At 38.7% G+C, this 238,216-nt stretch overlaps 6 protein-coding genes and 1 long non-coding RNA gene across 9 annotated transcripts; 3 read left to right on the top strand and 4 right to left on the bottom strand.

Annotated features, from left to right (window-relative positions):
* Nucleotides 1–6,065: 6,065 nt before the first annotated feature.
* anks4b (ankyrin repeat and sterile alpha motif domain containing 4B) lies at nt 6,066–11,756 on the bottom strand. Its single transcript, XM_082186389.1, has 2 exons — nt 11,476–11,756; nt 6,066–7,483 (listed from the first exon to the last, which is right to left on the bottom strand). Exons 1-2 carry the CDS (start codon nt 11,634–11,636, stop codon nt 6,376–6,378), a joined length of 1,269 nt encoding a protein of 422 aa, XP_082042515.1. The 5' UTR covers nt 11,637–11,756; the 3' UTR covers nt 6,066–6,375.
* Nucleotides 11,757–14,501: 2,745 nt separating this feature from the next.
* On the top strand, nt 14,502–26,629 carry slc25a17l (solute carrier family 25 member 17-like). Its single transcript, XM_082187011.1, has 9 exons — nt 14,502–14,734; nt 14,849–14,909; nt 15,768–15,834; nt 17,329–17,477; nt 18,679–18,795; nt 19,987–20,132; nt 20,207–20,302; nt 20,662–20,744; nt 22,924–26,629. The coding sequence occupies exons 1-9, from the start codon at nt 14,663–14,665 to the stop codon at nt 23,069–23,071; spliced, it is 939 nt and encodes a 312-aa protein (XP_082043137.1). The 5' UTR covers nt 14,502–14,662; the 3' UTR covers nt 23,072–26,629.
* dxo (decapping exoribonuclease) lies at nt 23,249–34,112 on the bottom strand. The gene is made up of 6 exons (XM_082186567.1): nt 33,298–34,112; nt 32,102–32,328; nt 31,806–32,022; nt 28,860–28,995; nt 28,508–28,602; nt 23,249–27,430 (listed from the first exon to the last, which is right to left on the bottom strand). Exons 1-6 carry the CDS (start codon nt 33,717–33,719, stop codon nt 27,301–27,303), a joined length of 1,227 nt encoding a protein of 408 aa, XP_082042693.1. The 5' UTR covers nt 33,720–34,112; the 3' UTR covers nt 23,249–27,300.
* A 2,620-nt stretch (nt 34,113–36,732) lies between these two features.
* On the bottom strand, nt 36,733–144,531 carry pitpnc1a (phosphatidylinositol transfer protein cytoplasmic 1a). The gene is made up of 9 exons (XM_082188043.1): nt 143,886–144,531; nt 81,959–82,107; nt 70,309–70,397; nt 68,156–68,163; nt 61,901–61,972; nt 47,482–47,577; nt 42,041–42,196; nt 40,259–40,322; nt 36,733–38,130 (listed from the first exon to the last, which is right to left on the bottom strand). Exons 1-9 carry the CDS (start codon nt 143,931–143,933, stop codon nt 37,817–37,819), a joined length of 996 nt encoding a protein of 331 aa, XP_082044169.1. The 5' UTR covers nt 143,934–144,531; the 3' UTR covers nt 36,733–37,816.
* LOC309513012 lies at nt 48,888–52,932 on the top strand. The gene is made up of 2 exons (XR_014211243.1): nt 48,888–52,147; nt 52,287–52,932. It is a non-coding gene; the product is annotated as an uncharacterized lncRNA (long non-coding RNA).
* Nucleotides 144,532–148,251: 3,720 nt separating the features above from the next.
* On the top strand, nt 148,252–216,476 carry helz (helicase with zinc finger). Of its 3 annotated transcripts, none has more exons than XM_082184630.1 (31): nt 148,252–148,376; nt 155,163–155,369; nt 156,803–156,839; nt 157,886–158,010; nt 158,831–158,887; nt 159,111–159,159; nt 159,303–159,378; nt 161,800–161,998; nt 163,624–163,731; nt 164,682–164,982; nt 166,154–166,421; nt 170,106–170,445; nt 172,825–172,955; nt 174,701–174,880; nt 175,358–175,459; nt 181,156–181,334; nt 183,223–183,341; nt 185,071–185,216; nt 187,851–187,998; nt 188,165–188,348; nt 191,690–191,918; nt 202,336–202,540; nt 205,024–205,075; nt 209,305–209,483; nt 209,625–209,832; nt 210,134–210,216; nt 210,441–210,903; nt 211,724–211,952; nt 212,455–212,965; nt 214,496–214,724; nt 215,478–216,476. In XM_082184630.1, exons 2-31 carry the CDS (start codon nt 155,181–155,183, stop codon nt 215,837–215,839), a joined length of 5,688 nt encoding a protein of 1,895 aa, XP_082040756.1. In that variant the 5' UTR covers nt 148,252–148,376; nt 155,163–155,180; the 3' UTR covers nt 215,840–216,476. The 3 variants fall into 3 exon arrangements, with proteins under 3 accessions (XP_082040756.1, XP_082040755.1, XP_082040754.1); XM_082184629.1 differs by having other exon boundaries at nt 174,596–174,880; XM_082184628.1 differs by having other exon boundaries at nt 174,593–174,880.
* A 5,527-nt stretch (nt 216,477–222,003) lies between these two features.
* On the bottom strand, nt 222,004–235,415 carry cacng1b (calcium channel, voltage-dependent, gamma subunit 1b). Its single transcript, XM_082178299.1, has 4 exons — nt 234,982–235,415; nt 229,174–229,248; nt 226,453–226,590; nt 222,004–223,262 (listed from the first exon to the last, which is right to left on the bottom strand). Exons 1-4 carry the CDS (start codon nt 235,220–235,222, stop codon nt 223,030–223,032), a joined length of 687 nt encoding a protein of 228 aa, XP_082034425.1. The 5' UTR covers nt 235,223–235,415; the 3' UTR covers nt 222,004–223,029.
* Nucleotides 235,416–238,216: the final 2,801 nt, after the last annotated feature.

The raw sequence follows: 238,216 nt of genomic DNA, 5'->3' as shown, positions 1-238,216 counted from the left end.
TCTTTGAAAATGTGGGTACCACTGGACTCCGGGGAGCCAGCGGCGGAACAGAAACAAAAATAAAACAAGGTTTCTCCACTCTGTGGTGCGGTCACCATCTCCCGAAGAGCTTGTTACTCCATCCCTGGGTGGCCCGTCTCAGGGACGCTTGTTTCTACGCTTGCCACCTGGCCTGGCAGCTGAGGCGGACACCCTCGGCTGGATGTGCCGGATCGTCCCGTCTGCTTCTGGGCGGCAGAGAACTGTTGGCCGATGTTCTCCACCGTGTCGCCGAAGAGCCCAACCTGGAAAATGGGGGAGTCCAGGAACTGAGACTTGTCAGTCTCCCTCACATCAGCCAGGTTGAGCCAGAGATGGCGCTCCTGGATCACTAATGCGGACATTGCCAGACTGACAGCACAAGCCGCAACCTTCGTGGCCTGGTGGGCGAGGTCGGTTGCGGTGCAGAGCTCACGGTCTGGACTACCCTCGTGCATGTCCATGAGTCCCTTGGCCTGGTGGACCTGCAGCAACGCCATGACATGCAGGGAGGAAGCGGCTTGCCCTCAGGCTTTGTAAGGCCTTGCCTGTGAGAATATTTTTCCCGAATTTGATACTGTTGACCACTCCATACTAATTTCTAGGTTAGAGTAATGTGTGGGGATAAAAGGGACTGTCCTCAAGTGGTTTCAGTCTTATTTGTCGAACAGAAAGTTTCTGGTCAAGATAGGTAATTTCTCCTCTTCTGTCGCTCACCTCTCCTGTGGCGTCCCACAAGGCTCGATCTTGGCGCCCTCCCTTTTCTCGCTGTACATGCTACCCTTGGCTTCTATTTAAAGAAGACATAGTGTTTCCTTCCATTGTTATGCTGACGACACCCAAATATATTTACCTATCAAGAGAAATGATCCGTCTGCATTAACTTCTCTTTTATAATGCTTAGACGAGGTTAAATATTGGCTTGCTCAAAACTTTTATCTTTAAAAGCAGATAAAACTGAGGTGATAGTTTTCGGCCCCACTGATCATTTTAAGACCCCCAGCATTGATTTGAGGAGCTGATCTGCATTCACGTCTACGCATGTGCGGAATTTGGGTGTCCTTTTAGATGGGCCTTTAAAACTTGACAAACAAATATCTTCGGTAATTGGATCTAGTTTCTATCAACTCCGTCTTTTGTCTAAAATTAAAACCTTCCTAACTGACAAAACACTCGAGATGGCTGTTCATGCTTTTATTACTTCTCGACTCGTTGTATTGCGGTATTTCCAAGTCACAATTCGCTCGCCTTCAACTGGTCCAAAATTGCTGCTGCAAGATTTATTCGCAAAAGTCGTAATTATGATCACGTCACTCCAATTCTAAGAGATCTTCACTTGCTGCCTATTCAGTATAGAATTGATTTTAAGATTATTTTTATTTGTATATAAATGTGTCTGCATTACCATGCTCCTATCTACTTATCAGAATTGCTGCATTCCTGTACCCCCTCCAGAAGCTTAAGATCAAGGGACCATAACCTCCTTCTAGTCCCAAACTCCCGACTCAAAGGTAGAGGGGATTGAGCGTTTTCTGTGGTTGGGCCACAGTTTTGAAACAACCGGCCCTTAGAGATCAGAGTGGCACCTTCCCAGACAATTTTTTAAAGTCTCTTTTAAAAACGTATTTGTTTTCTCTGGCGTATTGATTGTTTTATTTTTTACATTTTTTACATTTTTCTTAAATGTTTAGTTTAGTTTAGTTTGTTTTTATTTAGGTAGGGACAAAGCATGTTAATGAACATTTGCACAAAATACACAATGTAAACAAGCCGGATTATAGCAACATTGCTAATTTACGTCCGCAGTCCCTCGGCAGGTACACACAAAAACAAACACTCAGCACACAACACTACACAAAAACAATACCCAAAACACATTAATAAAATTACTAAGAAAAATTTTTACACACCTGATTTGTCATAAGCCACTTCTTTAGTTGTTCTTTAAAAGTGTGATAAGTAGAACATTGACTGTGGTAAACTATTATAATATTTGCTCCCTATCACAGATAATACTTTCTGACCAACAGATTGGCCTATATGGCGAATCACAATCTCCTCTAATGATAGACCTGGTACCAATACCACAATCTGTCCTCTGTTTTATAAAAATACACATATTAAATGTGTATTTTATGGTATATTTGTGTGTATTAATTTAAGTGTGTATATTCATATTTAGATGTCTTGCACAGCACTTTGTTTTTAAATGTGCTTTATAAATTAATTAAACTTGATAAACTAAACTTGAAACTGTCCTCAGGAGGAGACCCGGATGACTTTTCATATTTAAAAAACCCTTTAATTAAAACTTTAAAATTAAAAATCATTTCATATTTAAATATTACATTTTAAAACACAATCTTATAGCTTTATTTATGCAATTGTAAATGCAGTGTTAATATATTAGTGGCAGTTCTGATGCAGCTTCTGTGTCTCCTCTGCACTGCAAAGATGGATTTTGATTTAATGATTTAATTTGACTGGTAACAGTGGTATTGTTTTATTATTCTAATATAATTTAATTTGAATGATAGAATTTTACAGAAAAGATGATGCATACATCTAAAAATGTCTGTATACGGTAGGTGAAAATGCCACTGGATATCAATTGAAGGTGGCAAATATTGCCCCTTAATACATTTTTTTATTTCTGTCACTGCTGTGAACTGACTACTGCATAGAATATAAAAAAATATGAATATCTTCGTGAGTCAGCTGTCAACAACAGGCCTAACCCAGCCATGGCACCAGCACAAAAACACAATCAGTAACATATCTTCTAATTATTATTATCAACAAAACTTTGAAAATATCAAGATATATTTTTGTCAAAATTTCACACCCCTAATGTACGGTATTAATTCGGATTTCTTAAGTTCTTAAAAAGCCTTAAATTTGACTTTAAAAAGTGTGCAGCAACCCTGTGAAAGGGAACTGATGACATGTAGTATGATTCTGGAATTCATGTTTACACGGTAATCTAGCTGGTTCATGTCCAAAACACCACGGTACTTTCTGGTACTTTGTTGAATATGACATTTATATTTTGAAGTGTGAAGAGTGTAGGTGAGTCAATCTTTGGAAACGCAGTTGTAAAATATTATGGTTATGATCTAGAGCGCCCCCTGCTGCCCACACACCCACCTTGCACCCTACTTCCAGCTTCACGAGGTCCCACCCCGGGTCTAATCTACTCACACTAGGCACGGTTGCCATGAACCGGGCCCGAGTACGATTGTCCCCCCTCCCCACTCCCCCTCTGGCCTGCACTCACATAGGGTTTCAGCATTCGTGCCGGAGCACGCTTACTTCATTATGGTGCGACGGTTTCGGGATAAACAGGAAGAGCGGCGTTCTCACTGAACACAATGGAGTCCAGGACGGTTAGCGCTCACACTGCATGCGAACCGCGCCCGAGTCCAACTGAACCGTGCTCTGGCCCACCTCTTCCAAGCGGGCCAGGGCCGGCTAATCGAGCCGCGCCCGGGCACGGTTCGGAGCACTCACACTAGTCAAACGAACCGCGCTTTGGTGGTCAAACGCACTCGGGCACGGTTCAAACTGGCTAGTGTGAGTACACCCTAACACCTTCAGATCTAATCTAATCTAATGTGTTCGGTCCCCCTGAAACCACAGGGTGTGCACGTGAAACCATGCAAACAGCGCTGCACTCATCAAGAGATCCATGTAATTAGCCTACAGTCAAGCTCAGTGAGAAATGTATCTGAGTGAAAGTATAAAATTCAACAGTTTCATGTATTGCATGTATTCATTGCATTATTACCCAGCACTGCATCATTAACATTACATATTTATATTTAATGAATAGCCTATATCCTTCAAAAGGCACATCTATGTCTAATATATTCTTGAAATACAAAAAAGCTTTAACACAATTATTTTTACCTTTGCAGGTATATTAGCAGATGTTCTCATAATACTACTACTAATAATAATGAAAAAATAACAATTGTCTTCACAACAGCTTTCAGCGAGTTCAGCTCGTTTCATCATTTTTCAAGTTTTCAGTTGGAAAATGTGTTGCAAATACAACAGCAATAGAATGTTTTGATTAAAAATATATAAAACACAGACGGTCACAACTGAAAAAGTGAGGTTTTTGTTTTTCAGTCAATCATTTTAAATTACCTTTTTTTAATTTATTTTTTTATCTTTCAGTCAGCATTAGCTTTTAATTTAGCTATTTTCAAGAATCCAAAAATCATACGTTTCTAAATACATATCTTTCTTCATATTTCAAATGATTTGACTCAAAAGGAATCTGTTGGTAAGTGAACCTTTGAAGGGTTTGTTGCTGTTATTTGTGATTTTAGGATCTCTCACTAGATTGACAACCTGCTAGTGACAGAGTTACAGTTCAAGATAAAAGTACTGTATAGTTTCTCTCCACTTTACACTGAAGTGTTCAATAGCTTATAATCCATATTATACGTGAAACCGTCGGGCTCTCGCAGATGTCGACTGAACTCTTCACGATCGCCGGTCCATCACACACACACACACACACACACACACACACACACACACACACACACACACAGTATAGATCAGATCCTTCTTCTCTGTTTATGAACTGCATCTGAAAATCATTGAACAGGTTAAACATTCACATCATATCAATCAATAAATCAGGAAAGAAGAATTCATGGACCCAGTGTTTTCGCTCACACAACTACCTAGCCCTAAGTTTAAAGTAGACTCATAGACTCATTTGGCTAAACACTTTACATTTTTAATTAAGTACTATTTTGACACAATACCCATCTATAAAATGTAAATTGTGTCATCATTCATTTACCTTGATGCTGTTTGAAACCTGTTTGACTTTCTTTCATTTGTGGAATTAAAAGGATGTTTTGGTCCATACAATGAAAGACTTTAGTTTTATAGACAAAAAAAAGAAATCTTATTTTGTGTTCCACAGAAGAAAGTCATACAGGCTTGGAACGACTGCTAAACTGTTAACTAACTACTGAATAAATCTTTCACTACACTTGCACTACACTAGCCTGGGAAAAACCCAGACTAACTTCCGGCAAATTTAGATTTGCTCTGCAAGTAGTCTGGCAAAGAGCTCATTCAAGCCCATTTCTAATCCGTCCAAATCGAGGCACCAATCAGAAACGTTGAGGCGGGCTTTACACGATGACGATCGCTCTGATTGGTTTTAGGTCTATCCAATTGTGCCCAGAGGCATTTGAGCGACTTCCGTTGGTGACGCCCCTTTGGAAATGAGTTATTAATGAAGCTTTGCCAGACCATAACTCAGTTACTACTGAGAATGGTCTGGTTTTAACCAGGCTAGCACTACACTACACAGTCATACATGCATATCATCTCATCTGTTTCGAACGGAGTTGGACCTATTCTTTGTTTTCGCTAGCATTTGCAGGCTGCTCAGGAAGTGTTACACTGGGATTTTTCAGCTCAGGAGATGATGATGTGAAGAACCTGAAAAAGGAGAACTGCAGCCTAAAACCAGAGGAGACGCTGTCCAGCAAGAGCCTTTTGAAGAGCAAGTACTGAAGATTGCAGTGGAAGAAGCAGCTGTGTCAGTGCAGGGGACCGTGCCAGGTTTTTCTCTTTACATTTATCTGAAACAGTCCAAACACACAGTACACAAACCCACCAGAAACTGCTTATAAATTTTTTTTAAAAATTCTGTCGTTTCTGATGTCTATGTCAAACCTCTGTGGAAGCTGTCGATGCCAGTGCAATGGAAAAGAAGTCCAGGAGGAAAAGAAAGTCTGCATTATTGTGGATGTATTTAAAGATCAACAGCATACTTGATTTATTTTCAACTAATTGTTTCATTCATCGTCTTCTTGAAGGACATGTGGCTCCTTCTCATGGTTATGGAGCTGCAGACGTTAGTTCCTTCATCTCAAATGCATGAAGTTACTGATAAAATTATAAATTATAATGCTATAATATTCTATATAACGTCTCTAATTACAGGATGTGTTTGGAAATTCCTATAGATGGATGAATGGGTGGATGGACGGACAGACAGACAGAACATCTTTAGAAAAGAACAGTGTTATATTTATTTAGAGATGTGTTCTTTTTTTTCAGAGATGAAAAAGCAGCAGAAATCAACAGATTCTTCGAAAAAAGGGTCGATTCTCAAAAAAATCATAGCTGAAGTCGAATGTGTGTGAGATTAAACTTATTACTACATGAAGGACATTTTAACTGGTGTGTATTAATGTGTAAAATCATTGAAATCACAGAAAGTCAGCTATGAAAATAACACCTACATGATGGTAAAGTAGTGTCAGCTGAGAGAAACTGTAAGTGTCTGTGTACAGCAGAACTGAGTGCAACACGTTATTAAAGGAAGGTGTCCTTCATAACGCCAGGCTGCTCCAGCACAACCTTCCTGTGAGCCGACGCTTCCAGGATCTTTTTGCGTGGCCCCAGCTGGATGCGGATGCCTTTGAGATCATCATCTGAGCAGAGCATCAGGGCTTCAAGATCCAAGTGTTCACGGGTGAACACAGGACCAAAATCCAACAGGCCGATCGACGCCAAGAACGAATCCAAGTGTGAGGTCTCCTCTTCCTCATCCAGACCGATCTCCTCTTGGTTCCAAGGAAGCTCTGAATCCTCGTCCAATCCCCCCAGTCCTTCATCCACAGTTTCCAACAACTGTTGACGGACGAGGAACCCAAGGTCTTCTGTATTACCAATGGGGAGGTCTTCAGGGTCCATGGCCATTTCCATGGAGAAGTTCCTACGGAACACCATTTTCCCAAGACCAGGCCTCTCAAAAATAGACTTCACCTGACTGGCTCCCTCGTCGTCCAATCCTCGCTCGGCATCGTCATCATCATCCTGAATTTCATCCTGCTCATTGAAGACGTCAACAAAACCAGGTTTCTCTTGCAAGCCGCTGTCTTGTTTGACAAAAATGACATTGCCGTCCCCTTGTCTACTCACTGTCCCTTTGTCCTTCTTCCCAAATTTGCGCTGGAGGGTTCCCTTGATCGTCGAACTGACTGATCCATTGGTGTCTGCGGCAATGAGTTTGGAGAACTGATCGTCGTTCACGCTGCTCAAGGTACCCGTGCCGGAAAAGGAACTTCCCTCCGAGACCGAGCCGCCACGGGACATCTTGTCCATCTTACTCTGATGTCTCTTCTTTACCCGTTCGCACTGCTTCACTCTGCGCTCGGCATCTTTAGTGGCCTGATCTTTCAGACGTGCTACCCTTTTGGCATTCTGGCCTGTCTGTTGGGCGGCCGCGGTGTCCAGGAATCGGACGCAGTCCATATGGTCTCGAGAGGCAGCCACGTCCATGGGAGTGTGGAAATCATTGTCCAGAGCGAAGAGGTTGGCTCCAAAGTTCACTAAGAAGCTGACGATCTGCATGTGTCCGTTTGCAGAGGCGTGATGCAAAGGCGTGTTCCCCCAGATGTCACTTTTGTTCGGATCCCCCCTACAAGACAGATAATAATGAACAATCATTTTAGCTATTGCACAGAGCAGTCAGCAAATTGATACTTATAATGAATGGTGCTTGCAACACTGTTTCTATTTCTCATACATAGGGTTAAGGGTTTCCCAGACAGCAACATAGTGTCGGCCCAGATCCGGCCCACATCTGGTACACATGGATTCAACGCGTACCAGATGTGTGCCGGATCTGGGCAGACACTATGTTGCTGTCTGAGTTGTCCGTGTGCTTGTACTGTGGACATTAATAGCACCTCAAATCATGCTGCTTGTTGAAAAGAGGTGCTGTTAGTTTCCCAAATTATGTGGCAGCGATGGATAGGAAATTCCCATTACACTGAAGGAGGGACTTGAGCCATATCTTGAGAATATCATGGAGACTTGGGGATGGGGTTCTTTAGACTTTAGACTATTAAGAAACCACAGAGAACAACCTAGAAACCAACTCGCAGTGCCTCAGCATCCACCCAGCAGTAATGAAGTGCTTGTGACTGGACTCAGTCCATCTCGAGTCTATATTCTAATGGTCTTGGTTTTTGTAATGGATTTTGTCTTGAGTACTTCAAAACTACACATATGTTTTGTGATCTGTACCGACTCGCGCATATGATCCAACAAAACCAGGCTTTATTCACTCCAAAGGAAAGCAAATTTACACTGACTCTGCTGAAAAATCCTGCATTGCTGGTCACCAGCATAAGGTAGGCTTTGCATGATGTGGACCAGCTACACAAGTTCAGTGTTCTTTGAGAACAGCATGATTATGCTGGTCTACCAGCTAGACTAAACCAGCATAAACCAGCCTGGACCAACATGGAATTAATCCTGGTTTATGCTGGATTTTTCAGCAGGGGAATTGGACCCGATCCACTTCTCCCAGACAACGGCGTAGTGTCAGCCCAGATCCAGGCCACATCTGGAAAATGTGGATTCAACACATACCAGACGTGGGCCGGAGCACTATGTTGCTGTCTGGGTCTAGTCGCAGTCTTGACTCGGGCTCAACCGACTGGACTCGGAGTTGAATGAGCTGGTCTCAACTACAACAATCTAGAATGCAAACACTCAGCAATGTTCAGAATGCATCCACAGCACTCTAGTATCATGAAAATGTAGCTTGTAATTCAAGACGAGGGAATAAAGACCCGTTCACACCAAGGACGATAGCTATAACTATATGAAGTTTTTTTTAATTGTTCTAATTCTATGAGAATAGGGAAGTCCACACCATAGCTATAATAATAACGGCACAGAGGAACAAAATAGTTCGAACAACACTCATAGAATGATTTTTTTTTTTTTACATCTGATGAACGATACAAATATTGACAGCCAATCAGAATCCATCCTGCTTTAAAGAGACTACATATCGGCTGCCTGTTTATAGTAATCAGTGGTATCATCCATTGGTGTGGACGCTAATATAGTTATAGTCATTGTTCTTCATCTGAACAGGCCTTAAAGGGAACTTAATATGCTTTTTCCTTTTAGTGTGTAATAATATAGCTGTTTGTGTCTGTAAACAATCAACAGTTACAAGGTACAAAGTCCACTGCAGATGCCTAAAACGCCTCAATTGTAGTCCTGCCATTTCCATGACTTAGCCATGTCACCAAAACAGTTGGGTAAATGATTTTGCTATGACTAGGAGCTCTCATTATCTCATTATCAAACTTGTTCGGCAATACCGATGTCATAGTTCCCATATATATAATACTGTTTGCAACTGCTCACGAATCCTCAGAAGCTGAAAACCGATTATGGTAAAGGGGCATTACATTTCTCACACAAGCTCTAAGCGGTACACCAATCACAACAGATTTGGCGAGCTGACCAATCAGAGAAGACTGGGTGTTTAGGAAGGCGGGCTTTTAAGAGAAAGGAGTTAAAACACAGATGCTGATTTTGGAACCGCATACTACTACTCTTACTATTTCTGCCATAGAAAGTTATGGTAAAAGTAGTACGAGTAGTATACTAGTTTGCCGTTCCGAATTCAGCAAGAGTTTCAGACAGAGAGTGAAAAGAGGCAATGCACAGTATGAGAAAAATAAAGTGTTTTTTGATCTTTAAATAATGTAAATGTATGCATTTTCTCCAAAAATATAATTATAAACATGTTAATGAGCACTTTAAGACAAATTAGATCAAGCAACAGTAAAATAACTACAATCTTTGGCACCTCTCAGACTCATTTGTCCCCAGCAGCAGCAATTAAAATTCCACCCTCACTATTTTCTCGTAACTCATATGATGCTTGAGGTTAAATCCACCCAAAGAGTTAATATGTAACCGGCTGTAAAATGAAAGTCCAACAGGTCCACCCATAAAATCTCTGATAACAATATCTACAAGAGTTTATCTCACTGAGCACCATCTGTTCATCAGCGGATGAGGCATACAGTACTGTAAGGCACAGGTTGTGAAAAGTATCATTAAAAAGAGAGAGAGAGACATAGCTTTTAGACTATCTCTGAACATCCAGACCCAGAAACACCTCTCACTGGCTTAGTATTGATCACACAGCACATTTAGAAAGGTGCTTGTATACAGTTTGAGGACCAACCATGGCAATCGGTGCTCTTTGAGTGAGATCGGCCCCAATGCTGCACTGAATAAATAAACTCTGCCCTGAGCTAATGCTCCATAAACCCTGGACGGATGAAGAGGCCTTTTGTTCCAGATTTGCATAACTAATTTGGCTGATTAAACTCTTGGCATCAACTCTGGGAATTTTACAAACGATGTACGCAGCAGATCATGCGAGAAAGAAAGTCAGAGGAGGACACAGAGCTACCCAGAGAGAAACTAAATAAATAGTGTAATTTTAATAAGCTTTCCTTTTTATCATGCTGAGTATTTCAGTGGAAGGCTATTATATTGATGACGTCAGTTTATGTGATTTGCTCTAGCTGAGAGTGATGATTGATTTTCTCATAAAGCAAAAAGACTCTAAGGGAACCGCCCAAAGGTCATAAAGCTGGTTAAATACAGGGAATATGTAATGTTTAATAACCCCTTGTGAAAAAGAAGCACACTTTTTTAAAAGAGTACTTATTACGGAAATAATATAATTTAAAAGAATATACTTAAGTGTGAAATGAATGTAATGTTTCTAAACACTTTAGTGCATGTTGCAATTCAATTGCAATGTATTACAGTTCAAGTTTATATCAAATGCAATTTAAAATTTAAATGCTTTTTGACCCACTTAAGTAGGACTTAAGTACATCTTTATATGTAATTTTACAATTGTCTTTGAAATATGGTTAAAGTTACTGCTGAATGCACTGACAAGCATTTATGGTAAACTAAAATACACTTTAATATCATTTCTGTTGAAACTTTTAATTGTGTGTAAATAAGTACATTTAAAATAAATTAGCTTTAAATGTGATGTTGAATACTACAATCTTAATTATAATCAAGTACTTCACATGTGCTTTGTTAGTCAACACATCAAATGTACATTACAGTAAAACGTTTGAATTTGACAATATTGCAAAAAGCACTTTTTAAAAGTCTACTTAAGAAACAGTCATGAAAGTGTCTCTCTTTAAGGGCACTTAAGTGGCCTTTTGTTTCATTAATATTACATTATCTATACTTTTAAGATCACTACAAGTGCACATTCAATACAATTAAGCACACTTATTTTTCACAAGGTACCCACTGTAATAATGAAAAGTCCTAGATTACAAAAGGATCCAGATCACAGTTTGCTTATATACAGTAGTAATAGATTGTTTGCTATGTAACATGGATATCTATGGCCTTCAATGATTAAAAACAGTTGTGCGACAAACAAAGCAAGGTAACAACCACTGTAAAACTGTAACTTAAAATAAAACAAAAAATATTATGGATGAAAGCTCAATGTATAGATTTGATCAAATGTTTAAACCTATCCATCGGTACACTGAACATGCTCAGTATGCTGTAGATATTGAAGTTTTGTGTGTTTTCTGAGCTCACCCTCTGCTACATATCAGCTGAAGAGCTTCAATGTGTCCGTGGTAAGCGGCCCAGAGAGTGGGTGTCATGCCGTCCTCATCTGGGGTGTTCAGGTCTTTTCTTGTGGCTTCTTTCAGTAGCTCCAAATAGCCATCAATGGCCGCTTTGTGATATCGTGACATGGCTGTAATAACTATCTCTCTTCTTCAGCAAGTAAACTGTATTTCATGAAGTGTTACAGGAGCATCATTGCAGACTCCTCTCGTGTGCTCCGTCTCTGTGTCTGTGTCTGAGGGAGGAGAAACTCTGGACACGACTCCAATGTCACTGTCATAAACTAAAGTCCAGGCTGAGCTGGAATCGTTTACCAGTCACACGCCATCAGTGATATAAATATGCACAACTGTTTGCTCTTATTGTTATAGTTTTCATTTGATCATTTTAAATGTCAATATCTTGAAAGAATGTCATGACATGATTTTAGAAGTCAAGAAAGTTATTTATATTTAATTTTTTTCAATCGAGCAGATGTTATTGTCAATGTCAACTAGTTTACAACTAAGTTTTTCGTTTGTACTGCAACTATACTGCACGTGAACTGAGGTATACGGATAGTTTACTAGTACTTGTAGCAGATTTTGTTTTGTTTATGAAAGTACACTTTGAAGTATTGTCACGTGTCTGTGCTTGTTTGGATTTTCAGTTTGTGTTCCTGTTTTCCTTTGTTCTTTTCCCGCCACTCCTTCGTTTCCATGGTTACAGTCATTATCAGTTCAGTTGTATCACCTGTTTAGTCATCATCGTCATCTGTATCACCTGTGTTCTGTTAATCAGTGTCATCTGTGTTTGTATTTAAGCTCCGTCTGTTCAGTCAGTCTTTGTCTGATCTCAGTTATATTTAGTGTGTGTTGCTTCCGGTTCTGCCATCATGTGTTTAATTACGGAATAAACCTTTGTTTTGGAATTATATCCTCATCTCAGTCTGCCTTCCTGCAACCACCCGTGACAGAAGATCGGACCAGCCCAGCCCAGCCCAGCCCATATGGATGACAGGGCTATATTTGTCACAATTGCTTAAGAGAGCACAGAATTTTTTTCCTTCGTGGTGAACTTTGTTCGTCGAGCTATCACTATACCCCCTCGACGATGAAACCCTCAAGCTGCTCTTCTGGATCGGGGCCAATTTCCACCAGGCCACCGATCTCCCAAACACTGATGGACTGAACTGGAGGGAAAGCCACCAGCAAGTGTTTGGTGAGCGTCGCGTCCCGATCCAGAGTCCAGACTTCCAGAGTCTCGCCCCGTCGAGACCACCCTTATAGAGCTTCTTCACGTCATGCCTGTCAAAACCTCGGCAAAGATGGCCGCCGCCTCACCGCCTGAGAACTGCCTTGACCTGAGCCTGTCCCCAAGCCTGGAGCCTGTCCAGGAGCCTGTCCCTGAGCTCCCGCTCCCACCTCCTCCCATCATAATCTCCTCATCCACACCTCTGCTGCTTCCTGTCAGCCCCTCAGCTCACCCTTATTCCACCATCAGTGATGTGGGGTCGGCGTGGGTCTGCCAGTCTCCAGCTCCATCATGGTCGGTGGATCCCCGGTCTCCGCCTCTGGCCACCGTGACCAGGACTCCACCTCGGCCCGTCGGCCCATTAACTCTACCTTGGCTCCCTGATCTCCACCATGGCCACCAGCTCCGTCAGGCTCCCTCGTCCCACCGGCTCCGCCTTGGTCATTCGTTGGCCTGCTCTCGCCTTGGGACTACACTCCTCTGGCTTCGCCTTGTCCCTTCGTCCCTCTGGCTCCGTTGGGCTCCTCACTCCCTCCAGCTCCACCTTGGTCCTCTGTCGCTCCACCGCGACCTTCTGGATCCCTGCCTGCGCCTCGGTCGCCAGAGCCGTCGGCATCGCCATGTCCCTCGGGATCCTCAGCATCGCCTTGGCTCGTCGGCTCTCCGTCTACACCCTGGTCTGCACTTCCACCTGCTCTGCCTCCGTCAGTCGGCCCCCTGGAGTCGTCAGCCCTTTCTCCACCATGGCTCCTCCCTCCATCGGCTGCACCATGGGCTGGCTGCAGTCTGGATTCCTACTTGCTCCTCCTGCTCCAATTCTTTCCTGTCTCCTCCTTGGCTCCTCCCACCATTAGCTGTACACCTTTAACTAACTGTACTTTAATTTGATTTTAATAAAATTCCTATGGACACTACCAGTGGACTACACAAAAACTCACATACTCAGTATGTTAAACTTTGTGGGTAAAAAAAGTATTTAAAAGGCTACTCAATCAAATGTGTAAACACAACTACAAGATCAAAAGCTTGAGTACAAGTATCTATAGACCAAACATACTTAAACTTTTCTGTCAGTTTAAGTTAAGCATAGCCTACTTACTATATTTCTGTGAAGTAGCTACATAAAAAGTATGGTTACTCTTTATTTTAAGATGATGTAGTTACATTGTAACTCAAATAAGTACTGAGTAACATTAATTAACTGCATGTACTTACTATAGAGTTACGGTTAGGGTTTCAGGGTTAGTTACTTGTAACGTGTAGGCTGATGTCACCTTAAAATAAAGTGTTACCAAAAGTAGACAAAGTATACTTTCTTATTTTTTTAGATTAAAAGTATAATAATTCATGGATTTCATCAGGTCCCTTTCCACAGGTGTATTAATCAAGCACAATGCAGTCTCCATTCATAATCTAGGTGCTTGATTTTATACACCTGTGGAAAGGGACCTGAGGAAACCCATGAATAGCACACTTGATTAAACTTCTTTTTGCGTGGGGTTTACCTAAACCTTGAATGGTAGTGTATCACGATTTCCACAAAGATACACATAGTTAGTGGGAATAAGAGACCAAAAACATAAGCTTGTGGACTCAATAATTTCTAAAATAATAATAGTCCTAAATAATAATACCGTGATACTGAGGTGTGATTATAGTCTAGAAAGCCGGATTCTGATTTCCGGGCCACAAGCCTGTGACTGCAGTACATCACCCCGCCGCTCGGGGCGCTAATAAGCAGCGGGATCCAGAAGGATCCGCCACAGAAGCGAGCGAGTGTTCCGAACGCGGAAGTCGAACGTGATTCTGCCGTGATTGTACCCGACAATGAATATGAATTCATCTGGGAGTTATTAGATATGACTGTCAGCTAATTTACATAAAGCCAATATTTCTGGACTGAAGAGAGAGTAAAAGCGAGATGTCAGACAGCAGCAGATCAGTCTCCCTGCTGTCGTATGAGACGCTTGTGCATGCGGTGGCAGGTGCAATGGTGAGAAACACCATACTAACAACTGTAGCTTATATTCTATTAGTGTCATTCCCAGTGATGTACTAATATTCTGAATGAGGGATGTTTGTTAAACTGTGTTTTATTGCCTTGCAGGGCAGTGTGACAGCAATGACAGTGTTTTTCCCTCTGGACACAGCCAGGATCAGACTTCAGGGTCAGTTATTCTTCTCATGCATCATTTACTCAGTGTTTCTCAGTGAAAAAATGGTATTTGATATAGACTTACTATGTAGTTTAATCATTTGTGTAACGGAGATTTTCTTTGTTTTATATATCAATGGAGTAAAGTAGTACAATCTCAAATAATCATGGACATTATGACATTTAAAACAATGTCATGGAAATTGTTTTAGTGAATAAAAACGTACTAGTTATACTGTGCTTTAAACTTTTTATTAAGCTAGAAATGTGTGTATAGTATCTATAAATTGATCTCTTGAAATCCTACGGTTTCATATTTGATACGCAAAATTCTAAGGCTCTAAATTATCATCATGATACAAACTTTGCTGAAAAAGCAAGAAGCCTTCTGTCGTCTAATCGATCGTTTATACTGTTTTAACAAGTAAAAAAACCTTTTAGTGTAATTGTATACCTAAACATCCACCTTCAGCTCATGGTTTACACGTCTTTCGGCTGTGGAATCTTTACTGATTTTTATAAAGTAAACGCCAGAATAACTTTTATGTTGTTAATAATGTTACAAGATGAACACTCACTGTAACTGAAGAAACTTAGCTTTACTTGATTATTCATACATCATTTTGTAGAAAAAAAAACATGTTAAAATATGATCAATCAGGCTTTTGAGGAAGGTTTATTTGTTCATCACTCAATCACAATTGTATTGCATTGCATTACATGTGTTAAAACTACAGAGCTTTGATTATAAAACTAAGCATTAAATATCACATTAAATATACTAAGATTGAGAGATATAGTCTCTCACCCTCTCAAATTCTCAATAATGAAAAGGCATGAAGAATGATTAAAAATGTGTCGTTGGTTTCAGTGGATGAAAACCGGAAGTCCCAGTCCACCCCCATTATCCTGGCTGAGATTGCGAAGGAGGAAGGCATGTGAGTTACTGTGTGTTCAGTGTTCGTGACGGATCATGACCTCTTGACACAGTGCTGAGAGAGAACATTTAAAATATATGCTGTGTTCAAAGCCACTGGCCCAGTCACTTATTCACTTTATTCATTAAATTGCAAATGTCCCACATTGTATACTGTTAAAAAGAGGGTGTGAGTGAGCATGAAGGAACTCATGAACATTTGTAGACACTACTGCACAATTTGTCACATACACCCTTTTAAAGGTGCAGCAAGTGATTTCTGAGAAACACCAGAGAGAGAGAAAGAGAGAGAGAGAGAGAGAGAGAGAGAGAGAGAGAGAGAGAGAGTGAGCAAGCCAATCAGCAGTAGGGGGTGTATCCACTCATGATGGGGGAGGAGAGAGAGAGTGAGCCAATCAGCAGTAGGGGGTGTGTCCACTCATAATGGGGAGGAGAGAGAGAGAGTGAGCCAGTCAGCAGTAGGGGGCGTATCCACTCATAATGGGGGAGGAGAGAGAGAGTAAGCCAATCAGCAGTTGTGGGCGTGTCCACTCATAATGGGGAGGAGAGGGAGAGTAAGCCAATCAGCAGTTGTGGGCGTGTCCACTCATGATGGGTAGGAGAGAGAGTGTGAGCCAATCAGCAGTAGGGGGCGTATCCACTCATGATGGGGGAGGAGAGAGAGAGTGAGCCAATCAGCAGTAGTGGGCGTGTCCACACATGATGGGTAGGAGAGAGAGAGTGAGCCAATCAGCAGTAGTGGGTGTGTCCACTCATGACGGGGGAGAAGAGAGAATGAGCAAGAGGGATATTTAAAGAAAGACTGTCGAAAGAAAAATGGCTGAGAGACATTACAAAAGAGAAGAGCTCAGAGGAATATCACTGGAGAAAAAAAAGGATTAAGATTAGAAAAGAGCTTTAGGATATTAATATAAGCTATTAATATTAGAAAAGCTTTCCAGCGCTGGAGAGACCCAAGCGGGGAGGCCTGAAAACAGACGCCGGTGTCGTGTTGTTTCTGCTCCATACGTGAGTAACATTGGTTTTGCTGTGTTTTACAGAACCAGGATATGCTGTTGTTGTAATGTGAGCTCTAGTAACAGGACAGTTTTGAGTGTCATTGTTTGTCTGTGGCTGGTGGCGACTAACTACCAACTCTTGTGTACAGTATGTTCATTTTTTTGTGCTTCCGTGCTGTTCGTTCGCCATCTTCGCTTTGCTTTTCGTGAAGCATTGTTTACTTAGTTTTAGCTAGAGAAAGAGACATCCACTCCTGCATTGTGTGTTCATGCTGTTTTGGGGGTGGAGCAATGAAGGGAGGGGTGTGTTTATTTGGGCTGATTTCAAATATCAACAGTGTTCCTCAGAAATCTCTCACTGCACCGTTAAACCACATCTGAACGTCCTTGGAATTAGGTTTGGGGGAAAAAAACAAAAAAGTCTATTTCATGTGGTCAGACTTTGAGTTGGATATGCCAGGCTGCTTATTTCAAGATGTCCTTTCATCGTGTTGCAGATTATCTCTGTATCGAGGCTGGTTTCCGGTCATTTCTAGCCTGTGCTGCTCTAACTTTGTCTACTTCTACACATTCAACACCCTGAAGAGAGTGATGGTCTCGGACCGGCCCAAGCCTGCCACAGATTTGCTCATGGGCTTCATCTCAGGTACTGAACCCTCTCCACAGTCGATCTCTTTATCTCAGTTTCACAGTGTTTCTCTCTCACCACCATGTTTCTTTTGCTGTTACTGGGGGTGTTCTGCGTGATTATCAGAGATGGCAAAGGCTGGGATTCAATTAAATAAATAAATGAGCTGCGTATTTCAGAGTAAAAGTCTCCCTGCGGTTATCTGTCAAAATAAAGGTTTGATGGTTTACTGCAGGAAAATTATTAAAGACATAAATATTAGTAGTATAATTTTCCAGTTGGAATCACTGTTGTTATTGTTAACTAAAACATTTCTGTTAAATGAAATTATTTAAAATATAAATATTAGTTGATTTATTTTGAAATTAGTTGAAATATTTAGTTTGATTTAAATATTAATTAGAAATGTTGCCTTGGCAATGAATTAAGTTTAAGCTGAAGCGCTAAATGTACAATCTAGAAATAAATAGAAACTAAAACTGAAATAAAAATATATTAAACCTAAATAGCAATATTTGAAACTATTTCAATATTTGAAAATGAAACAAAAATATAACAATAAAAGCTATTTAAAATGTTCATAAAAACTATAATATAATAAAAGTTAAATAACACTGGTAATGTAAAATAAAATGATTACATTATTTACTTAAATACTTTTATTTTACAATGAAATATACAATAGTAATATTTATTTTGATTTTATTTAGTAATTTTATATAATAATAATTATTATTATTATAAGTATTATTATATTGCCATATTGATATATAATAATATAAAAAATAATACATTTTAAATGTTATGCTCAAAAAACATTTATTATTATTATTATTATTATTATTATCAGTGTTCAAAACAGTTGTGGACAATTTTTTTTTTAAGGATTCTTTGAAAATAAAGTTCAAAAGAACAGCATTTATTTGAAATAGAATCTTTTGATTTTATTTAGTAAATTTTATATAATAATAATAATTTATTATTATTATATTGCCATATTGATATATAATAATATAAATAAAAATCACATTTGCAATTTTTATCAGACATATTGCAATTAGTGTTTGGTTTTGTCTAGGTTGTTTCTATGTCGTTACTTTTCAATGTTATTTTGACATTGTAAATATTAATTTACCTGTAAGCAATTAACACGTAATCAGTCACTGATATGATAACGTCCACTGTTTTCTTCTTCCTGTTGTTTAATGTCGTGATTTAGGCGCTGTTAATGTGCTCCTGACGACTCCCATGTGGGTGGTGAACACACGACTGAAGCTTCAGGGGGCAAAGTTCAGGAATGAAGAGCTCCATCAGACCCACTATAAGGGCATATTTGGTCAGAACCGCTCACACACTCGTTTATCCGATGAGGTTTAAACTCCAAACCAATGTTCAGTAAAGCACATTCATGCATCTTCCTCCCAAATATAAAGTGATATTTTGTGATATTCATGCTGCACTTATTTTTAGATCTGTAGGCTCTATGATTTCTGCTGTGTGAAAAATGCAACGAAACTCTGGGATCCAATCAAAAAATTTATTTTACAGTATAACATGAAATGTTACAGAATTTGCCAATTTTAGATGAATAAATCAAAGGAACGGCTGTGCAATTAATATAATGGTCATGAACACCTGACCTTCATCTGCAGAGCTGATGCCCTTCAAAATAAAAGTTCACTTGAAATTGAAGAAATTGTGACAAATATATTAGTAATGTACAGTAAAATGTACTTCTCAAACTAATAATAACAACATTATTACAATTTATTTTATGGAATATCACACAATTTTCTCCCATGTTTTCATTTTAAAACATGGAACATTTTTGTTTACTGTAAATCTCTGTTGTGCAGCACTTTTTGTCAAACAATAGTTACGTTTTTATTTGATTAAAATTTAATAGATTAATAAAACATTTATGTCCAGAATTTTTATTAAAAAAAAAATTTAAAATGCCTTAAGGGCCTTATTAAAATGTAATATACATTTTAATTTAAAGTTTTAACGAATTAAATTGATTAAATAATTTGGGAAAAATTAAATGAAAGTTGGGAAAAATTGTACTTATTTAATAATGGCCTAAAATTAAATTTTTGCTAAAACTTTTAATGAATTGTTGTTAAATGGTTCAAGTTTAATGAGTTCAATTAATTAGATATGATTTTTGATTACTAACATTTAATTCAATTATTAAAACGTAATACAGAAACATTAAAATTTGGGGAAAAAAATACAAAATTAAATGTAATTTGGGGGGGAAAAAACAAAACTGATTTTATAAAGTATTTAAGGAAGAAAGTAAGGAGTACAGGAAATGTTTGCAAGAATGGGGTGAACAAAAAGTATTTACAAAAAAAATCTAATAATACAACTATTAATTGTCAATTTTGAGATGTGTGTGTCGTCCAATTAGAGTCAAGAATTCAAAAAACGCAGTGGTGTAAAGCAATAATATCAGTAATAAGAAAAACAGGTCTGCAATGTCACCAATAAATGGGATCCTTTTGTTGCCCTCCCCTCACAGACGCCTTCTCCCAGATAATATCCAGCGAGGGAGTGGGAGCGCTGTGGAACGGGACGCTGCCGTCTCTCGTGCTGGTGTTCAACCCGGCTGTGCAGTTCATGTTCTACGAGGCCATGAAGCGAAGAGCACGACGTGGAGGCCGGAAGGTGAGGGACGGGGAAATGCCATCATTCATTTATCAGTTTGGGAAATAACTCCAATGTTTAATGTTTCTGTGCAGATCTCATCCCTTGAGATCTTTCTCATCGGTGCCGTCGCCAAAGCTGTTGCAACGTCTGCAACGTATCCTCTGCAAACGGTCCAGGCCATTCTGAGGGTAACATCATCAGTACGACTGCATTAAAGTGCTCCTATTGTGCTTTTCCAGATATTACAGTTATTCAGATATTAGTTATTGTCTTCCAAAAGAAGGAAGCGATTCTGAAACGAGTCCCAGTCTCTCTTCCCGCTGAACCTGTGTAGGTTTGTAACAGATTTGCATAATGCCAGTCTATGGTCTTCATTGGCTTTAGTGGTTTTCGACCTTGAATGCATGTAAACCTATTGTAGGAGACTCCAAAACAACTTTAGGGACTATTGAAATAGCATGATAGGGGCACTTGATGCTGGTAGACACAGTATTACTCGTTGTAAAGCAGTCAGTGTGTGTAATATGTGCCGTTGCTTCCTCTGCAGTTTGGCCAGTATAAATCAGATGGTAAAGGGGGTCTAGTGGGCAGCCTGAGGAACGTGGTGTCTCTGCTCATGGACCGGATCAAGTAAGTCAACTGTAGTTTAATGCTCAGTTTCAGGGTTATTATAGTTAACTAAAACTAAAGCATTTCTGTTACTTCAAATAAAATAAAATTTAAATATATATATATATGTATGTATGTATATTATATGTATATTATATGTATTTATATGTTTTATATCATCTAGTTGCCAAGGAATAATTTTTCATTTAGTTAAACCTAATTTACATAAACTAAAACTGAAATTAAAATGAATGAAAACTATATAGACATATTAAAAGAAGACAATTTAAATAAAAAAAAATAAAAAATCAGACTATTAATAACTTTTTTTCCCCAATATACATATTGAATTAGTACGCTACCAGTCAACAGTTTTGGATCGGTAAGATTTTTTATGTTTTTAAAATAAGTCTCTTCTGCTCACCAAGGCTGCATTTATTTGATCAAAAAAAAAAAAGAAAAAAAAAAAAGAAGTAATATTGTGAAATATTATGACAATTTAAAATAACAGTTTTCAATTGTAAAATATTTTAAAATATAATTTATTCCTGTGATCAAAGCTGAATTTTATTAGAATTTATTAGAATTTTTCATTCTAATATGATGATTTGATGCTCAAGAAACATTTCTTATTATTATTATCAGTGTTGAAAACAGTTTTAAAAAAATTCCAGGATTCTTTGATGAATAGAAAGTTCAAAAGAGCAGCATTTATTTGAAATAGAATCTTTTGTAACATTATAAATGTCTTTACTGTACTTTTGATCAAATAAATAAAACTCTTACTGACCCCAAACTTTTGAACGGTAGTGTTTAATGTACAAAAGCTTTTTATTTCAGATAAATGCTGCTCTTTTGAACTTTCTATTCAACAAAGAATCCTGAAAAAAATTTGTACACAAAGTTTTCAATATTGATAATTATCAGAAATTCCTGATCATCAAATCTGAAGGATCATGTGACACTGAAGACTGGAGTGATGATGCTGAAATTACAGCTTTGATCACAGGAATAAATTACAGTGGCTACGTTTACATGCAACCAAACAATCCGTTTCAATCGGACTAAAAAGCCTTCATGTAATGTTCATTAATCGATCTGATTGAGCTCGATCCGAATTAAATTTCTATCGGATTGAAAGGGGTGGTTTATTCCTTTTCTAATCCGATCGAGAGAACATGTAAACACTTGATCGTATTGAAAACCGAAACTGAAAGGACTGCGCGTGTGCGATGACGTATGACGTGTGGAACGAGCATAAAGGGTCGTATAAATGAGTGTCCCGTCATTCAAAAATTCTCGGTTCATATTTATTGTCTCCAAATTATGACCAGAAATGGCTAAATATTAAGTCTGCCGTTTAAAACAAATAAAGAACCAATGTAGGAGAATGGTTTAGTGCAAACAGCGGGAAACTCTGTATATTTGTGCAGTGTGCGCATGGCAAAAAACCTATTCCGATTTGAAGCTTGTGACGTATAAACGCACACATCAACCCGATCACGTGTTCATGTAAACACTACGTTCAGATTCATCAATCGGGATGAATTCAGTCCGACTGAAACTAAAGTTGTGCACGTAAACAGAGCCATTTTAACATATATCAAAATAGAAAAGTTATTTTAAATTATAATACAATTTCACAATATTGCTGTTTTTGTTGTTGTATTTTTGATCAAATAAATGAGCAGAAGAGACTCTTTCAAAAACATAAAAAAATTTATTAAATCTAAAATTAATTAAAACTATATAGACATATTATAAAAAGACAATTTAAATGAAATCATTCAAATTCAGAATATTAATAATAACTGTAATATTAACTGTTATCAACCAGTATTATTGATTTTTTTTTTTTTTTATGACTAATATTGAATATGTATATGCTGATATGTTTGCTCAATCCTGCCTGTTTTTAACACTTACATTTCTTTTGTCATCATCTTGCACTCAATTAATCTTTAAAAACATATTTTAGTGGCGCTCAAAATGAAAATCTCATTCAGTTGGTTAATTTATGGTATTTTAATATAATGATGTATAATGCTCAGCATAAAAAAAAAAATAATAATTCAAACACCTTCCATTTATTGATCACCAGCCATAATAACATCATCATAATTACTGGTTTAAGTATTTTTTTATTTTGATGTGTGCTAGTTTGAAGTTTCTGAAGAGTTCTCCGTTCCTCTGTTCCCAGGAGACACGGGCTGCTGGGTTTGTACAAAGGTCTGGAGGCGAAGCTTCTGCAGACGGTGCTGACGGCGGCCCTCATGTTCGTGGTGTACGAGAAGATCACTGCTGCCACCTTCAAACTCATGGGCCTTCAGAGGAAACTCAAGCACTGACACACTGGAGCCTTCATTCACGACTACCTCTCTTAACACACCCTCAGGACGAGCTCCACATATCCCATCAGTCACTGCTCCACTAACATGAGCTCATCTGGGTAAGGTTCAGTCCCGCCTTAACACGGGTCAGGTCAAAGCAAGAAAAAAGGCTTGAGTTTTTAACTTATTGCTTAAAAAAAAAAAAAAAAAAAAAGAAAGTTTACATGATCAAGTTTATTTGATCAGAATCTTAAGAGAACATTAGAGGTTTATTGATGTGAAACTTCTTGTGCCACAGAAAAGTCTTTTATAACATCTTAACCCAAAGCAAATCATGACGTTCGCTTATGAGTGTTTCTGAATTTAAAGGTGATGGTTAAAGAGCAAAATTAAAATCCTGTCATTTACTCACTCTGATGTCATTTCAAACCAGTACTAAAACTAAAGACCCTTTTCACATTTTTCGACAGCAAATATACATTTTTATTCACATTTGCCTATTATAGCTTGCCTACAACTCTCCAAAAGAGGGAAAAAATATTGAGATATTAAGTTCAGAAAAGAGTAAGATGTCAAATTTGCCATTGTATTATGATATGTGACCCTGGATCACAAAACCAGTCACATGTCGCACACATTTGTGGCAATAACCAACAATACATTGAATGGGTCAAAATTATCGATTTTTTTTTTTTTTTTTTTATGCCAAAAATCATTAGGATATTAAGTAAAGATCATGTTCCATGAAGATATTTTGTAAATTTCCTACCGTAACTATATAAAACATGTATGTTTGTGAGTGAATGCAGCACAATCGCCAACATAAATGGACAACTTTAAAGGTGATTTTCTCAATGTTTAGAATTTTTTTTTTTTTTTTTTTTTACCCTCAGATTCCAGATTTTCAAATTGCTGTATCTCTGCCAAATATTGTCCTATCCTAACAAACCATACATCAATGGAAAGCTTATTTATTCAGCTTTCAGATAATGTATAATGTACAATTACATTACAATTACAATTGACCCACGTGACTGGTTTTATGGTCCAGGGTCACATATTATAACTATTATGTATTATAACTAATACCTTAAACTAAATAAACTAATTTGCATATTCATAGTATCGTGTATACTAAATGAGGTAAGGGTGTAGAGTTAGTTACATTCAAGCTATTTTAAGGCATGAAGAACTTTTTTTCCAAGGAAAAAATTTTCAATATGTAATTTTGGTGATCAAAGATGAGTTTTAAGGGATACAATTATTGACTACAGGGGAACTTTTAAAAATTGAAAAATCTTTACTGGATGTTGATAGCTGGAAATGCATAATCACAGTCTGTGAAAATTAAGTTGTTTTGTTGATTGAAATGAGGCTGAAATAAAATAAAAAAATCTGATGAAAAACTTAAAAAGGCAACTAACGCTGACATCAAGTGCTTAAATTAAATTAAAACTTAGAAATAAAGCTAAATAGAAATTAAAAAAAGACAAAAGCACATAACAAAATTACTAAATAGTAGGATAAAAATCATTCTAAAGTAACGTTGTTCCAAACCCATTTCTCTTTTGCGTAACATGAACGATGTTTCTCAGAACGTCCAAGCTTTTATAGAAAAAGCTGACATCAACCTGACGAGCTCGGTAAAGAACATAAATGTCCCCGGTGTATGGAAGAGCCTGAAATATACATCAATATTCTTCCCCTCCACTGCACTTCTCAGTTATGGATTGACATCAGCGACACAGTGTCGGCCCAGATCAGGTACGTATGGATTGCACACAGCCCAGATGTGGGCCGGGTCTGGGCCGACACTGTGTCGCTGTCTGGGAGGCCAGTTTAAATGTGTAATAAATTGTGTGAATAAAATTTGAGAGCTATGGCGATATACAAAACTGTTTTATGAGTTCAGAAGACCTCGAATGTAACTTTTAGGGAGTGGTTTTAGTATAGAAAGAGAAAATCTTCTTTTTCACAATAAGAATAGGAGTTAATAAGTGCATGAGGGTGAGTAAATGATGACAGAGTTTTCAATTTTGAGTGAAATTTGTCTAACAGTAGACAAGAGTGGGTAACTGGAGAGTGTATGAACGTTTGAATTAGAGACATCTGCCATGCGAATTGAGATCTATTAATAATACCTTTGGCACAAATGGTTATAGTGCTTTAATAAATGCAGTAGAGCCTTATAAGTGATGTGCTGCTAGGTGACGTGACAAACCAGGCGATGGTCTTTGGAATCAAATTAGTTTAAAACATCAATGAAATGGAAGGATAAAATCTGGAGCTGATCAGATCTTTTATGTGTCCTCTGATCCACCAGTTGTTACCGATTCTGAAATATTCACAAAGCCTGTTTTTATTTACTTTTGTACAATGAACAATTTGGGCACCACTCGATGTTGTCCGACGTGAAATCTGGGTCCTGGAGCAAAACCGGTTGAGAATCATTAATGTAGAGGATGTTTGTCTTTTTGGGATTGGGTTAGCTGATTTCATGGCATTATTCTATCATCACCTTCCTAAAATAATTGCCCAAGTCATTTTTAATGATCAAATTACTTTTGACGCAATTCAAAACGTTCTGAAAGATCTTTATTGGTTTTTAAAGTGCATCCAGTTATATTTAAGAACTCTTAAAATAGAGCTGCACAATTAATCGTTAAAAGATCGCAATCTTATTCCTAAATGACAGTGATTAGGATATGTCTATTAAACCTTTGACGAGTGCGATCACAGCGAACGTTCAGATCTGTGTTGGCGCTGGCGCTGAGCCAGAGAGAGCTGTTGTCATGTACAGGTGTGAAACGGCGTCACAAACAGTAGCATTATTTCTGTTACACAAATATTCAGTTATCACAGAAGTACTGGGATAAAAGTTTATAGTTCGGATATCAACACTGATGTCTACGATAGCGATCAAAATAGAGCAAATCAGCTTTTTAAAGTAACTTTGCACTTAAAACCTGTACCGATTACATTGTTACACCAGTAGATGGAGGCAAATGACTGTTATAATCATTCAAAACGCAGATTCATCAAACAAGTGAAGTCTGTGAGTGAGTCGTTGAATTATTCACTCAAACCGATTCAAATTGTGTTTTAATTTTTTTTTAGTTTTAGTAAATTACATGTTTTTTTTTTGTTAAAAATAAAAAAATTGCGATTCTCAATTTATCCAGAATCGCGCATCTCTAACTTAAAATATATTTAGCACAATGTAGCCTTCATGAAAGGCATTACAAAAAAAAATACACAGCTCAGCGTAACCCTGAGCTTGAGGTCAATGTGGATTTATTCACACCATACTCGTCTTAAATATGCATTTTTGAGGGTTTACAGAAGTCTTCAATGAAACTGGTTCGTCTCGTGGACCTTATACCATACGATATTAAAAACTAAGAGTTTACATAATGAACTTGCAACTAAGACTTTGTACTTGCGTTTCTTTATTTCAAAATTTATAGCACATATTTTGTACTTTCATTTGTATAACCTGTTATTTAACTGTATTTGTGGCATGTTTAAATGAATCGCAAACTTTAAGTGAATGCTAATAAAAGCTTTGGACAAAGACCTCTCAAGTAGTGATTTCTCTGAGATAATATTACAAATCTTAACACAAAAGTACAGAGATCCGCACATGACAAGATATCGTGGCCACAAATTACGAATTTGTCCCCGTGACTTAAAATTTGTTTTAAATTGACACAATTTAACTAAAATGAGGGAATGAATTAATAAACTATGATCACAAATTATGTCTTTGGAGCAAATTCTTAATTTGCAGCCATTTTTCTTCAGCATGTCAAGTGCAAAATCTCTACAAAATAATACAAAGTTGGATATTTCTAGAGTCACAGGGTCGCGTTCCTCGTTTGAAAAATCATTCTTAAAATGTCACAAAATTGAATGAACTTGTTTCCTGAATAAGGACCAAAGTGTCATTTTATAGAACTATTAAAATTATTTAAAAGCAATTGCGACTTTAACATTTAACAGAGAAAATGTACATATTTAAAGGACATTTTAAAGTCATCATAACAACAAAGGCTAAAATAAAATCCCAATATATAAAAAAAAATACATGAACAGTGCACATGGGCATCAAGTCAATGTTGGTTAAAAACGTCCTTTTCAAGGTTCAAAACTTAATCTAGAAAACACAAGCAATGCCAAGTTGTGCACAGCACCGATACAGTATGTTTATGATGGGTACAAATGACAGATCTCCTTAGGTCAGTGTGTCAGTGGTGAGATGAATGATGGCTCCTCGTGTCCTTCACGAACCACTCTGGTAAGAAAGTAAACGGAGAGTCTCTGTGGACGGTGTAGGTCACATCTCTGTGTGGCTCCCATTCCAACAGGTACACCAGTCTGAAAAACACCACAGTATGTCAGTGTCAAGTCGTTAAAGCTACAATATGTGAGATTTTTGTAATAAAATATCCACAAATCACTTGTGATATTTCCTGCAGTTGTGTACATACAATATCCCAAAAGTTCCCAAAGATTTTTAATTTCAGAGAAATTGCCATTTTAAATAATGGCTTGTCGCCTGTCAATGACGTAATATCCGCGTTATCCCTGGTTTCCGCTCGTACTGCCATAGTAACCATGGCAACAGACGTGGACAACTGTGTTAGCGCTCACGCTGTTGTTGTTTCGTTCAAACATTATGGACATTGGCAAGCACACTTTGGCACAAAAGGAGAACTAAAACGAGGATCAATATCAGTGTGGCGTTTTCGAGATGCCGAGAGCTAGCGTCCGCGACTCACTTCGACTCGACAGAGACGCGCAAATGTACATAAAACTAATCAATGTTATATAGCTCACCATGATGAAATGTTAGAATATGATTAGTATGTTATTCTAATATTGATCTAGCTTACTGCTAGTCTCACATAGCAAACAAACTAACACATAGAATAACATTATAACTTTCAACACACTCAAATGCAGTTTAGTGTGATAGTGTAGACCAAATGAAACAGCGCTGCGTTACCTCACAAGTTTCATTCGTCTAATAAACTGACCCTGTGTGAGTATTATTCAGCATTTGCGGGTAAGTTAGTTCGGTAGAATGAAATGTCCGTATTCCTTTATATATCCGCCGGACTCGCGTGTGGCGCTGAGATCTGTCTCTCATTAGCACTCGCGCCGCTTCATACCTCAGTCATGTTAAACACATCAATGTTAAACACTCATCCATAAACATTAGCAGATCCTTCGGCATGACGACAAGTTCCATAATTCCGCTTATGCGTCATCAATCTACGCCTGTGTTATTGTAAGAGGTTAGCGACCCCTAGTGGTGAAAAATTACATATTGTAGCTTTAAAGTCAAACCCATTTTACTTGTGTAATCTGACATATTTCTAAGTGAAAAAATACTCAGTCTGTGGAAGAAAAAAAAAAAGCTGTAGGATGGGGCTTGATTTTCAGGAATACCTTGGGTCGTCCTCTTTGACCACTGATTTGACGAAGGACAAGAAATCGTTGCAGAAGTTCATACAGACCGTTGGCTTCCAGCAGTTTTGCTCGTTCTACAGAATCAGGAGAAATGAAAGCATCTCACTTTATTGTTCTACAATCAACATGTGCTTCCTTCTAAGGAACCGAAAAGTCAAACTTTCTGCAATTATATATTTCAATTCTATTAAACATGACATAAAAATGGTTCCCACAAACTCCTAAATATCCATTTCTGTGGCTTCACATTGAGTTTGAAACAGAGCTCTAATTTCAGACTAAACCCAAAGCAGGACTTGAAGCTTTTAATGTGTGGTTATTTAAAGCAAACCTTGATCAGTTGTGATATTTTCGAGGTTTGGAAGGTCTCAATAGACACCACTATCCCATCATGGTCTCGAAACCCAGCGACTATCTGTGGCACTCCAGGAAGAAATGACTGCGCCCACCATTTCAGCAGCTTGTACCTAGAAGAGGAACACACGTTTCTGTTAAGAACTATTTTTTTATTCATTTCCCATAAATGTTTTCAAACCTTGAGAAAAATCCTCTCTGAACTCTGAAGTGGCATTTGACCACAGCAAAGAACAGTGTTAAAGGGGTGGTTCGGGATTTTTGACATCGGACCTCATTTTTAAGTCAGCCTGGTTGTTATTCATCAGTGGAGACATTTTTTTATTTTTATTATCCAGTCCTTATATTTGGATAGTTAGCCGATGCTAGGCTAGCGCGAGTCAATGGTATATGTTAGCCAGCCATTAAAAACCATTTACCCACTCCACAGTGCACCAAACGCAAATCAATTATAACACTAGACTATCGATGTATATGTCCGTTGAGAGAATAATGTTAGAAATCAAACTTGCCTTTCATCACAATGATCCCAAAGGAACTAGTTTCTCAGCAGCTGCGGAATTTTACTTTGCTCCGGTTAGTAATGCGGCAAAAAGTAAACACAGAACAGAAGCGCACTGTAATCAGTGTACCAGCGGCAGGTAAATACACTTGCGTCATGTGTGTACCGGCTCACTCGGTTGCCTAGGTAATCAATATCACTCCGCTGCTGCTGTAGACAAGGCTTATGATTACAGGGAACAAATTATAACTAATGCAATGTGATGAAAGGTAAGTTTGATTTCTAACATTATTCTCTCAACGGACATATACATCGATAGTCTAGTGTTATAACTGATTTGCGTTTGGTGCACTGTGGAGTGGGTAAAACGGTTTTTAATGGCTGGCTAACATATACCATTGACTCGCGCTAGCCTAGCATCGGCTAACTATCCAAATATAAGGACTGGATAATTATTTTTTTTAAATGTCTCCACTGATGAATAACAACCAGGCTGACTTAAAAATGAGGTCCGATGTCAAAAATCCCGAACCACCCCTTTAATATTCATCGAAATGTGAAGAAATTTGTGTTTGAATGACATGAGGACATGAATGTCCGTACTCACACCAATTTAAATGTTCAGTGCAAAAATTTGGTGCGATAAACATTTGAATTTGGACGATTGGCTGCTAATGCATCGGTTTAAACGAACAAACATTTGCATAGTGTCAATGTGACCTTTAATGTAGATGTGTTCTGACTGCATTGATCGAACTGCGAACAAAACTGGCCAACATATAAGATTTGCACTGTTACATAAAACTATGACTTGGTGTTGCTCACGAACAGATGATTTGTTTTTTACTGCTTATTAAGCGCCACCTACTGTTAATGCCCATTCACACTAAGAACGATAACTATAACTATTTTAGCTTTCTAACACCAGCGGACGAGAACATTTGGTTTAATTTTAAATGAGCACTGACGTTTTGTAGTCTGCCGCTTTATATGACCAAGTGAATTCTGATTGGCCGTCAATGTTTTTATCATTCAATAGCCGTAAAAAACAACACATTTTTCCCCTGAAATTAATTCCAACTATATCGTGGTTCCTTTGTGTCATTATCGTTGTAGTTGGTGTGGACCTCCATATTCTCGTAGAATTATAATGATTAAAACTTTTGTTATCTTCACACCAAGAACGATGTCTACAAAGATAACTATAATGCTCAAGCCCTTTAAAGCAGGTTTGATTCTGATTGGCTGTCAGTTTTTATCGTTCATCAGCTAGAATCGTTCTGAAAGTGATTCCAATGATATTGTAACTCTGTGCTGTTATCGTTATAATTTTGATGTGGACAACTAATATTCTTTTATGTTTAGAACAATTTTTATAAGTTAGACCATATGTAGCCCCGCCCCTTTTCAGTGTGGCGCTCGTTGTTTTCTGACTTCCGGTTTGTATTTCCACAGCATGAAGGTAAGATCTTACAGATTTATGAATGAACATAATAAAAATAATATACAGAGCTACCGCAAAAACGGACATAAAAACACAAGATTATAAAGATGGCTGCGCGCTTGTTTCTCTGCCGTATAAGGTCTATATCTTTATGGTTATGGTTATAGTTCTAGGGCCTTTTGAGAGTGAGTTTGCATTATATTTCAACCTATCTGCTGTTTTTTCACATTGGTCTGAACAGACAAAAATCACACGTGGAAATTTGACATGCGTTGGAGATTAATATTTTGTAAATAAAGTGGTAATCTATGTTTCTTAACACAAAGAACGAACTCACGTCACTTCATAAAGTTGAGGTTAAACCACTGGAGTCACATGGATTTACTTTAATGATGACTTTACTAGCTTTCTGGGGCTTGATAGTGGTAGTTGCGTAGTAGACTGTCAATGGAGGGACAGAAATCTCTAAGATTTAAGATCTTCATTTGATTTCCGAAGATGAACGAAAATCTTACGGGTTTGGAACTACATTAGGATGACTGCATTTTTATTTTTTGTTGAACTAAACCTTTAAAGCCCCCCTGTGATGAAAATCCAGTTTTTAATGTTTATATGTCTATGTGCTGTTTTTAATATGCTTTAAGACAAACCATGTGCAATGGGATCTCTGAGCTGGTGTGAGTGAGTGGAGGCAGGGCTAATTTGCATATTCATAGAACCTCGTATATAAACGAGGCAAGGGTGTAGAGTTACATTCAAGTTTTCAAAGAAAAAAACCTTTTAAATATGTAATTTTGGTGAACAAAGATGAGTTTCAAGCGATAAAAGGATTGACTACAGGGGGACTTTAACAAATGTATCTGCCCATTTAGAAATGTTGCCTTGTCAAACTGAATCAAGAAGAAATTGCAACATTGTAACAATTTTAATCCCCATTTCAGAACAAAGCAAATGATCTACAGGTCTGAAAAACACACCTGTGGAAGTTACTTCGTTGTTTCGGGGTGCAGATCTCGGCGGAGGTCTTGAGCTCCACATAACACCCCGGAGCCGGAACAGCATCGTCTCTGACACGGCAGTCCACCTCCCCGGAGAAGAGAAGCTTATGGTCGGCCAAACGGGTCTGAACCACCGTACAGAACGCCTCGTTGGTGTTCACGACGCCTCCCGGGTCTGGAGTGCCATTCACATCATCTTAAAAGACAGCACAGTGGTCGATCAGCGGCGAGATCCTTCACCATCAGCAGTCTGATAACACTGGACGGGCTCAAACCTGCACAGGTGTACTGCTCAAACTTGTAGCCCCAGTACATCATCTCCTCCTGCCGCTCCGAGCGGGTCACTCGATTCGCTCTGGCAGCCTCCGTTTCCACCTCACTGATGTAGATGGTGCCTCTGAACTTGGAGGCGGCCAGCATCCATCCCTCCTGAGTCTCGTAAGGGGTGGTCAGGACCTTGGTTAGGTGTCCTCTCCATGTCACAAAGTCCACACCTAGAGCACTGCAAACACGCTTGATAACTCAACAACGGGAACAAGACATCTGTGCAGCAGTGTTAGTTTTTATTAATATTTAGATTTGAATGTTTTCGTTTCATATTAATGTTTATTTTATTTCAAGTAATTCATTTTTGTTTTGTTTTAGTTATCTATAATAACTCTGCTGTGTAGCGCAAGCAAACGGGGTCAACAATGGTATGCCCATATTGTATCTATTATATACAAAAATACATTAAAAAGTAAACGCACTTCAGAACCTTATGATCAATAAGTTATTAAAATGATCAGTGTTAGTTTAGGTTGTAAAATATTATGTGATGCGGCTTCAGCAAGAACCAATGAGGTTCATTCTCGTGTTACGCAGCACGTTTGAGCTTCAGCAAGAACCAATGAGGTTCATTCTCGTGTTACGCAGCTCGTTTGAGCTTCAACAAGAACCAATGAGGTTCATCCTCGTGTTACGCAGCACGTTTGAGCTTTAGCAAGAACCAATGAGGTTCATTCTCGTGTTACGCAGCTCGTTTGAGCTTCTGTTTATGTTCGCTGATCAATGTTTATGTGAATAAAAGCTTAAATTCAAACTGTTCATCATATAAAGCGATCGTGTCTCTTCAAAATATTTGGACTAAACCGCTCTATTCATTTGGATTAGTTTTACATCTCTTTATGAACTTTTTGAAGCATCAAAGTGGTACTTTGCGTAGCTCTCAGTGGAGAGAACAGAAATCGCTCAGATTTGTATTAAAAAATAACTTAATTTGTGTTTCGAAGATGAACGAAAAGTCTTAGGGTTTGGAACGACATGAGGGTGAATAAATGGAAGAATTTAAATTTTGGGGTGAATAACCCTCTAATAATTCGTGATATTTGTATTTGACATCGGAGCTCATGTGGGCCTGTATTTAATTATCCGTTATTCTTAAAAACTTTAAAAAATATTTATAGCGTGCAGAATACGTAGCCTATCTTACCTGCTGGAGGATGAGGTTTGGTCTCTGGTTTTGATCTTGTCTCTGTTGGCCAGAATCCACTTCAGCATGTGATCAAGCTTCTCTTTCACGCCATCATCTCTTTTCACGAAGCGGTTGGTGTATCCATCCCTTAAATTAAAATCCGGGCTTTGTCTGGGCTCAACATAATATCTCAGCTTCCTCTGATCATTGAAGAAGTCCCTGTGAGAGTCCAGCGAGAAGAAGCCCACCTCCACTGGCTGCTTGTAAAGAGGGAAGTTCCTCTCATACAGTTGTCTGTGAGCGCTCAGAGTCTCGGCTGGTCTGTGCTGGGCTTCGTCGGATGCTCGGTGTCGTTTATCACTGTTCAAATCACTGCTGGGGTCTCTAGATCGTTTATAAACGGAGTCATGATGTGGGTCTCTGCGGTAGCTTTGAGCCATGGCGTGTTTTTATTGGTGTATGATGAGTTATAAGTTCCCCTTATGATCTCAGTATTATTAGCGAATGCTTATTTACCTTATGAATGAATACCGTAGAGACAGTGAAGTTCAGTGCAGTTCATTTGTTTATACTCGCGTTGAGAGCTGACAATGCTATGTGATAGCAGCACCATTACTCTCATTAGCTAACATGTCTTCCTCAAGCATTTAATAATCAACCAGCTAGAATGTGTGAAATGTCATTACGTTCCAAAAGAACTGATGTACGTCGTGACGTTCCAAACGCTTCAACGATTACCTTAATTATGATTAAATGTGTATATCTCACTCAGATAGCATACTGATTGCGTATCAAACGTGTAAACAACAACGCCTTTGAAAATCCATTTTCAAAATAAAATCCCCCTAAATTCACCCTTCAAAATAAAAGTCCCCCAAAAAGTGGCCATATAAATGTCACTTTGAAATCAAAACGGACAATTCTTATTCGTATATGCAATACTGTATTGTTCATTAATGATTTACCCGTGCACATCATTATTTATTTATTTTATTAATGTGCCAATATGACTTCCCCTTCCTCTTGCAGCGACATCTCTGACAATGTGTTTACTGAAAGTAATGGAAAAGAAATTGATCAAAGATCATTTTTATTTAGTAAATATTTTCAGTAAAACTGAGTGACTACGCAAATGACGATGCTATCTGAGATATTGCATACTGCAAATATTTTATAATTTTATAAATATCTATTTTTAAAAAATCAATCACATTCCACTCTCACACATTGTTGCTTCTTGGCGATTGTGCTCATTAACAATTTTAAACGATTAGACTACCATTTGAGATATGATTTTGATGTTCCTCATAAAAATTCCACATTTATACAAAAATTTAATAAAAAACGGGTGTCAATTGTCCTTTATTAAGGAAGAAGAGAAGCAAATGTTTCTCTAAATTTCCTTCTGAATTGCTAAGTAAAATGGGCCGTTCCAAACATTGTTCAGAGGAACAACGTAATTTGATTAAAAAGAGGATTGGAGAGGGGAAAACGTATAAAGAAAAGCAGCAAATTTAATGATGCTCAGCTATAATGATCTCCAATGCTTTAAAATGGCAACAAAAACCTGAAACACGGCGGGGAAAACGAGCTACTACTGTTAAAACAGATCGAAGAATAGTCAAAATGGCAAAGATTCAGCCAATCATCACCTCCAGAAAGATGAGAGATGATCTAAAATTACCTGTATTGTTACAGTCAGAAGACGTTTGATTGAAGCTAAGCTAACAGCAAGAAGCCCCTTTAAAGCACCATATGTGAAAAAAAATTTAAAAACTGAATCAGTTCAATTTTGCCAAGGAACATATCGATTGGCCCAAATGCCGTAACATTAGAGAGTAACATTTTTCTTTTCGGGTCAAGTGATCATTGACAGGACGTCAGGCGACCCCCGGGTACTGAATTCAAGCCATATTAGTACACTGTGAAGACAATGAAGCATGGTGGCGCAAAAACTATGGTACGGGGATGTTTTTCATACGCCGTTGATCATGGATCAGTTTGAATACATCAAAATGCTTGGAGATTATGTTGCCCTATGCCGAAAAGGAAATGCCCCTGAAATGGGTCTTTCAACAAGACAACAATCATAAACGCACGAGTACGTGAGCAACATCTTGGTTCCAGACAAAAAGGATTGATGGAGTGGCCGTTTCTGAAGCAAAACCCCAAAATTTACAGGAACTATGGAATGTAGTTTGCTCATCCTGGGCTGAAATACCCGTTTAGATACCCAAAAACAATGGTTATGCAACTAAATAGTATTTCAGTCATTTAAAGGGAAGTTTAATCTTAAAAAATATAGTTTGAAGAGATTAATATTCCTTTTCTTTGCTTCCTGTTAAAGAATAACGCACACTTGATCAAATTTGTTAATGCTTTAAAAATAACAGGCATCAGGCTGACATGTCTTAAAGGGATACTCCACTTTTTTTGGAAATAGGCTCATTTTACAACTCCCCCAGAGTTAAACAGTTGAGTTTTACCGTTTTCGAATCCATTCAGCCGATCTCCGGGTCTGGCGGTACCACTTTTAGCATAGCTTAGCATAGATCATTGAATCGGACAGGACCATTAGCATCTCTCTCAAAAAAAATGACCAAAGAGTTTCGATATTTTTCCTATTTAAAACTTGACTCTTCTGTAGTTACATCGTGCACTAAGACCGACGGAAAATGAAAAGTTGCGATTTTCTAGGCTGATATGGCTAGCAACTATACTCTCATTCCTGCGTAATAATCAAGAAACTTTGCTGCTGTACCATGAGTCCAGCAGGCGTAATGAGATGACGCAGCGCCTGAAAATAGTCGACCCTATAGTCTACCGAGCCGGGGACTATTTTCAGGTAAATTTGCCTATTTCCAAAAAAAGTGGAGTATCCCTTTATTTCAAAATGGCCTGTAGAATAAGGGTAAAAGCAAAGGCTGCATCTGAAATCGCATACTACCCTACTGTATAGTAGGTGAAAAACAGTATGTGACATAGTAGTATGTCGAATTCACAGTACTCCTAAAACAGAAGGCAAAAAGTACCCAGATGACTTACTTCTTCCGATGAGATTCTGAAGTGTGCATAAGATTGAACTTTACTATCCAATAAGGCCACGGGAAAGGATTTATAAACGGCAGTTTAGTGACTGATGCAGCTAATTCAGTCATGCAAGTGCAGCTCCTATCTTTTTAAATTGGGAAACTTCAAATTCTCCAAAGCGGTCTCATAAATGTGGTTTATTATGCTCAAATATCGTTAAAAAAAGCGTATTTTTCAGGCTAGACCAGCTAATGCAGAACACTGGACGAGTCCACTACTGGAGCTTCTAACGACAGATTACTTTACCAATCAGCAATTGGCTCTTTTATTTAGAAGGCCACCATTTTGCACAGGGTTGTAACTTTAGGATATCCACACACCGCAAAGACATTGCAACTGGAATGAAGTAGAGTTCCCAACAGATACTGTAGCAAATGCTTTAATTTCACATTGGCAGTTGACATCAAAAGCATGATTTCCCAAGATTTGGCAAATGCATTTGTGAATCCTTTAGAAAAGAGTGTTTAAGTTTAAAAGAACAGATATGCGGGGAAACCAGCAAGAGTACAAGAGCTTTCCAATTTACAAAGTATACATTGGCCAGCAGCAGCAAACATTCCTTAGAGCTCAAAGATTATACAACAATCTACTTATCAAGCATTCTCTGAGGACTTCGTTTTCATTCATATTCATGGGTAATGCATCACAGAAATCCAAACCAATAGCATACAGTATAATGTGGAACAGGATACTCAGTTACATGGCAGATGCTCCTCAATCTAACAAATATATTATGAAGATAAACTACAGTATGTACAGACGAGTTCCAGTTCGTATTGTTAAACAACGGACCGAGCGAAAGGGCCGGGTCAGTAAAGTTGGTATCACTTGGAGTCCATGGGAATGGGACAGATCAAAGTTAAAGACAAGAGCATAGTGAAACCACTATCAAATTGACCCCTACATTCTTATAAATGAGATATTTACAGTACATGTCAAACACATTTAGTTTAGTGAGAAATTCCGAAGCCTGAGGATAAAAAGTCACGTGACGTTAACATGAGAGTATTAACCGAGCAGAATATACCATTAAATACACCACTACAGCAAAAACAACAGTGGCTACAAATCCTCTCCATATTCAACATATGTAGGGAAAGAAAGAAATGGCTCAGCAGGAAGGAAACTGAAAAAAAGAAAAAAAAAGTAAAAGATTCAGCTCTGTCTATCAATGGGACAACTCCTGAGATATTTTAACAGTGATCTGTAGTTTTTGTAAATCAGAATGCACTTTTTGGCCTATTGTAAATTAACTCCCAGTGTAAAATATGAGGTTGCACTGGTTAAAAAGCCACTCTGTGCATATATGTGTGTGTGTGTGTGTGTGTGTGTGTGTGTGTGTGTGTGTTTGGGAAACCTTAAGTATTTAAAGAGAGATTGATTCACGTTGTGTCAAACAAACACATTACCGGGGTGTGTTTTCATAAACTAAGGCCAGAACTGTGGTCTACTGAGGTTGCGGGTGGCTGGAACCCCAGGAAAAGAGACTGGGAAGGCGGAAGGCAGAGTCTCTTCGTGCTGGGTCGGGAAGAGTCAGGGTCTCCGGAGCTGACTTCTTCCTCGGTCTGTCCTTGGGCACAGATAGGAAGTCTGGAGCTTCAGTGGAGAGGGGTGTGGAGGGAGCGCTGGACGGCCCGCTGCGAGCGCAGGCTGGCAGGGGCGTCTGGCTGATGGAGATGGCTGGGGGAAAGGTGCCCAGCTTCTTATTGGTGGCCTCCTGAGTGGCTCGCTCATATTCTCTCACTTCCTCCATTGTCATGTCTTTAAACACCCAAGCAAAGAAAGTTCAATTAGTGGTGTGTAGTGGACATCTTAAACATGGAGGCAAAGTCTCCTCAATCAAATGGAATATGTATTGCACTAAACCCGGTTGCATGAACTGCTAAGACTAGTCTTACAAGTTAGTTCTTTAAGACGGTTCATATCTTTTTCAAGTCAGTTACATAAAAACATAGACTGGTCTAAATTGAAAGGCGAAAAAGTAAGACTGATTACCCCCAACTAACTGCTAGTTGTTCGCACTAGTTCTTAAGACAGTCTTAATATAATGGCTATGTTTATGCAACTGGCCCCAGATGTGTCTAACTCAACTCCTTTAGAAGCTCCAACATACCTACCTGTAGTTTTCAAGTAACCCTGAAGAACTTGATTAGCTGGATCAGGTGTGTTTTATTGGGGTTGAAGCTAAACTCTGCAGTACTACAGTATGGTCCTCCAGAAGCGGAGTTTGACAACCCTGGACTAAACATATCTAATATGAAATCAAATTCCATAATATGATGTTCACAAGGTTTCCATTAACAAGCTACAGTAACATATGTCATGTCATCTTTATACGTTTCTACAGGCTGTTGTTTGCCTACTATTTATAATAGTCTTCCTTTCAAGACCATTAGCCAACAAATCCTGACTAATGGGTACCTTTAATTCAGGGGTGTTCGTTCCTTTTCCTGGAGGGCCTGCTTCCTACAGTTAAAGGGATACTCCACTTTTTTTTGGAAATAGGCTCATTTTACAACTCCCCCAGAGTTAAAGAGTTGAGTTTTAACGTTTTCGAATCCATTCAGCCGATCTCCGGGTCTGGCGGTACCACTTTTAGCATAGCTTAGCATAGATCATTGAATCGGACAGGACCATTAGCATCTCTCTCAAAAAAATGACCAAAGAGTTTCGATATTTTTCTTATTTAAAACTTGACTCTTCTGTAGTTACATCATGGCTGATATTGCTTGGAACTATACTCTCATTCCTGCGTAATAATCAAGAAACTTTGCTGCCGTACCATGAGTCCAGCAGGCGTAATGATATGACGCAGCGACTGAAAATAGGTCTAATAGGTTAGACAAACTTAGTCCCGGTCACGTTGGAAGTTACCGAGCTGGGGACTATTTTCTGGTGCTGCGTCATATCATTACGCCTGCTGGACTCATGGTACGGCAGCAAAGTTTCTTGATTATTACGCAGGAATGAGAGTATAGTTCCTAGCCATATCAGCCTAGAAAATCGCAACTTTTCATTTTCCGTCGGTCTTAGTACACGATGTAACTACAGAAGAGTCAAGTTTTAAATAGGAAAAATATCGAAACTCTTTGGTCATTTTTTTGAGAGAGATGCTAATGGTCCTGTCCGATTCAATGATCTATGCTATGCTAAAAGTGGTACTGCCAGACCCGGAGATCGGCTGAATGGATTAGAAAACGGTAAAACTCAACTGTTTAACTCTGGGGGAGTTGTAAAATGAGCCTATTTCCAAAAAAAGTGGGTAAGTGGAGTATCCCTTTAAGCTCCAACCTATCTGACTAGAAGTTTTTAGTGATCCTGAAGACCTTGATTGATCTGGTTCAGGTTCATGTACTTGCTTAGGGCTAAAGCTAACCTCTGCAGGAAGGTGGCCCTCCAAAAGCAGGATTGGTTAATGGTCACCTCTGCTCTAATTCAACCAACTAACTACCCGCAGCGATCTCCATGACACACACTTTTAAGTTCTCACTGAGAACGCAATAAGCTTGAAAGAGACAAAAGAAACCCTGCCTCCCTCCCTCTCGCTGTCTCCTTTTTTTTTGTGGAGAGAGCGGCTTTGCTTTCTATGTCTTGTAATCTGAACACTTTCAGTGTTCATGACTGAATTTGTTTAAAGAGGTGTCATCTAATCAGTTTGGTCAAGGTCTTCGATGAGTGAAACTTCTCTTTACTGTCCATTTGTTCTTGAAGTGACTCATGCAAGACTAAACACGGTTGTGAGCTATGGATCACGACATCCTTCTGCGTCTGTGAGGTTTGTTAGTCATGACTCTGGGACAGTCAACACAAAAGAAACCACCATGAATGTAAAGAGAGGATTAAACAGCAAGCATGATTAGATGACTGGTTGGTCAATGGTCAAACTTACCAATCCACTCGTCAACCCAGGCGAAAGCCTGTCTATGGCCCAGCAACAGCACATCCCTCACCACCTAGAGAAAGACAGGTTAAAGGGTAACTCTCGCCAAAATGCAACCTAGGTTCTTTTTGTTAATCTACCCGAGGCGAACTTTCGTTTAAACGCATAATTAGAATGGAAACGGCACTTTTAAGTTTGACCATACTTTCGTTTTTCGGTCAAATTGCCTTTTGAATGGGAGTGCTTGGGGCACTTCTAGGATAGCATCAAAAATCCCTATTCTTAAAACACGAAGAAGGCTCGACACAACATGAAACTTTGCTGGAAGTATCACCAGGGGCTCTACACATGAACTCCAGCATTGACAACATTGTTTGTGTACACAGAGTTTACTAAAAAGAAAGGTTTTGAACAACTCACTGTAGCTGTTGTTGTTTCCGTCCGCCGGCATTTTGTCAGTCAAAAATAGTCGATCTCCGAATGCAACGTCACAGGGAGGAGAGTAAAGATGGAAAGCTCCTTAAGCTTAGTTCCATACAAATTCACAGATAATTTGTTGTTTTGTCGTTTGTGAAAATCAATATTGACCTTGTATTTGAAAAAGGATCCTCATATAAGAAGCAATACTAAAATTCAGAGTCAGTTCATTCACATTCGGAGATCGACTATTTTTGACTGTCAAAATGCCGGCGGACGGAAACAACAACAGCTACAGTGAGTCGTTCACAAGTGTACACAAACAATGTTCTCAATACTGGAGTTCATGTGTAGAGCCCCTGGTGATAATTTGAGCAAAGTTTCATGTTGTGTCGAGCCTTCTTAGTGTTTTAGAAATAGCGATTTTTGATGCGATCATAGTCGTGCCCCAAGCACTCCAATTCACAAGGCAATTTGACCGAAAACGAAACTACGGTCAAACTTAAAAGCGCCGTTTCCATTGTAATTATGCTTTTAAACGAAAGTTTGCCTCGGATAGATTAACAAAAAGACCCTAGGTTGCATTTTGCCGACAGTTACCCTTTAAAATATATGGTGATTGTGATTTTGCTAAGTATTTTGCAAAGTAGGACAAGTTCCTGGATCTCTTGTTGGTCATGGAGAATTCATTCTGTCAAAATAAACAAACGGACAAAAAAACACTCCAATTCTTCCCTAACCCCAATTCTAACAATAACCCTAATCTAGCACTAACATCAGAGAAAAAATTAAAGGACAAGTTCGGTATTTTACACTTAAAGCCCTGTTTACAGATCGTTTCTGATGAAATAGAACGGTTAAGATTGAAATTTGGACACATGCTGCTGTCCCGAGAATTTTAGGTTTCTTTCACTTTCCCCCCCACCTCCAGAATGGCTGCATATGTGCACTGGAACAATCTTTCCTAAAACGCATTAAACTTTCGTTTACAAAGACGTGAAACTCTTTGCAACAAAGGAGCGAAAGAAACCTAAAATTCTCGGGACAGCAGCATGTGTCCAAAATTTAATCTTAACCGTCATCAGAAACTATCTGTAAACAGGGCTTTAAGTGTAAAATACCGAACTTGTCCTTTAAAGGTTAACAGTAATGTAGTTAAAGCCCTAGCTCCAGCGGAAAGATGACTAATCCTAACCCTAAAATCTGATTGGTTGTTGTTCCAAAACAACGAAAAAGATGATGATTCAGGAATTTGTCCATGCAATATTATTGTAAGCACAGCCAGATGGACAGATCTATCTATAGATCTGAGTGATCTGCAGTGTGAGCAACTGCAAGGTTGGAAGGATATGCATGTGGAAGGGTGGAAGTGACCTTGTGCACAAACTGTTCCACACGTGTCTGAAGTCCCCACACCTCGAACTTCACGGTCACTAGCTTATAGGAGCACATGACAGGGTCCTGCGTGTCTCTCCATCCCTCCTGCAGCAAACCCCGGGCTGTCTTCTCGGATTTAAAGTGTCTTGGGTCCTGAAGTGGAAATACAAATCGAAAATGGTCACAGAGCCAATTTTAAATGCACTATACTAGAATGTAACATTTTAACCTTTTTGAGACTTATCATTCACAGCAGAATAGAAAGAAGACAGGAGATGATGGAATGAAAAGGTGGGACCCAGATCGGGAAATGAACCAGCACATACCAACAATGCAAAACACTAAACCAAGGCTCTGACAATCGTGACCCTGGATCACAAAACCAGTCACATGTCGCACGGGTATATTTGTGGCAATAGCCAACAATACATTATATGGGCCAAAATTATCGATTTTTCTTTTATGCCCAAAATCATTAGGATATTAAGTAAAGATCATGTTCCATGAAGATATTTTGTACATTTCCTACAGTAAATATATAAAACATGTATTTTTGTGAGTGAATGCTGCACAATCACCAACATAAATGGACAACTTTAAAGGAGATTTTCTCAATGTTTAGATTTTTTTGCACCTTCAGAATCCAGATTTTCAAATAGTTGAATCTCTGCCAAATATTGTCCTATCATAACAAACCATACACCAATGGAAAGCTTATGTATTCAGCTTTCAGATGATGTATAAATCTCAAATTGACCCATGTGACTGGTCCATGTCCAATTGTGGTCCAGGGTCAAAATTGGAAATCCCATTATACAGTTAAATTGCAAATGTTAAATCACTGTTTTTAGATATTGTTTTACTGTAAAGATTTCCTTGTATTAGTTTTTTTCTGTATTTGTAAATGCTGTATTTCATTTTTATTTTATTTGATTTCTACCAAGAATTATTGTGTTTAATGCCTGTATCTGCCATCCAGTTCTAGCTGATGGAACACCTAAAAGCATATTAGCATACAGAATTAGAGAGCGAAATCCATTTAAAAGTGAACATTGCTTTGCTCTACTCACTCTAGAGGGCAGAGCACTTGATGTGAGTACTCTACACATCAACTACCCACAGGGTTCAGTACCTGGCCTATTTATACTCCCCCTTTTCACCAAATCACTTGGCAAAATGATCACCTCTCAGAGCTTTTCCCTATCATTCTTATGCAGATGATGATCAATTAATTTATCCTCCTTTCACACTTACAACAAATCATCATCTGGTATTATCACATTTTTGGCAGTCATTTCTGCCTGAATAACTTAACCTGTTGAAAACCGAGCTGTTGATCATCCTACCAACCTAGCCAAGACTTTGTCTTTTAACAGACAACAAAATCATCTCACAAAAAAACCCAGAATGCCAAGAATCCTGGAATCATGGTCAAGGAGGTCTATTACACCTGGAGACAACTGTTCTTGTCAATGGCAGTTTTGAAAAATTATTTCATTTTTTCTCATGGGACACAATTGTTTTTGAAACAATGACCTGAGCTGTTAATGCCGTGTAAAAAAAAAGTGTTAAAAACAATTGTCCCAGCATAAACGGCACAAATAATCCCTTCAACTGACCATGACTAATGCACGTAAGCCTAAAGTATACTTCAGTTTGGATGTGAATGCTAGCGTGTGCGTATAGCCAGATGTGTAGCCTTTCAAAGTAAACTCTATTTGATAGCACTAGAAAGTTTCATTCTTGTTCAGTGTCTGCGCTACTTCTCTCCAGAAGTTATGACTGATAAAAATGTCTTTGTACTCGTTTACACTAAGGTTGTGGGCATCACTTAAGTGCAGTTCTGACTTTATAACACACAATTGCAACTTTATATCATGCAGTTCTGACTTTATAACACACAATTGCCTGTTATATCTCGAGTTTATTGAGTTTATATCTCGTAATTCTGTCATCTTTTCTCAGAATTGACAGATATAAACTCACAATTGCAAGAAAAAACTATATTACGCAATTCTGACTTTATATTTCGCAATTGTGAGAAATAAAGTCAGGATTGCGAGATGTAAACTCGCAATTGTGAGATAAAAAGTCGCACATTATCTTTTAAAATGTTTTATTCTGTGGCGGAAACAAGCTTCCATAAATGATCACGTGTACAGTATGCACATTATGCTGTTGATGAAATGTGCATCACTCACACTATACGCATAACGTGTTAAAAAGGAAGTATACTTTGGGCTTTCAGCGGAGGGAAAGGGACCTTTGTGAAAGGATTCGGTTGCTCACTTTTGTTTGGAACGACCCAACACATAGTGTCCCCTTCCCGCAGTGTCCTTGAAGGGCACAAAAATGCCAGCTGGAACTTCCCCAGAGCGGGAGCTTTGCTGTCTTTTGTCTTTGCAGGACTGCTGGGAGAATCAACGTGGGGGGCATTTCTTATCCCCCTAAAATACACCTTTAGTCATACTCCGTTTAAAACTCATCTATGACAATTATACCTTGCAATGCATTGTGGGTGCATTACACAAACTGTCAGTATAACACCATGTCCTAACCAGATGCGGTTCAGTTTGCTGGTGTCAAAGAGTATAGAAGCCCAAGAGGCGAAACTCTGTTGTGTTATGGGTAACAGTCTGTAGATGGCGCTGCGGAGGCGCGTCCGCCATTATGGACTGAAAGCTGCTGAAATCGTTAGCGCCAGTCAATGGCAAAATCAATGCCTCTTCTCTCATAAAAAGAAAAAAATACAAAAAAACGTCTCATACACAAATGCACACACAATAGATGGTGGTGTCTGATTAATTACTGAGATCTTGGCACCACTTCCATTTTAGTACTTTTTATAGTTCATGTGTGCACTTGCTAGTTTGCACATCTTTTTTGTAGCCTACCTTTCCGCCTGTAGTAGGACATTCATAGATTGTTTTTATTCTTGCCATTGAAACGTTCACTGTGTGCACTTTCACTGAAGATGTTGAAAAAACAAGTTGTTAATATTTTTGTGATATTCTATGTAAAAGATTAACTGTCTTAAGAAATGTTCATTTATAATTGTATTTATTTATTTATTTATTTTTTCAAATCATATGGTGATGTTCACTAATTTCAAAATCAACATTTGAATAAATATCTTATTACCGTGTGTCTGCATATATATTATTTCATGAATTTCTGTTATTCATATAACAAGGAAAATGCATAATAGAACATAAATATTGATAGATTAAAGGTTTGCAGTAATTTTATAATTGTATCTTTGCAAACCGTAAGTGTTAGGCTAATGAAGCCGATTCGGTGGGAGACATACCCTTACGAAAAAGTACTATAGGAATCTTATAGTATTTTGGGACAAAATATTATAGTAATCTTATAGGAATACGAGCCGCTATAGTATTTCTATAGTAGTCTTATAGTCCTTCTATAGTAATATTTTGTCCCAAAATACTATTTTCCTAAGGGTAATTAGGCCATGCATAACCAACACATAAACGTAACATTTTCTGTCATTTAACGTCGGTCATCCTCATTAATGTATTTTAAATTGTTTTCATATTTAGATATGACGGCCAGAAAAAAATAAGTTATGTTAAGTTTTTGTTATGTTAAGTTGGTTCAGTGCCAGTGCGCTGGTGATATTTCGCAATGTTATTTTTTTATTCAATCTTAAATCGTTCACTTAAAGGTATAGCGGAGGATGTTTTACTTCCTGGTGGGTAGTCTAAACTATTGGTCCTCCTAATTGTCAATCATTCTGGTGAATCAATCAAACTTTTCAAAAAGTGGAGAGGGCGGGTCTTATCTAAAATTTGGAAAGATCCTCCGCTATACCTTTAAGGCGAGACACATCGGGTTTTTTTTACTGGTCAATTTTGAGATTTTTGGATATTTGTCTTCAATATCATGTCTTCTTTCAGACTGTGGTGAAAAAAAGTCCGAAATACACATTTAGGTCTTTATTTTACTACACTTTGTCTGTTTGCATCTGTAGATTTCTCATAAATTCAACAAAAGTTGGCGTTCTTAATCAACATGTTGCTCCGCGATCGCTGTCTGCTCCCTGTCATCACATCACTGGAAAGCTCTCTCTCTCCTGTACAATCCTGTCGGATCCAAATATGGTCGTTTCCTTTTTATCAGCAACCAATCGTGAAAGTAAAAGGGCTGAATGCGCAATCTCATTGGCTGATGATAAATCTTTAAAGCCCGTTTTCTCAAAATGACTTTTCTCTCATACTCCAAGTCCGAAATCTCCACTTCAGTAGCACCTATATACACCAAACTTTACAGTCTTGTACCTAGCTATATTATGAAGACATTTACAGAGGGATTTGTAAATATATTATTCCTAGCCTGATTTATATAACATTTTATTCTAAAAAACATGGCAAAACATTTTTTTTAAGGCTATTGACAGTATTTTCTGATTTACAGGATAACATAAATCCATAAATCCCTCTGTAATTTTTTTCCCATCTAATATGTGAACACAATGAAACATTATTTTTTTAACCTGGCTTTATCCAATACTCAGATTTCGTTTTTTAAAATATATGCAAATTAGCGCACATTTAATTAGATATTGCCTAATTTGCATATTTAAACATTAAATTACAGAAAACTTGTAATACGTTTTTTTCTCATCTTAATGTAGGTAATCAACTGGGAAAGTTTCATGGTGATATCTGCTAGTTAAATTTTTTACCCTATTCACCTGTAGTGTCTCGCCTTAATGGCGTGCATTTTTTTTTTTTTTTGAACAAAATAAGCATTGACAAGATTAACATTTCTTGCGTTGTTGCACTGTGCCACATCAGGACGTAACGCTAAGGTTGTTTTTCCGTGACACAAGTGATTTTATTCGTCTAAATGAGGACTAGAGAGTGATCACGCTTGTCAGTCCCAGAATGGCAGCTGTTCTTTTCCCTTCCACATCTAATTCCACCTCTGCTTTTTTCCTCCCTCTTCAAACAGAAGCACTGCTGGCCTGGATCCTCAGATAGCAGCAAGCTCCTGCCAGAGAAAGATAACACTGCACTGCTCTCATCTGTCTTAAGCTCACCTCTGCAGGAGGAGAGAGACAGAATGTGAAAATGAGTTACTGTGGCGGTACAGTGGAGAGGTGACTCGGAGTCTTACGTGTATCCAGTAGAGATCTCAACAGGGCCTCTTTAATAATTCAGGATTGGCTTAAAAATAACCCACACTCCTTTGTTTTCTTCTATGTGGGAGAAGCACTCCCCTGTTTCTTCAAAACAAAATCCCATCAGCACTAAATACCATATCAACCGAGCTCAAATGAATAAATCATAGAGGTCAGTGAGGAAAATATTGGATGTGAATATGAAAGATGGAGCACATACGGTACTTTAGAGGGAATTTATTATAATTTCTTTAATGATTATGCATTTATGTGGATTATTAAAGAAATATCTCACCTCGGACTCCTTGTAGTAGCGCTCTGGTATCTCGTCGTAGGCGATGTCAATAAAACACACCTCCGTTTCTTCCACTCTGAGCTCCGTATCAAAGATCTAGAGGACAATGAGAGGTGTTTAGAAAGACAATTAGTGAGAAACAAAAAAATACCAGCTAGCATTAAAGATGTCGGGATGCTCCAACTCAGCCTTAACCAGATGCGACACAATAACGTTTCCTTCATCTGTCCACACACTGAAAGCAACTATGCTAACTATGAACTAGCATATTTGACGTGTGAAATACAGGTTATGTGGAGCGGATGAGATTTCACTGTGAGTGGAATTAGAAACCAAGCAAGCAATAAAACATCTTGTCATTGCGGCTCATTGCATTCACGTGTTATAGATGAACAGATTAACTGAAGGTCGCAAAGTTGCTGTATTATTTGGTTGCTAGTTATTCTCAGACGTCACACCTCACAGTCCGGGAGTCTGATACATGTTGCAAATAAAAAAATTGAAAGTCCCCTTGTGGTGAAAATCAAGCTTTTAAATGTTGAATGGGTGGAGACGGGGCTAATTTGCATATTCATAGAACTGCGTATACTTAATGAGGCAAGGGTGTCGAGTTACATTCAAGCTATTTTAAGACATGAATAAAAAAAAAATCACAGGATAAACCTTTTAAATATGTCATTTTGGTGATCAAAGATGAGCTTTAAGGGATACGATTATTGACTAGAGGATAGGATAGGATCTTTAGAGGGGGACTTTAAACAGACAGTCAGGTTTAGAAGTTCCCATACTGATACAATGAGTGCAATTTTTCATAATCCGTGAACTTCACATTCAATGAAGCCTGTTCTAAGTCAATCATAACATTAATAATAATTTGTTACATTTATATAGCACTTTTCTTTGCACTCAAAGCTGAATGAAGCGATGAAGCCAATCAGTATATATGTGACCCTGGACCACAAAACCAGTCACATGGGTAAACATTTTTCAAATTGAGATTTATACATCATCTGAAAGCTTTCCATTGATGTATGGTTTGTTAGGATAGGGCAATATTTTACTGAGATTCAACTATTTGAAGATCTGCAATCTGAGGGTGCAAAAAAATCGAAACATTGAGAAAATCTCCTTTAAAGTTGTCCATTTATGTTGGCGATTGTGCTGCATTCACTCACAAACATACATGTTTTATATATTTACGGTAGGAAATTCACAAAATATCTTCATGGAACATGATCTTTACTTAAGGCGAGACACCAAGTGAATAGGGTAAAATTTTTAAATAATAGATATCACCATGAAGCTTCCTCAGTTGATTACTTACACAAGTATATAAAAAATATGTATTACAAGTTTTAGAATTTTCTTTTTATGTTAGATTTTTTATCTCATTAAATATGTACGATTTTGCATATATTTTCGGTAGATAGATCTGAACATATGATAAAGCCATTTTGTTTACACACCAGATGAATTTTTTTTTTTTATAATTCAGAGGGATTTCAGGATATATGGTTTCATTACCTCGGAAATCTAAAAATACTGTCCATATTTTTTTTATTAAAATGTCACATAAATCAGGCCAGGAATGATTTATTAACAAATCCCTCTGAAAATATCTTCAGAATACTGCTAAGTGTATAACTGGAGAGTTTGGTGTACACAGGTGCTGCATAGGCTGAGATCTTTCTACTGGAGAATGACAAAAAACTCATTTTGAGAAAACGGCAGTTAAAGGGTTAAGTAGCTCTAAATAAGATTTCATAGTTAGCTTTAAATCCCCCTTTGGAAATTCACGATTGGTTACTGATAGAAAGGAAATTCCCATATTTGGGTGACAGCATTGTGCAGTAGACTCAGAGCTTTACAACGACAGACTTCAGTAAACAGACGGCGCTCGGCGTGTCGCGTTGGAATGCTAACTTTTTGGTCAATTCGGGAGAAACTTACTGCCGCAAGTAAACAAGATGTAATAAAATAAACATCTTAATGTATATTTTCAACGTTTTCTTTATAGCAACTTGAAAGAACACACATTGAAGGAGTAAACTAGGCCAAAATCTCAAACTGACCACTGCATGAAAAATCGATGTTTTTGCCTGCCGTGTCTCGCCTTAATATCCTAATGATTTTTGGCATAAAAGAAAATTCGATAATTTTGACCCATACAATGTATTGTTGGCTATTGCCACAAATATACCCGTGAGACTTGTGACTGGTTTTGTGATCCAGGGTCACACATGGGAATGATTAGGAGGCAAATTTGACCAGGATGCCGTAGAGAGTCAGGACCTCGGTTTAACGTCTCATCCGAAGTATCCCCGTCACTATACTGGGGTGCTAGGTCCTACACAGACCACAGGGTGAGCGCCCCCTACTGGCCTCACTAACACCTCTTCCAGCAGACACCTGGTTTTCCCAGGAGGTCTCCCATCCAGGTACTAACCTGGCTCAACCCTGCTTAGCTTCAGTGGGCAACCAGTCTTGGGCTACAGGGTGATAGTTGACCAGTATAAGCTGCCATGTGTCCAAGATCTGGCTACTTGGCACTAGTTTCTGGTTTCAGGCAGCAGATCACATGAGCTCCACTATCTGCTCTCCCATTGGTAGTTGATGCATCACATCACCGAACATTAGCATACTGTGCATCAAGGCAGGAATACACTACATGACTTTTGGCCAGATTTGTCCCCGATTTACAGTCTGGAGGTAAACGATTTACGCTTAGATGCCAAAAGTCAGAAGGAGTCCGCAGATTTTGGGCAGAAAATCGATTAGTATATGATGAGCAGATTCATTTGCATGCATTTGGAGGATATTCAAACTTGATTTTAATTAGCACACATACTGTTTTTATTTATCATGCAGTGAGTAAAAGGTGCGCATTTCTGATTGGGTTTGTTGTTTTCGGAATTACTAGTCTGGTAATGTGTGTGATCCTCATTCGTTTAGTGTATAATGCCCAGTTTTTCTTCTGCAATCATTTACATTTCGAAAATATGATGCCTGGGCCATATTTACCAACAGCTTGTGCCAGCGCAAACCCTCTTTTGGCTTTAAAAAACTACTGCCAGGATTTACTAAAGACATGCAGTGAAAAATGAGCGCTGGAAAGGCGTGGACAGGGTTATTTTTTACCTCTGACCTTATTGCACATGCATTTGTAGGAGTTTCCCTTTCAGGTGCAAAATTTATGGGAGGAGAGTATATAAATGAAATCACGCAAGGTGATTTATTAAGGTTTTCGTTAGTCAGTGTAGTGGTGTTTGCGCCATTATTTACCACCCATATTTACCAAACTTTCCACTCCCATTGCGCTCTCACACTAATTTGCCCTGTTTAGTAAATCTGCCCCCAAGTGTTTTATAATGTATTCAGATTTTAAAAGTAATGGTGTATTCCAACCTTAGTAGCTCATCTTTGCCACATCACAAATCTTTGACTCTTACTGACAGTGAATGATGTCTGGTTGCTTTGCTGCAGCAAATCTCTCTCAGTGCGAAAACAAGCTTGTCCATTTGTCACCAGGATATAACTATATATATATATAAAAGTCACTCTGTTGTGGGTTATAGTAAAGAGAGCACACTGCCACTTCTGCTCCCAAGAATTTATTGAAAAGAACAACGTTTCGACCCAAAAGTAAGATCTTATTAATGTCACCAGCCCTTCTGGGTACTCTTACTAGTTCTATACCAAAGTAGCGAAGAGTTGACAATTGAAATGAACAGCAATGTGGTTCTTTTGGTCATTCAAACGTGTATTACTTCTATGTTTTCAAACAACGGTGCGTTTTACACATGTATGCTAAACCACATGGGCATTTGATCATATAAATTAAGTTTTTGGTGTTACATGAAATTATTCCCTTAATTTTTAACTGTTTCCCACAATGAGGATGGCTGAAAGTGTGACATTTATTTGTGAAATTACACTGTGCACATTGTCCAGAATGTCCACACCTATAATTACCATCAGGGACTGAAAAGGGATTGCTTGGTCGGCTCTCACCACCATATGCCGTATATTAGGAGCTCGTTTATGTGCAAATCGTGGAGGATCTTTGCAAAAGTGACTAATTGTGGGATCTGATCGACCAACAACCTTTACAAAAGTGACTAACTGTGGGATCTGAACCCACAATTAGTCACTTTTGTAAAGATCCTCCATGAAGTGGTTATATTTGAGTTTGATTAGGTCGTTACTGCATTGGATGATTGGGTAATTAGTTCACTAATGAGGTCAGGTGTGATGGTTCACACTTTCTATGATTGTTGCTTGCCTGACGAAGACCCTTTGGGTCGAAACGTTGTTCTTTTTAATAAATTCTTGGGAGCAGAAGTGGCAGTGTGCCGATTTTTGTTTATTTTGAGTTTGATGCTTTATTTGATCGAGGACCTGCCTAAAGTTTTTGGGATGTGCGCACTATTTCTTTCTTGAATTAATTGTAAAGAGAGACCCAGGATTCCTCCGCAGACTCCAGCACTTCTACAGCTGCAGACTCGATGCTGTCCACTGGAAGGAGCTCTCGGTCTGCTCGCGAGTCACTGTCAGCGAGTGCATTCATTGCATGGGCTGCCACTTATCCGAGAGCACCAGTGCTCGCAGCCGAACAAAGACTCTAATGGGTGAGAGGGCTTTGCTTCAAAGGATCAGGTGCTTTCAGGTGAGAGAACGGCTCTCCTGTTGTCTGTCACTTGTGTGGCTTTGCCAATTACATTGTAATTTTTTTCGCATCCAAGTGACATAAGCTTCAGGGATAACATGGAGAGAAATGTATAAAACCTCTTTATTTTAAAATGCAGACACAAAAAGGAGAGTGCACTAGCTGTGAGGAATGGATGTCCTGAAATTGTAAAAACAAAGAATAAAAAGAGGGGGTGACATGACAGAGGAGCTGAATATTTTATAAAAACAAGCTATGGTGGACCTTATCAAGAGAGATGGGGTGGAAGACAAAAAAAGGGAAATTTGAAAAGGACTTGAATGATGGCTCTAATAAATATCAACCTTCATTTCTGAGATGTAACCAAACGCTGAAATCATCACGGAGTCAAAGCACGAAACTCAGACAAGCTTGTTTATCAAAGCCGGAGAACAAATCTACAACAGACTCTAAAGACTCTCAATGGTGGTGATAAGCAACATTAAGTAGACGCAGACGCTTCAACGCAGACTAATGCACGCTGGAGTGCACGCTTTAAACTTCAAAGAAGCCAACATGGCTCAAATGTAGGGGAAAAAATAATAATAATTCAGAAACAGCCTCTCACGCCAATGAAGAGGCGGAATACAGATCAAGGATTTGTGTTTTCTCCTCTTACAGATGCAGACAGAGTTCTGCAGGTGCAAAACGACAAGAGACAAATGAGGAGGTGGGTTCAAATATCTCTTCACCGAAGACTGCAAAGTGCTGCCCCATGTATCTACCGCATGACTGTGGTTGATTAAAGCAGCACTCAGTAGCTTCGGGACTTCTTCGCTGTATTCTTGCTTTTTGCTCGCAGGTTTCTCTCTAGAGCTCCCCCCACAGCTTCGGAATAGATGTGAAAAGATGTTGTAAACACTGTTGTAAAAACTCTTTGTTGATTCTCAGACACCAGAGGCTATAGATCAACGACATCAAAGCAGATGGGACGTTCTTTAAAACGTCTTCTTCATTCGGGTTCGGACAGCGTGAGGGAGCGCAACAATGACAGCATTTTAGCAGATTTCTTTTGGCCGTAAAGCAATTGTTTACATCGCAAGACCTGATATCACGCGAGACTTCCTGACGCAGCGGCTGGCGGCCCGCCAGCTCAAAGTTGCAAGTGCGTATTTTCCGCTCACGGGCACCAGGGGGGTGCGAAACGACCACCATTCAACCCGAAATAAGTAATATAACCATTCCAATGACTCCGAAGCTGTTCAGTTAAGGTAAAAAAAGTTACTTAGTTCACCTTTAAGAAAAAAAAGCGAGGTTCATAAAGAAATCATTTACGGAGTCTGGTGTGGAAGAACTTGACTGGCCTGTGCAGGGTCCACACCTGGGGTAGGGTTGCGCCAGTCGTTCGTAAGCTCTTTCTTCAACTGGAATGTGAAGTCCACACTAGAAGCCAAGTAAGCACTAGCTAGTTTGTAACTAACTCTCTACTTCATTCCGTTGCTCCATTTGTTCGTAAGGCAGAACGTAGCTAGTAGGTTGTAAGCTCTCCGTAAAGTAATGCATAGTCGCACATAGGGGTGACCCCGAATAGTCGAAGATTCGATGCTTCGATAGGAGGAGCCTGATTCGACTACCAATCTCACGGTCGAATCTTCGCAGAGGTGTTATGAAACGAGGATCATGCCACTTTGGCTATATGAGGGCGCTCAATGTCTGATTTCACATAGAACTAGCTTTTATGTCAATACGTTAATATTCAGCCTGTTATGATAATGCTGTAGGCCTATATAAAAATGTGCAAAGAAAGAAGCTTTTAATAAATATTTTTTAACGTGCGTGAATAAATCCAAACACCCCGTGACAGATTTAAGTTTCACTTTCAATCCGTGACCGACAGAGGAGCGTCTTCGCGGCAAGGATTTAAATCTTTAACAATGTCTGGGATAAGAAAATCTAAAGTGTGGATGTACACCATCAGAAAGGATATTCTCCAAGGCTGGATTTAGCATCAGGAAAACCATGATCGCACTTCTGCCGGCCAACGTTAACATGTTTCACGCATAGACTGGGTTTCACGTTAGAATGTATTTTATCCGCGCACAATTTGAAAAGACTCAACGGACAGACAGAGTGAAAGACTTTCAGGATTTGTTCTCTCGATCAGGTACAAGTGATTTCAAAACTTTTCAGCCGGTTCTAATTTTATTTTTGGATGCTGTGAACATTTTTAGCTAAAAAGACTGCGACTCCAGTTTAGCATTTATTGTTGTTTCTGCAGTTAAAAAGACAAAGTTGAAAATTCTGGCTACTATCGTTATTTTAATAATTTCTTTATTTTAATTTTATTTATTAATCTGTCAGGGTTATCTAATCTAACTATTTGTGGCTTGTGTTTTGAATATATGTTCCCCTGCACTTTAGGCATTTTGCACACATTTGCTCCTCATCTTGTGACTTGATTCTGATTTATTTCGTTTTGTATTTTTATTTATTAGAAAGGTATATTCTGTTCTAATTTAATTTAGTAAATTAATTGTTTATTTTTTCGGTGCATCAATGTTGTGCTGTAGGCTGGCCTGCTCGCATAGGTAATTTAGCCGATTTGATTTGCATGTGAAATGCAAATCTGCAGTGTGGCCTTTCTGGAGTTATTTATGTTATTTCTTAGTTTTATTGATCAAAAATGTTTTTATACATTTTCTTCTATATCTTTGTGTGATTTTCTGTACATCGCGGCTTTGAAACGTTAAAGCCCCGCCCCCAGCCCCACCCCCATACACATGATTCGACTATTAGTCGACTATAGGCAAGACATGACGATTCTGATTCGACTATGAAAATCCATAGTCGGGGACAGCCCTATGACGTTTACTCTCAATGATCCAATACCAGCCTTTAAATACGTGAGCAGAAGTTGTGTTGAAATGCTGTGAATTTCAGTTTATCCTTCATTCTAACTTCCTTTGCCTCACGCAACTAACGGTAAAAAATAAGTTTCCATTAAATACGATATTAAATACGATATCAAATATAATCATGAATAACATAAGTGTTTTTATATGTAGGTTAAATCAAATTCAGAAACTGTATTTGAAACGAAATTAATAAGGATCAATAAATAAATACTGATACAATTTTTTTATAATATTACATTTATGTAAAAACAGGTTGGTGTTAACGAGCCACTAACAAAGTAATCTTTTCACATAATATTTTCTCTCTCAAAATGTAAGCAAGTGTAAATGTCAGCATTTAAGGTAAAACAAGAGCTTACTGATGCCGTTCAGTCTGTCTGCTATTTTATTCCAACCGTTACTCCTGATCGAAAGGCTTCCTTAAATATTTAGTTTAGGCAAGGCAAGTTTATTTATATAGCACATTTCATGCACTTATGGCAATTCAAAGTGCTTTGCATAGAAAATAAGCACAAAATAAAAGCAAGGGAAATTAGAACAGTTATAAAAGGAATTAAAAGAGATAAATGATACAGTTATAAAATTAATTAGAATAAAATGAATTCAAGTAGTAAAAAGATGATACATAGAATAAACCTCTCATCTGGCACAACACCGGTGTATCTTATTTTGCATATAGTTTTACTCTTACACTGTGTCTGTGGTGTTTATTCGGCACGCCTAAGAATTCCATTGGACGTCTCCGATGGACCCGATTTTTCCCTAAAATCCGACAGGAGGAGCTGTAGGACTGACCTCGGGTTCATCAGTCCGCACCCCTAAAAACCCATTTGTTCGGAAGCTCTAGGAATGGAGTCGATCCAGTCCGCACCCCACAGAACCGAGTTTAATTACACATCAAACTCACTACTCTACCACAGACCCAGCTCATCAGCATGGCTTCATCTCTCAATTTCCCCAATTAAGTGGTTTATGTTTCTCTCTTACCCCCTTCTCAGTGCCATTTGAGTTCATTTTAGAATCAAAAGGAAGAATACAGTGCAGTCAGTCGGACGTACAGTGGATACAGTTATAAAAATAATTAAAAGAGATAAACTGGCAAAACACTGGTGTATCATATTTTGTACAGCTGCTTGTTAGACTGTGAGATTATCCAATGTGGATTGTACTGTGTCTGTCGTGATCTTTCGACGCGCCTAAAAAATCTATTTGACGTCTCCAATAGACCAGATTTTTCCCTAAAATCGGACAGGAGGAGCTGTAGGACTGACTCCTTGGGTTCACTGCCCCATCAGTCCACACCCCTACAAACCCATTTGTTCGGAAGCTCTAGGAATGGAGTCGATCCAGTCCGCACCCCACAGAACCTCGAGTTTAATTACACATCAAACTCACTACTCTACCACAGACCCAGCTCATCAGCATGGCTTCATCTCTCAATTTCCCTAATTAAGTAATTTATGTTTGTCTCTTATCCAATTTCCAGTGCCATTTGAGTTTAGAATCAAAAGGAGGATGCAGAAATAAAATACAGAGTAATCAGTCGGACGAACAGCGGCACAGTGCTCATTCAGTAAATGCACAGCTAAACATGTGTTTTGAGTCTGGATTTGAATGTGACTACTGTAGGAGCACATCTGATCTCTTCTGGAAGCTGGTTCCAGCATAATAGCTAAAAGCGGACTCACCATGCTTAGAGTGAACCCTTGGGATTTCTAGCTGATGTGATCCTAATGATCTGAGTGATCTGTTGGGTTTATATTCAGTGAGCATATCTGCAATGTATTGAGGTCCTAGGCCATTGAGTGATTTATATACCAGTAATAATACTTTAAAATCAATCCTAAATGTAACTGTGAGCCAGTGTAAAGACCTGAGGACTGGTGTGATGTGTTCATATGTTCTGGTTCTGCTCAGCGTTCTGTATGAGCTCCAACTGTCTTCTGGTCTTTTTGGGAAGGCCAGTGAGGAGTCCATTACAATAATCCACCCTGCTGGTGATGAAAGCATGAACAAGTTTCTCTAAGTCTTGACTGGAAACAAAGCATCAAATTCTTGCAATATTTTTAGATGATAGTATGCTGATTTAGTTATTGCTTTGACATGACTACTGAAACTAAGGTCTGACTCCAGAATCACACTGAGATTCCTGACTTGATCTTTAGTTGTTTGACTCCTAGCGTCAAGGTATGCGTTCACCTTGAGAACTTCATCTTTGTTTCCAAATGCAATGACTTCAGTTTTCTCTTTGTTTAACTGAAGAAAGTTTTGGCACATCCAACTGTTGACCTCATCAATGCATTGGCACAGGGAGTCAATGGGGCTGTAATCGTTAGGCGATAGGGCTAAGTACAGCTGTGTGTCGTCTGCATAGCTGTGGTAAGCAATTTCTCATTATTTGGCTCATTGGGAGCATATACAGGTTGAACAGGAGTGGCACAAGAATTGAGCCTTGAGGGACTCCGCATGTCATGGATGTCCACTCAGACTTATGGTCTCCTATACTCACATAATAACCTCTCCCTTCTAAGCATGACCTGAACCATTTTAGGACTTCTAGCCAAGTTTCATTTAGAAGCATAAAATCCAAGTTGTTTGTGGTTAAGTCGTTGACTAGAAGTGATTTATTTTTAAGTGATCGGATGTTTAAAAGTGCTAACTTGACAGTATTATTTTTTTCCCCCACAGCAATCTTAGTTTGACACATAACAGGCAGCAGATTAGATTGGTTTGCTGTACGGCTTGGGAAGACATTAGACTTTCTAGAATGTAATATAACAGAAATAGAGAAAGATACAGGAACACCGGGTTCCCGCTTGTTCTGCAAACTTTTGAGAAAGTTACTGTTATCATAGCGGGGACCTGACACATATCACTGAGATCTGGTGACACCTCCTGTCACGTACCAACACTCTTTACCATTCCAATACAATTCCATATTAGAATAAGGTTTGTGTGTGTCATGTGATCGTCACACACATCTTAAAGATAAAATTTCTTCCATTCCCACATAAATGGGTTTCCCAAACAATATCCAAAGCAAACCTTTGTTTTTTTGTTTTGTTTTTTTAAATAAAAAAAAAGTTTATACGTAGAGTTATACTTCAACTAAGTTTAATGGTGCAACGCAAGAATATTTAGTAGTGCGTAAGTTGTAACTTGGTGTCCATTTACGTCAAAACTAGGCTAAGTTGTAACACAGCTGGTGCAACCGGCCCCTGGACCCCACTGAACGCCTTCAGGAGAAAGACCCATCGCCAAACATTAGTGCCTGACTTCACTGCTGCTTGTGTGTCCGAATGGAAATCCCTTCATCCATTTTCCAACGTCTAGTGGAAAGTCTTCCCAAAATAGAAATTGAAAGAAGTGCCCATGGTTCTGTAACCGAATGCTCGACAAGCACATATACAGTAGGAAATATTTTTGGACATAGCTTGCTTCCGCATTGGAATATAAGGGGAATATTTTCTGTGAATGTGCGAGACTTCCGGTTCATGAGGTAGAGGGTAAAATCCTAAATAACTAAGAATAACAGTGCAGTAAACGATACAACTATTTGTGTTACAAATCAGTGTGTGAGAAGATAAATTAAAATAATATGATAAGAAATACAAGTTTGCATTGACTTTTTTTGTACAGAAAAATAACACAGAAAGCCAGACACATTCAAGTTACAAATGGTCGTGGCGCTCTTACGTTCAAAATTAGGTGGATAGTGTTTAACTAGCTATATTTCCATCTATTTTTATGCGCATTTTGGAATATTGCATAAAAAAAAAGAAACGCCGCATGGAAATGCCAGGATGTGCATAAATCCAACATTTTTTGCACTTTTTATCCCAAAAGATGACACTACAATGGAAATACATTTACAGAATCATTCACATTTACACATCGAAATCCCTCCATGTGCAAAAAAAAAAAAAACCTCATGTGACTTTGCCTCAACAGTCGATATGATTACATAACTTTTAACGATTTAATCTCTTGAAGACGTGTAATGGAAATGGTGCTTTATTCTCAAATGTTTTATGTGACATTCCAATTTTGGGAATAAAATAAATACGCAACTTTGGATGGAAACCTAGCCACTGTCCATGTCTCATGTTTTTGCACTGAAAAACACGACACACAAAGAGTGGAATGGGGAAAAACAGCCAGGTCTAGAAACCTTTTTTTTACACAAAAAAGTTACATTTTCAGGTCAAAATGCATAATGGTGATCCATCTGTGATGTGGGAAAAGATTTTGTGGTCAGATGAAGCTGAAAGACTTTTAGCCTGAAATTCAAAGTGATATGGAGCCATTCTAACACTGCCCACACCGAACAAACACTACAGCATCATGCGGCCTCTCCTCAGCGGGAACCGGCATCTTGTTAAAATAGAAGGATTAATGGTGCAAGATACAGAGAAATGAGGCAGGAAAACCTGATAAAAACTGATGCTCTGGATGGCTTTCATTGCTGATATAGTATATAATGATGCTGAAATAAAATCATTCATTTGAATGTTTTCACAAGGTCCCGTATCACTGTTGTGTGATGTCATTCAGCATCGGCCTGACCCTCATGTGTTGATTTCAGCACCATGGACAAGGCTAATCAAATGAGATTTCCTGCTCATCATCCACAGTTACTAAAGAAGTGTTGGTATCTCAGCACGGATGGAGAAAGTATGCAGCATAATTCTTTGAGGTTAATTCTCACCCCGTAGATGCAGAAACAGGCCTGAGGCGGACCATCCAGCACCCACAACATCATTAGTCTCCTTTTTCATTTGTTTGTCAGTGCAGCACTTGGTATGACAATCCAACTTACTGTATTCCAAGATATATTCACGGTAGTGCAATACTGGAGAACAACCTCATCCCATCACTCAGTGAACACACACAAAAAACCCCTGTCAGCGGTACATTTAATCACTGTAAGTTCAAGCACGTCATTTGCAAATGTTAGATCTTCAAACACGCATGCCTCAAACTGATCACAGGAGAGGAAGAACTATCCACCTGCAGTGAGTGATCTTAAAAAGCTCTCATTTGGGGCAGAGGATGAAAGTGTCACTCGATGCCAAGAGCAAAGGAAGAAAACGAAGAGAAATCTTTTCTAAGCGAGTGAGCATGTGTGCGGAGACCGCGACCGACTGCAGGCCAGCATTTCTTCAAAAAGTCAAACTTACACGGAACTCTGTCCGAGGCAAATCCCATCTGAAATCTGACCAGCGATTTTTGGCTTGTGTGGATTCCAGTAAATATTAACAGAATTGCGCAATCAAAAAATTCTGACGATTCTGTCATCATTTACTGAACCCCTTGTTTAAAACCTGTACGAGTTGTCCAACCTGCTCTTTTCAACACAATGAAAAGTATCGTCGATGTTGGGCGGAAACCTTGTATCTCCATAAAACATTACTATTGGTCCCCCTTTACATCTGTCTGTGGGTTTTGCAAATATTTAACCAATGAAAAGGTAGGGTAGGCCATTTTTTTAAAACACTTTTTGCTATACTGGTTGAAACTCTCTTCACATTCTGATAGCAATCAATAATAGAAGGGGTATAAATATTAAATCATGTTCATATATCTTTTGTGGAAGTGAACATTTTCATCTAAACATTGCATTTGGTCCGAATAAAGCCACAATATCAACTTTGGTTTCTGCCCAACTGCAACAGAGATCCGGTACTGTTGAGCACCAAAAATTACTAAACAAAAATGCACCTTAAAAGTGTGTGAATATGCATAAAAGATTTGTGCGTGACATCCTATGATCTGGTAAAGTAAAGATGGTGAGTAACTGACGACAAAATATTCATTTTAAAGGTCCCATATTGTACACTTTTCTGAGGTTTTATTTTAGGTTTTGATGTCCTTAAAAATATATATTTGTGGTATAAGTACCAAAAACCATTCCAATATATTTTTACAGCTCCTTTCTCAGGAGCTCTGCTGAGCAGGTCGATTTTGGCCAGTCTAATTAATATTCATGAGCCTCTCTTCTGATTGGCCTGTTGTTTTCTGAGTGACACACGGCCAGGCCAACCACAGGTAACTAGGGTCATGTATGCTGTATCCTGCTGTGGCTTGGTGATGCTCACGAGTAAGGTCAATAAAACACCTGTAATGATGGACATTGCTAAGGGAAATGTTATCCGGCCTTATATGTTCGAGCCGGACTCTGACCCCGAATCGGCGATGACAGGAGACAAACAACCACCTCCTTACTTTCGCCGTTATTGTAAGAGTATTAGAATTACCATTACATCAATGCTGCACGCAGATTTAACGTTAACGCTAATTTAAACTGTCTGTAAACAAACTCAAGACTTTTTTTGTCAAATTCGATGTAAATCTCCAAAATATGTACGTTAATAGCTAGTTATACACTGATTTTTGATACACTCAACTGCTTTATAGACGTCACATTTATACGGAAGTCACAAGGCACAGCTAATTTATGCAGGCTGTGTGCATTTGTCTGTGGATTGACTGTTTTGAAACTTATATGGTAGTTACATAGTAGACCTCTGTTATCATGAAAAAAGCCAGGAAAATTCAGTTTTGACAATATGGGACCTTTAAGGTGAACTATCCCTTTAATAATGAATTAATATCTAATTAAAGTAATACATAAACAAGGACAGACCCACAAACCCTAAAAAGTTTCATTAAATTACTCTGGACCCTGAGAAACTACTGGGCTCACTAGTTGATGTATGTGGAATGAGATAAATGATGGAAAACAAAGTTACCGATCAACGGTTCTCGCTACAGAAAAGATTTAGAGATGGAAAGACCAGAAAAGATGAAATCATACACAAACACACAGACACATTCACTCTACATGCAGTATACATACATTGTCATTGACGCCTTTGTTGTCTTCATACTTTGTCTCAACGTGGATGGAGAACTTTGGCAGGAAAGAGCACTAAAGAGGAGAAAACAAGTTAGATGCATCAAAGATGGGTTGAATTTGGCAACCCAAGTCAAATCAAGTGTCATCTGTACTCAAAATGCACAAGCTTTTCTCTTCGCTAACTTCACTTGTCTTCATCATTTTCTGCTCATTGTCTTAGAAGATCACAAGAACACCAGCTGATTCAGTTTACTCTACAACGATATGCTTAAAACGGAAAAAAATTTCCTTTGAGTTTTCCCGCGTAAAGACGAAACCATTTTCAAAACGATTCCCATTCACACGGTGAAAACGGTGTCGTGTAAACAGACCCTATGGTGAATATATGAAGTCAGTTCTCCTCAAGTTCACACAGGTGTAGATAATCACACTAACTTATCAATCGAAATGGCCCATCAACTGTTTGGTTACCCATATTCTTCCAAATATCTTCTTTTTAGTTAAGCAGAGGAAAGAAAGTCATACAGGTTTGGAACGACATGGGGGTGAGTAAACATTTTTGGGTGAACTAACCCTTTAAGTATGCATACTTTATTTCCACTGCACATAAGGAATCAACAGACAAGTAAGGGGGGGGAAACAAACACAAACGATTTATAAATATATCTATGCAAGAAAATGACATGCAACTGTTAATTCCATTTAGTCGAGTAACTCATTTTCCACATCTATCCCGAGAGGTCAAAACCACGATCATGAACATGCTTTATGCATGCTCTCGGTAGATCTGGTGTACTGTTCCTGCACGCTTCAGTATGAGTGTGTTTTATGAGCCTGGCGTTGTGCTGTAATGATGAGCTCTTTTCTGCCTCGCTGGGTTTACAGCCTCCCTGTCCTCCTCCTCCCTCCTCCCTCCTCCCCACACGAGCCCCTCTGAGACCCAACACACTGCTGCCTGATTAGATTAAGCATTGCTCCCGCAATCGTTATGGAGATCAATAGAGGCAGAGTTACGTAACGCTGGAATAGTGCTGTTGCAGTGGGGGAAGGGCGAAGGATCGAGGAGAAGAGAAGAAGTGAAAACCTTTGGGTGTAAACCAGCAAAGCAATGTTGGAGTTACGGCTCTGTTTAAAAACCTAGCATGCCTCCTCGTCGGCTACTGTCTACATACTAATCCTCCTGGACAAGCAACTTTAACTACAAGATACTCATCATTTCAAATAGTTAAACTACAGTCAAGCTCTTTTGAAAAAGTAGCTAGCTACATTTCATGCTACGAACCCTTAAATGCATTCCTCAGGTCTTTATGGACCCGGGACGTCATTCACTACCCTCCCCCTCATTCATTCTTTAAATTTAGACATCAAACTTCTTAGTATTCCTCAATCTATTCATTATTAACAACATCAGAAGAAAATTAAATTACAAAGAATGTCTGTTTTCTCATTTTTTTTGTCAAAAGTGTAAAGGGTCGTTAATGACCCGAGGAATGTAATAGTGTAAATAGATTTTTTTTCTGCGCAATAACAATTGAGTCGCTGATGACTCAAGTGCAGTTCACCTTTTTTCCTCAAGGTGGCGATGTCTGATACACAATGATGAAGTGACGTTTCACTCATAGTCACCACAGGCAGAAAACAAAAGAATAGGAAGAATTATCAGCAAAACTTGAAATTACTCAGTGGTTTACTGCAGAGCAAGTGCTGAACGCAATCAAATATTAGTTTCACTGTCACTTGATGGTGGATCTGGTGAAGAAGCCGTCAGCGATCAAAATATTGATTTTGAAGATGTTGAAAATGATAGTTTTGAGAATATGTTTAAGATGGCGAATATGAGCCAGATGCTGAATGTACTAAAATGAGATCTGATGAGGACAGTGATGATGGTATAAAACACCTGCTCAAACTGAACCCTTTCAAGCACTGAAGGGTAACAAAATATCTTTATTTTATTCTTTTGTAATTGTAATTGTTATTAAAATATCAGGAGTTTTAGATTATCATGACAGGTAGAGATCCATCAGTGTTAGATATAGATCCGGGTCTCTGAAGACCCAAATATGTAATAATAATTTGGGGAAAACATTCATGCATTCAATTTATTGAATGTGCACTTGTAGTGTACTTCCAGCCTTAAAAGTATATTTCTATAATATAATAAAATAAAAGGCCACTTAAGTGCACCTTAAGAGACACTTTCATGACTCTGTTTCTTAACACACTTGAGTAGACTTTTAATTTGACATTACAAAGTGCACATTCTAAAAGTTTAACTTTAAAGTACATTCTTAAATCATTATATTTTAATTATCTATTTTCATGCTTAAAAAAGTTCACTTATTTTGATGTTGACTAACAAACTAAAGTACATGTTGAAGTAGTTGATTATAATTTTAACTGTAGTGTGTTATTTGATATAACATTTAAAGTTAAAAAAGGCCATATTATGCTCTTTTTCGAAGTCTTGATGTTGTTTTGGGGCTCTAGAAAAGGTTTTCAAGCTTGAATGTTCAATAAAACACATTATATTTCCCATATTCTCCATTGTTGCAGCTCCTCTCCCCCAGTCTGTCAGTAACGCTCTGTTTAGTTCCTGTCTCTAAGAAGCCCCTCCTTCTGATAACACTGTGCTCTGATTGGTCGGCTGGATCAGTGTGTTGTGATTGGTCAACTGCTTCCAGAGTGTTTGGGAAATGTCCCACACCTTACAATAACCGCGAGTTTTAACACACTACTAACTCAACCAGGCCCCGCCCCTTTATTTTGCATATATGCCTTGGTCGAGAGTTTGCCAAGCCGGGTCGCGTTTCTGTAGTTCGAATGAGACATAAGAAACTACAAATTTGACTTGCTTTACGTCAAGCGTTACAATACTCATAATTTAGTTTGTCTTCGTTTCTGATGTCGCAATACATCATACTTTCATGAAATCATGCAACATACTCTAGCTTGTCTGTGGACATCGTTCATTCAAAGCCGGTGCTAGATAAACAGCGAGCATGCGTGCGATGGTAGGCTGAGGGCGGCGAAATTATTTACGACAGCGGTAATGGACAATTCCGCTTCCAAACTGTAGGGCGACCGAAGAGGAAAAGTTCCTTAGTGTTGCTTTAAATGAGGAATACGTGTTCGTCCACGGAAGAAAACGCAAGACTACAATGGAGGCGTTTCAGGGAGTTCAGAAACAGTGACACTGATATAGAGAGTAACTCCCGCTGGAGGGACTTTGCAGACCTTTTTCATACTCAAACAGCAACTTTACACACTAAAGACAGCTGAACATGTAAAAAAGCAGAATTGGTCCTTTTTAATATATTTTAAAAGCTAAATTTGAAAGTGCATTTTTAAACAGTTTGGTCTGTTTTATACTTTAATCCACTGTATCCTCAGCACGCACTACATTAAAAGACATCATAGAGATTCTAATAATGATGGGTTACAGCATGTATCCTAATAAAATGAAATTAGTGTAAAGGGAATATCTTGAAAAGTGTCTTTTTTGGCAGTACAGAGCAGTGAACACCCCCATGTTTTCTGCAGCCAGGGTGCCAGCAGCATTTTTTTGCCATTTATTTTCTCCAAGGAGATTTTTGAAACGATTCTCCAGTAAAGTCTTGTCTCCAGTAAAGACATGAACCAAACCATTACAAAGTTTGATCAGAAGAAAAAAAGTTTTAGAAATATAGTGCAAAAAATTGTGAATAACTGAATGAACTATTGAACCATAGCCGTTTATTGCAAATTAGATAAATATAAGTAGTTTGAGAGTGTACAACTTGATCACATACAGTGAGTTCTCTGATTGGTGAATCTCTCTTCAGGATTATGGGTAGTGTAGTTCTTCACTGGGAATTGTGTCATTTTTTTTATTGTTAAAATTGTGCCGACTCATGGCTTCAACAGAGGCATATACCATGAATTAACAACCTCTGAGCTCATGGCTGGTCTGTCTCGAAAGGTTTATGTTACTGCTATAAAATCAATATCTCTATGATGAAAATGAATAGGGTTTGTACTTCCGGAGCTCTACTGTTGCACTCTATTTAATTAGCGACGGATAAAATAAAAGATTAAAACTTTGACGTGTTCACTGCAATTTCCTTAGCGCAGCGACATTAAAACCTTATCCAAGAAGTCAAGGGAAAATGTAAATGTATTTTTGTCTCCATAATCACTCAGCCAATAAGTGCATTTCAAAGCTGCTCAAACAGCCTAATGTGGAAAAAGTGACTGTAGTCTGTTTCCATTTTGTGCTCATTTTTACATCCTTTGGGCCTTTCTTGTCTTCCACTGTTCTCATTTGAGCGCTTTGTATCCTGTTGTTCCTGGCATATGGTTGATTATGATAATGGTATTCCGATGAAGAGCTCTCTCATTCATCTCTAGGTACAGATACAACACGCGGAGACACTCCGAGATTCACTGACTGTCATCCAGCTTAAGTTAAGCCTTAATCCTCCACACATCTCCACCTCTCGTTTAAACCAGCCCGTCACGTTATATATGCACTTCAAATAAATCAATCTTACATTTAGGCCTAAATATGGTTTGAGTGTATGCAGATGGAAACACCAATTGGATGATTGTAGCTACAGCATTCCTTCTGTTTAGAAGGAGAAAACCCTTTTTACAGAACACGAGACGAAAGTCTAAGGAGTCGTTCACACAGAACGCTCATTTTACATTGTTTTTCAATTTTAACCTTCATCTTTCCGTCGCACTTTGTAACATATCTTTCCTTCGTGGGTCAAAATGACCCGAAGCCCTAAAATTATACTACTTTTTTTTTTTTTTTTACAGAAAGTTTATTTAATTTAGCTAATATTTTTCTATTTTGTAATGCATTTTTGGGGGGGAATTTTTTTCTTATTTTGTATTTTATTAACCTTTAATTCACTAGATTTCATCAATAAATAAATAAATAGTAATTTAAGCACATTTCTCCAATTCTTTCAACTTAAACTCAAAATAACTCAATTTCATGTATAACCCTTTTAATTCAGCTCAAGATATCTTACATTGGGCGGCTTTGCAGACCTCTTGTGAAATAAATAATAATAATATAACATGATATTTCATGACTCTAGCCACTAAATGGCCTTCTAGCTCTGTTTGGACCAAATGAGCTGTTCCGCGGGGTCCTAAAGTCAGTTTCTCTTCAGTACGCATTCAGATACACATGTATTATAATATTAATTTACATTATAAAATAATTTTTTGGTAAAGTTTTAGCAGTTTTAGTTTGAAATTTGAGCATTTTTAGGTTTTTCTATGTGTACTGAAACGTTCCTCGCATTCGGGGTGTCAAATTGACCCACGAGGGAAGGATTTGTTACTTTTCTAAATTTCAACCACAAAACTCCTCGAATTCATTCAATTTTTTTTATGTATTCGAGGTTCAAGTGCTACAAACGTCCTAGGGTCTTGGACCCCTCCGATGAACATCGGGTCAAATGAGGGTTAAACATGCACGCGATGATGTCTTTGACGGCCTCGCTCACATCCCACGTCTTTTGACACGCCATTCTAAAAATGCAAGTTAAAATAAGTTCAACTTTTCAACACGTTTTTCTCCTATTCCACTGCCCCGCTTTATTTTAAATGCAAAAGAAAAAAAGTATTATGTGTGAATGGCCCCTAAGATCCCAAAACCTTTAAACCTTCAACATATTCATAAGGCTCAGAGGAGTCCTAAGTTGTTAAAATGTATATATTGCTCTTTCGAATAAGCACAAGGTTTTCCATGAAACCTAATAGGTCTCCAAGGAGCTTGAAGACACCTGGTCTGTAGGGTTTTCCAATACACTCTAATTATATTACAGCACAGCAACAGAAAACAAGAACGGTGCATTCTGGGATAGCATAACAACATGGTTGGTGGCTAAGGGGAATCAGCTGAGGCACTGTAGCTCTGTTCCAAAACCTAGAGAACATGATGTGTGCTGCCTATATAGACAAGATAACTGAAACAGAACCTGAAATAGAAATGCGAGTGATTGTGAGTGAACACTCTTAATAGCAACTCTACACTCCATTCATGTGAAACGAACACAGACTCGACTCACAACTGATTCCAATGGAATTTGGCTTGATGCAAACATCATTTTCTTGTATTAATCAACTTATTAATAAGCATAAAATGCATAAGACCATTTTTTTGTGCAAATTAGTGTGTTCAACAGCATGTACATTTCATCTGACATTCTGAGTTTCAGTTGCAGGGACACCAATAAAAGAAGTCGTCATACTCACTGTATACTCTGAGAGCCAGCGGTGGGGGAGGAAACAGACCGGGAGAGAGAGAGACAGACAGAGAAAGAGAGAGAGAGAGACTTCATGTTAAAGGCAATGGTCCAGGCAATAAACACATGACAGTCATCAAACATTCAATAACAGAAAGAGCTGCGGTTCTTCAGGGGAAATGAAGCTCTCTTCCTGCACTGAATGTGTGTGTGCATGTGCGTGACAAAAGTGTGCATGTATTTGGAGCGGTGTGGGTACACATTCATCTCTGATATGTCCGTGTTATGCTCCTTTTTATTTGGTGTCGTTTCTAAAGCATTTGCTTGATAATTGCTCCTATACATTATGTCAAAGAGATGCCCCTGACGAAGCTTAGGATGGCATTCAGCAATTGCATGTCACATTTAAGATTTAGACTGTACAGTGGGGAGAACAAGTATTTGATTTGACAAGTCTTGCCGATTTTGCAGGTTTTCCTACTTACAAAGCATGTAGAGGTCTGTAATTTTTATCATAGGTACACTTCAACTGTGAACAAAATCCAGAAAATCACATTGTATGATTTTTAAATAATTAATTTGCATTTTATTGCATGACATAAGTGCTTGATCACCTACCAACCAGTAAGAATTCCGGCTCTCACAGACCTGTTAGTTTTTCTTTAAAGGGATACTCCACTTTAAAATGAAAATTCTGTCATCATATACTCACCCTCATGTTGTTTCAAACCTGTATGAATTTCTTTCTTCTGCTGAACAGAAAGGAAGATATTTAGAAGAATGTCAGTAACCAGACAGTTTCTGGTCTCATTGACTTCCATAGTATATATTTTTTTCCTACTATGGAAGGCAATGAGACGAGAAACTGTCTGGTTACTGACATTTTTCTAAAATTTTCATTTTAAAGTGGAGTTTCCCTTTAAGAAGCCCTCCTGTTCTCCACTCATTACCTGTATTAACTGCACCTGTTTGAACTCGTTACCTGTATAAAATACATCTGTCCACACACTCAATCAAACAGACTCCAACCTCTCCACAATGGCCAAGACCAGAGAGCTGTGTAAGGACATCAGGGATAAAATTGTAGACCTGCACAAGGCTGGGATGGGCTACAGGACAATAGGCAAGCAGCTTGGTGAGAAGGCAACAACAACTGTTGGTGCAATTATTAGAAAATGGAAGAAGTTCAAGATGACAGTCAAAATCCCTGCTGCAGTGTGTGCAAACCTGGTCAAGAACTACAGGAAACGTATGATCTCTGTAATTGCAAACAAAGGTTTCTGTACCAGATATTAAGTTCTGCTTTTCTGATGTATCAATACTTATGTCATGCAAAAAAATGCACATTAATTACTTAAAAATCATACAATGTGATTTTCTGGATTTTTGCATGCGTGATTTGCATCACACTCTCCGCCCCGCGGAGCGGGAATAAATACGGAAGTGGATGCACGCACTAGTTGCTTTGAAGAGCTACAAATTGCAATACAATATAGTCACTCTCTACATATTTTACATTATTACAGCTCCTCTCTCCCCAGTCTGGCTCGAACACGCCGATTTCAATGAAGTCCTTCCGAAATATAAAATGTGCTGTCCCAGTGTGTTGTGATTGACAGCTCTTAGCGCGTGTTCAAGAAATGTCCCGCCCCTCCATAACTGCGAGTTCTTCTCTAGTGTAAATATGAATAAGGATGGTGCCAATTTCAAACCAATTCGAGCCTGATTCAGACCCTGACAATGTTAACGAACAAGAGGATTGTCCAGAACGGATTTCGTACAAAGACTTTGCAAGATTTCACAGGATGTTTCAGATTGGTATGTTTTTTTGTAATTTTCTTATACATTATAGAAACACTATAATCCACCATTTAATAGTGATGTTTGTGGGAAAACTAAGGTAATACAAATAGTAATCGATCACAAAACCATGGTTAATTTTCCTAAGGAGCGGTGAACCGTCTTACAAAAGCAACGTAAAACAAGCTGTTCTCCATAAAATGTGCAGTGCACAGATAAACGTTGAGGTTATAATGTTCAGGAACGGTGTTTAAAATACGAAAGCATAAAAGGACCCCTTTAAAGTGTGTTATGCCACAGTATCATAAGATGTTAAGCAATTACAACAGGGAAGTATGCCTGAGAGTAAGTAGCTGTAGTTACCGGTGATGGTGTAGGGATAATAATTCCAAGCTTTCTCCGTCACATAGAAGATTTTGGGCACCACAGCTCTGGCCCAGCTGGGCAGCTTGCTGAAAGAGACAAAAACAGGAAGGATAAGTATTGAGAAGAAACTAGAGAGTGCCAGCTCAATGCGTCAGTGCCAAACGGCCCGTCCCCCCCCGCTGCAATAACAGGGGTAATGACAGACTAATAGCTGCAGTGAGGAAGCGCTGATGGACGCTCAGGGACGAAGATGCACTTTCATTCTGTCTGAGATCAGGTTTCCTTAATCGCGGCCAAAATCTCCTTAAGAGCAGCTGCAAAAACGGTCTTCAATCAGTCACTCAGTCCTAATAGACGGATGTGAGTGTGAATGGTGAGTTTGACTGATAAACAGACAGCATATCAGTCACTGGAGAGATCTGAAATCTTCAATGATTCTTGAGATACGGGACAAGACAGGGTACAGTAGTGCAACACACAGTTTGTTTTGGATTAAATGTGTCAAACAAGTTCAGATATTCAACCAACTGCTTACATTCCTCCTCCCCCCCCCCCCCCTCTACTTTAAGAATTAACTGAGAATACATAAAAATGCATTCCTGCTGGACTTCTTTACTCGCTTTCATCACTTTGGCTTTTATTCTCGTTCGCTAAGCTGATCAGCCAATCACAGTTCTCTCTCTCATCGACGGCCCGATGCCTATTCAACATGCTGAATCGGCCCAAAAAACCCAGACGGCGTCCGACTAGAGCCAACCGTGCAGAACACACCGAAAAACTAAGCCGACCGACACTAAAAAAAACAGCCCGACATTGCCTGATGAAACTGTGTGAAACTTTCAAAAGACTGTAAAATCTTCTTCCATACACTCATTTTAAAATGGGTTTCAGGAACAAAGGCACATTGTAAACTAGCAAGATGTTTTATTTCAAGTCGGAAGTACATCATGAAGCTCAGTGCAAACAGTCCATTATATAAATTGATATAAAAAGAGATTTTGTGACATTGTTGAACTCAATCAATATTCATGTGAACAATTCACTTCAAACTTTATGTTAAAAGTAAGATTCAAATAAAAAATTTAGGCCATAACACCACCTGTTCTCAAACCATAAGTTACACTGATATAATATAGTTTAAAAAAAAAGAAGTAAAGCCTGCAAGCGGCAATAATTTGGGCAATTATTTGACAACCAATAGATTTGGCAAAACTCAAGGATTTTAATAAATTCCATAAGGTTCCCATGAGACACAAGGAAAAAAAAGTAACCATTTATAATTGCAATGTTATTTTAATAGACTGTACAATCGTTGCCTCAGTAGTGGGTGACATTTGGGATTTGGGATCATTTGATTATGGCTCTGCACATTACAGTATCTGACGCCCAGACACTTTTAGGTATATATATATATATAAAAAATAAATAAATAAAAAACACACAAAAAGAGGGTTTCAGCACATAGTGTGCTTGTCCCCTAATATCTGCTAAAAAAAAATAAAACAGCACATTTATGTTAAGAGCATTTTAGTGTTCATGTGTGGGAGTGTTGCTGTTTATAAACTTGGTAAAATTGTCAATACAATAAAATTGGCAATAAAATTGTGGAACATCTTGTGTCCTGTGTCTCAATAATCAGTACCTGTAATTTACTAAAATTAAAATTCTGTCATTATTTACTCACCCTCTTGTCAATACAAATCTGTATGCCATTTTGTCCATGGAACACAAAAGAAGAAATTATTGAAGGATTGTTATGCAGTACTTGTCATAGTAAGTCAGTATTCACTCATGACCTTTCCCTCCCCCAAAGCATGTACAGTATCCAGGGTGAGTAAATAACAACAGAATTTGTATTCTTAACTTAATCTTATTTGTTGCTGGATGCGACGGTAAAACCAATATAATCAATGTTGTGTTGGGGAAGCATGATGCATTTACATCTTGATGAAATAAGCCAATGGAGATGAAGTTCTTCTCATGCCCTTCCGCAGTAGTGTCCTAAATAAACCAGATGCAGAGTGGATGAAACTGGGACGGGTGCCAGTCCTAAAAGCCTGAGCAGCGGGAATAAAGGAAGGTTTTATGCAGGCCTTGCAGATTTCTCCGGCGCATGACTCGGCACATCTGTGATGTGAACCTGAGGGAAGCATCATCCTGAGGGGTTTTAAAATGAAAATTCACTACACTAACTCTCGGATATCCATCCACCACTTCATTTGAACAAAACCCCATTATATTACAAGTATCTGGTGGATTTGTTTGTTTCCATCCATTCAAAAATGAATAAACCCATCCATTTTTTAAACATTTCAGTCTGAAGTGAATCAAAACATGTTCTAGATTTCGTCTGTGAAGTCTTGTACTACGGCTCCAGCTTGAGTGAGTGGCATGGCACGCACAAGCGCAAAAGCAGGTGGACTGTGGGCGAAGACGCAGGTACAGCTTCCCACAGGCAAATCTCAAATTATACTCGTGCTATAAAGGCGGGAGCTCAGCCGTCTCCCATCCCACGCAAATCTCAACCTCCCCACACACTCGCTCTTATTTTCGCTCTTCCTTCTGTCTTTTTTGGTCTCATGTGTGATCCATTTGGACTATTCCTCCTCATCATGTCTTTTATCTCCTTTAAGTCTTGATTTATCTTTAGTTTATCATCTGGAGTTCACACAAGATGAAGGGGATTTTGAGAGGGAATTATTTTTAATCTGTTTGTTGTAACTGCTACTGTAGTTATCCTATTGTAAAATAGGATATTTTAGGCTTGTAAAATAAAAATAAAACCCATTGAACTAGGGACAGCTCTTATTCCAAACATTTGTATACACTAAAATAAATGTTGAAATGATAAAAAATGCGAGTAATTTTTTATTAAGCAAATATTGAGCTACTGAAGCACTTTAACTAATTTTAGTCTGAGCCTCAGACGCTGGGTCAAAGGTTTGAAGCTTGTTTTTAATTGGTGTGTAATTAAAACACCACTGAACCAAAAAATATTTGTCTTTCTGTCTCACTGGGTGCTCCTATTATGCTTTTTCAGATAAGACCTTTCATGTAGTGTGTGATATAGCCGTTTGTGAATGTAAAAGGTTCAAAGTTTTAAAGATCAAAGCGCAGATAAATGGAGTTATAGTCTCCCAAAAGAAAGAACCAAATCTGAACCGCCTGAAATGAGTGCAGGACTGCAGTCTTATTTCCTGCTGAACCTAAGCAAGTTTGTAACACATTTGCATAATGCCAGGCTATGGTCTTCATTGGCTGCCCAGGAACAACGTCTACATTGACCCTCAAACACTGTAGTTTTAGCTGAGGTCTAGAACAGTTTGGTTCGTGTTGTTGACATGCTGAGAGACACTGTTTTGACCAATCTGAGAAGACACCATTTGACCAATCAGACCAGAGCAGAGCAATCACAACAGCCTGGGCCATCTGACCAATCAGAGCAGAGTAGACCAATCACAGTAGACTGGGTCATCTGACCAATCAGAGCAGAGTAGACCAATCACAGTAGACTTGGTCATCTGACCAATCAGATCAGAGTAAACCAATCACAACAGACTGGGTCATCTGACCAATCAGAGCAGAGTAGCCCAAACACCAGGGCTCGAGACTAACGGCGTCCTATCGTCCTGGGGACGATAGAAAATGTGTTTAGGACGAACAGAAATATTCTCCAGGACGCCTACAGGACGAAAGACATTTTTGTATGCGTGTTCATTTATTTCTAGCCTATTAGGGTAACTTACTTAGAAAATGCCAAAATTAACCGACCAAGCGCTGACTACAACGGAGCGCGTATTCTCATGCTGTTACTATAGTTACTATCACTGGCCGGTTACTCACCCGGAGACTTGTTTCGCGGTACATCTATCACATGGCTTATTTTCACAGACAAAAACGAGACGATAACTAAATAAAACTAGTTTTGAATGACAAAAACCATGACGAAAATCTATTGACATTTTCGTCAACGAATAAAACCTAGACAAAAATGTTAGATAGTGACGATTTGGGAAGCGATCCAGTCAGAACTGATGTCCTGCATTTGATGCGCACATTTGTACTGTAACGTGCTGATCTACCCAGCGGCACACGGGCTGACATGCATGTCTCATAAAACGTTAAAAAACTTAAACGTCTGGGAGAATGAGTAGAGCAGACATATAGACCCGAATAAGAGTGACGACGCAAAAAAAGAGCTCTATTCGGTACGGTTTTCTGTGTGCACACACCCGACCCGAAGCGTGCAGCCATGCACAAAGACACCCATACAGCGCGCGAGTACTGAACTGAGCTCTCTTTCGTGTCTGAGTGGACAAATACACACAATATTATGTCGAAATGTCCGTTTTGGAGAGTATTCACGTAAACTATGTTGGTTATGTTTTAAACAGTTTTGAGTGTATCGGATGTGCATCAGCGCACGTCATTGGACATGATCCGATGTCTTAAAGTGACAGACAGTGATAAACCTAATGCAGTCTGTGTCCTTAATATTGATCAAGCAACAAAAGAAAAAGAGAAAAGCATTCACTGCTCGTTAATAGCTTTAATAATGATTCATTATATTTAATTCATACAAATAAATATGTCTGCTTGAAAGAATAAAGAATGATGATATTTTTGAGATATGTAGTCACCAGTATTTATTTGTTATTTTTTAATCCAACCAACTCAAAAACGTTTTGAGCTGTATGTATTTTTATCTGCATGAATTTATCTGCATGAACTGCACATATTTGTTCTGCATGAATACAAAAAAGCATTTAACTCCTGTTATTTTTTATTAAATCTGTTTTTTACCTGTTTACAGATAACTACTTTGAATGGAGCTAAATAAATATAATAATATATATCATAAACATTTAATGGTGTTTTTATTATGTAACTAACAACTATAGATGATAATAACAAAGTACAGAAACAACATGTTTATTTTGGGACGGTTGACATTCACTTTAGGACGGTTCAAATCGTTTTTCAGGACGGTTCCAGGACGGAGGTGAAAAAAGTTAGTCTGGAGCCCTGCCAAACACAACAGACTGGGTCATCTGACCAATCAGAGCAGAGTAGCCCAAACACAACAGACTGGGTCATCTGACCAATCAGATCAGAGTAAACCAATCACAACAGACTGGGTCATTCGACCAATCAGAGCAGAGTAGACCAATCACAACAGACTGGGTCATCTGACCAATCAGAGCAGAGTAGACCAATCACAACAGACTGGGTCATCTGACCAACGAGAGTAGAGTAAACCAATCACAACAGACTGGGTCATCTGACCAATCAGAGCAGAGTAAACCAATCACAACAGACTGGGTCATCTGACCAATCAGAGCAGAGTAGACCAATCACAACAGACTGGGTCATCTGACCAATCAGAGCAGAGTAGACCAATCACAACAGACTGGGTCATCTGACCAATCAGAGCAGAGTAGACCAATCACAACAGACTGGGTCATCTGACCAATCAGAGCAGAGTAGACCAATCACAGTAGACTGGGTCATCTGACCAATCAGAGCAGAGTAGACCAATCACAGTAGACTGGGTCATCTGACCAATCAGAGCAGAGTAGGCTCTCGGAAAGAATGGATTTAGAGACGGAATCCTTTATTGAACTGTTTCAGACACCGTGAGAAAAGAGGTGATGCTGAAATCTATATTATGAGAAAATGAAAGTGTCTTTTTTTTTTTCATTGGGTGCATGTAAACCTATTGTAAGAGACTCCAAAACAAAACAAAGAACCTTTAAAATAACATAATAGGGGCACTTCACTCAAGCAGGCCAATCCAACTCTGTTTTTTGTAGTCGGAGCACGAAATACAATTTGCCTGATCCAAACCTACTTCAAAAATGGTCTCAAATCTGATTTTTGGTAATGTGTCTCAGGCTGATAAGAATATGTTTTTCCTCCATAAGGAGAGGGGTAGATAACAACAGGAATGGAGTGTGTCTTAATAGACATGTTAAGGGTGAAAACAACCACAGATCATGTCAAATGCTTCACTTCATAAACAACTTGAAGTTGCAAAGCTACAGTATAACTGTCCTTTTGAAAAGTCCCAAGGACACATTCTTACCAGTCAATGCTCTCTTGCTTAACTGAGGTACACTACTTGGCATTACACCCTTGTCAGATTTGGATACGGTCCTAATGAAAAACAATCAGTGGCGGAACATGCATTGCTAAAGTATCATGCATGCTGAACCTACGCAAGTTTGCCTCATTACTATGACAACTAGTGTCGACGTGCTGGCAAAAGTGACACGGTCTGAACAGGAAAAAGAAAATCAGATCTTCAGACAGTCTGTTTAAAGGGGCCATATGATGCTATTTTCAAAGATCATTATTTTGTGTACTGGGTGTAATAGAATAAAAAAAATACATAATTTTTCACATACTGTACATTATTGTGGCTCCTTTACGCCCAGTCTTTCTAAAGTGCGTCGATTTATACAAAGCCCCTCCATCCAAAAAAGCGCAGTGTGCTCTGATTGGCCAGCTGACCCAGTGTGTTGTGATTGGCAGAACACTTCAAGCGTGTATAAATCGACAATAATTTATTCAAGTAGAAATAAATTACCATAATCGTGAGCCTCAGCTTCCAAAGCGATTATAAAATACAGTTAATAATGTCGTCAGTTTTACCATATCACTTCGAGCCAGAGTCTGATTCTGAAAAGTGTAGAACAGAGGATACGGTGTTTGTAAACATTAATCCATATCTGCACTTTGAATCGTAAGAACGACAAACAATATGCGCTTTACACTGCACAAAACTGTGCATTTGAACTGTCTATAGCAAACACTTTAACAAATAATAAAACATACTTGCATGCTCTGATTCAGAAGTGCAAGATTGCCCTAGTAAAGTTGGAATTACCCCCATTTGTTTTAGAAATAGCCTTTGTGCACAGCTTGCCAGGTTCAGGAAACTTTCCTCCGTAAAATACACTGCACACACACACGAACATTTGGGTTGTACTGTTCTGGAACAGTGTTGTAAATAAATACTAACCAATGATTCCTAATTGCATCCACTTTCGGAAAGCCAAAGCTTTTGCTTTCGCATAGAGACAGAGCGCAACGCGTCATAATCTGAAGACCACGCCCACCGGGGGGGGGAAAACAATCCAACCGTCTCCATTGACTTTGCATTGCGAGAGGCTGCCTCCTTGTCATTTATGACTTATAACAAAATACAGAAAAATGCCTAAAAGCTGCTGTGTGACAAGGTGTACAGCAAACAAGCTAAAAAAGCCAGAAATAAATTTTTATAAGCTGTCGACCCCAAAAAACGGTTGTTGCATGCGGAATTATGCATAGGGTTGCCAACTTCAGAAAAGGAAAATACGGGACACAGATTATTTATAGGAAACTAAGGGACACTCAAAATATTTGTACAGTATCACACAGTGCATGTCATTTCAGTGTCTGGATTGTTTTCCCCCCTGGTGTGGGCGTGGCCTAAATACGCTCTGTCTCTATAGAAACGACAGAGTGTCTCCACAACATGGCGGCGACATCAATACAACGATAACCGAAGCCACGCCCTCTTTCTTTGTGTATACATTTGGGTGGCATAAGCATTATGCAAATGTTTCCATGTAGTGACATCGCTTGTTGAGGGAGAATTCGATCGAGGGGTTTTAGCTAGGTCTGGATCTGCCTTCTCTTTTAGATAGAATAAATCTTCTTGTGGGAGACTTTGTAGCTTTGCAGATCTTATACAAGCACAAACAGACACAACACACCAAAGAAAAAGGAAAACATGAAAATGTATTACTGTATATAACCACTTTAAACTGTCTGATATAAAAAAAAAAATAAAAAAAGTAGAAAGCATTTCATGCTTCATTCTTCTTCCTCCAGACACACCGCTGATCCATAGGGACGAAAAGTTCCATGCTTTTGGGTCAATAGTGGTGTATGTCTTGGAGTTCTAGCTCAAGCACACCTGGTGCAACTAATGAAGCCCTTGATTAGTTGCATCAGGTGTGCTTGAGACAAACGCCTGTTTTGCAGATTTGTGCTGTTGTGAGGGATTATATTCAGGGGGTTGAATAATTTTGAAACTGCGGAAGTCATTAAGTTGCATTTTCATTGAATTTGGGGAAATCACTTGAAGCATTTGTTGTGTTGAGCATTTTCAATTTCTTTTGTTTGATTTGTTCATTGCAAACCGTTGAAAGTCTGTACATTTTGCCAATAAACCGGATTTGCAATAGGGGTTGAATAATTTCGAACTGTATATACACACACATATAATCATCCTAGAACAGTGAAAAGAAGGAGATTAACTAATAGTAGATAAAAGTCAACATGAAAAGGCATTTGCAACCAATTTTACTTCTGTGACATTTTCAAATGATATTCAAGTAGAAAAAAAAAACTGTAGGTCAGGGCCTTATTTTATGCATTGGGAGATGCTTTTGACATTTTTACTAGTTTTTTAAAAATGTCTACATATAGCTATACTTTTTTTCCTTTTTTTTCTATGTATATTTGGTACTTATTTTAGTTAAGCCCCTTTCACACAGCGTGTTGATACCGGAAAATTGGCATAAAATTGCCAGAGTGTCTTCTGTGTGAACGCAGACACATCTCAGGATTGAGTCCGGCATTGATCCCGGGATGGGATCCCAGGCAGAATCAATGCCATAAAGGGCTGTGCCATAGTGATGATGCTGAAGCTGAGATCGTTCGCCAGCTTAGTGAAACGGTACGTGATGTGCCAATTTATGATCGAATCAGAAAAATTTAAAAAAAATAATGCACAAGCCTGTTTTATCGAGATAGAAATCGCAGATCATAAGTAAACTTAAGACGATGCAGACATTACATGACACATTGATGTCATGTGTCTTTACGGGATGTGTGTGAACGCAAGCACAGATTCCCGGAAATTCACTGGCAGTGTAAATGAACCAAAATCAAACGATCCCGCGACACATTATCAGTGTATTTGCGGGAATCTCTGTGTGAAAGGGGCTTAGAAGCCAAAGTAGATTTTTCTTCAAATATTTCTGGTTACAATATCTGAATTGAGTGATTTTGTGAACAGCCAAAATCTTATAGAGCAGAACTACAGGTCTGATTAAATTTATTAGTGAGGGGGAAAAAAAATGACCAAGCATGAAAAGTGGAGGTGATAAAAGCATTTAGAGCTTCACTAAAGCTTCACAGAAGCCCAAAATCCCTCCAAGCTTTTGCCCATGGTCTGAACCGGTTAGAAGTGATGTCATGACCACCTCTCAGCCAATCATGACCCTTAGAGGAACAATTTAATCAAGCTGGTTCCAGGGGGACTGATGTCTCAGCTCAATAAAACGCTTCTCCAAAAACACATCTGCATGAGCGACTGATTTATCAGTGCCCAGAATGGCCAGAGTCCTGGGGGGACTGTGTCCTGTCAACCCGATTGCTGGCTATTTCTGGGAAAGTGTTTGGGTCCCTAGTCATGTCCTTACTTATTCTTGTTAAACTAGCAGCCGCTTAGAGACTGCTCTCTCAGTGAGAATGAACTGAGGATCTCCGGCGCACTGCATTGACCCCGACTGAGGCTCAATGCCAATGTACTAAAAGACATCTATAATAAATAAAAAACAGACAACAGGGAAAAAAGAGAAATTAGTCAATAGCAGATCTGATAGTAAGTCTGAAAAGGCATTTGCAACCCATTTTACGTCAGTGACATATTTCCAAATTATATTAAAAGTAGAAAAAAAAGTATCCATTGGGAAATGACAAAACCTGAATTGAAGCTAAATAATTGTTCGTCTAATGGTAAACATTAGTATAGGTGATGTCAGCTGTGAAATACTTAAGAATAGTGAAATATGGAATATATTGTATGAAAATATTTGAATAAATTAAATGTACTGATGAATAATGCATAATAAGACCAGTGTACTACTGTTTGGGGCCAGTAAGATTTCACTGATTCACTAATCTTGACTTCAACCGGTATATAAAATGTCATCCTGTACAATCTACAGACCTATTTTACATTCAAAGGTGGCTCAGATATGGTGCTTTTCTGCGTTAAAGAGATACTTCAGGATTTAGCATTAAGCTTTGTATTAGTAGAAAACTTGTAGTATTTTCGAATTACCGTGCTTTCTACAATCATATCCCCCTGAGACGAGAGATTTATGTATTTTTTGTCTGGAAAAAATCCTCCGATGACACAAAAATCGTCATATTGCGTCATCGGAGGATTTTTTGGCCAGAGGCTAAAGACTACAGCCAGTAGGAGGGGCTGTCCCGCATGTCTTCAACCCGCCCATAGAGGGTGGGATCTCACTCACAGAATGTACACAGTGTCAGCCGTCTTTCTTTGGAAGCTAAGCTAACAGACTCTTGTTCTGTGGAGAAAGCTGAGTAGTAGGAGAAAGCTGAGTAGTAGGGGTTACCATCCTCTTTTTCCCGGACATGTCCGGCCGTCGAGATCGTCCAAAATGTCCGGGATTCGGCTTTTGCTTTCTGCAGTCGCCATTCATTGTTTACATGCACACCTTTGGTTTCAATCTAACTGAATTCATTCCGATTGGTGAATCTGAATGTAGTGTTTACATGAACGCTAAACAAGTGATCGGTTGATGTGCGTTTTAACATTGCTAAGAAAATTCCCGCTCCTCCGTGAGAGATACTAGACCGGTGCGTCTCACACACTCATCAGTAATCACGCCACCGGCCTCACGCCATTCTCCCGCGGCCCTCAGCCTCGTCCTGCTCGCCACAGTAAACATAATGAATGGCGACTGTAGAACGCAAAAGCCGAATCCCGGACATTTTGGGCGATTTCGAAATCCCGGGCAGACTTGTCACGGAGACTCACTAGTAGCCTATCCTTGTTGTTTAACTGCGCTCTCTTACCGGTAGGCGTGGCTTGGGAGTGGCCTTGTAGGGCAGCGAAGCAAGTGCATTCTGGGAGTTGTTGTCTTTCATCCACATAAGCCAAAAATACATTTTCTGGCTTTTCTCAGTCTAGAAAGCTCCAAATAAAAAAATAATTTCACATTTCTTCTACATAAATGATCCATTTGAAATATACATTCATCTTTCCAGAGGTGAAGTATCCCTTTAAATATATACGATGAACAAATCACAGAATAACATCATCTCATGACTGCAGGGTTGACGCTGGTCTCACTTCGTCTGGCAGCAGAATGATGTATGTAATGCAGCTAACAGCACTGGCTCACTTAATAGATAGTTAATAGAGAGATCACTCTTGCATTAGAAGCCTTGAACACCCAGTTCATGCAGTAAAAGCAGACTCTCATCACAAATAATTTGCATTAATTTCTTCTGTGTGCAGTTCAAGGAGACTGTCATTATTTGAATGAGCTGCCACTTGTGGATGCGAGTTTATTAGATCTAAACCTATAAAATGTAATATAAAATGTCAAGTAAAGCAACAGTTTGTCGTTACACATGGATCTTGGCCAGAACATTCTGCAAAGTGGACCTTATGCTGATAGTCGACATGCATGTTACGGTTTAGCAATGCAAGTGATGTTTTTTAACGTGTAACATATGTGTTGACTGACTAAAATAGTGCATCACACACCTTGACCTCATGCACCAACAACTCATGCTTTGGCTTGACAAGCATCTGACGACAATTTCTACTCACTTGTTGAGATAAATGCGTTTCTCAGTGAATTGTCCGGCGCCGTAGGTGGGGTCCTCGTAGGGTTCGTTCTGCACCACCTCCACTCCCTCTCCTCTCTCGCTCTGCTCGTGGCTGTGCTTGCTGATCATGTACAGCTGGCCAATCCTGTACTAGAGACACAGACACAAAACAGTCAGGACCTCCATGTTCAAGTCAATGTAAAACATGACATATTTTAACCACAAATTAAGCCCAAAGTAGTAAAGGTTTTTACGCCTATGCATGGAGTGTAAAATAACTATCATAAATGTCATCATCATAGGCAGCATTGTATTTTTCTAACTATGTATCCACCTCATTTTTAATGTGGGCATGGTGATTTGTAAATTGAATGAGTCTTCGCTTCTAGTTTTAGCTATACTAAAACATTTCGTTATGCTGCTTTATATTGCAAACTGGTATTTCTTATCATATTATTTTAATGTATTGTCATGGTAATAAACCCACTGGTTTGAAGCACGAATAGTTTTACCGATTACTGCACTTTGCTATTCTTCTAGTCATTTACCTACAGCGGCTAGTGAATCGAAAGTCTTGCAAAATTGCAGAGCTTACTTCTGTGTTGCATAAGACTTCAGATATACCAAGACTCATTTATGAATGGGAGAAAGTGTCAAGCGGATTAAGTCCCGCCTTCTAATTATATAAGAGCCAATCACTAATCGTCGCATTACTGCAACTGCCTTCAAATATGGCGGCCAAGTGAACAGACTTTCCTTGAAAGGGACTTTTATTCTCCACAATAGACCTTAACGTCACAATTATTTTTTGATATGAATGAATCTAAAAGGCTGTGATGGAGAGAAGTACAGTGTGTTCAATGGACCATACTGTTGTTTAACAACATACCGAATATATATCCAGCCAATGAAATGTCTTTCAAAAAATAAAAATAAAAATATCAGTAGACAAAAAACTACTGGAGACGGCAACAACAGACGGCACTGCTAATGAATGCTTGTGTGAGGGGCAACTCTAGTTAAACAAGTACAAAAACATTTCTATGGGTCATAACTTCTGGATAGAAATAGCGCAGACATGGTCAGAGTGTGAATGAGTCGGAGTGTTTCTTCATTTCACTCTCGGTGTGAATAGACCTTTTGTCTGCAATTGGTTCATCATTTTGTTCTTATAGCTTAAATGTAACTCTACACCCTTGCCTCATTTAGTATACGCGGTTCTATGAATATGCAAATTAGCCCCACCTCCACTCACTCACACCAGCTCAGAGATCCACTGGTTGACGATCACACATTGACATGATTGGTTACAAGGTAGTTTGTGACGTCAGAAACACCAGTGATTTCAAACCGTGTTTTTGAGACTGTCTTTGGTTCACTGCAGTTTTAAGGAGAAAATACTCAGCAATGGTGTCGACTTATGAATTTACTCATGGTTTGTCTTAAAGCATATTAAAAACACCACATAGACATATAAACAACATAAAAAAATATATTTTCACCACAGGGGTACTCTTAACCAGCAAGAGTACACCAGCTAGACCAGCATAAGCCAACCACTGGAATTCATGCTGGTCATCTCTTTTGTTTGCAATGCCCATTTTCCACAATCCAGTCAACTCTAAATGAACTAAATCAAGTCTCAACCCACATTTTTTCTAGTTATATAGCCGTTTCACTTGTGCACTACTTTTCTTTACTATTGTTATGTAAATCCAAGTAGTTGCAGACTTTAAGCACACTTATAAAGTTACATCAAGTTATAGATACGATTTCAGATTCATCCACTCCTAAATGTCACACTACTTTGGCCACTTTATATGCAAGTAACATTGTCTCCTGTTAAAGCAGCACTCAGTAGCTTCGGGACTTCTTCGCTGTATTCTCGCTTTTTGCTCGCAGGTTTCTCTCTAGAGCTCCCCCCACAGCTTCGGAACAGATATTTGACAACACTGTTGTAAAAACTCGTTGGTGATTCTCAGACACCAGAGGCTATAGATCAACGACATCAAAGCAGATGGGACGTTCTTTAAAACGTCTTCTTCATTCGGGTTCGGACAGCGTGAGGGAGCGCAACAATGACAGCATTTTAGCAGATTTATTTTGGCCGTAAAGCAATTGTTTACATCGCGAGACCTGATATCACGCGAGACTTCCTGACGCAGCGGCTGGCGGCCCGCCGGCTCAAAGTTGCAAGTGCGTATTTTCCGCTCACGGGCACCAGGGGGGTGCGAAACGACCACCATTCAACCCGAAATAAGTAATATAACCATTCCAATGACTCCGAAGCTGTTCAGTTAAGGTAAAAAAAGTTACTTAGTTCACCTTTAATTGCCCAAATAACCTGTAATGTGGACCAGATTAAGATTAGAAATAGCCTTCGGTCCATCACAGGAACAAGTTCCAGCCCATTTCACAAGTCACTGGAAGTTTACCGCAGCCTCACAATCACGAGGGTTATTCTCTGCCTGATACAGCACGCAGTATCATAAGTTTTGGAGAGTATGACAGCTGTGACAGCTGCTTATCTGTGTGAACAGAACAGGCCTCGGGCATCTGCTCAGCTTTCTGCATCTACTGCCTCACTGGAGACACGCAATGATCCTTATCAAGCCAGTCATACATGCGGAGTATGACCACAGCCCTGCAGGCTCATGCGGTTATATTTATAGGTCAATTATCAGGAATGACGTATTTCTCATTTTAAAAGCCTTCAGGCTGGGTAAAAACACAATCAGTGTGTGTCTTTTCCTTTAGTGCTACTATATGTTTCTAAAAGGAGCTTTTAAATGTCTTCGATATCAAAAGAACATTCAAAATATTTTTAGCCTGATGTATTTGTGCAGTTTCTGTGGCCCATCTTGTACTTGAACCTCAGTTTGTCAAATAAAATGGCAAAAAAAAAAAAAATATTAATGCACTAAAATCTAAATTTACATGATCATGTAGCACTTTATTTTACAATCTTGTTCCACATGTACTTACTATGCACTTATTATAGTGATTACAGTAACTGTAATAACTAGGTAGTAACCCTGAACCTATTAACCCTAAGCCTATTTAGAACTAAAGGATGGGTAAAAATCGTCTAGAACTTTGTCACATTTATGTTCAGCAAATGTTCTCGAGCGAAATCCAGTCATTTTAACAGGAATCCACACCAGTGGGAAATTCCCGCAAGGGTAAAGGATTTCCAATCAGGTTCAAGTTGTTCAAGTCCTTTGATCTGTTGACCAACAGAAAGTGGTTTGATTTGAAAATAAACTGTATTTGAAAGTGAGCTGTGTTTTATACATTTCTATATACACTATTGACAGCATAGCGTAACAATGTACAAACACAAAATAGTTCTTTGCACACAATTTTGTTAATGTGAGTGCACTTATAGAGAGATAGAAAAAGCTAAGACAGACCAAGTGTGTAAAGTCTACCTGGATGAAACAGAATTGCAAAAATAAAGACTGTTCCCCAAAAAGTTTCCTAAACACACCCCTCACCTGTAATTGGTCAGTCAGTCTCACTACAAACTCACATCATTGGTTGAGCTAGTGCTGCTATGACGGGTTAAACAAACAGAGCAATGTTTTGAAACCATTATAGAAAAATGAGCCACATTGTTTTTTGTTTTTTTATGGAAATAGATCTACAAAATGCTTGCTTGTAGTTATCTATTCACAATAAGCTAGGATAGGAACAAGTATTTTAACATTTTTATAAAAAATGTTACGCTTCACCTTTAAGTTGCTCTTATCCTAGTACAGTGGTTCTCAACCTTTTTTTGGGCCAGCGCCCCCATCCATTATCCAGGTTCCTTAGCATGAACTGCGCTCTCCATGACATGATGACGAGGAAGTATCAGCAAAGGATTAATTGATTTCTTTGACGGAATAGCGTAAATCAGTTTAATTAAAACATAAAAATGTAAATTAATAAATCATTTTAAAATGGACAAATGAGTAGACATTAAAAATTGTTGTGCAATTCTTGTTTTATGTTAAATGTTTGATTATTCATGTAAAATGTAAAAATGTTAAATTAAATAAAACAATAAATTAATAAATAGTAGGTCTATATTAAAAATAAATAGACATATGAGACTGTTTATTCACGTTTAAAACATAGTTTAATAAAGCCAACATTTAAAAACACTTGGGCAGGTTTTTTTTTCTTTATCCATTTGAAAATCGGCGGAATTAATACATTACCAAAATGTGATTACAGAATATATTTAAATTATCCATCAAATTGTCATTTTCTCCTTACAGTCTTGCGAGTTAACAATAATGCCTGACCAGTAAATTACTTGGTGAATGTCGTAGAAATTTTAAACTGTATATTAAACTAACCATGTTTCTAACATATAACCTTAATTAACATCTAACAATTGAACAGTATGTACTGTGACGAAACCAATGGAAAACTTGTGACTTTGACTGTGTGCGTATCTATGTATAAATAACATAGTTCGGAAAATGAAACTAGACAGTCGGTTAGAATCTTGTGATTAACAATTGAAGTCATCATTAAAACAGTTTGCTTGTGCCAGTGACGGAGGAAAAAGGTTGGGGCTTTTGAACCAATTGAACCAATCATATTTAAGGTGACATGTTAGTCTTCTTTGTTTTCTCGATTCTATAAAAACGGTTGTATCTGTGTTTTCTGGTGGGATTCTCAATGGAATTTGTCTGAGATCCTCCAGCCTTGCTTCTTGGGAGAGATTCCCTGAGAACTGCTCAGGAAGATCTCCTGGCCGTTATTAAAGCATTTAAAGGACATTTGCTAAAGTCTGTTTGTCGATTATTACTGGTGCGCAGCAGGTCAGTTTAGGGAAGCAAGTTAGTTAGAAACTCGGCCAGTTGTCGACTGAAGACGCAAGAACTAGAGTATAAAGGTTATTAAGTGTCGATTTGTAGACGCTCTGTGTCGATCAGTAGACGCAACAGTTTTATTTATTAAGTGTTGATTTGTAGAGGCTAGATAGTCGGGTTTAGGGGAAAAATCCATTACATGAACAAAGAAAACAGTTTGCCATTAGTTAATGCCTAAAAATGTAAACGTTTACCTTATAAATAGAATTTAGTTTAATTAGTTTTAAAATTCGTCGCCGGAGTGAATGGGAACATGATTTATTGAAAATATTTGAACATGTATAAGTGGTTCTTAAGGCAATACTTTTTTAATGGCTTGTCAACTTTCCATTCCTCCGCTGCGTGATTCTAGTCGGCGCTGGATCGTTGTCAGCGCGAAACACATTTTTGAGCTCGTGAATGCTGATTCTTGTCAGCGCTGGATTCTAGTCAGTGCTTGAGCGCTAGTCTGGAAAAATAATAGAGTCGTTGCAAAAGAAACGATACATAGCTTACATGTCGCATTAAACTGGCAGATTTTAGAATGTTGTAGGCAATTATTTTGCAAGTAATTACATGTTAATCTTGTCTTGCCAGGATCTTTGGTGTAAACTCGTGAACACTCCCCATGAACCCTTTCAAAAATCTTGCTTCCAACAGCCCCCCGTTGTTCTCTGAACGCCCCCGTTGAGAGCCACTATCCTAGTAGATAGATACCCAGCATTTCACGACCAGCCATAATTCCTCTTACAGAAGAAATGACACTTCAAACATTCAAATTCGATGCCTAATGTGCTACACACAACTATCAGTTTAATCTCCTCTCTCCCCTGAAGCATGCCATGCTCACCTTCACCTCCATTCATCTGAGCTTTTTTTCAAAAACACCACGGCCCTTTGTTTGATTAATGAGATATTGTCCTCATTGTTATCCTGTGAAACCCAATTAAAGCGGCAGAAAAAGCGAGAGAACAAGAGCAGCTATGGAGTTCAAGTGGCGGTGAATAATTCATCGCTGCCACTTTCACTTTGCGTGTGACGGACAGGCGCGAGGAGAGATGAGAGGACGGACGGACTGCATGAGAGTGCATTAAGTGGCGGTGGTGAAATTACATTTAAAAAATAAATAAATGAGGCAGGGATAGAGAAGTGTGTCCCCCAGGCAACTGCTTGATCTTCTTTGATAGCAAACTTGAGTCTTTTTTGTTTGTTCGTTACCTGCGGAGTGCCTGTGTTTCATGGGAACAGAGTTACTTAATGGCGAGTCATTAGATTGTGCAGTCAGGCTGCTCTTCGAGAGCTCTTGAGGGCAGCCCTGATTGTGTTGGGGAGAGAAAACTGTGGTTTTGTTGATGCTGAAAAACCTCTCTCGGGCACACTGAAGAAAGACTTCAATCACGAGCACAGAGAGGTCTGTGTGCTGTAGTGAACTGACTACAGTATGTGTCAACATCAATGCTGTAACTGAATATCTGCAACCTCAGTGACTGAAGAACTTTCTCTCGGCTGCCTGTCCGATTGAAAGAACACACACACACACACACACAATGTGCAGAGGCACTTGAATACAAACACTTTAGAAAAGCCTTCCTCCTCGATGTATTGTCTAAGAAAGCGCTATTGAGAAGACAAAGTGAATGACTGTATCTCGGGCAACAGGCTGTTGAGAGTAGGCGAGCGATGGTCACAGATGACTGTAGAGCCATTATCTACACAATACTCCGCAGACTCCACTATATCATTAAACCTCGAGCGCCGGCGCTCCACTTTTACATTCCGCCCATTCACTACTAATTAGAAAGCTTAAGGGATTTTGTGCCCGTGGAGAACGGGAAATGAACCGTGATCTTCTTGACGAGAACGACTTCAAGCACTCCAGCTGTCTATAATAACAAACCGCGGTAACACTTTATTTTACAGTGTCTTTGTTACATATGTTACATGTACTTTACCATAGTAATAACTGTAAATTATGCATAATTACATGTAACTAGCCCTCAACCAAATCCTAATCCTACCCTAACCCTATAGTAAGTACATGTAGTTGATTAATATTACTCAGTACTTAAAGGATAATTCCGGTATTTAGCACTTTGAGTCTCTTTTCTGGTTTGTTTTGGATGAACTAGAGACGTGGACACAGAAAGTTTGACGATGGGTCCAGTCTTGACTTTTTGACTCGTTTAGAATCGCCTTTGACCGCTTCAGAGTGGCTGTCTATGGGCATGCACATAGAACACGACAGAAACTGTATTTTGCGACGCTACTTGTTTTGGAACATCAACGAACACCATTAACCACTCGGTGAGTTGCACAGTTTTGAAAACGAACGTTAAGGGTTGTTTTAAGGACATGTTTGTGCATGCCCATAGACAGCCACTCTGAAGCGGTCAAAGGCGATTCTAAACGAGTCAAAAAGTCGAGACAGGACCCATCGTCAAAATTTCTGTGTCCACCACTCTAGTTCATCCAAAACAAACCAGAAAAGAGACTCAAAGTGCTAAATACCGGAATTATCCTTTAAATGTATAATTACACTGTAACAATGACACCTTAAAATAAAGTGTAACCAAAATGTATATATTTTTTGCAATTTCTGGGATTAAAACCAAACTAAAAACAACTAAATAGTTGTAATTGAATTCCACTTTAGAGCTGATCGGTGTAAAAAAATTTTTTAGATGCTCGTATACCATTTTTATGTGCTGAGAAAACTACTAAGTAATCCATGTGTCGGTTGAATTCCTGATTATTATTTTTTTGTTGTAAAAAATGACTTCATTGTTTTGTTTTTTCTGTCATGTGCTGCAATAACACTTAGGGCATCCACAGTTTGAATCTTTTTTCAGATTCTGTTCCCCTCTGAAGAGGTGAAATATAGTGCATTACTTGTATGGACCACTTTCATGTTGCTTTTTGGTATTTCTGGAACATGATGGTCTCAGTTCCCATAAAGGGAAAAAAAGGAAAGCACTCTAGATGCTCTGCCTGACATTTCAATGGAAAACAAAGCAGAATGAGTTTGGAGCGACATGATGTTAGATGAATGACAGAATTGTTACTTTTTAAGACCGCACCAGACCCATGAATTTAGCTGACATTGACAAGCATTTCACAAAAAAACCTCAGGCTCTGTTATTAAAGAAGAAACAAACACCGTTTACCGGAGCCATTGCTGGTTGGGTGATAATTGTGCTCTCCTTTCCGAGGAGAGAGAACACTTTGATTTTAAACCAATACCTCACACTTAACCACCCAGAGAGATGTGAACCGTTTATTTAACAATGCTAAGCAGCCTCTATCAGATGAAGGGGGGCTAATCAAACAGCAACTGTTCTTCTAGAAAGCTCAATCAGAACAAAGAGCAAAACAGTTTCTTATCAACCCACGCAATGTACATGCTGTACATGTGCCAAAACAAGCTCTATGTTATACTGTAGAGGTACCATGACATTAGATATATATAGAATACATAATGAATACCATATTCCTGTACCATGGTCAGAGACCCAGTAAGCAAGTGTGTGTAATTGTTATAAAATATGTAATTGTTCTAGTATAACACCATCCCCTCCTTTTCTGTAGCCCTGACCATGGTATTTACATAGCATTATTTTTTAACATTTGCAGTCTTATTGAATACACATAATGTCTCAAAACACACTCTCGTGGAAATTTGTAACCAATTTAAGTTTTGGTCGTGAATTCGAACGAGTTCGTACAATCTCATTAGCTAATTTTTGTACAATCTGCTTAAAAACCCCACTGAGGGTTTAGGGGTGGATCTAAAATTCTTATGAATCGTTTGAATAAAACAGTTTTCCTAATAATATCGGGTTGCATATTTCTGTTAGACCTTTGGTTTAGAGGGATAGTTCACCAAACCTTCAGTAGAACAAAATATATTTTGACTTTTTTTTTGGACCCCATTGACTTTCATTGTATGAACAAAAACAGTAGAAATGTTCTTCAAAATATATTCTTTTCGGTTGCACAGAAGAAATAAAGGGCACACTTTAAACAGTGTGTTTGAGCCTTTGAAGGGCACTTGGGGAAGTGGACATCATAAACACCTTTACCAAGGGCCCTTCCACAAGCCCGTTAGCAAAGGGGATGTTTAATAGTAGATACGTTAGGTAAATATGACAACATGCAGAGTCCACAGAAGAGACAGCAAGTTTTAAAGTCGAGATCAAATGGTGGAATACACACACAAACACAAAATACATATTTTAAAAACAACAATAATACAAGAAATTCCTGTTCTAAGAACAGCTAATGGGGTGACGGGTGCAGCGCTGCATTTTCACAGTATAATTTCAGGTGAAGATAATGAGGAAATTGTTGTCTTTCATTGCTCCTTTCGCCAAGTGCATTCCCAATGGCTTCATTATGACACGCAAGCGCCCTGCTCACTCCAAAGTCCCCACTTCAAGGGCTCTAGTATGGCATAGGGATGCTCACTTCTGATTGGAATTCGCCCAATGTGAACTATCCTCTGGTCTCCCAGTCTGACCAGCTCCAATGGAGAAAACATTTATAAAGAAAGTAAATGGGGTCCATTTTGACTTCATGTTTTTTGGCTAAAAAAGACATCATGCTTTAATCCCCATTCATTTAGTACAAGAAAGCATCTTTCTAATGTAATCGGAGAGATTTCTGTCCCTTCATATATGCAACTACTACTTTGATGCTTCAAAAAGTTAATAAAGTGATCGTAAAACTAATCCATATGAATCAAGTAGTTAAGTCCAAATTTTTCTTAAATAGACAAGATCACTTTATATGATGCACGGATTGAATTTAGGCTTTTAATCATAAGCATTGATTAGAGAACATAAACAAAAGCTCTAACGTACTTGCTTTGACGCGTAAGAACAAACCTCATTGGTTCTTGCTGAAGCTCAAAAGTGCTGCGTAACACGAGAATGAACCTCATTGGTTCTCACGTCAAGCGAACATGCTTGAGCTTCAGTTTAGCACAACTGATGTGTGAGTTTATGAATATTTATATGTGAATAAAAGCCTAAATTAAATCTGTTCATCATATAAAGTGAACACGTCTCTTCAGAAAATTTGGACTAAACCGCTCAATTCATATGGATTAGTTTTACGATCTCTTTATGAACTTTTTGAAGCATCAAAGTGGTAGTTGCGTAGACTGTCAATGGGGGGGACAGAAATCTCTCATTAATTTTTATTATTAAAAAAGATTTTCATTTGTGTTCCGAAGATGAACGAAAGTCTTATGGGTTTGGAATGACATGAGGGTAAGTAATTCATGACAATTTTCAATGTTCAATCATCATCTCCGTAGAAGTGTCAAAGCAAGAGGTTTCAAGGTCTAATAACCACTTAAAATGGTGTTGTTAGCCCAAAGCATTCTGGGAAAAAAAAATATTCGACAGCAGTGATTATTTAGGATATCCTAGCCACCTCAGTGTTGATTAGATCAAATCCAAGCCCACCGGTGGAGTTTGACAGAGGAAGCATTGGGGGCTGTATTTATGAGACAGCATCCTGTGTTCGCACGTGTGTGATTGATCGTGTTGCCGTGAGCCTTGGGTGAGCAATGTGTTCTTAACATCAGCGCCCATGGTGATGGCAGGGTGAAAGAACGACGCAGGATGATACAGGAACATGGGGGACTGGAGGGAGGAGCTGAGAGAGAGGAGACCCTGGCAAGGTGCCCTTTTTCCAGGACTGGTGGAGTGACTGTCAGGTAAATGATTGGAGGTTCTGCGCACATCGGCTGCTGTTATCTCCACCTCATCCATCACTGCTGGAGAGAGTGCAGCCTCAGCGCCAGCACAGCATATAACACGGGTCAATGGAGTGTCAGGGGAATAGATGGGGGAACGAGAGTGTGTGTTTATGGGCGTTTCTTCAGCTATGGGCACTTTCAGCCCTGTGGACTTTTAGAAATTAGCACTTTAGAAAACGCTTAAAACATATTTTTTAAAGACATAATGCAATAAACGTAATCTTTAATCAAAATATCTTTCCCTCCCTCTTGCAGCTCTTCTCTTCTCTGACGACGTGTTTACTGGTGTGAGGGCGGGGCCACCTGTCACTCACATGAGATCCACCAATAGCAAACCACAACCATTCAATCAATTCCCCATGGACAAAATCAAGACCCGCCCTACATCTGTTCTTGTTCGAGAAGCCGTTTCACTCTCATATGTCATAATAGGGAAGAAAAGACTATCGCAACTTCCTTTCAGGATGACTCTTACTAGTTTTTTGACTGTGTCCTCCAGTGGACATTTATATTCGTCGCAGGAGAATACGATCGTATTTTTCTGAACCAGCAAATGTAATTTACAGCGCATCTCAATCAACGTATTGTGTTTATTTGCATTAATGCACGGTGATGGGAATATTTTCCGGAAGTCAAGTCAAGTCAAGTCACCTTTATTTATATAGCGCTTTTTACAATACAGATTGTATCAAAGCAGCTTCACATTGATAACATGAATATAATACAACAAAGTTTGTTTCTAGAAGAAAATTGCGTCATCGTCCACCCTAAATAAGGCAGATCAATAATATTGTTGAATATTAATGTCTCCAACTAAGCAAGCCAAAAGCCAAGGCAACAGAGGCGGAACAAAACGGCCGTCTCCTTAAAGGGTTAGTTCACCCAAAAATGAAAATTCTGTCATAATTTATTCACCCTCATGTCGTTACAAACCCGTAAGACTTTCATTCAACTTCGGAACACATATGAAGATCTTTCTAATGAAATCGGACAGATTTCTGTCCCTTCATGTATGCAACTATTTCTTTGATGCTTCAAAAAGTTCATAAAGTGATCGTAAAACGAATCCATATGAATCAAGTAGTTTAGTCCAAATTTTCTTAAATAGACAAGATCACTTTATATGATGCACTGATTGAATTTAGGCTTTTACTCACATATACAGTAAACATTGATTAGATAACATAAACGGAAGCTCGAATGTACTTGCTTTGACGCGTGAGAACAAACCTCATTGGTTCTTGCTGAAACTCAAACGTGCTGCGTAACACGAGGATGAACCTCATTGGTTCTTGATGAAGCTCAAACGTGCTGCGTAACACGAGAATGAACCAAATTGGTTCTTGCTGAAGCTCAAATGTGCTGCGTAACACGAAGATGAACCTCATTGGTTCTCACAAATCAAGCGAACAAGCTTGAGCTTCCGTTAAGCACAACTGATGTGTGTGTTTATGAATTTATATGTGAATAAAAGCCTAAATTAAATCTGTTCATCATATAAAGTGAACGATCGTGTCTCTTCAGATTTGGACTAATCTGCTCAATTCATATGGATTAGTTTTACGATCTCTTTATGAACTTTAAGCATCAAAGTGGTAGTTGCGTAGACTGTCAGTGGAGGGACAGAAATCTCTCAGATTTTATTAAAAAGATCTTCATTTGTGTTCCGAAGATGAACAAAAGTCTTACAGGTTTGGAATGACATGAGGGCGAGTAATTCATGACAATTTTCATTTTTGGGTGAACTATCCATTTAAAGCAAATTTTATGTATCACAAATTATTTTGAACAATTAAAGGGGTGGTGTAATGCCCTTTTCACAAGATGTAAAATAAGTCTCTGACACGTGTATGTGAAGTTTTAGCTCAAAATACCCCACAGATATTTTTATATAGCATGTTAAAATTGTCACTTTTTGAGGGTGAGCAAAAACACGCCATTTTTTGTCTGCTCCTTTAAATGCAAATGAGCTGCTGCTCCCGGCACAGAGGGGCGGAGCTTCAAGAGTTTGTGTCATTTTACCTCACACATACGCACTGAACATTTCAAAAACTTTTAGCCTTTTGTGTTAAAACCGGATTCAGACAAAGATGGAGAGACTCAAGAAGTAGTTGATGAATTTATGTAGCTTATGTGTAGTTATCTTCTAGTCATTGATTAGCATATTCTGTCTTGATCATCTATAAATCACGTTCCTGGAGGTGGGGTTTATGTAAATTTTAGGGTTGGTGATGTCACTAACCCAGGAGGAATGTCGTGTAGTCCCTATCAGCTGTTTGTTGTAGTCCTTAAAAAACTATTTCTTTAAAAGCAAATATCTCCCTTTGCTTTGAACTTTGAGCGTTGTAACTTCGCAGAAGTTGTTTATGCTCAAACAGCAACATTACACACTAACTAAAGTTAGAAAAGTGAAATCATAATCATCCATAATCATTTAAATAACATTTTCACTTTCTTTGCAAAAAACAAACAAAACAGATTGATTGAAAAATTATGCACAAAAATATTCTGTTCACAGAGTGTTTAACTTGAGTTTTTTATACATCCCATCTGATATTTCATCTTAAATCACACCAAAGGAGGGTATAGTCGTAATTAAACTGCATATATTGTATACAGTATATTATATCGTTACATAATTTGACAATAAATATTGAAATGTTTTATGATTACTTAAGTAGCCTAATAATGCATGATACATTTTCATATTTTAAGAATGAAAGTCTGGGACAAAAGGTAAAACAATGTCTATGAATAAAAGAAACAGTAGACCATGGTTGAAAGTAGCAAAAACAAATGATGAAGATATGCAACAAATTTCCAAAACAGTCTTATTGTGACCTTCACATAACAAAAAGTTGAGAATATGTTAGTTTTAAATAATAATAATAAAAAAAATCCTGGGACATAATAGTGCCCAAAGCTGAAACAAGACCCATATGTGTGTGTGGAAGGCTGGGGGTGTGAATGTCGCACAAGACATTACAGTGTTTGCACATGAATGTGACGCAAGCGAACGTGTTAATGAACGTTTCTGAGAGAAAGAGAGAGAGAGAGGAACACAATTACACAAGTAACAGCATGCTTGCTTCTCACTTATATGTGCTTTCATGACCACAATGTGTTCATAAGAAACAGAAAAACAAAGTAGTTCTCAACTGGTTTTGCTTATTATAACAGAAACTTTTAATGTACAAAATGCCTTTCAGAAAAAATAAACCATGACTGGAATAGCCGTAACAAAATCAAAATGACAGACACAAACCCTGTTTCTCTTCATTGCAAGTGAACCGGTGTTTAATGCCATTTGGGTTGTATCCTCCGTTAGCTTGTGTAATTTTGTTCATGGTTTTCAAGGATGAGGACCTGTCCATGTTGACACCCTAATGACAGATAAATTTGCGCTAAAATACACGTGACTTTCTTTCTTCTGTTAAAAACACAAAAGGAGAAGCTTAGCAGCTGTTTTCAATGACAGTGAATTGGGACGCAACCTGTAACGCTCCAATAAAAATGGACAAAAAAGCAAACAAAAGCATCATAGATGTATCTACGTATGACATGTGCACTATATGCCAAGTCTTCTGAAATCACATGACCTTTGTTTGTGATGATTTACATACATGTTTCCCCACACAAAGCTATCATGTTACCAGATGGACCATTCTTAGATTATGATTGTGTTGTTTTTGTCATTGTATTAAACATCTCCTTTTGTGTTCTACAGAAGAACGATCATCATATGGATTTGGAACAACATTGGGGTGAGGATTACATAATTTTCATTGTTGGGTGAACTAACCCTTCATGCAGGTCTTATCAGAGCATGGGGGATGTCAGGAAATATTGCTATAGAACATCCTTTGAAAGCAATGAATACTAAAGAGAACCATTTCTTGCACGATTACATTCCAAACGCTAGTTGCATGGCAACTATACATAGCAACTGTATCGCGCTGTCAAGAGCCCAGGTAGATTCTCTGAAGGATGTTTAGCATGTGATCCGTATGATCACTTTACACACTGCAGACCTGAGCACACAGATTCTTGTTTTACACGTTTACATGTCTATTTTCCCAGAGAGCACTGTGATATCAGCCCTCACCATCAGGGGACAAAATGGATAACAGTGAGATAGCAGAAAAAAGGCAGTTTGTTTATCAATCTATTCCATCTCCTTTCATCTCCAGTGTAGTTTTCGTTTGTTCTCTAGTGTGCTCCTTTCTTAAGCCCCTTTCACACAGTGCGTTGATCCCGGGAAATTGCTGGGAAATTGCTAGAGTGCCTTCTGTGCGAAGGCAAACACGTCCCGGGATTGATGCCGGGATCGATGCCGGGATGGGGACCTAGTAACATTGCCGGGATCAGTCCAGGAACACGCCCTGTGTGAACAAAAGCCAGGACCAATGCCGTAAGGGGCATTTTGTTGCTCTTATAAGAAAGATTGTGTTCGTCATCAACAAAGAACGAACGAAAAAATGCTCGAGCGTGGTTTCTCGAGATCGGAAGCGCGGATCATTAGTAAACTTCAGACGCTGCATAAAAAAACACCAAGTGCACAACTACAATGGAAAGAGCGGTAGCGGAAGATTAGACTGGCCTTTCTACAACTGTCTTTTTACGGGATCTTTACGGGAAGTGTGTGAACAGATTCCGGAAAAATCACTGGCAGTTTGAATGAACCAAAATCAAACGATCCTAGGACACATTATCCGTGTATTTTCCAGAATCTCTGTGTGAAAGGGGCTTTAGATTCACCATCCAATCCTGTGAAATTACTAAATAAATCCCCTTTCCTAATGTACACTGACATGCAATAGACCTTATTCAGAGCAGCCCCATGGCAGGAATGAAAGTGAGGCTGTGAGGGATAGACTTACCGAGTTTTCAATGGCATCCGCTGTAAAAAGCTTTATAAAGCTCTGAGATCACTTATAATTTTCCACAGCTCATGTTGCCTGGGTTTTTTTGTCTACTGAAATTTTTTGGAAAGATATTTTACAGTGTTTTTGTCATGAGAACAATGCAAAAACACCTTACATAACAGTACAAACCACTGACGAGATGTATGTCTATCCCTCACAGCCTCACTTTCATTACCGTTAAAAATCAAAGATGGCACTGATGTGAATAAGGTCTATAGAAATAATGATGTACCCAGGACGTCATTTAGCTACTTCCCGCCACCTCGTTCATTCATGACTCAAGTGCGAATGCAATTCACATTTATTCCTCAAGGTGGCGATGTCTGATACACAATGATGAAGTGACGTTTCACTCATAGTCGCCACAGGCAGAAAACAAAAGAATAGGAAGAATCATCAGCAAAACTTGAAATGACTCAGTGATTTACTGCAGAGCAAGTGCTGAATACAATCAAATATTAGTGTCACTGTCACATGATGGTGTACTCAAAAAAATAAATGTTTGCCTCTTGTTAAAATTAATGAATTAAAATAAGCTAAAGTAACACAATTGTTTAATATTTGGTCACAACTTAATTTAATTGTGTTCAATCAACCTAATATATTTAAAACTGAAGTTTACTTAATTTGTGTGAAAACTACATGAATAATTTTTGTTGACAACTAACTGGGCAGTGGATCTGTAGTTCCCAGCATGCTTTGCAAGGGACTGCATTCGGAGGGTAAATTTAGGGATTAAAGTGCTATTTTATGTGTTTTTCTGTAAATGGAAAGATGTTGTTAGTTAATGTTAGTGTTTAATATTCAGTTATGTTAGAAACAGAGGACTTTCTGTAATGTTTTTGAATTTTGTGGTTACCATTATGCAGAAGAGTGGCGACTGTGTTTAGGCTAGGGCTGTGGACACTCTGAATACACTGTACATGCATTAAACCTCTTTCGCAGACCTGCATAAGTAATATTCAATATTACTGTGTTAAAAGTGGTTTTAATTTAATTGAACACTAGTAGCTTCTATCATTGGAAATAACTGTAGAGTCAAAATAGCAAAAAAATTATAATGTTGACGATTTTAGGCAGGACAAAAATTAAATGTAGTCAACCTGACAAAACTTTATCTAGCAGGAATTACTAAATGATTTTAAGTTCATACAACAAGATTACAACAAATTATTTAAAACAAATTAGATTTTGTTGGAAAAATGTAATTCATTTTCGTGGAAAAGTTTTCCTTAATTTTAATCAAGTTAGTTCAACAGCTTATTTTTTTGAGTGTGGATCCGGTGAAGAAGCTGTCTTCGATCAAAATATTGATTTTGAAGATTTTGAAAATGATAGTTTTGAGAATATGTTTGAGATGGTGAATATGAGCCAGATGCTGAATGTACTGGGAAATGAGGACAGCTCAAACTGAACCCTTCCAAGCTCCAAAAGGTAACAAAATATGCTTTATTTTATTTCCAGGAGAGTTTCATATTAATCGCATCAGGTAGAGATCCATTTGTGTTAGATATAGATCCGGGTCGCTAAATACCCTAATATGTAATAATGATCATGACTGGCAAAACATTCATGCATTTAAGGGTTAAGAGACCCCAGTTGTGCTGCTCAATATTTGGGTGGAAACCCTGACACATTTTTTCCAGATTCTTTGATGAACAGAAAGTAAAAAACGAAATCTTTTGTAACATTACAAGTGTCTTTACTCTCATTTTTGATCTATTTAATTCATCCTCATGAATAAAAGCATTATTTTCTGACCCCGGTATGCGTTTTCACTAAATCGATAATGAACGTAAAGAGCTGACTAATCGATAATGAAATCCATAATGACCATTTATTATTGATTTGCATGGTTGATTTGTGCTGATTATGGATGAGGTGGAAAGGTGCAGATTCTCTGTTGGCAGGACATACAGTAGATGTATGAGAGTACGTGATCTTCTGCTGCTGTCTGTTGAAAAGAGAATCGTCTCGTATTCGCTCTCATCTCAGTGAAACGACGAGAGAGAGTGTGAGGTTTGCGCTACGGAGAGACTGTCAGAGTCACAGAACAATAAAACGACAGACACACTTCCCTTTCATTCCCCCTCTGACACGCACACATTTATGCATATCAATGAGTGCGCAAGACGCCTCGTACAGGCTCTGAATCTGACAGTAGTTTGTTACATAAGGTGGATCATTCACACTAAGCCGTACTGTGTTAATATGAAAGAATTTCCTTATTGAAGTGTTTTAGCTGTATTTTGAATCACGCTTTGCATTATGTTGTGTTGTGCGGTTGAAGGAAATGTCTGTAAAATCGGGCAAGGTACTCGCTATTTTCTTCCAGGGCTTTATCTGCTTTTCTACAGATTTTTGTTCTTACAGTGTGCATTTTCATGTAATGTTGTAGTGCATTTATTCTATTTATTTTTTTAAATCACATTAGTTAATCACAATATCACAATTAAGCCAAAGATGTTGTGAATGTGAATTGTTTAAAGTCCCCCTGTAGTCAATAATTGTATCCCTTAAAACTCATCTTTGATCACCAAAATTACATATTTAAAAGTTTTTTCCTTTAAAAAATGTCTTTATGTCTTAAAATAGCTTGAATGTAACTCTACACCCTTGCCTCATTTAGTATATGCGAATCTATTAATATGCAAATGACCCCGCCTCCACTCACTCACACCAGCTCAGAGATCCACTGGTTGACGATCACACGTTGATCTGATTGGTTACAAGGTAGTTTGTGACGTCAGAAACACCAGCGATTTCAAAGCGTGTTTTTGAGACTGTCTTTGGTTCACTGCAGTTTTAAGAAGAAAATACTCAGCAATGGTGTCGACTTATGAATCTACACATGGTTTGTCTTAAAGCACATTAAAAACACCACATAGACATATAAACAACATTAAAACTTGATTTTCACCACAGGGGGATTTTTCCCTTGGTGCACAACTGGAAATTTATTTTGGAAATACACTATTGTTCAAATGTTTGAGGTCAGTAAGATGTTATGTTTTTAAAAATCTCTTCTGCTTACCAAGATGGCAATATTTTAATCAAAAATACAGTAAAAATCTGCAATATTGTGAAATATTAATACAATTTAAAAGAACTGTTTTGTATTTGAATATATTGTAATATGTAATTTACTCCTGCAATGGTAAAGCTGAATTTTCAACATCATTAATCCAGTCTTCAGTGTCTTCAAGATTATTAAAACCATTTTTTTTTTTCAGGAATATTTTGATGAATAGAAAGATTTAATTTTTTTAAATAGAAAGATTTTTGTAACATTATCCATTTCTTAACAGTCACCTTTAATCAATTTATTGCATCCTTGCTAACCCTTAAATTATGACAAATTAAGGATTCAATCAAGCAGTTCTTGTATGATCCGTTCATAAATCAAACTGGTTCGGTTCTCACTGAGTCAATGATTCAAGCGCAACTGTTAACAGCTCAGTGGAGGGGAAGATTATCGGGGAAAGATCATTACATGAAAGACAAAAATGAGCGAAGGAGAAGATGGTTGACAGCAACACTGAGAATACAATGCATGCTTGCGTTACGTTATGAATTACTTTGTGATATGCCGAGTTTGTGTAGCTTGAAGCGTTTGCGTTCACATAATTGTGCCAAGTAAAGCATGCAAAAACAGGGAGCTCCACCGCAACTGACATGCATTCTGATGATGTTTTAGTAGTGGTTCAGAGATCGAGGGGTCGGCCCTCTGCTCTCAGTGGCCCTGCACACAAAAAAAGTCATTAACTCCGACAGCAAACAGCAAGCATGCCCAACGCACTCGAATCAACCCACCGCCCAGCGGGGAGCATGTTTATTTTAAAACGTCAGATTGAATTCATTGACTTTCACTCTCGGTGGAAAACACCACTTACACTGCCGTAATTTCACTGTAATCCTCTACTCTACACGGGTGCAATGTGGGAATGAAATGAGAAATGACATGTTTTCAATGACATTAGTTCAAAAACTACTACATGGAGGGTCTCAAATGACCTTTGACTGACAGGCATTTATAGTGAGTTTACAGTGTAAGAAAAGTTGCAACCAGGGCTTAACCATAAAGGTGGCCAATGGCTCAAGGTCAGAGTGAAAGTCTGTCGTGAAGATCTTGATGCTCTTGTGCAAGTGCTTTTATGTCTAAAAAATGATTAATGGCTCATTAATGGCTTATTAATGGCTTGAAGGGATAGTTCACCCAAAAAAGAAAATTAGCCAATGATTTACTCACCCTCAGGTCATCCTAGTTGTACATGACATTCTTCTTTCAGATGAATACAATCAGAGTTATATTAAAAAAATGTCCTGGCTCTTCCAAGCTTTATAAAGGCAGTGAATGGGTGTATGTCTTTGGAAGTCCATCAAAGTGCATCCATTCATTAATAAAGTGCTCCACCTGCGCCTCTGGTGGGTTAATAAAGACCTTCTGAAGCGAAGCAATGCGTTTGTATAAGAAACATATCCATATTTAAAACTTTATCGACTAAAATAACTAGCTTCCGGCAGACGGCCTACGCAAGTCGACTTATGCCAAAAGAGTGTATGGTGTATGACGTAGGATGTAGGAGTAGCGTAAGCTTTGAAGCCTCTCGCGGTCCAAACACACAGGACTGGGCAACAAACTCAAGCTCCTCCCACATTTCTCTTTCTGACTGGTTCGTGACTGTGTTTTGTTTTGCTCTATCTTCTGCGCTTCCACGTTTATCAATGCGTCATGAGTTACTCTTTCGCCGTAAATCGATGCGTAGGCCGTCTGCCGGAAGCTAGTTATTTTAGTCAATAAAGTTTTAAATATCGATATTTTTCTTACACGAAAGCATCGCTTCACTTCCTTTATTAACTCGCCGGAGCCGTGTGGTGCACTTTTATGATGGATCGATGCACTTTTATGATGGATAGATGCACTTTTATGATGGATAGATGCACTTTTATGGACTTCAAAAGCCATTCACTGCCATTATAAAGCTTGGAAGAGCCAGGACATTTTTTAATATAACTCCGATTGTATTCATCTGAAAGAAGAATGTCATATACGACTAGGATGGCTTGAGGGTGAGTAAATCATGGGCTAATTTTCATTTTTGGGTGACCTATCCCTTTAACAGCTTAAAATTGTGCCACTGATGTTTCGAACAGTGTCGTTGCGACTGTTGTCAGACACAAAACACCAGAAGACAAAGACTGCAGCTGGTTATTCTCTGTGTCTGAGGCATTACAGTTTCTCACCTCTCTCAGTCAGGACTGTTGTTTTCTATCAGCTGTGACAGACAGGCAGTGAAGGTGCTCATCGCTGCTCTCCCTCTGGACTCTCACAGCCAGGAGCACTTAGGAGGGTCCTACACTCTCACACCTTTAATAGGGTTCAGAGATCGAGAGATTCATAGCCACTACCACCAGCGCATGTTATTCCTGGGAGAAAAGCTCAAACATGACGTGAATTCTGCACTCTTTAAGATGCACTACATTTGTTTTCTTCTTGCAAAGGTTTACCCCTAAAGAAATGAAGCATGTTAATAGGACTAACATTTTTTACATTATAATAATAATAATAATACTAAGAATAAGAATAAGACTTATTTTTCCTTGTGTTACGCAGCACGTTTGAGCTTCAGCAAGAACCAATGAGGTTCATTCTCGTGTTACGCAGCACGTTTGAGCTTTAACAAGAACCAATGAGGTTCATCCTCGTGTTACGCAGCACGTTTGAGCTTCAACAAGAACCAATGAGGTTCATTCTCGTGTTACGCAGCACGTTTGAGCTTCAGCAAGAACCAATGAGGTTCATTCTCGTGTTACGCAGCACGTTTGAGCTTTAACAAGAACCAATGAGGTTCATCCTCGTGTTACGCAGCACGTTTGAGCTTCAACAAGAACCAATGAGGTTCATTCTCGTGTTACGCAGCACGTTTGAGCTTCTGCAAGAACCAATGAGGTTCATTCTCGTGTTATGCAGCACGTTTGAGCTTCTGCAAGAACCAATGAGGTTAATTCTCGTGTTATGCAGCACGTTTGAGCTTCTGCAAGAACCAATGAGGTTCATCCTCGTGTTACGCAGCACATTTGAGCTTCCGCAAGAACCAATGAGGTTCATTCTCGTGTTACGCAGCACGTTTGAGCTTCTGCAAGAACCAATGAGGTTCATTCTTGTGTTACACAGCACGTTTGAGCTTCTGCAAGAACCAATGAGGTTCATTCTCATGTTACGTTTGAGCTTCTGCAAGAACCAATGAGGTTCATTCTCAGGTTACGCAGCACGTTTGAGCTTCTGCAAGAACCAATGAGGTTCATTCTCAGGTTACGCAGCACATTTGAGCTTCTGCAAGAACCAATGAGGTTCATTCTTGTGTTACACAGCACGTTTGAGCTTCTGCAAGAACCAATGAGGTTCATTCTCGTGTTACGCAGCACGTTTGAGCTTCAGCAAGAACCAATGAGGTTCATTCTCGTGTTACGCAGCACATTTGAGCTTCCGCAAGAACCAATGAGGTTTGTTCTCACGCGTCAAGCAAGTACGGTTGAGCTTCTGTTTATGTTTGCTCATCAGTGTTTATATCGAATATAACAGATGTTTTACATGTTGGTCAGACAGTCTCTTCATTTTTATATGGCTGGTTCTTGGCAAGAATAAACTACAAAGTGGACCATACTTTATGTCGACCGTCAAACATCAGGCTTTGAGAGACTACATTCTCACTCTTCACAAAGCACTGCAGACAACATAATATGAAGAACGTTTTCCACATGTTTTTAAGAGCCGTAATACTTCTAATCACACACAAAGCAACATGAGCGGATTCACTTCACGCTTGAATCTCATATTTCCACACACACCTAATGTACTGCATTACACTGAATTACACAACCCCTACTTAGAAAAAGCCCTCAAAATACTCTGACTTCCGCAGGGGGAAAATAACTGAACGCTCACTAATGTAGCCTCCCCATAACTCTCTCCTCTCCACACTGAGCAAATTCATGTGTGCTACCTGACACACATATATCATACATGCATTCAGTCCATTAGTTGTACATGGGGTGTAGACCTGCTTTGAGAGGCTAATTTGATTCAAAATTGGCTTATTAAATGGATGAGAAAAACTGAGACAGAAAGACAGGACAGATAAACAGCAGAATGTGTGACTATGAAAGGTCAGTGTGGGTGGATGAGGGCTCTTTGATAGAAACCCCTGGAGTGAATGAATGAGTGTGGGTCTGTTTTTTTGCGCTAAATGTATATGTATTTTCATATTTCAGATTTTGGAATATGTCAATATAATTATGATGCAATTATAAGAAACACCACCATGTGGGATAACATCATATTGTAAGATATGAATTTGCAATGAGAAACAGTCGCAATTGCAAGTCATATTGCAAGATTTGCAATGTGAAATTGCAAGAAACTAAGTCGTAGTCGCGAAATATTCTGAAATATAAATGTCATGTTGTAATTGTTCCAATTATCTGAAACAAAAGCATGTGAGATATAATGTCAGGTTGTAAGATATGATTGTTGCAATTATGAGAAACATCATCATGCGACATGTCACATTGTAAGATATGAATTTGCAATTATAAAAAACTGACTTGCAATTGCAATGTAAAGTAACATTGCAATATATACAGTAGTGGCAATTGCAAGATGTAATATTGTGAAATATAAAGTCACATTGTAATTATGTTGCAATAATGAGAAACAACATGTGAGATATAACGTCACACTGTAAGATAAGAAGCTACGATTATGAGAAACTGAGTCGCAATTGCAATATATAAAGATACATTGCAATAATTGTGAGATATTACAAAATATAATGTCAATGTCACATTATACGATATGAATTTGCAATTATTAGACAGAGTAGCAATTTTCATATTGCAAGATTAATTGCAAGAAACTAAGTCGTAAGTGCAAGATATTACGAAATTTCAGTCATGTCATGTTGTAATTCTGTTGCAATTTATCACGAGATATAACATCACATTTTAAGATATAAATTTGCAATTATGAGAAGCTGCAATCGTGATATATAAAGTCATAAACGTTGCATGTAAAGTGAAAATTAAAATTGCATTAATTATTGTGGATCAATTCAAAATTGTTTGCGAAAGAATAACAGTCCCAGGGGTGAGGGATGAAAATTGTTTTACTGATGAGGTCTAACTAAAAATGAGCAGGCATACCAAACCTCCATTTACACATGACCCATGACCCCAAGCCTGAGCTCACGCATCACCCCTCACCCCCATCAGCTCAGGGCCCTGCCACTGCTATATGCATGTGCTAAATGTGGACTGGTGCCTGCTGGGAAATGTCACTGTGCTTAAATAAAGGTGTTTACAGGGATGACTTGAGCTGAAATGTGAGACTCTCAGTGATGCAATCACACCCATTACAGCGTTGTCTGCTTATTTCCTTTAGGTTTGCAATGCCAAACGCAAAGTTATCACCGGGTCTTCAGCTATCACACAGTCACGCACCCAATTCTTGCATCCGTATGGCTGTGCACTCCTTCAGTGATGGAGAGATGGACACTAAAGACTCAACAGGGGTTGTTTCCTCTGAATAAATCATGAAAGAGTGAAAAACATACTGTGAGTGTGTGTGTGTGAGAGAGAGATCCAAAAGTTAAAACCCTGGTCTACAGAGTCTTGTTTAAGGCCCTTTCCCTCCCACAAACCCCTGCCTGTGTGAGTTAATAAGCCGTGGCTGATGAACTCTCATGGCCAGTGGAGTTTCCTCATGAGGGTGAATTGCTGCACAGGGTGAGATAAACTACCCAGCAGACAGCAGCGCCGCAGTCTTTCAAGAGCTTGTGGTGATCTTGGCATTCACAAAATTAAAATGTTTGCAGCTTGGTTTCAGTAATCTTGCTGTCAGTAAACAGTCAACTGATTCGAGTTCTTAGAAATAGTCGATGCAGAGAACATGGTGGTTTTGGCTGATATCATGCTGACACAGTGTTGGAATTTAAAAGAAGTAATGCTAAGTAGTGTTGGGAAATCTAATTCGTTTTAGTAAATTGATTCATTTGGGCGGTCCATTTCATAATCCTGGTGCAACATCGTAGCAAAACTCTAATTAAAGATGGTTAAAGTGCCCCTGTAGTCAATAACTGCATCCCTTAAAACTCATCTTTGATCAACAAAATGACATTTGACGATCACACGTTGATCTGATTGGTTACAAGGTAGTTTGTGACGTCAGAAACACCAGCGATTTCAAACCGTGTTTTTGAGACTGTCTTTGGTTCACTGCAGTTTTAAGGAGAAAATACTCAGCAATGGTGTCGACTTATGAATCTGCACATGGTTTGTGTTAAACCACATCAGCACAACAGTAACAGCAAAAAATGTGTCTCAATTCTCGTGCGACCAAAGTTATTTTCATTCTCTGCTGTAACCAAATCTGAAAAAAGCATTAGGCTGTAATTTTTCTTCTTGCGTATGGTTGTCAAGTGAACAGTGGCCTGTTAAAGGGTTAGTTCGCCCAAAAATGAAAGTTTTGTCACCAATTACTTGCCCTCATGTTGTTCAAAAACCATAAGACTTTAGTTCATCTTCAAAACACAAATTAAGATCTTTTATTAGATTTTCGGTTATCCGTTGAAAGTCCGCACAAGCAAAACCTTAAAGCTTCAAAAAGTTCATAGACCTCATTGAAGTAATACATACATAATACATAGTAAAATGGCGGCGCGCACAGTCGCAGCGGCTTGCAGCTCCGCGATCCTAGTACTTTTCTTAGCACTTTTTTTAGAGTTTTTATGTTCCCTACGCTCCTTTGCACACTGCTACAGTAGACAGGAATTAATAGACATTGGTTTCAACTCAAAGCTGGAAATTACTGCAGAGTCTAGCCGCTTTTATAACACCCCTACTGAGATAGCGAGACCGGCGGGTGCTCCGTGGTTTGTTGTCGGCGTTGGCAGGCGGCGAAGACGGCGGAAGGAGAGAAGGCAGAAGCGGGGATGCCGGTCCGGCCTTCTTGCGAGACTGAGGAAGGATCCCCACAAGCCTCCCCTTCCGAGTATGTTCCTCACCAACGCAAGATCGTTAGCCAACAAAATGGATGAACTGAATTTACTTACCGAAGGAGATCGCTACGTCCGGGACTGTTGTATTTCAATCATATCTGAGACCTGGCTTCACCCGCATATCCCCGACGCAGCTGTACAGCTAGCGGGACGCTCTATGCATCGCTACGATCGGACCAAAGCATCCGGTAAGAGCAGAGGGGGGGGTCTGTGTATTTATGTAAATGACAAATGGTCTACGAATAATAAGGCCATACATAAGCACTGTTCACCGGACCTCGAGTCCTTTTCTATTAAATGCCGTCCTTTTTTTATGCCTAGAGAGTTAACAGTAGTGATAATTACGGCTGTATATATACCTCCCGATGCTAATGTTAGCACTGCTCTCTCGCTGCTGTCAAACCGCATAAATAAACAACAGGAGTCTCACCCTGACGGAGTACACATTATCGCGGGTGATTTTAATCAAGCAAATCTGAAGTCCATTTTGCCTAAATTTTATCAGCACGTAAAATGTCCTACTAGAGGGGTAAACACATTAGACCATGTTTATACAAACATTAAACATGCATATAAGACCACACAGCTTCCACACTTAGGACACTCGGACCACCTCTCTCTGCTCCTCATTCCTGCATATAAACCTCTTATAAGAAGCACAACCCCACTCATAAAGACGATCACTATCTGGCCAGAAGATGCACTTCATAAGCTAATAGATTGTTTTTCACACACTGATTGGAGTGTCTTTGAAGATCACGACTTGCAAGTTTATACAGAGGCTGTACTATCGTACATCAAGTACTGCACGGAGAATGTCACAGTGGAAAAACGTATCCGAGTACTCCCCAATCAGAAGCCCTGGATGACCAGTCAAGTCAAATCACTGCTCAAAAATCGCAATAAAGCCTTCAAATCAGGAAATAAAGCACTATACAGCACGGCCAGAGCTGACCTGAAGAGAGGGATAAGGAAAGCCAAAGTTGACTACAGGAGGAAAATAGAAAGCCATCTCTCAAATAACAACCCGCGGCAGGTATGGCAGGGCATTCAGCAGATCACCAACTTCAGGGGACAGACCAGCATAGCTGTGGACTCAAGCATTGCACTGGTGGAAGAGCTAAATACCTTTTTTGCACGCTTTGAGACCCCACCCCAACAGTCTGCAGTTACATTACCTCAGTTTTAACCAGCTCCAAGATTCCAACCGCTGACTGTGCAGGTACAGGAAGTGAAAGAGATGCTCAGCAGGGTGAACCCCAGGAAAGCAGCAGGACCAGACGGTGTACTTGGGAAGGTACTCAAGGCCTGTGCTGACCAGCTCTCACAGGTGTTCACAAGCATCTTCAACCTCTCCCTGACACAGGCTACTATTCCAGCCTGCCTAAAGTCGACTACTATCATCCCGGTACCCAAAAAATCAAATATAACCAGCCTCAATGACTACCGCCCAGTGGCACTTACACCTATCGTCACCAAATGCCTGGAACGGTTGGTCTTGGGTCACATTAAAGGTTGCCTCCCTCCCTCATTCGATCCCCATCAATTTGCTTACAAGACAAATAGGTCAACTGAAGATGCCATAGCCATCACCCTACACACAGCGCTGAGCCACCTGGAGCACAGAGGGAGCTATGTTAGGTTGCTCTTTATTGATTATAGCTCGGCCTTTAACACTATCATCCCCGATATCCTGGTCAGCAAACTGACTGATCTAGGACTTCACCCACTCACCTGCTCCTGGATTAAAGACTTTCTTACAAACAGACCACAGTCAGTAAAACTTGGACACAACCTCTCCGCCACTAGATCTCTGAGCACGGGCTCGCCACAAGGGTGTGTGTTGAGCCCACTACTCTATACCCTCTACACCGCCGACTGTAGACCCGTCCAGTCCAGTAATACCATACTGAAGTTTGCGGATGACACAACGGTGGTGGGGTTGATCTCTGAGTGTGATGAGTCAGCCTACAGGGATGAGGTTCGGAAAGTGTCCAAGTGGTGTCTGGCAAACAACTTGATTCTCAACACCTCAAAAACAAAAGAAATCATTCTGGACTTCAGGAGACACCGGGCAGACCTGAGCCCTCTCTGCATTAACGGAGATTGCGTAGAGAGGGTCTACGCTTTCACCTTTTTGGGCACCATAATATCTGCCGACCTCTCATGGTCAGGAAACACTACTGCTGTCTTTAAAAAAGCACAGCAACGTCTGCACTTCCTGAGAGTGCTCAGGAGGAACAACGTCGGGAAGGAGCTGCTAATGACCTTCTACCGCTCCACCGTCGAGAGCATCTTAACTTACTGCATTACGGTGTGGTTTTCCCACTGCACAGAGGCAGAACGGAAGAAGCTCCAGAGAGTGGTAAACACTGCAGAGAGAATCATTGGCTGCACCCTTCCCTCTTTAAAGGACATTTACTTATCCCGTTGCCTCAACAGAGCAAAGGCCATCACTAAGGACTGCTTCCATCCAGCCTACCCCATGTTTGACCTGCTGCCCTCAGGCAGGCGTTACAGGTCTATCAGGACTAGAACAAACAGACTCAGAAACAGCTTTTTTCCACAAGCCATCACCATACTGAACACACACGGTCACTGACTGTTTCCCCCCACATGTACACACACACATATTTTTCACAATATACGGTATATGTGCAATAACATTACATATATTTTTTTTCATTTAAATTGTTCTATTTTATCTTTGTGTGCTCTTACTATTTATAATTTTGTCTGGAAAATTTTAGATTATGTGTGTACTAGGTGAAATTGCTGCTAAAATTTCGTTGTTCATTTAATGAGCAATGACAATAAAACTTCTGAATCTGAATCTGAATCTGAATATCAATCGAACAATTTAACAAATTTTTTTTTTTTTTACCAAAAGCTCAAACGTGCTCAAACTATTGTTAAAGTCCCCCTGTGGTCAATTGTATCCCTTAAAACTCATCTATGATCATAAAAAAAATCAAAAAAAAATCCTTCATGCCTTTAAATAGCTTGAATGTAACTCTACACCCTTGCCTCATTTAGTATATGCGAATCTATGAATATGCAAATGAGCCCCGCCTCCACTCACTCACACCAGCTCAGAGATCCACTGGTCGACGATCACACGTTGACCTGATTGGTTACAAGGTAGTTTGTGACGTCAGAAACACCAGCGATTTCAAACCATGTTTTCGAGACTGTATTTGTTTCACTGCAGTTTTAAGGAGAAAATACTCAGCAATGGTGTCGACTTATGAATTTGCACATGGTTTGTCTTAAAGCATATTAAAAACTCCACATAGACATATAAACAACATTAAAAATTTCATTTTCACCACAGGGGGACTTTCAATACCGATGAGCATCACTATGTCAGTATGTAAATTGGGCTGTTTTTTGTTAATTTTATTAGATGCTTATATTTAATGTTGTTAGCATATACACAATCCCCACTGATTTATGACAAAAGTAATGTCACATTGTAATTATGTTGCAATTGTGAGAAACAACATCACTTTCCGATTACGAGATATAAATATATACGAGATAAAAAGAAATACATGTAAGATATGAAGTTCTGAGTCGCAATTGACATAAAAAGTCATAATAGAGGCATATCAAGTATAATTTAAAATTGCGATAACTCAGATATTCATATTTATGAAGTTTTAATGTTATAATCTGCAATTAATCATGTCAACTGCGATAGTAATTTAAAGAACAGTGTCTTAGTTGTCCAAGTAAATCTTTAAGCCTCTGTGTTTATGACAGGCTCCTGAGGGAGAAGCTATTTATATTGATCCCTGGTTCACAGCAAAAGATTTCTCTGTCAACATGTTCAGTTTCCTTCATGCAGTAAAAATAATCCGACCGGGCCAGTCGAGAAAATCTCAGAGCGTGACGATGAGTGACAGAGAGATGAAAGAGCTGTGGGGAGCTGATGATATAATGATCTGAGCTGCATTAGAAAAGATTACAGCTGACCCACACACACACACACACACACACACACACAAAGGAGCATGTGCTTTTATTATGAATAGCACTGTCAACCCATCTATATATTTAATAACCAAGCAACCGCAATCTGTGACAGATTGGCACGCGGGTCAGGAAGCCAGTGGGACAGTATATATAGCTCTGGGTCGCTATTACAAGCATCATTCCCATTTTGTTTCCGACGTGTTCTCGGATTCCCGGCGAGAGTGAGAGGTGAACGGACCGCCTTATTTCTTCATGTCACCCTCAGCCGTTACACATTCCAGCTCGATATAGCTAAACAATGGAAACTGCTCGTTCCTGATGGAAACTATGTCTGGAAAACCCAGAGACAGGTGAGGAACAGCGGATGGCAAAGGAATCATACGGGAATGATGCGTCACTGTGGAAAGGGGAAGTCCGTCGTCTGTTTTACAGTCATGTTAGAGACCTGTTTTCATGCTAACGCGAGGAACATGGTCTTTACAAGGAATGTTTGGGGTTAAATACAAGTTAAGCTCTATTGACTGTGTGTTCGGCATTATGCAGATTATCACAGACATCATCTCTCAAGTACAGCCACAAGACATACTTTGTTTTTTGAGTGTACGGCACGCTATAGAACACGTAGAGTGTGGATGATGTAAATATTGTCTTCATAGTACATATACTATATGATGTGTGCAGCCTGAAGTCCGATACGTATACGCTAGTGTCCACGTTCAGTCTGAGGAAAGTAGTCTCACCATTAAAAGGACAATATAGACAAAGAGTTTATTTAAAGTCCCCCTATGGTATAAATCAAGATTTAATGTTGTTTATATGTCTATGTGGTGTTTTTAATATGCTTTAAAGCTGCCGTCGGCAACATTTTTTTGATCATATTCAGTGTAATCGACACTATAATCCGACAGAACAACATAAATAAGGTGGTTTTAGAAAAAAACCCGAGCTTCTAACTCCACCTGGAGCGTGTTATTTGTTTTGCAAAAATCCAGGTTCATCAGGTCCAATCAGCGCAGGGGGGTGTGAGATCTGACTGTCAATCACAGGTCGTGCACACGCCACAGATCCCCCCCTCACTCGCGCACGTTAATATCACATGCACACGCCACGCCTGAAGTTCGCCTGGAGATTGCATGAAGCGTGATGGCGGAGAGAAAATCTACTAACAAGCGTCCAATTCCTCGGTTATTGCTATCTATGGATAGATTAGCCAGGGCAGCCTACCTCCGAGTCCATGGTGTTGATAGATGCTGAAGAGACGGACGCGTTCACAGAAAATCAGGTACACACGCACAGTGACGCACTGACGAGCACGACCTCGATGGGAGGGTGCTCGCTGGTAGTGGGAGGGGCATGAGAGTTGTAAACATTCAAAATTTTGGCTAATCGACCCAATCTGCCAGACTTGCCGACGGCAGCTTTAAGACAAACCATGTGCAGATTCATAAGTCGACACCATTGCTGAGTATTTTCTCCTTAAAACTGCAGTGAACCAAAGACAGTCTCAAAAACACGGTTTGAAATCGCTGGTGTTTCTGACGTCACAAACTACCTTGTATAACCAATCAGATCTCTGAGCTGGTGTGAGTGAGTGGAGGCGGGGCTCATTTGCATATTCATTGAACTGCGTATAATAAATGAGGCAAGGATGTAGAGTTACATTCAAGCTATTTTAAGGCATGAAGACATTTAAGGATAAAAAAAAAAAAAAGTCATTTTGATGAGATCAAAGATGAGTTTAAAGGGATAAAATTATTGAGAGCTTCAACAAAAATGTAAGTTGCACATTTCTGCTTTTAAACCCTCAGGTACACTTGCCCCGCAGACATCCATTGTAAGCATTATGCTAAACACAATATCTTTTTTTTGTTTTTGCTTATTTATTTGGACAAAAACAGAGTTGCGTTTATTTTCTATTGTAATTACCGACAGCCAGTTCTGAATCCATTACACTCGTCTACTGCTAATCGGTAAGCTTCCTGAAGCAAATCCATTACTGGTGTAACAGCAGCCACAAAAGTGTTCTCTGCTTCTCAATCGATCTGATCTAACTTAAGCCATGGACCCAGAGCAAACGTCACTAAGAGAGGCCCGTAAGCCATAAGGGTCATTTTCATTCCTCAGATGAGGCATTATCAGCGTGTGACTGTTTGAAATATTTGGATTAGCTATTTTGGGTCTGCTTTGACCCACTTTCTTTTTGTGACGACCTTCATCTGGCCACAACGCTTACGGAACAAATTGCTCTGTCAATTTAGAAGAATGTTCACATAGAAAATGTATTGGCTCTGGTCAAAAGGACTTCAAAGTAATAATATGCCCATTCATCCCAGTCCACATTACTGCAATCCTTACAGATACATTAGACAGAAGTGTTCTCGAAAATACTGGATATACTGAGTAAAGTAACAAATGATTCTTACCCCTATATGATTGTAGTTTATTATAGTTTTTTTGAACTTTTGGTTTTAATTTCCTTAAATGAACTAATCATCAGGCTCATGTAAAATAGTAGTAAATAGTTTTATATTGTTGTATTTTCTGGATTTTTTTTAATCACTTTTTTAACTTCAGTTTAATTTTAATGTCTAACATAATGAGCTCTATCTTACACCCGGCACAATGCAGCGCCAAACGTGACAAGTGTTTTTTGCTAGTTTCAGCCCGACGCAGTTATCATTTTCACGTCCTGGGCCACGTTGTTTCAATAGCAAAAGCATTTGCACCAATGGGCTGCTGGTCTGAAAACGAGGTGTGTTCAGGCGCATTGTTGGACCGTTGCTATTTTGAGGCAACTGAAATAGACTGAGCCATTGACCAACTGAAACCTGGTCTAAAGTCTATGGCGCGAGAATAGGGACAACCCTTTTAGACCATGCGCCGCGCGCGCCGACCATTTTTCCCCGTTGTTAAACTAGCAAAAGTGGATTCGGACACGCCCTAAGTGCACTTGTGCCCTGCGCTTTACACCATGAATCGTTATGATAGATCGATTCCATAGATCGTTAATATATAGGGCCCAACATCACAAACCTATGTAAGCTTGTTACCACCACAGAAAAAAACTATTTAAAAGATAATTGTGACTTTTTTTTTTGTGATAAAAAGTTGCATATTCTGTGGCAGAAACAAGCTTCCATACATACCAGTGTCTGTCTGCTTATGATGACACACCGAGTGTGCCGCACACGTCTTGAAAAGTGGAGCCAAACTATTGATCACCCCCTAGTGGCCGGCTGCAGTATATAGCTCATAAGCCCCGCCCTCTCCATGTAGTCGAATGGGATGTGAGCCCAAAAAAATAAATCCAAATGCACTTCAAATAATTTTTCTCCAAAGATGTTTTTTGTCATTTTAAGTAGTTCTTTTCATGCAGAGGTACATCTTTCCAGTAAGTTTGGTGTTAGTTAGTTACTTGATGTTATAAAAACAAGGTGTAACGTCAAGATTAACAGCTGTTCTTGCGATTAAGTCTGCGGGAGTGCGAGTATGTGCGGGACCTTGATACCGCGGATCCGAACTGCGTAATCGGCAGATATTTTGGCTTCATTTTTCTACAGTGGAAGGAAGTGGAGACGTGCTGTGCCGTCCATCGTTTTGTACAGTCTATGTGACACATGAAGCCAAATTGCCAAAGTTTGCGCAGCTCATGGTATAGAATCTTTGAAATATATTCAAGTTTTGTTTGAGGCTTCACACCATAGGCAGCTGCACCATTTTTTTTAATACACTGGTTTATTACATTGGTGTCATTTATTCAGACTTACCCGTCCCCAAATGTCAAATACAAAAAGCGAACTGTAGTTGGTTGTTTTACATGTCAATCAAACACCCCCTTTCTGACTAAATGGGTGGTTCCTTTTAAAAAAATACAATGATAATCAGAAGTTAGTCTAAGATACTAAATCAGACCATCCAGCCTTGTTTGAAAATACAATAACAGAATTCATTCAGTTTTCATTCGTTCTGTACTGCATAATTACAGTTAGAATTTAGTTTCAGTTTTTCGGAAAATCCCCCCCCCCCCAAACATTTTTTTTTTATTGTTATTGTTATTCCACTAAACCAATAATTTTTTTCACTCATAGTTTTCTTTGTCATAATAGTTACATATATTATTATCAAAACAGATCATTTAAATGCAAATGACATGCTGGTTAATGTGCAAGTTTCAACCAGCCCTTTGTCTTACACTGATTACGCACACACATATTAGGGACTGTTAACAATCACAGAATAATTGTGTGTGTGTGTGTGTGCTCTGTTAGCCACTCAACACTAATCCCAACAGTCATTTTGTGGTGTTACTGAGCAGAGAATGTGAATGTAGATGCTGTTAAGTGACAAATCTTCCCCTGAAGCTTTACAAATACAGCGTGACACTGAAGCATCACTGAACATTAGATGCTCAGCTCTCCACCCAAACTAATTCACCACTTTACATTTCATATTCAATCGAATTAAGCAGTCGTAATGTCGTTTTTACTCAGCAAATAGCACTTTTATCATTAGTCTAATTACACCAGCTGATATCAAGTATCAACATCTAATTCTCTGGGAAGGCTTGATTACATTACACAACTTTTGCTCAGATTTTTGCCCCTTTTATTTGACAGAGTAACAGTCAAATTACAATATTAAACTTGCGTGGTTTTCTTGATGTCTTTGCTTTCAAACATTAAGCTTTTATTTTGGCGGAAAACCGCAGGAAGACCTTAACGCTACTCTTTGTTGACAACAGATTCACATCACAAATTTGAGAAGATGATTGGCACTTGTTGCATTCCCAAATCCAAATTATAAGCGACACACACACACACACACACACACACACACACACACACACACACACACACACACACACACACACACACACACACACACACACACACACACACACACACACACACACACACACACACACACACACACACACACACACACACACACACACAGCACTTGCAGAGTAGCATTTACTGCGACTCAAAACTGAAAATGAACAGTGCTGTGCTTTACTCTGAAACATGCAGCGCAGCGCATAAGACTATATATTTATAGAATTACATCAATTTGATGCCATATCACATTCTCTGGGGGGGTTTTTTGTAACCATTTACAATGATTAAAATCTGTTCAGATTGAGCAACTACATTTATTTTATTTTGGCGATTCAAAGTATTGAGACGAGTCAAAATTAAGACATAAAAAGCTGTAATGTTTGCCATCATTTTGATCACAGAATTATGACTTAGAATGTAATCATTTTGACTTACTGAAGAATTTTTTAATTTTTTTATAATGTGCCGGAAAAAGAGTTTCTAAACTTCTAACTTATGCCAGTAAGTAACCACATAGCAACAACCACAATACCCTAGCAACAATCACACATGCAGTAACACCCTTGCAAACATCTATAATAACCCAGCATTGTGGTGGTGGTTATTTGTACCACTTCCATTTCAGAAAAAGCAAAAATAAAACATGCTTTCAGCTAAATGGAGAAATCAAGATGAAAAGCATCTTAAATTGGTGTTCTTCAGGGAGCCGTGTTTATTATCGGAGAACCACATGTGGGCAGACTGACTGAAAGTCTTTAAAAATGTAAAAATATGTAATTGATATGGCTAGGAAGGATACCACTGAGCTTGAGTGTGGGTGTTTGACATTTACTTTTAACATTTAACATTAAAGCAGAACAATTTTGAAATAATTAAGTGTTTTATATTTCAGGCAATACTTTTTTTGTTGCAGGCGAACATCTGAATCCATCATATGGTTTCATGCTGAGATATGAGATTGAAATGTGAAATGCTATTGCTGTTATATTTGTTACAGGACTATTTTATGAGAAAATGCATTATAAAAGTGAACCTATACAATCAAGGTATTGTTGTCTTAGTAGGTCTTTATCTTAAATCTCATGCTTTCCAGTATAAATATCTAAACATTCTTAAAATCAAGATAGATTTACTTGAAGCAAAATACCATAAGATATTAAGTCTTGTTTTTCTGAAAAACACATTCAATTTAAGTGACTTTAAGCTTAAAACAAGACAAAGATATCTGCCAATGGATTAAGAAAAAACTTAATTCAAAGGGAAAACAAGATTATTATTTTTCTTACCACATTGGCAGATTTTCTAAAACATATTCACTTAATTTAGATCATCTTTTTCAGAAAACAAGACTTAATATATGTCATTTTGTTTAAGTAACCGTATCTTGGTTTAAGAAAGTTTAGATAATTGTACTGAAAAAACAAGAAAAATACTAAGAAATAAAATTAATCAGATGCATACCGTTTTGAACAAACTGAAATAGCATGTATCATGCAATATGACAACTTTTAATATATTTGAGAAATACTGCAAATAAAATGGATGTGGAAAAAATACCATCAGTTTGTATGAATTCCTTTCTCTTGCATGTCAAACCCTAATGTCGAGCGTTTGCATGTTCTTTCAGATGTTTTCAAGGAATACCAAAGAAGAAAAAGATCTGACCCAAATGCCATTATTGCAATAGACTTCCTGAAAATCAATGTTCATTTTTGCCCAAAATATAACAATATCTGTGTAACCTGAGACAGTTTACAATGTAAAAAAAATACTTTTTAAATAAGTTTTACAAGTTGTTTTTCTACTTCAAAGTTTCACATTTAATTAATTGTGTTCTTCCCATTTCTTTGCAATTGTTTGTGAAATTGACTAGCAATTTCTGAGGGAAAATTGTTTCTGCAACAAAGCCGCGTCCCAATTCAGAGGCTGCATTCTTTTGAAGGCCAAATGCGACACAGCAGAATCACAAAGGCTGTCCGAATTTGAAGGCTTCTTCGAATGCGGTGTACAAATGCGTCCTTCGTTTCCTGGGCAATGAAGGGTACACCAGATGGATGCCTATCGCAAGTTTCATTGTGTGCCAGTGACGACTAGATTTTTTTGAGAGAAAATAAGGGATTAACATCCACCAACCTGCCAAATGCAGGTATATTTCAGCAGTGGCGTGTAACGCAGACAATTGTAGTCTTTTAAAAAGGAATTACTGATTTTTCAATACCGATACTGAAATATCTGAAACGCTTCCATTACTAATTTTCCACAGAATAGATATGATACAGCGCTTTCTCTCTCTCTCTCTCTCTCTCATCTCTCCGACAGAGAGTTACACACAAACCCGCCTCTCCTCACTCACTCACTCACTCGTTTCATTTTCTCCGGATGAATATTGTTGGTTACAAGGCTTGAATTTCGGTGTGGGATTGCGTGTATTGCACATAATTTCACTCATTCCCGCAGATTTTGTGCTTTTGTAAATAGAGTTATTTTTCACCGCTTATTGTCAGATACACACATAATGTCAAAATGCCGGTCTTGGCGAGTAATCATGTAAACACAGTCAGTTATGTTTTAAGTGAACGTAAACAGTTGAGAAAGAAAACGCATGTGTAACAGTATAATGGATCTGTGCGTCAGGTCTTAAAGTGACAGCAGCCTAATAAACCTGCTGCCAAATTATGACATAATTAAAAAAATATCTATATGGCAGATTTTTCCCCATGGTATCGATGTCAAAATTGTGGCCAGTGAAAATTTTGGGGAAAAAAATTTGGAAAACCACTAGCCACAGCTAAAAAAAGTTAATGTCAAGCCCTGAATATAAGTATTGGGTAATTTAGGTTTCAACTTCAGCTCAAATATCTAACAATACAAATATAAAAAATTTAAATTAAAATAATGCTATGACTAGACCGTCCCATTTAACAGCGCTCGGTCCGACGTGCGCAGACGAAGGATGCAGCCTAGGAATCGGGGCACATCTCATTTGTTTTTCAGTGCAGTTACTTTTGAATAATCAAGGCCACATATACAAATAAAGAGAAAAGAAAATCCTTGAATGAAACTTGAATGCTTTTTTTGGTCTCCAACAAATAAAATAAAAAACATGAGTGTGAAAAACACTTCAGAAAGAAAAGGAATTGGTGCTGCGGGTCACAGATTGTGCGGCGGGTCGTCTACCCTTGACTGAGACAAGAGCTCTGATAGGAATGTCTGTAGCCTGTCAGCCAACAACTGATGAATCCATTTCAATTATCTCCTCGTCACACATCATCACACCACACCGCTGTCTAACAGATGAAGTGTTGAACTGCTCTGGTCTAAACTGCGCACCTCAGTATTGACTTCAGTCGACTGACTACCAGCCCTGTTCAATGGCAGAGGGTTGCTGGGCGCCTGTGCTCTTGCTTTCTACATACTACTAATTTTAATTCAAATTAGATTGATTTGAACCAGGTGGCTCTGGGTTCTCAATACGTCTTAAAATAAAGACGATTTTTCAACATTTTGTTTTTATTATTATAAAAGCATGATTTCTAGACCTGGGAAAGTCAAATAAATTACTTAAAACCTCTTTGGGCATTTTTATACATTTTATGAATTTAAATTTTTTCTAGTTATGCCAAGTTCTAAAATATTATGTCAGGTAGAAATTGTGCATAAAAAAAAAAAAAAAAAAAACCTTATCAATTCAATTCGATTCAATTCACATTTATTTCTATATGAATTTTAACAATACATATCGTTTCAAAGCAGCTTTACAGAAAATACAATTTAGAGTGATCTGTTATCAGAGATGGCCGTGTCAAGTTATGCATTTCAGAAATGTACATATAAATTATTATTCTTAATTTGTATCCAGTAAATCATGAACAACAGGAAAAGTCATGGGGCGCTTGAATATTTTTGTGGACATTTTTGTGGGAGCCTGGAGTCCAAATGCTTGGGAACCACTGATTTAAAAGCAGTAAAACATGTTATACTGAGCCAAAGAACTTCTCTTTTATTGCTAGCAGTCAAATTAGCTCAAATAAACGAACAGTCAAAGTTCGGAAGCTTGTGAATGACAGGTATTTCGGTTCTCTGGAGGATCTGGTGGAGCTGCTCATGAGCCTCCAATTCAGTTGATTTTAAACCAAAGTTTCCATGTCATTCGTCAATTCACTAGGTTTTGAGACACTGCCAATGTCTTTAATGGGCAAATTTGATGGTTCTCTACTCATACGCCAATGTGTAAATTATGACAGATCTGGTGGTTGCCAGGATATAGATAGATCAACCTAGATCATTAGTCCCATCATTCTGCTTGCTGAAGAAATGAACCCACAACCTCCAACAACCATTCCCATCCTAGCTGACTAAGGGTGTGTTCACACTTGGCAGGTTTGGTTAGATAAAAACAAATTCTGGTGCGACTGCTCTTTAAGTGAGGTTAATTTGAATAAGTGTGAACGCTGCCATCTGAACCCTGGTGCCACCAAACAAGCGGGCCGAGACCAAAAATAGGACGTGATGTCAAGATGCGACCCTAAAAAGGACAGAATGCTCAAGCATACTTGTTTTTCTCATCATAGGAGCTATGTTGCCAATCACAGTTCGGTACAGGTGTCAGAACAGTGTCTCATTGCAGCAGATCTTCATTTGTGTGTGTGACAGAGAAGTTCTTACCACTGTTTGATGGCTTTACACATTTTATAAGCTTTTCACAGCTGGCAAAAATCCCATCATATGTAGCTACGCACATACAGCGAGCGCATTTAGCCCAGAACACAGCATTGTTTTGGATGTTCGGTAAGTTCCGTTGTGAAACACATCATTAAAGCGTTTTTTCTTCTTATACCTTTAGGTTCGGTGTTAAAATGACAGCAGCCACGTTTCCATTACAGATTTGCGCAAAACTTTTGCAAAGATTGTGAAATGACAGCGTTTCCATTAACCGATGTTATGCGACTAAAACGTAATTTTTTCATCTCATGATAAGTCATTCCAAAAATCATGGCAATGGATGTTAGTAGGTTCACGTATATATCCCAGCCACCGCACTAGCCATTATTTTTAATCGAAGGAGACGTAGGCATGTTATCCAAGCTTAAATGGCAAGGAAAGCCACTTACACGTATGACATGTTTCTCCCTTATATCGGCTTCAAGCTCATGATAAATTGTGGCATTTCTTTGTTGTTTAGAATCCAGTATTCACCGAATACTTTTGTCTTTTATGAGTTTAATGAAGAACTCTGTCACGTCTTCTGTCCAAACCAAGAGACAACCATCTGGTCTCTCTGTTGAATCCAACAAGGAAGTGACTTAAACTGCAATCGAGACAGGCTTCGCTAGAGACAGACTCCAAAAGAGAGTCAATCCCACAGACCCCCCATGTTAATATGCCCAACTTTACAGCAGAAAAATATATATATATATTTACAGCCTGGTACAAAAAGTGGTTTTAGTCTACAGTGGGGAGAACAAGTATTTGATACACTGCCAATTTTGCAGGTTTTCCCACTTACAAAGCATGTAGAAGTCTGTCATTTTTATCATACTCTCCTCTTCAACTGTGAGTGATGGAATCTAAAACAAAAATCCATAAAATCACACTGTATGATTTTTAAGTAATTAATTTGCATTTTAATGTGCATTTTATTGCATGACATAAGTATTTGATCAACTACCAACCAGTAAGAATTCCGGCTCTCACAGACCTGTTAGTTTTTCTTTTAAGAAGCCCTCCTGTTCTCCAGTCATTACCTGTATTAACTGCACCTGTTTGAACTCGTTACCTGTATAAAAGACACCTGTCCACACACAAACCTCTACATAATTTGTAAGTAGGAAAACCTGCAAAATCGGCAGTGTATCAAATACTTGTTCTCCCCACTGTATATAGCTAATTTTGCCCTTCATGACAGCTGTGAGGGGGGTGATTTTTTTTAGAACTCATCCGGTTTAAATTATATAAAGTTCTGCATAATTAAAGGCGTGGCCACTTGAGTGACCGGTGGATTGCCGCTGCTGTCACTACTAGCCGTTTGTCTGCTGTCTGTTAGCCGCAACGTTGCCCATTTTCCGTTTATCCGGGAGTGACTGCCAAGATGGCGACGGCCGGCTCCAACCACTTTGGGCTTCAAAAATGCTCTTCAGAAACCTACGGGTGACGTCACGGACACTACGTCCATATTTATTTTTTTACAGTCTATGGTCCAAACATACCACATCATCTTTAAACAATGATCGACTGTTAGCCTACATACGTCAGGTGACCTGTAAATGCATTAAAAAAAAAAAAAAAAAAAAAATTCAAATTGCCTCAAAAACCACCGCTTGCGAGCATAAAAACTTTTGTTGCAATATATCTGAGTTTTTAGAGAAATTGATGTGTTTCCATTGAGCGTATTTTCAATTCGCAATTTCAATGTGCGAAATTTGAAGGGTAATGTACCAGTGAACCAGGACTAAATGTATCATTTTCTTTTTTGGTCCAGAGCAAAAGAACCGAACTAGTGTGAACACACCCTTTACCAAGAGAAGCAGAATTCTGATATTTAAGTTATGTGAACGCCAGGCTTGCAAAGCTCTCATCTGTTGTATTTGGCGTGGTGCTCCCCATCTGAGCTGTTGGACTGATGGCTCAGGCCTGACTCAACAATCCCACTGACTCCTGAAGGACAGGCCTCGCACAGGTGGTGCAGTCAGCATGGCGTTGTCACCACAACCCGCACCACTCCTGCTCGGACATCTGCTGCTTTTGTCCACGGGTAAGCTCTGCCAATACTGACAAAACTGCAATAAATGAAGTGCTTATTTGACCTTGTGCTGAGAGGCCTACCTGACTGATGGAGCTCTGCGAGCGACTTCAGGTCAAAAACAGCGCTCTAATAAACAAACAAACCACATGTCCATTAACTGTCTTTTCATCTGAAGTTAGCCTGAGACAGTAATGCGTTTTAATGACCCATTTGGAGAGTAAACAAAGGCCTTGTGTGTACACTGCAAAGAGCTGGGAATGAAAAGCACATTTATTTGCTAGACTAAGTCCTGTAAATGGTTGTTCTGTGTATGGCATTACCCGTTCCAAATCCATAAGTCCTTTGTTCTTCTTTGGAACACGAATGAAGAGATTTTGAATATTCTCTCCTTAAAGTCTGTGCATCGAAGACAACATCAAAGAAATCCATATGAATCAAATATGGTAATCAAACGTGATAAATGGAAGCTCAAATGTGAATTAGGCTTGACACTCTGTGTGCATGTTGATTAATGTTTATATGTGAAAAGCATAAATGAAATCCGTTCATCATAAAAAGTGATTATGTCTTTTCAGAAGTCTTGGATTGGTTACATGCACTCAGAAGATGTATGATTACAGATATCTTCATTCGTGTTCCTTCTTATGGGTTTAGAAAGAAACAAGGACTTAAAATTGGAAGAACTTTCCCAGATATGTATCTTGCAGAAAGCTGATGGTAATTTGTCCCAAAACCTTTTTTGACCGTAAAGTTTCAGTATATTAATTTTTTTTAGCTAAATGGGACAGTTTTGAGAAATACAAGTTTCCATTTTCAATTTGTTTGAAGCCAAGGACTCACAAATATGATGATCCCCCTTGCGACGGACCTCCTTTCTGAAATATATGCATTTTCATTGATATATTATATTATATAATTTTATATATGGATTAAACAATACAATTAATGCAACTTCTTAACACGTTTATAAGGCCGTACAGAGTTAAGTGCTTTTTGCGTACGTGTAGTTTCTGTTGTTCCGATATTGTTTCATAAATTTACAATACATTTTATTAAGATTTGTTCTTAAAATCGTTCGTACGATTCAAATTTGTGCGTATGCATGCTTAGTGAATGAGACCCAATGTTGTTTTAATTGAATTTTAAATATTTTATATTAAAATATTATTTTGTATATTATTATATACAATTATAACATGTTGTCAAAATCCTTTCTTGTTCGGTTTAGTTTCTTTGTCATAGTTTTCCCCGTTACCGTTTTCTCCGAGTTCTAGTTCGTAGTTCGTTTCTATGGTTTGTGATTGGTTCTCACCTGTTAGTTCCGTAGCTCAGTTCACTGTTCGGTGTTGTTAACAGTGAATGTGTTCAGGGCCTGTTTCATTAAAGAGGTTCAACCAACTCGGAGTTGAAACTTGAACTCGGAGTTGATTTACCTTGAGATGGGAAACTCGTTGGTACCACGACTATGAGAAGCCATGATCAATGGAGCTATGAAATTACGATTCACCATGGCAACAGCAACCGACAAAAAGACGTCCGCATACTTCCCAGTCAATACGCACATTTAATTCTTAATCACTGTTATAATATCAGAGATGAAAACTGGCAGAATGGTAAGTTATTAAAGTAATATTCATTTTTATGCTATCCCACGGGGCAAAAAAAAAAAGAAAAAAAAAAGAAAGAACATGGCAGCAGCTAAAAAAGCATAAAAACAATTAACTCAGGTAGCCTAAAGCTATAAGCAAAGGTTCATGGGTGTAGGCTACATGACTTTACTAACAATTGACATATTGAATAAATATCATTCAGTGTCTATTTCAATGTGCAGCAGCTTTTCCCACATAGTCTAATGCTCTTTTCACATAATTGAATGTTCTCTAATCCAACCCGTGTCATTTCTTAATTAGGGTAATGAAATTAACATTTTACTTTCTACTTGGCCAACATCAAGAAGGCAGAGGCTCGCAAAATGGGGGGGGGAGGACCTGCACCAGTTATTGGAAGAATATTTAAATCCAACAGGAAAAAGAATAACTGTTGCTTTTGTATTTGCAGGAAATAAAGATGACCAGCTAAATTGTGAATAATTTGTGTTTATTTAACAGCTGTGGTGGTGGTTACGGCATATATCTCGGATACCCCTCCATCTGGCATCCTTCCACTCCATACAGAAATCTGTTTCATTTTCGGAAGGAGCGATGATGGGAATGTGCATCCAACCACATTGGAAATCCCAAAGGAAATTCTAATTATTAGGTTACTTCCAGAGGTTTCCCGATGTAAATGTAAGTCCCTACGAATTAATGCAGCCTCCTCACCTACAGGATCCTGTATAAAAGGACATGCCATTTTAATCACTTTGACGGTGTCTGCATTATGAAAATATGTGCAATTTATTAATGTACCTGTGCATTTCTTACTTAGTATTTTTGTCTTGTTTCTAGTCAAAATATAATCAAGATGCATTTTCTACATAAGAAAAAAATGGTGTTTAGTCTTTTTCCTGGGGGAAAAATTTATTTAAGTGCATTTTTTCTTATTTTGCAAATTATCTGTCAATGTGGTAAGAAAAATAATCTTGTTTCCATTTAGATTAAGACATTTTTTTTTTTTTACCCCACTGGCATTTTATTTATACTTGTTTTAAGTAAAAGGCGCTAAATTTAGATTTAATTTGGTTGTATTCTGTGTAGCTCTGTGTGGTTATATTGTCATGTTCTGTTTGGTTTCTTTGTCGTGGTTTTTCCTGTTACCGTTTTGCCTGAGTTCTAGTTTGTAGTTTGTTTCCATGGTTTCTGATTTAGTTTCACCTGTTCCATGTTTCTTTGATTAACATCTTTTGTATTTAACAGAGGTGGGTAGTAACGAAGTACATTTACTTTGTTACATTTACTTGAATATTTTTTTTGGAAAAATTTTACTTTTAAGAGTAGATTTGAATGTGGGTACTTTTACTTTAACTCGAGTAAATGAAAAAAATTAACTTTTACTTCGTTACGTTGGGCGACGTTCCTCTCGTTACTTTATTTTAATGCAATATGTGTTGTTAAATGCGTAGTTTATTCCAAGCGCGCTGTATCTTTTTTCTGGGCTTGAGCGATGCTCAATTCACAAATGAATCACTCTTTTGAGTCGATTCTGTTCAAAGACTTCATCAAACAAGTTGGCAGATCTGTCTAAATCGGTTTTCAATTCACACTCGACTCGGAGTCGTAACAGGAAGATTTAAGAACATCAAGAGCGTTAGATGAAGTGGCCGTGGACCTACAGTAGGCTACAGTCAAGTGAAAGCAAATCTGCAAATGCATCATATTTTTTTGCCAGCGATGAAGATCTTTATTAGTAGAACATCTTCGTAAGCTGTCTGTGAATGAATGATTCCACAGGACGATATATTCGATTTCATTTCACTCAGGTAATACTTTTTACAACCAAACAGATTATTACGCCACGATAGCACTACTAGAAAGTATGACATTACCCGTTTTTTGGACATATACCTTAATTTATACATTAAATAAGATACCATTGTTCACAGTTTATTAACACCCGCCATCCCGCTGTAGTGTGTGTGTGTGTGTATTGTTGCGCAGTGGCGTGCGAACTCGACTTGAAAACGAATGCCTTTGCCTGCCGTAGACACCGTTAACCAGTTTAAACATGCTTGCAGAAATATACATTTGATTATATTTTGGAGAACAGACAGAAGAAGATCCGTCGATGTAATTTTTTTTTTTAGATGTCAAGTAGCAGTCATGAGCACGAGCACATGTGAAGAGTTTTAACTCTTTCTTCTCTGTCAATTGCATGCCTTTGAATGCAACACTCTGCAGATTCACTTTATTTCGACATTGTCTAATAATCCAAATGTAGTTGTATAAGTTACTATTATACAAACCAAAGGACAGGCAATGATTTTCGGGCTACAGATGGCAGAAATAATGCTTGTCTCTTCTGTTTTTGTTGCAAAGATAGCCTATCTACTTATGATAATAATAGTCATTTAAATAAATAAAAAAATCTAAATAATATCATTTTATATATATGACGACTTCAGATGCAAAAGCCTCTAAGTAGGCTACCATCTGAAATTTTCTTCTAAAAGAGCATTTTGATCAAGCTTGTATGTTTATGTTCAGTTATTTGAACTGAATTAAAGTGAAGTTACTGAACTTAAATATACGAGCTTGATAAAAATGCTTGTTTTAGAAGAAAATTTCGGATGGCACTCAGAGGCTTTTGCATCATGAAGTCTTACATACATACATACATACATGATACATACACACACACACATATACATATATATATACACATATATACACATCAGTGTTAATGAGCAACACCTGCGAGTAACACCGGTCTCGAGTCCCTCTGAGGAGCTCCGGAAGGATAAAAGAAGGAGCGATGACAGTGAAGGACGAGAAAGAACCAGGCGTGGGATTTTATTTTATTGTTTTAGTTTATGTAAAATTTGTCCGTGAGGGGCTGCTGCTTTACTTTCATTTTGCGGTTTATTTATTTTGTAATTAAAGTTATTTTGTACTTTCGCTGGTTCCTGCCTTCTTCCCTGAACTTGAACTTCGTTACAGTTGTGTTTATTGTTCTCTGTGTTTATCTTATTCATTCTGCATCACGCAACATTTTGGGATTTATCTACACATGCTACCCATTAATATTATACATTATTTATATTTTATATTAAATAACAGTGCATATTATTTCAACCCGTTCTTAAATGTTGGATGTATAAAACTGAAGAGAAACATTTTCAACTCAAATCAGTTTTTTTTTTTTTTTTATGCATTACAAAAAGCAGTGTGTTAAAACTGATTACGTTTCGAATATTTAAATGTAAACGTAATATATTTGAAGCAACTACCCAAGACTGTTGCTGGTTTAACAGCTTTTATTGATTTTTTTTTATAGTATAGACTTTTTATATTATCGCATCTCTTACTCAAAGCCCATGTCAAACCCCTTGAGAATGGTGGTCCACAATATATGTGTCCTCTTATCTGGCGAGACTCTTTCTTAGGGGCTGTTTACACAACACCGTTTTCAACCAAAAACGTAAAAATGTTATGCGTTTTTGCCGTCCGTTTACACGACAACGGCGTTTTGGGTGCCTGAAACCGCAAACTTTGGAAACGGGTCTCAAAGTGGTGCAAGTTTTTTAATACGGTCTCTGTGTAAACAATAAAAACGCAAATCTATGAAGACGATGACGTCATGGACATGCGTATTATGTGTTCAGTCTATAGTGTATCATCACCATCTACTGGCCTGGCAGCAGAATACAGCATTTTTTGTCGATTTCATGGATTTGTGTGAATGGGGATCATTTTGACAATGGTGTCGTCTGTATGTGGAAAACTCAAAGGAAAAACGTATCTGTTTTAAGCATACCATTGTCATGTAAATATACTCTTAATCAGGCTTGTCCTAGTTAAAGCCTTGACCAAGAACAGGAACCGCCTCACTGAATGATGGTGGCACCAGCCGGCAGAGACCAGGAATCCCCTTGAAGGGAGTCGGCCACTCTTATCAACACATTAAAGCGGTGGCAAGAGAGGCAATCACAAAGGAAAGCTCTCTAGCAGATAGACCTGCTCTGATTTGAGGAGCGTGTCCAAGAGTCAGGGGGCTTCCTGATTGGATGACTTCATTAGCTGGCCTTGTGTAGGAGAACACAAACGATTGAGTGCCGGCTGACTCACCAGCTACAGCCAACATCTTAAAACTGTGAGATGACCTTCAGCTCTCATGCTCCCAAACACCTCTATACAAGCATATACAAGCTATGCTTTGTGTTTCAGAAACAGTCACTGTCCTTAGACGGCGTTTCCGCTGAAATCCGGTACAGATTTTCACCTCAGAGTTCAGTTTCAGTAAAAGGCGACAAGAGACAAGGGAGTAAAAGACAGGAATATACTTCTCCATCCTGTCAGCTGGAGTCTTCATTTACATCAGAGTATGATTTGAAATATGCAAAGCAATGCTGAAATATTCTGCGGTTAGCAGGCAATGTTTTTGAACGTCTTGACAGCTAGCAGGGTTTCAAAAGGTAAAACCTATAATAGTTAGCGACAGAAATATGATCATAGAACTTTTGAGATAATAATAAGTAGCATTTCACAAGCAAAAACTTAGTCAACATAGTTATAGCTGAAAGAGAAGAAAATACATTTCTTCACTTTTAATTTCTCAAGTGGCAGATTCACTTTTACCACCGCAGATTACTCCGTTTCCTCCACTATATTTCAGATGCATTTTGTCAATAGAAATGTTTTATTCAGTACTGTAAAGTGCGGATGTTTTCTGTGGATTGTGCACATACAAAAAAAAAAAAAAAAAAAAAAAAAAAAATGTATTCATTGTCGATTATTTTCATTATCAATTATTATTGATTGGTTGCTGCAGCCCTAATTGATTCATAAATTAATAATTTTACATTTTTATGTAACATGACTGTCAACAGTTACAATATAAATGACAGCAAAAAAAATTCATCACAATGGAAATGAAAGGTCAAGTCGACTGCATTGCATTGTGCGATCTTGTATTTTGCTCAATTCGGCACAAGTTGCAAGTCAATAAAACAGAAAATGAATTCCATCCATCCATACAGAAAACGTATTCTAAAACGCACAGCATTCATACTGCATACAGCAGAACTATTGCAAGTAGTCGATTCTGAAAAGAGACTCCTTTCCAATCAAATACTGCAAAGATACATGCATATTTCATGGCTTTTGTTTCATTGCCATGACCTCCAAATGCAAGCATTTCGCCACTACATTTTGAATTGCATTAGCACGCAAAGTTTTGTGGCAAACCATACACGTGATACGAGTGCTTTGTATTCTGTGCTGTAGGCGTTTCTCCATTAAACAAACAGCACCTCATTACCAGTGCCATTCTTTACACAAGCATCATCTTCAAGCCTCAATGGTGCTTTTCTATCACTGCCAATGACATCAGTTTGGCCCTCGATCCTTCACACCTCATAAAATCAGTCTGCGCCTCAGGCTGCTCGTGTGCAATCTCAGCTCCAGCTCTGGTCTGTGACGTGAATCTGAATCAATGGCAGATGGTGAAGGAATCTTCTTGGGAAATGTGAGTTCACAGACGCCGTCAATATATCTGGATACGTGCAGTGATCAAAGGTGAATAAGGTCTTAAAATTGGGAATATTGAAAGTGAGCCAGAATAAAATATGATCCTGATTACGGCGAAAAGAATAAGAAATACATCAATTTTTTGTCCTACAGAAACGAGTAATACACCATTACAAAGGGTCAGGGGTCTACATTTATTTGTGTACACTCACAACAACAAAACTTTGTGCTTTTGTAAAATAAAGAAAACAAACAGGGTGTGTTTGCTGTAGTCTCTGCGAACTCCTTTATGAAACGTGTCGCAAAAACTAACTGAAACTCAGCGAATACTTGCCACACAGACATGTCTTTAGAAAGCCTGGTGTCTACTTTTAAAGTCCCCCTGTGGTGAAAATCAAGATTTTAAAGGGATACTTCACCTCTGGAAAGATGAATGTGTATTTAAAATGGGTCATTTATGTAGAAGAAATGTGAAATTATTTTTGAATTTGGAGCTTTCTAGACTGAGAAAAGCCAGAAAATGTATTTTTGGCTCATGTGGCTGAAAGACAACAACTCCCAGAATGCACTTGCTTCGCTGCCCTAGGAGGCCACTCCCAAGCCACGCCTACCGGTAAGAGAGCGCAGTTAAACAACAAGGATAGGCTACTAGTGAGTCTCCGTGACGAGTCTGCCCAGGATTTCGAGATCGCCCAAAATGTCCGGGATTCAGCTTTTTGCCTTCTACAGTCACCATTCATTATGTTTACTGTGGCGAGCAGGACGAGACTGAGGGGCGCGGGAGAACGGCACGAGGCCGGTGGTGTGATTACTGATGAGCGACACCTGTGAGACGCACCGGTCTCTTATCTCTCACGGAGGAGCAGGAATTTTCTTAGCAATGTTAAAACGCACATCAACTGATCACTTGTTCAGCGTTCATGTAAACACTACATTCAGATTCACCAATCGGAATGAATTCAGTTAGATTGAAACAAAAGGTGTGCATGTAAACAATGAATGGCGACCGCAGAACGCAAAAGCCGAATCCCGGACATTTTTGACGATCTCGACGGCCGGACATGTCCGGGAAAAAGAGGATGGTAACCCCTAATACCTCAGCTTTCTCCTACTACTCAGCTTTCTCCACAGAACAAGAGCCTGCTAGCTTAGCTTCCAAAGAAAGACGGCTGACACTGTGTACCTTCTGTGAGTGAGATCCCACCTCTTATGGGCGGGTTGAAAACATGCGGGACAGCCCCTCCTACTGGCTGTAGTCTTTAGCCTCTGGCCAAAAAATCCTCCGATGACGAAAAATGACGATTTTTGCGTCATCGGAGGAATTTCCCCCCCCCCCAAAAAAAAAAAAAAAACATAAATCTCTCATCTCAGGGGGATATGAGGGTGGAAAGCACGGTAATTCGCCTTTGTTTGGTTTTCCACTGTGTAAAAGTTGTACCTGTACCTGCTTCCAGGTACTTTTTTTCGTATCACCTCCGGCGAGGTTCTGAGCGAGCTGAGGCGATACTAAAATGTGACGTGAAAAACACGGCAGACTGCTGATTGGTCAGAGAGAATCGTCACTATTCACTGCATCCTCATTGCACGCGCCAGACGGAGTATCCTGAATAAAAAACAGCAAAAACAAAAACAAAAACAGCATACACTCGATTTCCTCCATTGTCCTGTGTGTGTGGGTAGCGGGTGTGTGTTGCATAGAAAATTAGGTCACGGCAGTTTCCTGCGGCTTCGCTATGACGACCAGGTACTATTGTGGAGGTACTATCTGCAATGGAAAACGGAGCGAAAAGCGAGCCGAGTCGAGTTGAGCTGGTACTGGTAATGGAAAAGCACCATAAGTGGTGTTTTTAATATGCTTTAAGACAAACTATGTGCAAATTCAGAAGTCGACTCCATTGCTGATTATTAACTCCTTGAAACTGCAGTGAACCAAAGACAGTCTCAAAAACACGGTTTGAAATCGCTGGTGTTTCTGACGTCACAAACTACCTTGTAACCAATCAGATCAACGTGTGATCGTCAATGAGTGGATCTCTGAGCTGGTGTGAGTGAGTGGAGGCGGGACTCATTTGCATATTATTCATATAACCGCGAATACTAAATGAGGCAGGGGTGTAGACACATTTTTTTATATGTAATTTTGGTGATCAAATCTGAGTTTTAAGGGATAAAACAAATACTCTTGAGTATGTAATCTGTATGAAACCAATGATAGGTACAATCTTTCCCGTCTGAGTTCATTATCTTACCCACGCTATTCATACAGTAATCGTCCATGCAAGACCCAAACAAACCTGTAAACACCCCCAACCACCTCGATAAACAAAGCATCAAGCTTTTCATCGAGTTTGGAAGACGACGCTGTGAGGAATAAGCCTTTAATTTACCTCAGAAGAATATCATCCCAGACAGCAACATAGTGTCGGTCCAGATCCGGCCCACATCTGGCACACGTTGAATCCACATGTACCAGATGTGGCCCGGATCTGGGAGGACACTATGTTGCTGTCTGGGATTTCTAAGCAAGTCATTTATTCTTACTTACATTATGGCGCTTTTCCACTGCATGGTACGGTACGGTTTGGGTCTGTACGGCACGCTTTGGCGCATTTCCACTGCATGGTACGGTACGGTACGGCTCGCTTCGGCTCGCTTTAAATGGTACCACCTCTGTTGAGGTTCCAAGCGTACCGTACCGATACTAAAATGTGACGTGAAAACACTGCAGATCGGTCTGATTGGTCAGACAGAATCATCACTACCAGCGTCATTATATTTACAACACGAGACACTAAACCCGCTAGATTTAAATAGCCAGTAGACAACAGCCAACGCAGTAGCGCCTGTTTTAAAAGTATTTGCTTAAAAAAATAAATTAAAAAATATATATAAACTTAAAAAAAATAAATGGCTGAATCGTGGTCAGTGGACGAGGTGCAGACGTTCCTCTCGTTGGTTGCCGAGGAGCGGATGGGGAAACCCGGAATGAAAAATTCGCATTTAATATGATGATGTCATGGCAGTAGAGACGGCAACTATAACGATCAGTCCCACCCACTTTGAAGCGGTACTAACTGCAGTGGAAAAGCAACCGAGCTAAAGCGAACCGAACCGTGCCGTAACGAGCCGAGTCGTACCACGCAGTGGAAAAGCGAAGCGAGCCCAACCGTTCCGTGCCGAGTCGAACCGTACCATGCAGTGAGTGGAAAAGCGCCTTATGTTAACATGTTATTGTTACATGAACTTGTAGGCCTACACATTTTACTAGCTGAACTATTACCAAACTAAAATGTGTGAAATTGACTGAAACATGTTGAATTATGAAATATGCCATATTGGCAGGTAGACAACCTTTTATTACTAAATGTCTAAAAACTACATTTCATACGACACAAGGATGTTTTTATGCTCAGTATAAAACACAGTACATGATCATCTGCCTGTCTTGCCGTCTTTGGTGTTGTCAGGAAACTATAAATTCAGATGAATGTTGTTGAAGTACAATCGTGTTTCAAGCATCAGGGATTGTCCATACGCTTTCTTCTCAACATGCCCTGAGTGACAGGCTATATTTGCCTTTGCACCGCCACTAACGTTCCCCACTTTCATCTGTAACCTTTGTGCTCCTGTCAGGGTGCCAGTGGGCAGACCTCAAACGGGCTTTAGGGTCAAATACTTCTCACAGGGAACCACTGAGAAATTATCTCGGCTGCCAGGAGTTGGCCAACCGATGGAAACTTTACTGTTGAAAGAACGTGACGTATGGGGACGAACATGAAACGCTGGACTGCGATCCGATCCACTACCCATGTGCTCACCAGCAAGGTTTGTGGGACCTCAAAAAAGCCTCAACATTGAGGTCTGCAGGAGCTCTTTCATAATACAACAAAAGCCAGCTGACTACCTCTCTGACTTTCAATTTACTGCAGGCTCAAGGGCCACGGCCAGTTCAAAAGGAAAAAAAAAAATTTATAGACATGATCTTCCTCTGGAGTAGTATCTGATATAATTAGGTAAAAAGGTCAAATCAGTTCATCAGAAGCGTAATGCAATGGTCAGTGAATATGCCCGTGACATTAATCCATGGTGATTTAAATCTGGTGTAATTTCCTCAATCCCCATTACCCCCATCTCTCAATACTTCCCTGATGCTCTTATTTCTAATAAGGAGCAAATGCTTAAAAAAAAATAAAATAATAATAAACAATTTATTAAAGGAATAGTTCATCCAAAAATGAAAATTTCCTGATTATTTACCAACCCCCCAGGCCATCCAAGATGTATCTACTTACTTTCTTCAGCCCAAGAGAAATTAACGTTTTCAAGGAAAACCTCACAGGATTTTTTCTCCAGCTTATGCAAGTGAACAAGGGATCACTTTTGACTGTCCAAAATTCATTACTTTCACTTTGGGAAGGTCACGCTTGACGTAGGCGGCAAAATCCACCCAATTGTTTACAAGTGTGGAGAAGGTGCGGTCCAAAAGTTGAATGGTTGTTGCTGTATATTAGTATATGTGTGTCAGTTAATTGTTTAAAATGGCCTGTTCATGTGCGTATCCTTGACGCTTGACTATAGGGCAGTTCTTCCCAATGTGCAAACGTCACGCAAAATGTATACATATAAAACAAAACAAAATTCTGAAAATGACTGATTGTTTCGCTAGAGAAGACCCTTATGTTTTGGCTGAGGTCATATGGATAAATCCTAAATATGGATTTTAAACAGTCAAAAATAAACTCCGGTGATCCCCGTTCACTTGCTTTAGACGGAGAAAAATCCTGGGATGTTTTTCTGAAAAAAAACGTGTTTTTGTGATTCACTATAGCAAGCCCGTTTATATTGTGTACATGCATCACTCGCCCATGCATGTCTCGTCATATCCATAAATAGAGTTCAGTTGCTCTGGCTACTTTGACGCGCGTCTTGTGTGGGAATGGCAGGTTATAGTTGTAACGACAAGTGAGAAAGTTTGACAAGGAGCGGGTGGAGCGGGTGGATCTCGAACCTCAGGGGATTCACCCGTTTAAAAACAAAAGCTAAAGAGAGGAGAGTCTGCTGGCAAAAAGAGATCGCGACAGAGCTCGTAATAAAACAAGAATCAACATTGGCTTGGCTTTTCGGAGATGGCGAGAACTGAGGGGTTTAAAATGTTGTAAAAGCGATGCAGAGATGATGGTGTTTTTATCACTCAACATGAGAGTAAGGTATTTTAACTTCCATATGCAGCTCTCTTCATTGTAAAGCATTATTGTGAAGGGTCATGTCATTATGGTTGTTGTAGCGCTGTGCTGGAACTTATTCTTAGTACAGTGTCCATTAATGGGTAAAGCTACTCTCTCTCTCTCTCTCTCTCTCTCTCTCTCTCTCTCTCTCTCTCTCTCTCTCTCTCTCTCTCTCTCTCTCTCTCTCTCTCTCATCTCTCTCTCCTCTCTCTCTCTCTCTCTCTCTCTCTCTCTCTCTCTCTCTCTCTCTCTCTCTCTCCTCTCTCTCTCTCTCTCTCTCTCTCTCTCTCTCTCTCTCTCTCTCTCTCTCTCTCTCATTATTTTAATGTCATGTGTGTTACCACAATGATGCATTCATTTATGATGCACATATATTTATCTAATAAGATAAAGTTCTCAGTCTGTTCATTTCATATCTTCATATCCATCTCCTTCGTCCCTTCCTTGTTCAATATTTTCCTTGTTCGTATATTATAAAGGTTAAAAAAAAATGTTTAAGGTTTAAAAGGTGAAATATAAGGGTTTTTTACTGTAAATTTAGCTTCAGTCTGTAAAACTTAAAATGTTGCTACAGTATATTTTTTTACTGTAAAGTTCTGGCAACCACAGTTGCCATTTTGTCACATATTTTGTACAAGCCATGAACAGGGGTAAAATAAGTATCAGAGGACCCATCTAACCCTTTCAGTCCATCCTCTTACATTTGACATGAGCAGTCCATTACATGTAGCTGTGTGCATGTCTTCACAGTGAGTACAGAGAAGCGTGTCAGGTTTTGTAAGGTCTCGGTCGGTCTTCTGTGAAACACTGCTGAAAGCCTGCAGTAACGGATTTAGATCAAAGTAATCACTTTAGATGCTTCCAGCTCGACCTATGAGGTTCTAAAACTATTCAGAATAAATTTACTGTGAGCTGAAGTGATATGTAAAAAATAAATAAATACAAATAACACGCTGGAAAAGACGTTTCAAATGAAAAGACAGTGAACACAAAAGGTCTGATTATGACCAGAGCTTTAAGAAGTGCATGCAATATAAATATTTTAATAGATATATAGGATTAGAAATGTTTCATTTTTCCAAATAAATAGATTACGAAACACAGATAAAAATGTAGAGATTCACAAAATAAAATTTTTTACAAATAAACAGAATGAGATCCACAAATATATCGTAGGAGTTTCACAAAACTGATTAAACGTGATTGGTTGGAGAAAGAACGTGCTACGATTAATCAGCGCAATCTGTTATCTAATTGGCTCGAGTAGACGGTGGGTGGAGTCCAACTATTCGTGGAACTGTGTGCACATCTCACCACCAGAAATGCTTCAAAATCCACAAATGCATGCGGCGATTCACAAATCAGTGCCAGGCAGAGTTGTGTTTGTGACATTTTTTGTTAATTGGCAGATCTCGTTTTATTTACTGGTGAATGTAATTAACTTTTGCCAACCTCCTAACATATATTTGTGGATCTTACCTCAGATTAAAGTTTGGAAATGAGCCATATAGAGTGACTGGAAAGACTTTGGGATGGGCTCTTTTGACTTGGGCCAGTAAACAAACACTCAGAACACCCTAGCAATGACCTAGCAAGCAAGCATGAATATGCTATTGAGCACGCCATAGCAACACCTTAGCAACACCCTAGCATCATAACAGTTTTTCCCAGTCAATCACCATTCACTTTAAAAAACAACAACAAAACAAAAATTATACTACAAAGTTATCAATGCATTTCTCCATCTCTTAGATGGAACATTTACTTAAAAAATATATAATTAACCGTAAATGTAATTTACAGTAATTTTAAAATTGAAGGGAAAAAACTACACTTATAATATGAGTCCCCAAGCACAATGCATTAGTTTATTAAGCAAATATAAACCATAACAAGCACCATGAAAACTGACGATGCAAACCACAGATAGGCTACTTCTAGTCTTGTCTTATAATCAAGTGTTGTGTGAGAAGAGTCGAATAAGGGTCCGTTTCCCGTACAACTATGTACCTCGCTGCTAAACTACTATTGTGCAAAGCATCATTGAAGAAATAGCGATTCACGACTGTTTCCCAAAACCGTAGTAGCTTTGTTGCACATATGTTGCTTAAACAATGTTGGTTTAAGAATATAGGACTTTTTTTTCTGTTCTTTCTAATGATATATTACATGTTCAGATATTCATACAACAAAATATTCTGTTGGCCATGAAATTGTGAAAATGATCAAAAATGCTGGCGGTGGCTGGCAACTTTTTTTTTTTTTAAACGCTGGCTGGAGTTTAGCCTTTTGGTGACACCAGTATCCTATGCTGGTATCCAACACACACACACACACACACATGCTGGTGACTAGCAATGCAGCTCAGAAGAATTTCCTTCTAATGGTTGCATAAGGAATCTGAGTAACGGAGGAAGCAACACAACCCTCCAGTCATCACTGCTTCAGATATACTGACAGCCAGAAGCTTGTGGCCAAGAATAAGTGCACAAATAAAAGAAGATGCTGCTGAAATGGAGGATGGTGCTGACAGGGCATGATGATGTTTGATGCCCACCCTCACCACCAAAATAAATCCATATTTCCTCTCGGTCATGACGTTCCAAACCTGTGTGGCTTTATTTTGATCAGATACATGAATCAGTTTCTCCTTTTATGTTCCACTGAAGAAAAAAAGTCATACTGATTTGGAAAAATTTGAGTGTGTAAATAAAGTATTTGAAGAAGAAAAAACGGCAGTGCAGGATGAGTAACATCCAATATTTTGCTCTGTTTTCCAAAGAGAATTTTGTACATTTCTAGGAGAACACTAGCAGATTTACTTAACACACATTAACTAAGTACACCATGTCCTATTTTGCCTTCTAAATAAAATTATATCTATAGAGGCTTTAAAGCTACAATATGTAATTTTTTTCCGCCGCTAGGGGTCGCTTACCTCTTACAATAACACAGGCGTAGATTGATGAAGCATAAGCGGAATTATGGAACTTGTCGTCATGCCGAAGGATCTAATAATGTTTATGGATGAGTGTTTAACATGACTGAGGTATGAAGCGGCGCGAGTGCCAATGAGAGACAGATCTCAGCGCCACACGCGAGTCCTGGGAATAAGGACATTTCATTCTACCGAACTAACTTACCCGAAAGTGCTGAATAATACTCACACAGGGTCAGTTTATTAGACGAGTGAAACTTGTGAGGTAACGCAGCGCTGTTTCACTTGGTCTACACTATCACACTAAACTGCATTTGAGTGTGTTAAAAGTTATAATGTTATTCTATGTGTTAGTTTCTCTGTATGAGACTAGCAGTGAGCGACATTAGAATAACATACTGATCATATTCTAACATTTCATCATGTTGATCTACATAACATTGTACATTTGCTCACCTCTACATTTGCTGTCGAGTCGAACCAGAGATAACGCGGATGTTACATCATTGATAGGCGACAAGTGGGACAGGGACGAGCCATTATTTAAAATGGCAATTTCTCTGAAATTAAAAATCTTTGGGAACTTTTGGGATATTGTATGTACACAACTGCAGGAAATATATCATTTTTGTGTGCAAGTGATTTGGGGATATCTTATTACAAAAATCTTTCATATTGTAGCTTTAAAGTTGCTATAAATTGTAAGAGAAGGTTGGGGACTTGATTCTATGCATCAGCTGTTGTTTGGATAGAGGCAGGTCTGAATGTGAACTTGCAGTGTGAAAAACCATGTGCAAATTCATAAGTCGACACCATTGCTGAGAATTTTCTCCTTAAAACTGCAGTGAACCAAAGACAGTCTCAAAAACACGGTTTGAAATCGCTGGTGTTTCTGACGTCACAAACTACCTTGTAACCAATCAGATCAACGTGTGATCGTCAACCAGTGGATCTCTGAGCTGGTGTGAGTAAGTGGAGGCGGGGCTCATTTGCATATTCATAGAACTGCGTACACTTATTGGGGCAAGGGTGTAGAGTTACATTCAATCTATTTTAGGCATTAAACATTTAAATATGTCATTTTGGTGATCAAATATGAGTTTTAAGGGGTAAAATGATTGACTCCAGGGGGATTTTAAGCAGGCAAAATGATTGGAGAAGTCCTGCATCCGTCACCCGAGAAAGTCATTTTCACAGGAAAATCTGACAAATTAGAGTAGCGTCGTCAAAAAAATAACAAACATGTGCATGGATGATTAGGTCACAATAAGATCAATATTATGCATTTATAGATAGGTTGATTTTTTATTTCATGCTGACTTTAAGCGAAAAATCACATGCCTCCCCTTGAATAGAGTACATGCTTTCAAACCACATGAACAAAGAGACAACATAGACAACCTTTTTCCAAGTAAAGTAAAATTCCTTTATGCCCTAGATAAGTGAAGATTCATCTGTTCAGGGTCTCTGGTGAAAGTCATTACAATACATTATCAAGACGGCCTTGAGTTTCAGCTGAAAATGTCCAATTAATGCAAAGAAAATGTGTTTGCTTTCACGTGTGAAAGATCCTGAGCTTCAGGTCACGGCTCAATTTCTCACCTAATTAAGATGTTACTATATTTATTTCATAGCTGAGGTTCAAAAATGTATGCAGTTCCTATTAAACATAACTGGCACGCAACACAAATGCCACTATTAGTGTATATTTTATAAATATTTAAGAGCAACAACTATCACTGTGTGAAAGTCAAATCTCTTTAATATCCTGTATGTTTTCTCCTAATCAGCAATGAGATTAAAATGATTTCCCATGTTCAAGTTCCCTCACACTTCATACTTTTCGAAGAAAAGTAATAGTTGGAAGAAATCAACTTTCAATTTTAATTGATAGCATGAAAAGTAATTTACAAATGGCAAATTTGAGCATTTATTATTGTAGATGAAAATCAGATTTACTTACGTCATGACTGTCAGTTATTTGTGAACTAAGGGGCTGTTTACACGACACCGTTTTCAACTAAAAACGTAAAGCTTTGAATGCGTTTTGGCCGTTCTTTCACACGACAACGGCAAAAACAAAAACGCTGAAGACGATGACGTCATGCACATGCGTATTACGTGTTCAGTCTATAGTGTTTCATCGCCATCTAATGGCCTGGCAGCAGAATACAACGTTTTTAGTCGTTCGTGGATCCGTCGGAATGGGGATCGTTTTGACAATGGTGTCGTCTGTACACGGAAAACTCAAAGGAAAAACTTCTCCGTTTCAAGCGTATCGTTGTCGTGTAAAAGTACCCTAAATCTGTGGTAAAACAACTGTATGAAAATGCTTGAATGTGAAAATTTGTAAAATACCCAGTGTTGGGGAAAGTTACTTTTAAAAGTGATGCATTACAATATTGCATTACTCCCTAAGAAAGTAACTAATATTGTCTCTTGGTTACTTGTTTAGGGAAAGTATAATGGGTTACTAAAATAATTTTTGCTTATGGCTGAATTGGATTATTGAAGGTCAGCATCATAGGCTTTCCTGTAGCTCACATAGCAGTGTTGGCGCTTGCAACGCCAAGGTCATGGGCTCGATTCCCAGGGAAAGCCAGAACTGATAAGAATGTAAATGTGCACCTTGAAATGCAATGCAAGTCGCTTTGGATAAAAGCATCTGCAAATGCATAAATGTAAGACAGACATTTGTAAATAAAGTGAGATTAAATACATAAAGTCCATTTGTGTTATTTAAAATCTTTAATTACTGCAGGTTTGTGTAATATTCTGAGTGTGCATTTGGCTGTTTTTATTCATTTTGAGGAATGCTGAATCTGTTAAGTATATGAAAAAATAAATATCAGCTAGGATGATTCAATTTAACACTGGAATTTTAAAGGAGATCTCAGGAGAATCGCTCACATTTTATCACTTCACTCATGCAAGTCATTTTTACAGCATCCCACCACAAATTATTATATATCAATAATTAATTAAGTCTGACTTAGAGGTTTTTAATCGCTCAAGAATGTGCAAACTCAAGGACCTCTAAATGTTCGCTCTTTGCACGCATACATAGAGGGTATCAACAAATGTTAGAGTCACACTTGTTTCCAAGAGCCAAGAAAATGGGATGATGTAGGCTAACAGTCATGTGACCTGTAATCATGCTCTCGGCTCAGTAACCCCTCAATAGACCTTTAATTGATCAAACAGATTTTAACTAGCAGTCTCAGCCGTTGCCAGGTAAATCAATCATCCATAACGCTTGCAGATGGCTTTTCCCTCTTATTAAAACACACACATGTACACAAACATCATAAAAAGCTAATTGTTTTGAAATTGTATTTTATACCTCTCCCTCAGGGAAATAATTTGGGGTTTAGCTTACTCTGTTTACAGTACGCAAAAGGACCTCGATTTATTAAGCGCCGATATTAATGATGATGCAGTTTTAACATGCCGCTTCCTTGAACACAAAACACATCTGTGGTGTCAGTCAGCAGATGGGCTGCAAAAGCACAAAGCCACAAACAGCGCAGATAGATCTGATATTCTCTGCTCAAAATCTATTCCATTCAATTACAGTTACATTCAGTCAGTCCATTTGAGATGCAGATTTATGCGCATAAGCATCTGCTACTATATTGGTGCCATAGTGCGAACAGAAATTGTCTTGATATTAGTTCTACAATGCTTAGATCACATTACAATCATTGAAATGAAACTTCTAATATTTTCCCATGATGAAGACATTATGATCAGAACACTTACCTAATATAACTAACACACACACACACACACACACACACACACATATCCTTTTCACGGTGGAGACCTTTCATTCTGTACTGAGCTAATGATATTTTCTATCCCCTAAACAAATTCAGGTAAATTGTGACACTTTTTGCCACTGAAATGAAATGACTGGGAAAATGGATATTTCAGGATATAGTTTATGTAGATTTAAAGGCCCTCTGAAGTGCCTTGAAACGCGCAGCATTAATCAGTTGTTGACGTAATTTCCACTGAAACACGAAGATGGGGCGGGACAGGCCCCATCTTCCAGGCCCCAAAATAGCCAATGGCGTTCCGTTTACGTCACATTTGGCAAAGCCGTTAAACTCTGTAAAGCCACAGTTTCCTCCTAATCTCCATATCGCTTTAAAATATAGCACTCAGATACATTTTCTGGTCTGCGGCGATTTGATCATATGATCCGCTCTGTGATATCGTGTCTCTGGAGCAGACTGTGATCACGCTGCGGACACTAACGTGAAAACAGACTTCATTCGCCCCAATGGAAAGCATATTACACTGTCTGAATCGTTCTCTATCCCCTACATAGTGCACTATGTGCTATTCACCATGTAGAACATAGTAAATATGTGAACAAGTGACCGATTTCAGCGCAACTTCAGCATCTATTTATAGTGTAGGGGGTGGAGCTTCATATTCTAGAGAGCATTTGATTGGACAGAAAATCTGATGAGCAGCTGAAGTACAGAGTGATGTCATCAAATCACTGATGCATATTGGTGGAAGTGATAGACTAAATTTTGAACGCTTATGCGAACTTTATCATTGTTTTGGAGCAAACTAGATTATAAGGCTAACATATAAGCCAAAAAACATCAATTTTGATTTCATGGGGACTTTAGGTTTACATATATATCCTACTGAAACAGGAGTATATACCTTTTTTTATTGCCAATTAGTTAATTTAGTCAACTTTTAGGAGTTTACTAGCATAATATGACCTCAAATTTTACCAGACTAAAACCACAAAGCTCAAAGTTTGATTTAATTTGTTATTTCAGCCATTCCTAAAGTCCTTTTTCCAATTGATTGATTGTCTAGAAAAATACAAGTCGTTATTGGTTATGATGTTAAGGTTTGCATAAGGATACAGCTACTACCGTGGATCCCAACAAACCAATGTAATGCAGTCCAAGTTGAGTTAATCGTTATAAAATAAAAGATCATGTCAGTCTGTATCAGCAGCTTTTCAATTTCATAAATAATACTGGTCTGAAAGAGGTCCATTATGTGTAAATGACTCGTTATAAAAAAAACGTAACCATCCAAATGACTGTAGTGAACAGCTTATCAAAGTAGCCTAATCATCTTGTTTTCCAATTAAAAAGTACATTGAAACAATGTCAAAACCACACTAAATGAGCAACAACAACAACTCCAATCCCCGGCCAAAGAGTGATGGGAATGGAAAGTTCCACAGCACCACCAAGTGGATTTCACTATGGATTTCTGCACTGTATCCCCGGGAGAGAGGGAAAAGTTGCAAACAATAAAAACTGGTGTAAACTGCCTTCAAATAAACGATAATGCCATTTGGAGGTGAATTAACTACAATAAAAGTCATTGGGGGTGAATTTACCAATGAGTCACTGGATATGATGAATTAACTATATTTGTATACATTCCCAACATTTCACCATGCGATAACAGTGATCAATCGCTAAATATAAACTTAGTGCACTTACCTCTTCCACAGTTAGTGGCATACATATTCGGTATTCCTTCATCAACATCGTCCTCTCCTTATGATTCCCACGCTAGATCGAGTGCCAGTGATCATCTAAATCAATCGAGCCATCTGGTGATGCATGCAATCACGAGTTGTCACATAGAAAGATGGAAAATATCAGTGCACTTCTGTAGAAACGCTCTTGCCGTTGTGTTTGCAGTGAACGTTCGCGTTCGCGCGCGCGCGCGGCTTGTGATGTTGTAATGAATTCACTCTTGGAATTTGCAGATGCTCGTGCGTTTTTACGCGCAGGGAAACACGCCAGAAATCCAGTGGAGAAGACGATTGTCGCAGCGTCCCGGTGTTTGTGGTGTTTTTAAACTTTAAAATGAAGCGGATCTGTGCTCTCGTCCTCTTTAATGAACCGCTGCTTCCCCGTGCACCTGTCCCGTCCCGCTCCGCACAGATGATATAGCGTTGATCTGAGTAAATGTCAAAGTAAACACGGCGCACCTGGAGTTATTGCATTGTTTTCCTCTTCTAATCTAGTGAGAGATATTGTGCAGCTGTCGTTTCCTCCGCTGCGCTAACGCGGGATGGTAAGTTTGCAAGGAGAAAGACACACTCACTGTGGCAGTGTGTGTGTGGCGCAACGCATCACAATGTTTTCATCGGTCAATAACGCCTTCAACCGAAAGGCGGCACTAAGTGACCGTAAACATCACACACCAGCCGCTGCAATAAACACAGCGAAAAATACTTTTTGTTTGCTTGCATTTAAGTTTGTGGTTCGTTAAAAAAATCTGAGCTATGTCACGTCTCACGTATGTCGTGTGATATAACATGCAAAGATACTGTGACAAATATATTAAATAAATGAATATCAGAGAACCTAGAACGTTCTCAGAACGTTAGTTTATGGTTCCCTGAACGTTATTTTTTATGGTTTGTTTTTGGTTGGCCAGGAAAGTTTTCTTAACGTTCCCAGGACGTTAGTTGGTTTGTTAACCAAACGGGAACCAAAAACTAACGTTAGGGGAACGTTCTGTGTTAACTGGGTAGTAATACAAAATAAAAAATGGGATTTTGAGGGGGGTTTTATTCGCTTTGGTACTTTTTTCACAAGTAAGGTGTACATTTTCAAAACTCTTAGTACCAAAAGCACACTTGTAACACAGCTAGTCATAGGCTACTTTCCCTGACCTCATACTTTCATCACACATTTCAATCCACATAATAATTGTTTCAAACACAAGATCACTGTAATATGTAATGAGAACATTTGGTTTAATCACTGAAACACAACAGTGTGATCTTATTTTGGTTTAGTACTTTTATCAATCAGTTCATTCAACAGCAAACAATGCAAGATACATGTTTCAAATCAGCCTTGTTCCTGAAATAATTACAGTAGAAAATACACGTACATTACCTAATTTCTATAATTTAATCCATAATGCTATATATCTAGAGTGTTATCAAAAGGTGTGATGAAGTTATATAAAACTGTCATGAGGTTTTGTGCTAGAGTTTGCTGGCAACACAGTAAATGGTCTCACATATGACTGAAACTATACTGTAGTTCTCCTTTATAGGGGTGAGTTACAGTAATGTGTCAGTCTCTACCCTGGTAATCTGTTTACAGTATCACGTGCCATACATACTGTTATGTAAATGGTGTTTTGATGACATCTTTCTCCCTTCTACTGATGCATCTCTGATCAATCTGATACAGTATACAGTCATTGACTGTTTCCTCTCCCTTGTACTCTATCCTGCATGCTCTGTTCACAAATGGCAAATTTCTCTGTCACACACACACACACACACACACACACACACACACACACACACACACACACACACACACACACACACACACACACACACACACACACACACACACACACACACACACACACACACACACACACACACACACACACACACACACTTTGGACATAGTGGTGGTTATTATCTATAAATCACTTAGCCTATGTGAAACAAATTCATTACATTTGGTTATACATATCGGAAATTTCAAAAAAAAAGTTCTATAGAAAGAATCAATATCTGTAGAAATCTACAGATGTACAAAATTATTAATTAATGGATTAAATAATAGACAAATGCATTAAACTTAACGAGAAAAGATGCTAATCACTATTACTGTGAACGAAATGATTATATAGATGAAACCGTTATTTTGTGTTGTGAAACAGATACTTTGTGATTTTGTGTATTGTACTAACACAGTTGAAATGAGTTGCATGTTTGATATTAGCACTAAGATTTTTGAAAATGTATACGCCTTGTTTGTGAAAATAGTACCAAAGCGAATAAAAAAAACTGTAAATAAACATTTAAATCTGTAGATGTATGCCAATTATTTTATTTCTCTCACTTGACAGACAGACAGACAGACAGACAGACAGACAGACAGATAGATAGATAGATAGATAGATAGATAGATAGATAGATAGATAGATAGATAGATAGATAGATAGATAGATAGATAGATAGATAGATAGATAGATAGATAGATAGATCATACTTACAAATGTACACATATATACATATTTAAAAAATATATATAATCATAATCATAATGAACATATTGGGTCCTGGGTATAAAAAAGTTAGAACCCCCATGGGGACGGATTCACAAAAATCTTCTTAAGAAAGAAGTTGAGAAACTTTAAGTAGTTATTTACGATGATTTTTAAGAAGATTCTTTTCTGGAGTATGAATACTTCTTAACTTTTGGGTAACACTTTATTTTAAGGTGATGTAGTTACATGTTACTACATGTGCTTCCTATAGTAATACTAATAACAGTAAATGATGTATAATTACAAGTAACTAAACCAAACCCTAACAGTAACAGTAACTCTATAAGTACATGTAGCCTAGTTAATTAATATTACTTACACTGTAAAATCTAATAAGTTGGACTTACTTAAAAAAAGCATGCAAACCGATTGCCTTAAAAAAACAAGTAAAGTGAAATAGGAATTGTATGTGGTACTGACAAATGCTTAGTTAGTAGGCTATAGTTCACTTACACAAGAGTACTAGTAACTAAAACAGACCTGTAGAGAGTACTTGTTAATTTACTTTAAATAAAATAATATAGTTACCATTGTTGTGTTTTGCAGGCTGAATGTTGAAGTCTATGTGACTCAAGTATGATCAATTGCAATATTGTCACAAATATAGAGGGATTATATAAACCCAATTAAAAGTTTCACAAGGTGTTTAGGACATAAGTGTTAGCAACAAAATTAGAAAAGATCATTAATTGACATGAAATATAGTTATGTTATACATCATTCATTCATACATACATACATACATACATATATATATAATAGATAGATAGATAAATAGATAGATATTTCTTCTCTTCCTTTGAAACCGAATAACTGATTTCTTGCTGCAATCGCTGCATCAGAAGAGAAGTGGAGCATCTCTTACTATTGTAAGAGAATTACAATAGTATAAATTAAGTTCCAAGTGACCAACCAAAGGGATCACTAATCGCCATAATGGTGACTCAATTTTAGGAAAATCAACATCAATTTATGAAGTCAACCTGTGATGTTCTCTCAAAATTTTCAGTTGTATTAACATTTCAATGTTCAAGATGACTTTGGGAAAAGAGTGAATGCAAACAGAGAAAAATAACTGCAGAAGTGGAGGAAATTAGTGAAAAGTCCATTAAGATTTTCCCCACCTCAAAAACCACACTCAAACCAATCAATTAATCTTAACTTGGGTTTTCCGAGTAAACAAAGCATATAGTATGTGAATAGTACAGATTACTATATTTTTACAATTAGGTTAAGACATTAAGTAAAGTTAACTAAAAAAGTGTTAGTTAGAATCACTGTTGGATTTTACAGTGTATTTACTTATTACTTATAGTACTTATTTGAGTAACAATGTATCTACGTCACCTTATTTTACACTTTATTTGAAGGTGTCATTGTTACAGTGCAATATCTTTAAGTACTGAGTAATATTAAGCAACTACATGTACTTGTACGTGTAATTACATGATGTAATTATGCACAATTGACTGTTATTACTATGGTAAGTAGCCTACATGTAACATATGTAACAAGGACACTGTAAAATAAAGTTACCAAATAAAGTGTTACAACCAAATTTTGTCTTAAAAACAACCTTAAAAAGAAAAGATAAGAACATAAGGAACATAAAGTTTTTGTGAATACAAAATGTGTTTCTTAAGTTAGAAAATACGAAGAAAATAGCAGTTAAGAATTTTATTCTTAAGAATGTTTCATGTATCTGGTCTACTACAGCATGAAGCTCCTGTGTGTGTGTGTGTGTGTGTGTGTGTGTGTGTGTGTGTGTGTGTGTGAGAGAGTGTGTGTTGGTTCTGAGCGAGTGCTGGCAGGAAGCGGTGCGCAGAAATATCTGACCCATAATGCACTGCGACAGCTGACAAGTGGATCCAAGATGGCGTAGAAAGTAAAGCTAGGTAAGTGCAGACTTCCTCCAAAACCTTTCTGCCGCGCGGCGTTCGCCCTCCTCGGCTCTCTCCTCCGTCGATCCCGCCATCGACACGCGGCTGTCAGCTCGTGTAACACGCGCGTCGGAACGCGAGGTATCGCGGCGCGCATTAGCACGATTAATGTGATGATGAAAAGGCCTGATCGCAGCTGCGCTACTCTGACTAGCAGCTAAAGATGTTCGCGTGGAACTGCGATCTTCACTTCACATCCGTGTTGATCATCACACACACACGCGGACAGACGCATAAGTGCTGAGTCAGAGTGTATAAGAGTGAGATTCAGGAAAGATAGTTTTGTAAATTTTGCAGGATGATGTGAATATATATATATATATGTGTGTGTGTGTGTGTCCGGGGGCGGCTGGAACTCAAGGCCATGAGAGCAGCGATCATCGCAGAAGGCATACGCGATTTATTAGCTTCCTCTTTTATGTAGAAGTGATCGATAATGATCATCAACGTCATGTAATCATATATTAAATATCGCTGCACGCTCTCTGGCTGATTGTGAGTATTCGCGTTGATGTGGCGGAACACACGCAGTTGTTGTTGTTCTTTCTGAACGGACACAGTGGCGGTGTTTCAAAACCTAGCGGGTTGCCTTCCTAGACATCACGTTTTGTCCATCGGAACCGGATTTGGAACGTTCGAATCGCGCGTTCTATTCGACCTGGTCAAACATATGAATCGAACGATGGAACGTGTACGTGCGGAACGCGTCTGTGACGGTGATTCCTCACTAATGTTGTCTTAGTAGTCAGCTCGATAGCTTTTGAGACGCGGCCACACACTCACACTCAGACGGGACATCTATTATTAACTGACCCGGAATCCAAATATAGAGTGTTTATATATTTTACTGAGCCTCTGTTGCCTTGTTTGGTGCGCTCGTGGTTAATTAGATGTTGGTTTGCTGTTATTGTGTGTGTGATATATGTCAGTCCCGTCGTAATGTGTGTGTAAGTGAGAGACCCTGGACGGGGTGTGTTAAACATGGAAATTGAACGTTATGCAAATATCAGGAACAGTGCCGTTATGTATATCATGTTACATGGTTATATGGTACTTTATTAATATTTTCTTCAGTTTTGCTTTTAGCAGCCTGCCACAAACTTTATTTATACAACTTTTGAAGACATTTACGCTACATAAAAAAAATGTAAAAAAAAAAATTATATAATATATAACACATCAGTAATTCATGTGATTCATATTTATATATCATGTTTAAATGTATACAATTTTCGTCCTTAAATGGTAAAACGTTTATAAAGTTTGCAGTTTATTAGCTGCACATTATTGAGTCCCCAGGCCACATTATTTTAGAAATGTAAAATAAAAATGGATGTTATGATAAAAGTAGCTAAATTTGTGCACTGGTGTAAAAGCTAACATTTTAGGACAGAATGATAGTAAACTGTAAAGAAAAATAAACATTATGTAATAGTTTCCTATATATGTGTGTGTGTGTGTGTATGTATATATATGTATATATATATATATAATATATATATATATATATATATATATATATATATATATATATATATATATATATATATAATTAGACAATATAACAATAACTGATATTTTGTTGGAGTCTATAGTTTCAATAATAGATTTGCAAAGCAGCGAGTGACATTTCTAAATAATTGTATTTAGTGTAACCATTGTATATATACACACACCATTACAGAACATGTGTGTGTGTGTGTATATATACATACATACACACATACATATACTCATGATAAATAATGTTTGTTGCTAGGGATGTCCCGATCAAGTTTTTTGTGCCTCCCATCAGAGTTGAACTGAATATTGAGTATCTGTCGATACCGAGCCCCGATCCGATACTTGTATTTTGTAGTGTTTGGTGCACACTTCAAGTAGGCCTACATTTAAAGTTATTAAAATCAATCCAATCTATACAGGGATGTGCAGAGAGTTTGTCAGAGGCAGGAGCTCAAATGAAAAAAAAAAAAAAAAGATATATTTTTTTGTCATCTGACATCAATTCCTATATAACAATTACAGTAAATACATTTATAGGCCTATATACAGTACCGGTCAAAAGTTTGGAAACATTACCATTTTTGAAGTTTTTGAAAGAAGTATCTTCTGCTTATCAAGCCTGCATTTATATGATCAAAAATACAGAAAAACTGTAATATTGTGAAATATTATTACAATTTAAAATAATGGTTTTCTATTTTAATATAATTTAAAATGTAATTTATTCCTGTGATCAAAGCTGAATTTTCAGCATCATTACTCCAGTCTTCAGTGTCACATGATCCTTCAGAAATCATTCTTATGATGATTTGATACTCCGTTAACCAAAAAAAATAAATATATATTTTATATACACACACACACACACACACACACACACACACACACACACACACACACACACACACACACACACACACACACACACACACACACACACACACACACACACACACACACACAGGCACATTGTAAAGACATGATCTAAAAATTACAATGTTAGACGTTGTAAACAGACTGTATGGTCATAATTACGAATATGGGACTACTGATGTAAACTTCTTATTTTATAAACTTATTGTATTTTACATGTCAGTCAAGTCAGAGCAAGCCAGACGCAACCCATATAGCAACGCAGTTATGGCAATGACGTCTCGGACAGTCTGACGGCAGATAAAAATAAACAGAAAATAAATAACTTTCCAGTGTAATTTGTTACAAAAGTGTGTGTGTGGTGCGCTAAAACAGACCTCGGGTGCGTCTCAATCGGCTTCCTAGTTCAGTAGTCAGGGCACTCATCAGGGAGTCGGCCATTTTAGGGCTGTATCAATCGCAGAATCCTACCAGTGCACTGAAACGTTCGCTTCCTAAAAAGTCCCACAATGCACTGCGAAAACCAGGGAGCATCGATGCTCACTATGTCCCCTAAACGGAAGTTTAGAAGGGCGAAACATAATTCACGTGAGCCGACTCACTACACTTAAAGACTTTTTTTTTTTTATACAAACCATTATTTCATTGCATGTCAGAAACGTACATCGCTAGACAGGTAATGAACATAATATAAATAACATTTAGGCTATAATTGACTTGATTATTATCTAACAAGCAAGTATTTATCAAAATGTATTTTTAATAACATTAAAATAATGTTGGACAGATATCATTTCTGCTGTGGTTCAATGATGGAAGTTGTCATGTCGCTGAAAATAGAGCAAACAGTGTCTCAATGTGTAGTGAGCCACACTGTCCTTAGCAGTGCCTGAACTCATGACCTAGGAAGTTAGGGAGCTAATTGAGACGCACCCCTCATTCACGCACACACACACATTGAGCTTCTTCTTTTCCTTTTAATGGCGGTTCGCAAACCTACGTGAAGTGCATACCGCCACCTACTGCTCAACACCTGCGTGACAGCAGACGTAAAATAGAGGATCGGGCTTAGGATAGCCGATACCAATCAGGTATAAAAACAAAAAAACTAAAACGGCCCCAATACCGATCCTTGAGATCGGCTCGGGACATCCCTATTTGTTACCCTTTCTATACTGTCTGGCAGCAATGCTGCGATTGATCAGGCGGCGATTGTTATCGGCCGATAATAGCTTGATATAGTTTGATCGGTGGTCTCTATAAAGACCGATTGGATGACTAAAAAATCCAGAGACTAATTTTCAATGCGCAGCTAAAATTGCATCGCTTCATTCAGCCATAGGGGGGGGTCTCACGATAAAACTGCGTCTTTTCAGTTTCGAGTCGACTAGTAGCCTAGTTGTATCATTTCTTCCGATACTGCCCTCTGTAACCGGTAGGCGTGGCTTGGAAGTGGCCTCGTAGGGCAGCGAAGCAAGTGCATTCTGGGAGTTGTTGTCTTTCATCCACATGAGCCAAAAATACATGTTCTGGCTTTTCTCAGTCTAGAAGCCACCAACTTCTAAAATTATTTCACATTTCTACTACATAAATTACCCAATTTAAATACACATTCATCTTTCCAGCGGTGAAATATACCTCTAACTTCTAAATCAGCTAGATCAGTGATTGTCATTAAACACAGTCTACTATTATCAAACTGCAAGACGTGTTCGATAATTAATAAGAAGAGTTATTAAAACTACATTAAGCTGTGAATGTGATGCTGTTCCTCAAGCGACTTTCTGTGTGCGCTCCGAGACGAAGGGGAACACGGACAAGCAAAGTGAACTTTGAGCTTCAGGTTTCGCTCCTAAAAGGTTAAAAACACACAGAAATGTCAAAACACCCGTTTTTGTGTGTATTCACTTAAAACACAGTCGGTTACATCTTAAGTGAACATAAACAGCTAGGAAATAAGTGGCATGTGTATCAGTATATTGGATCCGTGCATTCGGTCTTAAAGTGACAGCAGCCTAATATTCCTTCTGCCGTCTGTTTCAATGTTAATCAAACAACAAAATACAAAGAGATAATCACTCACTGCTCTTTAGTAGGATTAATCTATCCTACTTAATCTATCTAGACTATACAGTGGTTGTACATTTGATTACTTTCTGTTGATAAAGACTGTTCTGTTTTTAATTTTTATTATTGTTATATTTGTTAAGCTCTAAGCTGTTCCTAATCACCTCTATGGGAGGGAATTGAATATGTTGCACGCCAATAAATAAAGAGTTGTCAATTCATGATACTTCCTCATCTCATCTCTTCTTTTTTTTTTTTTACACTTAAAATACATTGTTGTTAAGAATAGTATGATTTATTTCAGCGATCGTTTTGGCTAATGCTACTTCCTGTGATCGGAGCACCCTTATCTGGCATCATTGTACAGTGATGGTATCAGATGGTTGTACTTTGATAAATACCATGATGCATAATGATTATAAAATCATTTACACTGGTACACTTTATATTTTAATGATAAAAAAAAGATCCTACCGCTGTACATATTTAAAAACACACGAAATGTCCAAAATACTAAGGCACTAGTACCTTTATTTTGTTTACTATTGTTTGATAGTGTAATGAAAGTTCCAGTCATAACCGAACTATTACTGGCGTCTACTCATATGATGGTCATCAGTTGATCCAGGACATATGTCACTTCATGAGTTGCTTAGAATATAATTTTTTTGGAGCGTTCCCCCCAAAAAAACAATGTGGAAAAAGCATTCCCAGCAGCCTCTGCTAACACAGCCCAGATGGACGTTACAGCTGTGACCTAATTACTACAGAAAAGGAAAAATGACTCCACACAACAATAGTATTTGCACAAACCAGCGCAACCGGTGTGAAAATGTGTATTTGAATGCAGTTTTGTGTGTCTCGGTACATTCCTCAGGTTTCAGTTTTTCAGATAGACATTCAACAGTTATTAAAGTTGGTTCTGCCTTGAATAGTAATCATAACTTTGAAAATCTCAACTCACCGCTCAAACTTTGTGGTTGTCAGACGTTAGTTGATCCAGTTGTTGATATGTGGTGATGTGATTTTCTACGCCTTTGTGAACTTGAGGAGAGCCGACTTCATACATCTAGTAATTATCACCAAAACAGCTGATTCAAAGACAATAGCCCTGTTTGGATGGGACTAGTTTACCATGGAGAGGTGGTGTAAAGAAATAATTACCAGAGCTTCTCTGTGATTTTAGTCCCGTCCGAATGTGTCATCTCAGTAATCATTATGGACAATGTCAGTAAAGATCACGGTGACTTTTATCTTCAGTAAAAAGGTCTGGAAAAATGACCTCAGGTAATACTAATCCCGTGCGAATAGACCCGCTGTAAATATGTACGTAAATATTCTGTCATTTCGTGTTTAAAAGTAGTTTTCCGCGTTTTTTCAAGTATGGAGACGCTTGAAAAAGCATTCAGTTGCGTTCTAGACGCTGGGACGAGTCTGTGGCAAAACTTTTCCACACACCATTCAGATCAGAAAGAAGATCGAAAGCACTTGTTAGAGGCACGAATCATCTTTTAGCGTTAGGTAAGTGCCTATTACCAACACAATCCAATCTGAAGATAATTAATACATCGTTTGACCGGAGATAACTGGTTTAAATGCATGTAAAAAATAGGTTATATGTGTTTGCGCACATGATATCAGGAAGCAACGTAAAACACACATGACGACTGGAGGGTGACGGCGGTGTGTAAATCGAGTTACTCCTCCCACTTCTGCTAGTTTTACTGAGATATCTTATCCCGTGCGAATTGGCCATTAATATTACAGACGTCCTGTGGTAAAATCACATTACTCCATCTACCCTTGTAAAGTTAATCCCGTCCGAATAGGACTACTGAGGAAAAGTCTTTTCTTCCCTATTATGACGTATATCAGCGTGAAACGGCTTCTCGCACAAGAACAGATGTAGGGCGGGGCTTGATTTTGTCTGTGGGGATTTGATTGGATGGTTGTGGTTTGCTATTGGCTGATCTCATGTGAGTGACAGGTTGTCCCGCCCTCACACCAGTAAACGCATCATCAGAATAGAGAAGAGATGAGCTGCAAGAGGGAGGGGAAGATATTTTGATTAATGATTGAGGCACATGAATAAAAAAATGTATGTGCACGTATAAATCACTGCAATATTCCATAAAAAATAAGAGCATTTCATAGTGTCTTTGAAGTATGACTTATGTGTCCAGATGCTCATTGGAGCCGCTGTATAAGTTACTGCAAAAGCAAATGTCCAGGCACAGAGGTTTGCTACTCGCATATGGCAATTTTGAAGTGTTTAACCACTTGTATCTTCCATGACAGAAACTCTGTCCCAGAGTCATGGAGGACAGGAGGCCACAGAAGTCATGTGACGAGGCCATTGGATCATTAGTGAGGCAGGAGTATGAGGCGGCAGTGGCCCACAGCACAGAGGCGCTGCTGGCCATGGGGCCCCGGACCCCGACCCCCAACACGACCCTCCTCCGAAAGCGTGCCCTGCTCTACCGCATAGCAGCACGACTCCAGCTGGTGAGACTGCACCACACAGAAGCTCATCCATGTTGTTTTCGGATGTGTGGATTCATGACAGTGGGCTCTTTTTTTCAAAACTCAAAATTTGGGTTACACTTTATTTTAAGGTGTCATTGTTACAGTGTAATTATATATGTAAGTGCTGAGTATTATTAAGTAACTACATGTACTACAATAGGGTTAGGGTAGGATTAGGATTTGGTTGAGAGTTAGTTGCATGTAATTATGGTAAGTACATGTTACATATGTAACAAGGACACTGTAAAATAAAGTGTTACCGAAATTTATTTATTAACCTAAAACATTTTTTTTTGTTTTTGGTTTGCTTTGGTTTGGATCTACACTAGCATATACAGGTGTGCAAAGTACATTACTGACGTGTTTGGGGAAATATTGAATACTTTGAGTTTTGTTTCTAAGGGAAAAAATCCTACTTTTGTATGTTTTGAGGCGTCTATGACTTATTCGGAGTGTGTAAGTGACATAGCAGCACTGAAGATCAGGACATACCCAGACCACCAAACAGACATCCATCATGCATCATTATTATTACTTTACAACAACAAAAACAAACAACTTGGCCCACTTTTAAAACAATATCCCTGTTTGGCTGGTGATGTGTGTTGATATCCTGCCCTGTATCTTTGACCTGCAGTGTTTCTTAATTAAAAGATAAAGCCGCCTTTGAAGATTAGCTTGACCCGAGCGCGAACACTGTTTTTAGTCTGTCACAACTAGACTCAAGTGTCCAACAACTATAAAACAAGTGTGTGTTAAATTTATTGTTTCAGGTGAAAGGTTTCAGTTTGACATTTAGTGTGTTCTGAAGGTCTATATAGTCAGATCGTCAATAAAATTGTCATTACACTAACGTTCTCTAACTTTCGCATGAAGTTAGTTGAGAAAATCTTCAATGTCTTGATTTTATCAGCCAATTTCAAAACGTTTAAAGGGATAGTTCACCCAAAAATAAAATTCTGTGATCATTTACTCTCCCTCAAGTTGTTTCAAACCTGTATGACTTTCTTTCTTCTATACACAAAAGAAGATATTTTAAAGAAGGTTGGTAATTAAACAGTTGCTGGTCCCCATTGACTTCCATAGTATTTTTTTTTCCTACTATGGAAGTCAATGGGGTCCATCAGACATTTGGTTACCGACTTTCTTCAAAATATCTTTTTTTTGTGTGCAGCAGAAGAAAGAAAGTCATACAGGTTTGGAACAACTTGAGGGAGAGTAAATGATCACAGAATTTTCATTTTTGGGTGAACTATCCCTTTAAATGCTCAAGTAAAAGTTAATGTGGAACTTTCACAGTACCCATATTTTCACTTATAATTTCTTATTTTCTTTATTAGTTTTGCACCCCTTAGCATGTTTTGATTAGGAAGGGGTAAAAGTAAACGATTTGTGTTCTTTTAATTCAACAGAAAGACTACGATCAGGCTGATGAAGACTGCAAGCACAGTAAGATACCGAGAAAGAGCTCTTCTCTAAAAATGTATTGAAGTGGATCAAAATAGTTCATTCGGATGGGATTAACATTACAAGGGTAGATGGAGTAATGTGATTTTTCCACAGGACGTCTGTAATACTAATGGCCAATTCGCACGGGATAAAATATCTCAGTTAAACTAGCAGAAGGAGTAACTCGATTTACACACCGCCGTCACCCTCCAGTCGTCATGTGTGTATTACGTTGCTTCCTGATATCATGTGCGCAAACACATACAGTATAACCTGTTTTTACATGTATTTAAACCAGTTATGTCCGGTCGAACGATGTATTAATTATCTTCAGATTGGATTGTGTTGGTAATAGGCACTTACCTAACGCTAAAAGATGATTTGTGCCTCTAACAAGTGCTTTCGATCTTCTTTCTGATCTGAATGGTGTGTGGAAAAGTTTTGCCACAGACTCGTCCCAGCGTCTAGAACGCAACTGAATGCTTTTTCAAGCGTCTCCATACTTGAAAAAACGCGGAAAACTACTTTTAAAAACAAAATGACGGAATATTTACGTACATATTTACAGCGGGTCTATTCGCACGGGATTGGTATTACCTGAGGTCATTTTTCCGGACCTTTTTACTGAAGATAAAAGTCACCGTAATCTTTACTGGCATTGCCCATAATGATTAGAGATGGCACATTCGGACGGGACTAAAATCACAGAGAAGCTGTGGCCCGCCTCTCCATGGTAAACTAGTCCCGTCCGAACAGGGCTAGACAAGGACAAGAACGGGTATTGTTCAAAATTCATGTATAACTTTGAAGAAAGTTTTTGATCCACTTCAAATGCTGTCTACTGTATATTGAGTTGTAGTAGAAGTATAAATAACGTATTTACAAAAAAACAATACAAAACCGTAAAATAGTATCAAAATTGTGCTACCTGTGAAGTTTTCTACCTCTTATGTAGAACCATTCCTCTCACCAGACCGCTCAGGATTATGGGATGCCTGGTTTGTGTGTGGACTGGTTTGATCTCTTGAGTGTGTTTGTTCATGTAGTGTTTGCTGAGGAGCTGGGGAAGGGAGATGGCAGTTTCATGGCAGGACTTCAGAGTATGCTACTGGACGGAAGCTTACAGGAAGTGTGCAGCGTTCTCTCTAAAGCACTCTATGGAGAACCACTGGTAAACCAACCCAGAATTCCTTTCCAAATGAGTCGGCTTAATGTATTGTGCTCCAGATCGACATCGTGAAATGTATTTCAGATTGCTTGTATTGTCTTATTTTTGGACATGAGTTAATTTGAATGTGTGAATTGTTGTAAAAAACAACAACAACTTTACAATTGCACTGTAAACAAAAATTTTGCTCAACTTTAGGTGCTCTGTAAACTTTACAGGTTTGCTCTAAAATGTACAGTTGCACTGTAAACCTCAATTTTGCTCTCAACTTTACAGTTATAGTCAGATTTTACAAATGTAAACTACACTACAATTCTGTTCTCATTTTGAGGTGTTCTGTGAACTTTACAGTCTTACAATTGTACAAGATTTACTATCGCACTGTAAACATTCGCAATTTTGCTCAACTTTTCAATTGCTTTGTAAACATTACAAACTATAATTTTGCTCTCAACTTTACAGTGTTGTGCTGCAAACTTTACAATTGCACTGTAAACTTAAATTGTGTCCTTAACTTTAGGTGCTCTGTAAACTTTACATTTTTTACAGTTGCACTGTAAAATTCACAATGTTGCTCTCAACTTTACAGTTGCTTTATAAAGTTTACAATTGCACTGTAAACAAACTTAAATTTTGCTCTCACCTTTAAGGTGCTCTGTTTTGCTCTAATATGTACAGTTGCGCTGTAAACTTAACTTTCCCTCTAAACTTTACAATTCTGCTCTCAACTTTAAGAGCTCTGTCCTGTAAAACTTCACATTTACATTGTAAACTTTTAACTTTTAAATTGCTGAAATGAACTAAACCATTTTGGTTGTCATAGAATGGGATCATGACGAAAGACATGACGAGACTGAAGAGGCTTCTCTCAGAAATAGAGGTCAGTTTGATTTACTACGATTGTCTTATATTTCCCATATGAAAGGAATTATGTGCAGTTCTCATTTCTCTGTGAAAAGCACATGGGTCACCCTTGACTTCAAATGACTTTCATAATCCAAGAACTAGTACCTCTCGCCACAGCTTTTGTGCGTGTCTAAGAGACATGTTAGATGATAGTGTGTGTTTTTGCGCATTAATCACAAGCTTTGTCTCGATTGCAGGCTGTAAGGACTAAAATGTCGTCAGAGGTGGTTGAAGAGAATGAGGAGGGTGAGTTCCTCTTCCGTTTCACAATACATCCAGGATCCATTTTCACCTCTGGTGTTCTGGCTCTTCTGTGAGCTTGGTGTTTGCACTGACATGCTATCTCTCTTTCTTTTTCTCTTGCTTTCTTTGTGATGTTCTCCGGACAGATGTTCAGGAAGGCTGGCAGTTTCGTCCTCCTCCTCGTGGGGTCACGAGTAGTGAGGAATACACATTGTGTAAAAGGTACACTAAGTCCTGTCAGCAAATAGTAATGATTTTAGTGTGGCTGACACCAGAAATAATCGTGTTATAATGCCAAATTTTAATAGTACCATAATTAGTGTGATTTTGTCAAAACTTATGATTTTCTACACCGCTTCCTTGACTAGGTGATCAGATCATGTGTTGTTGCTCTCTATTATCATTTATAATCAGGGTATGAAATGAACACCCGCCAAATGCGGGTAAAAATCAACTGTGGTGGGTAACGCTGTCAAATCACTAGCCAATTTGTCGTGTTACTTATTATGTTTACTCACTTTGCTGGTGTATAGTTCGTGTAAGCCAAATCTGCGCAGATTTTGCGCAAATACTTGACTTTTGAGACATCATGATATATTAAATACAGCGTATTGCTCAGAATCTGGCTTGCTTGAACACACACGTCACTACGCAACAAATAACGGCGCACTTGTTCATTTGCATTGAAGCAATAGCGAAGATTAAAAAGCATTTGGTTAACAGAAAAGACATTATTTTCCAACATCCTCCATTGTTCTGTGTACTGTATTGATCTGTTCACCTAAAACACATTTTTGGTGATGAGGATGACAGAGGAAGAAATTAATGCATGAAAACCAAATTTTATAATATATATATGTGACCTGATCCAGCAAAATGAGTCACAGTGACCCAAACTTCAAAATTGAGATTTTGGTATTAATGGAAAGAGGAGACCATACGCTTTCAACTGATATCCTAGTCAAAGTCATACCTTGAATGGTTGTAAAGATATACACATTTGAATTATGGTCGTCTGCCCTCTTTTTCCAATTGAAAACCTGAGAAAATCGCTTTTAAAGTTTTTTGCCTGTTTTTTGTTGATATCTTTCAAAATCCATTGCATTTAAAGGGATGAACTATTTATTGTACAGCTTAATTTGACCAAAGACATTAATATATGCTATTATGCCAGGCTGAACCTCAAATTATTTTAATTATTTTATTTGAATAAATAATTTAAAAGGCACTTTTACAAACATTTACTAAAATCAGAAAGATTGAACAGAGGTGCTACAGTTTTGCTTGAGAGAGGGTGTGTGTGTGTGTGTGTCTGTGTCTGTGTCTGTGTGTGTGTGTGTGTGTGAGAGAGAGAGAGAGAGAGAGAGAAAGTGAGAGAGGCAGAGAGACAAGGAAACAGAGAACAAATAATGTTAGCCTATGCAATCATATCTTTGTGTAGGCTAGATGACAATAACAGTGTAACATATTCATAACGGAGATACCAACAGTTAAATATTGGGTTAAAATAAATCAAACACATTGTAATGGATTCTCCTTGCAGATAAATACACTCACAGAATAATTGCACTCACTCACATCCATACACGATAAATACCACAGGGCTGTCACTTTCGCTGTCGCTGTCGCTGTCATCAGAGGATGACACGTCTCCAGATCCAAAAAAAAGAAATCCCTGACTAGCTTTAGCCACTCTTGATGACCAGCAGCAGAGCTTAGGTTAGAAGCCTCCAGTGAGTTCAACGCTTTTGGCGACTTTGCTCTCTTTTGACAGCGACATTTCTCAAATTAATAATTAATTATTAAATTGATCTTTCTCAGGAGATCTGCTAGCTTGTTTACACATAGCGCTACGAGTCTGACAGGAGGATGGCTGGACCAATCGCGTGCCGAACGGGCTTCCCATTGACAAATGATCAGTGTTTGTGTACATTTCTAAGCTTTATGATTGGTTCTATACAACGTGTAACACCATATTTGGAGAGCAGAGGCGTTTGAGGGGATTCCCGGGAAATGCTCAGAGGTGACGAGAGGAGTTGAGAAAAGCAATATTCATTTCCAGCGAATTTAGTAAAACTTTGTAAACTTTAATAGTCATTTAAATACCTTTTCTCAATTATCTGGACTACGAAACTTTAGGAGATTATTTTTGAATGTCTGTTCTTTGAAATTTAGCAATAATAATAATAATAAAAAAAAATCTATTATTTCATTGTTTTTCCACATAAACGGCCCATATCTTAAAATGGAACGTTGCGACTTCCGACTCATTTCGCCAGATCGGGTCACATATATAAAAAATATATAAAATAAAATTTGGATTTCATACATTCATTTCTTCCTCTTTCATCCTCATCACCAAAAATGTGTTTTAGGTGAACAGATCAATACAGTACAAAGAACAATGGAGGATGTTGGAAAATAATGTATTATTTTTAATTGCTTTTCACAGTAATATATATATATATAAATATATATAAGCTGTGACATAGTTAATCTGGCTAATTATTATTATTTTTTTGGCTAGTAGAAGTTCTGAATGGCCGGTAACTTAAAAAATGTAGTAGCCAAATTGTCCGGTGAGTGAAACAAGTTAATGTGAAACCCTGATTATAATGTGGTGTTTTGTCTGTATTTTGTCAGGTTTTTAGAGCAGGGTCTGTGTCGGTACGGAGCTCAGTGCACCTCGGCTCACTCTCAGGAGGAGCTGACAGAATGGCAACAGCGCTACGCCTCTCGACTCATCCGCCTCAAGCAGCAGCAGGAAGGCAAACACTTCACCGAGAACTACATGGAGGCGCTCATCGAGAAATGGATCAACTCCCTCACGCCGGAGAGAGTGGTACGGTCCTCCTCACCGAATATCTTAACAGTTCACTAGAGAGGTGTTTTGTTTCACTTTAGTAAACCGGTTACGTTGAAGTAGTGATGCACACCGAAATTTCGGCAACCGAAAATATTTGAATGAAGTTTTGAGGAGCTGAAATCATTGACTGATACTCTGACAGTTAATTATCGGTTTTCCGATGGTGGGGTTTGACCGTCAGTGTATTTCATGCACACAGTGTAGATAAGCTACAACAGGTAAACATGTCAGCAGTGTGGACACTATTGACAATGTTGATTTGTCGTTTTTAATAGATGAATCAAGATCTTTTAGTCTATGATGTTTTCAGTTGATGCCTGAACAAAACTTTTTCATAGTGTGCCTACCATCCAGTAATCACAAGCATGACTGAAATGTATTATATCTCACGTAATCACTCAATCAGGGTTTCAACTGCAGAAAGACGTCCAAAAAACAGCTTGTAAACAATGTCATGTTATATTAGCTTTCATTACGCTGTTACATACGTCATGTTTACCTCTGGAAAGCCATTCAATGTCCGTAAACTCAATAGTCAGCTAGAAAATAGCTATAAAGAGGTGCATTTTGCTAAATATATGCACTGTATTATATTACATATTCCTTTTTACTTAGCTTGTTGTCAACATTAACGTATGTTTGAATAAATCTGTCATAAAGTTTTTATTATGTCCATCGTTTAAAAGTTATCATAATCAAATATCATTAAAAAGGTGCTGTGATTAATTAAACATGACAGCAAAGAGAACCGATCATCTTTCTCTTTAACTACTAGTTTTAGCACCAAAAAAGCATGAATGAACATCAGAAGGTGTTGAAAGAAACAGCAACTTACCGAAATGTATCATGTCTCATTAAATCACTCAGTCCGTGTTTCGACCGCCGAAAGACGTCAATAAAACAGCTTGTAAACAACGTTACATTTACCTCAGACAAACCATTTAATGTCCATAAATTCATTATTTAGGTAGAAAAAATAACTCTAGAGAGGAGCATTTTGCTAAATATATGCGCTGTGTTACTTAATCACCATTTTAATAAATCTGTCATTAAGTTTTTATAAAGCCCAGAGTGAGCTTCGGTGGTCCACACACTGTCCGCGTGACGTCAGTTTCATCATCTGGAGCCCAATTTATGTGACCACGCAGAAGGTGCGCGTACAACAGCGCATGTGCGAGTGACTTGAGTGCTTGAAAACAAAGTCCACTAGATAGCGCGCACGTGTCGAACGCATCTTTCCGCGCTCACGGCCCAAAAGATTGTACTTTGAAAGACGATGGAGAGCAGAACGTGAAAAAATTAAGTATACCCGAGCCTTTACAGCCACCGTTAAAACTCATTAAAAAGTTGATGCGATTTAATTAATTGATTATTAAATACATTTTTTTTTTGCTTTCGGCTCTTGGTAAATAACTTTCATTTCGTTTTTTGTAAAAAAAAATATATATATATATTTCGGTGTATCACTGAAGTCCCTTCCACGAAACCGGAGTATAGTTTATATTTTTACATACAGTCAATACAGTCAGAAGCGGTCAAATGTGAGCCATCTCAGATGTTCCTGCTTGTCTGTTGATTTGATGGTTTGTGTTGTTGTGCAGATGAATGACTGTGTGGAGGGAGTTACGCTGGAGCACAACTCCGATCTCTTGATTACCGTCAACACCAAGAAATCATCTCACTCCTGGACATTCACGCTCTTCTGCAAGGTATGGACAATCGAGCGCTGTGTTGTTGTTTTGTTTTTTTCATAAGCCACAGAGTGTGAAGAGTCAAATTAGTATTCATATCTGATAATGTTCAAAGTAAAAGTCACACTATTTTGGTTTCCAGCAATGATACAGGTCTTAAATTGAGTTTTATCAAATTTAAGGTCATAAAAATCTTAAATATCTTAAGCGGTATAATAATAGTCTTAATTATCATTTCAAGAGGTCTTAAATTTGGGGACGGAAAACCAGGAATCGAGGATTAATTTGATAATTAAACTTTTGAAAGGCTATCATTTAAAGTCCCCCTGTAGTCAATAATTTTATCCCTTAAAACTCATCTCTGATCACCAAAATTACATATTTAAATGTTTTTCCTTATAAAGCTTATTTCCTAAATAGCTTGAATGTAACTCTACACCCTTGCCTCATTTAGTATACGTGGTTCTATGAATATGCAAATGAGCCCCGCCTCCACTCACTCACAGCAGCTCAGAGATCCACTGGTTGACGATCACACGTTGATCTGATTGGTTACAAGGTAGTTTGTGGCGTCAGAAACACCAGCGATTTCAAACCGTGTTTTTGAGACTGTCTTTGGTTCACTGCAGTTTTAAGGAGAAAATACTCAGCAATGGTGTCGACTTATGAATCTGCACATGTTTTGTCTTAAAGCATATTAAAAACAGCACATAGACATATAAACAACATTAAAAGTTTGATTTTCACCTCAGGGGGACTTCAATCTGATTTTGAAACCCTGCAGATACCCTGATAAAGGCAAATAATTATACTAAATAGTGTTGTTATTCTATCTGCTAACTTTTTTTTTTCTTTGTTGAATTTCCTGTTTCCTGCATATGTAATTAAAACGGATGCTTTTTCTTGCATTCAGAGTGTTAGAGTATCTCTCAGCCAATGCAAACAGGAATTTGTTTTGTCCCAAACAGCCGGTCCGCACGCTACACCGCATCGCTCTGCTTTACGACGCCAACCGGCCACACTTCTCGGTCACGGCGGTGTCGGCCGGGGACGCGTCGGCCCAGGTCCCACAGGAGGTGTGTGAGGGCGGCTGCCAGGAGTGGAGCGCAACCGGCCTGGTGCAGAACGGCATGGACCACTGCCTTTACACTGTGGTGGTCTCCTTTAGTACAGAGATCTTCGGGACCTTCAGACAGACTGTGGTTTTTGATTTTGGCTCTGAGCCCGTGCTCATGCAGCGAGTGATGGTGGACGCCGCCTCCATCGAAGGTAGGACAGCGGGAAAAGGCTTCAGAATGACTTGTTAAAGAATTGGAAATGGTTTTACTCTAATCTCATGTGGTTCCAAGCATGTATGACTTTACAGTGGAACACAAAAGGAAATTGTGAGAGATTTTAGTTTAATTTAGAATTTTCTATGCTGTTTGTTTTTACTTAAAGTGAAAGTTAGTGCCTTCAAAAATAACCCATAAACAGCACCAGGAAGTGCTTCATGCAGATATGTGTTTTTGCAGCAAAGGAATGAACCCTGCAACAAAACTATCCTATGCTAACTTACTAACTAACCAACCAAAATATTCCTATATTTTTTGTAGAATATATACTCTGCCGTTCAAAAGTTTGGGATCGGTAAGATTTTTGAAAGAGTGTCTGCTCACCAAGGCTGCATTTATTTGATTAAAAATACAAAAAAATAAACCATTATATTGGGAAATATCATTACAATTTAAAATAAATTTTCTATTTGAATGTATTTTAAAAGGTAATTTATTCCCGTCATCAAAGCTGAATTTTCAGCAGCTTTAAAAAAATATATATAATTTTTTTGGCGGGGGAAATAAATAAAAGAAATCAATACTTTTATTCATCAAGGATGCATTAAATTGATCAAAAGTTACAGTAAAGCCATTTTTAATGTTACAAATGATTCTGTTTCAAATAAATGCTGTTCTTTTGAACTTTCTATTCATCAAAGAATCATGAAAAAAAAACTGTTTTCAACATTGATAATAATAATTAATGTTCTTTGTTAATCAGATAAATGCAGCCTTAGTGAGCAGAAGAGACTATAAAGTCACCGGTCCCAAACGTTTTGAACGGCAGTGTATATATGTATTCATAAATTTGTTATGGCTAAATTACCATTTATTTTGGAAAAAATATTAGAGGTTTTACAAAACAAATATTTATTAAAATGTTAATAATGCAGTATACATTTATCCTGTTTGTCTATCTTTTAGCGAATTCCTTTTAAAAAGTCCTTTACTTTGATATTTAGACATGAGGATGTGCAAATAATGACAGACTTTTTTCATTTTACAGTATTTTGAGTCCTGGCTTTGAAATGTACATCTTCTTAAAGATCCTAACCATCAATATATTGTCAAGTTGGGACCCTAGATCAGCTATTTATTATAATCTACTACCCATAATCCCACAGATCTGGAGCACTTGATGCAGGCTCGACAGCAGCTCCTGATGACGGCGAAGCGCTGGGACTCGTCGTGTAAAACCATCGTGGAGTTTGTCCCCAATGAAAACATGGATCTAGAGCGCAGTCTACTGACCCGCTACCAGATCCCCCTCTCTGCCGACCAGCTCTTCACCCAGTCCGTGCTGGACAAAACTCTCACCAGAGACAATTACCAGCCCCGTCTGCACGACCTGCTCTACATCGAGGAGATCGCTCAGTACAAAGAAGTCAGCAAGTGAGTAGGCCATCAAGTCCGGTCCACAGGAGCCAGCATCAACCAGTCATAGTTCGCTTTTATAATGTGAAATGTTGGGGTGGGTAATATGAAGTTGATAAAATGGCACAACAATAGACCAGCATGCATCTTTGTGGTTTGACATGGACACAAAAACATCCAAAAGTACCAATTATTTAATGAAACTCAGATTAGTTTTTTTTTTTTTTTGTGATTTTTTAAGTAAATTTTTTGTTTAGCCAGGAAAGTTTTCTTAACGGAAATAGAAAGCTAGTTTTTTGGTTTGTAGAATGTTATTCTAACATTCCCAGAACGTTCCCCTAACCTCTCTCCGGGTGGGTAAATATGATGCTGATAATGCCACAATATAGGGGCTTTCGTACAGGGTAGTTCTAGGAACTTAAGGGGCTTTCGCACTGGAGGAACCTTTTCATAGGTCCTAGAACTTTTGGCGAAAGTACCTGGGTTTTGGCGTGTTCGCAACGCAGGAACTGGGAACTCCTTTTGGAGAAACTAATTTAGCTCCTACTTCTGAGTCGGTCTAAACCAGCACTATAGGAACTATCCGTGACGTTAGAGTACACTGATTGGCCGAACACATGTGAAACACCAGCACCCGCCATTTAAAAAAAGCAGTGTAAACACACAGATTATAGCCTATATATTTACTCCAGAAACTAACTTTACGAACATGGAAAACAGTGATAGATCGGCCTCTTAACCTTTACACTGAGGAGAAAATCCAACGCAACTTTGAGGAGACCAGGAGAAACATGATTATGTATTTCTGCTCTGCAACACTGGACATCAAACACACGACATACGCTAATACCTTTTCATTACTGTCTACTTTCTATGTATAACAGTTGTATCCAATAACGTATTAGACAGGACTGTTAGACAGATCGTAAACTAATGAACACGGAGAATGTCAGGGTGTCCGCGCGGTAGTAAAAGTAGTAAAAATAATCTACCAAAATTAAGGCCCTTGAAAGGTAGTAAAAGGTAACAAACGCAATTTGACTTGGTAGTAATTTTTTCATCACCACCTTAATATATGAGTTTCCATTTTTTTGCTTAATATTTGTGTCTCCATATATTTTAACTTCATGTAGCATAATTAAAAAATATATATACGGTGCTAACAGGACCTGACGGGCTCGACATTAACGCTTGTCCGGGACAAGTGGATTTTTTGAAGGGACAAGTAAAAGAATTTTACTTGCCCGACCGGACAAGTAGCCTAATTAAAGTCAATAACAAAAAAAATTATAAATAACTAGGGAATCACTAAAATGAGAGAATGATTCTGATTGTATTTATATTTATTGTAAGTTGCGATCGATAGTGGATGTATTAGGCTACTGACGGTAACAAGGTTGCGCTGTTGAGGCTCGCGCAGCCTCTCGAGGAGAAATCCAAACAAATGTAAACTCAGTTTAAACTCAGTTAACAACATAACGTTACTGCCAGTGCCAAAATTCAAAATGTGTTTTAATATTTTTAACATATGATACAGTTTAGCAACCTCACACGACGAGTGCTGTTTTCTTGAGTACCATCACGACTGAAAAATTGACATTGCTTTTGATACAACAGTTCAATAAACAGTTCAAATTAAGTTACTTACATTTTAGACACAATATTGACTGTTTTTGTTCTGTTTCAGCAGCAAAAATAGTTCCAAACAAAGATCACAGCAGAACCGTAACGCATCTCAACCGTGTTTCATTACTGAATGATTCAGCGTTTTGAACGAATTGGAGTCAAAGATTCAATGTCCATTCATAAACATGTCTCATTCTTGAATGAATCAGTTGTTTGAACGAATAGTTTGAATGAATGACTCAATGACTCGCTCATTAAGACGGTCGCCTGACGCCTCCTACTGGCGGTTTACTTTCATGTTTATCATTCTTTCCAACGTTTCTTATTTGTATATTCAAAAATATTTTAAACGATCTCATATTCATAACATTATTTAATGCAGTTGTACATTTTCAGTGTAAATGATTTAATTTGATCAGCCCTTCCTAGGGTAACAACAGCCCTATATTATCTTAATAGGCTATTCCAATTTAATCTATTGATAACATTTAAAACTAAAGATTAAGCATACATTGAATAAGATTTGGGGGGTGGGGGGTGGCCCTTTAAAGGTGCAGATATGACAATATGCAGATTTAAATATATCAGAGCTGATTTAACACAGATGAGGATATTTCTTCAGAATACATTATATTTACAGCACACACACACCAAAAACATTCCGGACAAGCAACTTTTTTACTCGGACAAGTGAATGACAGATTTACTTGTCCAGAGGACAAGCACATGAAAAGGCTTAATGTCGAGCCCTGAGTGAGTCGGAGTTGATAGCAATGACAAAGTGCCAAGGTTATTATTCACCTTATTAGGGCTAAGGGCTATGGTTAGGATAACTCAAGGGCTAGGGTTAAGATAAGGACAACTGAAACTCAACTCGACACTACAAAAAAAACATAATTGACAATGACAATAGGCCTACTTAATGATAACAATTAAACATTAGTGTACCTAATATGTATGATGGGTGTGACAGTGTCACACTTATACCTTATAGTAAGTAGTAAGTGGTGCTTTACATACCCCGCCCACCCCACCACACCCCCAAAAAAAGGGCTGCTGCTTGATGTCGTGATGGTAGTAAAAAATATTGTGGAGGTGGTGTAAAAGGTAGTAAATTCATCTCTATGATTCCTGCATATACCCTGAATGTGAGTACTGTGTGGCTCTGGCTTTCTCAGCGCCGTCAAAATAAAAGTCACAACCACAAGCGCGGCTTACGTCACTTCAGAGTTCCTACTGGTGGTGCGAATGCAACCAGGAAAATGTTCCTAAGGGAACCATTAGTTCTCGAGGAACCACCATAATGGCTAGTTCCTATAACTACTTGGTGCGAAAGCCCCTTTAGTTCTAGAAACTATGAAAAGGTTCCTCCGGTGCGAAAGCACCTATTAGTAGACCAGCATGCATCTTTGTGGTTTGACATGGATAGATACAAAAACATCCAAAAGTATCAGTTATTTAATGAAACTCAGAAGAAAATTATTGGTATATACAGTTCTTCTGAAGGACAACTTGTTTACATGATACTAACACATTCAAAATGGTTTTATTTTAAAGATTTCATGCAATAAACCTCTCAAACCTTCAGATCTTCATATATTTGCAGGCGGGTCATTTGGAAAGGCTTTGTTTCCTGAAGGGGTGATAAAAGCGTTACACCCCTATTCTTGGGAAATTGCATAAAACTTGGGTCTTTATGCATCAAATTGCATATTGTTTCTTTATTAAGGCAGAATTCTGAAATGTTATTCAATGGTTTTCATAATAATTCCAGTTTGTTACCACTAGAGGTCATTGGTGGTCTTATTTGAAAAAGAAAGTGAGAGGAGTTTGTGGGAGTTTAAAAGAAGATGGGGAGTGTTTGGGGTTTTACATCAGATTTAGTTAAAGGGGTGGTCGATTTATGATTTCACTCTTCTGACTTTAGTTAGTGTGTATTGTTGCAAAGTTACAACGTTCAAAGCAAAGGAAGATGTTATAAGGAAGACGTATAAACAATGTTCAGTAGTTGGTGATTCACAGTAACTGGTGAATAGTTATCCCAAGTTACGATGTTGTGTTTTCTTTTCTTCTTAGGTTCAACATCAAGGTTAACCTGCAGCTGGTGACAAGCTTTATGTTGACTGGCATTTCTGGCGGCGCTAAGTACGCTCAGAACGGACAGCTGTTTGCTCGGTTCAAGCTGACCGAGACGCTGTCTGAAGACACGCTGGCTGGACGACTAGTCATGACTAAGGTCAACTCTGTGCTCCTGCTGCCCCTCTTCAAGGAGCGGATGGGTCAGAACCAGAATTCTGGCGCCAAGGAGCGCGTGTACGAAGCCCTGATCGAGGAAAAGACGAAAGACTACATCTTCCTGCGGGTCTGTAAGAACTGCTGTGATGAGCTGGGGCTGGTGGCGGATCAGGAGCTACAGGTATATTACGACATCAGTCCATTAGAATCACATACGCTAATTGTGTTGGCTCGCCAAAAAAGCCTGGTAACCACCCAGAACACCCTAGCAACTTCTATCTAGTCCTTTAAAATAGCCAGTACACCATAAAAACCAGTAGAGTGCATTAGTGCCCACACAATTTTTCAGTGTTGTTGGTTCCGGAGGTATTTTTTCCATTCATTTCTCCCATAGGGATTTCAGAGTAGTCTTGGTTAAAGCGTTAAAAGCCGTGAACCAAACCAACCAGCTACGAGGTGAATCATAACATAAAAAAAATGTATTTGGTGCAAAAAAGTATTTGAAAATCGGACCAAAAGAAAAAGGTACACGACTGTGTACTTAACAGCTTAAGTGAGGGAAAGAACTACAATCCCATGAAGCATTGCAAACAGCATAATCGAATTAAAAACGATGGAGAAATACTACTCATTTACAAATGTTGTTATACTAACAATATATTTTAAGTTTATTGTCTAGTAATCTCTATCAACTCTTATAAACCGACTGGAATACCCTAGTCTAGCAACCAGCCAGAACACCCTAGCAACTTCTATTTACTCTTATAAAATAGCCAGAACATCCTAACAACCAACCAGAACATCCAACCTAGCAACGCCCTACTGACCAGTTAAAAAATCCCTAGTAATCACTATCAACTTTTACAAACCGACTGGAATTACCCTAGCCTAGCAACCAGCCAGAACACCCTAGCAATTTCTATCTACTCTTATCAAATATCCAGAACACACTAGCAACCATTCAGAACATCAACCTAGCAACGCCCTAGTGACCAGTAAAAAAAGCTAGTAACCTCTATCAACTATTACAAACCGACTGGAATTACCCTAGCCTAGCAACCAGCCAGAACACCCTAGCCACTTCTATTTACTCTTATAAAATAGCCAGAACATCCTAACAACCAGACAGAGCATCTAACCTAGCAACGCCCTAGTGACCAGTTAAAAAATCCCTAGTAATCACTATCAACTATTACAAACCGACTGGAATTACCCTAGCCTAGCAACCGGCCAGAAAACCCTAGCAACTTCTATCTACTCTTATAAAATATCCAGAACATCCTAACAACCAGCCAGAACATCCAACCTAGCAACGCCCTAGTGACCAGTTAAAAAATCCCTAGTAATCTCTATCATCTCTTACAAACCGACTGGAATACCCTAGCCTAGCAACCAGACAGAAAACCCTAGTAACTTCTATCTACTCTTATAAAATATCCAGAACACCCTAGCAAGTTCGGTTTACTCTTATAAAATACCCAGAACACCCTAGCAACCAGCCAGATCATCCAACCTAGCAACGCCCTACTGACCAGTGAAAAAACCCTAGTAACCTCTATCAACTCTTATTAAGCGACGGGAATTACCCTAGTCTAGCAAGTATTAATCGCATGGTGTGAAATCTAAACCAGCCAGAACACCTTAGAAACCAATTAGCAACGCCCTAGCAACCAACCAGAACTCCCTAGCAACTTTTATCAACTCTTATAAACTTAATTAATTTATTGATTAAATGTTAAGAATTTGACACAAAAAGATGATGCATAGAGTTAATTAGGTTAAAAAAATAGCTTTTCAATGCTACGAACTGACCACGTAATATGAAGAATATCAAAAACTTAAGGCGTCAGTCCTAAACCTGCCAAGGAACCAACACTCCTCAAAATATCGTCTAATTATCGTTATCGACAAAATCACAGGGAAATATCAAGATGTATTTTTTTGTCAGCATTGCACAGCCCTAGTCTCAGTTATCACGTGATAGAGAGACGTGCCAGAGATACGTAAGGGATTAGCTTAAGCCGTGTTTATGCCGTTTATCGCGGTAAATTGAACTGCGATGGCATAAACCCCAGAGATGCTGTCAGTCACTAAACAGGCTGCCCTAAAAAAGAGCGGGATTTGGCCTAATTTACCGTTTTTTACTCCGTCTAACAGATCCTATTTATCACGGTGCCCTCCAGCATAACACACTCGCTCACTGTATTTAGTGTTGAATCCCTTTGTCTGGTGGATTCCCTGTGTGGGCTGGGCTTTTGTTGCCATGTATGATCATTTGACACTGTTCCTTAAATGATTGTAAAATTGTCCTAGAACATTACATGGATTTTGAAACCAGCCAAGTGGGTTGATAATAGATTAATCATAATTGCTCTACATGTAAATGGGCCATAAAGTCCTATAAATTACCTTTATCTTAAAGAGATTGTTCATTTCTGTGTGTGTTGTCTGTAGCACATGGCAGGCGCTGCTAAAAAAGAGTGTTCAAATAAATAGAGAAAGTCTCTGCAGAGTCTGTTTGAACAGCAGGTGTGTGTGTTTGTGTGTGTTTGGATGCAAGGTGGAGCTGCAGTTTCAGTTGAACAGACTTCCTCTGTGTGAGATGCACTACGCTCTGGATCGCATCAGAGATAACAGTATCCTGTTTCCAGATCTCAGCCTCACTCCCACAATACCCTGGAGTCCCAACAGGTACGAGCACTCGCAAAGACCCAAATGAGTGACTTTATACACACACACATACCTTGAGGTTTCCTTTCAGTAGTTCCTCTTCCAACAAACCCCTTGGCGTTTTATAAGTGAAGTGATTTGCACCGTCTTTAATTGAAGATTGTTTCTGCCACAGAATAAAAAAGTAAAAAAAAAAAAAATGTATATCCCTAATCTTGCGATTCTAGTTTATATCTCACAATTCTGATTTATTTCCCATAATAGCATGTTTACATCTCGCAATTCTGACTTTCTCCCCCATAATTCTGAGTTTATTTCCCGCAATTCTGAGTTTATTTCCCTCAATAGCGAGTTGACATCTTGCCATTCTTGGTTTACATCTCGCAATTTTGATGATCTTTTAAGTCTTGTTTATTTCCCATAATTCTGAGTTTATTTCTCGCAATTCTCACTTCTTTCCCGTAATTAGGGCCGAGCACCGATGGTGTGAGGACCCTATTGAAATTGTTCCATTTATTTTGATATTGTAACTCGCAATCAACTTGTCTATTTCTCGTAATTCTGAGTTTATTTCTTGCAATTCTAACTTTTTTCTCGTAATTCTGATTTCATATCTCACAATTCTGTTTTATTTCTTGCAATTCTACCTTTTTAGAATTTTTCTTGCAATTCTGAGTCTATATCCCGCAAGTCTGAGTTTATTTCTCACAATTCTATCCGTTTTCTCAGAAAAAACGTTTTTCTCTGAGTTTTTCTTTTTTGCAAGTCTGAGATCATATCTTGCAATAGAGAGTTAACATCTCGAAATTGTGAGTTTATTTCTTGCAATAGCGTGTTAACATGTTGGAATTTTGAGTTTATTTCTCGCAATTTTGAGTTTATTTCTCGCAATTTTGAGTTTATTTCTCGCAATTCAGAGTTTATTTCTTGCAATTAAATTTTAATTATGCCACATTGTTTTTGCCACAGAATAAAAAAAGTTTAAAAAAAATTATATCCCTAATCTTGCAATTCTGACTTTTTTCTCAGTTTATAATTTATTATAATTCTGATTTATTTCCCACAATAGCATGTTTACATCTCGCAATTCTGACTTTCCCCCCATAATTCTGAGTTTATTTCCCGCAATTCTGAGTTTATTTCCCTCAAAATTCTGTGTATATTTCTTGCAATTATTTATTTATTTCCGAATTTTTAGGTTATTTCTCGCATTTCTGAGTTTATTTCGTGAAACTCTGAGTTTATTTCTCACAATGACGAGTTAAGATTTTGGAATTCTGGGTTTATTTCTCCCAATAGCATGTTAACATTGTGAAATTTTGAGTTTATTTCTCCCAATAGCATGTTAACATTTTGAAATTCTGAATTTGTTTTTTGCAATAGTGTTTAACATTTTAAAATTGAGTTATTTTTTGCAATAGCGTGTTAACATTTTAAAATTGAGAATTCATTTTTTGCAATAGCGTGTTAACATTTTAAAATTGAGTATTTATTTTTTGCAATAGCGTGTTAAAATTTTGGAATTCTGAGTTTATTTCTTGCAAAAGTTAACATTTTGAGTTTAAATCTTGCATTTGTCAGAATTTGCTAGAGAGTTGTGAGATGAAGTCTTCTGTTCCTAAAATGACACGGGACATGAATAATATCTGCTTGTCCAGCAGCTCTAGCTCACTCACAGACGTCTCTATCTCTGTGAGTGGCAGCTGCGTTGGCAGGGCGCATTCGTGCGTTTGTAGCCCGTGTAAGTTCTTCCTCCGGTGCCACAGGCAGTGGGATGAGCAGCTGGATCCCCGTCTGAATGCCAAGCAGAAGGAGGCTATACTGGCCATCACCACCCCCCTCTCCATCAACCTCCCGCCGGTGCTCATCATCGGACCCTACGGCACGGGCAAGACCTTCACGCTGGCCCAGGCTGTCAAACACATACTCAAGCAGCCTGACACACGGTGAGCTGCCTTACACCCATTTACCTTCAAATCATTTCCACTCATCCAACAGTAAATACAAAGCAAAGAAAACGATAGGCATTACACCTTGATAAACATTAAAAAACACACAAACTATAGCCAGTAGGCTTACACTTTGAGACTAGTGTGATGGATGTGCTAACTTAACTTATCTGTGGACATTTTCGACTTTCCTCCTGAATGTCTTGCCCCATAGACTTTTATTGTAAGTGGAAAACATTTGTGTGTGTTTTGAGTGACGAATCGAAATTTCCTGTGGTGAAAACGGCTCCGCACAGATGTTGTCAATAGACCTTAACTTGTATCGATCCTGAAACATTTCCCTGCTAATCATGAGAAAGTAGTCTGGAAGAACAGAGGGAATTGAGCTTAAGTCATTCAGCTGTTTTTTTTGCACTGATTAAAGCAGCTGTGTCTCAAAGAGGGCTAATGATGGTGGTTTTCTCTTTCTTCCAGGGTTCTGATCTGCACACATTCAAACAGCGCCGCAGATCTGTACATTAAAGATTACCTTCATCCATACGTGGAGGCTGGCAATCCACACGCACGACCTCTCAGGTAACACTCGCCACATCTGGAGTGGTGGAAGGTTATCACAATACCCACTTTTCATTATAAATGTAGTTTACATTTTAAAGTTCAATATTAATATGTCTTTCTGAAGAGTGTCTTGTAATTTTCAAAATAGCCACACATCACTTGTTCAGGCACAAGTAGTTTGACTGTGGAACGCACAGTAGAAAAGCCAGTGTTGTTAAAGGCTACATATTATGCAAAATTCCCTTTTATAAGGAGTTTGAACACAGATGTGTGTGTAAACAACCGGCCTATAATGGTATAAATCCACCCACTCCTATTTTTTTTAATAATCCCCATAAATCATAAATAGTCTCTCCTAAAAAAGTGGTTACACATTTCCCCCTATACTCTTACGTAAGAGTTTATTTCTCGTATAAAGAGCTGGAGATATACAATGTCTGCGCCCAAAAAAAACAATACAAATGTTCTGTTATTGGATGCACCAATGAACATAAGAGTGTCTCCATAAGCTCCCGGCATCTGAGCGGCTGAGGACACCGTGGTTGAATTTCATTTATGAAGGAAATGTGCCGAAGAAAGGCGTCAGTGTTAAATATTTACACAAATAATTTTACGCCAGACTGCTTCTCAAAACAGTTCAATGCTGGATTGGCACAAAAGTCGAAAGATTAACATGACGGTACATGCTAGTCAATCAGTTGAATCAACTTTACTCCACAACAAATACATAAATGTATCCACTAACCATTCAGAAACAGTCTCTCCATCAGTGTCCGATGAACATGTAAGGCTGAACACTAGTGTTGCTTTCGTCAACGAAAATTATGACGAAATATTGTCGTCAACGAACCGTTATCACCTGACGAAAACGAGACGAGACGAGACGTAAATGCTGGTCATGTGACGATGACTAAAATACATGTATAATGCAATATCGTTGACGAATAAAAACGAGACTAAATGTGGTTTACAAAATAAAAACTATGCTAAAATGTCTCTTCATTTTCGTTGACCAAAACGAGACGAGACGAAATGTTATAACGTCACGACGAATGAGAGAGTTGTGCGTGAACCCATAGCTTTGTCGGGTTTAAATTCTGGTTTGCGACCTGGTCACCCGATTATCAGCGAATTTAACAATATTACTCCATTAGTTACTCTATTAAAATGTCTCATTGATATATTTGACACATTCATAATCATTACTTTTGCCGGTTCTTTGTGACAGCTGTATGTTATTGGCAGCGTCTCTGGTTACATGAACGCGTCACCGCATCAGCACCAGAACATGGAGATTTTATTTTAGAGAATAATCGCACAACCTATTCGATGTTCTATAATTAAATAAACTAATCGAATATCCAAAAATCGTGACTCATCCCTGCATGGAATCTCTTGTTTCTTTTCCCAAATCTTCACTCACGTCTCACCCATTTTCTAAAGGGATTATAAACGTTTCTTCATTGGCTCGCATTTAATTAGGCCTATTATATTCGTATTATTTACTGTGGTAAAGTAGAAAAACGCTGTAGGACAGATAGCCTACATTTGTACTTGCATGTCAAATTCTTTTTAACACAGTTTGTGCTTGTTATATTAGACAGGGCGCGTCAAGTTTAGTTGTAAAACGCGTTTCACACGCGCGGGTGATTTTTAGTTTCACTTTCTCTGGCAGCGCAATCTCAAACATAGCCTAAATATCTCGCCCTTGTGGAGGATAAAATTCGCTCTTCAGACCAATTCACATCAAGTAGAAAACACGAAGATATCATGAAGAGATCGATGGTCTCTTTCCTGCTCGTGTCCCACATCCCTCTCAGAGCGCAGAGTATAGGCTATATCACGCGTCTTTGTGTGGAAATATAAAACGAGTTTTTATTTTTTATTTTTTAAATAACCCCACCACCGCCGGTAGTTGGTCCATTACCGCGGTGGTAAAAAAAAAATAAAAAAACTGCCACCGTCACAGCCCTAAATATACTAAATATAATAAGATAACCTTGTTTGAAATTCTATATTGACTGGGTTAAATAGAATTGCATTACTAAAAGAGACTAAAATACAATTTTCGTTGACTAAAACTAGACTAAAATGTCATCAGTTTTCGTTGACTAAAACTAGACTAAAATGTCATCAGTTTTCGTCGACTAAAACTTGACTTGACTAAAAAGAGTATGAACGTGACTAAAACTAATAAAAACTAAAACGACAGCTTGACACAAAGACTAGACTAAAACTAAAATTAAATCAGGCCGCCAAAAACAACACTACTGAACACCGCTTCTGATATTTTGGCTGGGTGACATTCTCCAGTTTTGTTGTTGTTGTTGAGTAACCGAAGCACGGGCTGTAAAGGCTCTGCCCTCTTCTGGAAAAGGGTGCGGGGAGCAGCGGCTCATTTGCATTTTTTGACGAGCTAAAATCAATGATCTGTGGGGGATTTTGAGCTGAAACTTAAGACGCATTCTGGGGACATCAGAGACTTGTATTACATCTTGTGAAAATAGGCATAATAGGTCCTTCAACTAAAAGTATTAAAAACACTTCCCATTAATTGAAATAAAGCTCAAATAAAATATAGATATGAGATTTAAAAAAAAGTTGTACTAAAACTGAAATAAAAATAAAGGAAAATAGTTTTTTTTTTTTTTAAAAAAGCACATAACATAAAGAATTAAATCTTAAACTAAAATTTTTATGAAAACTAAAGAAAAAATATGAATAAATACTATTAAAAATATGAATAAATACTATAATAAATAAATACTACACTGCTCAAAAAAATAAAGGGAACACTTTTTAATCAGAGAATATCATCAAGTCAGTTAAACTCCTGGGATATTGATCTGGTCAGTTAAGTAACAGAGGGGGTTGGTAATCAGTTTCAGCTGCTTTAGTGTTAATGACATTAACAGCAGGTCCACTAGATGGGCAACAGTGAGACAACCCCCAAAACAGGAATGGTTTTACAGGTGGAGGCCACTGAAATTTTTTTCCCTACTCATCTTTTCGGACTGTTTTTCACCAGTTTTGCATTTGGCTAGGGTCAGTGTCACTACTGGTAGCATGAGGCGATACCTGGACCCTACAGAGGTTGCGCAGGCAGTCCAGCTCCTTCAGGATGGCTCATCAATACGTGCCATTGCCAGAAGGTTTGCTGTGTCTCCCAGCACAGTCTCAAGAGCATGGAGGAGATTCCAGGAAGACAGACAGCTACTCTAGGAGAGCTGGACAGGGCCGTAGAAGGTCCTTAACCCATCAGCAGGACCGGTATCTGCTCCTTTGTGTGAGGAGGAACATGATGAGCACTGCCAGAGCCCTACAAAATGACCTCCAGCAGGCCACTGGTGTGAATGTCTCTGACCAAACAATCAGAAACAGACTTCATGAGGGTGGCCTGAGGCCCCGACGTCCTCTAGTGGGCCCCGTGCTCACTGCCCAGCACCAGGGAGCTCGATTGGCATTTCCCATTGAACACCAGAATTGGCAGGTCCGCCACTGGTGCCCTGTGGTTTTCACAAATGAGAGCAGGTTCACCCTGAGCACGTGACAGACAGGAAAGGGTCTGGAGAAGCCGTGGAGAATGTTATGCTGCCTGTAACATTGTTCAGCATGACCGGTTTGGTGGTGGGTCAGTGATGGTCTGGGGAGGCATATCCATGGAGGGATGCATAGACCTCTGCAGGCTAGACAATGGCACCCTGACTGCCATTAGGTATCGGGATGAAATCCTTGGATCCATTGTCAGACCCTATGCTGGTGCAGTGGGTCCTGGGTTCCTCCTGGTGCACAACAATGCCCAGCCTCATGTGGCGAGAGCATGCAGGCAGTTCCTGGAGGATGAAGGAATGATACCATTGAAGGGCCACCACGCTCACCTGACCTACATCCAATAGAACACCTCTGGGACATTGTGTTTCGGTCCATCTGACATCACCTGGTTGCACCTCAGACTGTCCAGGAGCTCAGTGATGCGCTGGTCCAGATCTGGGAGGAAATACCCCAGGACACCATCCGTCGTCTCATTAGGAGTATGCCCCGACGTTGTCAGGCATGCATACAAGCACGTGGGGGCCATACAAACTACTGAGTACCATTTTGAGTTGCCGCAATGAAATTTCAGCAAAATTGACAAGCCTGCTACATCATTTTTTCACTTAGATTTCCGGGGTGTCTTTGAATTCAATCCTCTGTAGGTTGATCATTTTCATTTCCATCAAACGATGTGGCATCCTTTCGTTCATAACACATTACCCAGTCCATATTAGTATAGATATCCAGCATGACATTTTTCCCCATTGAGATCTGATGTGTTTTCAAAGTGTTCCTTTAATTTTTTTGAGCAGTGTATTTATTAATAAATAAAATTAATAAATACTTATTTATTAATAAATAAAAAAAATAAATGTATTAATTAATTAATAATCAATTTAATTAATTAATTAAATATTAATACATTATTTATTAATAAAAAATATTAATAATACTAAAATAACAATGAGGAAAATACATTGTTATTGATACATTATTTATGACTTTTGATATTTTTGACATCCCCAATGTGGCTACTGGCTAAAGCGATTGGATGCAATACTTGGCATCTAGGTTTCATTTGAAAGATTTAAAAACTGCACGTCATAGAAGGAAATTTGTTATGCAATTTTGAGGATGTTAGTCATCCAGATTATTTTAAAATCCGCTGTTTTTCTCATAGTTCAAGGTTCCTTCGGCACACCACCCACACGAGTCTGTTACTCCGTTGTCTCTGATTTGGGATCTTGCATTTAGGCCTGCATGGATGAAATGATATGAATTTGTTGATGAATCACCCTGGTCTTATTGTGCACAGTTTATCAGTGCATACAATTCTAATAAAAATGTTAGGTTTCTTTATCTTTCATCAAAATGTAATAACTTCGCCTCTGAAAAAATTTTTTTTTTTGCTGAAGTAAGCAGGGCTGCATGGTCATGGATGGGAAATATATTAACAGCTAGATATTTAAATGTTATAAAGAACATATGAATTGTGCTTTCTGTACAAACTTGCCGCTGCGGTGGTGTGGGTGGTTGCCAGGGCATTGCTATGCAGTTGCTATGGTGTTTTGGGCTGTTGCCAGCGTCACTTCAAGTACTTCTGAGCTTCCGTTCACCATATTTGGTGCGCTCTATGTGTGTGCGTTGAATATCGTTTATATGTGAATATAAAGCGACTGAGTGTCTTCAGAAGACTGAAGATTCATATGGATTTCTTTCACAACGTCTTCATGAACTTTTGAAAGAAAGTTTTGGTAGAATGGACTTTCTATGTATGGGCGGAAATCTCTCAATGGGCCATATGTTCATTTTTGGGAGACCTTTCCCTTTAAAAAGGACCTATTCTGCCTTTTTGAATGTTTTTGAGTGTGTAACGTTGCGGTTTGAGCAAGAAAAAGTCCCTCCAAAGGGAGTTATTCTCTATATCAGTGTCACTGTTTCTGAACTCCCTGAAACGCCTCCATTGTAGTCTTGCGTTTTCTTCCGGAATCGTCACAATATTCCTCATTTAAATAATTCCCGCCCAAGGCATACGCAAAATAAAGGGGCGGGGCCTGGTTGAGTGAGTTAGTATAAGTAGTAAACCTATTCTAGAAGGGCCTAGAAACAGAATCAAGACTTTGCACCAAAAAAACCCACATAAAATGGCCTCTTTAATGTTGGACTTTGTGTTTGTTCAGGGTTTACTTCAGGAACCGCTGGGTGAAGACGGTCCACCCGTTGGTGCAGCAGTACTGCCTGATCTCCGGAGCGTACTTCACCTTCCAGATGCCCACGCGACAGGACGTAGAGCGCCACCGTGTGGTTGTGGTCACACTCAGCACATCCCAGTACCTCTGCCAGCTTGACCTGGAGCCAGGTCTGAACACACACACACACTGCAAATCTCATCCCTAATACTCTGGACATGCTAAACACATCGCTTGCAGATAGTTTTCATATCTGTACACATCCGATTAAAACAGAAAGACGTGACATAAGCACGTCACAGCTGGAAGTGGCTGCATTAAAGCCCTCCTGCAGGAGAGATGCAGCGGGGTCCACAACAGTTTATTAGGAGAGGCTAATTTCCTCCTCTGTGTCGGCGCACAGGATCATCTGTTGCTAAGAGACCCGGCTCGCCTGTCTGACACACTCAGCATCATTAACACTCGATGCTGTCGTCTTTTTTTCCGTTTCTTTTTCATTTCATCTAGCCTCTTTTCTTATCTGTTCATTCGAAGTCATTACTACTGATTTCTGGCATTGGGCTAATGTGGTTTGAGAGGTTGAAGTGTATTCCCTCCAGTGACAAACATTTTGGGTTTGTGTATCTTAGAGTCCAAATAATAAGCCTATATATATATATATATATATATATATATATATATATATATTTATATTTGACTTAATGGGGAGATAAATTTCAGAGGAGAACCATCATTTCAACCATTGGCGCCAATTAGATTCAAAATGTCTTTTACAACAATTAATTTTCCACACTGTTTGTCATTAAATGAACTCAAGGAACTAGATTTAATCACCATTATACAGTAAAACGTATAAATATTTACCTAGACACTTTTTTGCTAAAACATTTTAAAGACTTTTTTTAAAGAGAATTGAGTGATTCAAACAAAAACAAATCGTCAGTACTGATATCTATAGAGCAAATATAATGCTGATATTTACACTACAATCCAAAAGTTTGGGGTCAGTAAGATTAAATTTTTTTGGAAAGAAATGAATAGTTTTCTTCAGCAATCAAATGTAAAATTGATCCAAAAAAAAAGAAAAAAAGTTTGGCTCGAGGTCATGGTGCAAAGGACCCTAGGTTGAAATTACACCGGACCTAAAACCTAGGACTAGTTTGTCAAAGTTGTTTTTTTAAATAATCTCCCATATTTAACGAATTTAACGATTGACAGCCGCAGTCCTAGAGGCAAAGTTGCTCAGAACGAGGAGTTTACCATGTGGTATGAATGTCATGGCCGTGTGTGATAGACTATCCTTTATCCTTTAAAATTTCTCATTCCATTCACAAGTTACAGCCATTTTAGTAAAAGTGGCTCTTCCCAGTTTGAACGTTTTGTCAGCCCTTGGAGACAGTGAATCAAAATGTAAACTTTTTTTTGATAATTAATGAAAATCAGTCTCAAGAGAATCTTGCTGCACTGATTTGGTTCCGATCGGGCCAAAAACCTAGGACTAGTTCGCAAAAGTAGGTTTTTCAACAACAAAAAAACAAATAACCGAAAATGTTGATGATCGAATAATACGACGATCGTTATAATATCTCACGATATTACTGTTTTTACTGTATTTTCTATCAAATAAATGCATCTTTGGTGAACACTAGAGACTTTGTCTTTATGGCCAAAAGTTGCATTAATATCGCCATGAAGTTGCTTAATTTTGTACCATGGAAAATAAGAGGGAATAAAGTATAAAGGTTTGATACATCAGCCTTGACAGATCTGAGTTATCCGTCAATCACACACACACACACACACACACACACACACACACACACACACACACACACACACACACACACACACACACACACACACACACACACACACACACACCTACACTAAAGACTATACATCTGTTCCTGTGAGATGGCGTGTGCACAGCCTCTGCTGGATGCTAGATTCTTTGGTGTTAATGGCTGCTGATGTGTGCGTGTTATGTATTATTAATGCCTTCTCTTGTGAAGCTCCATGTAATTAATATTTCATTCCCATGTATGCGTGTTTCCAAAGGGATCTTCACACACATCCTGTTGGATGAGGCAGCCCAGGCCATGGAGTGCGAGACCATCATGCCGTTGGCGTTGGCGGCTAATAGCACCCGAGTCGTACTGGCAGGAGACCATATGCAGGTACCTGAGCTATGACATCAGCACGGAGAATGGCAATTTTGACCCATTGGTTCCTTTTGTTTGTTTACAAGTGAAGATTTGATGAATGTTTTTGTTAACTACAACTTGAGCTAAACTAACTACAACACAAAATCTTGGCCTAGATTAAAATATTTCTGCTAATTAACTCTGAGCTAAAGTCCCTTCAAGGCAAGTAATCTCACTCGGCGGCCATCTTTGGCCAGCTAATTCAGTCATGCAAGCGCAATGAATGGGGGAAACATCAAATTCTCCAAGCTTACAATTAAATTTCAAATTTAAAATCACCAATGAAATCTGACTCCGGCGTGAAGAACCGAGTGGAACCAATGGGCTTCTAATTAAGTGCCATTTAGATAGAAACCTCATCAGATACACTCATTTCCCGCTGCATTAAAAATTCATCTCACACCCTACCTGTACCTCCTCTCATGTGGAGGTGGGCCTCAAGTCTATCAGTTAGGATTGGACAATCATTTCTTTAGAAGTTGTTGACTAGGAAGGGTTGCTGATATCTAGAAAACACAGTGACCGATTGCAGAATAGATGGACACAAAACAGAAAAAGTTTATTTTTTACAATTTTTTTCCTTAATGTAAACCTATATAAAAAATTTAAAAAATCTTTCTTTTTTGAAATAAATCAATACTTTTATTCAGCAAGGATGTGTTAAATTGATAAAAAGTGATAGTAAAGAAGATTTATATTATTAGAAAATATTTTTTTATTTTGAATAAATGCAGTTCTTTTTAACCTTTTATTCATCAAATATATTAGGCAGCAGAACTGTGTCCAACACTCATAATAAATCATCATATTAGAATGATTTCTAAAGGATCATGTGATAGACTGGATGTCACATGTGACACTGAAGTCTGGAGTAATGATCCTGAAAATTCAGCTTTGCATCACAGGAATAAATTATTTTTTAAAGTATAATCAAATAGAAAACTATTATTTTAAGTTGTAATAATATTTCACAATAAAACATTCAAAAACATTCAAAATAGTAATGTTTCCAAACTTTTGGCCTGTACTGTGTGTGTGTGTGTGTATATATATATATATATCTCAAGTGTTGTTCTGAAGCAGTGTTGTTATTGTTTGCTAAAGCTATTCAGAATCATTTCAGTAATTGAAATAAAGCTGTAAGTAAAAAAATATATAAAATATGTAATTTACATTTTTATATTTATATTGAAGTAAAACATACTTAAAAATGAAAATTAGAAATGTTGCCTTAAGTAACTTAACTAAAACAAGTTTAGGTACTAAAACTAAAACTAAATTAAAGCTATGTTGCAGTATTTAAAACAAGAAAAACTAATAAAAATTACAACTCTAGCCCTAAAGCACATAAAATTACTAAAACTTAAAATATAATTAGAACAAAAAACTGAAAGTGTAAAAAGTTAATTCAAAACATTAATAAATACTAAAATAGTATATAAATGATACTAAGATAACACTGCTCTCGCACTCATCATTGTTCTGTGTTTGTACACATCAAGATCACAAGAACTTTTTATCAAATGTCAAAATGCTAAATATTAGCCAATACATCATTCATCGATTAGATTCAAGAAATAGTTAATCCAGGAATGAAAGTCAAGACGCATTACATCTGGCTTGAGGTTTGTGAATCCAAAGGCCGCCGCGTGTGTGTGTGTAACATGTAATTGTGACTCTGAGGTCTCCTGTCCCCTTGCAGCTCAGTCCGTTTGTGTACAGCGAGTTTGCGCGGGAGAGGAATCTGCACGTGTCTCTTCTGGACCGGCTGTACGAGCATTACCCCTCCGAGTACCCCTGCAGGATCATGCTGTGCGAAAACTACCGCTCCCATGAGGCAATCATCAAGTAGGTGTGAACTTTTTCACACCACTCTTCCTGAGGAGAGACAGACATACAAACAAACACACAAAACACCAGGGCTGTGTTGTTCCCGACATAATTTACGCACACGATTCTCTCTCACTCTGTTACATCTTTGTGTCTCTCTTTCCTGTCTGTTCTCCATTTCTGCTTCTATCTTTCTCCATTTTAACTTTTAGGTTGGTTTCTATGTAGATATATTATATGTATGACATGAATCAGAGGTTCTAAACTGCTAGGACATAAGCACATGTCGATTCTCATAAGGTCACACACTGCAGGTATAAAGAAATGCTAAATTCGGATAATAAAAAAACAACAAACCAAATAGCCGTGCATGGTTGGGAGAGCAAAATAAATCGACTCATCAACTTTTAAAATGCTTCCCATATTTTTTGTTGTTGATGTCCAAGGCCGTACATTTGATTTAAAGTGTTTTTGTACATTCAAGTTACCGTGTTGAATCTAGACAGATTCAGCGGATGTCAACAAAGACAAATTCTTGTCATCCTCAAACACTGAATAAAATTGCAGAAAAAAAAATCTAAAAGCAAACATGATAATACCAAAATGACACCAGAAATTCTAGATTGCCCTTTTAAATGTATTCAACCCTGTCTCACAGGTTTGAGCATAGTGGACATTTAAGGCTAAATTAACATTTTCTTGGTGATGTTATTGTAATCTGTATTTTGGTAGATTTTTAAATTGGATGCCCATTAAAATGAACCCAAAAATGGTTCAATAATGTCCGTGCTGGAAGAAGCTGGATATGATAATAAAACATCAAAAACATGCCAAATCTAAAGGAGTATTTCCCATTTTAATTTCTCTTGTGAAAATGAGTACTTTTGACATTTATGACAGAATAATTCATTAAAGTGAAAAATATCTGGGGGGGTGGGGGGGTGGTGACGCAATTAAAATGCCTTAAAACAGAATATTAAAATACAGGAGTCTAGTCCACTTGTAAAAATGCTTCTATTTTTAGATTTTTTTTCTTTCTTTTTTTTTAATCCCAAATTACATTATCAACATAATAAGAGTGAAGTGTTTAATGAATGTAAGTGTTCTGTTATGACTGCAGCACTCAAGCTTCATCCATTTTTAAGATACATATTGAATTACAGATTTTCAGTGTGGACCCAAGACTTTGAATCCGACTGCTATATTCTTTTATGTAAATATATCCAAACATAATCCTCAGTGGGATCAGTTTCAATCCATGTTTTGAATATATTATGAGACGATTTTCCTTACGGACAGACAAGGTATTGCATGCGTAAACTGAAGTCTATTACCACATACGCACACTCATACCCCTTTTCCACCAGCAAGAACCGGGTGCTGGTTCAGAGCCAGAGCTATTGCCAGTTCGGAGTTGGTTCGACTGAAGAGCTTTCTAAGAACCGGTTTGCCTTTCCACAGGCCAGAGAGCCGCCACAGAGCCAGATCTTACGTCACTGTACTTACGTCTCATGTTGCCCAGCAACGCTAGCGTGGCAGCGCCAAACACATCAGGCTTGTTCGAGATGGTTCGGCTTCCAAACACTCCCACAGCTCCGATCGGTCCACGCCGCTCCGATGCATCTCGAACAAGCCTTCCATCAACAATGGCGGTCGTTGCGTTACTATTGATGCTCATGGCTTTGCGAACCTACATCGCCATCCAAACACGGCGAATCCAACGCGTTTGTGCAGCTCGCCATAACTTGCATAGACTGAGATTACAATCAAGCTGTTATTAGCTCGATTAGCTGCTATTTAAAAAATGGCGGTCACAAGTTTCTGTTCATCTTGTTGGTCACGGTGACCCAGTCCCTGACGCAAGCGGTTCTTACTTCTAGACCAGCAATGTTTTGGTGCTACTTAAGAACCACTTTTCCTGGTTCAGAGCTGGTGCTTTGGGTGTCGAAAGACAAAGAACTGATTTTGAAACTAGGCTCTGGCTCTGAACCAGCACACAAACTGACTTGGTGGAAAAGGGGTATCAGATGGTACAGTCAAAGCCAGTGGTAACACATATGCTGTAATTCCCTGTTTGGACTCCACGTTGTGTGTTTTGAGATTGAAATCTGACAAAACAGAACAAAGATGGTCGCCAAAGATGGAACACCTCTCTGAGCGGCGGGAGCCATTTTGACGCCAGCGCTGAGGCTTTGTAAATTTAAGTGCCAGTCTGTTTTGGATGTGTTCAGGCATTCTCTGTGTGCCTCTCTCCGATGCCTCCCAGTGCTCTTCACTTTTGAGGAGTCAGAAATAATGACTAAAACGTCCTTGATTGGAGAGCTTTGGCGTCAAATTGTTAATTAAAACGGATATGAGTGTCTTCAACGCTGAAATTTGCATCACATTGTTTTTTATCGAATCATTTTACATATAATCTGCATATATTGTACTGGTAAACGTTTGAGTGCGTAATTTCCAATTCAACCAATGTGTAATTGTGGAATATAAACAAAAAGTGTTAATAAACCCATTGCACTGATAAATACATTTGGCAGCATTTGAAATCTTCTAGTGTTTTAGCTTCATATTTGGAGTTAGAGGTCTTGATAGTGGAGCTGAATGGTTATTTTAAGGTTGTCAGTGCTGACTGTGTGTTCTGGCTGACTGCAGCTATACGTCTGAGCTCTTCTACGAGGGCAAACTGATGGCCAGCGGGAAGCAGCCGCCCCATAAGGACTTCTACCCTCTGACCTTCTTCACTGCCCGCGGAGAAGATGTTCAAGAGAAGAACAGCACTGCTTACTACAACAACGCTGAGGTAACCCCAACACAACCATTGACAAGTTGTTGTTTTCTCATTTCATCTGTTACATATAGTTTTCAGTGCACTAGATTTGGTGCGAACAGGCCTAATATCAGATTGACTAGATGTATGGGTGTATTGGACCGTTATCATTGAGAATCCGTTGGGAATGCTCTGTCAGGTGTTTGAGATAGTTGAGCGAGTGGAGGAGATGAGGAAGAAGTGGCCGGTGGCCTGGGGGAAGCTGGACGAGGGGAGTATCGGTGTGGTCTCGCCCTACGCCGACCAGGTCTTCCGAATCAGAGCCGAACTTCGCAAGAAGAGGATGCCAGAGGTCAGCGTGGAGAGAGTGCTCAATGTCCAGGGTGAGTGAAAAATGCTAATACCAATTCTAAAGTGTACTTTAATATGCACAAATGGCCCAAAGTATTTTGTTTTTTGCAGAAAATCATGGTAGCATGCAAATTTTGGGACTAAAACTAGCTACTTTCCATGCTATTGCATGTTATTTAGTAGTTTATAGGGTGATGGGGATTGAGAATTGGTAAAGGGCACCTGTTATGTTTTTTTTAATCTTTCTTTTAGTGTATAATATAGCTGTTTTCACATGTAAATGATCTGCAATGTTACAAAGCTCAAAGTTCACACCAAATGGAGCTCATCTTTCCAACAGAAAACACTTTCCTTAAACGCCTGGTTTGTAGACCTGTAATCATTTCCATGACATAGATGCTCACCCTCAAACAAAAGCAGTTGTAAGGCCAGGAAGAGTTTCATTATGTTGAAGGGCAAAACATCATTACATTGACTTGTCATACAGAGGTTGCATTTATTGAGCAACCACAATCGCAAATAATATAGTCGAGATTCATGTTTGGATTTATTACAGTTCCTCACTAAGAAGGTTTGCTCGTAGATTTAGTCGCAGTACAAGCACAAGCGGCCTCGTGAAGGAACATAGTCTGGCTGAATTACACTTTCATGAGGACAGAATATTGCAGTGGAGATTGTTTCAACTCCAACATACATTTTGGGAAGATAATGTATCCATTTTAAAGTCCCTGTGAACCGGAAGTTGCAAACGACTTTTCTCCAGTGTTGTGACGTATTTCCAAGTGAAACGGAATATTGAATAGAGGGCGAGGTTTTATTTTAGCGCTCCTCCTCTCCATCTCGCGCTCATCTCGGACTAACGGTTTGAGGGGAGTGGTAAAGCATTTTCAACCCAAGCCGTCAAACTGACGTCATCAGAGAAGGAACGCCATTCCAGACCGGAAGTAACTTTTCAGATTTTGGTTAAAGATTACCACAACAAACAAATTTTTTTTCTGTGTATTAACTTGCACGAATTAATTGTTCACCACAAGGCTAGTAATATGCGCTAACAAAGTAAATAGGATCAATTTTGATTTCATGACGACTTTAAGAGAAAAGCTATGATTGGGGGATTTAAACTCTTGACATCTGGCAACCGTGGAGGCTTGTTGCCAATGCAAGTTAACGGAAATGTTGATAAATAATCAGCAGGCCAATATCTCAGATGTTTATGCTTAGTTAATCGAGAGAATCATTTGGCCCTGATAGTTAGCCGTCTTGGATTTATGTTTCCACTGACCAGTGAAAAAGATTGCTTTCACAGGGAGGGAAACATTTGGGACCTCACAATTTTGTCAAAGTGAGGCATTTTCAGCATAATTAAGGTACCTAACTATTGGAACATCGTTCGCGTTGTGAATGCGCCTGTGCTGCTTTAAAATGCTCCCCCTGGAAGAAGATCACTAGGTTTTAAACCAGACCCCATGTGTCAGCCCAGATTGGTGGCAGAGAGAGAGAGTTTACAAGACAGCAATTTAGCCTGCCAAATGTGTGTTTGGTGTCCCGCGGGTTTCATTTGAAAAGCCAGATTGGTTTGTGCATAATTGATGGCGTTTGGTTCAGCCTGTTGCATTGAAATCACCTTTTTAATGGATGGAGAAATTCCTGCACTCAGGTTGTGCTTGTTTGGCACAGAGATTCATCTAAAGTGATCATTACCCGAGTCATGTTTTTGCCTGGCTGCCAATCTGAGCTGGGCACCAAAAAGGAGAAGTCACTGTAAGTTCTGCTTTTGTCGTAATTCATAGTGAGATCTTCTGTTATTATAGTGACATTCATTGTATGTTCATGGTTTTCCAGGGTCGACATGAAATCAAATTTAACCCCATTTTCTTAAAGCACCTTCGTTCCAAGTCTTACTGTGAAGTTGTTCGTTGGTGTACAACAGGGTTTCCCAAATGGGGGGTTCATGACTAGCAAAAAACCAACTAGCAACAAATCGAGCGACTTTTTGAATTGCTGGTTAACATGTAGTCAGTCACTATATCATACTCGTTCCATTTTATTAACAGAAAATATGGAAATGAGAAAAGCTTTATTGGACAATTGGATGTATGTTACATCAAAATACAGTATGAGTGCACGGATTGGGAGAGAAAACGGATGTAAACTGCTGACAGTTGCCGCATCTAGCGACATGGTGACTTTTTGCGCAGGCTTTAGCTACTTTCCATTGAAAATAGTTGGCAACGCTGACTGCAGGGGGTTCGTGAGTTGATGAAAAGCTAATCATTAATCATGTAAAACTGCACAACAATTGTGACATAACCTGCTGTTTGCAGTGGCTCGGAGAAGCTCGGTTCACAGCAAACTCTATTTGAGAACGCAATATGCTCCAGGTTTACACATTCAGATATTTTCGTTTTTGTGGACAGAAGTTTGCAGCATTTGAGGAGTATTCTGCCAAAATAAAAGCTCAAGGATGATTTATGTTTAAAGCTTGAGATTAAGTATTTGAAAGTGAATAATTTAGGACAGAAATATTGGTAACTTAGTAGTTTATATATTATTATTATTATTATTAAATATTAATTTATTTTACAGTCCATTTCTAATATCCAAAAGTAATGTATTTTGGTAAAAATGTAAAATAAGGTCTTATTAATTTCTTAACATTAGTTAAAGGGGCAGTATGTAGAATTCAGAAACTCTTGTTATTAGCGACACCGGTGGCCGTTAAGTGAACTGCAGCCAGCAGATTATTACTACGTGCACGTGCACACGTAACGTGCACACGTAACGCACGAGAATGAACGTGATTCAAGTCCCGGTTTTACACTCACGGCGAAGTTCTTCTTTCGTTCTTCGCTTACAGAAGTAAAAAGAAGTTTGGAATACTTGAAAAAGTTGAACAAATCAGTCTGTAAGTTTTCATAGACAACCTAGGAAGTCGGGGTAGTTTCGTTTCAAGCAGTTCACACACTGGCAATCAAAAACTATTAATATATGGTAATTCTTACATATAGTGAGTAACATTAAATGCATTAGAACTAGCTCAGTAATATATTTTACAGCATTTTTTTACTTTTGTTAATGTTAGTTAATAAATATACAATTGTTCGTTGTTTGTTCGTGTTAATTCACAGTGCCTTAACTAACGTTGACAGATAAAACGTTTGACTTTAAATATTTAGTAAATGTAAAATGTAACATTTAGACTAATTAATGCTAGTATTGTTTGTCGCTAATGTTAACTAATGTATTGAACTAATGTTAATGAAACAACAACTCTCCTTTTCTGTAGATTCATCGAAGTAAAGCTTTTTATTGATTGTCTTATGTCAGCACGGTGTGCAACACATAAAGTACACGTATCTCCTGCTGTCCATAGGTAAGCAGTTCCGGGTGCTGTTCCTGAGCACCGTCCGCACCCGTCACACCTGCAAACACAAGCAGACGGCCATCAAGAGGAAGGAGCAGCTGGTGGAGGACTCCACTGAAGACCTGGACTACGGCTTCCTCTCCAACTACAAGCTGCTGAACACCGCCATCACTCGAGCGCAGTCCCTGGTGGCCGTGGTGGGAGACCCCATCGCTCTCTGCTCAGTGGGGCGCTGCAGGTAACCGGACACTTTTTAAATGGCTCAACCACTTAGTTTGTTGAAGTTAAGGCCTGTTTATTTAAAGGGATATTTCACAGCTGGAAAGATGAATGTGTATTTAAATGGGGTCATTTATGTAGTAGAAATGTGAAATTATTTTAGAAGTCGTGCCTTCTAGACTGAGACAAGCCAGAACATGTATTTGTGGCTCATGTGGATGAAAGACAACAACTCCCAGAATGCACTTGCTTCGCTGCCCTACGAGACCACACTCCCAAGCCACGCCTACCGGTTACAGAGGGCAGTATCGGAAGAAATTATACAACTAGGCTACTAGTTGACTTGAAACTGAAAAGACTCCGTTTTATTGTGAGATCCCCCTATGGGCGGGTTGAAGACATGCGGAAAAAGCTCCTCCTACTGGCTGTAGTCTCTCGCCTCTGGACAAAAAAGCCTCCGATGACACAAAATTATGATTTTTGCGTCATCTGAGGTTTTTTTCCAGACACACAATACAGAAATCTGTCGTCTCGGGGGGCATGAGGGAGGGAAGCACGGTCATTCCAAAATACTACCGGGTTTCTACTGATACAAAGCTTAATGCTAATCGGTGAAGTATCCCTTTAATTATTCCATTCACACTACTGGTTAAAAGTTTGGAATAATTAGAAAAAAATATTTTTTTGTTATGTTTTTGAAAGAAGCTTATTATTATCACTCCAGTCTTCAGTGTTCATCTTTCAGAACTCATTATAATATGCTGATTTACTCAATTATTAATAATGGTTCTTGTTATAAAACTAAGAGATTTAGTTTGTGCTGCTTAATATTTTTATGGAAATCATTTTGTTTCATGCTTTGGTGTTTAGAAAGTACAAAAGAATGACATTTATTTAAAATTTAAGCATTTTTAACATTATAAATGTCTCTGCTGTCACTTTTGATCCGTTTAATGCATCCTCTCCTCTCTGCATTAAAGTATGAATTACTTAGTGTTAAGATCATCATATTAGAGGGATTTCTGAAGGATCATGTGACACTGAAGACTGGAGTAATGATGCTGAAAATTCAGCTTTGATCACAGGAATAAATTACATTTTAAGCTATATTAAAATAGAAAACAGCTATTTTAAATTATAATAATATTTCATAATATTATTGTATACATTCAGTCTTGATAAGAGACTTCATAATCGTAATTATTCCAAACTTCTGACCAGTAGCGCACTTTGTGAATGGTCGATGGGGTTTGTTTCTATAGTAAAAGAATCAACCCTCTAACGTCTGGGGAGTCATCGCACAATCATCTGAATGTTTTCGGAGTTTGTGATGTGAGTAGGGCTTTGTGTTTCGTGTGGGTAAGCCTGTCTGGATGTTGTAAGCGGGGCAGACAGTGGCTCACTGCTGTCTGGTTTTGGTGAGTACCTGTGTAGTCAGAGTCCCCAAAAGAAGAGCTGTCTCTCTGCCTTCCCATCATGCACTTCACCGCTGTCAGCTTGGACTAATACGCTCCTCACGCACGAACGCTTCAGACATAGCGTCTACAGAAGGGATATCAAATCTTTTGGCACCTCTCTTCAGGGTTCTGCTCGGAGGAAGGTGTGAAGCTAATGCACTTGTTTACCGTCCCAGCTTCAGTGCACTGTTGTTTGAGTGTACAACAACTAATCAATAATAATCAACAACGAATTTGATTATCAATTAATTAAATCTGCGTGCACAGAAATGATCTGCTAGCCTCGTCGTTTTACAGTAGTGAATAACGCATTTGTATGGTGGCCAACCCTAACAATCCTAAGTATGAGTAGGGCCTTGTGATTTCTGTGATGCGGAAAGCGCTGACAGAATCGCGGACTCTAGCCATAAAAACAGAGTTTACTGTATAACGTGGAATGTCATGGAATTTGACACATTTAAGATAAATGCATCAAAACTAGGGTTGTTTAATTTTCATTTGATTTACACTATTCATTTGTAATAAATCATAATTCCAGAAAAATTCAAACACAACACTGTGAGGTCACACATGCAACAGGATGTCATGTGACCGCAATGAAGCAATGCTACCATATCAACTACTGTTTCACATGCTATTTTTAATAAGTGCCCTTATTATGCTATACTAAAAGTTCCTAATGTTGTTTTGGAGGTCTCCTACAATAGGTTTACATCCATCCAAGGTCAAAGAATGCTTTAGTTTTTACATAATATACATTTCAGCATGAGCTCTTTTCTCATGGTGTCGGAAACGGTTCGATAAAGGATTCAGTCTCTCTGAACCCCTCTTTTCTGAGAGTTTACTCCACTCTGATTGGTCAGATGACTCGGGCTGTTGTGATTGGTCTACTCTGTTCTGATTGGTCAGATGACTCAGTTTGTTGTGATTGGTCTACTTTGCTCTGATTGGTCAGATGACCCAGTCTGTTGTGATTGGTCTACTCTGCTCTGATTGTTCAGATGGCCCAGTCTGTTGTGATTGGTCTGCTCTGATTGGTCAGATGACCCAGTCTGTTGTGATTGGTCTACTCTGCTCTGATTGGTCAGATGACCCAGTCTGTTGTGATTGGTCTACTCTGCTCTGATTGGTCAGATGACTCAGTTTGTTGTGATTGGTCTACTTTGCTCTGATTGGTCAGATGACCCAGTCTGTTGTGATTGGTCTACTCTGCTCTGATTGTTCAGATGGCCCAGTCTGTTGTGATTGGTCTACTCTGCTCTGATTGGTCAGATGACCCAGTCTGTTGTGATTGGTCTACTCTGCTCTGATTGGTCAGATGACCCAGTCTGTTGTGATTGGTCTACTCTGCTCTGATTGGTCAGATGACCCAGTCTGTTGTGATTGGTCTACTCTGCTCTGATTGGTCAGATGACCCAGTCTGTTGTGATTGGTCTACTCTGCTCTGATTGGTCAGATGACCCAGTCTGTTGTGACTGGTCTACTCTGCTCTGATTTGTCAGATGACCCAGTTTGTGCAGGAAGTAATAATGCTTATGACTCGTTTCAGGCAGAATCCGTTCTTTCTTTTCGGAGACAATAGCCCCTTTCACACAGCAATCCCGCTAAATTAGCATAAAATTGCCAGATTTTCTTTTCTGGTAAATACACACATATGCTGTTCACACAAGCAATGGCATTCTAGCTTTTTACCGGTAAGAGACCATTCACACATCAGCAGCGAAATACGAGTAAATTCATTGGAAATGATCTTTAAATGCCGCTCCGTTGTCTTCATCCGTCCGCATGAGAAGCGCTGACGTTTCACTAAGTGTTCAATTTGACAACATTTTTTGACGTCTGCGTGAAAGGCATAATGGATGATCAAACAGTTTTGCCCTTAAAAACACAAGACGCACATAATGGCATCCAAATGCAGAGCCGCAGCGCCGATGAATGGAAGAGAAGGCCGGGTCTCGAGTGCGACACGTTGAAAAAGCTGCGAAACGTGGTCATCTTGTGCATATTTACATAGAAAAACTATTAAAAGCTTTCTGTAAACAGCGCAGAGTATTCATGTCATCTCATAAGAACTTTATGATTGGCCCAAAGCAGACTTCTTACACCAGCGCGTGCTGACCTCGTACGTGATCAGACATGTAATCTTCATTCTGTGTTCACACAGAGCACACTGCTGATGGTACAACTTCCCTTACTGGGAAATTGCCGGAACCAATTTACCGTTATTTTTGAAAAGGTCCTGTTCACACATGATCTCTTACTGGTAATAGACCAGTAAAGACTGCATGTGTGAAAGGGGCTAATAACTCCCATTTATCATGCGCTTTGATTTTTGAAACCTGGCAGACCTTTCACATTCACAAACATGTATATCTGTTATCTATTATATCAATATAATATCTGAAAAGCATAATAGGGCCACTTTAATAAAACAGTAGGCAGGATAGAGTATATGCTGTGCAGAATGCTAGTTTTTTTCTAGCCATTGATTAAACGGTCAGTCGTATATATTGGGATCCATACAAGATTGTCCAAACAAAGAGCACAATTAATCAAAAATGCTTTTTTTATTATTATTTATTACATTTAAACCTAGCCCTAATAGCAAAGGTACAGATACAAGAGAGCAGTGAATGATGTTATGTAGCTCGTGGGAAGTTAACAATTCCCTGTGCCTGTGACCTTTGACCTCTGACCTCTTGTGTTTTGGCTCTTGTGACATGAAAATGACAGTGTGTATCGCTGTCAGGCAGGGTTGGGCATGCAGTGTGTGTGTTTGTGTATGTTTATATGGGTGTGTTGACACTCCCTCAGAGAGCTGTCTGTCACTTCGCTGGCAACCCTCTCTATCCTCCCTAGTTGCAGCTCCACTGTCGCTATGGAGACAGACTCGCATCAACCAATCGGTAGAGACCGGCCACAGTAAATGTCAAGCTGAAGGGCCTGGCAATTAAATCTGTGTGTGTGTGGTGAAGATTTGGTGCTGTCCATTCAACAAGCTCAGAGCACAGCTTTAACAGACTTCAATAATCGAAGCGTTACCCTCGTCACATGACCTGTGATGACCGACCCAGCTATAGTGCTGTGATAGTTTTTTTTTCCATCTGGAAATATTTATTTTCATAGATCAGTATATGGGTTAATCTCATGAAAACATGTTGTTTTATCCCAGAATAAAAAATAAAAAACAATTGAATCAAAAAAAAAATTTCAGATTACATTTTTGTAAGTTAAAATCAGCATTACGAAATACAACCAGTGTTAAAGGGTTAGTTCACCCAAAAATACAATTTCTGTCATTAATTACTCACCCTCATGTCGTTCCAAACCCGTAAGACCCGGAAAGACATTGTTAAAATAGTCCATGTGACTACAGTGGTTCAACCTTAATGTTATGAAGTGACGAAAGTACTTTTTGTGCGCAAAAACAAACAAAAATAATGACTTTATTCAACAATTTCTTTGAAATGCATTGCAATATTTAGTGTTCAAATGTGCTTAATGTCACAATTGGAAGATCTTTATAGTTTTAATAAAAAATGCTTCATTTTATTTTGAAATATATAGTTTCCTCCATTTATTTAATTTTTTTTCTGACCCAAACATTTTCTTGACCGGTTTTGTGAGATTCCCTGATACACCGATGTCAGATAAATATGTGTTTGCTGCAGTTCTAGCTGGCTGTTGTATAACAAATCCACTGTCTACAAGCTGCTTTGCATCTAATTCAGTCTGTCACTGTAAGTTCGACTTGTCAACTCCTCATCAAGCTCCTGATTAGTTCAATCAGTTCCGCTTCCTCAAGGCCTCATCACACTATCTGAAATGAGTTCTGCTGTCTGTGGAGGAGGGGGCACAAACTATCGCTTGCAGAGGTGACATGTACTGCAAACACTAACTCAACCTGAAGTTTCAAACTGTCTGGTGCTGATGTTGCCTGTGTTGTTGTGTGTGACATTGGAAGGTGTAAAAATGTGTAGCACTGCTGAGATCACATCAGGGATGAAGTATGTTCTGACTAATACAGCTCTGTTTGGATTTTTGCTTAAAGGTTTGTGCTATAAACTGACGTCAGAGTTGTCAAATTCATCAACCCTTAAACTTTATACCAAATTAAAACTAGTCATCAATTAGGGTGCTTAAAGATGAAGTAATAATGCACCAACGCAGGGCTGTAATCAGGTTTGTGATGCTTTTGTTTGTTATCCTGCTAATTAGGGGTGTGCGATATCACGATTTCTGATCGTGGGCGATTAAAATGCCTCCACGATCTGCTTTTGAAGAAACAGCATAGTATCGTGTTACAGTGCAGCTCTGACGCCTCCGTCCCAACAATACTGTACAACGCGACGTACATTCACATCACATGTTAACACAAAGGTAAAGTTACACTCACGGGACACTGCAATTCACAAAAGTTCATTAGTTACATGTGCTTTAAAGCCTTGCCGGTTAAACGTTTCATTCGCGTGCAGATGTGCTGTTCTAACGTGCGCTATTCTGAGTGCGTACACCCGAAGCCCACAGACACTAAAAGCCTGTCTAACAGCGCCTGGTTACTGGACCAAGTTATCTTTCAAGTCGTATTGCGCTAATACTGTCAAATACACACAAGGATTACATAAACACAGTTGGTTATGGCTAAAGTGAAAGCAAACATTTGAAAATCGGGTGTTTATTAGATGCGTGCCGGTCTTAAAGCGACAGTAGCCCATAGTAAACATGCTGCCGCTTGTCCTTAAAGCGATAGTTCACCCAAAAATGACAATTCTGTCCTTATTTACGCACTGTAATGTTGTTCCAAACCTGTATTCATTTCTTTCTTGTGCTGAACACAAAATAAGATATTTTGAAGAATGTGGGTAACCAAAACAGTTGCTGGTCCCCATTGACTTTCACTGGGACCAGCAACTGTCTGGTTACCCACATTCTTCAAAATAACTTTTATTTTCAACAGAAGAAAGAAACTTATTCAAGTTTAAAACAACTTGAAGAAAGTAAATGATGACAATTTTCATTTTTGGGGGAAACTATCCCTTTAATGTTAAGAAAATCGGCTCGAGGTCATTGTGCAAAGGACCCTAGGTTGAAATTACTCCGAACCATCCCTTTAATCAACATAGTATCTACAGACCTGGTGAATTACTACTTTGATTGCTTTACCAAGCCAAGCACAAAACAGAGCCTTGATCCTCTTCATCGACTGTATGAGTTTCAATGTGTTGTGAGTGTAGATGATGTCTTCAACAAGTGGCCCTATTGAGTTCAAAATGTGTCAAAGATGCTTTCTGGGAATAACATGATTTATCGACTAGGCTGATTATAATGCTAGTATTTTGTGATATTGGGATTGTCTGATAACCAGGACAGCAGATTGACAGTGCTAGTTCCAAAGTCCTTTAAATTATGTTTAATATGTATATTATGTACCATTGTTATTGGCTCCAGCTAAATCTAATGGTGTTTAGATAGGCGTAGGGAGAAAAATGAAACGACCTGAAGGCGAGTAAAAGTGTATTGCTTTAAAAGTTTGCCACCTTGTCTTTCTTAAACTTGAAAGCGTGAGGCACATTTCAGAAATGTTGACTCATATTCACAGGCAATACATTCTGCCTACTCACGGCTCCCTCTTAAAAGCCACGGCCTTAAACTCAACTCGGTCCACCGCTTTCTGTCTTCACCGTGACACAAGCATACCAACCCGTGCTTTATCTCCAAGCATCTCTTTTCAACCTTAAACTGACCAAATTCTAACAGCTTAAAATGTTACACGATCCCTCATTTGCCTCTTTCAGGGGCAGGAGAGACCAGCCGCTAAATTACACGGTGACGCATCGAGTTTCTCCAGCTCTGAGTCACAGTGGAGGTCTGAGATTGCTTGAGATTGATGTCGCCGGAGTCAGGATTGTGAATTCCCCCCCGTCCGAGCTGGAGCGATGTGAAATATGGCTATTAGAGAGAGAATCAGTCATATTTCTGCCTTCCATGTTGTCAGTGTTGGCTTCACCAGTCACCCGTGAGATCAGATTTGGTTCTTACATTTTGTGTGTTAACCTGCTTGTGTGATTCTGATTCATTTGTAACTCAATAAGTTGATGTGCAGTGGTGCACAAACTCTATTGACCGAGTCACTAACTCCGGTCTGAATGTGAATATCGCATTTTGTTTTCCAAGGGGTTCCAGTTGTGTGCCTTGTTTTACATACTGTATCAATAATTAATCTTTAATGAACTATATTCTCAGAAGGCGAAGCACTGCTACTTGGGCGGAGTGATTTGCTTGCAGCGCCTGAGAAGACCCATGGTGAGGAGCGGAGAGTTCGCTCAGAGTTGGAGTAAATCACTCCGCACAAGTAGCAGTGCTTCGCCTTCTGAGAATATAGTTCCCAGTATGTATACGGTTAGAAGATGGCTGTGTCTCATGTGACCTTGTTATTTGTACACGCTGTGACTATACAAATCACAACATGTAAATAGGAAAATGTTGGCGTTATTTTGTCACTTATTAGGAGCAGTATGCTAGCTGGAGCCATTTACCTCCAGTCTTTGTGCTAAGCTAGGCTAGCGGTGTTTAATGCGTCAGACAGAGTTACTGCGCGCACAGTGATGAAAAGGGTATGTATGGACTTATCTAACTCTGGGGGATACGGTGAATAAGCTGAAGTCACAAAAAGTCGGCGTGTTCCTTTAACAGTAAATAAGCTCCTCTCTAGCGGTTTTTTATAGCTAACTAACAAACTGAACACTGACTTTCCTGAGGTAAATGCAACGTTAAGTAACATAAGCTGACAAGCTGTTTTATTGACGTCTTTCTGCGGTTGAAACGCTGATCGAGCGATTACATGAGACATCTAAGAGCATCAAAATGGCATTTATTGTTTGAATTTTCTGATAAAATGGACAGAATTTGAAAGCTGAGACTTTGTTTCTTGTCAGAGTAATAAGCACAAATCTCTTTGCAATTATTGGATAGAGGCGCGCTACAAATAATGTTTGGTGTTGTGAAAAACCATGAACCTGGCAACCCTGGCTTGAACTACAAGTGATTCATAGGTTCAAATAAAGCCTGTTTTAATGGTACAATTCTTTTTTTTTTTATGTTCATATGTTAATGTCATTTTAACTTCGACAGCCTTAAATTCAACACAACACAATTTTTCTTCACATACAGTATGAGTTGCAGTCTGACACATTTTCACCTACTCATTTTTTATTGACAGGATATAATCGGCCATTCATTGCTAGAAAACAAAATACGTCTCTGATTAAATTATATATTATATCATAAGATATTACCTTCTTAAATGGCTTCAGTGTAACGAACTACTTTTGCTTGTATAGTATAGATAACTACTTTAACTGCAGTTTAACTACTTTAAATGACGAGTAGCTTGTAGTATCTCAAACTCTTGGGTAATGCTGTAATTAAAACCCACTGAAAATGTCCACGTTTCCCCTCTTGCTCTCCATCCCACTTCATATAATCATTCTCCACTGACAACCATTGAGCGTAACTAATGTAGTTATGGGCAGCTGTGTTGGTGTTAGAAAGTGTTATATGTTTATGAAGAGTGTTTCTGATTCACTGTCTTGTTTTTAGACTGTTATTTTGGAGCTTGAATGGGGCTTCATTTAGATTTTGATTGTGCTGCACTAAATAGTCACGAATGATGTGAAAAGGTTATGGTTATGCAGAGAGATCTGCCATTGTCATGACTCTCACCACATCTTCTTGTTAGATGGATGTGCACGATATTGGGGAAAAATATGACATTGCGATATTTTGTTTTTCTGTGGTATATATTGTGATTTTATGAAAACAATTTCACCTGGTGACTTTAATAGCTCTATTTAGAAAGAATGAATCATTCTAGAACGAATGGGGTGATTTTGTAGGGCAGTGCATCTGCACATTAATTAATTACAAGCATAGGTAAATACAATAAAATACAATAAAAACAAAGATGCACATGAAATAAACAGTGCTTTTCGTGAAAGTCTTAACAGTATTCTGGCACAGAAATTGAATAATCAAATGTAAAATGACTGCATATTTTTCACTGTATATAAATTAAATATAATTAATCTTTGTTAAAGATTTTCTCTTTGTATTTTGTTTTATTATCATTAATGACACAAACAGCAGCAGGAATATTAGACTGTTGACACTTTAAGACAGAATACACAGATCCAATATAATGATACACATCCGTTTTCTTTCTCAATTGTTAAGTTCACACATAATAAGCCATAAGCAACTGTTTATGAGAGTACTCACCTAGACAGGCATTGTGACATGATTTTGTGTGTATGTGTCCCTTCAAGCACAAATAGTTGCGGAAGAGAATGGAATTCAGTGTTCGCGTTGCTGTGTGTGTGTGTGTGTGCACAAGATCTGAATTGACTTCTTTCGCGTCGTCTTGTGCTTGAAAGGTTTAAAATCACTTAGAACTGGTGGCGCCTGGTCTAGTAATGAAAGTCAATGGGGAAATTATCATTTTAAATGAATTGAATTCATTTAGCTTTGAAATTCTCTGTAAATAAACATTTCACAGGAAGTTGATTTGGAATTGGAATAATATTGAAGTTCAAATATGTTTAACACTTGCAATGAATACTGGGAAATGAAATGTTCTTCCACCCTGGTCTACAAAAGATAATTCATTTTAATTTTATATTACTAGTATGAATTAGTTTACTAAATCCTTCACTTGAATGGACTTGTCGAATCTGCCAAACAGTTACTGAATCAACATATGACTTGCTTACTGAACTATAAGTTCCATGTCAATGCATTAGTACTTCAATATCAGTACTTCTAGTATAATTTTATTTCTATTTTTACCTTAAAAAATATGTTCTTGAGGTGGTTTGGGAACTTCTGCTGTAGCCTTGAACCATCTCAGTTTTTCTTTTGTGTTGTTGGTGCATGTGCCTGTGACTTCACTCAAAATCTCTGCATCTGTTTGGTCCTTCACAGAAAGTTCTGGGAGACCTTCATCTCCATCTGTCATGAGAACCACAGTCTCCACGGCATCACCTTTGAACAGATTAAGATCCAGCTGGAGGCCCTGGAGCTGAAAAAGACCTATGTGCTCAACCCGCTGGCCCCAGAGTTCATCCCTCGTGCCCTGCGCCCGCAACATCCCCAGGGTCCCGGCAAGCACCAGCACTCCCCACCCAAGGTACAGGACAATCCAGACTCTCATGAGAAGATGCCAACATTTTGTAACAGTAGCTGTAGTGCGTTCCTCTTCAATTTCACACAATGGATGTCACAATTGGGCTTTTAAAAGCTATTTCAGGCCTCCTCACAATACAAGCAATTCCTGGCAAATGGGCCAATTTTATTACTCTGTTTATCTCTCATGCACGGAAAAAAGGACGTGACAGTCACAGTCTGCTCTGATACGGTCAGTGCCGTCCACTGCGGAGGGTTTGATATGACGTGCTGGGTTGTGGAGACATGCACACTCCCCCCCCCCGCTGACATTAATAAAAGGCTTTGGTTCGGCGAGCGGCAGAGAGCATCCGTCTAAATGCAAGTGAGCTCTCGCACCCTCGAAACGAATAATATATGCCAATCAATCCCCAGCTCCAAGGGAAGGAAGGTAAACATGCCAGAATAGATGATTGAGGAGACTTCCTCTTCCCTGTTTTTCTTTTTTTTCCTCTGTAGCTCAAATTTGTATCTGTTTCTCCTCACTCCCTTCGTTTCATTTGCTCCGTCATTCTGACTGGTTAAAGACGAGTATTGGGTGCTCGACTTACTGCTTCAAAGTGCAGGTGTCCGGTTGGTGATTCTCACGAATCCTGTCCTACCGGTCATATTTCACCCCAAAATTAAAAGAAAAGATAAAGAACAGGAAGCCTGTTTTCAAGACAATAATATATTTTGTGTTTATATTATGTTCATGACATTTTACGTGTGTAGTGAGACCTATTCTGTTAGCATTCCCATTCATCATCTTGGAAGAACTGAAAGTATTATATATACACTGCATGGCCCAAAAAAGTAATTGCTTGGATTTAAATAGGCAAATGCTTAAGAGTCAATGATTGGACCATTATTGCAGTTGTTTCTGGCATGTTTTATGTTTGGCAACAGTTCTTCTAACATGAATTTGATGGAGTGTGTAGCTTTTCATTTCTTGAACAACCATGTAGGAAGGCCATATTCCAGGATGTCAAGATTAATCAGGCTCAAACTGTGAAAGAATAGTTAGGAGGGAGCATGAAGAATCATTTTCACACATGAATCGGCACCTCTTGAGTCCAGACCTTAAATTCATTGAAAGTCTTTGGGTTGTGCTGGAGTGCTTGACTCTTGCATTGACAATACAAAGATCTTGACCAAAAATGTATGCTTTTTTTGATGGAAATGTAAAAGAGGTGCATCGATTTTTGTGTTAATGGAGAGAAACGGTGAGCTGAAGGGTTCACCCTGGCCAACCAATTTCTGACCCCCAGAATTGTCTGATCAATGGCGAATGTGGTGTTCATCCACCATAACTGCTATTACTTTGAAACAAAATATACAATCTTATGTTTTTGCATACTAATTTCCCAGTTTCCCAGCCTGTATCCATATCACTGTAACAACGATGTCACCAGGTCATAGAGGTCAAGATTCTTAATAGCTAGAGCGTTGAATTTGTTTACAGAGCACAACAACGAAGACACTTTCTGTTTGAGGCGATTTGTTTCAATGATCAGCACCGCTTTGCCATGGTGACTCCCTGTTTTGAAAGCTATAGCATCCTTAACTAAAAAGCTTGAACGGGAAAGGTCGGTAAGAGAAAGAATATAAATCTCAGTCCAGAATAGCTTTTCCATACAGACGTGGGAAGAAACTACCATGTTATGGTGGTCTCTGATGTATCTTGTTTGGAGTGTGGTGTGTATATATAGACATCGCCATTGATTTCGTCCATCTCTTGACAGGTGCGTCCCCATTTCTGTGCTGTAATTTCACAGGCTTTGTACAGAAAGTAGCTAATCACATGCTATTGAAATAACTAGTGTGATCGGCGGTTCCTGCAAACGTGCTGACCCTAGAGCATCAGTGCTCGGAGCTGCAGGACTCGGGCCAGCAGAACGTCTGAATCGCCCATTGATGCTGTCAGTATGCCATTCTGCGTGCACTCAACGACATTGATCTGCTTTGAAAAGGCATGCTTTCTCAACGAATCGCACCAATGGACTCTGATTCGGAAGTCGTTGGCAGTACAAAAAAACAAATTTACAAGCGAGAGGTTTTTCCTTGTACATCGCGGTGCTGTTATTCAGGCACCAAGAATAAGAGTTTGTTCCACTCGATTCGCTGATTATCTTTCCAGTTAGTGCTGTTTTTCTTGGAAATCATCCGCCCCCTCAAACCGCCCTCTGCCCTCATTTTACTGAAACTCCACCCACGTGGAACCAACTCCTCCGACTCTTGTATCAAGAACATCTCAGACGAGATTTGCCTGACCATGTGGAAGTAAACCATTGTAAGCGTTTTGACAAATCAGTGCTGCCTTACGGCGATACTCGTGTGCAGTCGGCACAGAAAGGGGAAGCACGACCCCCTGACACTGTGACTATTTGTAAGACCCCTCCCCCCTCACTTTCTCCTTCATCCTCTGGCACTGAATCACTCAAAACATCCTCTTCCTCTTCTCCACAGGCGAAAGGACAGCTGGCCAATCACACTGAACCCTTCCCCCCTGAAGGCTTCGGTAAGTCTCTCTCTTTGACCTCTTGTTATTGAAGGTTTGAACATTTTCACACATTTTCAAGGCAACGCTTAATTGGATGAATGTGTTCCCATTACATGTTCTCTAGCTCTGAAGTGCTACAGCGTACGGTTGCCGCAATACCGTAATCATGTCAATACACGTCAATTTGTGTGCAATTATATATATTTTTGCAAACATATTTATTATTGGTAACAAATAAACCATTGCCAAAGGGACAAAGCAAGCATTGTTCTAAATTATTACATAAAAACTACCAAGATACACTACATGTGTTGTTAGATGATAAATTCTACTCAATTACATTATTCAACTATTCAATAAAACAGTTATAATTATAGTAAAATAGTTAAAATAATAGTTGTAGTGAGTATTAGAATATTATTTACAAGTAATTAGTAAATAAAAAAAAGAAGAAATGGGTTTGTGTATACACTGCCTGGCCAAAAAATTATAATTGCTATTTGGATTTAAATAGGCAAGTGCTTCAGAGTCAATGATTGGATCATTATTGCAGTGATATTCATGTTTTATGTTTGGCAACAGTTCTTCTTACCCTAATTGATGGTTGTCTAAGAAATGAAAAGCTACACACTCCATGTCCATATTCCAGGATGATAATGTCAAGATTCATCAGGCTCAAACTGTGAAAGAATGGTTGGGAGGGAGCATGAAGAATAATTTTCACCTCTGAGTCCAGACCTTAAATTCATTGTGCTGGAGGAGACTTTACAGAGTGCTGGACTCTTGCATTGACAATAGGGGTGTAACGATACACCAATGCCACGGTTCGGTTCATATCACGGTTTTGGAGCCACGGTTCGGTTCGGTTCGGTTCGGTTCTGTTTGCTGTGGGGGCAGGGTTCATGGCAGGGCACCACCAGCAATAATAACACTAGATTCACTTTTAACTTAATAAAAACAACAACAACAATAATTTAACTTTTTAACTTTATCTTTATTAATTTTATACATTGGCTTCACGTTTTCTTTAGAGCAGTTAGCACACCTGAGTTAACTAAAATGAAATAAATGTCTCCACTGACTAGTCAGAAATAAACTGCACACCTGAGTAGGGTTGCCAACTTCAGAAAAGTAAAATGCGGGACAATCGTGTTTCTTTATAGGAAAATGAGGGACACTCAAAATATTTACTGTGTCGCACAATGTACATAATTTCAGTGTCTGCAGACTGTAGTTAAGTATATGTTTAAAAGGTTATCAGACAAACACATTTGTATTGCTTAACCTATTTATGTACAATTTAATTCTAAAAATATTTTTAATGTCATACAAAAAAAATGTCACATTACAAACAAACCACCAATCAAAATAACAGCATTTATCTGAAATAGAAAGCTTTTTTAACATTATACATAGGCCTAGTTCAAAAGTTTGAGGTTAGTAAGATTATTTTTTTGGGAAAGAAATTAAAGTAATTGCCTACTTTTATTCAGAAAGGATGCATTACATTAATCAAAAGTGACAGTACATTTATAGTGCTACACAAGCTTTCTATTTCAAATAAATATCTTATGATCTTTACATTCATCAAAGAATCCTGGGGGGAAAAAAACAAAACAGTTTTAAACATTAATAATAATCAGAAATGTTTTTTGAGCATATTATTCCCTCAGGTAGATTACATGTTTTCTTGCGTGGCTGGATGTTGGACTCATGAACAATAATCACGTTGTTTGCATTCGCCAAAATTTGCCGAAATCAAAACGTGGACAGTGAAAGGGAATTACCGTTAGCGCGAGACGAGTCCGGCTTGAAGAGGAAGCGACCTGACGGAGAGGATTTTGTTCGCAAATCAATGTCTCAAAACAATGATTAAAAAAAGCTGTGATATGTCATCATATTGGATGATGACAGGTGTCGGTGATCACTCTCAAGTGTCGTGATCAGCACTGCTGCTGTTGCTGCTGTATCAGTCAGTGGTTGTGACCGGAGGGTCTTCAATCTCAATATGCCGCGGAGTTGCCATCCTGAAGTGCGTATGTAAACTCTCGAGCGTGATCGATCACCCAAATCACGTGACATGCACTTTATTTAGTAAATAATATTATAATATTTAGTAAAACTACAGCTCTTATTAGTTGTCAAAACTGTACTCATTAATTACTATTTAATCAAATGTCAAGGAAGAAAAAAATTGTTTTGTGACAAAGTGAAGTGAGAGTTGGGCAGCAGGGGGCGGGGCGCGTTCGGTTCGACATGAGAGTATCGCGGTTCGAACCGTGGCTGTTGTATCGCGGTTTTTCGGTTCGGTTTGAATATCGTTACACCCCTAATTGACAATACAGGATCTTGACCAAAAATGAATGCAGCTCTTGATGGAAGTAATTGTTGTGATGTTATTTCCATCAAGAGGTGCAAAATTGTTTGGTCAAGATCTTGTATTGACAATGCAAGAGTCATGCACTCTGTAAGAAGACTTGGATTAAACCACTCAATTCATATGGATTATTTTACAAAGCCTTTTAGCATACTATAGTGTTAAAAACGTGTATTGGTAGCCACTCAAGATTAATCTGAGACCTAATCTTTAGTTTACTCGTTTAACATTCACATTGAGTAGTTACCTGGAGAATGTGACTGAGAGGTCAGCAGCTTTCTGCCCCTCATGAAGGAGATATTTTCACGGTTTTTGACCTCTGATTTGAGGATATTATTGGTGTGATGTGACAGTGCTGTCAGTATGAATCGAAGTTATTAGTTTGTAGAGTGCCGCATGAGTGATTGTTGAGGCAGAAAGAGAAGAGACAGAGAGAATAGAGGAGTCGGAGAGAGACGAGATCAGTGAAGTGGATCCAGCTTCCTTCCAGCCTCACTTCTTGCCCAATCAAAACACGATCCCACCGATAATGTGTGGCAGCAGCGCCAATTCTCTCTGAATTACTCCCTTGGATTGCCGTGTGTGTCTGGGCAAATGATTTAAGCCAGGTCGCTCATGAGGACATTTCAGGGGGTGGTTATAGCGTAATGATTCTGGAAGAGTTGGGCTTTTAACACACTGGTTCAATCTGAAGCAGGGATGACCCTGAAATTGGTACAGATTAGGGTGTATCAGGGCGTAAAGTTTCACACTAGAGATTTTAGATCAGACCTCAAATCATTGTTGGGTGAATCTCACGAAACATGTCAAGAACATCCATCCATCCATTCTACATAGGACAAGGACCACTTGTCCTATGTAGGGTCGCAGTGATCCTGGAGCCTTTTAAAAATTGTCCTAAAAGCTGGATTCATTTTCTTTCTTTCTTTCTTTTCCTCTCTCGCTCTGGTTTCTTATTTTGGGGTGAAATTTCACCTGGACATGTTCTTGATTAATTTCATGAGATTCACTGATAAATGGTACCTGGGATACGATTCATTTGAACTTCATTTACAAACGTACCATTCTGGAAGTGCACAAAATAAATGTTTTATGGAAATGCTGTACATTCATCTCCTATCAAAAATGAGTGCTAAAAGATTGTTGTGAACGCCAGATGGAGAATAGAGATTTTAATTAAATTACTGAACTAATGAGACTTGGAGACGTATTTTGCTAAAACTATTGATCAGTGTTTGCACACATTTGCAAGCACTTTTTGCCAATAAATTTGGTTTTGAGAACAGAAAAACAACCATAACCAAAATCACCATTTTCTCTTGTTACAATTATTTATTTATTTTCACCTTTCTTGCTTGTTAACAGTGGTAAATGTGTAGGTGACAAAGTTGGGGATATTTTGGGGATATTTAATTTAATTTTATCAATCAATAAATTCCACTTGAAACAAACCTTGTTGTATTTTTTAATTTAATACTGTGAAGCTGCTTTGATACAATCTGTATTGTGAAAAGCGCTATACAAATATACTTGACAGTCCAATTTGGGTTTAGGGTCTAGCAAACGTGTGAATTGGAGGAAAAATAATTAGACTCATTATTAGTTTTCTCCAGGTTGCTTAGGATGAAAGTGTTTCCAATTCACAAACTGCATCATGTTAAATTAGAATTCACAATACACAATACTTTGCTCATTGATCAAACAGTTAAAAAACCAATTATTGAGCAAAAGATGAGTTAGAAGTGTTGTCGGAAATGAGTCAGGCCTCCAGTGCTTTGCCATCCAAGAGTATCAATGTAATATTGTTAAGTATGATATAGCTTTTGATTTCCTTTAGTCTCAGTTTTGGTTGATCTTTTTGTATCTTTAGTTCAGCCCAGCACTGCTGTGTTGATGGGGAACCCGATTCAGGCCTTTACTCCACCTGGAGCAGGAGCTCCAGCCTCCGGGAAATCACCAAGCCCTGTTCAAAGAATCGACCCCGGAGCCAGCATCCTTTATGTGCCCGCTGTCTATGGGGGCAATATGGTAATGCCAATGCCTCTTCCGGTACGTTCTGCCAGACATTTCAGCCCATTCTCTAGTTCTTTTTACTGTTGGTTGGAATTTGGAGGTCCTCATCCATCCACTGTAAATGTATTTCCTTGAACATCTCGTGCACTTGTATCAACCTCACCTTCTCTTCACCAGTTGCCCTGGCCCGGCTATCAGAGTCGTTTCGCTGTGGATCCTCGCATCATGAGTCACCAGGCTGCCATGGCCGCGTACAACCTCAACCTGCGGCCACCAGCCAGTCGTGCCTCACCTGTGCTGTATGGGTTCGGTCACCCCTCTCCTTTGGGCCTGAACCAGCAGCCCACCTCTGAGAAAGATCTACTTCAAGAGCCCAGTGGGAATGGTAAAACTCACAACACTAGTCTTTCATTTTAACAGTACTGATAGCTCACCAAGGTCATAGGTTAGAAATGCACATGCACTGTGGGTGGGAATCAAAGCAGAATATATTTCATGTCAGATGTCTTTGCATTGGCTGACAGTTCACATTGTACCTTAACACTTGCCTTTACACACCACATTGTAAAAGTTTATTTGTAAAGCTTTTTAATTCTGTGAAGTCTCAGATTTTAGCTTTTAGATATGGCTGTTGGTGAGGCGCTGCTTTTTTGGTTGTATTGTGCTGATTTGTTGCCATTCTTTAGGGAAAATCGACATTAATGGAAAAACGGAGCATTGTAGGCTGCTGACACCCGAGAGGAAAGCCCCCGAGCTGAAGGAAAAACAGGTACCATCCATCCACCCGTTCCCTTTTCGTATTTATCAAACGTCCTTCCCAGTTTAATCTGAAATAAATCAAAGGAGCCACCCACTATGCCTTCCCACAAGAACACTTGAAACATGGACCATCTATCTTTACTCAACCCCTGCATGCTCAAAACACTTCACTTCTCCTACTCCTTTACACCCTCTATTAGAGTCGCACGTTGGTAATGATTATACTTTCTACAGGGGGACCCAGAATCAGTGCATAACAAGAGTCCAGAGCCCCAGTCCAACATGGGCTTCCCCAGCAGCCGCCCCATACGCAAAGACCCACAAGCCCAGAGGGCCCTCAACTTCCACCTGGCCCCCCCACATCCCGGCTTCCCCCCTCACCACGGAAACAGCCAGTTTCCGCAGCAGTATGGGCTCCCCCGACCTCCCCTCCGAATGCAGGCCCCCATCCACCCTCAGGCCTCCTCCTTCCCCCCGTCGTTCTTCAGTGGGCCTCCAATGACACACCGCGGACTGCAGTCTCCAGTCCTGGAGGGGATGGAGGGTGGGGACGGCTCGATGGGAGCAGTCCCAGGTGGGGTGGCTGAGGATATGAAGGGTGTGGTGAGAGGCCTGCCCCCACAGATGCACCAGCAGCCCCTACGCCTCAACAGCTTTGGAGAAGAGAGTTTGGACTCTCTGTTGGGCGATACTCTGGGTATGTGCATACGCAAGACTGCTTCAAAAGGCTTTATTATTGTCTTTGATTTATTGTGCTTTACTGTCTATTCCGACTGCTTTTGTGACAGTTTTGAATTTGCTCTGCCAGCAACTTTGACGTTTTAAGTTTAAGCCATGTTCCAATCTTTCAGGCTTCTCGTGAATTCCACAGTACTGTGCTCAAGAGTTTGAATTGGACAAGTAAAAAGCCTGTTCACAAAATTGAAGAGAAACTATTCTAAGAGAAACCATTCTATCTGAGCTCCTTTAACAGAGTCTGAAGCAGCCACCCAGAACACAATAGCAACCCACTCAGAACTACTCAGACCACATAATCAACCACATAGCAATGTCCTACCAATCCCCAGTACATCTTCAAACCCACAGCAACATGATAAAAACAGTCATGACGTCATGGCAGCCATAGACCAACATCATAGAGAGCAGAACACAATAGCAACCCACTCAGAACTACTCAGAACACATTATCAACCACATAGCAATGCCCTACCAATCCCCAGAATACCTTTAAACCCACAGCAACATGATAAAAACAGTCATGACGTAATGGCAGCCTTAGACCAACATCATAGAGAGCGTCCATCCTTGCGACAGCCAATAGTGTTAGAACATATTTGGAAACATTTAAAACTTTTTGTTGTTTAGACTTGGGGTCTTAATGGTTTGGGTCATCAGAATCCCTTGTTAACCTTCTTTGGAAAACTTCTGCTGAAATGGTCATGGTGGGGTTTGGTGAACACAGACCTTTTGTGTTTTCCCAGCATGTCACATGGCTTTTCTCTGTTGTGTTGTCACAGATGGTCAGGCTTCCTCAGGGCTGGATGCTCTGGGCCAGCAGCAGCAGGCTCGTGTGGGTCAGTGGGGTGAACATACTCCCTTCCTGCCGACCGGTGTGGCCCCCTTCCCCCTGGCGCAGCAGTTGGCTCATCTTGGCCAGACGGGTCTGCGGCTCCCGCAGCAGCTCCTCCGAGCCGGATGGGGCCTAGGCCCTGCAGCAGAGGAGGAGCCCAGACCTGCCATGCCCAGGTTAGAATACTCTTTGTCCTGCTGTTTTGTGAGTCAGACGTAGAAGGGGGGGGGGTAGAAGTTTTGCGAGCAAACAAACGTTTCTCTGGAAAACAAATGTTTTGCTAGAGAACGCAATGTTTCTCAGGATAACACAAACGTTTTGTGAGCGAATGCAAGATTTCTTGGGAGAACAAATGTTTAGCCAGCGAACGCAAGATTTCTTAGGAGAATGCAAAGGATTTGTGTGCGAAGGCCAAAGTTTTTCGAGTCATTGAAAAAGTTTTACGAGTGCATAAACTTTCTCGGGGGAACTTCAGCGTGATGATTTTAAAGTTTACTAAGGTCATTTCACAAAATGGCATACTGCTGTTTTAAAAAGTTTACCATTACGTACTGTTATACCATTTTCTTCGCTTTTTTTTCATAATATAGTAGGCAGTATACAGAATATACTGTGCAGTAAGTAGTAAGCTAGTGTTCCATTCTGACTATATGAGTTTTTTCTTCCCTCTCCACCCAGATATCCTGGTCTGTTGCGTGAAATGCTCCCTCAAGAGCAGTATGAGCAGCGGGAGCCGGCCGAAATGCCGCCTCCTCAGTCTCGCCTCCTTCAGTACCGTCAAGTCCAGCCCAGAAGCCCCGGAGACCTGCCTTCTCCCTCTTCCGCAAATTCAAATCACACTTCCGGCCCCAATCCTTTCCCAGCTCCGGCTCCGCCTTCCTACCCCGACACCAGCCGAGAGATGCCCATGGGCGGTCAGCCCTTCCAGCAGCACCAAGCCTTCAATCAGGCCTCCTTCTCCCTGCCACCCGAGCACACAGCGGGGCCTCTTCCGGTCAAGTACCTCCTCCAGGAGGCCCACTGGCCCCACCCTGGCCTACCCCAAAGCCACGTGCTGGGCCACGGCATGCCCTTCGGCCTGCAGGCGATGGCGCACCGGCAAGAGCAGGGCTCCCTCACGCAGCTGCAGCACCAGCAGCAGAAACAGCAGCTCCAGGCCCCGCAGAGCACCCTGCACAGCGTAGAAGAGGTAAGTGGTGCCTTTGGTCTCTTCAGTTGTCCTCACACTTCATTCACTGCTTCGATGTCTGCACTCACATTGGCAATCAGTGCATATTTGCAAAAGTTGAACTCTCATCAACATAATGTGGCCTCAAATGAACAATTCTCATTGAAAATGAACAAATTGCAGACACTTTGGATGAAAGGAATTGAGTTTGTTTTAAAGGAATATATAAATGAGTACTAAAACTCAATTCCTTCGTCCTCAAGTCAGAGTTTTGAATGGGGTTTTTTTGGTCTGTGGTGAACACAGTCAAGATATTTTCACATTGTATTACACAACATAAAGTACATCAGTAAATTCGCCCTTGTGATTTTTATTTTTTTTAAAGCTTTTAATTGTCTTGTAAAAGGCGATTGACACCAAGTGTATAAATAATCTAAAAGACTCTAAAGTTGGATAAAACCGACCGGAGGAGTTGATTGGAAATGTTTGATGGTTGTATATTGTGAGCGTTGTTTGTGATTGGAAATTAAATTGCTCGTATTTCCTTTTAACTTATGACACTTATTCACTTTTATTATGACACTTATTAACAAAATTAATCGTTGAAAGATCGCAATCTCGATTCAAACACCCTCACGATCTTATTCCTAAATGACAACGATTCGCCTGTCTATCAAACTTATGACAAGTACACTCATAGCAAACATTCAAATCTGCTTTCTGATCCAGAGAAGGTGTGTAAAGGTTTGAAGCAGCTTCACAAACTGTCTTTTCAACAACACCGTATCATCATCTCTGTGTTACAAATATTCAAACTACCACAAAAGTACTGTGGTATAAACGTTTATAGTTCAGATAAAACACTGATATCTACGCTAGTGATCAAAATGGAGTAAATCACCCTTTGAAAGTAACTTGACACTTCAAATAAAGATTATCAATTACATTGTTACACCAGTAGGTGGCGACAAGTAGCATTTTTGTCATTGAATCATTCATTCAAGATATTTGTTCAAAAATGCTGATTCATCCAGTAATGAAACAAGTGAAGTATTTGAGTCATTGAATTATTCACTCAAACTTTTTATTTTATTTGAATTATTTGAATGAATGATTTGAAGTAGACAGCAGCAATTAACATTTTGTCAGAACCTGTAGTACATTACATGTTACTGTGTTTAGTTAATGAATCATGATTCTCAATTTATCCAGACTCGTGCAGCTCTATTTCCTGTATATTTATACGCACTGAAGGACATGTGGAAATGTATTGTCTGTGGTAATAACAGCATAATGCTTAATGTAGGGTCAAAAAAAGCCCAAAATATTGCTTTAAAATGACAGTTGTTGACTTGTTTGGACTTCTGCTACTTGTGTGATTTGGCATATCATTTTAGGCTGAAAAAGGACAACAAATAATGCAAAAATACATATCTCTGGCATTCAAATGAACTTGCACTGTTTTTGATGTTTCAATCAAAGGGTTGGACCGAAATGCATCCAAATGTGTTTAGTTTCTGCCTATTCCCACGCTCATTTTCTGTCTCTCAGTATGAACCACGGGGCCCTGGGCGGCCTCTGTACCAGAGGAGGATCTCCTCCAGCTCCCCCCAGCCGTATCCGGACAGCCTGGATCCTCAGGACCACCCCACACCCTCCTACAGATACCCCTCGGCAGACCTATGGCTAGGCAGCAGCGGGCCTGGCCCGAGCCCCGCTCCTCTCCACAACATTCCATGTAACGGAGCGAGCCACCTCGTCCCTCACAGGGAGGTTTTAGGTGTGTTTCATTGACCTTTGCATGCGTAGGATAGATTTGTGTGATATGTAAGAAATTCTCATGCTTTCAGTGTAATTTGCTTTTCAGTTAATTTAGCTATTCAAACTTTCAAAACAACATTTAGTCACTTGAGAAATGTCTATACAAACGAAATGCAAGAAAACTTGTATAATAATGAGCATTAATGTTTTTAAAGTCCCCCGGTATGCAATCATTTTATCCCTTAAAACTCATCTTTAATCACCAAAATGACATCCTTAAATGTTTTTTCCTTGAAAAAAAGTTATTCGTCTTAAAAATAGCTTGAAATTAACTACACCTTTGCCTCATTTAGTATACGTGGTGGTTCTATGAATATGCAAATTAGCCCCACCTCCACTCACTCACACCAGCTCAGAGATCCCCTGGTTGATGATCACACGTTGATATGATTGGTTACGAGGTAGTTTATGACATCAGAAATACCAGCGATTTCAAGCCACATATTTGGTTCACTGCCATTTTAGGGAGAAAATACTCAGCAATGGTGTCGACTTATGAATTTACACATAGTTTGCATTAAAGCATATTAAAAACACCACATAGACATATAAACAACATTAAAAGCTTGATTTTCACCACAGGGGGACTTAAATGTTATTTGTCTTTATCTGTGATGCCATTAACACCTGTGCATTTGACCTCATTATATATAATAAATGTTTTAGTTGACACTTGAGATTTGACCTCGTGATGTTATATATTGTTCCTCAGTTTCAAAGGCGATGAGTGTGGCGGATGAGCACGTCAAAGCCGAGTGTCTCCAGCAGTCTCCTCACCCCGCTAGCGCCGCGTCTCTCCAGCATCACGGACAGTTCCCACCCCTCATGCCCAGCAAGCAAACCCCACCAGACCCGGGAGGAGGAGGAGGTGGCAACACCAGCCCAGGGGGCCCCCAGGGGCCCGGCAACTCCAAGCCCCCGACCATGTCCTACGCCAGCGCCCTCCGAGCCCCTCCAAAGCCCCGCCCGCTGCCTGAGCAGGTCAAGAAGAACAGTGACCCCATCTCTCTGTTACAGGAGCTTAGCATAGGCAGTTCAAACAGTAGCAATGGCTATTACACGTATTTTAAGTAAGTCAATATATATGAACTATATACACCTGTTAAAAAGGAAAACGGTTGAAAAAAAATAGAATAACAATCTTAAAAAAATATATAAAAATGTCTTTTGATTTTGTGGGATAGTTAGACATTTTGCGTTTTATTATTTTTTACTTGCTTTAGTACTAGTTGGTTCTTTTACAGTTTGGCATCTGTGATTTTACAAACCGAATCAGCATATATATATATATATATATATATATATATATATATATATATATATATATATATATCATGAAACACCAAAACATTTGGGGAAAAAAAACATTTAAAAAAATCAGTAAAAAAAAAAAAAAAAAAAAAAAAAAAAAAAGATTTATTGAAAAAAAGATTTTTAAAAACACCATGAATTGGCTGACCACTCAGCTGCCTGTCTTTCCTGTAATTATGTCCGCTCTCTTTGCATCCACTCCCAGAAGTAAAACTTGTTGAAGTGATTTTTTCCCAGCTGGCATTTTTTTATGATGTTCAGTTTCTTGGTGTGTTTTCTTGTGCTTGCAGCTGAGTGGTGAACTGACTCAGATAAAAAAAATATTATAAAAAGTTGTATAGATGTAGACAAACTTTTCTCAAACCTGTACATATGAATAAATGAATACATGAGATGACAACCGTGTGCTTTATTATTCTACCACCACATCCACATGTAGGATGTAAAAAAAATATATATATCAGAAAGGCAAATATCAAACCTTTTTATTATCTAATGAAATGGGACATCAGGACATTTATTTTTATTATGTTTGCAAATACATGGAAAGATGCCAATTGAGCAGAAAGTTCATTTCTCGAGAAGTCTGGTTGGTATTGGATGATGCAGTGGAAATCAAAATGCTCATTTTATTAAGCAACAAAGAGGTTTTGTTTCTGCTCACCTGATCAGGATATTTAACAAATTAACCATTATAATGGTTATTAGTACTGGTAGAAAGCAAATAAACTGGTTGAAAATGTTAGAAAGCAAACTGGCCATTATCATGAAGCTATTAAAGGGTTAGTTCAGCCAAAAATGATAATTCTTCCATCATTTGCTCACCCTCATGTCGTTCTATCCAAACCCCTCAGACTTTCGTTCATCTGTAGAACACAAATGAAGATATTTTTGATGAAGTCTAAGACATTTCTGTCCCTCAATTGACAGTCGCACTCGCATCTACCACTTTGACGCTTTTAAAAGTGTATAAAGAGATCGTAAACTAATCCATATGTATTGTGTGGTTTAGTCCAAATTTTCTAAAGAAACTCAATCGCTTTATATGATAAATTGATTATATTTAGGCTTGCTGGAAAATTTCTGGTAAAACGTAACTTGTTGGTGTGGCTGTAGCCTATCTTCAATTTTCTGAGGTAGATTTAACAGCATCATTTAAAGCAGTGAGGCCGTGATTTAGTCAAGACGGGGAGAGTTGTGCCTAAAACCCCCTTAGCTCTTCTAAATTCACTGTAAAACATGGCTTCAAGTGTCTTATTGCTTTTATAAAACGGTTACTCCATAAAAATATTCATTCTAATATTTATTTCATTAATAAAATAAACACCAGCAACAACAAAAAAAAAACGTTATAACACATTTATTCCTCCGCCAAGCAATGTAGTTCCAAAGAGGTTGCCAAGTAATACATGCAGCAACAAAGAATCACAAACGGCAGTTGCGCAGTGACACTAATGTAATGCGGTCACAGGTGTGCGTTTGTTGAGTGATTTACCTATGTGATTTATAAAGGCTTCGAACGCGGCTCAACCAATCAGAATCAAGGACCGGAACTATCCGTTTTTAAAGTGTAATACTTTGGACAATGTATTGTCAGTAAAATAAGCCTAGCACTAATTTAGTTGTTCAAACGTTAAACGAGATGAACACGACAGCGTCGTTAGTACAACAGCTGAGCACGTCAGTTTTCACACTTCCCCTCAGATGACCATCAACGAAAGAAATGGATAATAAAATGGTTCATCCATTTCTACACAAAGTATGCTGGTCTTTCTGTTTAAAAGTTGTGATACTAAAATGCAATTGTCTATCTTATCTCTTTTACTTACGTTTTTTCTTTAATGTTCGTTCCTTTGACCAACGTGACAGCAGATCGGCTTTAATAGGCCTAACGTTACCCATCAGATGCAAAAATAAAGTTCAGCCTTTTTTAACCCTGATTGATCGATTAGGCTACATGAGACATGATACATTTAAGTAAGTTGTTGTACACCTTTCAACATACCTTTCTGATGTTCAATCATGTTTAATTCATGCTGTAACTAGTTAAGAGGAATATGATCGTTTCACGTGTGCTTGATCCTCGCTGCCGCTTCGCTTGAATGACTGCGAACTGTAATGCCACATTAATGCTTTTTATTAATATTACCTTTCATGCACTGTGTAATATGGCTGTCTGTGAATGTAATTGGTCTGTAAAGTCAAAGGTGCACACTAAATAACGTCCCAAAAGAAAGAATCGACTCTGAACGCCTTAACGAGTCGTGTGGGATTTCAGTCTAACTTCCGCGACCTGCAAATGTACGAAAACAACTATAGTTTGAACCTCAAGCACTGTAGCTGGTTTGTGTACAGTCGAGAAGCTGTTTTCTGCTCTTCAAAAGAAAATTCTTTGTAAACACTTCTAGAGGAGGATGTTAGTGGTTCAAATTACAACCGCGACACAGCCTTATAACCTTTTGATTTCTTCACCTGATTTCTTTCCTTTTGAATGTTCACCGGAAATGCCTGAGCTGGCTTATCGAAAACCTGAAATTAACCGTGCATAAAGCGAATTGTCGAAACGAGTGTCAGCAGTTTCAGACTCACTTCCTGACTAATGCCAGCCTATGGTCGTCATTGGCTGCCTGCAAGCATAGACAGTAAAAGAAATGGACACAGCGACCCCATTGGATGCAACGAAGAAAAGTGAAGTCAATTAGAAGCACTCACTTCCTGATGGCTGACCGTACTGCGCAGACTCAAACTGAGCTTGACGACGTAGATGTGACGTGAGCAACCCGTCTATCTACTAGTAGCTGTGCCGAGAGAAATCTGAATCATTCCCTTCCGAAACTTGCAGAGAAGGAGAGTGTGAGTAGGAGGTGTCCATGAGCTAGGAGCAGGAGAAACTTTTGCTAAGTATTCTGATTAATTATTTTGTCATTTTGCCTCCATGTCCCCCCCGATTGCCGCGAGCTTCTCCTCCTGTCCATACGGTAATTTCTCTACTGTGCGACAGAGAGTCGCGTGGTTATGACGCAATCTTTAGCCTATTTTTGCAAAAACTGCTTCTACGGGGCCATAACGTAAGATACAAGGTAATGGAGCCTTTTATAAATTTTCGTGTTTCTTTAGAAATAAATAATGGTCAAATGGAGTCTTTAAAGGGACTATGTGTAGCTTTTTAGGTATTTTATTATGTAAAATCAATATTTTTATTAATAAATATGCCCTCAATGGTGTACAAATACCTATGCCAATGATCAGACTAATCCTCGTAAACGAAGAAGTCCCATAGACAGTATAAGAAGTGGACAGAGCCATCTCATTGGAACTCAATTGAGGCAAGTGAAGCCCATTTTTAGCGATTTTTTAGGACTTCCGTTCCTGACGCGCAGACTCAAACCGAGCTTGACGACGTAGATGTGACGTGAGCAACCCGTCTGTCTTCTAGTGGCTGTGGCATGAGAAATCTGAATCATTCCCTTCCGAATCTTGCAGAGACGGAGAGTTTGAGTAGGAGCTGTCCATGAGCTAGGAGCAGGAGAAACTTTTGCTAAGTATTCTGATTAATTATTTTGTCATTTTGCCTCCACGTCTCCCCGATTGCCCGCGAGCTTCTCCTCCTGTCCATACAGTAATCTCTCTACTGTGCGACAGAGAGTCGCGTGGTTATGACGCAATCGTTAGCCTATTTTTACAAAAACTGCTTCTACGGGGCCATAACGTAAGTTACAAGGTAATGGAGCATTTTATACATTGTCGTGTTTCTTTAGAAATAAATAATGGACAAATGGAGTCTTTAAACGCCTCAGATGTAAAGTTATTCGCTGTCAAAGTGACGCCAAAATGAATGGGAGTCAATGGGATGCTAACAGTAGGTGAAGTTCTGCTACAAGATGGTGGCACGCGGCCGGCTTCAACTTCCGGTCGACTTCCTTCCCGCTTGGTAAGTCCACGGAGGCTTCCATGTAGTTCCGCCATCTTGAAAAACTATAATAGCAGAGAGGGACAAAAAGTACTAGGCCAACGCGTTTCCACAACGCGTTTTCGTTCAGAACCAGCGTCACGTGACTGAAGCCAGCAGAAGCGGAGGAGCAGAGCAGTGAGAGGCGCTTGTCACTGCACCGGCAAGTTTAAAAGGCTGCACTGCACGGTTATTTATACACCGTTCATTCATACATACATGTGAGTCACAGGATAAGGAGTCGTCGAAAAAGTTCAAAATAGACCGTAAAAGGAAACGTGACCGGAGATTACAAAAACAAGGGTTAATGTCGGGATAGCTAACGCAGGAGAAAGCTTTCAAAAGAGACGCTGAAGTTTCCTGCTTTCTTCTCGACAGGTAAGTCAATGTTACGGCCTTAATTACAAGCTTTTTTTTCATTGCTTGGTTGTGTACTTTATCGCGAAGCAAAGAGGACATGGAGACTGACAGAATAGACAGAGCAGGTTATGATATAAAAAAATCTCAGCTCTCAGATTCTGTAACTTTTATTACGAAATTCAAACAATATATACTGTTTTTGGCGCTTGTAAATGTGACGCGAGTGACACGACGGATCCCTAGCGGCACGTGAACCGATCATCTCTAGCTAGTAAATAAACACAAATGAACAATGTTGAAAGATACAGTACAACTTACCGAAATGTATATTCCTCATACATTATATCGACCAATCAATCAAACAAATGGTAAACAGCTGGAGAACAATTATGTATGTCACAACATTTACCTCAGGAAAGCCATTTAATGACCATAATAAAGGCTAGCAGTTAGTTGGCTAGAAAAAAAGAGCTATAAAGAGTATTTTGCTAAATATGTGTACTATATTACATATTTATTATATTTGTATTTATATCATTAAATAAAGTTATTATAATAATAAAAAAACGCATTATGTATCTTTCTGTATGTTTACAGCATTAGGTGAGTTGTTTTTTTCTTGAGAAAAATTAATGCCTATCTTGTGTAGATATCCCCCCCACCCCCCGCTCCTCCATAAATCTCACTCCAAGCAAAACTCAAAAGTTGGCAGCTATGTTATATAGACAGTAGAACATTTATAGTTAAAAGTTAAACAGACTCTTTGATGAATAGCAGCTATTGAGTAAAGTAACGATAGAGAAGGCTCTGATGATGATGATATCTAACAATGCACGTACTTCAAAAAATATAACGAGTAAAGAAGGCATTACTACTAATTACCATAGTTAATGTTTTTCACAGTCAGTAATTGATAACTAACAATCTTTTTTTCGTTGTTTCAAGTTTCAGTTTCACCAAGAAAAACTCGAAGTGCTATTATAAGACATCCTGTCATAGCTTTTTGGTACATAACAGCTACCGTAGATGCAACGCGCATTTGAAAAAGTGAGGCGCTGGAGAGCATTATTCATTTGAATGCAAAATACAATTTCACCACTAGATGGGAGAAATTCCTACACAGAGTCCCTTTAAACGCCTCCGATGTAAAGTTATTCGCTGTCAAAGTGACGCCAAAATGAATGGGAGTCAATGAAATGCTAACAGCAGGTGATGGTCTGCTAATCAATGGCGGCCCCCGGGGAAGCTTCAGTTTTGGCTGAAAGATTACCCCCTTCCCTGTAAGCAACGTCTACTTTGATCTCAAAAACTGTAGTTGTTGCTGAGGCCTGGAAGAGTTTGGTTTGTGTTGTCGACATGTCGAGTAGATGCCGTTTTCTGCGCTGACCAAGCAAATCCACTTTACATGCACTTCCAAAGGTTGAGGACTCACACTCGAATTGATATGATAAAACCGACGCCATCTGTGTATCAAGCACTGAGGAAGATGAAAACTGAAACTTCCCTGTTGTCAGGTGTCACTGCGGTTCACCGTATTTCTACAAATTCAATATCCTCACGTGCAATGCTAAATCACAAAGATGTATGAATAACAAAATAAGCTCACTGAGTATGCATGTAGTAGGCCTATATGAATTTATGTATGAACAGTTTGTGGATTTCAGTCCATCTATTAGTTGTACAATACAATCCTTGATAACATAAAGCAGATACATACACATTTGATATCCTCGTCATCTTGTAAAATGGACCAAACATACAATCAAATGAGATTTAAAATATTTCTCCCTCTTAATTATGAATACAATCTATAATACAAAGTAAATCATGTTTTGAAAGGCTATTGGCTACTTTAAAAAAGGATGAACTTCAGCATGTTTCAATAGTAAAAACATCAACAAATAAAATGTTAGTTGGGGTTTAACAGTCTTTCTTGAGGCAGATCACTAAGATTCACTCACTCAGGAGCCGGAAGTTCAAGTGTGACATTGCTAAAGGAATATATATATATCACAGATTAAATGACCTGGGAAGTATTACCCTTTACTAGTAATGTAATTAGATTACTAAAGTGCAAAGCTGTATTTACTGAAACTGATCATACATCACTGGATATCATTCCTGATCCCATATGCTTTTACAGTCGTCCATCAGCACATTTAATGTCACCGTTTCAGAAATGACACATCGGAAACTTCTAAAAGTCCCTAAATATACATTCTAAGCTGTCATCTATTGCAATATAAGCATGAATGCACATGCAAATATTTTCAGATTACTGAAAAACAATAAAACATACAAAATTCATGTTAGATATTTCATGTAGCCTATTTCAAGGGATAGTTCACCCAAAAATGTAAATTCGGTCATAATTTACTCGCCTTCAAGTCTTGCGGAACACAAAAGGGGAAATTTAGAAGAATCTTTACAAATAAGACAATAAACACTTAAAAAAACAAACATTTTTGGATAACCTATCCCTTGGAATAATTAGACGTCTGTGTCAATGCTTAGTTAACAATATCAATGCATCACTATCATCACCTATAAATGCAATGCGTCAATGCATCTCATTGTCATTCACACTGCTAGTATGACTCCTGTGTCAGTTGCGTTGCGCTCTTACTCTGCGGCGGACGCTATACTAGTCTATGGAATCTGGGTCGGCGTCCATGCAGGTCTCCCAGGGGTTTCTGGGCATGTGTGGCATGGAGATGATAAGGAGGCTGAGGCCACTGAGGAAGAGGAGGGTGAAGGCGGCGCAGGCGCAAGCGAAGGACCATGAATAGTAGTACTCGATCCATATGGTCTCGTCGCTGTCAATCATGCGCTTGACCGACTGCCTCATGACCTCCACGGAGATGACGATACACAGGCCTGTGAGGGTGAGGAAGGTCACACGGGTTAAATGGAGAATAAAGAGGGTGGTTTTGAACTTATTGATTCACCAGCATTAAATTACACCACCCTGCAATTCCTTTTATATGTATAATTGCTCTCAACTGCTTTTGACCTGTGAGACACTTGACCAGTTGGTGGACTGTTAAACTGCTACTGGGCAGATGACGTGACGCATGTTTTTTCTGTAATCAAGTGTAAATGTTTACTGAACTGCATTTTTCAACTAAAACAACACATGCCAGTGGGGCATAGAACATCATTTTATTTCAATATTATGATTTTGGGACGTAAAATATATTTGGTGGTGTTCAAATTTCAAGGTGAATAGCAAAATGTCCTGCGGTGTGACTGTAACATTGATTACTCATCAAATGTAAATATTAGTAAAATAAAGCAGATATGTTTGGAGCAGCTAATAAATGCCTTGGCATTATTTTGTATGTATTTACTTAATTAACTTAAGTTTTCAAAATGCTAAAAAGTACTAAAATAATATTTACAGTACATTTAGTTTTGAAACAAAAATGCTGTCCTGCAGTGTGACATAGGATATTAGATTTTTGTACTGGCAGTTACATGGACAGCCATAGGGGTCCTTTAGTCAAGGCCCCTACCAGGAAGTCCCCCAGATGTTTGGATGTGCTAAGGAGGTTAAAATTTGAGTGTTAATCTCTTATTAATTTGATATATTTCATCATTTCTGTCAGACCATGAACGTGTCCATTTTTGATAGTCCTGTGGTGTGACTGATCTAGACTGATCTAGTTCGAGAAAAAAAAAAAAAAAAAAAAAAAATAAATCATATTCAGGTTTAAAACAATGAACTTATTCAGTTACTGTAATGCCCAATGTCAGTCTTGTATAGCAATTACTCAAAATGGCTGCAAAAGTGAAAAAGTCCTGTGGTGTGACAGCCCGTCCTGTAGTGTGACATAATTAAGTCAGATGTCTAGCTAGATTTTCGTCTGTTATGTTTGCAATATTAAACATAAATATAAATATATCTCTGTCTCTCTATATATAGCCTATTAAACAAATATTGCAAATATTATATACAATATACCTATATTATACATATATTAAACATAAATATATATCTGTCTTCATTATACATAATATACCTATATTATACATATATTAAACATAAATATATATATATATATATATATATCTGTCTTCATTTGTTTGTTGTATGTTAACAGTCACTGATCATTGTTTTTAAAGTGATTTGTCAGTTTTTAGGCATGAGCAAAGAAAGGACAAGGAGGTACAGGGAAAGGTTAGCACAGGATGAAGTCAAATTTCTCTTGTTCACTGGAATCTTTGTTCAAAGAGCTGAATTGATGATTTTAACATGCTTTTAATTATTTTAGCATGATTTTAATGACTTTCTCCTGAGAAACGATATTTGTTTAGTCTTTTAAGTTAAAAATAGAAATGAATGGTCTTTATGACGGGGTCTGATCTGACACCTCCAAAATGTTAATTATTCAGTATGTCTTGTTTACTATGTTTTTAGTTCAAATTCATACACTAAGTAATAAGATTGTACTGATATGTTGCATTTTCATTAATGTTCAAATAGAGATGCAAATGAATTTGTTTGTTACAAAAATATTCAATACATTTCACCATAAATGTTCATACAGTGTCTCATTTCGTCCTGTGGTGTGACGGGATGTCCTGTGGTGTGACATCACTTCAAACACAATTAAACGACTTTTACTATGTTAAATAGCTTAAATGATTATATGCATTTGAAAACATTGCATAATATAACTATATAAAAAATAATAAACATTTTCAAAAAAAAATTCTAATTTTACACAATATTTCCACTGGAGTGACTAGTAAAAGATGGCAAAGGTAAAGAATATAATAGAAAAACAGCTGTGAAAAAAATTATATGCAGAATTTTAATGATCATTCTTTAAGAATACTTGTTAAACTTAAAACATACCTGATTTGTATTTGAAATTAATAATATTTCAATATTTGAATTTTATAGTAATGTCATGTCACACCGCAGGACATATTTTGCCTGGAGCTGTGAGAAAAGCTTAATAAATTACATAATGAGAAAAAAAATCTGCTAACCTCTAACAGTTTCAAAAACAACAGTATTTGAACTTTAGAAATTCATACAATTCTCAAGCAATTTAGAACTTTGTTTAAAAAAATGCTGTTTCACCCTTATTTGTCATAAATGTATAAAATTCACTCTTGAGAAAAAAGAAAAGAAGTGTGCTTATTTTCTATTGAATGTGGACGTGTAGTGTAAGTTTATTTTCAGAAAAACTGTACTTGCATTTAATATATTAATGAAAGAAGTGCTTTTAGAGACTGTAACACACTTAAGTAGACATTTAAAAAGTGCACTTTGTAATAATGTCAGTTAAATGTTTACTTTAAAGGACAATTTAATAAGGTTTTTAATAATCTTTTGTTGTACACTTATTTTGATGCGTTGACTAAAACACATGTAAAGTACTTGATTATAATCTGAACTATAGTATGTTATTCAACGTTATACTTAAAATTTATAGATTTTAAAATATACTAAATTTCAACTTCGGTACAAATGTGTAATTACAAATATATTTAAAAACATGACATCCAAGTTTCAATAGAAATTACATTAAAGTATATTTTAGTTTACCATAAATGCTTGTCAGTACATTCAGCAGTAACTTAACCATATTTCAAAGACAATAGAAGTAATTGTGAAATTGCATGTAAAGATGAACTTAAGTTTGAAAAAAAAAAAAACACTCTAAAGTTCAGCGAACTGCATTTAATTTACATTTAAATTATAATACATTTTCATTTAATTGCAAATTAACATGCATTAGTGTCCAAAAACATTCAGTCCACAGTTCTCAGTTCTTTTAAACTGTCAATTCTGTAATAAGTACTCTTTTTAAAATTATGCCAAAGTGTACTACTTTTTCACAAGGGCATCAACAACAACAACAAAAAGTACCATGCTAATAACTTGGTTTCTTGTACATATAGCTTGGCATTGTTTGAGCTATGATACATGAACATTGTACGTGAGAGAATTATGGTATTACCATAACCGTACCATGTTGTTACTAGAAGTCATGCAAACCATAAAAAAAATAAAAATAAACAAAGTATAAACTCAGCTTAATATTGTGCTTACCTGCAAAAGCAAAGAACATGCCAGCTGGTCTCAGTAGGTAATCTCTGCCCTTCCCAAAAGCCCCCAGGAGGCAAAGACTGCCCAGGGTCATGAAGGCCAAACTGAAGATGGCGATAGCAGCAGCTGAGATGTTGTACTCTGACAGAAGAAAATCTCACAGTGAGTCTGAGTGTGGATCAAAGCTAGACCAAGCTGCCTTATGGGAGCTTATGGAATTATTACTATTAAACTGTTCTTTTAAAGCATATCTTCAGCTATGCATTCAGGCGTGACAGAGAATCCTGTCTCTTTCAGAACACTCGATTCTGCAGACTTCTCACAAGATTTGTCCTATCCCAGAATGCAACAGTTTCCACTGAACTAAGGTTAGGCCATGGTCTCGCATATTGCCTCCTAAAAATCCTGTAAATACAGCCTTCAAAAGTTGCCCTGCTTTTGTATATTGACATTGAACTTTTATTTATCTGCTGCCATTGACGTCCCAGCTCAGTATAAACGCCATTGAAGAGTCTGTTATTGATTTGAACCTTGTGTACAAATATGTGAAATCACATTTAGTAAATTTGTGGTATACTAATCTGCTAGCATGCTAACTGAAAAAGAAACACTTTAATTTGACCAATTGTAGCTTTGGGTGTAAGTCCCAGAACAGAACTCAAAACAAGTTATTTTAACGAGAAGTTTCTACACAAGCTAACTGTTACTCCTTGTTTTTGGTAGGTTTGTCAAGTTTACTGATTTTTCTGTTTCAATCTTTGTTATTAATATCAATGTTTTAAATGCAGTTCCTTCGCCAAAATAACTCGCATTCACCTCTGTAGACACCTCGTTCTCACAATCAAATAATTGAAAGATGACTTCATCTACCCTGCTAATTCAGATTATCTGGCTAATCAGTCTGACCTTTAGACTAATGTTGTGTTTAACATCATTAATTAGTAATACAGACAGATCAATAGTGTGAATGACTATTGACATTTTAAGATGTGGCTCAGGAACTGCGTGGCGATGAAGCATTCGTGCTTTGCTTCACGTCTCGTCGCATTTAAGGCTTTATTCCTCTTTAACTCAATGACCGAGCTAGAGCGTGAAATGGCCAAGATGCACTTTGCTCAAGCAGGCGGAAAATGTAATGCCACTGGCCATATTTGGTTGCCAGATTGCACTGCTTGTGATCGGTGGACATTACCTGAGAGCGACAAAGTTCTAGTATTAATAAGAACAAGACTATATAGCATATAAAAAAATATAGGCCTAGTAGATAATTATACCTTGGGAGTTACTTGCTTATGCTTCAAATGTTTGTTCTCGTTTAGTTTTTCTTGGATATGTGAACGTTACTTTTGAATGTTCTCTGAACAATATTTCAGTAATATTTAAAAAGCGTTAGATGAATGTCTAACTAAACCGTAAAAAAGGTCCATGAACAATGCATAAATACTGATTTTGTGGTATCGTTTTGAGAGCATTATTAAAGTCCCCATGAAATCAAAAGTTTTTTTGGCTTTTAGTATGAATGTGTTAGCCATACTGTTATCTATAAGCTAGTCTGCTCCAAAACAATGACAAAATTCGCATTTAGAAGATATAAGCATTCAAAACTTAGTCTCTCACTTCCGCTGATATTAATCAATGATTTTGATGACATCACTCTGCACTTCAGCTTCTCATCAGATTTTCTGTGAAATCAAATGCTCTCTAGAATCTGAAGCTCCGCCCCCTACACTAAATAGACGCTGAAGCCGTGGCTGAATTCGATCACTTGGTTCACACATTTACTATTTTCTACATGGTGAATGGTACGTAGTGCACTATATAGGTGATAGGGAACAATTCAGGCAGAGTAAGTATGCTTTCCATTGGGGCGAATGAAGTCTGGTTTCACGTTAGTGTCCGCAGCGTGATCACAGTCTGCTCCAGAGACACGATATCACAGAGCGGATCATATGATCGAGTCGGCGCAGTCCAGAAAACATATCGAACCTATTTTAATTCTGCACAAAATTCTATACTTTAAAGCGATATTAGGAGGAAACTGCGGCTTTACCCAGTTCAACAGCTCTGGCCGAGCCGTGATATAAATGAAAGGCTATTGGCTATTTAAAAAAAGGGGAGGAGCTGCTAAATATGTCCCACCTTGTCTTCCTGTTTCACTGGAAATTACGTCAACACATTGAATAATGCTACGCGTTTCAATGCACTTCAGTGGGTCTTTAAAGTTAACTAACATTCTATTAATGTTAATGGAAGCACGCTTGTTCTCATCAAAAAATTTGAGAACAAAATGTTAGCCAAATTTCAGAGAACATTCCCTGTTAGCAGGGTTCCTATGCATTGCTAAGTTGTAGTTTGTAACGTTGTAATACGTTTTCTGGGGTGTTCAGAGTGTTGCTACTATCCTAAATCAAAATAAGCTTGTCCCCAAATCTCTTTAATATTCTGCTTTCTAGATATGGTTTGGGTCACTCCTTCAATGCAAGTTCACAGGTTTTGTTTGACATTGATCGGGCAGAAATTAAAAGATGGCTTATACCTCTACTCAACAAGCTGTAAGATTTGAAGTGTCTTTCTTGTCTGTTTTGTAAACGGTGCAGTACACAGTCAAATTTTATTTGAGTTCGGTAAAATTCCTAGTTTACTTCTTATCCACTCATCTCTGCTTGGTTTTAAGTGCAAGCCTTTGCAATATCCTCACGTGATTTCAAAGGAGGAGAACCTTACCTTTCTGAGTCTTTACTTCAAAAACTTCAGCCTCTTCCCCTGATGTGAAGTGTTTGAAGTACGAGCAGTTCTTGACTGCAAAACAAGATGAAAACAGTTATTGTAGCTGAGGGTTGCAGGTGCTGCCGTAGCCTGTCGTTACGATGCAGCCAAACTACCAATGAGTCTGCTTGACATTTTCTCCAGAGAGACCATAGCCGGGTGCGTGAAAACAAGCCAGGCGTTCGTGTGTGTCCATCGAATGGATCGGGAATTCTGAATTATGTGCAGAGGGCATGTGATTATGTGGCGCAAGCTTTCTTGCTGGTATTCATGACAGGATCCTGTAATAAGATGCACATTATGTATTAATGAATGCGTTTTTTTGGGCAAGGGGGTAAAATAAGCTGATGAAATGTTTGTTTCCTAGCATTATTTCACCCTCCCTAACTTGACATAACAACACTTTTTTTTTTTTGCACAATTCCCTAATATTCGCCCCCAGAAATGAGCTTCTCGCCCCTGTGTTCATCAGGTTGCAAGTCCACGAAATCGCAAAATGAGTCCTTTGTCTCGTACATCCCTGGGCAATGGGAAAGTTACGTTAAATAAGAGTTAATTCGGTAGGAACCTCTTCTTTAGATTAAAATTATAAAGCAAGCGTACCCTGTGCCGGGAGAAAGACATGAGATTGGGAACTGACAGAGGAGCTGTTTGTTACGCTGGACCAAAAATCTCCTCCACAAGTGGGGGGTGGGGGAGGCCTATGTATAGGTTACCTAGCAACAGGCTGGTCTTAGCTTTATTAGTAAAGGCAGACTGACTGAGGCGAGAGAATGGGATGCATCGCGCTGTGCTGCTTTAGACTGTGATTTACTCAGCTTATTTGACTATTCCCATCACAGGCCCTTAGCGCAAGCTGTTGTGGATGAGTTCATCTCTCAACGGGCCTCTGAGAGCCTTTGGCCATAATGTTTGTTGCCATGTGTAGGCTAATACACGTGTTGGGTCGTGGTCAATTGTCTGGGCAAAAATAACCATGCATTAGCATTTCAATACCCTCATCCCACAAAGTGAGACTGGATTTGAATTGTGTTTCAAGCAATAGAGGGTTTAGTGGAGGTTTATTGACATGCCTCTATGTTTTTCCAAGCCACTGAATGTCTTTTCATGTCCTCTTCACCTGTCTTTCTTCAGTAGGCCTGTCAGTGTCCTTCATACATTTGACAGAGACATGCAAGGACAGAAGGATCATGAATCAGTTCCAGATAAAAGGGCAACTCTTTACAAATCTGTCATTTTCTTTCCCCCTTGGCACCTATTGAATGTAAGACCTGTGTCATGCGCCTTGCTCTGCATGTAGGCAGATCTGTTTTTCAGCATGAATGTACCTAAAGCTCAAAAAGAGCAGAATGAGTCTTTTCAGTTCAGCAGCACCGCCGAGCAAAATGAGGAGCCTAAAATAGCGATTTGGGGCGTATCATTGACCTCGCAGGTTTGTTAATGAAAGTACTTATTTCAGGGAGGAGGTCAATTGCTGGGTTGCAGTGGCTGTCATTTTAGTTTTTTACATCTTGATTAAAGCTCGCTCCATTTCGTGGCTCATACAAACAGACCATTAGGCTTGACAAGTTGCCTTTAGAGTGAGGTTTTCGAGCACCGTTAGGTGGCTGTGCTGTTTTTATCCCAGTAAATATGGAGCAGTAGCTCAAGAAAACAGTGGTGTCCTCTTTTGTTAACTTGCTGAGTGACCGTTAGATTCTGGGTCAATGTGAGAGGAGGAGGACACATTTAAAGCAGCTAACCCACTAATGGTGCTTATATATATGGGTCGCATAAGGGAAGTGACTTCCTCCGGGGCCTCCGTGCCTTTGCAGAAGTTTGGCGGACCAACAGAGGAAAAAACACCTGCCACACAAAAGTACAAAATGAATAGTTAATCCAAAAATAAAAATTGTCATTCCCTTTGTGTTGTTCAAAAAGACATTGTTTCTTCACTGGAAAACAAAAGAAGATTCACAGTGGATCTTCACGCAGCTCTTTTTCATTCAATGAACTAAAGGACCATCAAGCTTCACAACTGACAACAGTTTGTCAAATGGTTTCATAATGGTCGTTCATTTGACTTGTGTGCTGTATTCCAAGTGTTTTGAAGGCATACCATAACTTTTTGTGAGGAAGAAATTTAAGTTTATGTTATTCATTGAAAATCTTATGATGCTTCTGGTGTCCTGCCATGGCACGTTTTGATGCAGCCAACATTCTTCAAAATCTTTGTCTTTGTGTTCCACTGAAGAAAGAATGTCATACAGGTTTGGAACAACAGAAGTGGGTGACAGAATTGACAGAATTTTCATTTTTGGGGGAACTATCCCGTTCTTTAACAATTAGATCCTTCAACGCTGTATCAGAATTTTGTTTCAAGCCACTTAAAATGGTTATTTTAACAATATTAACTCCACTGGAAAGATTGAGAGTCATTTTAACAGACCTGAGTGTTGTTGAATGAGTGTGAAATGCTAGATTCCCTTGAAGAACTTGATGAGTCTCGCCAACACTCACAGCTCTTCTTTTCCCTCTGTAAGAAGCAAGTCTGGGAGTGAAGCCAATAATCATTGAGCAAGCAGGAATATAACTGCTTAAATGCTATGTTTTTGGCTCATGGCTTCTTCTGTGCAGTTCAAGAGGCTATCCAAATCTAACCACTCCCCAGGCAATGGCGTTTGCAGTACTAGTGTGAACTGGGCCACACCTTGTCTCACAGGACTTTACTTAGAACGGCTGCGCTCTGTAAGGTGTCTGGAGCCTCAAGGTTAGGTGCTTTCTAACCTTTTCCAGCACAAATTCTCCCACTAGGCCAAGAATATCTACAGGTGTCTCCCAAGACTGCAAGCCACCACCTGATTGAACTGCGTATCTCCTAATGGTCTAAAGTGAGAGCTGCGGGGTTTGGTTTGAGCAAAGTCGTGCTTCACATTGGTGAACAGTCCTAGTACTGTGCAGTCCCCGACTGAAAAATCCAGCATTGCTGGTCAGCAGCATAAGTTATGTTTTGCATGCTGGTACCAGCAAGAAATGGTGCTTGCTAGTTTACTGGTGGACCAGCATTGGAAGTGGTAGTGCTGGTGGACCAGCTACTCCAGTTCAGCTTTGCCTGATAACAGCATGACTATGCTGGTCCACCAGCTAGACCAACACTATACTAGCGTAAACCAGCTTGGACCAGCATGGAATTCATGCTGGTTTATGCTAGATTTCCAATAGGGAGTGTCATACAGGAAATGTTTGACAAACCACAGATTTAGTTAATTCTGACTGATGAGCTCTAAAATTATAGGATTAGTTCACTTTCAAAAAAAAAATATGGCTTATAATTTACTCACCCCAATGTCATCCAAGACATCCATGTCTTTCTTTCTTCAGTCGAAAAGAAATGAAGTTTTCTGAGGAAAACATTTTAGGATTTTTCTACACAGAATGGACTTCAATGGCAACCAAATATTCCAATGTTCAAAGAAAGGTTCAAATGTCCGTCTCAATGCAGCTTCAAAGTCTCTACACGATCCCAGTTGAGAGATAAGGGTCTTATCTCGCGAAACGATCTGTCATTTAAAAAAAAAAAAAAATATATATATATACTTTTTAACCACAAATGCCTGCCGTGTACCATCTCTGAGATGTGCCACGCATTGCGTCATCATGTTGGACGACATCTTTGTTTTAATTTATTATTATTATTATTATTAATTTTTTCGTGACCTTTCCAATACAGAGCTTTCCATTTGGACCTTTCCAATTCCAATCTCAGAGATGGGACAAGACGGGCATTTGTGGTTAAAAAGTATATATATATAATTTTTTTTTAGAAAATGACCGATCGTTTCGCTAGATAAGACCCTTATTTCTCGACTGGGATCGTGTAGAGACTTTGAAGCTGCATTGAGACGGACATTTGAACATTGGTATAGTTGAAGTCCATTCTGTGTAGAAAAATCCTGGAATGTTTTCCTCAAAAACCTTAATTTCTTTTCGACTGAAGAAAGAAAGACATGGATATCTTGGATGACATCGGGGTGAGTAAATGATCAGCAAACATTTTTTTGAAAGTGAACTAATCCTTTAAGATCTACTATGGAATAATGGCTAGTTCTTTATATGTTATTGATAGTCTTGCATAGGCAGATTTTTGACTATCGCCATAAAGTCTAGTACACATTGCAGTTTATTCCAGTCAAGAACCACCCACTCTTGGCTCATCACTGTTTTTACATGAAGTTTAGGGGTGGCTTGAAATATCCCTGAGAGTAAAGTGCAATACATAGGTGTACTTAAGGATATCTTATTTACTTGCTACTAAGTAAAGTTGCTCAAAGCAACTAGGTAAACAAGCAAACCTTTGACTTCTCCTTCCTCAGAAGTTCTCACTGTAGCACCTGGTAATAATTCTGTAAAAATGTAATTCCCGGAAATTGCGTAAAGACAGACAATCAGATTGGAGCTTGCTGATTTAAGAAAGCTCTTGCCGTTTTTGTGTGAAATACACATCAGATGAATGGCCATCAGGTCCATTAATGGTTCAATGACATTTGAGGCTGATGACGAGATATAGTCCACTGTAATTGTGAGTTGTCAACACGTCTAAGATAAGTAACTATGATGGATAAACCATGGATACGATGGATATTGGTTTAAACCAATTGAAACTGCAATGTCCTTCTGCCATCAACATCCATAGTTGATGTGAAATCTTGGGGCTTTGCTTAAGGATGAGATTCTCCCCAGACATTCACAAGAGCACATGGTGGGAGTGATCTCTCTGTTTATCCCCACAGGTCTTCCTGAAGTGTGACAAATAGAGGATGCTGGTCTTACTGCCCCCTGCATCAAATAGGAGACAACCTGGATCCAATTACCTATTCATTCCACTTGTTTCTATTGTTTCAGAGCCCTCTCTTCCATCCATCCATCCACTCACTCAATACTATGACCATCCATCCACAAAACTATAAATTGTTGTGATATTTGATCTATACCCTGCCATCTGTATTTCTCAAGACTTAAATGTTGACATAAGTATGTTTGCAGAGCACAGTTGACGGTTAATTGTCAGGAACAGAAGGTTTCAAGGGATTTATTCAATGTTCTGTCTGCAATGAATGCACACAGACTTCATCAGTCTTTACTGTCATATGAGTGAATTGCATTTACTTTTTCATACTCTTTTCATCTTCTCCTCAATCTATTTGACCTCATGAGTTTGGGTGCAGGAATGAAATGAGGCTGATCCGTCCCTAGAGCAGCGTAAAGAACAGTCGGGTTATTTCCCGTCTCCCACAGGTAGATACAGATACAGCTCATCTGCCTTCCATTAATCCAAAACCACATATCGGCTCATAAATCATCTTAACCTATCTATTATAGTCTTAAACAACCTAATGACATCATAAACAGCCAATCAGCACCTGTTCAATTCATTAGCAGCCTGGTCACTGACCTCACTCAGAAATTCAAAACAGTGCTATTACAATATTATACCCTTAATTTTGAGACCAGACTCCCACCCATATTGTGGATTAATGTTTAACAGCAGAGCTCTTAGAGTATAAAAAAAAACTTTTCACCTTGAACTTTATTGCACTGTGTGTAAGATGATAGTAGGCTTGGCTTCTTCTGCTCCTCAATTTCCATTTACAAAACTTAAGATGAATGAGGTGCTCTTCCAAAAACTTCATGAGTAAGACAGATCCACGCCTTTGGGCTAGACATCAATTGGACGTGTGCTAATGGCGTTCATGAGAAATAACTTACAGTAGATGTGAACTTCCTTACCTCCTGGCAGGCTGATAGGGCCACAGCCTTTGCCCTCAGGGTCTTCCTCCACAATGAAGATACTCTTTTTACACAGTCTCCAGAGTCCAAAGTGGGCCGCTTCGCAGGTGGTGTTGAGCTGCTCCACCCTGGGACTCAGAACCGCCCAGTGGTCCGTCACCACTGCCGCCAACATGGACGAGATGCCCACCAGGATAACCAGGAAGGTGATTTTCACCTTGGTCTTCTGGTCCTCTAGCATGGTGAACGTTGAAGATAAGTGAGCTTTGAGTTTGTGCCGTAGTATAAAAGTGCCTCTGCCCTTGAATTGATGCTTTGGTTTAGTTGACTTCTAAGGGAATCGTAAAAGTCACACAGCAACACGCTATCTCTTCACTCCAGCTCGCTGTCCACAAATCTCTGCTTCTGCTTGGAAAAAGAAAAAGAGGCCAGATAATAGTGCCCTAGTTCTCTCTCTCTCTCTCTCTCTCTCTCTCTCTCTCTCCCCCTTCCTGTAAGACAGTCATTGAGTTTGGTGGGCTGTGCCTTTAGACCTGCCTTCATGATGTAAGCAGGGAAAAAGTTTATTTGCTAATATTGTAAAACCTGCAGCTCATGTGATCACTTACATAATAATCAATGGAACTGTCTAGAAGAACCAGATGATGGACACCATGTGTCTATTTTTGAGCTTCCCCATCTGTCTGAAATTATTTAATAATATCATATGCAGTATGTGATTTTGTGATGGACTGGCCATTCATCCAGGGTATTTCCCTTCCTTTGGCCCAATACGCTGGAATAGGCTCCAGCAACCCCATCATGCTTTAGTTCGATAATGTTTTCTATTTCATATTTTGTATTTGTATGGGATTTTATGGTACTATATCATATTTATGCAGTAGTTATAATCCATCTATTCACTTTTTGAGCATAGATCTGAAAATGAAATTTCCAACTTAAATTGATGATAAATCCTGAATGCTTTGTAGCACAGACTTAAAGGGATACTTCAACGTTTTTTCTTATTAAACTATGTTATTCCCTTAACTAAGACGAGTTGATACATACCTCTCGTCTCAGTGCGTGCACTCAATCGCTCTGGCGCGCGGCGACACTTTGATAGCACTTAGCTTAGCCCAGTTCATTCATTAGGGACCAAACAGAGATGAAGTTAGAAGCGACCAAATACCTCCACGTTTTCCCTATTTAAATACAGTTACACGAGTAGTTACACGACCAAGTATGGTGACACAAAATAAAACGTGGCGCTTTTCTAAGCGGGTAAAAAGGATTACTATAATGTATGGCGGAATAGCACTTGGGAGCACTTCGGCTCGGTGCAGTAAAAAGTCACGTTGGTTCTAATGACAGAAGTGAGAGGGAGAGGGGGACAGGATTTTTCAGGAGTGACTTTTTACTGCGCTGAGTCGAAGTGCTCCCAGTGCTATTCCGCCATACATAGTTATCCTTTTTACCCGCTTAGAAAAGCGCCTCATTTTATTTTGTGTCACCATACTTGGTCGTGTATCTACTCATGTAACTGTATTTAATTAGGGAAAACGTGGAGGTATTTGGTCGCTTCTAACTTCATCTCTGTTTGGTCCCTAATGAATGAACTGGGCTAAGCTAAGTGCTATCAAAGTGTCGCCGCGCGCCAGAGCAATTGAGTGTACGCACTGAGACGAGAGGTATGTATCAACTCATCTTAGTTAAGGGAATAACAGTTTAATATGAAAAAAACGGTGAAGTATCCCTTTTAGTTTGATCTCTTTTTAAAGAAGTGAAAAAGGTATAAAAAAAAAGGTTAAAGGTTTTTCATGAATAATGCACAAAAACACTATTTAAAATTTTTATATGAAATATATATTTTCCCAAAACATTTTCTACTCTAAAACTGCAAGAAAATCAAAGCCATAAATCTAAACAAGTTGTGGTCCAAACTTGAGATTGAATATATCAAAGAAATTGCTTTCAGTAATATTTTGTTTAGGCCGCAGTACCAAACGTTTCCACTGGATGAAATTCATTTCCCATTCATTTCCAATGCCGTCAAGTGTGACTATATTATTTTCTCAGGACCGTTTAACCTTTTCGAATCATATCCATGATTTTTTTCCCGCAAATGCCAAAACCTTTACGTTTTGTACCATTCCAATGAAGTAAAAAAAAAATTAAAAACCAAAACGTATACAAATAAAAGGCAATTTGTATACCCATGGATTTCAGTTGAAGATAGAATAGAATTTTTGTTGTCATTTCACTGTTGTTGAAGCTCTCAGATGATTAATCTATTATAATAAACATTTTGAGATAACAAAGACAGACTCAAATAAAGTATGCCTTGGCCAAGGCATTTCAAATTGTACATGTCTTGAATTTCATTTCCATCTAGCATGATTGGATGTTGATGACTTGTGTTCATTTGTCTTGTGCCTTGCTTTTCCAAAGCAGTTTAATTATTTCCAGTGCTACTGTTGCTTGATCGCTGGATCCAAGAGGCTCATGGGAAATTTCCTTTTATTAGTAGATGATCTACTTTCCCCCATCAGTGAGTGTGAGAGGCTGTAACTATACCTGGATATCAAAATGGATTTCAGTTTTAGGTGGAGACTAAGACTCTAGTCTCTTATTGTTATAGCATTTATTTAAAAAAAAATTGCATTAGAATTGTACTATTATGTAGGTTTCTTACGTAATATAAAGAGCTATTGGTGTCACTTGCCAAGCATCACTAGCTATGTTTTCATCCACCTATTTTTATGCACATTTTGGGATATCGCAAAAAAAAAAAAATCATAAATTCTAAAAATGCATATTAAAAACGTACTTGCTCAATTGAGGCAGATAAAAAAAATTTTACCCAAAAACAAGACATGCACATAAACTACAATGGCAACACATTTACTGAATAAATTCCTTGATGCACAACAATAAACTCACTTGACAGAGGATCAGAGGTTACATTAGCGGTGTTGCTACTATATATTAATGTATATTCCAAATGTGGCTTGATATTAGAATAGTCAACAAAAAGTCAATTCTTCTGTTTATGATTATACATGAGGGTCCTTTATACCTCAGTTCTGAAAGTAGCCTGGGAAAACCCAGACAAATTTCCGGCAAATTTAGATTTGCTCTGCAAGTAGTCTGGCAAAGAGCCCATTCAAGCCGATTTCTAATCCATCCAAATCGAGGCACCAATCAGAAACGTTGAGGCGGGCTTTACACGATGACGATCGCTCTGATTGGTTTT

Source organism: Leuciscus leuciscus (genome assembly GCF_965113295.1).
Source record: "Leuciscus leuciscus genome assembly, chromosome: 1".
In the NCBI taxonomy this organism is placed as follows: Eukaryota; Metazoa; Chordata; class Actinopteri; order Cypriniformes; family Leuciscidae; genus Leuciscus; species Leuciscus leuciscus.
Note: the sequence above shows the minus strand (reverse complement) of the source record. Positions and strands in the feature narration are given on the sequence as shown.

Bases quoted from the DNA above. Each gene is read 5' to 3' on its own strand.
- anks4b (XM_082186389.1), bottom strand. From the start codon at position 11,636: ATGTCACGATATCACAAAGCGGCCATTGATGGCTATTTGGAGCTACTG. The intron at 7,484-11,475 runs GTGAGCTCAGAA...TCTGTCTTGTAG, and splicing joins CAGCTGATATGTAGCAGAGG to GGGGGATCCGAACAAAAGTG.
- slc25a17l (XM_082187011.1), top strand. From the start codon at position 14,663: ATGTCAGACAGCAGCAGATCAGTCTCCCTGCTGTCGTATGAGACGCTT. The intron at 14,735-14,848 runs GTGAGAAACACC...ATTGCCTTGCAG, and splicing joins ATGCGGTGGCAGGTGCAATG to GGCAGTGTGACAGCAATGAC. The intron at 20,133-20,206 runs GTGAGGGACGGG...GTTTCTGTGCAG, and splicing joins CACGACGTGGAGGCCGGAAG to ATCTCATCCCTTGAGATCTT.
- dxo (XM_082186567.1), bottom strand. From the start codon at position 33,719: ATGGCTCAAAGCTACCGCAGAGACCCACATCATGACTCCGTTTATAAA. The intron at 28,996-31,805 runs GTGTGTTTTTCA...TTCCTCTTCTAG, and splicing joins CAACGAAGTAACTTCCACAG to GTACAAGCTGCTGAAATGGT. The intron at 28,603-28,859 runs GTTTGCTTTAAA...CTGATTCTGTAG, and splicing joins AAATATCACAACTGATCAAG to AACGAGCAAAACTGCTGGAA.
- pitpnc1a (XM_082188043.1), bottom strand. From the start codon at position 143,933: ATGTTGATGAAGGAATACCGAATATGTATGCCACTAACTGTGGAAGAG. The intron at 42,197-47,481 runs GTGAGATATTTC...TTTCCACTTCAG, and splicing joins GCTACTACAAGGAGTCCGAG to GACCCAAGACACTTTAAATC. The intron at 40,323-42,040 runs GTCACTTCCACC...GTCTTTCTCTAG, and splicing joins TGGAACAGTTTGTGCACAAG to GTGGTGAGGGATGTGCTGTT.
- helz (XM_082184628.1), top strand. From the start codon at position 155,181: ATGGAGGACAGGAGGCCACAGAAGTCATGTGACGAGGCCATTGGATCA. The intron at 183,342-185,070 runs GTACCTGAGCTA...GTCCCCTTGCAG, and splicing joins TGGCAGGAGACCATATGCAG to CTCAGTCCGTTTGTGTACAG. The intron at 191,919-202,335 runs GTAACCGGACAC...GGTCCTTCACAG, and splicing joins TGCTCAGTGGGGCGCTGCAG to AAAGTTCTGGGAGACCTTCA.
- cacng1b (XM_082178299.1), bottom strand. From the start codon at position 235,222: ATGCTAGAGGACCAGAAGACCAAGGTGAAAATCACCTTCCTGGTTATC. The intron at 226,591-229,173 runs GTAAGGTTCTCC...TTCTTCTGTCAG, and splicing joins TGAAGTAAAGACTCAGAAAG to AGTACAACATCTCAGCTGCT. The intron at 223,263-226,452 runs GTAAGCACAATA...TCACCCTCACAG, and splicing joins CATGTTCTTTGCTTTTGCAG to GCCTGTGTATCGTCATCTCC.